Here is a 248820-nt window from a genome sequence, read left to right as displayed (position 1 = left end):
GTGGCAGTGGATCCTCCGTATTGTCGCTATACTGATTCTCCACTCATCCCTGATTCCGTCACATACTTTCCTTGCCGCGTCACGTCCAGTCTCCTTTTGCGCTGTCGTCTCGGCGCTTCGGCTCATCAGTGTGTCCACACTTTTGTCTTCCTAAGACAAATAAGGGAAATTAAACCATTATTTTCATCTATCCAGGCTTCTGTCACTGTCGCAATTTTGTTACAATCAAATATGGCCCCAGGAACTGCTTGTATACAGTTTATGTCTGTTTACCACACACGGAAGGCAACAGCTTCTGAAAGTCGATGACTATGGTTTTGTGGCTCATGACACTCTGGGGCTCTGCATTTAAACCGTTACACACGTGCTGAACGTAGTATCTGAAATGTCTCCGATATCTTGGGAACTCAATTACTAAATTGTGACAGTCGATAGTCACCTAATTTCCAGTCACACTAAAGTCTCATCGTATTTCTTTCCGAGCTTTCTTCTTGGCAGCAGTTCTGTGGATCTAGTCCGGTGTTATGTATGGTCACGTGAAACAAGGTGTTTTGAGCGGGAGGAACTAAACTCACTACCTAGATACTCCTTCCTAATGTTTGCACAATTTTCCCATACTGCTGTGGTCACTTTCAGCACGCCTCTTCCGACTCCTCACCTTGCTATAGCATGGAAGCTGATGCCTCACATCGCTGATAATGACGAGATGACAATAGAACTTTAATGATTTACACCTTGATTGTAAACCTAACACCTAACAATTGACTGACATGTGCAATCAATCTGATTTCTTCTGTGGTTTTTGTTGTGTTATTAACGTATGCCGAAGTAAACTGATTGTACTTCATATGAAAATTTCATTGGAACTTGCAACAGCTGTATATAACCAGATTTTTTACTGGTCAGATTAAAATATTTCGCACTTTCGTTTTAGATGTTAGTAGCCTACAAGTCAGAGAAAGGGAAAAACGGCAATGCCAATAAAGAAACCGCTTCTAAAATGTAAACTATACGCAAAGCTCAGACGCAGATAAAAGAAACCTACAGCGATCCTTTGGCACAGATAACACCGACGACGCGTAGATCGCTGGAGGGAGTTTGCAACACATCTGCACAGGCAAGCCACCTAATTCTCGTATATTCCGGTTAGAGGGGTGTGATGAACTCTGGCGCCACGTTGAGTCACATCCCAGATGTGTCCGGTCGGGTTCACATCTGGCTAGTTGGTGGCCGGCACATCAACTGCAACTCGCCACTGTGTTCCCGACCTTTCCTTGTGACATGGCGCATTATCTTGCTGAAGAATGCCACTGCCATCAGGAAACATGATCGTCATGAAGGGGTGCACACGGTCTGCAACCAGTGTGCGATACACCTTGGCCGTCAAGGCGCCTTACACGAGTTGCTCTGGACCCGTGGATACCAACGTGAACGGTCCCCACAGCGTAATGGACCCGCCACCAACATGTCTCTGTCCTGCAGTACAGGTGTGCCCCAGGAAGACGACCGATCCGAACCCTCCCATGGCATCGGGATTCGTCAGTCCACGCAACACTCTGCCACTGCGCCAACGTCCAGTGCCGATGGTGACGAGCCCATTTCAGTAGTAGTAGCCAATGTCGTGCTGCTAACACCAGACTTCGGCGTCCGACATCTCTACTGAAGGGTGACCGCGCGACCCCACAATGTCTGAACGTGGTTTCACCTTGGTTTCGCTATGTGTTGAAGAGCACCACAGCACTCATCGAACACCCCACAATTCGTGCTGTTTCCGAAATGCTCGAGTCGAGCCTCCGGGCCATCGCAATCTGCCCTCTATCAAACTCGGGTACATCGTGCGCCTGCCGCCATCCTACACACGGACAGCACATTCACTGTTACAACATGAGCGGTGCGTGTGTCTGGCTGTAGCAGGCATTCCTCGCCTGGGGTCGCTGCTATCGCCTGGAAGGGCTTATAACGTTGGTAAGTCGGTGCTTATTATGTTCTGGTTGATCGGTGTATCATGATATGACCCCTGACATGTTGATGTAGTAAGTCAGATGAAGATTTTATGTTTTAAAAGGTGCTGAAATTGTGATTTAGCGTCTACATCTCTTTTGTATCGATCAGTTTTCGGAAAACATTGCATATCGTTTTCTTCTGGTAAAAAAATTCTTGCAATATAAGCTTCACGTTTTGAGGAGTCCAGACTTTTTGATATGTCCTGCATTATAAAAGGAGTAAGAATATCTTACATTTCAGTAATGAGTTAACTGTGCACAGATACCCTGCCGTTAACGTTTTATTTCAAAGATAACGCTGTTATGTTCGTCATAAAGAAGTGACTGTTTCCCTCATACATGTAATCATATACCATTTACACAGGAATGGCTGCCTCTCAACACTGTCGATGTGTTCAGTTAAATGATTCATTTACATATCGTAAATTATTTGTGTCGTAAAGACAAAGTTGCTTCGCTTTTGACAGGTCATTCGAACCTGTATTATATCACTAACAAAACCCTGATGTCAGAAGCGCGACTTTGTGACGATTTCAAAAGTAAACGTATGGAAAATGATGAAATGTCTTCGTTAGAAACATAAAATTGAACTTTACCCTGTTTCCTTTGTTCGCTTTCAAATGCTGCTTCTCCACACGAGAGAACGGAACCGATGCCTATTGTACGAGATATTGGCACTTATGGAGATAAAATATTACTTGCCACTACACGGGGAAAGAAAGTAAAGATGTAACTTTGTTATCATTTGCGAATTTGGAAGAAAATAAACACGTTTACAGTGAAACTCTCCACTATGGATATGTGAAATAGAGAGGGTATGGATTACAAATAGTAAGGTACAGACACAAGCAAGTTACACACTAGGAAATAGGTATATAGCTTTAATACCCACAACACGCTCATATTTTAAGAAAGAACGCTAAAATGCTCAAATGACATAATTTTTACTAGTCTATAATGGAATTCACTGCAGCAAATAAGGCTTTGTAAGAAATTGAGCGTAGCAGAACAGTAGAGAATAATGAATAAATCGCACAGTGGTAGCAGAAGAAAAGAACAAATTAACTACCAGATATATTGCCATAATATTCTGCGAAAAAGATAAGCCAAACTTTCGAAAGCGACTCTTAGATTTAATAATCGTATACTGGTAGAGGCGCCCACATTTCCCTTGAGGAAATCTCGTTACGCGCGTTACCTGTTTTTGCTGGGTTTCTTATCAACACAAAGTTTCTTAGTTGAATCTCATTCTCCCGCGCCGTCGCACGGGAACGTTTTAGGGTCCGCGACACTCTTCAGGGATACAACGAAAATTAAAAGGAAAGATAGAAAAAGCAGTTCACTGCAAGCACTCTGCATAACTTACGTTGATCGTAGCGAAGTTTTGCTGGAAAACAGAGACGAAGAGCCCCCTTCAGTGCCGAATAAACATTCCGCTTTATTTAAAACCGTGCATGCGTTCACGGCTAACAATAGACCAGTTTCTTTTTGATTGGGGTAGGAATTAATGGAACGCAATTTTTTCTGACGCCAAGATCGCTGTATATTGCTTATTTCACTGTGACCGGTTTCGACAGAAGCATGCTGTGATCATCTGTTTTTCGGAAATTTAAAGTGCAGACACACTGCACTCATAATACTCGTACAGCGTAAGCACATCTGTTAGTCAACAATTAACAAGATGAAAATATAAAATCCACGTAGCGCTAAATGTATTCCGTGCAGGGAAGTAGCATAGGTGTAAACTGTAACGTCGTGAGCTGACTACATCAAGGTAGGCTCCGTAACAGATTTCTTATCATTAAGCCGCCAGATCACTGCCATCACATAAATTCACTGATGACACGAAAACATAACGACCACTTGCTTAATAACTTATTTGTCAGTCTCTGGAACGAATTACATTACTGATTTTACACGTCAGGGACACGATAATGTGTTGGTAGGTTTGTGGAGGTATGTGGCATTAGATGTCTACGCACGGGTCATGTAACTCGCGCAAATAACGGGCCGCTGATGTGCGTACGCGGTGATGGCGCCCGATAGCGATCCAGATGGATTCAATGGGCTTTACATCAGGCTAATTTGGTAGCCGAGACATCAAAGCGGGTTCACTATAATACACTTTAAATCACTGTAGCACCGTTCTCGTTCCGAGACACGGACAATTATGGAGCTGAAAGACGACATCACCGTCGGGGAAGACAACAACCATGAAGGGATGCAGGTGGTTCGCAGCTGCCAGCGTGTCTTCTGTTACTACCACAGGCCCCATGCAGGCGTAGAAGAATCTCTTCCAAAGCATAATACTGCTCACACCAACTTGTGTGCTTGGCGCACTGCCTGTCACATCGATGACGGCGTGTGTGAAGACGATCATCGACCTAGTGTAGCAAAAATATGATTCACCGGAAGAGCCGACAGGTTTCCATCCATCGACGGTCGAATTCCGATAGTCCAGTGTCCACTGCAGTCGTAACTGACGATGTTGTTGCGTCAACATGTGAAGACGTAGGAGTAGTCTGCTGTGGAGCTCCATGTGCAATAATGTGCGACGAACGCTGTGCTCCGAAACGCTTGTGTGTGCACCAGCGTTGTGCTCTTTCTGCAGAGATGTCACAGATCACCATCTATCCCACTTTACAGAGAAAGGAAGCCTCCGATCCCCACGTTTTGTGAAGAGTCGTCGACGTCCAACCGTTTAGCGCCTAGTAAACGTTTCGCCGCCCTTCTACCTCTTCTCGTAGGTGCTTACGACAGTAGCACGTGAACATTCGACTAACTTCGCCGTTTTCGAGATACTTGCTCACAGCCTCTGCGTAATAATAATCTGCCCTTTGCCAAACCCGCTTATGCCAATCTTTTGTTAATGTGTCACGTGACCGAAACTCAACCAGGCGGCGTCCAGAGTCGCGGTGAGCAGTGTTCATAATGTTTCGGGTTATCGGTGTACGTGATAGCCTAGGTTTAAGTATTCATGTGAAAAAAATGGGTAACAGAAGAAATATTGAATTTAATTGATGGAATGAGAAAACATAAAAATGTAGTAAACGAAGCAGGCAAAAAGGAATACAAACGTCTCAAAAATGAGATCGACAGGAAGTGCAAAAAGCCTAAGCAGGGATGGCCAGAGGTCAAATGTAAGGATGTAGAGGCTTATCTCACTAGGGGTAAGATAGATACTGCCTACAGGAAAATTAAAGAGACCTTTGGAGAAAAGAGAACCACTTGTATGAATATCAAGAGCTCAGATGGAAACCCAGTTCTAAACATAGAAGGGAAAGCAGAAAAGTGGAAGGAGTATACAGAGGGTCTATACAAGGGCGATGTACTTTAGGATAATATTCTGGAAATGGAATAGAATGTAGATGAAGTCGAAATGGGAGATACGATACTGCGTGAAGGGTTGGACACAGCACTGAAAGACCTGAGTCGAAGCAACGACCCAGGAGTAGACAACATTCCATTAGAACTACTGATAGCCTTGGGAGAGCCAGTAATGACAAAACTCTATCATCTGGTGAGCAAGATGTATGAGACAGGCGAAATTCCCTCAGACTTCAAGAGTATAATAATTCCAATCCCAAGGAAAGCAGGTGTTGACAGATGTGAAAATTACAGAACTATCAGTTTTATAAGTCACAGCTGCAAAATACTAACACGAATCTTTACAGACGAATGGAAAAACTAGTAGAAGCCGACCTCGGGTAGGATCAGTTTGGATTCCGTAGAAATCTTGGAACACGTGAGGCAATACTGACCCTACGACTTATCTTAGAAGAAAGATTAAGAAAAGGCAAACCTACGTTTGTAGCATTTGTAGACTTAGAGAAAGCTTTTGACAATGTTGACTGGAATACTCTCTTTCAAATTCTAAAGGTGGCATATGTAAAATACAGGAAGCGAAAGGCCATTTACAATTTGTACAGAAACGAGATGGCAGTTATAAGAGTCGAGGGACATGAAAGAGAAGCAGCGGTTGGGAAGGGAGTGCGACAGGGTTGTAGCCTCTCCCCGATGTTATTCAATCTGTATATTGAGCAAGCAGTAAAGGAAACAAAAGAAAAATACGGAGTAGGTATTAAAATCCATGGAGAAGAAATAAAAACATTGAATTTCGCTGATGACAATGTAATTCTGTCAGAGACAGCAAAGGACTTGGAAGAGCAGTTGAACGGAATGGATAGTGTTTTGAAAGGAGGATATAAGATGAACATCAACAAAAGCAAAACGAGGATAATGGAATGTAGTCGAATTAAGTCGGGTGAAGCTGAGGGAATTAGATTAGGAAATAGGACACTTTAAGTGGTAAAGGAGTTTTGCTATTTTGGGAGCAAAATAACTGATGATGGTCGAAGTAGAGAGGATATAAAATGTATACTGGCAATAGCAAGGAAAGCGTTTCTGAAGAAGAGAAATTTGTTAACATCGAGTATAGATTTAAGTGTCAGGAAGTCGTTTCTGAAAGTATTTGTATGGAGTGTAGCCATGTATGGAAGTGAAACATGGACGATAACTTGTTTGGACAAGAAGAGAATAGAAGCTTTCTGATACCTACTCCGAATTTTTCTTTTGTTTCCATCACTGCTTGCTCAATATACAGATTGAATAACATCGGGAAGAGGCTACAACCCTGTCTCACTCCCTTCCCAACCACTGCTTCCCTTTCGTCCCCCTCAACTCTTATAACTGCCATTTGGTTTCTGTACAAATTGTGAATAGCCTTTCGCTACGTGTATTTTGCCCCTGCCACCTTCAGAATCTGAAAGCTTTCTGCAAGTCTACAAATGATAGGAACGTAGGTTTGCCTTTCCTTAATTTAGCTTCCAAGATACGTTGTAGGGTCAGTATTGCCTCAAGTGTTCCAATATTTCTACGGAATCCAAACTGATCTTCCCCGAGGTCGGCTTCTACTAGTTTTTCCATTCGTCTGCAAAGAATTCGTGTAAGTATTTTGCAGCCGTGACTTATTAAACTGATGGTTCGGTAATTTTCACATCTGTTGACACCTGCTTTCTTTGGGATTGGAATTATTATATTCTTCTTGAAGTCTGAGGGAATTTCGCCTGTCTCATACATCTTGCTCACGAGATGATAGAGTTTTGTCATTACTGGCTCTCCCAAGGCTGTCAGTAGTTCTAATGGAATGCTATCTACTCCCGGGGCCTTATTTCGACTCAGGTCTTTCAGTGCTCTGTCCAACTTTCAAGCAGTATCATATCTCCCATTTCATCTTCATCTACATCCTCTTTCATTTCCATAATATTGTCCTCAAGTACATCTCCCTTGTATAGCCCCTCTATATACTCCTTCCACCTTTCTGCTTTCCCTTCATTGATTAGAACTGGGTTTCCATCTGAGCTCTTCATATTCTTATAAGTGGTTCTCTGCTCTCCAAAAGTATCTTTAATTTTCCTGTAGGCAGTATCTATCTTACCCCTAGTAAGATAAGCCTCTGCATCCTTACATTTGTCCTCTAGCCATCCCTGCTTAGCCATTTCACTTCCTGTCGATTTATTTTTGAGACGTTTGTGTTCCTTTTTGTCAGCTACATTTACTGCATTTTTATATTTTCTCCTTTCATCAACTAAATTCAATATTTCTTCTGTTACCCAAGGATTTGTACTAGCCCCCGTCTTTTTACCTACTTGATCCTCTGCTGCCTTCACTACTTCATCCCTCAAAGCTACCCATTCTTCTTCTACTGCATTTCTTCCCCCATTCCTGTCAATTGGTCCCTTATGATTTCCCTGAAACTCTGTACAACATCTGGTTTAGTCAGTTTATGCAGGTCCCATCTCCTTAAATTCCCACCTTTTTGCAGTTTCTTCAGTTTTAATCTACAGTTCATAACCAATAGATTGTAGTCAGAGTCCACATCTGCCCCTGGAAATGTCTTACAATTTGAAACCTGGTTCCTAAATCTCTGTTTTACCATTATATAATCTATCTGAAACCTGTCAGTATCTCCAGGCTTCCTCCATGTATACAACCTTCTTTTATGATTCTTGAACCAAGTGTTAGCTCTGTGCAAAATTCTAACTGGCGGCTTCCTCTTTCATTTCTTATCCTCTATCCATATTCACCTACTACGTTTCCTTCCCTCCCTTTTCCTACTACCGAATTCCAGTCACCCATGACTACTCAATTTTTCGTCTCCCTTCACAATCTGAATAATTTCTTTTATTTCATCATACATTTTTTTAATTTCTTCGTCATCTGCAGATCTAGTTGGCATATAAACGTGTACTACTGTAATAGGCGTGGACTTCGTGTCTATCTTGGCCACAATAATGCGTTCACTATGCTGTTTGTAGTAGCTTACCCCGCACTCCTATTTTTTTATTCATTATTAAAACTTACTCCTGCATTACCCCTATTTGACTTTGTATGTATAACCCTGTATTCGCCTGACCAGAAGTCTTTTTCCTCCTGCCACTGAACTTCACTAATTCCCACTATATCTAACTTTAACCTATCCATTTCCCTCTTTAAATTTTCTAACCTACCTGCCCGATTAAGGGATCTGACATTCCACGCTCCGATGCGTAGAACGCCAGTTTTCTTTCTCCTGATAAAAACGTTCTCCGGAATAGTCCCTGGCCGGAGATCCGAATGGGGGACTATTTTACCTCCGGAATATTTTATCCAAGCGGACGTCATCATCATTAACCATACAGTAAAGCTGCAAGTCCTCGGGAAAAATTACGGCTGTAGTTTCCCCTTGCTTTCAGCCGTTCGCAGTACCAGCACAGCAAGGCCGTTTTGGTTAATGTTACACGGCCAGATCAGACAATCATCCAGACTGTTGCCCCTGCAACTACTGAAAAGGCTGCGGCCCCTTTTCAGGAACTACACGTTTGTCTGGCCTCTCAACAGATACCCCTCCGTTGTGGTTGCACCTACGGTACGGCTATGTGTATCGCTGTAGCACGCAAGCCTCCCCACCAACGGCAAGGTCCATGGTTCATGGTGGATCTATCACATAACTAATGAGGAGGCATTGAATATAATTGCGGAGAAGAGGAGTTTGTGGCACAACTTGACAAGAAGAAGGGTCCGGTTGGTAGGACATGTTATGAGGCATAAAGACATCACAAATTTAGCATTGAAGGACACCATGGAGGGTATAAGTCGTAGAGGGAGACCAAGAGATGAGTACACTAAGCAGATTCAGAAGGATGTAGGTTGCAGTAAGTACTGGGAGAGGAAGAAGCTTGCACAGGATAGAGTAGCATGGAGAGCTGCGTCAAACCAGCCTCAGGACTGAAGACCACAACAACAACAACAATGACAAAAAGAGTCAGTCACATTGACTGTGGTATTACCCACGTGGCGTACACGTTAATACGCTTCTAGGTCAGTAATCCGTTGCATAAGCAATTAGCGTTCGTGGAGTCGTAGCGCCTGCTCCGTTTACCGTCACCGTTTACCATCATGGTGATACGTCTGAAGGTGGTCTAAAACAGACCGAAACCGGTAACCTCACAGATATAAGAAGTTTCTTGCTGTTGTGACTGTTCATGTGCATTTTTAAGTATTAAAAAAATCGCTGTTCTCCAAGAGAAATGTTCTCAAAAATGACTAAGGAAATGTGGAACATATCGATTGTGCTGTTGAACTAAAACCGATAAGTGTAGCTATTTTGCTTAATGTCTTCTGTTGATAACAGAGACGAACAGCAATATGTTACCTTCCTATATATCGTCTTTGAAGCCTACAACAATCTTCAAGATGAGTCGGTGGCTGGGTTAGAACCAACTTACACTGTATAGTACAGTGCGCATTTGTCATAGACATTTATCACAACACAGCCAGTTAGTGCGTCAAAAATTGTATGGAAAAAACAACACTACTCCACAAGACCGCTGCATCGAACTCAGCCTAACGGAAGTGCAGTGGCTGAACACTGTACTTTCACTGGCCGTTCAATGGATTGCGTGAAGCCTCATTCTTCTGGGATTCAGCGGTCGAGGAAACTGTGGAAATGCGACTAGCAGACGACCTACTTAAGCAATACGAGAATTTCCAGCTTTATAATTAATGGAAACCAATCATTTCACGTCTGTGAGCCCAGAGGCATTGTTGTTCTGACGTTTCGCCACCTGGCATTCCAACAACTGGCACGCATTTTGGCAATTATCCACAGAATTTGCAAGCACCTGAATTTACTTTGTTATATTTTACTCATAGAAATATTAGTTGTATCTCAGACTGGCTCTGTTCTGGTGACTGTCTTAATTATGGCGCATTTTATTCCGCAATGTCTGCTTCAAGTGATTTTAATTCCGTCGCTGACTGACCTGAACAGTTAAGAAGTTCAAATATTGTGTTGAAAGCACGCGGGAAGGGTTATATACAGGGTGGCGCACGAAATGTGTTACCATTTTGTTTTTGAATATAAAATTTATTGTCAATACAATGTGAAAGGAACATATACTACAATGAAGAGCCGTCCATGGAGATTTGTTCTAACTCAGCACATGCTCAATACGTCCACAATTTCGTATCCTGACTTCCTTCAAACGAACACTGAAGTTAGTGATTACCCCACGGCACATGTCTGCCGTAATTTCACTGCAAGCTTGAAGAATAAGTCCTATGAGCTCCATTAAATCACGTGGACGTTTCGAGAAAATTTTTTCCTTTAGGTACCCCCAAAGAAAAAAGTCACATGGATTGAGGTCTGGACTATTGGGGGGCCAATTTTGTCCGTCATTGAAGCGACCTGGAAACCTGAGTGAAATGATCCGCATGTCGAAATGCTCGTGTGAAAACTCCAACACAGTTTTTTCAGTATGTGGCCTTGCTCCATCTTGCATGAACCACTGCGTGTTGAAGGGCAAGGCAGTAGCAAGAAGCTGTGGAATGAAGCTATTGCGAAGCATGCTCAAATAACGCTCGCTGTTCACAGTTTCTTCAAAGAAAAAGGGTCCAGTAAGTCCGTAACTGGAAATTTCTGCCCACGCTGTAATCCTCGGAGCATAATGTTGCCGTTCATGAAGCACTTGTGGGTTTTCAGTGGCCCAAAAGGGTACATTTTGTTTGTTAAGCACACCGTCTAAATGAAAATGCTCCTCGTCTGAAAACCAAACGTTGTTAAGAGTTTCTTCCCCATCCTCCGCCCACTCAGCGAACAGTAGCCTCTGCTGCTTGTGTTCTTCAGTGAGCTTCTGTGCACAGGTCATCTTGTATGGGTACGTATGGAGGTCACATTTAAGAATGCGTTGAATGGAGCGTCTGGACATTCCCAGTTGCACTGCTGCCTTTCTACAGGATTTCCCGGAACTTCTCTGTACAGCAACTCGTACCAAATGGTTCAAATGGCTCTTAGCACTATGGGACTTAACATCTATGGTCATCAGTCCCCTAGAACTTAGAACTACTTAAACCTAACTAACCTAAGGACATCACACAACACCCAGCCATCACGAGGCAGAGAAAATCCCTGACCCCTCCGGGAATCGAACCCGGGCGTGGGAAGCGAGAACGCTACCGCACGACCACGAGGTGCGGGCAAACTCGTACCACTTCATTATTCTCCGGCGAACAAACAGGCTTAATCCGAGGTCGCTTCGCTTCCAGTACTGTTCCTTCCTGTACAAATTCATCGTACAACCTGTGGATGACCTTCTTGCAAGGGACCCATCGTGTGTTAAACTGTTGTCGAAAACGCCTGAGTCACAACAAGGCTTTTCGTTCCGTGAAAAAGTAGCACAATTGCCGATCGTTGCTGTGTCGTCAGTCTTCCATTGTCAGCCATTGCTACTTACTAGTCTCCTACCGGTAGTATCGTGAATTACACGTCATTTCGTAACTCATTTGTTTTTCCAAGGTCTCCTGGTACTGCTGCAGAGATCCCAGCGGGATATCTAATGTGTGTCGTAAACTGTGAAAGAAACAATTGGTAACACATTTCGTGTGCCACCCTGTAATACTCGATATAGTACTAAAACTTCAAAAACTGCTACTTCCGACGTCTTTAGAAACTATATCTTTAATCCCTTCGGGTGATCATACTACTTCAAGGAAAGGAGACATGATAAATTTCAAATAAGGCTGGAACAGGAGTTGAAGCAGAAATTTTTAGCTTAATATCAGCTTACAGAAGGAACTCATAGTTGCGGAATAAAGAAGAAAGCGTTTAATGTAACGTCAGTGTTTCCATCCCTGTAAAAGGATTTACCAACACTCCTCCTTGTTAAATGGCGTCAAATACAATCCAAATGGTGTTCACGCTATGGGCTTTCCAAAGACAATTATGTTTTGTGGAATGTTCTGTGTGGCTGCAACTTTTAATTTCAGGGCGCTAGCACGGCGATGATAACGATAAGTGAAGTGTATCTGCAGTCATTTCTACATAGAACGTTACCAGAGGATACTATGTGGATCAGGATTATGAAGCACAGCTTTCTTGTGAGACCAAGAGAGGTGACATATTTACAGGTTGAAAAGTATTTAAAACGACAAACTCTGGGAGGTTGTAGGGGAAATCAAAACAAATATTTTTCTCTAATGTCATTTTTTCCTATGAGGCTTATTTAAACCGGTGGAGGCCGTATTACGCTCTTCAGCTGTTAGAGGCCGTATTACGCTCTTCAGCCGTAGGCAACTGCTGTCCACCGGTGTAGTAGTGCATTGTCTCTGTTTACTAATCGATCGATACACCTGGAGTGAGTACACTGATATGGTTGGTGCGTACGACGTACTGCAGCACAACGGACAAGCTGCACAGCGGGTTTATCAACAACAATATCCTAGTCGCCATATCCCGCATCATACGACCTTTGCTGCCGTGTACCAACGTCTGCGTGAGACGGGGTCATTTAGCATATTACTTGTACAGGGACGCCGTCGCACGGTAAGAAGGCTGCAATTTGAGAAAACTGTCTTGCAGTATGTGGAGCGGGAACCTTCAATCAGCACATGGAGACGAATCAGACGAATGTAAGAACAGTCCTTCGAGAGCAATTGTTACGTCCATTTAACTTACAGCGTGTGCACAACCTGGAACCAGTTAATTGTCCACCCAGAGCACAGTTTTCGCAGTGGTACCTGGGACTGTGTGAAATGCATCCTACATTTCCATCCTCTGTATTGTTTACCGATGAAGCAACTTTCGGGCGTGATGGAGTCTTCAACATGCACAATTCGCATGTTTGGAGTGAGGATAACCCACATGCCACAGTTACTAGCGCTCATCAAGTGCGGTTTTTCGTTAATGTGTGGGTCGTTGTTGTTGGAGACTGTTTAATTGTGCCGTATCTGCTACCTAGGCCATTAAATGGCAGCCACTATTACAATTTTCTCGCCAGAGCATTGCCAGAGTTGCTGGAAGACGTCCCGCTCCCTACAAGACAACGCACGTGGTTCCAACATGACGGGGCGCCGGCACATTTAAGTCGTATTGTGCGTCGATTCCTGGACTGACGGTTCCAAGAAACGTGGATTGGCAGAGGTGGTCCTCTACCATGGCCTGCTCGATCCCCAGATATGTCCCCTCTGGACGTTTTTGTGTGGGGAGAGATGCGCAACCTTGTTAACGCAACGTCTGTTGCATCAGAAGAGGACCTGGTTGCCCGGATAGTAGCAGCAGGAACAATTCAGGATACTTCTAGGGTTTTTGCCGTGTCAGACAGAACATGATTCGACGGTGTAACCTTTCTTTACGTGTCAATGGAGGCATTTTTGAAAATCTACTGTAATTGAAATTGGGTTGTGTTAATGTGTTGTCTCTTGGTCATAAAAAATGGAAAAGTGTTTTTTGGTTTAATTAATTTGCCGCCAGAGAAATCTTCCTCTACCGCTTTAAATACTCCTCATAGGAAAAAATGACACTATGGAAAAATATTTGTTTTGATGTCCCCTACAACCTCCCAGCGTTTCTCGGTTTAAATAATTTCACCCTGTATAAAATCACTGGACTAGAACTCGGGATGCCATTGAAATCTAAATCAAATCATCCACCTTTATGCTTGCTTTAGTGTTCTGATATCAGTCATTTCGACAGTTGTTATTGTACTTCCGTCAGTTTCCTTTGCCATCTGTGTCTTACTTTGATTTGGTGCTCAAATGACTCCAGCCTTAATTTCTTTTTGTTGCTGCAGGGCCCACGAGGTCTACAGGGCGACCGCGGCGAGCGCGGAATTCCTGGAGCTACTGGAGCGCCGGGACCGAAAGGAGAGCGTGGTCCTCCAGGACCCCGCGTGGAGGTGGGCGCCGGCACGCCGCTGGTGCTGCAGAAGGGCGACAAGGGCGACCCGGGGCGGCGAGGGCGGCGGGGGCCGCGGGGGCCCGTGGGGCCGCCGGGCAAGCCGGGGCCGCGGGGCGACCTGGGGGCGGCCGGCCTCACGGTGAGCAAGGGGCTGTGGGGGGGGGGGGGGGGGACAGCATCACGGCAGCGGGGAAGGGGTCTTCAGGGGACAGTGTCGTACGCTGGCCTCAAGGAAAATCCAGGGAGTCTCCAGTGAAAGTATCCTGTGGCCGTGCGGGTCAGCTGGCCTCATAGTAAGTACCCACGGATTAGGCCACTACGGAACTCACCAGCCAGATCTGTGGTATGTGCTAGGTGCAGATGGCCTGAAATGAAGATGAGAATATTTGGCAACATGAGGACACTGTGATGACCTCAACCCACAGGAAAAATAATTATCAAAGTCTGAACTATGAAGTCATCCAAAATTCTATTTGGAATACCTCATTCTTTGTTTTCTCAATTGGTCACGATCCCACTTTGTTTATGAACCGAAAACTCTAACATTCACGAGAAACTGCTCTGAAATTAACCTGAATCGACAGAATTGTGTATATATTCTCTGAAACTTCAAAGACATCTAAGACAATATCTGAAAGGAATTAGAAAAAGTGACAAAATTTCGTGAATCACACACGATACTGTTAATAATTGCATGAACACTGGGGGGGGGGGGGGGGGGTTCACCATACATCTACCCACTTTTGAGTATATCCAGTGTCTCTTAATACTACGACTCGTAGCAATACAAAATCAAAAACTTTTATTACTGGGTAAACAGTCCCTACGTGATTTGAAGGCTGACATTTATAATTCACGCTCACGTTAGGAAATGCGCCAATACGGGAATAGCAGCTTTTACGTTATTGGTCACAACGCAAGCAATTATGGCGGTCGCCGTAATTTTCGCGCGACGCCATATTTCGCGACAAAATACTCTTATTAGTCACTGTCATATATCTAGTCTGATAACAATACATAAAACTACATTAAATAACTACAGTAATTTTAACATGCAAGGAGAATTAGTTCTAATGAGAGGAAGAAGTTTATATTTACTAGTGTGACAACAATGACTACCGGGCAATTTTTACTGATTGTGATTTTATTTTCGTTAACAGAAAGCAAACACAAGCTAAACAAAGAATTTATTTGAATAGAGACTGTAATTCTTATACTTTTAATAGAGAAATAAAGTTTCTAGGTCAGGGAATAGAGTTCGGCGAACTCTCTTAACGTTTTGTTGCAAACGAAGCGTTGCGTTGTGCAGCACGATGTCGGCGGGTTACGATGATGAGAGCCGGATACAGGCAGTTCCGCTGGTTAATCTTCTCCGGCGAAACGCAAATAAAGTTCCGGCACAGCTGTATCATTAAACCCGTGGTGATTAACAAACCACAAGACGCCAATATACGACCATTGTTGACATGTCCTCTCTTTCAAAGTACATTACGTAGACATCGCTCGTTTTTACACTTTATGCACTGTCCGTGACGCTATCGACCATAATTACACAGTTTGCCACATTCATATAGTCTTAGCCACAAATACACAGTTCATAGAATTGTTCTTGTGTGTGAAGCACACCGTAAACAATGTCCTCTCTGTTCTCGCATTTCAAACTACGACAACGTCACTGAAAGTCATTTATATTGCACAGTTAATTAAAGTCTTAACTTTCACGGCTTGACAGAATGAGATAACAATTCCACCACCCAAAATCAATACCAGCAAAGTTCATTCGCATAAAAGCACTGTTCTTGTCGGCCACAACAAAGTATTGTTAGCGGCACTTTCACAGTCCGGTTTATTTGCTCTTAAAGTTCGCTGGCGATGGCATTACATACCGCAGTGGTAAAGAGAATTAACAATCTGATAGTTCGGTATCACTGTCCATACTATTACGTATGCTTTTCATAAAACACAGTACTATTTTTCCGCGCTCGCTTCACAGACACACCATCCACCATCCCCTCTCCTACACAACAACCTTTCGACTATCGATATCACTATCGCTGTCCCCTGTCTATAGATGTTATATCGTTATCGTAAATTACGTAAATCTTTATAAATGTCATTGACTGCATTTTTCACAATTAATAATATTCCAAAAGAGAACTTTATAAACTTTACCACAGGTACAAAGCAAGAAACATATTTATCCATTGGCAAAGGAAATAATCACAATTATATGTTTACATTTAAGACCCACAGTAGAATGTTACATAATCACAATTAGAAATGCCCATATGAACAAAAGAAAAAGAATAGAAATCTAAACAAAACCACGAAAAAAATTTTATATGCATAATGAGCAATGCCTTCACAACACTCAGCATTTCTGTAAGAACTGGAGGCTGGGATTCTCCAGGAAGGTGAGAAACCTGTGATGACAAAAAAATGTTCAACCTTATACTAGTAAGTTTCATTGGCTGGGAGTGTTTAGAGGACACACAGCAAACTTGGTAATATGAGGTGTTGGAAGCCTCTAAGAGCTTTATGGGCCCACATTGTTATGTGAAGACAGTTGGACTCGTGGAGAATGCCTTTCATAGGGAGGCTTCTGAGGAAGACGAGGTCCTCTGATGATGTTGGACCAATTGGCCTCAGGGTATGTAGAGAGGCGACCTAGAGTAAATCAAGTAGCACATGGCGCTGATGCACTGGACTAAAGCCAATGCACATCATAGGAATATTGACCACTTGGTGACGTGGGCCAGGTGGTGTCATAGGAAGTACCAGAACATCTAGGGATACTAGTGCCATGTGGTAATGTTGTGGCAGCAGGTTTCATAGTAAATATGGGGGACATGGAGGCTGTGATTGTTCGGTGGTGCTGGATAATCTAGCCTCACAGTAAATACGATGGGCTGGAGTTTTCTTGGGGAACATCTTCCACTTGGTGCCTTGGCTGTGACCAGCCACATAGTATGTACAAAGTACAGTCTCTGGCGAATGTAAAGTCACGAGTTGATTTCAGACAAGCTGGCCCTCACCAGAGGCAGGAAGTCTCTAGGGAAAACAGATCGTGTGGTGATGACAGAAATCGCTTACCTCATGATAACTCCTGGGAGCATGGAGTTGCACAGAGATTCCCTGTTGTGGGAGCTCCTGGCCTATCAAATTTGGAAGCATCTATACACACAACAGCTGTCTTGGAAACCAGAGTAGACACAGGCACATGTCACTCATGTGGAGACGTGGATGCCGGAAGTCTGATGCTAAATGATGTGTAGACTGTCATCTCCATCAGCACCATCACCATGGTCCTGGGGTGCAGGACAAAGACAAAAACGATTGCGTTTAGGAAAGTTCATTTAATGTCTGGGTACTGGGCGTGCGATGACTCCGAATAAAAATCAAAGTGAAAGTTGGTGATAGTGCTGGTGTTGCTGGAGATGGATGAGAGAGAACTGAGTCCAAGAACACACAGTTGTTGTCAGGGGATGAACGTGGGTGTATGATTGCAGGTGGCAAACAATAATGTGTCGTTGTTGAGATGAAGCAGCATGGCATGGTCCTTGTCTGATTAATGGGTGATGGTTTAAAAGATGAAAATCGTCACGAGAAAGTCTGTGAGCTCATATGGTGATGTGTACTGATCTGGCTTGTCAATAGCAGGTTGCAGCTAAGTAGGAAATATCAGTGTCTCACTTTTTCTTTGAAGTGTTGAGCAATGCTCACATCTAGGCTATGATCCAGAGAACGCCGTTGCGAAAGTGTATCATGTGAGAGTAGAAGCGATGTGGAGAGAATGAGTAGATAAGTGTTTTAAAGAAATGATAAGTTGGGGATCTGCAAGCTGTGGTTTAAAACTACTGGTTACGCTGAGAGTGCATATGGGAGCCAATAACCTCAAAGTATGATGTTAGTGATGAAGAATGATGATATTTGATATCATGAGTAGTGTGGAATTTTGCACCAGCGCAGACGTTCGTGGAGACTGAATAAACATAGAATGAAGAGATAGCACGAAGGGTGCAAATCTCAGACAAAGCCGTTATAGAGCAACAACTGAGGCTTCAGCCAAGACTGTCAGTGATAACAGAAAAGTATACTTGTCATAGTTTCAGCCTGTGAGATCCTGCAGGTGTGAGGAGTGCACGGCCCCTGTCAGAAAATATGTCTCATACCAAATTTATGTTAACCACACGTGTGAAGGGTGAACTGGAATATTATGCCCTGTGGGTGCTAAAATGATCTCCAGAGATAGTAGCATAACAACAGAAGAATTAACATTCCATCAGGTGATGTCGGTTTAGATGTTTAGCAACAATGATGCAGAATTCCCAGCAAGGTATATGCAGAAGTTCATTTGTGAGAAGTCGATTTTTGAGCAGCCACTTTGTCGATGCCCACAAGCGACAGACTGCATATAGAAGAGTCAGTGACATTCTAGTACCAAATTATGGCTTCCAGTGGACCTGGACACACATTGTGAGAGAGAACACGGAACAGACAGTGTTCCAATGAAGTACAAATCTGTCCCTGTAGAGTTTCAAGAAGGTGCAGTCTCGAATCGCAATTGTTGTGGTACGTCTGACAGTTCTGCTGTAGTCCATGTGAACCTCCTGAATGTAGCTAGTAGCGGCACAGACTGGCACTAAAAGGCATCATATGACTGTGTAGCCCAGCAGCGAACTGAGCTCAAGCTGAATGTTGTGAAGAAATGTTGAATGCTCCTTGCCAAAAGTCTTACAAACGAGGGCAGGGGCATTGCTAAAAGTTTGATCGTTAAAACTGTTCATTACACAACATGTACAGGGTATTGTCAGAATCAGCATAACATTAGCTCCTTGATTAACGGAATTAATCGATGAAATTTAGAAATTTGTGGTAAGCTTCTATGATACCAAACTGCTGAGGTCAACGGTCCCTAGACTTACACTCTAATTAATCTAACTTAAACAAAACTTCGCGAAGGACAACACACACATCCATGACCGAGGGAGGACTCGAACCTCCGACGCGGTGAGTGGCGCGAACCGTGACAGGACGCCCAAACCGCGCGGCTACCCCGCGCGGTTTTCATCGACGACTTGCATTGCCACCCAATGAAGTCTTTTGATCTTGTTGGTATACTAAAGTAAAATTGTGAGTTTTGCGCTGTCAAACGACACTCAGTCCTGAGTAAACTGAGGAAACCTGAGTAAACTGAGGAACCTACAAGGCCATATTTCTTATCACGATATACCATGTAACAGGATCTTTGCCGTAGTTTACAAGTACTTGAGTTGCTGTCACACTAATTTAAGCCATATTTTATTCCGGATTATTGATTTTGAAGGTGACAGACTTCAAACAAGAGGGGCAAAGAAAAGTAAATAAAATAAATTGTTACTTTAAAAAATTAAACTTTTCTTGACCAGAATACCTTTTATATTGTTCTTGTCATATGGTACACATCCAATTCAAACTGTATGGTTCCAGGTAAGTTTTCAAGCCCCACATATCTATGATATAGATGTGCAGACTAGAGAAATACGATGTGGGCTGAGGCATGAATGAGAATTTGGATGGGGAGGGATGTGTGCTAGGACAGTCCGTGAAATTGTGCAAAGACGTTATGCCAGGGTGGTGTAGTTTGGCCTATTTGCCTCGGGAGCAGAAGAACAGGGTTCGAATCCTGGGCTTGATACAAATTTTCATTCATTGCTTCAGTCTGCATATATACAACACCTCTAATTGCTGTCAGCAGTTGATGATGAAATATGATGTAGTTCTATTTTGCTTCGAAGGATTCTTAGAACTTTCAGTTAATTAATTATCCTTAATGGTACAGTGTAAGCAGGCTCTTAAAAACATAGTTAACTGATAAATACTGCAAAAGATTATTTTGAGTCATCTCAAAGCGATTACAAAGTTCGTTGAGAAAGGTTCAGCCTACGGTTATATAAATGTCTCTTCCACAGAACCGAAAATTTTAATGTCAACAAAACACATTGTGGGCATTAATGTAATTCCAAGCGCTGTTGTTACAGGGTCTGCCTGGTCTCCCTGGAGAACCTGGGCCTCCTGGGAAACCTGGGCTCAAAGGAGAGAAAGGAGACTGCTGTGACGCCACCAAGGTACGTCTACGTATGACTCTTCTGTACACAAGGGCCTTATACACAAGGATCTCATGGTATGTGCTTGCAAAGACGATACATGTATAACAACATTCAGATATGCAGGGTATCTCGGTTTTGGCGTGATGCAAAGATGGCAATCGGAAATAACCATGATTCTGCAGTGGAATACCATAATCTTCATACATAAAAGGGAATGTCCTGACTGACTGATTCAGTCACGGACTCCTCACGCCCAGCTCAAACCGCTAAGGATAGGAACTTGAATACTGGAGAGGGATTTTTGGAATTTACCACCCTAAGGGGGCTAAACAGAGGATGAAAGGCTTTTTAAAAATCTGTCGTTATTAAGGCAGTTTCGAAGGTAGATCTGCGAAAATTGATATTTAGCCTCTCAGTCACAAATAAAAAAAATATATATTTCAGTATCTTTGGAAATTCAATCTTTAAGGGGGTAAAACAGTGGGTGAAAGTTGTTTTGTAAATGATTCATTATTAAAGAACTACCAAAGTGTTTTAAAACTACGTGTATAAAAGTTGGTAGTTGACCTCTCAGTTAGACATAAGAAAAGTACATCATTCTATGTTTTTGGAACTTCAGCCCCCTAAGAGAGTGGAATTGGGGATGAAAATTTTTACGAAATTATTTCATTATAAAAACATTTTAAAGCTAAATGTACGAGCGTTTGTATTTAGCTTCTCAATTAAAAATTAAAAGATACGTTTGTCACTGTTTTTGAAAATTCAGCTCTTTAGGGTGTGAAATAAGACGTGAAAATTATTGAGACAGTATTTAGTTGTATTAAAATATTTCAAAACCCAAATCTATGAAAACCGATATTTCACTTCTCGGTTTAAAAGAGACATAATTTAAGAGATGATAATCCTTTGAAAATATCACCATAAGAACACAAAAGGCGCGATTAACAAAAATCTTAGACTCAACCTACCAGAATTTCATTTTGATCAGAAACACATTCAGAAAATACCTTGCTTCTATGGTCTCAATTGGAGTGAAAATTTAAAAGTTGTGGCAGTTTGCGAACAACACAAAAATTTTGAATAAAGGTAAAGAAAAAAGTAAAAAGCAAAAGAAATAGAAAAATACGGATTACGCAAGTGAAGAAGCAGGTACTAAACTCTCTTGAACTATGGTTTGTGATACAAACATATGGTGTTACGCAAATTGAAATCTTAAACCTGAACGTTTGTGGGACTTTCTCAGTTTCAATACAGGAAAGAAAACCATTCGCACACATACATTGAACCAAACATTGAACTATTTTTACCGATTTGTCTGTGCAGTCGAGGATATGGCTCTCGCGGCAACTTTTTATAAGGTTCGTGTAAATTTGTAGACTGAGCTGGGTGCTACACGTATTTCTATGTGTTCGACTCGTACGTGATGAGGAGGTACATCATGAGCCACAAGCGAGAACGGCTTATAAATAAAACAAAATCGGTCTTCAACGTGAGAAGTATTGAAATCTTCTTGAGAACTCATGACGGAATTTTTCAATTACTGAATCGAAGGTATAGTCTGTAAATTCAAGAGCGAGCAGCCCTTTTGGTGGGGGATGTGGCCTTTCCCGGAAGAACGCTGCCACCGGCCTACAGGGGCACCCAAAATCTGTTGCCCGTTATCTGTCTAGCGGTGTAGATCGGGGTGAACTGATATACGTCGTTTCTGTTTGTGGAATCTTATTTGCCTGTATCAGTGAGTTAACTTTGTCTACTTACTGATGTACTTCGATATCCGGAAGTGATGGATAATCGTCTAGCATTGCAAGAAAATGTGCAGAATACGAGGAAGAGGAGGTATTTGGGGAGTAACGAGCGTTCGATCGTCTCTAATGTTATTACAGCGAGTATTAAAGAGGCGACCCAAAAAGAACTGTTGGCTAATATTACCAGTCCCTATCAAAAGGCTGCAATTTATCTAAACGTCAGCCTCACCTAATTGGACGCATAAGTAAGGAATGGAAAAATAAGTCGCATGGTTTACTGGAATCGCCACGAAGGAAAACTAATAACTTTGGGAGTAAACCCATCGTTACAGACAGTTTCAAAATCACGTAAAACCTTTGATGCTTATGGAAAACTAAATCTCTAACTCGGTCACTGTTCACCTGATTCTAAGATATATTGCTTAAAACATATGCGCAATAGCTATTCTAAACACTGCTCAAATTTCCTTCGAAACATTTACACCGATTCTAGACTTCTAAGCAAAAAGCTTGACATACGAGGTGCGTTCACATATTAATTTTTATTTTTTGGCAAGAACTTCATTTGTTAATCTACAGCAATGTTATCCTCTTCAGAATATTCCCCATTATATGCTATACACTTATGCCTCCCCGAAACACTTTAAGAACTCTTTCTTCGGGATAGTTTATAGGTCTCTTTAACTGTGCATTTTTAATCTCAGCCCTGCTTGTAAAACCGCTGTCCTTTAAGGCCTGCTTTAAAATGTTTATACCACTTGTCGGGCCTTGGTTTACTCATAGCAGGGTCACGAAAAGCAATATTTACCATTTCTAAAAATTTCATACACTTTGTTAAATTCTTATAACAAAATTTAATACAGATTCTCTAATTTATTTTTATACAAAACAAATAATCGTTGATGCTACCAAAACACATGTAACCTTTCTAACAGCTGACAACAGAGTAAATACTCAACATTAATAACAGTGAACACATACTTTTGAGGCATGTTTACGAAGACAGTGATGAGAAGTAGTGCAAATCGGACTAATACAACACACAAAACTATAAATTTCTGCTTACTTTTTAAACGCTCTTTGTGTTGCAGGAATTTAAGTTTCAATGCAGTCCTTCAAAGAAAACTTTTACCTTTTAGTAGAGACACAAAATAAGATGGTTCAAATGGCTCTGAGCACTATGGGACTTAACATCTGTGGTCATCAGTCCCCTAGAACTTAGAACTACTTAAACCTAACTAACCTAAGGACACCACACACATCCATGCCCGAGGCAGGATTCGAACCTGCGACCGTAGCGGTCTCGCGGTTCCAGACTGAAGCGCCTTTAACCGCACGGCCACACCGGCCGGCCACAAAATAAGAACAAGCCTTAAATTCTACAGACTGATTGCATTATATAGGGTTCGTTTTACGAATAGCAATAGAGGAACATACACACACATGAACAGGCATTTGGTTCTATGTTTGTAGTAGAATCCTGACATCCGTTCTTATGTTAATATTATTTACTCTATAATGTTGTGTTTCGGACGAAGCTATCTTTTTTTTTGTATTCCTTATGGTCTTAATGCATTTGTCTAAAAATATCACAGCCGAGACGTATCTGCACACGGCTTCGCCACAGATTTGAAGCGCTCGCCGCGGCATGGCCGGTACTACGTTGTGAAACAGCCTGTAGAGGCACCTTGTGACGTAGCTGGGTTGGCAGAGTGGGGACTCGCTCGCTCTTTAGTTTACCAACTGACTATAGTCACGTCTGGCCGAGAAATGACTGACTTGAGTTATCGGAAATGGTCTGTATCATGAACTTGAAACCGATTTTTCCATAGGATTAACGTTTGTTCTGTAGCATCACTCTTGACCGCCATATCTGTTAGCAAATCACTCTCCCCTTGCGGTAAAAGACTTGATGAAATCAAATAATTGGTGAGGACCACCATAAATGATTTTTCTCTAGTCTATTTTCACTTAATTCAGCTTTTTGTTTTTTCTTAATGGCATCGACTTTGTGCCTGGTATTGTAACGATGTTTCAGTGAATGCTTTTCTGACTCGTAATAGGGCGATCGTGTGTTAATCACTTTGCCTGGTGTTCAAATAGCAATTCCCATTCGGCATTGAATGATGTGACTTGCCTAATTTCTCTTTTTTTGAACAGGTGCTTTGTCACAGTCGCGTTCCTAGTTCAGAACGTAGATCTGATTTAGCATAGCTAGTACTGCTGGCAAGCTGCGACAGGCAGACTTACTCACCCTAGCGGCGACCGGCTGCGGCCTCGCTTTTCCTCTCCTATTTCCCCCCCACCATCGGCAACACTCGCCGTGGCATTCGGAGCGCTCGCCTGGTCTTAGTACCGCCAACCTACTCACATCTCTTAGGACGTACAGAATTCAGTCAACATCTTTCTTCAATTTAGTGCAAAAATGACTTCGTAAAGTGGTGTAAATATTTTCTTTGTTTTACAAAGAATAATGAAAAAACTATGAATGTTTTCAAACATAATTTTGAACATGGGCTGTATATACGAAGTTTCAAAGATTTTTTAGCTCTAAACACGAGGTCTGCATATCAGTGATTATCGCCCCTTGACCCTGCTAAATAGAGACATGGAAGTCTTTACTCGTCTTTTGACGGTGCGACTTATGAGGCCTGCCCATCATCTCATGAGCTCTGATCAGGTATCGCTAGTCGGACCGTACGACATTCAGACAGCGCTCTGCCGGTATCGGGATCTGATTGCCCTTGCTCGACCTCAACAATTTCCCAACGCTTTGACGTCTTTAGACTATTCCAGACATTTGATAGGCTCAATCATTCGTTACTTACAGCTGTCATCCGGTGTAAGGGATACCCAGAAACTATTGTTTAGGCGGTGATACGTCTCCTGTATGGAGCGAAATACAGTGTGTTGTATAGTGATAGGCTCACACAACCGATCCTGATCAGGTGCTTGGTGAGACAGCAGTACCCCTGTCGGTGCTGCTGTACACTTTCCAAGGTGCTACTCACCTTACAACCTTCACTCTAGAATCGTTGTTTTGGGCCGTACAACAATGACTGACAGGAGGTCGCTGGTGGACGTCGATTTTGCTGCACCGAATATGTGGACGTTTAGGTCCTCTACCTTCGAAGTGCCAACGTAGGCAGCGTTTCCGTGGGTGGCGACCTCCGGCGAAGTTTCACACAGCTCGCGTAATGTAGGTAAATCACAGGCAATGTCTATCGGTACAGGCCTATGTGAGGGGAATGTTGATGCACTCAACTTGACAGATACTTTATGTTGTCTTGGTATGGCTGACCTGCAGCGCACTGCGGCCCTCAACTGCGGATGAGTGCTGCAATGTAAATGCTATGTCAGCATTCACATGGCATCGTAGATCACTCACATGGCGCAAACCCTTCCAGCCCTGCACACCCTGGCTCGCCACATGTTAGCTATGATGTTAGTCAGAACCTCACTATTCCCCAGGTTCCAGGCGGCGTGGGTCTCTACCATATTCTGGATCGAGCACGGGCCCCATTTTATCAGGTCACCGTATCGGTGATGTGGCGGTGCTGCCTGATGTGCTTCACCAGCTTATTCTTTTAGTTATATGCCCCAGCCTCGTTGGCCCTGGCCGCAGCTCGTGGTCTAGTCGCTAGCATTGCTGCCTCAGGATCACGGGGTCCCGGGTTCGATTCCCAATCGGGTCGGGCATTTTCACCGATGGACTGGGTGTTTGTGTTGTCCTCATGATCTCATCATCATTCGGGAAGTGCCGAGACCGGAAGTGGAAAGATTTGGAAGTTGTAAGAGCGCTGATGACCACGATGTTGAGTGCCCCACAAACCAACATCAGAATCATTTTTGGCCCCTCAGGTGATGTTGTTGGACAACCCAGCGCTCTTATCAGATTGAACTTTTTTTTTTTTTTTTCCCTGGAGCACAGCTGTCTTTCTGCCGCTTTGCCGCCTGTATGCTCTCCGTCGACGGAGATGCAAGTGTCTCTCACCCAAAATGTGACGCAAGTAGCTGCACTGCAGGGGCACAATATATGGCGGGCGACGAGTGCTCCTTTTCTTCGCACTACTGCACGCTCCATGTGGTATGTCTCCACCAAGTTCACTTTGCAAATGTCCGCCCCCGGTAGCTGAATGGTCAGAGCGACAGAATGTCAATCCTCAGGGCCGGGGTTCGATTCCCTGGTGAGTCGGAGATTTTCTCTGCTCAGGGAGTTGTGCTGTCTTAATCATCATCATTTCATCCCCATCGACGCGGAAGTCACCGAAGTGACGTCAAATCGAAAGACTTGTGCCCGGCGAACGGTCTACCCAACGGGAGACCCTAGTTACGCTGTTTTTTTTATGTTGCTAATTCTCCACTGTGCCTCGCATGCAACCTGCCGGACACGGATGATTATCGCTTCTCCTTTGGCCCAGCAGTAGATGTCGGGCAGTTGGTCCAAGGAATTCTGGCCTTCTTCACTCGTGCGACTTCTGATAGAATTACACCATACCTGATGTTGTCTGTAATCCGAAATACGGGTAATAGATCCCCAACTTACTTTGGAGTGCTTTCTACGATCCGCCATGTCGTTGGAATGTCCCTGCAATAAGCAGTTGATTTGATCTGATGCACTGTTTTTGGATTTTCGTGCTATGATCCGCAATGGTATTCCTCTATATTTTCGAGAAGACACGCATGGTTTTCTCGACTGCCTAGAGCGGCTTCGCAGACACACCATAAGTACTCCTGGAAAAAATTTCTTCTCTGTTACATACATGTGATAAATGTGATACTCTGCCCCATTTATTTCAACCTTTCTTAGTATAAGTAGAACTATTGGGACAGGCGTAGTTAGGGGCAAACGTCTGAAATGGCGCAGTTATTTTTTTCTTTCTTAAAGGTGAAAGTGGCGGTATGCAAATAGACTTTCCTTATGATAAAAAAAAAAAGCTGACTGGATGTATCTTGGGGAGCGCTATAGTGTGCAGGTTGACAGAAACTGTTCCGCCAGTGGAGGCTCTCCTATTTTATAAAATATCCACGTCCTCACCTCCGTAAGACTCGTCGGCTGCCTCGGGTGGATCTTGCAGCTGTCCTAGAGCAAGGAGGCAGGGCTTACCCCGAATCAATGGGGAGCCCTGTTAATTGAGAGACAGGTGTCCGTTCCGGCGCTGACGAACGGCGTGGTTGGAAGACCAGGAAACCTCAGGCGTTGCTGGGGATGTCTTGTACTTTTCCAGAGAATGGAAATTAAAGTTTTCCGCTGTTGCGAGAATTACCAGTCTAATATGGTTTTTGAGGGGTGACTGTGTGCAGCCTTGTTATTTTGAACCATTGAAATTATCGGACTAATACTGAATTTTCATGAGAATTTTTTGGTCCTTCTACACATCTGACGCTTTCATTTTCATCAGTACCGGAATGCACTAAGTGCATAACTTTTTATGTTATTGCTCGATAAACTAAAAACACGTTTATGTGACTGTAGGCTTTCCCGGCGTAAACTATTGATGAAGGATTTTCTTTGCGTAAATCTATGATTATGGCTTTCCAGAATTTGAGTGCTCTTAGGTAACATGCGTGGGCTCTATTTTGTGAATGTTAATATGCTTCTTGTATTTACGCTATTTACAAATCATTTTTTAAAATGTCAAATATCTTAGAGCCATAATGGAACCAGTTTCGAGATTAATTCTCAAAGACCACTGGAATAATCTTAAAGAAACAGAAAACGGATCGAGATATTGAGGCAAGATGTCCAATAAGTACTAAGATGTGAAGTCTCGTGTTCTAGCAACTACGAGCCACTCTAAGCGGCTAAAACGAGCAATTATCCCTTTTAACTGCAAATGCTACCGTATAATGTTACATTACAGACTGAAATCAATAAGCGAAGTATTATAGTTAGAAACGATGTACATGTCGTGAGGTAGCATACCTCACCGCGTGCAAATTACCCAAACAATGAGAGAACTTTACACAAAGTTTCAAATAATTTCAAAACATTTTTCTCCCTGTCACCCCCTACAAAATAATGAAATCCCTTACTACATTTGCACTGATCATTTAGTATAACTTCAACATCAGGCATGACGTTTTAATTTATTACTTTGCTACTATACTGAAGAGCCAAAGAAGCTGGTACACCTGCCTAATAGTGTAGGGCCTCCGCTAGCACTCAGAAGTGCCGCAACACGACGTGGCATTGACTCAAGTGGTACTGGAGGGGACACAAACCGTGACTCCTGTAGGGCTGTCCATAAATCCGAGGGGGTAGAGTTCTCTTCTGAACAGCATGTTGCAAGGCATCCCAGATATGCTGTGTTCATGTCTGCGGAGTTTGGTGGCTAGCGGAGGTGTTTAAACTCAGAACAGTGTTCCTGGAGCCAATCTGCGGAAATTGTGGACGAGCGGGGTGTCGCACTGTCATGCTGAAATTGCCCAAGTCCTTCGGAATGCACAACGGACATGAATGGATGCAGGTGGTCAGATAGGGCGCTTACGTACGTGTCACCCGTCAGAGTCGCATCTAGACGTATGAGGGGTCTCATTTCACTCAAACTGCACGCGCCCCATACCATTACAGAGCCTCCACCAGCTTCAACAATCCTCAGGTAACTTGCGGGGTTCGTGGATTGATGAACTTGTCTCCATACCCCTTCACATCCATCCGCTCGATACAATTTGAAACGAGACTCGTCCGACAAGCCAACATGTTTCCGGTCATCAACAGTTCAATGTCAGTACTGACGGGCCCAGACGGGGCGTAAAGATTTGTGTCGTGAAGTCATCAAGGGTACATGAATTGGTCTTCCGCTCCGAAAACCCATATCGGTGGTGTTTCGTTGAATGGTTCACACGTTGACACTTGCTGATGGCCCAACATTGAAATCAGCACCAATCTGCGGAAGGGTTGCAATTCTGTCACGTTGAACGATACTCTTCTGTCGTTGTTGGTCCCGTTCTTGCAGGATCTTTTTCCGGCTGCCACGATGTCGAAGATTTGATGTTGTTTTACCGGATTCCTGATATTCACGGTACACTCGTGAAATGGTCGTACGGGGAAATCCCCACTGCATCACTACCCCGGAAATGTTGTGTCCCATCGGTCCTGCACCGACTATAACATCACGTTCAAACTCTCTTGAATCCTGACAAACTGTCTTTGTAGCAGCTGTAACCAATCTTTCAACTGCGCCAGACACTTGTTGCCTTATATAGGCGTTGCCGACCGCAGCACCATATTCTGCCTGTTTACAAATCACTGTATGCAATACGCATGCCTATACCAGTATCTTTGGCGCTTCAGTGTACTAACTCTATTCGGAACACATCTTGCAGACACCATCCACATATACCACTGATATGTACGTGAAAAATTATATCACTGCATTACATACAGTTCCGGAGATACATCAAAAACATTGATATGCGTGAAAACTAGACTCATACAGTGGATGATGCGAATCTAATAAGACCCACACAAACAGGGTTATAACTTTTGTTCATATTGAACAAATTAACTCTTATGTAAAGTAATCAGACTGTTGAAACCATGTGGAATCCGATGCATTGTGAAACGAGGGTACTGGTGATATCTAACAAAATGGTAAAGAAACAGTGTTCGTATATATGAGGCAGTGTCGTGAGTATTTGACTCATCTTCGGCCAGCACATATCGCTAGCCGGCCGATGTGGCCGAGCGGTTCTAGGAGCTTCAGTCTGGAACCGCGAGACCGTTACGGTCGCAGGTTCGAATCCTGCCTCGGGCATGGATGTGTGTGATGTCTTAGGTTAGTTAGGTTTAAGTAGTTCTAAGATATAGGGGACTGATGACCTCAGATGTTAAGTCCCATAGTGTTCAGAGCCATTTGAAGATATAGATAAGGACAGAAATTTGAAATTTGGAGAGGGTGTTGATCTTATGCTGTAGATACCGTTTAAGAAAGGATGTTTCGGGATTACACTTGTAAGAGACTTAAATAGTGGGTAAGAGGTTTTTTGAAAATATGTCGCTATTAAGTTATTTTTGAAGCTAAACCTACGAAAACTGGTATTTGGTTTTCTCTGTCAGAAATAAAGAAATACGTGTTGGAGCATTTAACTACTGTGGCGGTGAAACTGTGGGTGAAAGCTTTATAGGAAATAATTAATTATTAATGAACTACAAGTTTTTTTAAAGCTACATCTATGAAATTTGGTATTTGTCTTATCGGTTACAAATAAAAAACCATCGTGTTTCAGTGTTTCTGGAAGTTCAACTATAAAGGGTATGAAATAGTGGATGAAAGGTTAAATCTATGAAAATTCTCTGTCACAAATAAAGAAATACATATTTCAATGTTTTTAGAAAGTCAACCCGTAAGGTGGTAAAAGACTGGAATAAAATTATTAAGAAAATATTTCCATGTATTAAAAAAATTAAAGCTGCATCTGTGAAAAGTGTGTTTCGCTTCTCGGTTAGTTATAAAAAATACGTGTTACGAGGTGAAAGTTTCTGTGAAAATACCACAACAAGAACGCAAAAGGCATGATTAACATAAATAATGGATTCCAGCTACCAGAATCGCTTTTTGGTGAGAAGTACATTCGGGGAAGACCATACTTCTATGGCCTTAAATAGCTTTAAAAGTGAAGAAGATGTTGCAGTTTGTAACAACGTCAGAATTCGATTGCAGAAAACAAGAAAACAAAACAAAAATATTTGCAGATCATAGATTCCACGAGAGTGAAGCAGCTAGTTTTCTGCCTGAACAGAAGTAAAGTCGTATGGCATAGTTGGCTGGGATATCCCACGAGAATCGGGAAGAATCTTCCTGTTCTGCCATACGAGAGCTGTGCCATCTCTGTATTTGTGGACTGTACAACAATATAAAATGGTGCAAGCTGTTCGAGATTCTGAAAAAAGTAGGGTAAGCTGTTGGGAGAGACGGGTCATATACAATATGTACAACAACCAAGAGGGAATAATAAGAGTGGACGATCAAGAACGAAGTGCTCGTATTAAGAAGGGTGTAAGACAAGGCTGTAGCCTTTCGCCCCTACTCTTCAATCTGTACATCGAGGAAGCAATGATGGAAATAAAAGAAAGGTTCAGGAGTGGAATTAAAATACAAGGTGAAAGGATATCAATGATACGATTCGCTGATGACATTGCTATCCTGAGTGAAAGTGAAGAAGAATTAAATGATCTGCTGAACGGAATGAATAGTCTAATGAGTACACAGTATGGTTTGAGAGTAAATCGGAGAAAGACGAAGGTAACGAGAAGTAGTAGGAATGAGAACAGCGAGAAACTTAACATCAGGATTGATGGTCACGAAGTCAATGAAGTTAAGGAATTCTGCTACCTAGGCAGTAAAACAACCAATGACGGACGGAGGAAGGAGGACATCAAAAGCAGACTCGCTATGGCAAAAAAGGCATTTCTGGCCAAGAGAAGTCTACTAATATCAAATACCGGCCTTAATTTGAGGAAGAAATTTCTGAGGATGTACGTCTGGAGTACAGCATTGTATGGTAGTGAAACATGGACTGTGGGAAAACCGGAACAGAAGAGAATCGAAGCATTTGAGATGTGGTGGTATAGACGAATGTTGAAAATTAGGTGGACTGATAAGGTAAGAAATGATGAGGTTCTACGCAGAATCGGAGAGGAAAGGAATATGTGGAAAAGACTGATAAGGAGAAGGGACAGGATGATAGGACATCTGCTAAGACATGAGGGAATGACTTCCATGGTACTAGAGGGAACTGTAGAGGGCAAAAACTGTAGAGGAAGACACAGATTGGAATACGTCAAGCAAATAATTGAGGACGTAGGTTCCAAGTGCTACTCTGAGATGAAGAGGTTTGCACAGGAAAGGAATTCGTGGCGGGCCTCATCAAACCAGTCAGTAGACTGATAACCAAAAAAAAAAAAAAAAAAAAAACGTGAGTGTACTGGATGCGTGTGTAGTGTGGTGTTCTTTTTGTGTTGCGCGGTGATGATGATGATGATGATGATGATGATGATGATGAGAGAAGAGAGACTACCTTCCTCGAACCGCCGCCGAGACGAACTCTTTTGAAATGCACGAGAGCATCCTTGTGTACCGAGTGAGTAGGAAGGCGGCCCATTATTTGGTTGAGGAAATAAGTTCATACTTGAAAGCCCATCATAGAGATACAGCCACCCCGTCACACCTGAATGTGCTAACCTTTTAATTTTCTTTGACTCATCCCATTGGTATCTTACATGACCACCACTATTCACTGTTAACACATTTTCGAAAACAATAATGAGAATAGTGTGACTCGTAGTTTTGTTAGCTGGCAATTTCGGGTGTGTGGCGTTGAACGCATTGCAGTGCGCCACGCCGGGTGTACAGTCGTCAGATGAACATGCCTGCAGCTGTGTTCACTCGTTTTTGATCGGCTGGCACGACGAGAGATGGCAACACGGCACAGGCCCACCTCAGTGCCACGGGTTCTGTACGGACTCGCTACCGAACTTCTTAGGGAATTACACGGAGGCTCTGTCACGGTAACTGTACCACTCGGTGCGCTCAAATACCGAACCGATAGGCAAAGCAACTCCGAGTTACGAATGCCGGACATGTGCCACACTGGACATTTGCCATGCCGGACATTTGCCACACTTGCCCCTTCGTCAGGTAGCGATCCCTCGGGTAAGGGACGCCCTTCCTCGTTCTTCTCTCTCCTTTCAAACCGCCGTCTCCACATCTTCCTCGATACAACCAGTACGTAAGGACCTTCTTCTTCGACGTCTTGGCCAAATACAGAGCTTCTTTTCCGAAATCGAAATATTTATAACTTTTGGGAAACGAAAGCAATACCGACGATTATGTCAGTATGTAATTAGCTCTGCCAAGTATAAATATAGATTCCTCTGTCTGTATGGTAGCTTCCTTCCACGTTTACTGATTGCGATAGGAACAGTCCATCGCCATGGGAGCAACAAGAAAGGAATGATGTAATGAGAATGCGAATGTACGCCAAGCATTTCTTTTTGATCACTACATTTGTGTCTACTTTAATTACTACAACTGGATACCCGAAAGACAACAAGGAAAGAAGAAATGGGTATATGAATGTTTGAAAAGAAGAACGACATACTCCATATTAATTTACTCTTCAACATGCGATATCCCTTGCGGCGAAACATTAGTTAATAAAGTGTAGCGGGACAATGTTCAAAACATGACTGAAAATACGTTCTCTAAATAGAGATAAGAACATCTATGACTGACATGTCATCTAAAGTCGACGTACAATTTTAAAATGTTAGAAATAAGGAAATGAAGTAATACAGAATGCTATGCTTGTAACGTACGTTGTTGTTCTACATTGTTTAGCTCTGGTATTTACAGGGTCACAGAGAAAGCATCCTAGGTTTCATAGAGAAAAGCCGTAATTGTAATGATCTGCACTACAACAGAAATAAGAAGCACAACTTAATGAAAAATAATGTAATGTGTGTTCCAGCTCCCAAGCCACATTGAAGCAGATAGTTCCTGTGACTTAGTATGGGCAGAGGTTATATTCGACAACCGGAATAAATTAATAACTGGCTGCTTTTACCGACCGCCAGTCTCAGATGAAACAGTTGCTGAACAGTTGAAAGAAAACTTGACTCTCATCACAAATAGGTACCCCTACTCATACAATTATAGTTGGCAGTGACTTGAGTCTACCCTCCGTATGTTGCAAAAATACATTTTCAGACCCTATTGTAGACAGAAAACAACTTCCGTAATTGTTCTAAATGCTTTTTTTAAAAATTATTGTCAAGAATTAGTTCACGAGGCCATTCAAATTGTAAATGCTTACGAAAACATACTTGACCTCTTAGCCACAAATAATCCTGAGCATCACGACGGATACAGGGATCAGTGAACATACAGTCGTAGCGAGGCTCAATTCCGTAACAGAGAAATTCACCAAAACTCAACGCGAAATATTATCTATTTATAAAAGCAACTAAAAATTGGGTTGACGTCTTTCTAAGAGACAGTCTCCAATCCTTCCAAACTACGTAAGTGAAGAGAATATGTGGCTTATGTTCAAAGAAATAGTATCAACAGCACTCGAGAGATTCATACTAAAGAAATTAATAAGAGGCGGAACTGATGCCCCATATACACAAAACACGACAGAAAGCTGCTGCAGGAGAACCGAAAAAGGCAAGTATAATTTAGACGAACGCAAAATCTCCAAGATTGGCGAAGTTTTACTGAGGCTCGAAATTTGCTGCGGATTTCAATGCGAGATGCATTTAATAGTTTCCTCAACAAAACCCTCTCTAGACATGTGGCGGAAAATCCAAAGAGATTTTGGTTCTATGTCAAGTAAACCAGCGGAAAGGCTCAGTAAGCGATGAGGAGGAGGAGGAGGAGGAGGAGGAAGAAGAGGAGGGGGGAGACAAGGGACCCAACCATCCGGACCAGGTAAAGTCGTGGCAAATGTCCGGCGTGGCAAATGTCCTCACACCAAGATACAGAATAGAGCTGCAACTGGTCGGTACGAGACTGTGGACTGTTTAGTGGTGAGTTGCCATGCAGTCGCGCCGACTGCGAAGTGTTGTCGAGCTACACAGGAACTACGACGTGAGAGACCAATCGTCAGCTCGCGTCGATAACGAGTTTCATCTGTGCTGGGGCCTAAGGCTGACGTGGCTCCAGGCACAGGCGCCTCTCTGTAGCGGAGAAGGCGGCGCCGTGACGCCAGGCGTCGTGTGCGTCGGCGGGACGGCGCGGAGGGCGTCCTTGTCCGCGTCGCCTGCAGGTGCGGCCGCCGGGTTTTATGGCGCCTGCAGCCGTGCAGATTAGCGCTGGCTCGCTCGCCGCGCTGACGCCGCCGGCACCGGCGTAATTCCTGCCCGGAAGCACCTGGCCAGGGCGTATCGAGCCGCGGCTGCTGATCGCTCGTAATAACCGGCAGACCAGCCGTACGCTTGCCGTTGCCTCCCGCTGGACTCTTGCGAAACCGCCGCGACTCTTAATGGACCTTAATTGCCGCCCGAAACACTGGCTTTTACGAACTGTTCGATGTCTTTCACTTCGGCAGATTGTTGCGCTACATAAACGACGTTCATCCAGTTTTTTTCTTCAATTTCAGCATTGTTGATTACCTTGCTATTCAAAAAACTATCTATGGCCAGTCACTCCTTCATATTGGTTGAAATATATGAATCAGAATTAGGGATCATTACAGTTCGCAGCTGCTACTTGTATTCTATACTCCGATTATGATTTTTCTATAAGTGCCCACTGTCCATCGAAAGAGGATTGTTTAGGGTTGGAAATTTAGTTCAGGTGGAGGAAACCGATCTGGCTACGAACGTTCACGAAATACGTATAAGCAGCTGCAATCAGTAAGCGACACACACACACACACAGACACAAAAAAAACCCTCGTTTCCGACGTGAATAGCCACCGACCAAGCACTCTTTTTCGGCACTTCAAAGTTTTTTGCTCTTCTCCACACCCATATCACTACTACTTCTGATTCTCTCCATCCCTGTTTACCAAGTCCACGAATCGCAGTCACAGCGTAAAACGCTTCAAACGAAATAAGTGACAATTTTTTTCTTGTTCTGTTCTGAAGTGCAAGTTTGTTCATAATGTTTTCGTTTGTTGTACACTGGCAATTGCTGCTACCAGTTGCGATTCAACGTTACTTATTTACTTCGCGACAAGTTTCGAGAAATAACACCCCCTATCAAGGGAGCTTTCCGTATACTCAGGACATTAATGCGAAAATATAAACGAGAGGTAAGCTACGTTATCCAATTTGTACATTCAGCAAACAGTAATGCGAACCAAGGAGAAATAAGGAAATATAAATTAAGATCAGGGAGAAGAATATAAAATTTTTAAGCTTTCCTAATGACTTGATTTTCTGTCAGGGGTGTCGAAGGATGTGGAACATAAGTGGAATAGAATTGATACCGGCTTGAAAACAGTCTATAAGACTGATATCAATAAAAGTAAAGCAAAGGTTATGCAGTCTAGTCGAATTAAGTCCTGTTAGAAAGAGAGTCTGAAAGTAGTCGATCAATTTTGCTTTTTGGAGAGCGAACTAACTAATGATGTCAGATGTATGGAGAATGTAAAATGCAGACTAGCAACAGCATCAAAATCGTTTATGGAAAGGAGGAATTTGTTAACATCTAATATAAATTTAAATGTTAGGAAATCTTAACGTATTTGTCTATAGTGTAGTTCAAAATTTCAAATGGGTCTGAGCACTATGCGACTTAACTTCTGAGGTCACCAGTCGCCTATAACTTAGAACTAATTAAACCTAACTAACCTAAGGACATCACACACCTCCATGCCCGAGGCAAGATTCGAATCTGTGACCGTAGCGGTCGCTCGGTTTCAGACTGTAGCGCCTAGAACGGCACAGCCACTCCGGCCGGCTATAGTGTACTCCTGTATGGAAGTCAAACGTGAAGGATAAGCAGTTCAGACTGAGTAAGAACAGAAACTTTTGAAATGTGGTGTTACAGAGTAATGCTGAAGATGAGATTGGTAGACAGAGGAACTAATGAAGAGTTACTGAATGTAATTGGCGAAAGGAACATTATGCTTGAACCTCGCTAAACGAAGAGGTCGCTTGATGGGACACATCCTGGGGCACCAAGAAATTGTTAGTTTGGCGCTGCAAGGCTGTATGATGGGTATGAATTGAAACCTGCAGAAGGAGCTCAAGGCTTCACTACATTAAACTGGTTCTAATGGATAAAGACTGCGCATACATCGAGAGTCCTGGATACGTTAGACAAATGGTAAGAACTGCACCAAACCAGCCTTTGTACTGAAGACCACCATACGAAATTCTTGATGCAATAATTTACCAACAGCCGTATGTATTGTAGAAATTTATTTTATTTTATGAACTTCTATGTGCTACCAGTTTCGGCATTACATTGATGCCATCTTCATGCCCCACTGGTCATAGTCGTAAAATCGCAATACACGGAAGGAGCCATATAACTGGATCCGTGAATCAAATCGTCCTGCAACAGTTCTTGGTGGCCAGGTGACACAGACTCTTGACTCCTGTTTCACCAGTGTGCCCACTCCACGACTTCCGACATCTGTAATGAGGGGTGGCCGCCCAAGACCACGATATTTGGACGTAGTTTCACCTCGGTTTCTCCACGTGATCAAGACACTCACCACAGCACTCCTCCAACACTTGAGAAATCGTGTAGTTTCCTAAATGCTCTTGTCGAGCGTCCGGGCCATCAGGATCTGACCTCGCTCAAACTCAGCTAGATGGCGCGCCTTTCCCATTCTACACACGGACAGCACGCTTATTGATACTGCATGTCCGTCCCCGTAGCTGAATGATCAGTGTGACAGATTGTCATGCCAATGGGCCCGGTTTCGATACCTGGCGGGGTCGGAGATTTTCTCCGCTCAAGGAATGGGTGTTATGTTGTCTTCATCATCATCATCTCATCCACAACGACGGGCAAGTCGCCAAAGTGGCGTCAGCTCAAAAGACTTGCACGAGGCGACCGGTCTACCCGACAGGAGGCCCTAGCCGCACACCATTTCCAGTTTTTGATACTGCATTCACTGTGCCTGTGTCTGACTAGCAGCCATTCCTCACAATGTGCGCTGCTACAGCTTGGTTTATATCGATGGTAGTCGGTGGTCATAATGTTCTGGCCGATCAATGTAGTTGCTATGAAACGATATTACAATACTGTGCAGAAATAATTTAAAGATTTAGTTGACAATGAAAGAACAAGTGCCTTTTGTGCGTAATTTGCAGGCCTGGGGCACGTGAAGAAATTGGTATTACAAATAGCCCCCCTTCTTGCAGCGGTGAACCGTAGGTCTCTATAAGAGCGTAGCGTTCCAAAGGATTGGAAAGGGGCACAGGTCATCACCGTTTTCAAGAACGGACGTGGAACAGATGTGCAGAACTGTAGACCTACATCTCTAACGTCGATCAGTTGTAGAATTTTAGAACACGTATTATGTTCGAGTATAATGTCTTTTCTGGAGACTAGAAATCTACTCTGTAGGAATCAGCATGGGTTCGAAAAAGGCGATCGTGTGAAACCCAGCTCGCGCTATTCGTCCACGATACTCAGAGGACCATAGACACGTGTTCACAGGTAGATGCCGTGTTTCTTGACTTCCGCAAGGCGTTCGATACAGTTCCCTACAGTCGTTTAATGAACAAAGTAAGAGCATATGGATTATCAGACCAATTGTGTGATTGGATTGAAGAGTTCTTAGATAACAGAACGCAGCATGTCATTCTCAATGGAGAGAAGCCTTCCGAAGTAAGAGTGATTTCAGGTGTGCCGCAGGGGAGTGTCGTAGGACCGTTGCTATTCACAATATACATAAATGACCTTGTGGATGACATCGGAAGTTCACTGAGGCTTTTTGCGGATGATGCTGTGATATATCGAGAGGTTGTAACAATGGAAAATTGTTTTTAAATGCAGGATGATCTGCAGCGAATTGACGCATGGTGCAAGGAATGGCAATTGGATCTCAATGTAGACAAGTGTAATGTGCTGCGAATATATAGAAAGAATGATCCCTTATCATTTAGCTACAATACAGCAGGTCAGCAACTGGAAGCAGTTAATGCCATAAATTATATGGGAGTACGCATTAGGAGTGATTTAAAATGGAATGATCATATAAAGTTGATCGTCGGTAAAGCAGATGCCAGACTGAGATTCATTGGAAGAATCCTAAGGAAATGCAATCCGAAAACAAAGGAAGTAGGTTACAGTACGCTTGTTCGCCCGCTGCTTGAATACTGCTCAGCAGTGTGGGATCCGTACCAGATAGGGTTGGTAGAAGAGATAGAGAAGATCCAACGGAGAGCAGCGCGCTTCGTTACAGGATCATTTAGTAATCGCGAAAGCATTACGGAGTTGATAGATAAACTCCAGTGGAAGACTCTGCAGGAGAGACGCTCGGTACGGGCTTTTGTTGAAGTGTCGAGAACATACCTTCACCGAAGAGTCAAGCAGTATATTGCTCCCTCCTACGTATATCTCGCGAAGAGACCGTGAGGATAAAATCAGAGAGATTGGAGCCCACACAGAGGCATACCGACAATCCTTCTTTCCACGAACAATACGAGACTGGAATAGAAGAAAGAACCGATAGAGGTACTCAAGGTACCCTCCGCCACATACCGTCAGGTGGCTTGCGGAGTATGGATGTAGATGTAGATGTAGAATTGTGGAGTCGAACGCGTTATTCCATTGGTAGTTGCAACATTTTTCAGTGGAGCTGAACGACGAGCGTGGAGATTTCATATGTTACTGTAAAATCCGTAGGTTAACTCAAAGGGCATGCCTGGAATGATTTTGCTATTTAAAACTCGCTACTGTTGAATCCCTGAACGAAAAAGGAGATCACAAACAAAAATTAAAACATCCGAAATGGAGTGGAGACTTCACATTTTAATTGGAGTTGACTGCACACTACCCACAGTAAGACATTCCTAGATAACTTCTTTCTGGTTTGATGGGCATGCATTTAAAAAGTAAATCGCGTTGTAGAAGGGACACATTTTGACAAAGCCCATTTCCCTACGTCCACTGCCATTAAAGGAAATGCAAAGTTTCAGGATGAAACGTCCCCTTGGAAATATTATACAAGACTGCGCTTAAACTGACACGCAATATTTTTAGCGCAACGCAATCTGACTTTCAAAAATCCCTACAAAAGAATGGCCCTGACTACCATTAACCTATACCTTTCACAAATCACGTACCTCACCAAAAATCCTCGTTACTCGAGCTACTGCAATACAGCGTGCGCCACTACTGCCAGCTAAATAAAAGATTCAAACTACTGAAGACACTAACTACTAATAGGCATAGTTAGCAAATGAAAGATTTTGATAGAAAACAAAGAATATATTTACCTTAATAGTGTTGAAAATTCATAATATACATAGCAGTTCATGACATCCAGTCTTACAAATTTCAAAACTCCGCCATTTCTCTCCCCACATCCACCACTGCTGGTGGCTCACCTCCAACTGCGCAACGCTACGCGCTGTTCACATCCAGCTGCACACAGCACAGCCAGTGATTTTCATACAGAGCGCTACGTAACGTTGCCAATAAGAAAACATAAACAGCCTACTTACAAGGAATTTACTGGCCTTGAAAGAATTGCAAGGCAGTTCCCTAAATATTTTGAAGACACTGTCAATTATACACCTTTTGCGAAGTTCGTCTGAGAACGTGCAGATGAAGCTGACTGGCTTATAATTAAAGTTTTAGTGACAAATCCTTGTATGTTAAAACAGCCCAGGACGTCTACATTGCTTTCCTCAAGTAGTTTCCAAGTTCCATAATGAGGTTGCAAAACTGTTACACAACTTTGAGCTACATATTTGTGTGAAAAACTTTTTCTATTATGAAACTAAGTAAGTCACGATTACATGGCAATTGGAGTGCGAAACTCTGAGAAATTTTCTGCCTCTCTCCGTATGCCGGAAGTTTGTACCAGATAATACCGAATTTTGTTTTGCTTGTGACCTATGTTGTTGAGAAATGTGAAATATAAACCCGTGTCGTACGTAGTGTGACTTCAATGCCATTTACATGTTGCACATTCGCAGTTTTCCCCTCTTCCCCCTCCTCATTCTCAAAAAATGCTTCAAATGGCTCTGAGCACTATGGGACTTAACATCTGCGGTCATCAGTCCCCTAGAACTTAGAACTACTTACACCTAACTAACCTAAGGACATCACACACATCCATGCCCGAGGCGGGATTCGAACCTGCGACCGTAGCAGTCGTGCGGTTCCAGACTTTAGCGCCTAGAACCGCTCGGCCACCCCGGCCGGCAAGAGCACCTGTCCTCCATTTGTTCCTCAGGGAGGCCTTCATAATTGTTAGAACCTGGTCTGCTTCATTTTATTACTCGCTGAATATCAACTTGGTACAGTTACGACGTACGAGTTACGACGTACGTACTGACTGAAGAAAAACCAATTCACTGGCAATAACAATAGCACTTCTTCAACTAGGTGCTGTGAAGCAGACTGTGTAATGTACGGTGCAGTTTCAACCATACATAAGACTTAACTCACAGCGAAAACAATATTCTCAAAATCCTAGTATTGTACCTACTCAACATTAAAGCACACTAATCTCTTTGCAAATATTTGTGCAATCTTAACCACGCTCACAGCGTAATAATCACAATGCGAAGTTTCACAGACCTCTCGTGTCGAGGTGCTCAATCACACATTTACATTTTGTAAGAAGAGTAATAGTTAAAACCACAATACTGAACTCACAGCCACGCTATCCGACTTATACCTGCCATGAACCGTCCCTTACAAGGTGCAATCACTATAATCCGTTCATCCTGAGAATAAACCTCATGTAAACAAACACAAACTCGATGATTGGTCAGAATCTGCAGCACACGTACACTGGTGTTACACTCTTAGAAGTAGGTCCTACTTATGTATTAGATATATCATTATTAAGTTACGTTAAATGAAACTTTAAGACGTGTAAAGCCATCAAAGTTTTTCTTGATCACGCTTTAGCTACGTAGTTTTTATTTCAAAAATCGTGTACAGTCACAGCATTTTCAGCGATATGCTCTGATTGTCGCGCTGTTAATGCGCATTATGAAAATGGCTGAGGCTGCTTGCTGTTCCGTGGTGTAACTCGCGCGTGGAACACGGTAAAAAGTGTCGAGAAATAGGCTGTCCTTAATGTTTTTCATAAACTCGCAGATAATCGGTTTTGAAGTTGTCCCAGCGTTTATATGAAGTTTTCCCATCCTTTGTTTACTGCAGTCGATTATCAGAACTTGATTGAACGTGTAGCGCAGTTGGTAGCCTAATGGAACGTAAACAAAACGGAGGTTTTTCGTGCGCTGGTTCAAATCTCTACATTGTCATTTTTTTCTCGGTCAGTATGAAATACCTACATCTCGTAATTATGAAATGCATCATCATTTTTATCAGTAATGCATGTCTTCTTGTTTCTAATTACATATTTGTCGGCGAATTTCCTGTTTTCATTTCAAAAACAAATTCTTAATTATAGATGTTTTATGAAAGACTTCATAAAAGTTGTTTAAATTAAGAAAACACAACAATTTAGTTTTTAAGGCGAAAATGAGGAACCAGATCCTCTTTATTTGGACTGTGTCTCTCGATTTATACCACAGAGGTAGAGAAGTATCTTAGAAATATGAAAAACAATCATTTCACAGCATCGAGTACATCATACGAATGCTGCAGTTTTACATTTGCTACTGCACCATTACAATATGAACCCAACAGAACTGATCTGAAGCCAAGCTGTGGGATTTGGCGCGTGGAGTAACAAGACTGTTAACGCTGCCAGACGTACTGGAACTAACGCATGCAGCTTTTTCACACGTCACTGCCGAACGCTGGCGGGATATAGAACGGCTCGTCATAAAAGGAGAAGAGAAAATACTGCGCCTGGTTGCTTCGTGGATTCTGTTGTTGTTAGGCTCGTTATCAACTTAGCAGGTGCCACTTCCAGAACTGAAATGTATTTCTCGGATTCGGATAAGGAAGGAACTAAGAGATTACCAGACGACTGATTGTAAGTAATACCTTCAGTGGCTTCAGTATTTAAGTACACCGTGAAATCCTTCAATCTCTCTTACGTTACACACAGCGTATGCTGAAAAATTACCCTGTGGTTAAGTCAGGAATTTTCATGGTTCTTGTTTTTAATGACAGTAGTACGTTAGTTAAAAACGATAACGAGTTTCGGTTTTCGTGTAGTCGTCTAAGGAGCGTATTGTGGGAGATTTGCAGTGCATCGCCGGCCGGTGTGGCCGTGCGGTTAAAGGCGCTTCAGTCTGGAACCGCGTGAGCGCAACGGTCGCATGTTCGAATCCTGCCTCGGGCATGGATGTGTGTGATGTCCTTAGGTTAGTTAGGTTTAATTAGTTCTAAATTCTAGGCGACTGATGACCTCAGAAGTTGTGTCGCATAGTGCTCTGAGCCATTTTTTTGCAGTGCGTTATTTCATTCTGCTTAAAAATTAAATGACATTCGAAGCTGTACTGCTCCTCTGCTGCTCTCCTTTTACGTGTTAATTGCAGGTAGCCACGTCACTGCAGGCTACCTGTACCAGCTGACGGGCCACTGCTGTCCAAGTTAAATGCGCCGGTACGGCTGTTGTCCCGTACTATCGCTAAGTCGACAGTGACAGTACTCGAGACAGCATGGCTGCAGTCCCAAGTGGAACGGAAATGTAACGGGGCTCCAACAAACGCAGAAGAATACACAGTGCAATGTTTACATCAGGTTTATCTGTCCTTGATCAGTTGGCAAGAAAAGGCTACAGGCCACAAAAGCACACTCCTAGCTCTCCTCTATCTTGTGGCAACCGAAGCCCTCGTCTGTGCCTTACTTGAAAAACGATTCAAAATTGTTCAAATGGCTCGAAGCACTATGGGACTTAACATCTGTGTTCATCAGTACCCTAGATGGATGAAAATGGTTCAAGTGGCTCTGAGCACTGTGGGACTTAACATCTGAGGTCATCAGTCCCCTAGACTTAGAACTACTGAAACCTAACTAACCTAAGGACATCAAACACATCCATGCCCTAGGCAGGATTCGAACCTGCGACTGTACCAGCAGCGCGGTTCTGGACTGAAGCGCCTAGAACCGCTCGGCCACAGCGGCCGGCGAAAATCTGTTCCCCTATATGGAAGTATACATAATGGACGTACGAGTACAGGTTGGAGACAACATCGTTGACGAAATGTGGAAGTTTGGGTATGGCCGTGAATCCTGCTCGGATTGCCAAATTGTAAGGCGACCTCTCCAGACATGCCGAAAATCCGAGTTCGATTCCAGTTCGACACTAATTTTCATTGTCGTCATTCCTTTATACAGGTAATGGCTGTCCATACTCGCAAGTTCAAATACTCGTAGATTTCATGAAATCTTTATGTGTCGGTTTCACATCCACGCTTCCTGTCTGCATGAAATTTTTTTACCAATGGCGTATCGACGTCCTCGATCGCGTATGCTTCCTATACCATCTTTGGGAGTTCCTTTGAACCTACACGTCGTGCTCGGCCTGATTAAACCATTCCACACACGGAGCCTGTTCTTGAATCGTTGTCATTATGCTCCACTCTCGATAATCTGGAACACACACAAAAAAATGTTGTCAGATTGTGTGTCACATAAGCTAAATGTGTATGAATGTCTTAATTATTTTGGGTGCCATAACGCATTGAAGTTGTAGCGAAACATGTGAGAACCACTGTAAATCGATGTGTGTATCTGAAAATTCCTGTTTGTGGCAAATTGACATGGGGAGCCTATCTAGCTGTGGATTTCAAAGTCATAATAATGGTAATTGTTGTAACGGCGACCGGAACGGTCGCGGGGTTGAAGTGACGGAAACGCGGCGGGACCCGCCCGCGGGGAGGCCTGCGAACAACAACGCAACGGGAGAGGACGGACACGACCAACGTAGGACCTTACGACACAACAAGAACAGACAACAGAGTCGAGAAAACCTAACTAGACCACCACGTCCACTCGTATTGAAACACGAAAGTGAATACGCTGTCTGAGGCGATATGTCCTGAGACACACGCGAGGTTAGACTGGTGGCTGAGCTTTTTTCTTTTCTTTATTGATTTTCAATTCCCCCCGAAGGGGGCGGGCTGGCAGCAGCGTAGTACGATGCTCTACAGCCTACAGACTTTTTTAAAAACGGAAGAAGAAAAGAAACAAGAAAAACAGGCGATAAAACGGTGATTTAAAGTGTAAAATGGCTGAAAAATGCGGAAAGTTAAAACAGAAAGCAAAAGGGATTGGCAATGTTAATAAAAGACACAGGAATAAGACAAGTAACATAGTAGACACACAATTAAAAAACATGGCGATAGTCTGGTTTCTGTTCGCAAGAGATAAAAAAATGACACCCAGCGACAGTATGATGGCCGCTCGCAACACTTCCCAAAAGACACAACACGGAACACTCACTGTAAAACACTGTACGAAAATGGCGGCACAAAGATGACACTCCCGAGCCAAAGGCAGATGGGGGGGGGGGGGGCACCTGGAGGAGGGGGAAAAACAAGGTGGGAGGAGAGGAAAAAACGAAAAGGAGGGGGAACCGAGGAGGGATAGGACTCATAATGGGGGAGAGGGGCAGGGCAGACGCGAGAGGGAATGAGAAGAGGCAGAGGAGGCAAATGCAAAAGGACTCGGAAGGGGGCAGAGAGAGGGGGGAAAAAGTGGATGGAAGGGGGAGGAGAGGGAGCCTGGGAAAAGAACAGAGGAAAGGAGGGGGAGTGAGGATCAGAGTTGATAGGATGGATACATGGAGGGAGGGAGGGCATCATCCGGGAGGGGGAGTTGATGGAAGCCACCTTGGGAAAGGAGATGGAGGGTGTAGAGATGGAGGGTAGGGGGGATACAACAGTGAAGACGTGGCAGGGGGCGGGGATGGGGCGGCTGAGCAACAGGCAAGCGCTTAAGTACTCGATCGGGGACGCCGCTATTGGCCGCTGCAACCACGTCTTCCACTGTGGCGCCCTCACTCTAAATGCGGGCCAGGAGGCGCGCGCCGCCACAGCTTACGGCGCGATGGTACAGAGACCTCCATGGGTCTTCGACGTCTGTGACGTCTGGCGGGAATTCAAATTCCGCGGCGCGCGGTACCGGAATAACGATACTGGTGTAGGTCGAAAATACGCATGTACTATCGGGTTTGATTCATTTGGAAAGCAGTTGTGCCCAGCGGCTGTATTTATTTCAGACAGCGAAGCGTACAGCTATCAGTCGCAGTTAATGTTTATTGCACATCCAGAGTTCAGTCACCGTATGACCGTCTCCGGAGCAGTAAATGTAAATTAAGGATTTATTTTAGTGGCTCTGCGTAGAAGATGCGCCCACAGTGACAGAAATCTTGATATTCAGCTAACATTATTTGCAACTGATGGCTGTACATTTAGTACTTGACTCGCTTATATACTGTGTTCATGTGTACTCTTAAGACTGTTGTGTGTATGTGTTGGTGTTTCAGCTGAAGGGCGAGAAGGGCGAGCCTGGCGTGGGCCCCCCCGGCCCCCCCGGCGCCCCCGGCCCCCCCGGCCCCCCGGGACCCTCCGGTCCCACGTCGCAGGGCCGCGTCGGCTACATACCCGTCCCGGGACCTCCGGGACTACCTGGGCCGCCGGTGAGTACACCAAAGTACAGTAGAGCACCACTCAACCCTCCCACTGTACCTGAGTCAGAATAACAAAGTAACCACCAGGACGGCTGTCACAGCAACAACCAGCGAGAGCACGCTCTGAGTCATACCTGCTAATCGCTCTGCTGTCTCAGATGTTGGTCACCATAGAGCATAGAAGGATGCAGAGCGGCCTTCCCCACGGCGGAGGCCCGGCCGGCATGTGCTCGCCCGCCTCGACCCCCTGGGCACCTACCTGTCCGGCTGGGCACAGCCCGCGCCACGCTCCTGTTTCCTTCCTAATGTTTTGCTTACTACCTTATCTCACCTGATTTTCTGGTCTCTAGTTGTTGGTTATTAACGTGTTCATGGAGATGAACAAATAAACTAAATAATATAGGTGGCGAGATTAAAAAACTTAAAAAAAAATCAAATTGCATGTCATTACTTTCACTGAAAAACTTACCTTTTTTAAGACATACTATAATTGCTTGCTAATTTTATTACTTAATAAACTATTTTATTACTTAATAAACTAAATAATATAGGTGGCGAGATTAAAAAACTTAAAAAAAAAATCAAATTGCATGGCATTACTTTCACTGAAAAACTTACCTTTTTTATGACATACTATAATTGCTTGCTAATTTTATTACTTTCGCACGGCAATAAGTTTCCAAAGTTACCTTTAGATTATTGTTATGTTTAATATATTCACAAAAGAAATAACGGAAAAAGCAAATAGGTTGTGCACAATTCTTTTTCATTGTCTCTCTGCATCATTATCTTCCTAGAAATCATAACGGAAAAGCTGTTTTTTTAATCTTAGCATAATTCAGCTTTAATGTCTTATTACACTAGTCACTTTTAATTGCAGTCTCTTTTGTTTCAGTGTCATATTCCGCAGTTTTTTTTCTAGATTCATTTACTTTTTGTTGGGCCTTTTCTAGTTTTTCTTTAGTTATCGTTAAATCAGTTTTTGGTACTTTTTCGGGCACTGACGATGGAATAGGCGAAGTAACACGTTTGAGAACTCTTCTTACCTTTGAAGCTGATGTTGATGGCTGTAAATGTGGTGGATGTGAACTCAATATCGATGGAACTGCATCTTTTTTCAAATATCTTCGAAAAGGAGAAGAATTCTCGAAGTCTTCCTCGCTGAAATGACAGCTGGAGATACGGCTGTGAGTTGAAGGTTTCCACTCGTGTCATCTGATCGCTCGAATCCATTTCTCCTTCAGTTCTGGATCGTTAGGAAAGCGGTGAAAGAAATTCTTCTCCTCTCGATGTATTCTTTTCTTTTTTTCTTTTTTTTCTTTTTTTTCTACGGTTATTACAACCGCACGCCACACACATACCCATTCGAAAGCAGGAAAATTTTCGCGCACAACAGCAAAATCTCACAGAATAACAACTCGTCTCCGACTCTACACCGAACCACCACTGGACTGAACAACGAAAAGCTCTAGACTGCATACCTGTTCTCATAAAGGAAGGAATTAACGGAACCCAGGCGGGAACGGCAGCGCAGGGCCCCAGCACGGTAGGTGCCCAGGGAGGCGGGGTTACCTGGCACATCCCGCGCCGGCCGAAGGCCGCTCAATATCCTTCTATGCTCTGTGTCGGTCACCAGTCAGCTGCTGACGACAGTTTCGGTCTGTAATACAACAGCTGATTTGTTATCGAACACCGCAGACAAAACAGAACTGGCACCTTAAGACATTCAACCCAATTTCAATGTTCCACAATCCGTGTAGACTTTGTGATTGGTTTGTCTGTCATAATGTGCATGAAACATTTTCTGGGCCAGTATATTTGCTCACTCTCTGTACTTTGTTTCTCAGTGTAGTATTTTTCTTTTACAGAATGTGTGAAGATAACTGTGAAATTGCTTAGATAAGTCGTAAGAACCCAGTACTCTCAGTGGCGTAGTTGGAGATGTCGCTGAAGGCTTTGGCTCAGAGAGTGAGCAGTGCGAGCAACTGGTCGAGTCACTGTCAGTAGACTCCTCGCACAGTCCAGGTCGGCCACTGCCGCATCGTCCGGCGCCAGGATGTGTAGCTGCCTCGCGTGTACAACAGTCTAACCACGTCAACACGTCAGCCACGCGCTCCCGCAGTTCGCCTCAAACTACCCTCAGATTTCCGTCAATACGATAGGCATATTAGCGTTTGGATTTTAATCACAGAGTGCGATAAAGCATTGGTGACTGCGGTTAACCGCAATCAAAAAAATGGCTCTGAGCACTATGGGACTTAACATCTGTGGTCATCAGTCCCCTAGAACTTAGAACTACTTAAACCTAACTAACCTAAGGACATCACACACATCCATGCCCGAGGCAGGATTCGAACCTGCGACCGTAGCAGTCTCGCGGTTCCGGACTCAGCGCCTAGAACCGCGAGACAACCGCGGCCGGCAACCGCAATCATTTTAGCTCTTATACAGAATACGATAGAAATTCTGGAAAGAAAAGCAATTATAGTATACGTAAAGTACATTACGGCACGTGGCATACCTCCCTATTTGATTACATATTCTGAATGTTGCATTCAGGTCCAATTTCTATGGTTTATAAATTCCGTTAATATAATGCTGGACAGTATCATAAATCCGTCGTCATATAAAATAGTATCCCAGCTTGTGGCTAACAACGAATCCATCGCTGAATCTCTCTGGGGATGACCGATCACTGAGCCACTCAGCCGCGCTAGGTATGGTTCAGGCCAATCCCAGTACCATCCAAGGACGTCAGTAGTGCTGTTAATTGACCGAGAATTCTCTGCACATTTGCAGATAGTGCCTGCGAGTCCCTCTCCAGTCATTACATAGGAACTTTTTTGTTTTTGTATAAAAACAGTCCATAGAACAGAACCTGCTGAGAATGTTATCTGCTCGTTAATAACATGGATTTTGTGTTACTGATTATAAATCTGAGGACCTCTATATACCTTCAGTGAGCAGATTACGAAAAAGATGCCTAAGAGCACTTTCCTATGTAGTTATTATTACTAAGATTTGAGTTGCAAGTTATTTCGCAAATCTCCCAGTCGTCCCTTTCCGTAATACACAATCTGCATGGATTATATTGATAACAATCATAAACCATACTACACTTTGAGCTACACATGAAATATAATCGCAGTTGCGAATGCGATCAACCATCCGCTGTATGAGGAAATGACGACAGTGAAAATTTGTGCCCGGCTGGGACTCGAACCTGTATTTCCCGCTCAAAGCGAGCGATCGCGTTAACCGCTTTGGGTGTCCCTGCGCGACCCACGGCCAGAACCAAACTCCCGTACGTCGTCGTTCCAGAGTCACAACCTGTACTCCCTACACATATTATGTACGTAATTCTCATACAGGAGAGGATATTTTAATTGAGAGTCGGTGCCTGGTATCGCTGTATAAATACGATATTTCAGTGCCTGTATTCTTGAGAAGAACAGTGCAATGTTCCTTGCGGCCCGTGTTGTGTGCTGTCCATAGGTTAGTTAGGTTTAAGTTGTTCAAAGTTCTAGGGGACTGATGACCACAGCTGTTAAGTCCCATAGTGCTCAGAGCCATTTGAACCATTTGAACCTTGCGGCACGCATGCATGTCCGTAGGAACAGGCACTACGACGACTACAGCCGTCATGAAACACATACAGCGTAAATTTTCATTGTCGTCATTCCCTCATTCCTTCTTCGTATTCGCAACTGCAAATGTACCTCGTGTAATTCGTAACCGTTGTAGTCGCCACAGTGCCTGTTCCTTCTGACATTCGAAGGAACACTCCATTGTTCTTCTCACCAACACAGGTCTGCAGTATCGTATCTTGACCTATTTTTGGGTCGTCTAGCATCACAGCTTTGGCCAGCACAAATCCACGAGCACACAGCTATTGGAATTTTCCCAGTGATTCCTCGCATACAACAGCTGCCAAAAGCCAGGAACTAGAACACTCACCACTGATGAAAATTCCCTCTAAAGAGCTAATTGCACCTGGCATCCATGGTGCACTGTAGGCGAAAATGTGCCGCGTGCCACTTGGGTTAAAAGAACTACGATGTTAAAGAATTGAGTGAAAGATATACGTCAATTGTAAAGGGTTGAGTAAAAGATATACGTCAATTGTAAACTGTGGAAAACTGTAGACCTTCAAGTAGATTAGTCTAATCATAATTTATTTCGTAGAAAAAATTTTTGAAGATTTCATGTGAACCTATTAGTCTCGCAGTCGTGTCTGAAGCAAGACGTTTTGCTTGCTACTGTCCAAGAGAAAGCTACAGAAGGAGCAAAATGTTGTGGAAAGCACTTCCGTTGTTTGCGCTGTTAGCAAAGTATTGATAATATGACGTGAACAGTATAAATAGCTTGCTACTATTGATTAATTTTAATGTGAAGTATTGATGGGCGACAAGATGTGCCTCACACAGAACTGACGTGAGCGGCGCCTTTGCTAACCAGCTGTCATCCACCGTGGCTTTTCCAGGGTCCTCCGGGTGTGTCCGTGATGGGTCAGAAGGGCGAGCCCGGAGAGCCGGGGGCGCCCAGCTTCCGCTTCCTGCAGCACGACGACCCGAACGCCGGCAGGACTGGTACGTCACCTGCAGAAGCACCTACCTGTGCCAACATGTCGCCACTTAACTTCTATTACTTTACGTCTTCGATGATAGTCTATACAAACTGCCTTCGTAATTTGTAATGACTCAGGTGTTTATAATTTCTAGCGTCATAGTTACGTCTGACAAGGGAACCTCCCCATCGCAACCCCCCTCAGATTTAGTTATAAGTTGGCACAGTGGATAGGCCTTGAGAAACTGAACACGGATCAATCGAGAAAACAGGAAGACGTTGTGTGGAGCTATGAAAAAAAAAAGCAAAAGATACAAACTGGGTAGTCCATGCGCAAGATAAGCAACATTTAGGATATGGTGAGCTCAGGAGCGCCGTGGTCCCGTGGTTAGCGTGAGCAGCTCCGTAATGAGAGGTCCTCGGTTCAAGTATTTCCTCGAGTGAAAAGTTTATTTTCGCAAAGTTATGATCCGTCCGTTCGTTCATTGACGTCTCTGTTCACTGTAATAAGTTTAGTGTCTGTGTTTTGCGACCGCACCGCAAAACCGTGCGATTAGTAGACGAAAGGACGTGTCTCTCCAATGGGCACCGAAAACATTTGATCGCATGGTCATAGGTCAACCGATTCCTCCACAGGAAAACACTGGTGACGGCATCTGCGTCACATGACAGGAATATGTTGTCGACCCACCTAACATGTACGCTTGGCGAATGGGTAAAAAGATTCTTCTACCTTGCCCGATTTAGGCTTCCTTGTGGATGTGATAATCACTCCCAAAAAATTGATGAAAACAAAGAGTTTGTCACATAAACTGCAACAAATGAATGCAACAGTTTCACAGCCGCACAGTTTTCCCTGTGCTCTGTTAAAACATATGTTTTTAACGTTTTCAAATTTTTCCGTCTGTAGACCGTCAAATCCTGCTTATGTCCAAGCAAATCTGAACATGTGCTGGAATTTTGGAGAGCGAAGTTGATTATGTTTGAGTGCCTGAACTTTGATAATTGTCTGAAAATAAAAAATTAAAACTTTTCATTCAAGGGAAGAATTGAACCAAGGAGCTCACGCTCACGCTCACGCTAACCACGGGACCACGGCGCTCCTGAGCTCACAGTATCCTTGATGTTGCCTATCTTTCGCATGGACTACTCAGTTTGTATATTTTGCTTTTTCCTCATTGTTCCACACAACTTCTTCCTGTTTTCTCGATTGATCTGTGTTTAGTTTTTCAAGGCCTATCCACTGTGCTAACTTATAACTAAATCTGAGGGGGGTGCGATGGGCAGGTTCCCCTGTGAGGAAAGACGTTTTTAAAATAGTTGATTGCCTCTCTCACTGCCCACACCCTTTTCTTCTTGAATAAAGTCTCTCTAATAATTTATAAGCTACTTTTGCAACCATTTCGTGGCTGTCCGTTACAGCGAAAAAGTTTGCATCAGTAGAGAAACTTCGAATTTATGAACAACAATAACAACACTCAATAAACATTCAAGTTTTCACAACTGAAAAGTCAAGAACGGTGAGGTGTTTCCAGAAACCGCATAGCTGCATGAAAGTGCTTTATTTGCAACTACCACTTTCACGCCATTATAGACGCAATTTCGGTTTTATAATGGTTATATTTCCATTATAAACATGGAGATGCGTCTACAATAACGAGCAAACGGCAACTGCGAATAAGACACCTTCATACAGCTATGCCGCTTTTGGAAACACCTCCTCATTCTTGACTTTGCAGTTGTTGTAATTTTTTTGATATTTAAATTGTTTTTGGAGGGTGAGTGTTGTTATTGTTATTCATAATGTCCCTGAGCTGTGGTTGCCCTCCACAGAAAGTTGTTTGCACTTTGAGTTGAATGAAAATTGGAGACCTGTAGCAATATAGCAATAGCAATTGAAACTAAAGTTTGCTGTCCAATGACACAAGAGAAACCTCGGTCAATTCTTTTCTATCTTGACATGTATGCCTCTATTTATGCGTACCTATTTTGCAGTGGAACAATTTGTAAATAGAAAATCTGCCATGTCTCACAGTAGTTTGAAAACAGGGCAATAGGAATCAAATTCCTGTATTATATAGCGTACTGGAATATAAAGCGATCTAGCCATCCAATAGTCGTCCAGTGGCCTGGAATTACATTAATGTACTAGGATGTTAAGAGCGACACGCTGCGTTGTGTTTGTTAGGAACTGCTCAGCCCAATCCCACATTTGGTCTGGTATTCCGCACATTACTATTTTATTCATTATGCAGCACTGCGGAACTCTTTCGAATGCTTTCTGGAAGTTAAAATACATAAGGCTTCCTGCCGGGTTTCGTGGACAGACAGAGGAAGCTGTGTACCGCACGACTGTTGTTTGCGGAAGCCGTCTTGATTCCTACGGAGGAGATATTTCTTTCTCCGACGTTAGCGATGTAAACCCACAGTTTTGTTCGTCTGTTCGACTACCCTTCTTGTAAACGGTAATTGCTTGCACGTTATTACAGCCGCTAAGAAAGATTGCCACCTCCAACGATCTACAGTAGACTGACGCTAGAAAAGACGCGTGTTCTTTCGCGTACTCTATGTAGAATCGTGTTGATATCCCATGAAGTCCAATGGCCTTTCCCCCTTTGATTGATTTGACCTGATTTCTTATCTTGTCGTTATTTATACCCATAAGTGTAATTTTGAGGTTAATGCGACAATTACCATCTTCCTCAGACAATTTCGGAGATACTATTTGAACAAAGCTTTCTGCGATAGTTGCATCACCTCTTAATCACAACTGTTCTTATACAAATATGACCCAAGCGAAACCAGTAAGTGTTAACATTTTGCCCCACTACTAATGTAGTAAAATATTCGGTGATTTGTCTCAATTATATGTAGTTAATGAAAGCCAATGTATTATCGTACAGCCTGATGTGGAAGTCCGTAACTGAAAAACTACTCTACACAGATGTTTATGGTAAAAAAAAGGAAAATTTGTTTTGTTACACGCTGCTCACTTGTGGATTCTCATAAGGACGACGACGGCGTTTGGAAGAGATTAGGGCACTTGAAGAGTTAGCATACCTGGAGGAACTCAGGCATTCTCTTGAGGATACGGGTACGTGACTTATTTAATCCTGAAAAAGTTTGTTTTCAGTTGTAACGAAATCAAAGTAGTGTTAGTAACTTTGCAACATTTTTAATGTCATTACTTTGTTAACGCACTATAAGCAAAATGTTTTCATTTCAGAATTGTCTTGCAGTTTATAAAGTAAAAAAAGGATCTCATTTTAATTGAACCAACTGTGGGTTTTTGGTGAAACACTGTAAATGAACTAACAAAGACTATTTTTCGCCTTATTTCACAATTTAATTATTAATGTTACTGTACATCCTACGTTTCTCGTGTTATAAGCCCATTTTTAAGAACATTACTGATTCCTAAAGATTATAATGCACAGATAAACATGATGATAAGGCAAAGATAATCATCTCAAGGTATCGATCCATAGCTTAATGTAAAATTACGTCAATGGTCAAGTAATTTGTTAAAAATGGTCTTTGCCGTAATTTTACATTAAGCTATGGTTCGATACGTCAAGAAGTTGAGATGATTATCGTTGCCTTGTCATCATGTTTATCTGTGCATTATAGTCTTTGGGGATCAGTAATGTTCTTGAAAATGGTCTTATAACCCGAAACCTAGGTTGTGCAGTAACATTAAAAATAAAATTGTGAAACAAGGAAAAAAAAACAGTGTTTCTTTAGTTAAACGGATCTCTTTCTATGAGTGTATGTATGCATTGAGGTGACAGTCCCAGACCAGTGTTTCTGAAACAGACATATCCCACAACGTGGAAGGTTTCTTTTTTTTACCCTGGAAGCAACTGAGTGGATGAACAGCGGATGATATAGACGTAGGAGAAGCATAAGAGCAGGAAGAAGTTTTTGGAAGATGACAACTGTCGATATTGTAAAATTATAGCTCAGTTTCTATATGTAGGCTTTTTGTAGACTCCTCGGTTAATCGAGGACGATAACGACCGTGGTCGATCAAAATCTGATACTGAGAGAGTAGCTTCCTGAATCTAATACTTCTGTTTTTGATCAGCATTGAGATAATTTTGTATTTGTACGTCCTACCTGGGAAACCAGTGGCCTACTAAAAAACTGGTCTACTGGTCTTAACGTATTGTGTTCCGAATTTTTTGATGAGACGTGTTTCAGTTCTTGTTAAAAGGTATTTACGATTTGATGTTTATTTTACTGTAATGAAAAAACAGTTTCTACTTGAAACTCAAATACTGCGTAATTTTTTCACAAACAAAATCACTACACATTAGAACCGCGCCGCTTTGTGTTATCTCCGTCTCACAGTATCTTTACCTTTCATAATAATGTCGTTATAAGAGGTGCAGCAGTATTCTGACTATTGGCACTTGACATGTGGTTCACGTTTCAGGAAGCGTGCAGAGAGGAGGTATTAGTTACTCGCTGTAAGACTTTTATGAAGGAAAAAGTGCACAGTCACGAGTTCAGAAAAATTGCGTTACTGAAAAAATTACTGCAGGTGTGTTAACAATACACACTATTTTTCCTTTCCTTTTTCTATTTATGTTACGAAAAATTTTCACTCCATTTCTTTCCGTTGAAATTTCGGCTCTGTTTGCGAGTGGAACAGGAAAATTGTACAGTGTACCCTCCGCCACGTACCACGCGGTGGCCTGCGGAATATATATATACATGCGGATGTAGAGCAACTAATCTGGAAAGAAACGTTTGAACATAATGAAATATATTACTGTATCCTTTCGCTTAATGAGAGGTGCATCAGTCGATAAGTTCGTTTCGTTGTCCATAGTTAGCCATAGCTTCGCGTTCGTGTCGGTGATTGCAGCGGGTAACACATAATCGCACTTTCGCAGGTCCGGCAGTCCAGGAGTACAATGGGAGCGGCCACACCCTCCGGACGGCGTTCGAAGAGCGCTTCAGGGGTGAGAAGGCCGGCTACGAGGAGGAGGAGGACCGGAACGTGAAGATCGTCCCGGGCGCCGTCACCTTCGACACCACAGACGCCATGACGAGGGTCAGTAGCCGCTCACTGACGCAAATTCTGGATGATAATAATACATACAATCACAACTACATGCTGACACTTTAAACATAAGGTCACAGGACAAACTTTCATTTACGTTACATTTAGAAGTAACGTTTCGTGTGTTGCGGCAGTGTTTTGCGAGACGTATAATGGGAGAACTACTTGTTCATATTGTCTAGTGTGTGTGTGTCTGTGTGTGTGTGTGTGTGTGTGTGTGTGTGTGTGTGTGTGTGTTTGTGTGTGTGTGTATAAGTATGTCAGAATGGCTTGGATCAGCCAAACGTCACCCAGACAAGTAGATGGCTTATTTCGTTGGTGTGTTCTCGTATAAGAAGACCTATGACGTATGGTAAGCCTCTGGGCATGTAATGAATTCCAAACGGAACTGCAGTGGCGACGAACAACAGACAACGGTGGCTCTCCCAGATCTCGTTTGTGTGAATAGTCTCCCTACAGCACTGAAAATGAAGCAGGACGCGTAGCCCAATTACGAATAAACAGTAAGAATCGAAAATTATCATATATACATTTGCTACATACTGCCGTTGATGAATCTTAGGTACTTTTGTTCAACGAGTTGGGTAAGGAAAATCCATATGATTAGTGGAGGACTTAACTGAAGATATATTTTTAGATGAAATTACCATTTGTACTTTTATGCGAATAAAGCATAATGCTAATGAGGTATCAGAGACCCTCAACAAACAATTACATGCAAGGCATGTCCACAGCTAGAGAGAGGTATGATATGTACTTGATATTTAAAAAATACGTGTAAGTTTTGAATAGCAAGAATCTTCAGTCTTGAGTGTTGCATCAAGCTTCTGAACACCAAGGTCTCACTTTAAATTTGTTCGCCATCTTGACGGGGGATTCATTATCACTAAGTACACACCTCATTTTCCAACCCATGAGGGTTTAAACGTGTTTTTCTGTGAACTTAATTGTACCTAACAATTCTATATGGCGAGGCATCAAGGACATTCCATTTTGCAAATCGTTAGAGAAATCGATATTCCGAGATCCATAGTGTCAAGATTGTGCCGAGAACACCAAATTTGAGGCATTGCTTTTCACCACGGACAACACAGTGTCCAACGACCTTCACATAACGACCTAGGGGAGTGGCGTTTGCGTAAAGTTGTGAGTGATAACAGTCAAGAAACATTGCGTGAAATAAACTCAAAAATCAGTGTGGGTCGTACGACGGATGTGCGGCGAAATCTGACGCTAATGGGCTACGACAGCAGACTACCAACGCGAATGCCTTTACTAACAGCACGACATCGCCTTCAGCTCCTTTACTGGACTCGCGACCGTATCGGTTGGACAATACGCGACTAGAAAAACCTGGCTTTGTCAGATGAGCCCCGATTGCAGTTGGCAAGAGCAGATGATAGCGTTCGAGTGTGGCGCAGACCCCACGAAGCCATGGACCGTACTTGTCAACAAGGCACTGTGCAACTTGGTGGTGACTCCACAATAGTATAGGCATTAATGGACTGCGTCCCCTGTCCAAGTGAACCTATTATTGGCTGGATATGGTTACGTTGTGCTACTTGGAGACCATTTGCAGCCATTCACAGATGGAACGAATGACAGTGCCCAAGTCATTGTACCACAACTGTTCACGACTAGTTTGAAAAACAATCAGGACAGTTCGAGCGAATGATTTGGCCACACAGTCCCCCGACGTGAATCCCGTGAAACAATTATGGGACATAGTCGAGAGGTCAACTCGTCCACAAAATGCTGCACTAGCAACACTTTCGCAATTATGGATAGCTATAGATTCAGTATGGATTAGTATTTCTGTAGGGCGCTTCCAGCGACTTGTTGAGTCCAAGTCGCATCGAGTTGCTGCACTACGTCGGAAAAAAAGGAGGTCTGGCACGATATTTTGAGATATTCCATGAGTTTCGTCACCTCATTGTACATTAGAGACAGCAGGTATCTTTGAAAAATGATTCAAATGGCTCTGAACACTATGGGACTTAACATCTGAGGTCATCAGTCCCGTAGAACGTAGAACTAATTAATCCTAACTAACCTAAGGACATCACACACATCTATACCCGAGGCAGGATTCGAACCTGCGACCGTAGCGGTCGCACGGTTCCAGACTGAAGCGCCTAGAACCGCTCGGCCACACCGGCCGGCGCAGGTATGTTTGAGCAAAACCTCTAATGACAGGGTGTCACTTGCCAGCAGACTTGGTGACAGTCGCTAGCATGACAATTTAGAGCAGGACTGACAGGACAACAGCATAAGCACATTGTCTCACTATCAGATAATAGTGTAGGCAGTAATGGACAGTGGAACGAATGACAGTGCCCATGTCACTGTACCACAACTGTACACGACTGGTTTGAAGAACGTTTAGGACAGTTCGAGCGAATGATTTGGCCACACAGTCCCCCGACTTGAATCCCGTTAAACAATTATGGGACATATTCTAGAGGTCAACTCGTGCACAAAATGCTGCACTGGCAACACTTTCGCAATTATGGATAGCTTGCGGTGGCTGGACATGTTAAACATATAACTGCACTGCAAGACGATCATGTCATGCTGGCCAAGTGCGTAAATGCGTTAGGTCAATCAATGCGTTACATCATGACCAGAAGGAGGCACTCAGACGCATCAGTCATGTCACTGCATTCGGTCACGATCAGGTTATGGTGGCTGGATACATTTGACGGATCAGACCATCAAATCATTATCAGGTCTTGGCCGCCAGACACATCAGAGATATCGGCACATTGGGTTACGATCATGTTGTGCGAGCCATGCTATCAGTGTACTCCACAGTAATGTCATGGTCGCTGGATGCATTAGACGTAGCGCACCAGATCACGATCTGGTCGCTTTGGGCCTACTCATTAGACATATCAGTGCACCAGATCATCACCTGGTTGTGTTGGCTGGATGCATTTGACATATCAGCATGTTGGACACGAACAGCTTGTGATGGCTGGATGCATTAGACATATCAGCAGAATGGATCACAATCAAGTCATGGTGGCCAGATGCATTAGGCGTATCATCACATTAAACTACATTCAGATCCTGATGGCCATATGCATTAGATATGTCAACGTACTGGATCACCATCGTGTGAGTGTGATTGGACGTATTAGACAAATCAGTGCAGTGGATCATGATCAAGTCATGGTGGCTGAATGCATCAGATATATCAGCACACTGGGTCACGATCACATAGGTGGAAGGTACATATTAGTGCAATGGATTACTATCAGGTCATTGTGGCTCTACATGTTAGATGTTTTAGTGTATCGGATCAAGATAAAGTCGTGGTGCAGGGAGACATTACATATATCAGTGCACTGCATCAGATCCAAGTCGTGGCGGTCCTATATGGTAGCCATACCAATGTCCCGGATGAAGATCTGGTCGTGACATATCAGTGGCCTGGATCATAATTAGGTTATCAGATATGTCAGTGCACTGCTTCACAATTTGCTCAATGTGGCTCAATGTATTAGACATATCTGCTTACTGGATCATGATTTGGTCATGGTTGCTGGACATATTACATGTATCAATTCACTGGATCACAATCAGATCATTATGACTGGATTAACTAGATATTTCAGTGCGCTGAATCACGATCAGGTCTTGGCAGCTGTACGCATTAGATACATTAGTTCATAGGACCACTATGTGCACGTGAGTATGCTCCCTATATCGTCCTTACGTCGCCCGTCATGTGTTATTTTTCTTGAAAGGCAAGAGTATTTTTGTGGGTCCTGTAATTCTGCCTCACTTTCGCAGAGTGTAGCAACGTCATTAGCAAGTCTTATCATAAAGACGTATTCACCCTTAGTTTTAATCCTTATCCTCAACTCCGTCTTTATTTCCGTCACTCGGCGTAGTCGTTGAGAACACAATGCGGGTCATATGTAATATGAATGGGTTATGATCACTGCCTGAATGTTTAGATTCCTGCCATGTTCCCGCATCACATGAAATATTTGAAGCCTGAACGTCGTCCGAAATATTCCAGAACCCAAAGATGCCTCGATAAAATGAAAATACCCACCACTTTCAGTGGCTCGAAGTTCGATGACTGCAGAACATACGAGTATTTAAAATTCCGACGATAGTCGACAATATTCAAAGTCCAGTAGAAATATTTTAGTAAGTCGCGCAACCTAGCAGTTAGCAGAACTTCTTCGTCCAGCGAAAAAGTCTAATACTAGCCGGAAATCTGCAGAACATCAGCAAGTGCCAAATGTGGCCGTTTCATCTCCCACCTCCACCCCGTCGCTCGCTATCATGGCCGTTTTCAACGTTGGCGAACAATAGACTGCCTGCAAAAGCGCCCGTGTTGGACTATTTACAGTGGAAGGGAGCGTTTATCGTAGCCATTGAAATTACAAGTTACTTCGCTAAATAGAAATTTCTCAAGTTGCAAAAGCGTTTATACATGTCCGGTTTCACATCTTTAAGGCGTGCATATAGTGTGATGTTCACAAATTCTCTGTGAATAATATCTCTGCTATACGATCTGTACAGTACCGAAAAAATGCTACGTAATTTAAAAGTTACACAAAGACAGGTGGTTTTTGCAGTGTGATATACTGAGGACCAGTAAATCACCAGCTTTCATGTGGTGGTTGTTTTTGGAAGGGGGTTCTACTGCCGCGCGGGACTAGCAGAGCGGTCTCAGGCGCTGCCGTCATGGACTGTGCGGCTGGTCCGGACGGAGGTTCGAGTCCTACCTCGGGCATGGGTGTGTGTGTGTTTCTCCTTAGGATAATTTAGGTTAAGTAGTGTGTAAGCTTAGGGAGTGTGACCTTAGCAGTTAAGTCCCATAGGATTTCACACACATTTGAACAACATTTTTTTGGGGAGTTTTACTTTTTGGTGCTGTTTTGGACGATAGCAGTCGCGGCTTAATGACGGTTTCTCGGGTCAGATTGAGTGCACCTTACGACGCAACATGTCAGTCGACTCACCTTTTGCTCTGCTTCGTCAGGTAGCACCGGTTTTCTTATTTGTAAATCAACATTAACAATATTTGTACTAAAATTATGTTCAAAATGTGGGAAAGTTCTAATAAAAAATACAATTTACCCTCTTTTGGTACAGCAGTTTCCCAGTCGCTAGGTTTGGAGGAAGCTGTTGTGTGGGAGAGATCTGCAAACCATCTAAGGATCGGGTTGTTTCGTGATCCCAAGCGTCTGCATTCATTCATCAAGCTCAGGACCAAACTCAATGTCAATGCATAGTAGGCGTACTCAAAAATCACCGCGAAACGGAATAGATAAGTGATTCCTAGTGAAACCGAAACTGTGACTATATTTTGAACCATCGTTACGTACAGTTAATACAACAAAAGATAACATATTCGAATAATTTGTATTACTTTATGGCTCTGCAGCTCCTAAAGGAAATTGCATTGCAAGGTTCTGCGTGGGTTCTGTTTCGTGTCGCCGAGACCTTCAATCCGGTATGCCTACATAGCTATGTGGCTTAGTGCACTTTCTGTTGTGACTGTGGTTTCAAATTATCCGTTACACGGCCGCATGCTTTCACAGTGGACCCAAAAGGGACCACGCACCGCTTGTTTTTGGTCAGCCACCTCCTACCCTTCTTCGCCAGCAAACACCCCTACGCCGGCCGCGGTGGTCTCGCGGTTCTAGGCGCGCAGTCCAGAACCGCGCGACTGCTACGGTCGCAGGTTCGAATCCTGCCTCGGGCATGGACCTAGGTGATGTCCTTAGGTTAGTTAGGTTTAAGTAGTTCTAAGTTCTAGGGGACTGATGACCACAGCTGTTAAGTCCCATAGTGCTCAGAGCCATTTGAACCATTTGAAACACCCCTACCGGCAAACCTGTTTGGAGTGACGCGTGACGAGTTGTGTCGAGTGCAGGTGGAGCGGACTGCTGCAGACCGAGCCTGCGCCTGGCGACCACGCCCCCTTCTGTCAGATCGTGGTGTTTGCTAGAGTAGGCAATGTCGCTGGTTGCACAAACGGGCCGTGCCCTTACACCGTACTGCTGACACTAACTGAATGCCCGGCGTTCTTAGGTTGATTGTACTTCACAGTGTTCTGTTGTACAGTACCCACTGTATAATTTCAGAGTAGTTGTATTAGCGAGTGTTAGAACTATAAGAACAGCCGAAAGATTGAAGAATGGAAACTTTAAATTCACTATAATATAAATTTAATTCAACACATTTATTTTCCTCTGTAGGAATCACGGTATGTGTATTTTGGCTGACCTAGTCTCAAACGAGACACATTAAGTCCGTGGCAGAAGCTTCGCAATATGAAGTACATAATAGACATAATAATTATTTTCATATACTCTGCATTGTCATCGGCACTTGCTCCCATATACTGCTACGGAGCGATTGCAGCAGTTTCACCTCAATTTGGAACATAATGACTTACTAATTAGAAAAGTATTTTTGGTGTGAGACACTTAACACACCTGTAAGAGGGGGTGTTTGGGAGTCCATGGCACGGTTTTCAGCACACATGTGATTTCCTACTTGGCAACAGTGGATCCAATGGAGAAGGGTGAAGGGGGTCATGACCGGCCGCCACCCGTAATAGAAAACATTTTTGTATAAGTGTTTTCATGTTTACTTACGTCAATTTCCAATTTTCTCAGATAATTTTGGGTGGGTAAAGTAGTATGAAAACTATGAATATCGAAAATGGTGAGGAACTGGAGTAAAGCGCAAATCATCTTTGACACGAGACACTTGTTAGCTTACAGCCCTGGTGGACGGACTTGTGTCCTGCCGTACGTGCTGTCTACGACAAATCCATCACTGTTCAGAGCCCTCATGCAGGACCACTTAACGGCAAGGAGTAAGCCAGGGCAGAAAGGACAGCACAGTACACCGAGTGAAAGAAAAGAAACAGCAACACTGACTTACGGAACGCAGGGTTAAGCGAATGTGAGAAATAACAATGCTCATATTTAGAGGATCGCGTACCTGTAGCATGGAGGCCTGTGTTGAAAATCGAAGCGGGTCAACTGAAATACCGATTGTCGTCAGTGCACAGTCCTTGTGCACTGTTTGAATTTAAATTTTACTACAAATGTGAGAGTTTGTTGCAGTTATAGTTCTTAAATCAAGTGAATGACACATATTTAGGCACTCTTCAAATTTTCGCACAAATGCATTTCAAATGGTGCGTTTCTCGATATTTCAATTTGTTGGGATGTTATACTAATGCGATGTACCTGTCTCAACAGATTATTATTATGGCATTACAACAGTTTTTATTGGTTTGTGCTACTGAGAACCACGCGAAGGAGCTTATGCGTTGTCAATGTTCCTTTCTTTCTGTAATTAGTTTTTCATTTTTTCACACTACTGTTCTTTTCTTTGTTCATCCTACATGCCGCTTATCTTTTTCTCTTCACACTTTTGCTGCGAACTTTTGTCTTTTTCCTTTTACTTCTTCCGTCATTTCCATTTGGTTCGGGACTGCTCTAACTCATTTGATCCACGTCATTAGTATCTCTGGGTTTCCATCAAGAAGTTAAAAATTCCTTTATTCCAGTTTTCTCATGCAGCCATTTTACATTTTTATACAATTATTCTCTTCCACAGTGTGTTGCTCTGTTCATTCTCTTTCTTCGTAAAGTTCTTTATTATTTCTTAACCTCCATTTCTTATTGTCAGATTGTGGTCCCAGTATCTTCTGGACTCTTTTCCTTCTTTTCTTTTCTGTTGCACCGAATTGTTTGGCTGCCTTTAACGAAAGCCATTCTGCAGCGTAAAGGTATTGTGGTCTCATGACAGTGTAGTGGTACCAGAGTTTTGCAATTACCGATAAGGAATTTTTGTTGTACAAGTTTTTTGTTAATTGAAAATCCGCTACCATTTCTCTTGCCATTGAAATGTTCGCTTATTGCCGAGAGCTTTCAGTTACACTATTTCGCGTAGATTTTATGAGTATTATTGTTATTATATTCATGGTTGTAATTTCCAGTAACTGTAGTATTACTTTTTCAGGATAAATTTCAGTCATCAGTTGCAAATAAATTTTATTATCTTTTGTCAGTTTCGAGAAATTAATCTATGTATCTATCTAGCTATCTTCAGAAGCCTACAAATCTAGGGATATATATCTTTAGACCTGGGCTATGTATTTATATGAAGTATAAAAAGTATACTACAGAAGCTCATTTAGTTTAGCAGATGGTCAGTATCTTCTTCTTAGAAGGATAATGGCATGGTATGCACAGAAATTTACACACTGTATGTGATTATTTTAAACATAGTTTGACAGTTTACAATAACTGAATCACATCTATGTATGTGTTATGCTAGCAGAGAGGAACATGTATAAAAGCATATATAAAAAATATAACTAAGGCACATAAAGAAATTATATATATTACGCCTAAAAAGCATAATGCATAATTGTAATACAGGGAAGAGAAGGGCCAATTTCAACATTTTATAAGAGATGATATGCAATCAAAATAGAGTCTATTTTTAAATGCAAGTTGGTTATTCAACAAGTGTTTTGAATTTGGGTGATAATGTTTGTATATTTCAAATTCTTCTCAAAGGTTCGCAAGCCTTGTCAATGACATAAAATTTCTATGTTAAGCAAGGACGGGGAGGAAGTGCTTGTTTCTCTGTTTTGAGGTGTTCTGCAAACGTTGACTTACATGAATTCTCGGCATCTTTGTCGAGCAAGTGCTCACGAAAGCGGGTCTTAAATGCCCCCTTGTCTGTCCCATATAAAACTCGGATATATATAACACTGTATTTTATATATTCCAGATTTGAAAAATTTGTCAGTTGGAGGTTTCTCATAATGTAAAAGAGCAAGTTAGTGGCATTGATGATGTCACTTTTTTTAATGAAGTGGGTATATGATATCAAATGTTACCTAGAAATGGAATTGTAGTGTATGTCTAATAGTAAGGCCATTCTTTTTAAGTGTAGAGGAATTTATATTCTTCTTTCTTTTATTATTGTTAAGTTTTTGTACAAGGTTTGCTTCATTGCCGTTTTTGACCGCTATGTGCTTTAAGTTATTAAGTTCTGTACCAATAGCAGAAGGGGTTAGCGGCATCTCAGTGGTATGTTCGATCATAGAGTGAAAGAATGCCAGTTTGTGCTTAAAGAGGCGCAAGAAGAGGCATGAATCACCATATCAGGTGTGGTAGGTTTCTGTGATATACTTTTCGTACTTCACATAAATGTATAGCCAAAGCCTAAATATTTATAAAAACCCTAATTTTTTAAGCTTCTGAACATGACAAATCAATTTGTCGAAAGTTGTAAAGCACAGCAAAATTTATTTGCAACTGATGACTGAAATGTTTCCTGAAAAGGTTGTAATTATTATTGTATACGTCTGCGAGACTGACAGCAAAGTATATTTCAGAACTGAGGGGTGGGAAGGGGCAGACTTTGACGAGCTATGACTCCCGAGCCCCCCCCCCCCCCCCCCCCCCCCTCGTCCACCCAACGAGCTGAACTTTGAAGCCGCCTTTGTTACAGGGAGCAAAATCCGGTCGTTTTGAGACTTTCCTACAGTGGAGACGAGGTGCTAGCGACGTATAATTGTAAAAATAATCGGAACAGACGAATTTTAGCATCGAATGCGTAGTTTACGGGATCGGTAGACTGATTGGGGAGACTGTTGATAATATTTTCCTCTAGGGTTAGATGTGGATGGGCAGTGGAGATATTTTTAGTTAAAAATAACTGAAAACAAACATAGCTACGGAGAGGGAGATTATGTCTGCTGAAGCTTCGGAGTAGTTGCCGAAGATGAGCGACATTATTTCGCTTAGAAACCTGAAGGCAGACACATATACACGAGTTACTGGAGCCGGATGGATAGATTCACTAGGCCTGATTAATATTGTCCTGAGGGCATTTAATGCTATTTTACGCGTAGAGAATTCGTTTACCATCCCAGAAATATTTAGACGGCTTTTTCGATGCCTTTTGTCTGGAAAATCATGCTTGTTTCTATTCGCATGTACACTACACACACTATTTATTTGTAAACTCAACAGCTAAAACGTTATTATCACTGGCCACCGCGAAGTTGGATGCCGCCTGGTGGCGTTGCGGCCACGTGACGCTGTAACAGAAGTACTGGATGGTTTTAATTAAAATTTAGCTATCTAACACGTTATAACACGGAAACTAATTACCGTACGAGTGCCAAACGTGGTAACATTACCGTCCAGAGTGTGGGATGCATCATTTCCATGCGTCACAGCGCCACCATCCAGTTCCAATAATGGCCTCCAGGTGCTGTGTTCAGCCATCGTGATTCATAGTCTCACACCTGACCAGTCGTAGTGCACTTGTTGAGATGTCATCACGAGCTTTGACAAAAGGTGTAGAGCATTATTGGTGAACCTCTATTATCGAAACAACAGCTGCACTTAGAGAATATCTCCGGCAGAAAGGATTAATTGTTGATAGGTCCTCTTTCTCCACCTGCTGTGCGGAAAATGATGAAGAACTTAGAATCATCGCTCTGGGATCAGGACGACGACAGGTTGCACCACAGGTGGTTGATGAAATTGCTGTTGCTACGGCAGACAACGCTGCGCGCAATTCCCTATCGTTAGGCAGTGCGCGTGCTGTGTCACGACAGTGAAACACCCAGTGGTCCACGGTACAGAAGGTACCTAGAACCATCTCAAATGGTACCCGTACAAGACACTTGCACCACAGGACGCACAACGACGTGTTGATTTCGCTCTCCATTTTCTCACAAGGATTGAAGTTGACTGGACCATCCTATGGACAGATGAAGCTCATGGTTTTCTGACGGGTAACGTGAACACACAGAATTGCTGAGTGTGGGGATCTTCATTTTCAGTCTCTCTGCGTGAGTTTCTTTGTATGGTGAACACGTCACGGCTACGTTCGTCGTTGGCCCATTCTTTTTTGAACAATTTGGCGCTCAAGGACGAAAAGACGTGCAGTGTGACTGGCCAGCGTTACTGCGATATGCTTCACCAGATTATCATACCCTTCCTGCAGGAGAGAGACGTATTGAACTCGAAACGTTTTCATGCAAGTTGGGTCCCTAAGCACATCGCTAGTTAAGTTGACCCGCTTCTCCGAAACACACTTGAAAACGATCGAAATATCAGCTGATCACTTCCAAATGCTTGACCAGCACGATCACCTGATCTCACTCCCTGTGATTTCTGGTTGTGGGGCTACCTGAAGGGCAGGGTTTATTAGGGGAACAATCACACATGTGCTGATCTGAAGCGCAGCATATCAAATTAGCTAGCCAATATACCTACGAACATTCTTAGTTCAGCTGTGCATAATGCAGTCCTGCGCTTTCAGACTGTTCTGGACACTGATGAGCGCAGTATTGAGCCCCTTTTGTAGCAGTAATGGTACAGATATGTAATGGTATGATATACCGTAGCTGAACATTATAAGTCCTTCTACTGAACTGATTCTGCATTATTTCTCTTCTTCATGTCCTTGAAATTAATGCCACCAGATTTGGTCCTCGAACCGTAATTACAGTCCATGTTAAATACAGAAGGTTTAATTATAACTACACGGTATGCAAGCGGAACGGACACGGGCGAGGTATCACTCTAGTGCAGACTTGGGCTGCAAATGGGGAATCCATTGAGGTAAGGGACTTTGACAGCGGGAAGATTATTACTACGCAGAGCCTGTGAACGAATGTCTCGAAAATGGCGGAGCTGATCGAATGTTTACGTGCTACTGTCGTGAGCGTTTACGGAAAGAAGTAGAATGACAGTGAAACTGTAAGTAGGCTGTTTAGGTTTTTTATTGGTAACGCCACATAGTGCTCTGTATGAAAATCACTGGCTGTGCTGTGTGCAGTCTGTGGCTAGTTTGCATTGTTGTCTGCCATTGTAGTGTTGGGCAGCTGGATGTGAACAGCGCGTAGCGTTGCGCAGTTGGAGGTGAGCCGCCAGCATTGATAGATGTGGGGAGAGAAATGGCGGAGTTTTGAAATTTGTAAGAATGGATGTCATGAACTGCTATATATATTATGACTATTAAGGTAAATACATTGTTTGTTCTCTATTAAAATCTTTCATTTGCTAACTATGCCTATCAGTAGTTAGTGCCTTCAGTAGTTTGAATCTTTTATTTATCTGGCAGTAGTGGCGCTCGCTGTATTGCAGTAGTTCGAGTAACGAAGATTTTTGGTCAGGTAAGTCATTTGTGAAAGGTATAGGTTAATGTTAGTCAGGGCCATTCTTTTGTAGGGCTTATTAAAAGTCAGATTGCGTTGCGCTAAAAAAATATTGTGTGTCAGTTTAAGCACAGTCATGTATAATTTTTCTAAGGGGACGTTTCATATGTCGGTCATTGTTACGTCGTTTCGGCGGTGCCATCTCAAAATTCGGTGTACCTTGCCAATTTCTTTCATAATTTCCGAAGTGCCCTGTGTTATTATTTAGTGGCTGTTCTGTATTTCTATGTCCCTCTTCCCGTATTGGTGCGCGAGTGTCCTCTAAAATATGTAATTCCTGTATTACCTGTGTCAACTGATCTTGTATTTCCCGGATTTCTCTTTGGTGTTGCGTATTAATTTGATTCTGATTTTGTTTGAATTTCCTAACTTGTTCGCACTCTTCTGTATCATTAAATACTACCGGTTTTGTGTCGTTCAGATTATCATCTACCTTCGTAGATAAATTATTTAGCTGATCCGAAAGTTCAACTACTTTCTCTGATAATGAACTAATTTCCTCCATGTGTCTTTCTGAATCAATTTTCAGAGTATCTACTGTGTCCTTTAAGTTTTCCTGAGTTTTTGCAAGTTGCGTAACCGAATCGGTAGATCCAACTGAGTCAGTTTTAGCTTGCAAGGTGTCGTGATTTTCATGAACTATAGTTTGCAGTTCCTTTATGGCTGCTTCGTGATTCTGTAATGCATTTTCATGACGCGAAAAAATAGGTAGGAAATGCTCACAAATTTGTGTTTTTACGTCATTACAGACTTTTTGACATTTCGATTCGATTTTATGTAACTCAGTAGTTAAATCTTCACGTGTTTGTTCAAGTGTGGTGTTTAACTTTTGAAGATTTTGTTCCATTGCGTCCAACTGTTGCTGTGTTTGTCTCTGGTGTTGTTCCATTGTGTCTAACTTTTGAAGATTTTGTTCCATTGTGTCTAACTTTTGAAGATTTTGTTCCATTGTGTCTAACTTTTGAGGATTTTGTTCCATTGTGTCTAACTTTTGAAGCTTTTTCTCTGTTTGTCTCTGGTTTTGCTCCATTTGTTGCATTAATTGCAATAATAATGTATTAGTGTCTAGAATCTGTTTCTCTATGCTTTTTGGCAGTGCATTTTCACCGGCTACATTCACATTTTGACAAGCAGAAAATGTGTCTTGACTTATTTGAGAAAACAGTGAGGACGCAAAACCTGAATCTACAGTATTTGCAAGATTGTGTCCTGTCATTTCGGATTCCTGAGGCGAGCTGTTGCCGACCGATCGAACGATAATGCTTCCCTGTTCACTACTTGTTTCACTGCCTACACCATTATTTGCAGCCCGCTCCATTTCCCTATGCACAATTACCAAATTACTACTTTGAACATTAGTTAATTCATTACTCGGCGGTGCTGATAAGCTACGCTCGTCGTCACTATTATTTCTCAGTTTACTTTGGAGCCTAGTGTTATGTTTCTCACACGCCATTGTTGTCACAATATTTCACTCGATAACACAGAAAAGCACAATTTGAAGAGAAAAATAAGAGAAGACATTAACATAGCACTGAAAATAATATGTAGTCAATTGCAAGCGCAGCTGCGAAATACTTGCTGCAAATCTACATGCATGCCACAACTGTTTTACTGTACAACAATGAAAGACTGCAACTAGAAAGGAGATTCTCTCTACAATTACGCGCTAGCAATAAACAAAGGCTGCACTATTTGCACAAACTACAAGAAAAAATCAGAAGATTCCAGTGAGGTATCCTCGGGTAAGGGTCGACATATGAAACGTCCCCTTAGAAAAATTATACATGACTGTGCTTAAACTGACACACAATATTTTTTTAGCGCAACGCAATCTGACTTTTAATAATCCCTACAAAAGAATGGCCCTGACTAACATTAACCTATACCTTTCACAAATGACTTACCTGACCAAAAATCTTCGTTACTCGAACTACTGCAATACAGCGAGCGCCACTACTGCCAGCTAAATAAAAGATTCAAACTACTGAAGGCACTAACTACTGACAGGCATAGTTAGCAAATGAAAGATTTTAATAGAGAACAAACAATGTATTTACCTTAATAGTCGTAATATATATAGCAATTCATGACATCCATTCTTACAAATGTCAAAACTCCGCCATTTCTCTCCCCACATCCACCAATGCTGGCGGCTCACCTCCAACTGCGCAACGCTACTCGCTGTTCACATCCAGCTGCCCAACACTACAATGACAGACAACAATGCCAACTAGCCACAGACTGCACACAGCACAGTCAGTGATTTTCATACAGAGCGCTACGCGGCGTTACCAATGAAAAACCTAAACAGCCTACTTACAAAACTACAACTCGGCGCTAAATGGCTGGACGTCAACGACTCTTTGCAGATTGTGGAGTTGGAGGCTAGTCTGCTCTGTAAGGTAGGATAGATGGTGATCTGTGGCACCCTTGCCAAAGAGCACAACGCTGGTGCACCCACTAGTTTTTGGTAGCACACCGGTCACTGCACACTGTTGATCACGGAGCTTCGCTGCAGACCACCCCTACGTGTTCACAAGTTGACGCAGCACTGTCAGTTGCGACAGCAGTGGGTACAGGGCCATTGGCATTCGACCATCTATCAGTGGAAACGTGTCGCCTCTTCGGAGGAATCACGTCTGTTACACCTGGCTGCTGGTCATCTTCACAAACTCCGTCACCGAGGTGAACGGTGGCTCGAAACGTGCAGCGCGCCACGGACGCAAGCTGGTGGGAGCAGTATTATTCTGTGGAAGACATTCTCCTTCGATTGCATGGGACTGTGGTAATCATCGAATACACGCTGACAGATGTGAACCGCCTACATCCTTCATGCCTGATGTCATCTTTCAGTAGTATATCTATCTGTCTCTCTGAGCCAGAACCGTGATACATCACATCTACATCTACATGATTACTCTGCAATTCACATTTAAGTGCTTGGCAGAGGGTTCATAGAACCACAATCATACTATCTCTCTACCATTCCACTCCCGAACAGCGCGCGGGAAAAACGAACACCTAAACCTTTCTGTTCGAGCTCCGATTTCTCTTATTTTATTTTGAAAATCATTCATACCTGTGTGGGTTTGGCTCAACAAAATATTTTCGCATTCGGAAGAGAAAGTTGGCGACTGAAATTTCGTAAATAGATCTCGCCGCGACCGAAAACGTCTTTGCTTTAATGACTTCTATCCCAACTCACGTATCATATCTGCCACACTCTCTCCCCTATTACTTGATAATACAAAACGAGCTGCCCTTTTTTGCACCCTTTCGATGTCCTTCATCAATCCCACCTGGTAAGGATCCCACACCTCGCAGCAATATTCTAACAGAGGACGAACGAGTGTAGTGTAAGCTGTCTCTTTAGTGGACTTGTTGCATCTTCTAAGTGTCCTGCCAATGAAACGTAACCTTTGGCTCGCCTTCCCCACAATATTATCTATGTGGTCTTTCCAACTTAAGATGTTCGTAATTTTTACACCCTTTGTTGAGTTGGCAGCCTTGAGAATTGTACTATTTATCGAGTAATCGAATTCCAACGGATTTCTTTTGGAAGTCATGTGGATCACCTCACACTTTTCGTTATTTAGAGTCAACTGCCACCTGCCACACCATACAGCAATCTTTTCTAAATCGCTTTGCAACTGATACCGGTCTTCGGATGACCTTACTAGACGGTAAATTACAGCATCATCTGCGAACAACCTAAGAGAACTGCTCAGATTGTCACCCAGGTCATTTATATACATCAGGAACAGCAGAGGTGCCAGGACACTTCCCTGGGGAACACCTGATATCACTTCAGTTTTACTCGATGATTTGCCGTCTATTACTACGAACTGCGACCTTCCTGACAGGAAATCACGAATCCAGTCGCACAACTGAGACGATACCCCATAGGCCCGCAGCTTGATTAGAAGTCGCTTGTGATGAATGGTGTCAAAAGCTTTCCGGAAATCTAGAAATACGGAATCAACTTGAGATCCCCTGTCGATAGCGACATTACATCGTGCGAATAAAGAGCTAGCTGCGTTGCACAAGAACGATGTTTTCTGAAACCGTGTTGATTACGTATCAGTAGATCGTTCCCTTCGAGGTGATTCATAATGTTTGAATGCAGTATGTGCTCCAAAACCCTACTGCAAACCGACGTCAATGATATAGGTCTGTAGTTCAATGGATACAGTTGTTTGATGGCTCGGCGACCAAATACTGTGATGTAAATCCTGTGAAACCCACGTGGGCCGCTATCGGACACCACCACCGCATACGCAAGTCAGTGGCCTGTTGTCTACTGTAATCACATGACCTGTGCGTATACATGTAATGCCACATACCTCCCATCAAACTGTCGCTTCCCTGATACACAGACTCAGTGATGTATCTCGGTATAAAGACGGACAAAGAAGCTATTAAGCAGGTGGTGATAATATTTTGGCTCATCAGCGCAGATTCTGAGTGGTCGGTAGAAGTTGCATGTGGCGACCTGAGGGACCCGATCCTGCACTGGGCTCGTATCACGTTCCGCCAGCCTCTTAGTGCGCACGCGCCATCACTGGACCTGCCGGTTGATCCCCCGCGGAAGCCGGGCGCTGGCGCGTTTTCCATTTCCCTGTGGCGGGGGAAAGTCCTCGTTCAGCGTTAATCCGGCTGTTTGGGAGCGGCCGACCGCCGCGCGTATCCGATTAGCGAAATATAGCCCGCGTTAGGCTAGTCTCCGCTGCCTCGCTGTCAGCACCGGCCGCTGCCGTGTCTCGCCGCTCCGTTCCCACCGCCACAATTTCCGCTGGTTTCGAATAACCAGATTAATGCTTTCGTCGGCATAATTTGGGCCCAGGGAAAATCAATGCTCTTGCAGCAAAGAGCAACGAAGCTGTACGAAATAGGTTCTGCTGTGCATTTGATAATACGCGGCTGCAGTAACGGCCAGTTCGCTTTACCAATGCGCACATCGCGTCGGCATGACGTATTTACTACTGTGCTGTGTTGTTAGTAAAGACAGGGGGTGCTTTTCGAACCTCAGTACTTCTTATCTAAGAGATACTGCGTTTGTAGCTAATTTTCTAAGCTCAATACTCAATGAAGAATGCTTAATGCTTGCATTCACCCATTAAGCCAACTGCTGGCTACAAGGCAGTACGAGGAGCGATCTTTAATCCTGGGACATGTGATCAGCGTGTGGCTGGGCCCTACAGCTGCTATTGACGGTAGCTGAACCCTGAGACTCCTCCTTTAATCAACCAGCTCCTCAGCTGGCGTTACGAGGCTAAGTGGCCCCACTACGCACTTCCCTATCTCACAAGGACCAGAGGGTGACGGGAAATCGAACGGCGTCCTGCCGCACACAAGGCACTCCAAGCGTCCTCAGATAGTCAAATAATAATGCTCGACCCAAACGTTCAAAAATCTTAGATACCTCTGAAGACATCGAGCCCGAACAAACGGAAAATTGTAGCTGCTGGTGACGAATACTTCAACAGGAGATCAATATTTTTTCCCCAAAGGAAATTCAACGTACGTTTTGAGAAGTTAGTTTATTTTATTTTCACAACCATTTTCGGTGTTTCAGTACGCCATTTCAGACTCTATATGCATTTCATGTATAGGCATTCAGATGTATCGATATTGTCATACTGGAGCCACAGTGTCTGGATACCGTGAACTCGTTATTCGAGTGCTTCTTCTACATCTACATACATACTCCGCAATCCACCATACGGTGGGTCGCGGAGGGTACCTCGTACCACAACTAGACTCTTCTCTCCCTGTTCCACTCCCAAACAGAACGAGGGAAAAATGACTGCCTACATGCCTATGTACGAGCCCTAATCTCTGTTGTCTTATATTTGTGGTCTTTCCGCGAAATGTAAGTTGGCCTCAGTAAAATTGTACTGCAGTCAGCCTCAAATGCTGGTTCTCTAAATTTCCTCAGTAGCGATTCACGAAACGAACGCCTCCTTTCTTCTAGAGAGACCATCCCGAGTTCCTCAAGCATTTCCGTAATACTCGCGTGATGATAAAACCTACCAGTAACAAATCCAGCAGACCGCCTCTTGCTTCTACGTCCTCCCTCAATCCGACCTGATAGGGATCTCAAAAGCTCGAGCATTACTCAAAAATAGGTCGCACCAGCGTTCTATACGCTGTCTCCTTTACAGATGAACCACATCTTCCTAAAATTCTACCAATGAACCAAAGACGACTATCCGCCTACCCCACAACTGCCATTACATGCTTGTCCCACTTCATATCGCTCTGCAATTTACGCCCAAATATTAATTCGACGTGACAGTGTCAAGCGCTACACTACTAATCGAGTATTCAAACATTACAGGATTCTTTTTCCTACATTAATTTATCTATATTTATAGTTAGCTGCCATTCTTTACACCAGTCACAAATCCTGTCCACGTCATCTTGTATCCTCCTACAGTCACTCAACGACGACACCTTCCCGTACACCACAGCATCTTCAGCGAACAGCTGCTCATTGCTATCCACCCTATCCAAAAGATCATTTATGCAGATAGAAAACAAGTCCTTCGAAGACTTGACAACAAGACGCCGTCAGTACGACGATATCCAGAAACTGAGTACCGCTGCTTTGGTAATAATCAAATCGAGTAGGCTGTGCAGTGCAACCGGATTGACACTAAGTGTCTCGCCCCATGATCACAACTCTTCGTTTATGAGAACATTCCACAGTCAGTTAGACATAGAGTAAACACGTTACATTCAAAGGAAACACACATAGTGGGAAATGATCCAGTCTATATCGCTTCACCCTTTAATGTTTTTCAAGGCTATGGAAGGAAGAATTTTTAGGATTTAATGTCCTGTCGATTACGAATTCGAACAGGAAGAAAGCTTGCTGTGGTATTAACCACGGAATTTTTTTGCATCTACATCTTCATGCATACTCCGCAAATCACATATAAGTGCCTGGTAGATAACTCATCGAACCACCTTCACAAAATTATCTGTTATTCCAATCACGAATTGCTCGAGGAAATAACGAACACCTTCGTCTTTCCGTGCGAGCTCTGATTTGCCTTATTTTGTTATGATTGTATCTCCCTATTTAGGTCGGCGTCAACAAAATAATTTCGTATTCGGAGGAGAAAGTTGGTGATTGTGATTTCGTGAGAGGATTCCGCCGCAACGAGAAACGCCGTTGTTTTACTGAAGTCCACCTCAAATCCTGAAATATGTCTCCTCTATTTCGCGATAGTTCAAAACGTGCTGCTCTTCTTTGAACTTTCTCGATGTACTCCGTTAATCCCATCTGGTGAAGATCCCACTCTGCGAAGCCGTGTTCGAGAAGAGGACGGACAAGCGTGGTGTAGGCTGTCTCTTTAGTAGACCTGTTACATTTTCTAAGTGTTCTGCCAATAAAGCGCAGTCCTTGGTTAGCCTTCCCCACGACAATTTAAGTTGTCCGTAATTGTATTTCCTATGTATTTAGCTGAATTCATCGCCCCAAGATTTGACTGATTTATCGTGTAACCGAAGTATCGCGGATTTCTTAGACAATGATCTGGATGACTTCATACTTTTCTTTATATAGGGTCAATCGCCAATTTTCTCACTATACAGATATTTTTTGTAGCGCATTATGCAATTTGTTTTGATCTTCTCATGACATTACTAGACGGTAAATGACAGTATCATCTGCAAAACGTTGTAAGACGGCTGCTCAGATTGTCTCCCAAATCATTTATATATATAACGAAAAGCAGAGTGGCTATAATAGTACCTTAAGGAACGCTAGATTCACTTTGTTTTAACGATGACTTTCCGTCAATTACTGCGAACTGTGATCTCTCTGACAGGAAATCACGAATACAGCTACATAATTGAGACGATATTTCATAAGCACGCAATTTCACTACAAGCTATTTTTGTACTACAGAAGATTCCTTCTGGGAATCTAGAAATGCGGATTCAGTTTGAAATCCCTTGTCAATACCACTCAACACTTCATGTGTTAAGGGCTACTTGTGTTTCATAAGACCGATAATTCCTCAATCCGTGTTGACTGTGTGCCAGTAGACTGTTCTCTTCGGGGTAATTCATATTGTTCGAATACAATATCTGCTCCAACTCCTACTGCATATCGACGATAATGATATGAGCTCGTAATTTAGACATACTTCTCCTACCTTCCAAAAATATCCGTTTGACTTGTACAACTTTCCAATCTTTGGGTGCGGATCTTCCGTTGCGCGACCGGTTGTATATGATTGTTAAGTAATGGAGCTATTGCGTGAGCATACTCTGAAAGGAACCTAATTGGTGTACAGTCTTGACCGGAAGACTTGCTTTTATTAAGTGATTTAAGTTGCATCACCACTCCGAGGATATCTACTTCTATGTTACTCGTGTGCCAGCTGTTCTTGATTCTGTTTCTGAATATTTACTTCGTCTTCTCCGGTGAAGGAATTTTGGAAGGCTGTGTTTACTAACTCTGCTTTGGAAGCACTATTGTCGATGGCACTTCCATTCCTATCGTGCAGAGAAGGCATTGATTGTGTCTTGCCGCTAGCTTACTTCACATAAGGACACAGTCTCTTTGGATTTCCTGACAAGTTTCGAGACAAAGTTTCATTTGTGGAAACTATTATAAGTATCTCGCATTCAAGTCAGCGCTAAATTTCGAGCTTCTGTAAAAGATCGCCAATCTTGGGGATTTTGATATCGTTTGAATTTGACATGCTTATTTCGTTGTTTCTGCAACAGTGTTCCAACCTCTTTTGTGTGTCATGGAGGAACAGCTACGTCATTTGTAATTTTTTTGGTGTAAATCTCTCAACTGCTGTCCACGCTATTTCTTTGAATAGTGCACTTACGCAGTTAATTTGGAAGGAGTGAAAGTTGTCTCTCAGGAAGGTGTCAATTGATTTTTTTTCTGCTTTTTTAGTAGGTATATTTCTTCTTTATTTTTGCAGGTTTTCTTGGTTACAATATTCAGTCTCGCTACGACAATCCTGTATTCACTAATCCCTGTGTCCATTTTGATGCTCGTTATTAGCTCTGGATCATTTTTTGCTACGAGGTCAAGTGTGTTTTCAGAACCGTCTACTACTCGCGTGGGCTCATGAACTAACTGCTTGGAATAATTTTCCGAAATTGCATTTAGCCCAATTTAGGATTATGATTTATGCGTACCTCCGGGTTTAAACATGTATTTTCGCCAAAATATCGAGGGTAAATTAAAGTCACCACCAACTATAATTATTTGAGTCGTGTATGTGTTTCAAATTAAATCCAAATTATCTTTAAAACTTTCAGCAATTGTATCATCCGAGTTGGGAGGTCCCAAAATTATTATGATATTCCGATGGCCAAGAATGACCTCTGTCCATACGAACTTAAAGGAACTAACCACTTCAATTTCGCTGGAAGATGAACTACTGCTAACAGCAACATACACGCCACAGCCATCTGTGTTTTATCCATCCTCTCGGTACACCGTTAGGTTCTTCGCAAAAATTTCTACTGATCTTATCTCCGCCCTTAGGCCTATAACAGTTTGATCATCAGTGCTTTCTCTTAGTGCTGTGATCTCTGGTACTTTCTCAACACAGCTAGGACAATTTACAACTGTTATACCGATGGTTCCTGTATCTACGTTATTCTTCTGTTCGACCAGTTCTCTTTGAGACTGAAGCTCTTTTTGTATTTTCCCGAGACCTTATAACCCGAAAAATCGCCCAGTCCAAGCCGCACAGCAACTGCTACCCGTGTAGCCACGTCCTGCGTGTAGTGGACTCCTGACCTATTCAGTGGGGCCCGAAACCCAACTACTCTATTGCGCAAGTGGAGGAATCTGCAGCCTACACGGTCACAAAACCGTCTGAGCCTCTAATTCAGACCCTCCACAGCTCAATCGGTCCTGACGACTATGCTGCAAATGGTGAGCCCAGCTTTCATCTCGCAAGCAAAACTGGCAGCCTTCACTACTTCTCTTAGCCGCTTGAAACCTGAGAGAGTCGCTTCCGATCGAAAGTGACACACATCATTGATACCAACGTGAGCCACCACCTGCAACTGGCTGCACCCGGTGCTCTTCATGATATCTCGAAGGACCTGCTCCACGTCTGGGACGACTCCACCCAGTATGCACACAGAGTGCACATTGTCTTTCTCCCCTTTTTGGCAGCCATGACCCCAAGGGGCCGCATAACGCACCTAGTGTTGGAGCTCCGAACAATCAATAATTCCACCCTCTGTGATTGCCCGGATCTTGCAGACTGACACAGGACAAGTGACTATATCTGGCTGAGGGACAGTGTCAGCCACAGATAGCACATGGGAGCTGTTTATCAGACCAAAGGTGGAGGCTTTACGTGGGGTCCCCTAGGAAGCCTTCACCACCTGCCACATCCTGAGGCGACCTCATAGTCGACCACAGGTGAGTGGTCAACCTCAGTGCGAGCAGTAACTGGGCTGGCCACCGGTGGGGACCGATCAGAGTACTCGGACGTCCTGAACGTCCGTTGGATCCTCACAGCTGGCTACAACAGTGATGCTAATCCACTGCAGTTTCAAGTTGGGTAACCGAAGCCACCACAGCCTGGAGCTGAGAACAAAGCTTCACCAACTCGGCTCGCACCGACACACAACCGTCACAGTCCCTATCCAATGGAAATATTCATGATACAGACAAACATCGACACGCACTATGGAACTCTTTTGTGGACATTGAAGAAAACGCTATATCTGTGTCCAATAACACGCAGAGATTCAGAAACTGAACTACCAAAGCACACTGGAGAGACTAAATAATTCGCTCCTGATTAGAAAATTGTAATAAGTCACAAAATCGGTTTACTTTCCGACGCAATCGAAAACGTGAGAACTGTGTCTATTAAATATTAAAGTAACACGCAGAAACTGAAGAAACTAAACTACAAAATCGCACAGGTGAAACTATACAATTCGCTCCTGGTTATGAGCTTGTAAAATATCACAAAATCGGTTGCTTCCTTGTTGCTGCCTGTGTCTCGACCGGCTGGTGCTGCCTGACTGAAAGGTAGCATCCTAGCATTTGCCACACAGATTTAGTAAAACACAGTGAATCCTCTGCAATAATTTACAAGAAGAATTTTTATCTGTGTGTCTGTACCTCATAAGGTAGTTTCCTGGGAATAATATTTCAGCACCTACAGTTTTTCATTTTATGTTTTTTTTTTTATTTAATCGCTCCCGATTCTGGGTTTGCACCTCGTTCTCAAACGCTTATTTTAGTCTAAATTAACCGTTCCCTCCCCCGCCCTTTGTACTGGAATCATCTCCCACTCCCATATGTTATGTGATCAAAAGTATCCGGACACCCCCAAAAACATACGTTTTTCATATTATGTGCATTGTGCTACAACATACTGCCAGGTACCTCATATCAGCGACTTCAGTAGTTATTAGACGTCGCGAGATAGCAGAATGGGGCGCTCCGCGGAACTCAAGGAATTCGAACGTGGTCAGGTGATTGGGCGTCACTTGTGCCATACGTCTGTACGCGAGGTTTCCACACTCCTAAACATCCCTAGGTTCGCTGTTTCCCATGTGATAGCGAAGTGGAAACGTGAAGGGACACGTACAGCACAAAAGCGTACAGGCCGACCCCGTCTGTTGACTGAGAGACCGCCGACAGTTGAAGAGGGTCGTAATGTGTAGTAGGCAGACATCTGTCCAGACCATCACGCACGAATGCCAAACTGTATCAGGATCCGCTGCAAGTACTATGACAGTTACGTGGGAGGTGAGAAAACTTGGATTTCATGGTTGATCGGCTGCTCATAAGCCACACAACACGTCGGTAAATGCCAAACGACACCTCGCTTGGTGTAAAGAGCGTAAACATTGGACGATTCAACAGTGGAAAAACATTGTGTGGAGTAACGAATCACGGCACACAAGGTGGCGATCGGATGGCAAGGTGTAGGAATGGCGAATGCCCGGTGAACTTCATCTGCCAGTAAAACTCGGAGGCGATGGTGTTATAATGTGGCTGTGTTTTTCATGGAGGGGGCTTGTTGTTTTGTGTGGCACTATCACAGCACAGGCCTACATTAATGTTTTAAGCGCCTTCTTGCTTCCCACTGTTGAAGAGAATACGGGGATGGCGACTGCATCTTTCAACACGATCGATCACCTGTTGGTAATGCACGGCTTGTGGCGGAGCGGTTACACGACAATAACATCCCTGTAATGAAATGGTCTGCACAGAGTGCTGACCTGAATCCTATAGAACATCTTTGAGATGTTTTGGAATGCCGAGTTCGTGACAGGCCCCACCGAACGACATCGATTCCTCTCCTCAGTGGAGCACTCCGTTAGGAATAGGCCGGCATTCCCAAAAGATATCTTGCAGCACCTTATTCAATGTATGAATGCGATAGTGGAAGCTGTCATCAAGGCTAAGGGTGCGCTAATGCCGTACTGAATTCCAGCATTACCGATGGAGGGCGCCACGAATTTGTAAGTCATTTTCAGCCAGGTGTCCGGATATTTTTGATCACGTAGTGTAGTTAGACTGAGACTCAAACGGAGGTGGTATACGCTACGGTGAGCAGAGAAGAGGTTCACTGGGCAGGCATAAAGTTGTAACTTTCGCAATAAAAGAAGTAATTGTTTCTCTGTTTTTGCGGGTACTTGTCCTTATTTGTGGTACACTCTGGAGCTGCCGCTCCATAGTACTGTGATACGCCACTAGAGCAGCCACTTTAAAGTGACAACAGTCGATTTTCACGTGCTGTCATTTCTCTGCTGCTATTTGCAAAACTCTTCTAAGATCCTGAATATTATTCATCACTATGGGAGTATTAGCACGTGATATTAATACGGGATGGGGCAAATAAAAGTGGCGCGGACGAGTAGATACGATTGGACGTGAATGTTTGTATACAACCACACACCGTGACGCGCACACTACGTGTGCGCCTGCCACGTGATCGACACTAGTTCAGACCGTAGTGCGGGCTGCGTCCGTGTGAGTGGAGCAGTACAGAGGAGACGGTGGAGTAGCTGGTGTTCGTTGTGGAAAGTTACGTGACAAGAAAGTCGTGGACACGTGATGCCAGTTGTTTGCTGAGAACTTTAACCTGTCAAAGTGCCAGCAAAGAGTCTCATGCAACGCTTAGTCGGAAAACGGCGTCACACAAGATGAGTTTTGAACTTGTCGAAAAACGTTCCAAACCAGGGCCCAAACGTGCCAAGAGACGAATGGTGCTCAGTTTCAACAACTTCTATGGTCAGGATAGTACTTATTTATTTCCTTTACTGTGTTTCTTTGTACCCAGTAACTCCGTTCTCCAGGCCACTCTTATTAGCCCTAGTCTGTAGAACACGTAGAGGGGATCTTACTAAGAACGCAACGTTTCGGGATGCAATCGTTTAGTAGGAGTAGGGTGTTACAGAGATACAGAGGCATTGTGCACCGCAGAAACGTTGGCTGTTGAAATTTTGAAAGCGTGCATTTTAAGAAGAATCGAGGTAAGTATTGCTTCCTCCGTCATAGACCTCAGGAAATTACCGTTATGCGTTACTCAGACTAACGGATGTTGGTCGGAGGTTTATCGACAGTCGTTTTTCCAAAGCTGCCGTCACGAGTGGAGGAGGACGGGCGCTGTTGGATAACGCACCGATCCGCGAGGAATTCGCTCAGCTACCGTCTGCTACAGAGAGGGATAGTAAATTTAGTATCGTTCGGCGGAAGTTGCCACGGACGTCCGACCCTAGTTCACGTGATGATACTCCCTCTTGCGCGGTTCGCATATGCACACGGAGATCACGAGCGTGCACGTAGGCCGCGAATTGCAGTGGGTGCAGGGTATAACCATCCCCTAGGACCCATGCTGCTGGGGCGAAAGAAGTATACAGACCCCGCCGGCTACACTAATCGGATTGTCCGCCACACTTCGCGCACGTTCGGCTCCGTGCACGGCCCGCGGGAAATAAGTAATTAATTGAATTTTTTCGTGTGCTATTGAAAACTTGCATACATTTAAACACGCAGCCGCCGGCCGAAGTGGCCGCGCGGTTCTGGCGCTGCAGTCTGGAACCGCGAGACCGCTGCGGTCGCAGGTTCGAATCCTGCCTCGGGCGTGGATGTGTGTGATGTCCTTAGGTTAGTTAGGTTTAACTAGTTCTAAGTTCTAGGGGACTAATGACCTCAGCAGTTGAGTCCCATAGTGCTCAGAGCCATTTGAACCATTTGAAGCCAAACACGCAGCCGAGAATAATGAAACTTTCCTGAAACATTTACTCGCTCCCCGCCGATGACGGCTGCTTTCCCTCCGTAAGACCTGCAGTACGGCGTGCTGTGACGCACGCGCGACGACCTGTCTTTCAAGCGGGCCTCGCGAGATGCGTTGTGACGTAGCTAACTGCCAGTTTTTGACTGACAGCAGTGTGGAAAGGCCCACGCGCCTCTTACGTTGGCACTCTGCGAGGGCTCGTCCGTGTGAAAGCGTGCTGGTGACAGGTATCTGCGTGGATGCTGCGTGATGGACAACCGCTGCTGCACGCTCGGCTTCAGCCCATGCTTACGCAGTGTTGTAGGCCAAGTAAACTGCACCGAATGCTGCAGTACGCTTCAAGGCGACGCAGACACGTCGGACTGTACGTTTCTCAACAAAGCCAGCAAGTGTCTGTACACAGCTGTCGGAAGGTTCTGCCAGTCGTTCAGTTCCTGAACAACAGGAATCCACTCTTCGCTCACAGAGCCATTCAGCTTGCCGAAAAGATGGAAATTGCGTGGTGGTGCGAGATCTGGAATGTATGACGCATGCTTCCATACCTTCCATCGAATACATTGGAGCAAAGCTTGTACTGTGTACGACGTATAGGGTGCTGCGAAACACATCCCCCATTGTCGCCTGTGGTCGATGTCGATGTCCTCTATCGCGACTAGCATCGCCCACGACTGTGCGTCCGCGATCCAGTTGATGGCGCCGTTTCGTTACGGCTGGACGAGACACTGCATTGGGTCCATATACCGCCACAATTTTGTGGCGGATCTGTGTACAATTCAGACGTTTCGCTCACAAATCTTACTGTCCTGCGAACTTCAAGTGTCGAGTATATTTGCAGTGCCGCGCACGGTGTCCTGCACCTGATATCAGCACTGCGGCACAACTGTGTCTGCAGGAGAGCCTGAATATTTATTCTCTTCTGACAATGTGCTACTCGTGTTGTTCTGTTGTCTTACCGTGGGACAATATGCGTAGGTTACTTCAGGATGTGTATACAATACAAGTGGAGACGTAGAGTCATAAGCAGATTTACCAATATATGATAAGTGCGAAAAGAAATTACGTCTCTATCATTAAAAGGTTCGAGTCCAAGTACAATTGCAACTCCGCTACCACCTCTTACTATGGCAACTGTCAACCATCCATTCACCTTGAGAGAAAGTGTCGTTAATGTCCAAACTAAAACTAAAATTAAGAGTACATCCAAGAAACACACATGGTCCATCGACGAGAGCGTGGGCTGCAACACTCTTCACTGGAATGCGATTTTTCTGGAAAACGCGTGCTTGAACATGAATGCAGATGCTGGCCAGTGGCAAGTGGAGCCGTTGTTGACCGCGAACATCATGTGCGCATGGTCCTCACTAAGTTAGAAGTGTCTCCCGTGGTCAGAACAGTATGCTGTGTGACTGCGCATCCGTTACGTCGGAGCTAAAAGGCAAACTGTTGGTACTCAAATAGTGGTTGCTTCCGTTAGTAAGGGAACAGAAGTGTTTCGTGTCTGAAAAGGCCTCGGGCAGGGATGTGTGTGACGTCCTTAGGTTAGTTTAAGTAGTTCTACGTTCTAGGGGACTGATGACCTCAGTTGTTAATCCCATAGTGCTCAGAGCCATTTGATTTTGCATACAAGGAAAGGATGAAACATCATCTGCCAAGTCACAACGACTGCGAAACTGTATGTTGAGTCATTGTGAAGGATGGTCATTGAAGAAGATTGTGATGAAAATTACGAGGAAATCAGCTGCAGAAGCCACTGCAGAGCTCAATGTGGCACTCGCGAATCCCGTCAGCACCAAAACATTTGCTTAATGAGTTGGAAATGTAGCGCAAACTACAATGCCTAAACGACTCATCAGTGAGGTAAATGACTGTCACAGGAGGACGCCAAGGTCACAAACCCTAGATCAGGGAGCAATGGAAGAACTTCATTCAGTCGAATGCGTCTTGTTTCGCACTCTTTCCAATTTCTTGCCGACTTTTCGTCGCATGAGTGAAACGTAGCGGTCATCGGTGATGATTTGGGCAGCGATCTCGTGCTTTTCCATGGGTCCCATTGGTACTCAGCAAGACAGCATTACTTCCAATTACTGTATGACCATTTTCTCTCATCAGGTCTTTGTAGGGAAAATGGTAGAGTATTCCGTTTAAACGATACAGCACCTATACTTATCCATTCTGAAACGACTAGCAGCTGATTTGGATGCCAATGGTTTTCCTAGACACTATTAAGCACGATGAGGTATTTTGTTTTTAGTATTTTTGTCCACTCCCTGTAAGGAGCTACTAGTTGAGGCCTTACATGAAAGCTTCTTATGTCCCTGTAGTGCCACACGTTTTACAGTTTAATGTACGAGTGTTGCTCAGAATGTAATGCACCGCATTTTTTTTCTCCAGTTCTTTATTGATCATAATGAGAATTATACACACGAAAGAATGGTGTTTTATCTACACACCCTACTTTTCCACGTAATCTGCATCCCGTTCTACGGCCTTCCTCCATCGCGAAACAACGGCTTGTGTGCCCTGTCGGTACCAGTCCTTGTCCTGGTGGTGGAGCCAGTGATTCACTGTGTGAATTACCTCCTCAAAATGTGTTCCACGAAGGTCATTATTAAATGCCCGAACCAGCAGATGTCCGAGGGGCTAGGTCGAGGCTGTGGTCTGTGCTGTGGCCATCTCCACCAGACATCACGGCAATTAGAGTATCAGCAACCAAACTGACAGCCTGCAGCCGCGGGTTGCCGCTTCGCAGGCACACCGAAGCACTACACAACTGACAGGCAATATTGATGAACGGCCACAACAACAACAACAACAACAACAACAACACAGCAAAGACACCAGCGGCCACCAGGGGCCACTACCGGCCCACATAAACATAAGGAAGAAGTCGCTGCAGATCCCGGAACTATTGTCACAAGTCAAAACATGTGATAAAGAATAGTTCCGAGGTACTCATCCGCCGAAGCGCTATAATGGCCGGTGCTCGGCTGCACATCGGCAGTTCATCGACCGCCAGCAGACGTGGATAGCTGCCGCCCCGGCAGTCCGGCTTGGATCATCTCGCTGATCTCTGGATTAGGCTTAGTATATCGGAGAAGTCTAGTAGGAAATTATTTCAGTTGTTTTCTATATTATTCTTGTAGGTAGTTGTGATTCGAAGACGGATCACTATTTTGTGTTGGTGTTATACGTGGAGAATTTGTTTTGGATAATTGAAAAGTCCAATAAATTGTTTTCGGACTTTGATCGTTAGTTTCTTCTGCTTACGCAGACATATCGGTCTGGATGGTGTAACACTCTTCATCCCTGTTTTCGATGTGTTCAGCAGTCCTCAGACTTGTGTAGGGCCAAGGGTTATTATGTTGCAGCAACACGTCTCCTGGGTTGTCGTGGCGCAGAAGTCGCCGGAAGCGCGTCTTGTTAATGTGTTGACATACGCTTCTGAATTATTTGTACCGTCTGTCGACATCACACGAATGGGAATCACACTTTCAGAGTCCCAGAACACGGTGATCACAATGACGCCATTCCATCGACAGCCGTGTTTCAGGTTCAAAGTGGTGAACCCAGCTTTCATCACCTGTCAACAGCCCGGTTCAAGATGGTCTCTCCATTAGGTTCCAAACGTTGCAACCAATCAAGACAAATGTTTCTTCTGCGCGATTTGTGAGCGACAGTTAGACACCGTGGGACCCATCTTGCACACACTGTGGAATATCCAAGACTGTGGATAATTGCAGCCACACTCCATTTGTTGACTGACGGATGCCGTGCCAACTGCCGGGTCGTAACCCGTCTGTCCTCGCGAGTGACAACAGCAGCTCGCTGCAATGTGTCAGGTATGACAGCCGCGGATGGTCTGCCCGACCGCTGCAAATCGTGGAGCTCCACTGAACTGCCTTCTGATGACCTCACCCTCCTTGCCCAACGACTAACTGTCGACAGCAGATGCTCCATGGACTTTGTGAATATTACCCACAATTTCTTCCTCTGCAGTGGGCGTTTGTGAATATTCCCCACAATTTCTTCCGCTGCAGTGAGAAATTCGGTGACGGCATGTTGCTTGTAACATACATCACCATTTTGAAACTGTCCTGCAGGTACGCTATCTGTCGATACTGACGGAAACTTGGCGCGTTCACACAAAAGATTTCAAATAACACGTACATTACGTTTCTCATTCGTAGCTTTTTTTTTTTTTTTTTGGCAGAGAAACAAAAAATGCGGTGCATTACTTTGTGGGAAACCCTCTTAAACTGTTGGAAACTATTCTAGTGCAATATATTGCGAACCCTACGCCAATGGGAGATATGATACTGCGTGAAGAGTTTGAAAGAGAACTGAAAGACCTGAGTCGAAACAAGGCCCCGGGAGTAGACAACATTCCATTAGAACTACTGACAGCTTTGGGAGAACCAGTCCTGACAAAACTCTACCATCTGGAGAGCATGATGTATGAGACAGGCGAAACACTCTCAGACTTCAAGAAGAATATAATAATTCCAATCCCAAAGAAAGCAGGTTTTGACAGATGTGAAAATTACCGAACTATCACTTTAATAAGTCAGAGCTGCAAAATACTAACACGAATTCTTTACAGACGAATGGAAAAACTGATAGAAGCCGACCTCAGGGAAGATCAGTTTGGATTCCGTAGAAATGTTGGAACACGTGAGGCAATACTGACCCTACGACTTATCTTAGGAGAAAGATTCAGGAAAGGCAAACCTACGTTTCTAGCATTTCTAGAATTAGAGAAAGCTTTTGACAATATTGATTAGAATACTCTCTTTCAAATTCTGCAGGTGGCAGGAATAAAATACAGGGAGCGAAAGGCTATTTACAATTTGTACACAAACCAGATGGCATTTATAAGTGGCGAGGGGTATGAAAGGGAAGCAGTGGTTGGGAAGGGAGCGAGACAGGGTTTTAGTCTCTCTCCGATGTTATTCAATCTGTATATTGAGCAAGCAGTAAAGGAAACAAGAGAAACGTTCGGAGTAGGGATTACAATACACGGAGAAGATATTAAAAAAAAAAAAAACTTTGAGGTTCGCCGATGACATTGTAATTCTGTCAGAGACAGCAAAGGACTTGGAAGAGCAGTTGAACGGAATGGTCAGTGTCTTGAAAGGAGGGTATAAGATGAACATCAACAAAAGCAAAACGAGGAGAATAATGGAATGTAGACGAATTAAGTCGTTTGATGCTGCGGGAATTAGATTAGGAAATAAGACACTGAAAGTACTAAAGGGGTTTTGCTATTTGGGAAGCAAAATAACTGATGATGGTCGAAGTAGAGAGGATATAAATGTAGACTGGCAATGGCAAGGAAAGCGTTTCTGAAGAAGAAAAATTTGTTAACATCGAGTATAGATTTAAGTGTCAGGAAGTCGTTTCTGAAAGTATTTGTATGGAGTGTAGCCATGTATGGAACTGAAACGTGGACGATAAATACTTTGGACAAGAAGAGAATAGAAGCTTTCGAAACGTGGTACTACAGAAGAATGCTGAAGATTATATGGGTAGATCACATAACTAATGAGGTGGTATTGAATAGAATTGGGGAGAAGAGAAGTTTGTGGCACAACTTGACAAGAAGAAGGGATCGGTTGGTAGGACATGTTCTGAGCCATCGACGGATCAACAATTTATTATTGGAGGGCAGCGTGGAGGGTAAAAATCGTAGAGAGAGACGGAGAGATGAATACACTGTACAGATTCAGAAGGATGTAGGCTGCAGTAGGTACTGGGAGATGAAGAGGCTTGCACAGGATAGAGTAGCATGGAGAGCTGCATCAATCCAGTCTCAGGACTGAAGACCTCAACAACAACAACGTCAGTGGGCGACCAACACGTTGCCAGGTATCTGCTGGCGCCGTATCCGCGGCGCGTTGGCCCGTTTACAGGGACTGCGGTGCTAGAGCAGCCCGTCATCCCCCCCCCCCCCCCCCCCCAGACGTTACCATCGCGTCGGTGCCGGTAAGGACGCAAGCTGTCAGACGGGCGCCGTTGCTACGATAAGGGCGCACAGAGCAGTGTTATGAGCGCGATAGAGCAGAGGGTCGGAAAACACGCCGCACTCGAGCCGCGCGCGGCGATACGGGCCGGCCAGCTTTTGCGCGGTGATCGGCCGGCTGAGTGGCTGCCGGCGGCACAGTGGACGCGGGAGAGCGGCGCTGGCGCTGTTAACAGCCAATCCCGCCCCGCTACGAGCTTCCGGCCGATGCGGGCGCCGCGCCGTTCCCAAGAGCTGCGACACGGCCCGCGGCGCAAAGTGGCCCGGCAGTAGTGGCGCGGGGCGGGGGGGGGGGGGGGGGGGGGGAGGCGCCGCGCTCGTCGCTGCGACCGTGGCAGGCAGGCGTCGCCATCACCGGTGTTACTCGTCACTTTCAGGGCGCGTCAAAAAGAATCATCCCATTTTGCACACCTATACAGGGTGTTACAAAAAGGTACCGCCAAACTTTCAGGAAATACTCCTCACACACAAATAAAGAAAAGATGTTACGTGGACATGTGTCCAGAAACGCTTAATTTCCATGTTAGAGCTCATTTTAGTTTCGTCAGTTTGTACTGTACTTCCTCGATTCACCGCCAGTTGGCCCAATTGAAGGAAGGTAATGTTGACTTCGGTGCTTGTGTTGACATGCGACTCATTGCTCTGGCATCATGCACACCAGTACGTAGCTTCAACAGGTTAGTGTTCATCACGAACGTGGTTTTTCAGTCAGTGAAATGTTTACAAATGCTGATTTGGCAGATCCCCATTTGATGTATGGATTAGCACGGGGCAATAGCCATGGCGCTTTACGTTTGTATCGAGACAGATTTCCAGAACGAAGGTGTCCCGACAGGAAGACGTTCGAAGCAATTGATCGGCGTCTTTGGGACGTGGAACATTCCAGCCTATGACTCGCGACTGGGGAAGACCTAGATTGACGAGGACACCTGTAATGGACGAGGCAGTTGACGATAACCCTAATGTCAGCGTCAGAGAAGTTGCTGCTGTAGAAGGTAACGTTGACCACGTCACTGTATGGAGAGTGCTACGGGAGAACCAGTTGTTTCCGTACCATGTATAGCGTGTGCAGGCACTATCAGCAGCTGATTGGCCTCCACGGGTACACTTCTGCGAATGGTTCATCCAACAATGTGTCAATCCTGATTTCAGTGCAAATTTTCTCTTTACGGATGAGGCTTCATTCCAACGTGATCAAATTGTAAATTTTCACAATCAACATGTGTGGGCTGACGAGAATCCGCACGCAATTGTGCAATCACGTCATCAACACAGATTTTCTGTGAACGTTTTGGCAGGCATTGTTGGTGATGTCTCGATTGGGCCCCATGTTCTTCCACCTACGCTAAATGGAGCACGTTATCATGATTGCATACGGGATACTCTACCTGTGCTGCTAGAACATGTGACTTTACAAGTACGACACAACATGTGGTTCATGCACGATGAAGCTCCTGCACATTTCAGTCGAAGTGTTCGTACGCTTCTCAACAACAGATTCGGTGACCGATGGATTGGTAGAGGCGGACCAATTCCATGGCCTCCACGCTCTCCTGACCTCAACCCTCTTGACTTTCATTTTTGGGGGCATTTGAAAGCTCTTGTCTACGCAACCACGGTACCAAATGTAGAGACTCTTCGTGCTCGTATTGTGGACTGCTGTGATACAATACGCCAATCTCCAGGGCTGCATCAGCGCATCAGGGATTCCACGCGACGGAGGGTGGATGCATGTATCCTCGCTAACGGAGGACATTTTGAACATTTCCTGTAACAAAGTGTTTGAAGTCAAGTTGGTATGTTCTGTTGCTGTGAGTTCCCATTCAATGATTAATGTGATTTGAAGAGAAGTAATAAAATGAGCTCTAACATGGAAAGTAAGTGTTTCCGGACACGTGTCCACATAACATATTTTCTTTCTTTGTGTGTGAGGAATGTTTCCTGAAAGTTTGGCCGTACCTTTTTGTAACACCCTGTATTTCTGAAACTGATAAACATACGCAATGAAATTTGTTTTCTGATGAGCGGGGAACTAAAAAAAAATTTTTTTTTCATACCTTTTCCTAGGTGTTCTATACGCCCCCTTGAGATGCACGGCATATGCAAACGCGATATTCAGATTGTTGCCACACTGCAGCGAGCATGTCTTGAGTGACAGCTTCCACAGCTGCTGTTATGCGATGTCTCAGTTCATTCACTGTTGTTTGTAACGGACGCACATAAACGTAGTCTTTTATCGACCCCCATAAGTAATAGTCACATGCAGTCTAGTCCGGTGAGCTTGGAGGCCAGTAATGTAAGGCTCAATCATTTGGTACAGTGAGACCGATCCATCGTTCAGTACTCCCTGGATTTAAAAATTCCCGCACTTGCAGATGCCAGTCTCGCGGTGCCCCATCCTGCTGGTAAATGAAGGAGGACATTGGAGGCATGCTGAGATGTTGAGCCGGCCGGTGGGCCGAGCGGTCCTAGACGCTTCAGTCCGGAACCGCGCGACCGCTACGGTCGCAGGTTCGAATCCTGCCTCGGGCATGGATGTGTGTGATGTCTTTAGGTTAGTTGGCTTTAAGTAGTTCTAAGTTCTAGGGGACTGATGACCTTCGATGTTAAGTCCCATAGTTCTCAGAGCCATTTCTTGGTCGATCAAGCCAAGGTGTCATGACGTCACCCCGTAGAGCACGAAGCCTACAGCCCGCCGCTGTGGCCGAGCGGTTCTAGGCACTTCAGTCCGAAACCGCGCGCCTGCTACAGTAGCAGGTCCCAATCCTGCCTCGGGCATGGATGTGTGTGATGTCCTTAGGTTAGTTAGTTTTAAGTGGTTCTAAGTCTAGCGGACTGATGATCTCAGATGTTAAGTCCCATAGTACTCAGAGGCATCGGAACCAGTTGAACGAAGCCTACGAGAACGAGAGGCCGAGGCGCGTACGTCACCCAAGGTAGGCATGGACTTGCTCGCTCGCGCAGCTCGGCATACAAAATTCGTTTTTAACCAGTTAACTCACAGCTGGGCGTGTACGTTCTAACGAGAGTTGAATCGTCTACGGTAATCTGCTATTATGAGGTCTTACTGATTAACAGTGCTACAACAAAATTTAACCTAAGATCAATACTCGATCTAAATGGTATAAAGGCTTGTTTATAGCATTTAGTCTCTTCTGCTTAGCAGTCCTCATTTCATACAAGAAGTGGTGGCTTATGCAAATGAGAATTATTTTGACATGATTTTAATTTTTTTGAACCGAAGTACAGCCGTAACAAATTGTAAGTAGGCATATCGACTTCCGATCATTGTAGGACTAAGACTCCGTTGTAGGAGTAAGACTCCATAATGGCTGATTCCAGTAGTAGATGCAATTCTCGTTTGTACGTAAACATCTAGTTACGAGTTAACAGGCGTAAAAACGCGTTTTGTCTGCTGAGTTGAGCGAGCGAGCAAGCTCAGGCAACACCACCTAGACTGCAGGCCTGCGCGCACACTTGTGACGTCACATACTGATGGCCGGGTCTGTATCGGAACGCTCCTGATAAGCAATCTGCAGTTATACGAACTTTACAAGTTTCAGAGCTGAGACCGCATAGCGATCCTCGTGCTTTCCTCTTCTACATGTCCTTGTAATGAAGGTATGGAAATTTATATGATTGCGTAAAGTAACTGAACAAAACTGCCCTATGTTATTTCAAGTTGTAAATTTATTTTGACGATTTGTCTTAAATACGTGTTTCTAGGCTTGAATACAAACTGTACTTTTAAATTTTGTCGTTTACCTCAGGAGCTACGCTTTCTTGCAGTAAAAAATCGGCAATATGCAACAACAAGCAGACGTTTTCGGTTTTAAATAAAGCAGCTGGAGCTCCTACCGAATTTCAGAATTTGTTTCCTTGGTTTTTTTCGTACATTTTCCTCTCCACTTCAAAATTTGCTGACCTCACACGAAACACAAATCATTCGACGAAATGGGGCTCCTCCTGACATAATGTTTAATAAATAAAAAAAAACCGAAAAAATATTTTATTTCCCTGTTTCTCCATGGTTTTAGAACCTTAAACATGAAAAGATTGTTTCTCCTATATCCTTGATTGAAATTCGTGTCACAGAGTGCTGTTAATGCACTTACCTCGAAATTCTGCTTTCTATACTGCTTAATCTGTCGAACACTGAATTCATTAAAGCAATTTTTTAAGGTAGTTTACTCAAATTGAAATTATTTCCGAAGTTGTATATGTAAAACTGAACAAAATCATTCTGTAGCTCTTCCAAATAAAAGCACTGGAAACTCAATAATCTGGTAGGAATGATAGGAATACTAAACATTTTCGAGTCACATTAATTAATATAACTATTCTGTGTGACAATAGTTGCAAATATGAGAGACATTTCACAGCCAGCTTCGTATTAGCCTCGCAGCAATGGTCCAGAATTAAGAAACAAATGAGACCGGTACATGATAAATAACTGCTTTTAAAAGCAATTGGCAAATGTGGTGCAATGGAAACAAATAACACGCTACAATTTTTTTGTTATTTACGTACCCTTGAATGATGCGTAGACACAAATTCCTGTCTGGGAATAGCTGCAATCCAGCGATTTCTCAACTTCACACGTTTGGGAAATCGAAATATGTGCACTTTCATGCCTTTTTGGGATTTATAATTTCCCTGGCAAAAGGAAACGCTGCACTTGTATCCCATACTTCGCAGGACTGTAGGCGAATACTGTATGAAATATATATCACTTTCACGTGTCACACACTTTCAACACAACATACACGCCAACAGGACTGACGACTGAAGATAAGATGGCCAACAGTTTGTGACGTCACGTGCCAATATGGTCGCTGTGCGTAGGCCTTGTATCTAGAAGGCATTGGCTCAGGCCTGCTTTCCTGACGTACGCGCCGCGGCCTGTCTTTCTGGTAGGCATCGGTAGAACGTGTTGGATTACAACGGTACTTTGGCGAGTGTTATCCTGATGGAAAACGGGAACGCGATCCGTGAATTGCAACAAGTCAAATTATCAGACCGATGTACAGATTGGCAGCTGCAGTGCGTCGTATAGCCGCGAGAGTGTTTTTGCTGTCGTAGGAACTAGCATCCAAGACCGTAACTCCAGGTTTAGCTGCAGTGTGTGTAGCACGTAGACAGGTTGTTCGCAGGCCTTCAATTGGCCCTCTTCTAACCGACACATGGCCTTCACTGTCACCGAGGAAGAAACAGATTTCATCAGAAAACACAAAAGACCTCTACCCGGCCCTCGAATTTTCTCACGCTTGACACAAGTCACAAATGGCGGTGGATGGAGTCATTGAGACAGGCAGTGTAGATCGGAGCTGTCCTCAAAATACCCGATTTGTAACAGTTCGTTGTGTCACTACGGTGCTAACCGCTACTCACATAGCTGCTGCAGATGCAGTACGATGGACCAGAGCCGTACGCCGAACACACTGTCCCTCCCTCTCGGCGGAGCCACGTGGCCATCCAGAGCACAGCTGCTTTACATTTCCGTGTCTCCGCTGCCAAGAATCGTGTACAGTGGCTACATTCTTTGCAAGTGTTTCTACAATATCGCAGGAGGAACATCCAGCGTCTCGTAGCCCTATTACACGACCTCATTCAAAATCGGTGAGGATGATTATGGCGCCTTTGTCGCCTTAAAGGCGTTCGTAACTAACATGAACTTACCACGTCCAGTCTCCGAGGTAACTAACGCCCACGACCGCAAACATGATTTGCATCCTCATAGTCTCTGTACTAGCGCGACTCTCATGCGACTGGCGGGAAATTTCAATAGACATCATCTTGCAGATGTAGAAACACACCTACAAACTTTCCTGTATGTCACACAACTCCTGCTTGGCGTAGCGATTTTCTTCCGCCAGTGTACAAAAGAGAGGAGAATTCAATAGGGGAATCCATCTTGCCTTTATTGATTTTGAAAAGGCATATGACAATATGGACAGAGAAATGCTATGGAATATAATGGCTGAACAAGGTTATCTATGTCGTTTCATTTATGCTATTAAGAGGCTTTACACAAACACCAAACTTTTTATAGATAAGGGAAATACAATCACAAAGCCATTGAACGCAAACAAAGGGGTAAGACAAATGCCGTATTTTGCGACGCTCTTCAGTATACCCGTTGATGAAGTGGTCAGTAAATGCAAAATGTTGAATAAAAAAGGAGCACTTTTCGACCTTGTCACTAGACTTAATGCAATTTTACACTACTGGCCATTAAAATTGCTACACCAAGAATAAATGCAGATGATACACGGGTATTCATTGGAAAAATATATTATACTAGAACTGACATGTGATTACCTTTTCACGCAATTTGGGTGCATAGATCCTGAGAAACCAGTACCCAGAACAACCACCTCTGGCCGTAATAACGGCCTTGAGACGCCTGGGCATTGAGTCAACAAGAATTTGGATGGTGTGTACAGCTCATGCAGCTTTAACACGATACCATAGTTCATCACGAGTAGTGACTGGCGTATTGTGACGAGCCAGTTCCTCGGCCACCATTGACCACACGTTTTTAGTTGGTGCTAGATCTGGAGAATGTGCTGGCAAGGGCAGCTGCTAACAGTCATTGGACCTCGAACAACGCGAGCAGCAATGTCGCGATGCGATAAACCGCAATCGCGATAGGCAACAATCCGACCTTTATTAAAGTCGGAAATGTGATGGTACGCATTTCTCCCTCTTACACGAGGCATCACAACAGCGTTTCACCAGGCAACGCCGGTCAACTGCTGTTTCTGTATGAGAAATCGGTTGGAAACTTTCCTCATGTCAGCATGTTGTAGGTGTCGCCACCGATGCCAACCTTGTGCGAATGCTCTGAAAAGCGAATCATTTGCATATCACAGCATCTTCTTCTTGTCCGTTAAATTTCGCGTCTGTAGCACATCATCTTCGTGGTGTAGCAATTTTAATGGTCAGTAGTGTATATGCGGATGACTTAACTCTGTTTGCAGAGAACGAAGATGACCCACAAATTACAGCTGCTAGCCTCAGGCTGCAACCGTAAATTGTGTGTAGATAAAACGAAGGTTACAGCCTTTCCGGGCATACAACTAGTAAGATCAAATCTTCAATGCTAAAAGGTTAGAGGGAGCTAAGTATTTTGAATAACTAGGATAAGACATATCAATTTACTCATGACTAGCATAAAAAATTAAAAAATTAGCTTCGATATGTGGAACGATCGCATCAAATTTACAGGTTAAGGACAGGAAAGTTACCAAGAACCAAAGCGGTACTAATCCTAACTTGGAAATTAGGCATGGGTGACAAGAAGACATCATGACAGTAGAATTAGGCTCAAGGAATGGTTTTTCCAAGGAGAGTGTTGTACCCTGCCTAGCTGTCAAAGATGGGGTGTCTAGGAATCCTGCTACTCTGACCGCTAGACAACAATTCAGGCAAATAGTCTTGAAGAGTTTTATTACGAAATGAATCAATTACAATTCTTATCTTTGATAAATACATAGATGTGTCGCAAGCAAGGGTGACATGCAATATAATCAATGTCCTTCAGTATAACGTTTCCAATACAAATGAAGTCACACAGTGGATGCTTCTATCCAGGTCGCTGGTCTTGGCGCTTCTGTAGAAGTCCCCGCGACCAGTCGGGAGTGGCGCTTATTTCTCTTCGCTTAGAGGCCGCTGCTGTTGCGTTGTCGTCCTGGAGAGGGGTCGGTCAGCGTGCGATTGGCTGGCGTCTTCTCACAGCTCACCCTGCTCTGTCTTTCCTGACTGGCGTGCCGGCGCTTCACTTTATGCCGGAACAAAGACTAAGGATGTGCACGAGAAGATTGTAAAAGGTACCAGGATAGAAGGAAAGCGTTAGGAATATACAGCCTGAGCTGAAAAATCAAGGAAAATAGGAGGAAGTGGTTGGAACATGTAAACCTTATGGATTGGGAAAGACCCCCGGTAAGGGTTCGCAGTTACAAACGTAGTGGAAGAAAGGTCGTAAAAAGGCCATACAAGAGGTGAGTTCTCGTAACATGCAGTTCCCCTGCTACATCAAGTGAAGAGGAAGGAGGACAAATTTTTAGTCAGATACTGATAAAATTTCTAATTGATGCAATGACGGCGATTCTCCTTTAAATGTTCAGTAATGTATCACACTGCAATCCGCAGAACGATAATTCTAGTATTCTGTTGGTACCTACACTACCTATTAGTCCCAAATCGAATCTTTCAACTCGTGCAGAGGTCTAGATGTATTGACGCTTAGAGGTAGGAAATGGAGCGATCACTGGTAGGTTACTAAGAAAATGCAATCAGTCTACAAGGGAGATTTATTACAAAACGCTCGTCCGACGTATCACATCATAGAATATTGCTCCGTTGTGTCGGAGCCATACCATGTAGGACTAACGAAAGGTACTGAATGTTGACAAACATGGACGGCGCAAATGTTTATGTCTGTTTTGATTCATGGCAGAGTGTCACAGAGATGCTGAAGAAACTGAATTTGTAGACCCTTTATGACAGATCTTAACTGCCCCGCGAACGTGTAGTTAGGATGTTCCGGGATATCTCCATTTTAATACAGACATCTCCGCAACCATGGAACAACATCGCGAGTATTATTGTTTTGTACCGGTGCGCGTTTGTTAGACTCAGCTCTAGTTAATCTTGCCAAGGTATTAGGTTTAATTTCTCACTCATTGCAGCTGTTCTTTATCGCTCGCTTTCAATATAGTAAACTCGATTAACCGTGATTCCTGCCTAATTTCTTAGCTAAAGACTACCCTATTCATTATTTTGGAGGGGAATGATTAATTATGTCACATCAACACGGCCAATTTTCTCTAGACCAGGGGTGTCCAAGCTTTTAGCTTGGAAGACGACGAGCAGTCTTTGGCCGCACATAATATACTTAACAATAACTAATGAGAGAAAGAAAAACGAGAGAGAGAGAGAGAGAGAGAAGGGGGTGGAATGAGACGGACTAATGGCATCGTGTGCCGGTACTTTCTAAATAATAGTATTCAGTTTAACATAACTTTATATAAACGTATATTATGGATTTTAGTGATCGTGTGATTGATGCTCACTTCTTGGGCAGCATTCATACTTTCTTTGAGCAGCATGCGACACGCGGACCGAGGTTTGGACATCCGTACTCTAGGCAAAGAACAGCAATACGGCAGTCGCGCATAATGTCTTTCAGAAAATTCCTAAGTGGTTCCTTGTGAACGGACTCTCACTGAATTTTGATAAGACACAGTACATACAGTTCCGTACAGTAAATGGTATGACGCCATTAATAAATATAGACCTTAATCAGAAGAATACAGCTAAGGTGGAATATTCAAAATTGTTAGGTGTGTCCATTGATGAGGGATTAAATTGGAAGAAACACATTGATGATCTGCTGAAACGTTTGAGTTCAGCTATTTATGCAATAAGGGTCATTGCAAATTTTGGTGATAAACATCTTAGTAAATTAGCTTACTACGCCTATTTTCACTCATTGCTTGCGTATGGCATCATATTTTGGGGTAATTCATCACTGAGGAATAAAGTATTTATTGCACAAAAGCGTGTAATCAGAATAATAGCTGGAGTCCACCCAAGATCATCCTGCAGACATTTATTTAAGGATCTAGGGATATTCACAGTAGCTTCTCAGTATATATACTCTCTTATGAAATTTGTTATTAACAACCAAACCCAATTCAAAAGTAATAGCAGTGTGCATAACTACAACACTAGGAGAAAGGATGATCTTCACTATTCAAGATTACATCTAACTGTGGCACAGAAAGGGGTGAATTATACTGCCACTAAAGTCTTTGGTCACTTACCAAATAGTATCAAAAGTCTGACAGATAACCAACAAGTATTTAAGAAGAAATTAAAATAATTTCTGAATGACAACTCCTTCTACTCCATAGAGGAATTTTTAGATATAAATTAAGAAAAAAAGAAAAAACGAAACAAAAAATTATAAAAGAATTAAAAAAACAAAAAATAAAAAAGGTGTTATATTAACTTAATTATGTTGTTAAATTAACTTAATTATGTCATGTATTGGAAAATTTGACTCGTTCCACATCATTACGAAATATCGTATTCATGATCCATGGAACTAGTATTAATCTAATCTAATCTAATCTAAACGGAGGATGGAAGTAAGTAGAGGGGTCTTCCTCGAGACGAAGGATCTGAGGGCGTGCGCCCAATGCCCCCACCCCTTGGGTACCTACAGTGCACTGCTGTTTACTCTGTCGCAATCCTGTTGGATTTGCTTTTGATTTGTTAGTTTTCAAGTTAACTATAGCTTATTCATTTTACGACTGCGGACTACTTAAACCTAACTAACCTAAGGCCATCACACACATCCATGCCCGAGGCAGGATTCGAACCTGCGACCGTAGCGGTCGCGCGGTTCCAGACTGTAGCGCCTAGAACCGCAAGGCCATTCGAGCCGGCCCGACGGCAGAACGCGGAACTAGTCGTTGCTTACGTATAGGCGGGAGCAAAGTCGTCCGGCAGTACTCGGCAGTACAAGGCTGACGCACGCGCCTCGGCAGTGTACAGTCGTAGTTACTGTTATATTATTGTTATAGTCACAGTGCATTACTACATCTGTGTAAGCGTCTGCTGAAATGGATAGTTATAGCGTAAATATACGTTTTCGAATAATATGCCCAGATGGAAAAGTATTGATAAGTAACGTTGCTCAATTCTATCGAGAAGAAAAACCGAAAGGTTTTCTTCGCTTAAGAAAAAGTGAATGTAGGATATTTCTGGTTGAAAGGGAGGACGTTGTAGCATGACCTACACACGTTCTTAGAACAATCAGAGAAAACGAGAAAGGTTCGAAGAACCTTAAAACTATGAGCTGAGCGACAACTGTAGTTATTAGATCGTAAAACAACAGTTTTATTTTAGTTTCGTACATTTGTTTCTAGAAGAACGTATTGATAGCAGTTGCATGCCACATTCGCTTCACTTATTACACTGTAACGCAAGCTTAATGTTATTTGTTTTTTCTTTTTTTCATTTCCCCGCCTTCCTGTGAAATATATTGAAAGCGAAAATACAGTTGTCTCCTACACGCACAGGTGCATTTTCCACTGCGAAATTTTTTTATTTTCCTATTGTTAATTTCGATTATATTTCTGTGAACTTGTGTTAGCAGAATGACTGATCTATTTTCTGCAGTTTAGCAAGTGCAATTCAGGAACCGTGTTACATTATGAGTGAGCGCAGTTATATCCCTCGTGCGTCAACCGCAACAACCAATACATAAAATGTCAACAGTTCGCAGCGGGATTAGCTGAAACGGCAGTTGTAATGTGAACAACCTGTACAAATAAATGAACGAACAAATTCAATAATGTAGGAATCGTTGTGAACAAAATGAAATAGGTAACGTGAAAAAAAAAAATACAGGTTTTTTCCTGAAATCAGGCAGCATGGACTGAAAAAACATACAGCCATCGTCATGAGCTGATAATTCCCTTGTGTCTTTTTATTTAACCAAGTTTTTATTTCATTTTCCAGCATCGTTTTGTATCTATAGTACATGAAGAAGGCAGCTCCGCACTTCGTATAGTAGGTCATAGCAAGCGGCAACTGCCAACCTCATCGGGAATAATCTCTAATATATCTCAAGTATTTTCTCGATAACGAAAAGAGATGTAACTTTACCCCCACGATTAAAAACAATTTCGATATTTTTCTACACTACATTTCGTATACAGCAGCCTATGACCTAAGACACACCAGACGTAAACAGGTTAGCGACTACATTTTTTACTCCAAACTTTTGAAAATGTACGCGGTTTTGTATCACAATAACTATGGGCCATAACGGAAAGAATTATTACCAAGATGCAATTTGTGGCTATAAAATGACGAAAATAGTATTTTCTTACCGAGAAGTTTGCTCAAAATAGAATGAAAGCGACTACATAGTGGAGAACTGACGCGAATCCCAAAATAATGATTTTAATTTTTTTTACGAAAATTGAAAGATTTACTGTGAAACTAACTACAGAGACGTACGCCTATGAATTTTGCTTCATCTGCATAAAACAAGTTTTCTAGGCAAATCGGAGTAACCTGAAATTTCACTCCTCGTGCATCCTGCTTGGAGCGAGCTGCGTCTCCTCAGTTGTGGCTGTTGCCCACATGGTGGGGGGGGGGGGGGGGGAGTTTGACATACCTCTTGTCGCACGGAATCACCTCTGTTTACTTCTATGCTCTATGGTGACGAATGAGTATAGAGAGGCTAGCTGCCAGAAGAAGTCACTTTCGACCACCATAACATAACTAAGAATCCCGCACGCTGGTCCAGTTAGGTCTGACATCAGAAACAGAGCCGGGTGCGCAGTGTCCCTTTCTCACCGAAATCGAGGATTTTGAACAGCCCTCACAGCAAGAGCTCTGCCTCGCTAGCTGTCATAGCCAGCGGGCAACAAGACCGTTAGTTGTTTCTCCGACTAACTGCTTAATAATCTTGAAGCTTCCTGGCAAACTGTGTGCCGGACCGAGATTCGACCTCGGGATCTTTTCCTTTCGCGGGCAAGTGCTCCACCGTCTGAGTTACCCAAGCAGGACTCACGACTTGCCCTAACAGCTTCAATTCTGGCAGTACCTCGTCTCCTACATTCCAATTTTCACAGAAACTCTCTCTTCGAGACTCGGTCCGGCACCCAGTTTTAGTGTGTCAGGAAGTTTCATATCAGCGCACACTCAGCTGCAGAGTGAAAATTTCATGCAGTTAATAATCTTGTTGCTCGCTGGCTATGACAGTAAGATGATTCGGAAGTACAATCGCGACTCGTAGTTACATTAACTTCCGGAGCACCGACCGACACCTCCATGCCGCTGCTAACGCAGTCTGCGACATCGCTCTGCTATGTGCCATCGTCGTTCAGTCGCCCTCAATTAAACTGGTTAGCATTTGACTTTCGCACATGTCCCCTGATCCAAATCTGGCAGCAGCCGCCGGCCGAGAACAGCGGCAACAGGTAAGAAAACGGATTTTGTGACATTTTGCCGGTTTCAAACCACGAGCGGTGCAACTGTGTGCTTTGATAGTTTAGTTTTTGAATTTTCCTTCGTAATACAATATTTACTAGACACAGTTCTCGCGTTTTCCTTTGTGTCGGGAAGTAACCAATTTTGTGACATTTTACAAGTTGAAACTTATCTGGTACTATTAAAACGTGCAAGTCGAGGATAGATAAAAATAGTTATTTCAGTTTCGAGAGATCTCTTTACCTTTAAGATCTAACTGTAGGCCCACTCACAGTCTTCTTCTCATAATCATTTACAAAGAAAGCACAATGGAAAAATGTCTTTTATATCTAACCTGTTATCCAAAGAGACAGAGCAGAACTTCTGATTAAATAATTAGGTTCTCAATTCATTCTTCTACAAGTACTTTAGAGGAAAGGGCTGGTGTAGTTCCTTACTTTACGTGAAGATTCAATGAAGTACACCAGCCCCCAAACCGAACAATAATGTAGATTGGTTAGGAAACCAAACAGAACAGGAATTAGGAATAATGCGCTCGTGCACTCACTCACACCACAACGCAACAACACATCGAAATAAACACCGTATTATTACTACCAAAACTACCACAAAACACAATGACTACTCAGCAGAGGATATCTTGACTAGAGTCGTGAGGTAGAACGTGGCACAATACATAGAAAAGCCCCGGTTATAGCTTCGAAAAAATGTACAGAAATATAGTAAATCGTACAAACGACACACGAATGCTGAAGCCGTGAGCAGTTGTTAGACAAATAATAAAAGGACGAATCAAATGCGATCAAGTTCCACAAACAGCGGAAGTGCTCTGAAGTGCTCAATACTTGAATTACAAAGAGACTTGGTTAAGCAAATACATATTCCACACAACAGCATGTAATCGCTTAACTGTTGCTCATGCGTGGTTGATAAATTCAAATTACCACATTGCAAAGCACAGATTTGCAACAGAAAAATTCGGTAGAAATTGGGAATGAATTTCATACAATACTCACGCACTGAAAGTGCACACATTTACTGTAGGATAACAAAGAATGGGCTTAGACTCTGCCATGGATCCTAAGGCAGTGTGCTTGTACAAAACCACCGACCTTCAAATAAATAAATAAAAAAATTCTAAAATGCAATCCCGCATCTCTCGTAATTCCAATTAATGAACTTACTTTATAAACTGAGAACGAATCTGCTACACTTCCCGCCTGGGAAGCCAAAGTCATTTTTATTCTGTCTTACATAACGAGGCTTGCTCACTTATACCCAAGGTATTCTTACTGAAAATCTCATGAGTACCAAAGGAACAGAAGTAAAAGTGATTGAATTTCACGCACTACCTAATTCAAACACTTCCATTCTTGGGCTGCCCACATATCAGTCCGTACTCACCATGCTCCAACAGAACAGTCCCTCCAGCCCCCAGGCTGCATCTTCCGCTATCCCCCTGGTGGGAATCCATTAAAGATAAAGACGTGTTACCTGCCAACCTAAACCTTTTGTGTGCTGTTGTACGAACTCTGATGACCAAGCTAGATCTTTCTCCCTCTCTACTTCCATTAAAGCTGGAGGAGCAGACGAAACTACATTAAAAGACAGCCACATAGAAAAAAAGAAGGGATCGGTTGGTAGGACACATTCTGTGACATCAAGGGATCACCAATTTAGTACTTCAGACTTCTTCTTTGGCACGCCAGTGTAGAAGTGTGCACAGAAACAGCTAAGTGAAAAATCCGTGTAGTACGCACGTTTATTCACATATAAAAGCCGACCTCGGAATTTTCCTTTGTGTGAGACCATGGATACAAGAGTAGTATACTGATATGAAGTTCTAGATTCGCATATTTTACTGTTATCGTCGCTACTGCGTAATATTTCACTGATTGTATCAATGCGCGTTTCTTTTGTGATATATCGTGAAATTTAGTGCATTCGCGTGTGCCGCGTTAAACTCGCACTTTATCTTCAGTTGTAGGCTTAAATTTAATTGTGCTCTTTAAAAGTTTTGAGAACATTAGGCCTTTCGTCGTTCGAAAGAATCGTCCTTTCTTTCACTGTAAAATTATGTGAGAAATAGGTTATTTTTGAGAATTTTCGGACGCTTACAAAACTATATTTGCGTAGATTAAATGGTTCAAATGGCTCTGAGCACTATGGGACTCAACTTCTGAGGTCATTAGGCCCCTAGAACTTAGAACTAGTTAAACCTAACTAACCTAAGGACATCACACACATCCATGCCCGAGGCAGGATTCGAACCTGCGACCGTAGCGTGCGTACATTACCCCAGTACGAGTGTTTTAGATACGTAACGGATTTCGTAGCAAATCAGAGTTTGTGGTTCACAATTACTCTCAAAGAATACATTACTCCTGAATTTCGTTGTATATAAACGCAAGTAAACTTCCGATAATGAGAATTTACGGAGACAACCATTGTCCTTTGCAGAATCTACGAGTAGTTCGGCGTTTTGTCATTATCTTATTGTAGCAGATATTCTAACTAACGTATTGTGTTACATCCAGTGTCCCTTAAATGCGATTGGTTCCATATATTATCTAAATTTATTGTAAAATAACTGTTTTCAAATTTCTAACAACTTGATTAATCTCAAAACGTTTTAGGAAACTAGTAATTTTTGCCACAGTCTTTTGTATTGCCTTAATAGAAAACTCGTTTTGTATATTTGCTTCGATTCCTATAATGAATTATGAGCTCAACAGGTTAAAAGATAATCAGCAGGTTTAATTTAAAGTTATTTGTTCACTCGTAATACATTGTGAATTCTGTGTTGGAACACGGGATAAGTTTTTGATGTTCGTAAGCAACTGGAAATCGACCTGACTACTGTCAAACTGTTGGCAGCTGCTAAGAGTCGGTGTGTTGGAGCAGCTCCCGAGAGTACCTGTGATACTGATACCAGGGATACCACAAGTACTGTGCTCTGCTGTGGATCTGGTCTCCTCTGCAAAAGGCACAGCATCTGTCATTACTCGTGCAACTGACTGCAAGTGGCCTGTCAATGGTGGATCTAGGCGTCCCGTACAGGCTGGGTGGGGACCAGAGAGGACTCAGGGCGTTGTACTCATCCCCCAACACAAAAAGTTTGGGGTGCTGTCCTTCACTGAAACTGAAACTCAGCCAGTGTGACTCACCTCACCTGTTTTTGGGAATCCTGTTTGGTCTGGTGTCAAGCCAAACGCAAAACACTGGTGACCCGTTAATCGTCAGTAGTTGAAACGTATGGCGAATGATGGTAGATTTTAGAGAAATGGCAGCAAGGGACAGGAATGGACACCAGGTGCACTCAGTGTGTATGCGTGTGGGCCGCATTCAACATGTTGAAGAGGCTATTCCAACGGCCATTGAGGGTGAAACCATTTGCAGATTGGGGCGCACATTGGACCAAATGATGCCTGTCGTCTGGGCTCCGAGTTCACACTTGGGTCATTCCAGCGACTGGTAGACAGGGTTGAGAAGACCAGCCTTGTGCACGGAGATTCAACGAAGCTGACAGTTTGCAGCATTGTCCCCAGAATTGAGCCTGGACCTTTGGCTCTGAGTCTAGTGGGAGGTCTGAACAAGAGATTTCAAATGTACTGTGAAAAACGAGGCTGCGACTTCCTGGGCGTATGCCACTGGTTTGAGAACTGTAGAGTGCCCCTAAATGGGTCAGGTGTGCACTACATATCAGAGGCTGCTAATCAGGTAGCGGCGTGAGGGCGGGGTGCACACAAAGGTTTTATAGATAGGGTGAATCTCCATCGAATCCAGATAACTATAGTTGTAGGAAACCCAAAAGTATCTGTATATGATTCAAAGACCTCCCAAAGTGGAGAATATTAAAATTATAATGGTTAACTGCCGAAACATTCGCAAGAAAGTTCCCGAGTTTAAAGAGCTTCTGAAAAGCAGTGAAGCTCACATAACACCTGGTGCACAGAGCTGGTTGAAATTGATAGCAGTGAGATTTTTGGGGAATATGTAAGTGTATATCAAAAAGATAGGCAAATGAGAAACGGAGATGGTACATTTCTCGCATTAGACAAGGGACTCAGATCCATCAAGGCAGAAATTGAAGCTGCATGTACAGTTGTCTGTGCACGCCCCACTATAAAGTAACCGGATCCTATCACCCACGGAACTCATCTCCTGATGAAACCGTAAACTTAAGTGAAATCCTTAGCTTACTTGCATGTAAATTCCAGAATCATACTGTAATCATCGTTGGAGACTTTAGACATCCAACAATTAATCGGGAGAATTACAATTTTATTAGTGGTGGCTAAGACATCCTGCAAAACATAAGTAAACGCCTTCTCTGTAAGCTACCTAGAAGAGATAGTTGTCAACCCCACTCATGATGGAAATATATTGAATGCAATGACAAAAAATAGACCTGATATTTTGGAAGACGTCTATATCGATACTTGTTTAGTGACGATGACACGGTTGTGGCAACGGTGATTATAACTAAAATACAAAGGACAACTAAACCAAGCAGAAAGATACATATGTTCAGTAGACTAGACGAAGAGACACAAGGAACTTGAAACTTTTAGCACAGGGGAGGAGCATGTGGATGAACTATGGCTGAAGTTTGAAAGAATAGTTTACTATGTCAAGGTTAACAGAATTGTTGATCATCCAGTGAATAGATATGTACCCTGTAGAACAGTTCCTAAGGGGACGGAACTTCCATGGTATTCGGTCACTGTAAAGAAACGTCTAAAGAAACCGGTATTACTGCATAATAGACGTAAAACAGAGCGTAGGGCTAGAGGTAGATACATACTGAGTGAAACACGTTTGGCTGTCGAAGGACCAATGCTTGAAACCTTCAATAACCACCGTAACAGAATACTGTCAAAAGATATTACACAAAATCCGAAGAAATTATGGGCATATGTAAAGGCTGTTAGTGGCAACAAGGTTAGTGCTCAGCACCTAGCGAATGAGAAAGGAACTGATATTGAGGATAGCGAAGCAAAAGTTGAAATGGTGAACGTTTTAAAATTTTCCTGTACAGAGGAAAACCCAGGAGAATTGCCCCAATTTAATCCCCGTACCACTGAAAAGATGAAAGAAATCAGTATTAGCGTCAGTTATGTTTAGAAACAGCTGAAATAATTAAAACTGAACAAAGCTTCAGGTCCCGATGGAATCCTGTTGGATTCTGTACTGAATTTGTAGCTGAGCTAGCCCCTCCTCTAAAATCAATCGTGGATCTCTCGATCCAAAAAATGTGCTCAGTTCTCGGAAAAAAGCGCAAGTCCCACCCGTCTACATGGAGGGTAGTAGAACTGATCCACAATGCTACCATCCAATATACTTGTCACCGATTTGTTACGTAGAATCTTGGAACATATTCTGAGCTCAAACATAATGTCTCTCGAACAGAATGATATGCTCAGTGCCAACCGGTATGGATTCCGGAAACATCGATCATGTCAACTTGTAATTTTCTCACATGACATGCTGAAAGCTTTAGATCAAGGTAATCAGGTAGACGCAATATTTTTTTGATTTCCGATAAGTATTTGTCTCAGTGCCACACCTGCGCTTATTGCCAGAAGTACCAACACATGGGCTCTCAAGTGAAACTTGTGAATGGATTGACGACTTTTTGGTAGGGAGCGCGCAGCATGTTATCTTTGATGGAGAGTCATTGTCAGATGTAGAAGTATCTTCGGGTGTGCCCAGGGAAGTGCGTTGGGACCCTTGTTATTCATGATGTATGTTAATGATTTTCAGACAATATTAATAGCAACCTCAGTCTTTTTACAGGTGATGCAGTTATCTACAACGAAGTACTATCTGCTGCATAAATATTCCTTCAGATCTTGATAAGATTTCGAAGTGGTGCAAATACTGGAAACCTGTTTTAAATGCTCAGAAATGTTAAATTGTGCACTTAGCAAAATGAAAACATGTAGTATGCTTCGACTATAATATCAGTTAGTCACTGTTGGAATCGGCTAAAGCATACAAATACCTGGGTGTCACATTTTGTGAGAATAAGAAATGGAAGTGATCGTGAGTCGTGGATAAGGCGGGTGGTAGACTTTGATTTATTTCTTGAATACTGGGGAAGCGCAATCACTCTACAAAGGAGAGTGCTTGCAAATCTTTCGTGGGACCTGTTCTAGAATATTTCTTAAGTGTGTAGTACCCGTACCACATAGGACTAACAGGGGATATTGAGGAGGGGAGCTCGAATGGTCACAGGTTTGTTTCATCCATGGGAGAGTGTCACAGATATACTGGAGGGACTGTACAGGAAGACACTTTTAGATAGGCGTACATTATGCCGAGAAAGTCTGTTAAGAACGTTCCAAGAACCGCCTTTAAATGATGACTCTAGAAATTTACTACAACCTCCCTACCTCTCGCTCACACAGGGATCGTGAAGAGAACGCGAAGACACCCCAGTAACTGGTACAATGTGACGTACTCTCTGCCGCGCACTTCACGGTGGTTTGCGCGGTATGGACGTAAATGTAGATGTAGCAGAAGTGTGTGTACGTGAGGGCGGGGGGAAGGGTTGTAAAAATCGCAGAGGGAGATCAAGAGATGAACACCGCAGGCAGATTCAAAAAGATGTAGCTTGCAGATGTTTTTCGTAGATCAAGAGGCTTACAAAGGGGAGAGTATCATGGAGAGATGCATCAAACCTGTCTTCGGACTGAAGACAGTAACAACATGAAGTTTAATACCTTTTTACTTGTTGATAATATAATCAGTTTTATTTTCCATAGCCACTTGGAAATTGGAAAAAAAAAGAAATTATGTTGTGAATTATAGCCCAACGGTTTTGTAACATACATGAAATGATTTTGTGTGTGTGTGTGTGTGTGTGTGTGTGTGTGTGTGTGTGTGTGTGTGCAGTACTATAATCATTTACAGATATAACTGTAATATGCGAATGAGACGAAAATGTGAACTTTGTGTTGGGCTCTGTTGATGAAGTGCGCAATAATATGCACTTTAATGACAGCGACCGCAATTTATCAATTGATGTTTGGCATGTGTTTGCGGTATGGAATCATTTTTAAATAATGTTTTGATACAATCTCATGTTAATTCTGAACATTTATTTGTTTTCACTATTGATGGGAATACGTTGACGTATTCGCATAATTAATATTGGCCGGTTTGACTATACAAAAAGAAAGTAATTTTATAGCCAAATTTATCTACATAGCTGAGTGGTAAATTACGTAAGTTTCAGTGGCAACAAATACTTAGTACAGAAAAGGGAACATAAAAGGAATGTTACGAACCCATCAACGTCTGCATACATTACTTTCGATCTGCTAAAAAATACACTTTTTTAAATTTCAAATAGAGAACAGCTAATGCATAATTTGCGCATATGAGAACCTAATTACCATAAAATTCTGTCACATAAGTCTCAGCGTTTGTGTCTCACACGATTTCATGGCTGGATTCCATTCTTCCAGAACGACAATGGTTGCCGGTACTGGCATTTGGAGATCTTGTATTCGAAGGTAATGGCTCAGTACGTTTTGAACAATTTTCCACTTGCTTTCCTCCGGGTTTTACCGTCGAAGCTGAAACATCGTAGCGTTGTAACCATCAGACGTGTTCCTCGTGAGCACGCACCAAGTAATGAATTATGAAGTGTAATTACACGTACACTGTCCTATTCCATACTATTCACTAAATCGAATTTGCCTGTACATTTACGTAAGACAGATGAGAATTTATCCTCAGATACGGAACTTAAACCTTTGCGTACTCTCGCGTGTGAGGGAAAACTTTCTCACCGTTCTCCTACTCTTGATATCAATGCCAGTCAGACAGTTTCGACTGCAACCATACGTCGATGAGCGCGCTTGCACACACACACACACACACACACACACACACACACACACACACATATATATATATATATATATATATATATATATATATATATATATATATAGCAGAGAGTACTTTCCAATGTACCAGTTGTTAGGACTCCCTCCAGTACCATTCATGCATATAGGGCGGTAACAGTGATTCCCGAAACGCATGTGTGTGCGCTGTAATCAGCCTAAAACTGCTCTTCACGATCCATACAGGATCAACACACAGGGGATTCTAGTATACTCCTAAATTCAGTACTTAAAATATGGTTCCTGAAATTACTAAAGACGTCTTCATGGGATCTTCAGGTGTCTGCCACTTCAATTGCCTTCAGTATTTCCATTACGCGAATCCATGGGTCAAACAAACGTGCGAGCATTGCTGCTGCTCTTGTTTGTATCCGTGCAGTATCCCTTATTAATCATGTACGGTACGTTGAGCACCATTTGTGATCGAACAAGAATTTTGTAAGCCTTCTTTGTAGACCAACTCCGTTTTTCCAATTTCATACCCACGAACAGCTCTGTCACCTGCTTTACCTACGTTTGAATCTGTGTGATTGTTCCATTTCAGATTCCAGAAAGTGTTACACCTGGGTACTTGTGTGACTTGAACAATGTTTGTTGTGACTATTTATCTTTTAGTCTTATGGACATTTTAAGCGTATTGCTTATCTTTGCAACACTTTGAAATGTTATCAAGATACGGCAGAATATTTTTCAGGTAAGACTTCATTATACATTACCGCATTATTTACGAAATGTCTGACGTGCCTGTTGATAGTGTCTGCAAGATAATTAACTTACAGCATGAACAGAAAGAGTCTCAATACACACCCACGCCCCACACATGAAGTTAGTCGCAGGTTTTAGAGTAACTGTGTTGGTGGATTCAGCTGAACACCGCACTGGTTATTTAGTGTCACTTACTGACCTCTCCCTCTCCCTATTAACACAGTCCACATGGCATTTTCGACTGTTTAGCAATTCCGTGGCACACAAATAGCCTCCAGCTTCCGCTCGATAGGGTCGAGAACTCGCGATTCTCCACTTACACACAAGCTCTCATAATAAATATTAGCTACCCATACATGGAAATTCCATGGTCCTAAAGACACATATGAATATTATAACAACAAATGCGTAACCAACAAAATATTATATAATAAAATATAAGAAACGACTACATAGGTTCTCCATAGCCAAATCGTAATGAGCAGGGTTTCGTCACACGCTACTCTAATAAAACAGTTGCTAAAGTAACTGCCACGTTTATACTAGAGTGTCACTTTCCTGCTTCTACTCTTAGTACCTGGCTGGCAGTACCGGAGCAGCAAATTTCGTGAGCGATCCACTCCCGAATGATAACGACCTCGCTTCACAACCTGCCTATTGATTTTACTATAATTTGTTTCATTCCTCGTTACAGCTAATGCCCTATGGAATTAATCTCTCGCTTGTCTAACATAATCTACAGGTATTTACGTAATGAAAAAAGAAATTGAGATACGCAGTTATTCTAATTCTGATACAATAGTAAGAATATTGACACGATAGCAAACTGCGAAGTTCAAAGTAAGTTCTTCTGTGTTCGTTCTAATCATTGAGTGACACTTCTACTGTCCAATAACAATACGCTCTTACTCAGTATGTCCAAGATTAGACATCCATCGTCAGTAATACGTTGATTCAGTTATAGAGTTAAGTTCAGATTGACAAATATTGAACACCCGCCTGTCACGAAAGTCAGACACAAATTTTTTTTCGGAGTAGCAGCAGTTTTGTGCAAAATATTTGCAATAGATTCCGAACTACTTTTATGCTATAACACTGGACTTTGGCAATTTCTCATGGAAAATTTCGCAAATGAAAGAAGATGCGAGCTTTAACTACACAAACCATTTCATTGGCCATGCTTTACACGAATAACTCAGAACGTGTACATAGAATGCTCAGCACTTTCATGTAACGAGCTGTAAAACCTACAAAGGGTGGCCAAAGTATGGAAACACCACAATTAAAACGCATTGCTATAAGTCGTAGAAACAACCCTTGACCTTCCAAAATATCTTCCAGTCGTCTCGAAATGTGTAAATAAAGATCCTGTATGGTTTTAAAGGGAATCTCATACCATTCTTCTTGCAAAATAGTTATACTTTTAGGTAACAGGGATGGGATGGGGGGGCAGAATCTCACAGCCTTCTCTCCAAAGCAGACAACAAAGGTTTAAAAATATTGACTGTGGTGGCCTGGGGAGTTGCGATAAAAACTAACTAAACCAGTCATCGACTGTGTGCGTCGTGTGAGGAATGGCCTTGTCGTCTTGGAACGCAGCATCACCACTGGGGTGCAAACGTCACACCACGGGATCGGCCTGACCAGCCTAAATGGCCACATAAACCTTGGCATTAATGCGATCTTGCAGAGTAACCGTGGCGCCCCTGGTATACCACGATGTAGTTGCCCAGATCTTCATCAAAACCCTGCCGTGGTGAAGTCTTGGGAAGTTAACAATATGAAGGAAAACACATCCGACTAAATGGCTTCCTTGCATTGCTCCATAGAGCGTGTTTTACGGTTTCGACACCACACTTTCCTGTTATGGGCATTTGCATCAGTGATGAGTGGTTTTGGAATTCTAGCTTTTACTACAATACCCTGCTCATGGAACTCCCGTAGTTTTGGCGCTGACAGAGTTCGCCAATGCGAGATTCAGTTCTTCAGAGACTTTTGCACCGACTTCCTCTAAACTTTCGTCACAATCCTCTTCAATGGCCGCCCTTCACGATCACTCAGCATACTGTTTCGTTCTCGTTGTGACTTAGTGGTTGATGTTTTCTGCTCTCCCTGTATGCTGCAAAAATTTTCGATACGGTGCCTTATGAAACACCAAAGACTTCGCAAGCAACCACCATACCAGCACCAATCAGGACATGGGACAGGTGGTCACATACGACAGCGCAACCAGCAGACTTTGCTAGCATATATTTCTCGCGTTGTTTCTATGTTTCATCCGACCGCTGTACCAACGTATGTCACGTGATCAAAAGGACTGGCGAGTCGTAAAACAACGTGCTGCTCACGTAGCGATTCCACTATTGTCTTGGGCGTAGTGTGTTAGTAGGTTTATGCCACCACACAGTGTGTAAATTTGCGCCTCCTTTAAATGGAGTTTTAACTCTGCTGCATCCTTTTATCTCGTATGCTGTTGTATATTGGGGAAATTGAGTGCGCACACGAGGAATGTTCTTGTCTCAGAAAAGTGTGGTGACACAGAACTGTGGCGTTAGCTCGCGAATTTCGTGTAGACTGTTTCGCTGTTTCGGTGTCTTGGAATTCTGACCCTGACGTCCCTGTACATACATCCCAAGGCCGGATTTGTTACTGACGATACTGGTCCATTCAGAGGAAACTTCGACACTTATTCAGGGAGCACTGGACGGTGAAACGATATAGACGTGGCTAACACTTCGTTGAGCATTGTACTGAAAGGTCTGAACTATTCAGCAGGTTTTGTTTTAAACAGGTTTCAAAAGAACTGCAGGTTTCTAGCAGAACTGAAAAATATTAGGAATAAATCCTGTGGTGTGCGTACTGTAAGACCTTCGGTACACGCACATTATTTGACTTGTCACTCTAACGAAGTAGGGTGAGTGTCAGCAATATGTCTCGTGGTTTTATTGTGGCATGTTTATCTTCTGCCGTTATGTCAGACGATAGAAATGCCACTTGCACACTTAGAGTAGCAGATTGACGGTGACCAACTTTAAACAGAGCTTGATTAATTTTCACACACATTTATTAAAATAATAACAAGCATAAACATTACTTAACTTGATTCAGGATGCTATTTACAATTGACAATCTGAAGTTCCTTTGGTATTGGCATGTTAGTCTTATTCTCACATATATCTCTGATACTTGACAAAACTGTCTATACATGTATCTTCATGGCTATGTACAGGAATATGATAATCTACCTAGGCGCAGACTGAAACATGACTATAGAGTGGTACAGACTAATGCAGACTGGTGCAGACAAATGCAGACTGATGCAGACTGGCTAATCGGAGGTGTGTACACTCGTTATAATACCGCGTGCATTCAGGTATCACTGCACGAGTGTGATCCGCGAGCAGAAAAGGTTCTACGTTAGCAGCGATCCCATTGGCTGCGTTACATATTAATATGCGGATCGGCGGAAGCAGAATTTGGTCCGTCTCTGAGGCAGCGCCATCTCGTAGTGCGAAGACAGACAAGCGCTGCGCCTGCGCTGTTGTGCTTAGTGGGGCGCGCTCTTGTGGGAAAGATGTGTACGCGCTGACTACGCGGAACTATGTACACAACAAATCCCAATTATTGAGATCCAAGTTGAAGGGTTGTCTTGTGGCACACCCCATCATTTCTGTAGGAGATTTTCTTGCAGTACCTGAGAAAGTTCTTCTGTAATGTTTTATATATTGCCATAGTCGCTGTATTTTCGAGATTTATTTATTAGCTACTTCTTTGTTTATATATTTTTAAATCACTGTTATGTACTATATACCGATACATTCCGTCACGAAGTTACTTAGGTTTGCACAGTCTCACGAAACCTGATAAATGAATGAATAAATAAATGAAATAGATATACCTTAAAAATATTGTTTAAAGATTACGTTCTGCCTCTTGTGTTTGGCACTCCGCGCCTATTTTTATACCTTTTTGAACTGAGTCCTCAATGGCAGAATAATTTATTGACGTATCCTTTGCAACTCTTCAAGTCCAAATCTGTCACAAAATCTGTCAGTTTCCCATGCAGATCGCGTTTTCATTCAGTTTTAACGGTAGGTAAGTTCAGATCGCCCGTCATCCTCAGGTTCAGCCCTTCGTCATCCACTGCTGTTCCAATACAGTATTACTAGTGTCTTACTTGACATAGCCAAGTTGTTTAAATATATGGGCGTAAGTTCCAGAGCGATACGAGACGGAACGACCACGTGAAAACTGTGATAGGTTAGGCAAATGATCGACTTCTGTTCATTGAGAGAATTTTAGGAAAGATTGGTTCATTCGTGAAAGAGGTCACATATAGGACTCTAGTGCGACCTATTCTTGAGTACTGCTCGAGTGTTTAGGACCCATATGGGGTCGGATTGAAGCAGGATGTAGAAGCAGTTGAGACGCGGGCTGCTAGATTTGTTACCGGTAGGCTCGAACAACATGTAAGTGTTACAGTGATGATTCGAGAACTAAAATAGGAATCCCTGGAGGGAAGGCGACGTTATTTTCGAGGTACACTATTACCTGAGAACCGGCATTTGAAGCTGACTGGCGAACGATTCTGCCGTCGCCAACATACATTACGCGTAAAGAAACCACGATACAAGAAATTAGGTCTCATACGGAGGCATGTAGACAGTGGTTTTCCCCTCGCTCTATTTGCGAGTGCAACGAGAGGGGAAATGACAAGTAGTGGTACAGGTTACCGCCCGCTACTCACCGTACGGTGGCCTGCAGAGTACCTGTGTGGGTGGAAATGTTATGCCACCAGATGCCGCGTAATAAAATAATAATGTGCAAACATTTGTCAGGTGTTGCAAGACGTCACATCCCAGTAGATATTATGGTTTCGTCAAGCCGTTAGTTCTCTCTACCGTCACTTCGTACCGCCTCGTTCATCACCCCTGAGACAACTGCATCTCCCTCACTGTCTCTTCTCGTCATCTCTCCGCCGCTGTTCCAGAATCTCATTTCATGCTCAGCAGGGTTGTGAGACGGGGAAGCAGTGTAAAAATCCAGTATCAGATGCGCCTTGTCACGGCGCAGCTGTAATCAGTGTCGTGTCACAGACGCCATGCCATAATGGGCTCGATGTGAATGTTCACCTCCGGAGACCCATCTGCTGCGTTGCAATGGAAGGAGCTTGGAGGTTGCTGCTCCAAGTAAACACAACAGATTAAAAGAACTGACATGTTTATTCTGTGCAAAGTATTTTAATTGTAGCTGTCATAAATGAAGTGTTTCGAGTGTGTGATTCTGCTTCTTCTTAGCGTCAAATCCTTCTAGTATTCAACATTTGGCAAAATGATTTCTTTAACTGTTTTTTTTTCGAATGCCCTTCCTGTAGCCGCAGTTGTCAGTTTCCGAAGGCAGGGAAGTCGTGCGCACGACCTGTCATTGTATTGTACGAACTCTGTTCTGCCTGCGATCGTGTTTTAACTGTCCATGTATTGCACTTTCTGATGTGGGTATTGGCAACCAGTGCAGAATTTCTTTAAAAGAGCGCGCGAAACCGTCTAGATATTGCTCACAGACCGGCCTATGCATCAGTTGCGGTCGGGAGTCGTTAATCCGCCACGCGGATCGGGTCCGGTTGAGACTTGCAGTCTTGCAAACAAGCCGCATGCGCTTTACGACACACGAGCGGGTCGTGGTGTCTGTGATTCATGGAGAATATTTCGTTCGCTGTCGCCCGCTCTCGGTATCCTCGCTCCACCAGAGTTGCAACAGTGTCCGAGGTCCACTTTGATTTTCTCTTCCTCCTTGATTCCTCCACCTCTCAACTAAAAAAGAAAGAAGGAAAAAAACTTTCTTCTTCTCACTTGGCTTTCGCTCTGGATCATTTTCATGTAAGCCTTCCATGCTTGACTAATATTTAACCGTTTCCTTTCACATCATGTCTCTGATTCATCTTCTCTTTTCGATGAAATTACCTCCCTATCATCTTTTTTCCCCTTAATATCAGATGAAAAAGATGGTACCTGATCCACCCCGTGTGTGAGTAAAACATCATTACTAATTATAGTGTTAGCGAAGAGCAGATGTTATCCAAACGGAACCATACGAACGTAAGATATATGTTACTGTCATTGGCTTTCCCCCTTTTTGTGTCTATCTGCGAAGTCTATGTCTTGGACATTTCGTACTTGCTTGATGTTTGGACTATCGGCCGTGCCAGAGTCGTATTTGTGTGTGAAATTTCTGGGTTTTTCTAGAAACTGTAATCGCAATGAACAAAAGTGAAGTAATTTTTAAATCCGTAAGTTTATGCTATTATGTTTAATAACAGCGTTTCAATCAGGACCAACGAGTCACATGAGCGGCCTGTTACGTACTGTGGAGTGGGGTCTGGACTGATGTATTCAACCCGCAACATAGCACGTTTGCTTGGTGAAGAACGAGTTCAGCTACGGTTTACTGATTCGTGTCTTGAAAGTGGAGCTACAAATTAAATTACTTTTTAACTTTTAATTAGTAAAATTGTAAATAAAGTAATTTCCACTATAAATCGCATACTGTTATCACAAATTTAGGAATATATAATTGAAATTCCTTGAGTTTGCATGACACTTCTTCGTATTTAGCCTTGCCTGTCACATCTTCATTGTATGAACTCATTCCACGAGAGGAAAATAAAACAAATGATTTCTTCTGGATATGCAGGTGGAATTACATAATTGTTCTCTTTTAGTTCGTACCGATTTCCTCGGGGTTCAGTAACATAACAATCGTCTTTTATTGACGAGCATGAACCTTTATAAACTGTAAAGCCCTGCGTTAACTTTGTGTCCAGGAGGTAATGAAACGGCGATTTGCTGGGCTCGTCTCTGCGTACAACTAAAATCTTGTCACTGACGTTTCGTCTCGTCGTTTCCTGAGTCACAGAACGCATTGGAACAGTGCCGCTGGGGAAACGGATTCGGTGGAAAAATTCTGCTTGCTCTGCCTAATGAATTATGTATAGGAAACATTTGAATTCAGTTCTTTGAAATAAAGGGAATTCATGTGAATTAAATGAACGAAGTGACATGAGTGATATCTTTTTAGAAACTGAAAAGGAACAAATACACTGTGGATAGTTTGACTCTAGTGTTAGACTGGGTTTCGAACTTGAACATCTACACTGCTGGTAAGTTTGCTTCATATATGACATTACGGGTACGATAAGCAACCAGACAGCCTTATAAGTGACTTAAACCATTATATTCCTGTTTACAGGCTGATGGAAAACATAAACGTCTCCTCACCACGTCACTATGCACTTCACGCCTTCCGTGATGCCAGTTACCATTTTCAGCATTTTATCATGCAGTCATAGGTCCTTTTATGTAATTTTATTAGTCAAATATAATTTAGTAACGTTGACACTTTCAATGATGTCTTTCTGCCAGTAGCATATAATTTAATATGAACACTTCCTTAGTAGAGTGCCTATAGAATCTAACAAATGTTTCAAAAGAAGTTTTATTAAACCCACCTACATCCTACATCTTCGAAAGCTTTCAAAGTTATCGGCTCTCTTAAGATGAGTATTGAATTAGTTACAAGAAAATCATTCATGAAAGAAATAAATGTTGTTCAGGTGAACATTTTAATGTACCGGTGCTTATGTAATTCATAGATGTATTTCCTGATAATATGATATTGACAACTACTTAACAAAAAGAGAGGTTAGAAGTTATTAGTAATTACTTTAACATCTCATTATTTCTAGTATTTAAAAAACCATCGATAAATTCATTGATAATAGAATTTACAAGGAAGTAATACCTCAAAACCTCGTGATTATCAGCTTGAATTTTAAGTGCAACTGTCAAATAAATAAGTATAGGTTTTCCTAAGAACTAGTGTGTTTATCATTTAAGGGTAGAACATAGGTTTCTTACATTAAAAAAGTATGCAAAAAATAAAAATAAAACAATAGAAAGTGTAAAAACTAATAATAAAAACAAAAGAAACAAGGCAAGCTTTATTTGTTTCTTCTTCTGATTTTGTATATTAAGTATTTTTGGGTTTTTGTAATGTTTGGCATGCTCTTTTCTATCTTTGTGATTCCAAATTGATTCGATGCTAACCAGTATGTGCACATATTGTGCTTTGTTGTGCTCTGTGTGTACAGGTACTTTTCTTAAAGCAGCTAATGGTGTTTTGTAGGTTTTAAGGGCTTTTATTATTATGCTTCATTTTCTGTAATGTCAACTGTGCTATACCTTGATAATCACTGCGCATACACTCGTTTTTAACATGCAGAGGCGTTAATGAGATGCTGATAATCTAAATAAAATAACTTCTCAAAAGATACTGGTGTTTGGCAATTTTCCTTGATAAACAAGTATCAGATAAAAGTGCTATAGATACCTCTGCAAATGGTAGTCAATAAATCAGGAATTAGTGCTAGCGAAAATAAAATGTGACTTGACTGAAACTTCTGACTGTGTAAACCATGGTGAAAAAGGAAAACGTAAACAATGTTGAACAGTAGAGGTGAGATGTTGACGAGTTTTATCTTATTCCATTTTATAACATGGAAATTGCAACACACTATTCGAATCAGCAACACATCATGTCTTCTTGTTTTTGCTGTCTCTGGTAGATGTACTAAATTTTCCACAAAATTTATGTGCTACATGCTGGCGTTTTACAGGTTTCACAGGTTTTTCCTTTTTGTATAAATGACTAATTATTTCTGTTCAAGAATTCCTCTATGGTATAGTAGCTGTTAAGGACAAACATCTTTAATCTGTATTTGGAAACGTTTCTGTGTTTTTTCATATATTTTATTTGCTTCCATAGATATGTCACCCCTTTCTGTGGCAAAGTATTCTTCATTGTAGGGTAATGCAGTTTAAATTCTAAATGAGACTGAAATTCCTATTAGAGGCATATAACCACTAAGGCTGCGTGGTTGCTTAAAAACAGTTTTTTCTTAACTTGTTTATTAAGTGTCATAATATGCTTTGGGTCTAATACATCATCTGATGACCTGTTACAAACACACAAAGATAACAAATATTTTATTGCAAGTTTTATAGAAACACAAATTTCTTATAAAAGTCGGTTCTATACCACCAATATTCAAGAACAAAATGGTTATCTAGACGCAAATACATGCCAATTTAGATAGAAATAAATGAAACTTTGATGTAGATATAATATACTGTCATTACTAACATGTGAAATAGCAGGTAATATCATTAGCACTGATAGCCCCTAACTGTTGAAGTATCATAGAAGCAATGACCAGCACCACCATATGTGCTCGGAGGGATCCTCAGAGCTTCATAATCGTTTTGAATATCTCAGTTTAACGAACGGTTTCTTTACATGGCATAATTCAAGGTTTTTTAGTTCTAATATTAATCATTTATATCAAAGAATCCGTCTGTTGAGTAGAACTTATTGTCATTAAGAAGTTCTTGTAATTTGTGTTTAAATATCGATTAGCTATCTGTCAGATTTTTTTATGCTATTTGCTGAGTGAACAAAGATTTTCTGTGCCAAAGTTAGAGAGATTAGTGAATATCAGCCTCTATCCTAGTTTTGAAGCTATGTACACTGCTATCGCATTTGAGTTGTGATGGGTTACTAATAACAAATTTCATAAACGAATATATATGTTGCAAAGCTACTACTGATATCCCTAGATCCTGAAATAAGTATCTGCAAGATGATCTTGGCTGGGCACCAGCTATTGTTCTTATTACACACTTCTGTGCAATGAATACTTTTTAATTAATGATGAATTACCCCAGAATATGATGACATACAAAAGAAGTGAATGAAAATAGGCATAGTAAGCTAATTTTCTTTCATATTTATTGACAAAATTTGCGATAACAGTAATAATGTAGGCTTCAGTAGATCATCACTGTGTTTCTTCCAATTCAGTCTCTCATCAAAGCACACACTCAAAAATTTGGAATATTCTGCCCTAGCTACAAATTTCTGTTCAAACTCTATATTTGTTAGATAAAATTAGAAGGAAAGTCAGTGTTGGCCGTAATTTTGATGATTTACTAACAGAAAAATCGATTTTCGATCACATAATGATCATCTTCAGTGCTGGAAGTTAAAAATTTGCACACAGCGATCAGTGAATAAGAAACTAAAGACCACAAATACACCTTAGTATAAACCAACTGTTGGTAAGAACACACCTGTAGCGAACAAATTAAAGCTCGTAGGCACTGGTGTCTAGTTATTAGCAGTAACAGAAGCTATGAAACGATCACAATAACTGAAGCCGCTGTTTACATTCACCTATACAGCAGACCTCGGTGTGACTGGGGCTTGGAACGCCCTCTATGTGACATGTGACACGTGAAAATTGTACATTAAAAACGCATAGCAAAATGGAAGGGGGAAATGCACATCTTGCCAACATACACTGGCATGTTATTTTCAAAACTACTTAGAAAATGTGCAAGAATAAAAGTCAACAGGTAAAATTATAAGGTGTCAGATTACAGGACTAGTAAAAAAAGAGTACTGTAAGTACTCCACATCAGCGACCTCGGTACTTATTAGACACCGTGAGAGAGCAGAATGGAACGCTCCGCGGAACTCACGAGCTTCGAACGTGGTCAGGTGATAGGGTGTCACTTGTGTCATACGCCTGTACGCGAGATTTCCACACTCCTAAAGCTTCCTAGGTCCACTGTTTCCGATGTGGAAACGTGAAGGGACACGTACAGCGCAAAAGCGTACAGGCCGACCCCGTCTGTTGACTGAGAGAGACCGCCCACAGTTGTAGAGGGTCCTAACGTGTAGTAGGCAGACGTACATCCAGACCATGACACAGGAATTCCAAACTCCATCAGGATCCATTGCAAGTACTATGACAGTTAGGCGACATGTGAGGAAACGCATTTTATGGTCGAGCGGCCGCTCATAAGCCACTCATCACGACGGTAAATGCCAAACGACGCCTCGCCTGGTGTAAGAAGCATAATTATTGGACGACTGAACAGTGGAAAACGCTGTGTGGAGTGACGTTTCGCGTTACACGACGTGGCGATCTTATGGTAGTGTGTGGGTATGGCGAATGCCAGGTGAACGTCATCTGCCAGCGCATGTAGTGTCAACAGTAAAGTTCGGAGACGTTGGTGTTATGGTGTGGTCGTGTTTTGTACCCCTTGTTGCTTTGCATGACAGTGGCACAGGCATACATTGATGTTTCAAGCACGTTCTTGCTTCCCATTGTTGAAGAGAAGTTCGGGGATGGCGATTGCATCTTCTAACACGACCGACCACCTTTTCATAATGCACGGCCTGTGGCGGAGTGGTTGCACGACGATAGAACCCGTGTAATGGCTGGCCTGCACAGAGTTCTGACCTGCATCCTATAGAACACCTTTGGGATGTTTTGGAACGCCGACTTCGTGCCAGGCCTCACCGACCGACATCGATACCTCCACCCAGTGCAGCAGTCCGTGAAGAATGGGCTGCCATTCCCCAAGAAACCTTCCAGCACCTGATTAAACGCAAGCCTACGAGAGTGGAAGCTGTCATCAAGGCTAAGGGTGGGCCAACATCATACTGAATTCCAGCATTACCGATGGAGGGCGCCACGAAATTGTAAGTCACTTTCAGCCTTGTGTCCGGACACTTTTGATCTCATAGTGTACATATTAAGACCCAAGATTAAAGCTTATGGGGCCCGATTCTCGGTATATCCCTAATTTCAGAAATCTGCTTTGCGCATTATATGAGTTGTCTATTTCAAACTTCTGTACCCTTCTACTTAAATTTGAATTGAACCATTTGTCCACTGTCCCAGTCATACCGCAACACCTAAGCTTGTCGATATCGGTTCCATGACGTACCCAACCAATACCCTTTGAAAGATCACAGAAAATCCGGACTGGTGATGTTCGAGTATTCAGAGCATTTAGTATTTGATCAGTGAAGGCGTATATAGCATTTTCTGTTGAAAAGCCTTTCTGAAAACCAAATTAGCTTTTTGTTAATACTATATTTTACAGGTATGTCAAGCTACTCCTGAATACATCACTTATTCTAGAGTTTTGGACAAAGCTGTCAGAAGTGAGATTGGGCAGTAGCTGTTGGCATCAGACCTGTCCTACGTTTTCTAAAATGGTTTAACTATAGGATATTCCAATCTATCAGGAAAAATGACGTACTTCAGTGGACTGTTACACATGTGGCTGGGAGTCCTACTTATCCGTAGGGAACAAGCTTTTAGTACTTTGTCAGAGATGCCAATAATTCTATGCAAGTTTTAATTTTGACTTAGTTTATTATTTTCCTAACTTCAGAAGGTGGATAGAATTTCAGTTTTATCAAATTCCATGGGTATTGCCTCTTGCATATGTAGCTTTGCCTTTTCTAATAACCGTCATAATCCTATTCTCTACACAACATTTAAAAAATGATTGTTAAACTATTTTCAACCTCTGATAAAGTTTTCATACAGTCTTTCTGTGTTCTTCATTGGCTTGTTTCTCTTTCAATAATATTCCAGTTTGTTTTAATTTTATCATCACAGTAGCTAATCTCAGACATAATACACATACTTCTGGACCTTTAATAACTTTCCTTAATATAGCACAATATTTTTTATAACGTTTGTCTGTTTTTGGGTCATCACTCTTTCTTAATATTAGACGCACTTTTGGAAATTGTTTTTTAAATTTTAACTGTGACACTTGTATTGCCCACGATAGTGTGTGGCCGTCATTAAACGTGCATCGACAGCATTACGCACACAATCACACCACCTTGCGTGACCGAGCCCTCCTCCCAGTACACGTGCTGATGCTGGCTGTTGCTTGTATGGTACTCCCAACAATTAGGGTGCAACTAATTGTGCTACATGTTATTCTGCATGTTAGTAGGGTCTGCAGCAGATTTCTGCTTTCTGTTTCTCAAATAAGAACTATATGTGGCGTGTGCTGAAGTATGTAATCGACAAAAAGCTTAAATTTTCTAAAACAAAATTACAACAGATGAAGTCAAATGCCTTCGCTTGGCCACTGAAGATCCTGACTGACGGTATTCTATTATTTAAAGTGTTTATTATGTGCTCAGTAATTGTATATATATATATATATATATATATATATATATATATATATATATATATATATTAATATTTAGAAGGTAATGTACTACAGTTCAAGAAGGAAATGAAGAACCTTCTTTCATGCACCACCTTCTACTCCATACCACTGAAGAGTGTCTGCGCAGAAAATCTTCAAATTAATGCTTCAACTTTATTTTGTAGTTAGTATTAGCCAATACAATAATATGACAAAACATTTAGTTATTACATTTTATCGAATGATAAAACAGATTTACTGTTACTAGTCATGTATTTCGAAAGTTTAAACCTCCATCATCTTGTGGATTAATGTGCCTTGTCTGTGTTATAAAATGACCCTGGGGTAACATGTGGCACTGTTTCCAGTGCTCACAGAATTATTTATCTGTCGTGCTACACCGCGTGTACCATCACACTTTTCGGAGACCATTGTCGGAGATAACGCGAAAGATACAAAACGACAAATACAAGCCACATTAATCCTCCTAATGATGGAAGCTTAAATCCCTGAAACGTGTCATAGAAATAAGTGAGAGGCAGCAGTAAACTTGTTAGAATTAATTTTTCCCGAAACATTTAAGTCTCATCTTTATCTAGGATACTGATGGAAACTGAAAAAATATACTAAAATTTGTGCGACTGACGGGACTCAAACCCGGGTCCTTTTGCTTATTTGACAGAAATGCTGGCCATTACACTACCATAGCGCTAGGCGTAACAGTCCTGCTTATGGGGTTCCCACTCTGACTCAGAGTTCGCTTCATATCTTCAGCTTACTTTCCCCGTAAATCGTCACTATTTCGAGGGCTCTCCGGCATTTGAATGGCACCCCAGCACAGGACGCTATATATCTATATACAGGGTGACTCGCGGAAGACGTAACACCCCCCATTATTCCGGGGGCGATTGCACGTATCGACAAGCGGTGTTCGGCGAATCATAGCGGACTATGGGGCACATACGTTAGTACATGCACAATAATCACAACGTTTATATCGACCGAGATAATGAGGCAAGTACATGTTTTTTAAATGGGACGCTATACATTTTTTACCATCATTCGAACGCTCTGGAAAAAAAGGCGCATATAGCGATGTAACCCATCTTGCAATTGTGATTCAAACTTCGCTTAAAAGACGCTGGGAAATCTTGTACGATTGAAGGTCGAGGCGGTCGAAAGCGGCTGCAGACTGTAAACACGCCTCGGGCGACCCGCAGGCCGAGTTTCCGTGCTCTGTGCAGCACGCACGGCCTACGCTACGTAGGTACATCCTCATCCGCCCTCTTTTAAGGAAAGTTTGAATCACAATAGCAACATGCATTACATCAATACACGCGCCTTTTCCAGAGCGTTCGAATGACGGTAAAAAAAGTATAGCGTCCCATTAAAAAAACATGTACTTGCCTCATTATCTCGGTCAATATGAACGTTGTGATTATTGTGCATGTGCCAACGTATGTGCCCCATAGTCCGTTATGATTCGCCGAAAACCGAATGCCGATACGTGCAATCGCCCCCGGAATAAAGAGGGTGTTACGTGTTACGCGACTCACGCTGTATATCTATTATATCACCCAAGGTACAGGACTTCCCCATTACGCCATTAAGTCCAACGTTGGATTGCGATTGCAATACCGGAGAGCCCTGGTAATAGTGACGATTCAGGAAGAAAATAAACTGAAGATATGAATTGAAGTTTGTGTTGGGGACGGCACTAGACTTGGATAGTTCGTGTGGCGATGCTAACTGTAGTAATGTGGTGGAGTAGTGGTCAGTATTTCTGGCTCGGTAAACGAGGGGATGGGGGTTCGAGTCTCGACTGTGATACAAATTTTAATTCATTTCCTTCTTTTGCATCATTATCGTACTAAGCTTGTTGTTTCATTCGATAATTCTGGGTAAAGGCTAACAATAAATGTTCACATTTAGCGTTTTTCCGTTGTTGTCACTTTTTAAAAAATTCGGGGATTTTATGCCTTTCCTTATTGCAGAGCTTCCTTTCCGTAGCAATCGTGGAAAGTGGACGATGAGCTGTAATACAGTGTAGGGACGTTGGGGTATAGCAGAGCAGCTCTGTACTCTGTGTGTACACGCAGTCGGCGGACTGCAGTGTGCAGTGTTTACATCGTGGCGGCGCGAAAGAAGGGCAGAGTGTGGTGACCGCGTGTCCGTGTCCGTGTCCGTGTTGCAGATGACGGCGGCCAGCCCCGTGGGCACGCTGGCGTACGTGATGGACGAGCAGGCGCTGCTGGTGCGCGTCGCCGCAGGCTGGCAGTACGTCGCGGTCGGTACCCAGCTGGCGCGCCGCCGCACTGCGCGGCTGTCCATCTGCTGCCGCGCGCCCTACCAATTGTCTCCAATCTCTCCTACATCCCGCAACCACTTACCCTCTACACACTTCACTTCACTCTGCCTCATGTTTGTTTACAATACTATGCACAAAAAAACGATTTGTGTGTGTGTGTGTGTGTGTGTGTGTGTGTGTGTGTGTGTGTGTAAGTATGAGTGTGTGCGTATACGCTCCAGCACAGCTCTGGAACTACTAGAGCAGTTTAAGCCAAGTTCAGCCGCCTCCCCCCCCCCCCCCCCCCCCCACACACACACACACAGTAGCTTCCCTATTACCATCAGCACTATATGTTTTACTACCACATATATAGAGTGCGGAAAAAAGCTACTTATACAAAAGTTGATCAGTTTGGATTCCGTAGAAATATTGGAACACATGAGGCAATACTGACCCTACGACTTGCCGTAGAAGCTGGATTAAGGAAAGGCAATCCTACGTTTCTACCATTTGTAGACTTAGGTAAAGCATTTGACAATGTTGACTGGAATGCTCTCTTTCAAATTCTAAAGATGGCATGGATAAAATACACGGAGCGAAAGGCTATTTACAATTTTACAGAAACCGGATGGCTGTTATAAGAGTCGAGGGGCATGAAAGGGTAGCAGTGATTGGGAATGGAGTGACACAGGGTTGTAGCCTCTCCCCGATGTTATTCAATCTGTATATTGAGCGGACAGTAAAGAAAACTGTGGTGTCACCGCCAGACACCACACTTGCTAGGTGGTAGTTTTAAATCGGCCGCGGTCCATTAGTACATGTCGGACCCGCGTGTCGCCACTGTCAGGGATCGCAGACCGAGCGCCACCACAAGGCAGGTCTCGAGATACGGACTAGCACTCGCCCCAGTTGTACGGACGACGTAGCTAGCGACTACACTGACGAAGCCTCGCTCCTTTGCCGAGCAGATAGAATAGCCTTCAGCTAAGTCAATGGCTACGACCTAGCAAGGCGCCATTAGTAACACTGCATGTATCTAAAGAGTCTCACTTGTATCGCCACAATCTCCAGATGTACCAAAAGGATGGATTAAAGTTAAGTATTCCAGAAGCTACGTACTTTTCTTTATAGCATTCATAACATATCCTGTTTCAGACCTCACGCACCCTGCTTTAGCTTAGCGCGTGCCTTTCGGCTTCCTCTCATTGTGTCTAGGCTGTCTTGTCTAGACACAACAAAAACAAAAGAAAAATTCGGAGTAGGTACTGAAATCCATGGAGAAGAAATAAAAACTTTAAAGTTCGCCGATGACATTGTATTTCTGTCAGAGACAGCAAAGGACGTAGAAGAGCAGTTGAACGGAATGGATGGTGTCTTGAAAGGAGGATATAAGATGAACATCAACAAAAGCAAAACGAGGATAATGGAATGTAATCGAATTAAGTTGGGTGATGCTGAGGGAATTAGATTAGGAAATGAGATACTTAAAGTAGTAAAGGAGTTTTGCTATTTGGGGAGCAAATTAACTGACAAATGGTTCAAATGGCTCTGAGCACTATGGGACTCAACTTCTGAGGTCATCAGTCCCCTAGAACTTAGAACTGCTTAAACCTAACTAACCTAAGGACAACACACACATCCATGCCCGAGGCAGAATTCGAACCTGCGACCGTAGCGGTCTCGCGGCTCCAGACTGTAGCGCCTAGATCTGCACGGCCACTCCGGCCGGCACAAATTAACTGATGATGGTCGAAGTAGAGAGGATATAAAATGTAGACTGGCAATGGCAAGGGAAGCGTTTCTGAAGCAGAGAAATTTGTCAACATCGAGTATAGATTTAAGTGTCAGGAAGTCGTTTCTGAAAGTATTTGTATGGAGTGTAGCCATGTATGGAAGGAAAAATGGACGAAAACTAGTTTGGACAAGAAGAGAATAGAAGCTTTCGAAATGTGGGACTGTAGGAGAATGCTGAAGATTAGATGGGTAGATCATATAACTAATGAGGAGGTATTGAATAGGATTAGGGAGAACTTTGTGGCACAACTTGACTAGAAGAAGGGACCGGTTGGTAGGACATGTTCTGAGGCATCAAGGGATCACCAATTTAGCACTGGATGGCAGCGTGGAGGGTAAAAATCGTAGAGGGAGACCAAGAGAATACACTAAGCACATTCAGAAGGATGTAGGCTGCTGTAGGTACTGGGAGATGAAGAAGCTTGCACAGGATAGAGTAGCATGGAGAGCTGCATCAAACCAGTCTCAGGACTGAAGACCACAGCAATAACAACAACGGAAGTTGAAAGTTTTTAGAGAAGACAACAAGGAAGATTTCCGGTTTGTAACACTGTAGTTACACGTGCAGTGTGTCGCCATCAAAGGCTGACGATGATTATTGTTTCAGATGTGTTGCTCACATCGTAAGGATTTCTTCGTGTTGTGTGAGCTGAAGCACTTGGTGTACTAGTCACTGACATATGCTCCAGAAGAGATTCCCGCACGTTTGGCTGAAGCTGAAGCCGTTATTCGTGAAACATATGTTTGACTCCTGTTTAGGAATCATAGACAATTCTTCGCTCGACGGAAGACCCGTGCCTAAAGGCTGGAAAGTGGCATAAGTCACACCAATACTCGAGAAATGAAACATGAGTGAGTTGCTGAATTATAGATCATTATCATCCACTTTGACCTGCAGCAGGATTTTGGAACATACACTGTGGTCAAACATTGTGAATTAGCTCGAAAGTAACAATCTATTGACACATAGCACGGATTCGTAAAATATCGCTCTTGTGAAACACAACGAAGTAATGAGTGCTATCGCCAGGGCATCTCAAACTCATTACATTTCTCTAGATTTTCAGACGTCTGTTGATATCGTTCGTCACAAGTCACAAGTCACTGCGTGCAACTAGATTCGTGCTTTCCTGCAGAAATGTTACACTTCATAGTAACTGACGGAAAATAATAGAGCAAAACAAAAGTTGTATCTCACATAAATTAACAATTATCCCTAAATAACGAAGAGAGCAGGTCATTCGCATCAGTGCTAAGAGGAACCTCTTAAATTTCGGGTGCATGATAAATCACACGAATCTAAAGACTATCAATTCAGCAATTACGAGTGACTTAGATTGTAACTATCACATAGATAACGTTGTGAACAAGGGAAAACGAAGACTACATTTCATTAGCAGAATACTTAGAAAATGCAACAAATCCGCTAAAGACGCTGCCTACTCTACGTTTATCCGTTTTCTACGATAGTATTGCTGTGCGGAATGGGTTTCGTGCCAGCTAGGATTAACACGGTACATCGAATAACTTCAAAGAAGTAAATCTCGGTTTGTATTATCGCGGAATAGGGGAGAGAATCTGAGGAATGTGATACGCGAGTTGGGGCGGCAATCACTAAAGATCTTTTCACAAAATTTCAATCTCCAACTTTTTCCCAGAATGCGAAAATATTTTGTTAATGCCCAACTACATAGCGAGAAATGATCATAGAAATCAGAGTTCGCTCAGAAAGATATGAGTGATAGTTTTCCCCGCGTGGTGTTCGATAATGGAACAGAAACAAATCACGCGAAAGCGATTCTATGAACCCGCTGCCTGGCACTTAAGTGTGAAGTGAAGAGTATTCACAGAGATGTAGGTGTTTTGACCGTGTTAGACAATCATTACCACGCAGATTCCACTTGACCATTAATGGAAAACGACAGAAGAGTAACAACACCTTCAAAGTAACGTTCATCACACGGAAGTTTGAACACCGAATGTAAATGTCACTGTCAAGATCTTCCTCGGCCGCTAGCGGGGAGCCATTTTCATCACGTTGTAAAGTGTTCCCTTTTATCTCTCCTAAACAATAAGTTGTGTATAAGTGGTTTTTCCACATCCTATACATGTGGCAAACATATGAATTTTCAATAAATGAAAAGTGCATTGCCTTAATAAATTTTAATTGCAGCATATAGTTTCTTAAGTAATAAAATAAGACAGTGTTTTCAAAATAATATATCACGACTTAGTACTATAATGTCTTTTCTCTTTGAATGTTTGAACGGAGCGAGAAGAAGACTACAAATTACACAATGGACTTTTTTGGAATTATCATAGCCAGCAACCGATAAATTTGGTACCACATTGACCAGCGTGAGGTCCAGTTTCGCAAAGTGCGTTTAATTGCTTGGAAGCAGTCAGGGAACTGAGGAGAATTTAATTAGTGATATGAAGGAAAATTACCACAGGAATTTTCATAGACGAACGAAGAGTCGCAAATGGACAAATGGAGAACTAAACTGAGCAGCGTATAAGGGAAAATTGAAGTAGCTCATTAACAGATTCTACTAGCTATTTCAATCAAATATTAAAGAAGTTCATCTCTTCTAGAACTTTACTACACATAAAAAGTTGTATTGGTGTAGAAATCGCGGAATTCTTTCTTTCGTATTGAAAAAAAATGAAATGAATATCAAATTACAGCACAAACTGACACTTCTCCGCTTTCTCTTGATCTGTATACTCTTAATAATAATGAAACGATTTATCTGCAAGTAAATAATGAAATACATTTGAGAAATGTCTGACACGCCTTTGAATGATGCTCGAAATCATGCGCACATGTACAACAAATGAGATGCCAGCTGAGAGTATGAAAGTCAATGTTTAACCTAGAACCGCAAAATTTTGAAGGGTGCATATGGCAATTGTTCCATGACCTCGAGCTATTTCAAAGGTATGTCAAATGTTTCAATGATCCTTTTTATTTATTACTTTCAAAAAATTCATTTCATGGAACTTTGAGTATTTTTCCAAAATTTAATTTTTAAATTTATGAAAGTAGCAGAGGAAAAATACAAGGAGCGAGAAGTTACCTACAACTTGAACAGAAAAGACTGCAGTTACAAGAATCGAAGAACGTGAAAGGGAAGTAGTAGTTGAGAAACGATTGAGACTGGGCTATAGCTTCTCTCTAATGTTGTTGAGTCTGCACATTGTGCAAGCAGCATGGAAACTACGGAGAAATTTGGAAGGAGAATTGCTGTTCACGGATACGGTATAAAAATTTGGAGGTCTGCTGATGGCATTGTCATTCTGTCAGAGCCGGAGAAGGACTTACAAGAACAGTTGAACGGAGCTTATAGCGGCTTGAAAAAGAGATTATGAGATTAACACCAACAAAAGTTAAACAAACCTAATGAAATACAGTCGGCTTAAATCAGATGAAGTGAGACAGTAAAATCAGTCGATAACTTTTGCTACTAGGACAGCAAAATAGCTAAAAATAGCCGAAGTACGTGAGGAGTAAAATGCATACTGGAGGCGGCAAAAAGAGAAATTTCTTAACAATGAATATAAATTTAAAAGTCAAGTTATCTTTACTGAAGGTACTTGTATGGAGTGTAGTCCTGACTGGAACAGAAACGTGGACGATAGGCAGCTCAGACAAGAAGAGAATATAAATTTTTGTTAGTTGTGCTACAGAAGAATGAGGAGGCGGTACTAGTTTGAACTGGGGAAAAAAGAGTTGAGGAATTTGTGACACAGCTTATCTAAGAGAAATGATCAGTTGATAGGACACCTCCTGCGACGTCAGTGAATGGAGGGAAATGTACAGGGTAGGAATTGTAGAGGGAGCCCAAGGCTCGAATACAATAAGCAGGATCAAATGGATGCAGTTCTCAATAATCGTGCGGAATGAGGGGGCCTAGCGTGCAGGACAGTATAGAACTCACAGCAAACTCATCGTATATAGCATTTTATGTACAAAATAAGACAAAATATTCTCAAATAATAACGCACGTCTTACAACCATACGCTCTATAATATTCTGTTACAAGATAACTGTTCCTGAATGGAGGAATAATGTTGAAATATAACAGTGCGACATTACTCCTACATTAGAAACATTTTCATACGATCTATTGCGTTGATAACGATTAGTGATGTTTCCTCGTGCACAATTAGCTACCGTTTGTCGCTCATCTTCATTTTGTAATTCTTCTGAGCCATGTAGCCAGCTGTACTGGGGGAAAGTTCGAGGTCGAAGGGTGAAGTGCGCACTAGTGTAGTCGAACGCGAGTGACGTGCGTCAGTGGAACAGGTTTGTTTCCAGAACTGACTCGAAGTGCAGGCGGCAAACATTTTCACTGCCGCACAGATGTTTCCAGTGCAATACAGACACAGAGATAAATGAGTGTAAGAAATAAAACGAAACATAATGACTCTTTAACGAGCTGCCGAAGACAACAGGTAATTTATACCAAACAGTCAGAAAAATTTTCCATGGAGGAAAGTCGGGGAATACTTCGCACATACGCAAAAAATTTTATTTTGACGCATTCATCGAAGTTTGGAATGTACAAAACATTTCATTGCCACATCCGAACAATTTTTAGAACGTTAGTTCCCCGGAAAGCGGTCATCCCAGACATAATCTCGGGGTTTTTTCACCAGCACTTGCAGCACAGCACGATTGCAAGCACAAGAACCAACAAACCTCTACCACAGTTCATTGTTACATCTGATCCTTCGCGGATGAAGCATAACTTATCAATTTCTTTACCACGTGTCTGTACTGATTTCAATGTACCAGTAAACTGATTATTTTAATTACCGTCGCCGTCGCCTCCTCAAATTCGGGAAACATCCAATATCTCCTATCACTCTGCTGTTTCTCCCTTTCTCCCGATCATCTTTATCTTCTTTTGCGGCCACTCGGTACTGCTTCCCCGTTCTTGTTCTCCAGCTCAGAATGTTGTTTCTCTTCATTTCTTACTTTCCTCTTACTCTCACCGTCTTCCAGCTTCTTTTTCCCCCTGGGGTTTGCAACTGTCCTTTTTCAGCGCAGCGTTACCACAGCCTTCCATTAAGGGATCAGAAACAGAGTGAACAGAATGTAAAGCTTGTGGTAAGTGCGTTGCAGGGTAGGGGGTACTGAGAAAAAATTGTTAAGAAAAAAATTCGTTACTTTGAGCCGTTCTCGAGTTAGTTAGCGTCGAAGTTACCCAATCAGATCGATGCACGCACAAATTCAAACCGCCTCCCAGATACAATTAGTGCCAGTTGTTCTCGTAGCGTAGGTGATAGTGCACGAGACTGCCCAGTATTTGCCTCGGGTTCGTTCCTTACTATCGTCCCAATTCCAATTTTCGTATCGCTCTATTGTTTGGTCGTAGGGAACCCACGGAATAACACGTTTGGCGAACACCACTTCCGGCGGGCCGCTGGAATATGCGCGCGCAACGGGCAGATCGGCCAACCTGGATGCTAATTAACTCGGAAATGGCGCAATGATTCGAATTTTTTCTTAACAGTTATTTCTCATCCGAAGCTACCCTGCAACACTCTTTCTGACTACACTGTACATATAATAGGAAAGGGGGGTGGGAGAAGAGCTATGTGGCAGAACAGTAATGATAACGAGTTGGGGAGAGAGAGGGCCGTGACCGAGAAACGGAAAGAAAAATCACTGCACCTAGGAGAAGGTGGAATATGCTTAACTCTTTCACAGAAGTTTTAAGGAAACAGTTACGAGGGTGACAAAAGTACTTCATCTTTGTGTTAATCAACATAACACCTAATTTATTGCAGTAAAAAATTCGATAAAATCTAGCGACGTTATCACGGACTTCGAATGTGAATTAATCTGGGTGAAACTGAGTATCAAAGAACGGTCATAAATGGTGATCGGATGCTTTTATAGACTACCTGGGTCAGGACCTGTAGTTGTAGAGCGAACTTGCAGAATATCATTAGTAATTTTCCAGATCATACCGTTGTAATAGGGGATTACTTCAACTTGCCAGGTACAGACTGGGAGTGTTATGCCACCAAAACAAGTGACAGAGACAGCGATTCGTATTGCATTGTTCTGGATGTCTTGTTCGAAAATTGACTTGAACAGTAAGTTAGACAACCAAATCGTGACGGTAACGTCTTAGACATCCTGGTAACAAACACACCTGAACTTAACGACGCAGTCGACGTAGAGGAAGGTATCAGTGATCGTAAGGCTGTGACAGTATCTATGACGACAGGTATTACAGGGAATGTTAAGAAAGACAGGAAAGATATATTTGCTAAGCAAGGATAATAGGATACAACTTCTGAATATCTCACCAGTCAGCATAAAATATTCGGTGATGTGGACAAAGATGTGGAGATCAAATGGAAAAAATACAAAGACATCGTTCAATATGCCCTAGACAAGTATGTTCCGGGTAAGGTTTTAAGGGATAGGAAATATCCACCATGGTTTAATAGCCGTGTTAGAAAAGCGCTACGTAAATAAAGAGCACTTCATCTCAGATTCAAGAGAAGTAAAAACCTAGCTGCCAAACTAAAGCTGAACGAAGCGAAAATGAGCGTAAGGAGAGCGGCGAGAGAAGCGTTCAATGATTTTGAAAGTAAGACGTTGTCAACCGACCTGAATAAAAACCTAAAGAGATTTTGTTCGTACATACAATCAGTAAGTGGGTCAAAATCAGCTATTCATTCTCTCAGCGACCACACCAGCAAAGAAACAGAGAGAAGGCCGAAATACTGAATTCGGTCCTCCGAAGTTGTTTCACCGCGGAACATCGCAACACTGCCCCTACTCAACCGTCGTACGAACGTCGAAATGGTAGATACTGAGATAAACGATGGCGGAAAGGAAAAGCAACTACAATCGCTTAGTAGTGGAAAGTAGTCAAGACCAGATGAGATGCCTATAAAATTCTATAAAGATAATACGAAATAAGTTGCAGCCCTTCTAGCAGTAATTTATCGTAGATCGCTTGAGCAACAGAAGGTACCTAACGATAGGAAAAAAGCGCAGGTCATTCTCGTTTTTAAGAAAGGCCGTAAGACATATCCACACAATTATAGCTTCTATCGTTGAAGTCAATCTGTTGCAGAATTATGGAACATGTTTTATGCGGAAGAATTATGAAATTCTTGGAAAATGAACATCTCCACTATAAAAATCAACATGGATTCCACAAACAGAGATCCTGCGAAACACAGCTCGCTCTGTTCCTCCCTGAGACCCAGAGCACAATAAACAACTGCTCTGATGTTGATGCTGTGTTCCTTGATTTCAGTAAGGCATTTGACACTGTCCCACATTGCCGTTTAATGGGAAAAAAATACGAGCTTACGGAGTATCGGAGCAGACTTGCGATTGGATTCAAGACTTTCTTGCAGACAGAACTCGACACGCCGCTCTTTACGGAAACAAACATCGACCGATGTAAAGGTAATACCTGGAGTACCACAGGGAAAAGTGATAGGACCGTTGCTGTTTACGATATATGAATAAAAGGTTCTAGTAGAATGCGTAGGACGCTCTATAAGGCTAGTTGTAGATGATGCAGTTGTCTATACCAAAGCAGCAACGCCAGAAGTTAGTAAGAATTTACAGAACGACCTGCAGAGAATCGATGAGTGGTGTAGGGTCTGGTAGTTGAGCCTGAACGTAAATAAATGTAACGCATTGCGCATACATAGGAAAAGAAATCCATTACTGTACAGCTACAGTATTGATGTTAAACAAATGGAGACTTCTTGAATACTGCTCACCGGTGTGGGATCCGTACCAGATAGGGTTGATAGAAAGAGAAGATCCAACGGAGAGCTGCCAGCTTCGTTACAGGATCATTCAGTAATCGCGAAAGCGTTACGGAGATGATAGAGAAACTCCAGTGGAAGACTCTGCAAGAGAGACGCTCAGTAGCTCGGTACGGGCTTTTGTTGAAGTTTCGAGAACATACCTTCACCGAGGAGTCAAGCAGTATATTGCTCCCTCCTACGTATATCTCGCTAACAGACCGTGAGGATAAAATCGGAGATATTAGAGCCCACACAGAGGCATACCGACAATCCTTATTTCCACGAACAATACGAGACTGGAACAGAAGGGAGAACCGATAGAGGTACTCAGGGTACCCTCCGCCACACACCGTCAGGTGGCTTGCGGAGTATGGATGTTGATGTAGAAATAGAGACGGCGTCTGGCGCAAAATATCTAGGCGTAACTATCCAGAGCGACCTTAAGTGGATTGACTACATAAAACAGATAGTGGGAAAAGCAGATCCGAAGAACCTTAAGGAACTCATCCACGAAAGAAGTGGCTTATAAGGCGCTTGTTCGCCAGATTATTGAGTATTGTTCATCTAGGAGACAGAGAAGATCCAACGAAGAGCGGCGCGTTTCGTCACGGGATCGTTTAGCTGGCGAGAGAGTGTTACGGAGACGCTAAACAATCTGCACTGGCAGACGTTACAAGAGAGGCGTTGTGCATTGGGGAGAGATTACTACTGAAATTTCGGGACAGCACTTTTCAGGAGGCGTCGGACAATCTCGCGTGTTGATCATGTGGAGAAAACTCGAGAATTAGAGCCAATACAGAGGCTTACCGACAATCATTCTTCCCACGCACTATTCGCGAGTGGAACAGGGTTGGAGGGGTCAGACAGTGGTACCGAAAGTACCCTCCTCCACACACAAATAAGTGGCTTGCGGAGTATGATGTAGATGTAGATGTAATTCTGCGTACAGGATTACCTTGTTCGAGAGCGAGCAGCAGTAGCAGGTAGTCGGTAAGTTTTTGTTTTAAGAAAGGTAGCAGCGAGCGTTATCTTGTGTTGCGATTATGGTGCGCTCAGTGGAACGGTACGCGCTGTCTGTCACAAGTACTGCGGCACACGCGCGCTGAGGTGAAGTAGGCGTTCCGTGTGACAGTCACGTACGCTGAATATCAAACAAAAGGTGTAACGCACACGAGCGTTTACAGTCAGTTCCACCCGACCAGAATTTTCACTACCCGTTCCGTGTTGGGTTCGATTGCAGGAGCAGAGATTATTCTGAGATAACGACTGTACAAATTTGGACTTGACATCTTCTGTAAATATGTTTGGAAGCATGAAGAGAGCATGGGGACGAGCACAAGTCGCGACGATGTTTTGTGCCCTGCTGAGACACTCATCCAAAGCTGCACTCACGTTGCTAACAGGAACATAGCAGTACCGAAATTGGCAGGAACCTCTTTCTGCACTCCCTCCCGACTACGTTCAAAGTACTCACTTTTAACCGCTGGGCAGCAGTTGGAAGCGTGCCATCTCGTCGGTCACTGAAGTTGTGAAGCAGCGCTACACTGCAGCTCCTTAATTACACTAAAAACTCATTTTTGCTCAATCTCAATACGTACCGGATTATTTTTTCGAGATTATCTCCATTGAGGATTGGGCTTACATAATAGAGAGTCACTGCCGGGGCGCAGACGTTCTGTTACTTCTGTTCTGGCGCGCGTGGGAGTCGATGTCCCAGCGGTGCAGCACGTCAGAAACTGCGCGTGCCGGTAATGTGTCAGCCACACCACTAGTGACCTAGTTCCTCGTCGGCGAATCTTGGTCTCCGAGGAATACCACCGTAGACGAAAAAAAAAAAAAAAAAATCCTCCAGCACTTTCAGCAAATGAGGACTGTTACCTGATGACGGATCATCCATTTCCAAGAGTACATACGTGTGTGTGTGTGTGTGAGTGTGTGGGAGTGTGTGTTGTGTGTGTGTATACATGCGTGTCTTCTGCATGTGGGTGTCTGTGTGTTAGTGTTTGTAAGTGTATCGACGACGAACAAGGTTTACTCTTTCTGCGAGGTAGGTCTGTGGCTGAGCACTCAAAATTATTGCCGACAGAGGGAAAGAAAATTTTGACCGAGGTGCGAAGTTACGCCAACGACCTCGTCTCATAATTACTGTCCTCAGTGGAGAGCGTATCTGCTTAATGTGGCCGTCGCGCAAATGACGTCGAATGCTCTCGAAAGTACCAACGCTAAGGGAGAGAGAGAGAGAGAGAGAGAGAGAATATGAGGAAGACAAATGGCGAAAGAGGCGGCCTGGAGGCGAGACAGGAAGAGGGGACAAGTGCATTGCGTACGTACGCATAATTATACAAGATCGCACGCGGCTTTTTAAAAAATGTATCGCTCCGTCTGCGGCGCCTCCTTGGGGACCGGGCCGGCCATTAAATTAACGACTGAATTTTTGCCTTTTGAGGGCCATAATTCACCATTACAGTTTACCCGCGGAGCTCCACTGTCGGCCGACTCGGGCTAGCAGGCGCTCAGCCGGGTGCCAACGGCCGCTAATGAATTTCGCCCGCTTTCGGCGGCGAGGGAAATTAATACTCTCGTAATTGCGACTAATAACTGAGCTGGTGGGAGACGGCGGAAAAATTCCGTCGGCGCCGTTTCTCGCAGCCTAACCCGCTGCAGCGCATGCCGCCACTGTACACACTGTTGCAGTCGCTCTCGCTTTTTACTTCGTGTTACCAGCTGTGAGATTTCCCACATACTACTGTCACTTCCGCTCTGTCCAGCGGCGTACGTACTTCTGTATCATAATTACACATATTATTTAAACTCCCGTCTCCTTCAGACTACAGATAGTTTCTCAACAACTACGGCCACAAACAGCTGTGATGTGCGTAGCAGGATATACTTGCCTCTGTACAGGATATTAGGGTTTCTTCACGGTCAAAATTGACTGCCCAGATGCTTCTGTGCGATTTGTCTTTAGTTAAATCTCGTTTTCGCGGCAGTTAAGAGAGTGGTACGTACGGAGTTTCTAGGCTGTCTCCGTTTATAACAAAGTACTTAATTACATATCTACGTTAACACGCTCTCACCTTCCAAATGGTCACCTTGTGCTGCAATACAGAGTTCTCAGCTGAAACTTGTCCTCGAAATCTCCTTTGCGAAGCGTTTAGATTAGATTAGATTAGATTACTTTTTCGTTCCATAGATCCATGCTGAGGAGATCCTCGTGGATATGGAACATGTCAAGTTTTTTAAAGCTGAAATAACAATACTAATAGTATGAATATATACAATATATAATTTGTTTCTATTAAAAAATTCGTCAATGGAGTAGAAGGATTTGGCCAGTAGTAAGTATTTCAGGCCCCTTTTAAACTGATCTTTATTTGTAACTAAATTTTTTATGTTTGCTGGCAAATGATTGAAGATCAGTGTTCCTGAGTAGTGGACCCCTTTTTGAACTAAAGTAAGTGCTTTTAAGTCCTTGTGCAGATCATTTTTGTTCCTGGTATTGTATGTATGAACTGAGCTGTTTGTTGGAAACAGAGATATATTATTTAGGTCAAATTTCGTTAAGGAGTAAATATACTGAGAGGCAGTAGTTAGTATACCCAGTTCTTTGATGAGGTTTCCACAGGACGTCCGTGAATTTACTCCACAAATAATATTGCACGCTTTTGGACTCTGAAAACTTTTGTTTGACTTGAAGATTTACCCCAAAATATTATACCAATCGCCCTCCGGAAGCCGAGCTGGACTTCCACAGTGGTAGCAAAACGGCGACCTTTGTGCTGTATCTTTGCTTCGCGAATGTGGCGAAGTCCGCAGGGGCCAAATCTGGCGAGTAGTGTGGGAACGGAAGTGCGATAATCTTGTTTCTGACGAGAACCTCGCCTGTGAAGGGTGCGCGGTGACAGGGCGTGTAGTAGTCGTGGAGGAGCCACTCTTTCGCGAGGCATAACTCCGGCCTCGGACGTCTTAAACCCTGCCGGTAGAACTCTCTACTCACAGTCTGGCCTCCGGATATGATTTCGTGACGCGAAGGGCTCCCATTGTCGAGAAAGATCATGAGCATATTTTTGGCCGCGCAGCAGAGATGCCTCGCCTCTTTCGGTAGTGAAGAAGATGGGCTCCTTCTCCGTACAGTTTGTTGCTTTCGCTCAGGGCCTCATCACCCTCGTCGTGGCGACGTACTTGGTGGCAATACGCCGCATCTTGAGATTCCGCTTATGTACTGCGTGCACTGTTCCATACGAGACGCCCACATGGGCGGCAATGTTACGGATCGTTCACCGACGGTCCTCGTGAACAAGATGCTGACTACTTTCGACATTTCCTCGCATCTCGCTTGTGCAAGGTCTCGTTATCTTCCGAAGACGTTCTTCCGCTCGAGAAGAGGGCGTGCCGCTCAAGACACCTCGTACTACACGTTACGAAATCGATGTGTACTTGCCGAATCGTGACATGCACCTCTGTAGCGGATTTCCCCAGTTTAGTACAGAATATCACGTTCGCTCCTTGTTACAACTTGCCGCCGACTCTGAGATCACAGGAGTGTTAACAAACGTTGTCAAAATAGCACCAGCTGCAACTGGATGCCTCGTGTCAGGTGACCATCTTGTCAAGGTCGGTGCTCCGTGTGCCTTTGCTGGCAGACTTGTACTGTGATCTGCTGGAGGGTTAATAGAGCTAGTCTCGAAAGTTTCTGCTATCCCCTTACGTATTTCTCGGTTACTCACTTACAGATAAGTTAATGTAACAGGTTAATAAATCCAGACACCTAGGTTGCAAAATTGCCAGTAACATGTAATCAAGAAAGAAAAAAAGGGGTGTCTATTACAAAAGGAGGAGTATTTTCTCTGGTATGTCAGCTTAAAAATTAAGTGAAAGATTTGCGAAGTGTTTTCTACGGAGTGTCGGCCCGTATGGTTCCGAAGCATTGAGAGAGGATAAATCCTAAGGGACTTCTGATATGTGAATCTAGAGAAACCGGATGTTGTGTAATGCACAGATAAAGTAATGAGTGTGGTTGTATTAACGAGAAAAGACAAATACTGGAAACTGTTATGGCGGACAAGAAATGGGCTATAAGACTGGATGAGAGGAGACAGCATAATAATGGATACTCTAGAGGGAGTGTTGATTGTGAAGAGCTGAATTTACCATCTAACAGTCAACATCACGATAAATGCATCAAACGTATATACAACGAGAATGTCGGAAAACCGGGAGCGCTGTGCAGGGTCCGGCAGAATGAAGCGTCGCTGTTCTAACTGCGCGAAATAAGTATGCGCGTGATGCATTGAGGCAGGACTGCCATTTGTAATTGCAGCATAGTGGAGTTCATCGTATCGAACATTCGCTGTCGAAGCGTACTTCTGAAATAAGGTCTCCCAACCACACTTTAGCGACTCTCTCGTTACCATTTCGAGCTGAAAGTATGTGACAGTCCCGGTTTGACAACTAACGGTTGTACGGTGGGTGTGATGATTTAGGACTACTGCATTTTGTGCGAAAGAGAAGTCCAGAGCGATGAAGAACACAGTGGACAGCGGAGCCAGCGCAGGAGGCGCGTCAAGCTGTGTCGGAAGCCCCGCCATTCCGCTGTCTGACGTGTCCTGGCGCCAACAGTTTCAGATCGTTCCCTGCGGCACATCATCAGTGATAAGTTGCACTTTCACCACTACAAATTGCGGGTCGAACAGCAATCAAACGAACAACACAAAATTGCCCGACAAACCTTCGCCTTGCACTTTCTGGAAATTTTAGTAACCTACCCTAGGTGCGAAACAAGGCGCTGATGTTGCATGAGGCACATTTCCACCTAGTCGGTTGCGTAAACAAACAGAATTACAGGTACTGCGCGCCATGTAACCAAGGTAGTCCTCGTTGGCTGGTGCAATGTGACTAACTTTGGGATCACCGGTCCATGTATATACCGTTTACTTGGTTTCGAATGTAACATATTTCTTAGTGGCTGGAGTAAAGGCGTCAGAAATGCTGAAAGAACTATTAACAATCTCTGAATTACAGATGACATCGCGCTCTTAGTCAGTAGCGAAGATGAACTTGTGTAGTTGTTGAGTAAAGCACAGGTTAACATGGGTCTCGGCAAGTCCAAACTTACGACAAATGATCGGGAGCACAGGTCCAACTCACAGGTCTATTAAAAGAACGGGAAATCGTGCACTCTTTCATCTACCTTGAGTCAGCCATCTGAACACGTGAAGTGTGAAGATAAGATCGAAGACGAGTCACGCTAGGGCGGGAGGCCGTGAAGAAGATCAACGACATCTGGCGGAACAGAGCGACAACGAACAGTGCAGGGATCAGTCTTGTTGAAACACTGGTCTTTCCTGTCATCTTTTACGGTTGCGAAACGTGGATCCTGAAAGCCAGAGTTTGTTGGCATATTTGCGCTTTGGTGCTTGCGCAGGATTCTGCACCTAAAATAGGTCGAAAGAAGAAGTAGTAAGTGTATCTTTGAGAAATTCATCGTCACCAGCTACGTTTCTTCTCTTGACAAGCAAATAACTCTTCAGTTCCTTGGCCACATCGTGAGAAGAGATGGAGAAAATCTAGAAAATATAATCACGGGTGAGTAGATCCAGCGGAAGACAGCGAGGGGGAGAGAGCCTAGCAGGTGGAGGGGTGAGCGCACGAAGACTTCCCTTCTTCCTGCTCATCAGGGCTTGAGAGAAGCTGGTGGTAACCGTCGGGAATGGAGACGCTTGGTTCGTACCGTCACGAAGGTCAGCAATGAGTACGACGATTTGTCAAAAACATGGTAAACACGGGGGACGCGCGAGTCATTCATATAGCTAAACTCATATGACATAACTGTACATTGATCTTACCTTTTTCGATATTTCTCTTTGTATGGTCATGTAGTGCATAATGCGAGAATGCGCTTCACAATTACGACCCTCCAAGCCAAACTGACTATCGCACACGCGCTGTGGTTTTCGGTTACATTATTATGACGACGATTATAACGATGCGTTTAACTTCATTTACAATTGTTTAACACTATGCGTAGATCTGTCCGTATCATCAATCTTTTGTCTCCTGTTTTTCGGCTCGGCGCCCGTAGTGGCCGTGCGGTTCTAGGCGCTACAGTCTGGAACCGAGCGACCGCTACGGTCGCAGGTTCGAATCCTGCCTCGGGCATGGATGTGTGCGATGTCCTTAGGTTAGTTAGGTTTAAGTAGTTCTAAGTTCTAGGGGACTGATGACCTCAGAAGTTAAATCCCATAGTGCTCAGAGCCATTTGAACCATTTTCGGCTCGCCACGAGTTCCTCTCCTCTGCCACCCTTTCTTCTCGGAGTAGCACTTGCACGTCATCAATTGCTTTCGCGCACATTCCGACCCCCGGCTGCAGTTTTTGTGACCTACAGCTCCCTCTAGTGCCACAGTCACTATTCCTTGATGCAGGGACACATGTCCCAGGGTCCTGCCGCTGTTTTTTGTCAGGGTTTTCGCCATGTTGCACCCTCGTCGTTTCAGCGGAGAACCTTCACATTCCTTATGTTATCAGTGCATAAAATTTTAAACATCCGTCTGAAGCAGCATCGACTGTCCATGATTCACGTGCATACAAATCTGCCCTCGAAACATACGTTCCCTGAAATTTCTTCCACAGATAAAAGACGATCTCTGATACTACTGTGCTGATTAGACTGTTCATTTCATTCATCATCTTGCTCAGTTTCACCGATGATAGCTGTTGTGTCTTGGAATCCTGCCTACTCGGTTCTCTAGACAAACAATCAAATTACTCGTATTAATGAGTTTTATTACATACAATAAGAAAACTACAGTACCTATCCTTGAAAGAAGTGTCACAGGCAAAGGGCGACATAGGAAACAACGTCTTCTTCAGAATAGACAAATTGAAGTCTGTGCTACATAGAGATTCCTAACGAAGTCGCTAACGTTGATGCTGCTATCGAAGTCGATCATCTTAAAGCCGCTATTGAAGTGGACCGCCACCAGTCGGGCACGGCGCTTATGTCCTTTTCACATAGCGGCCGCCGCTGTCACGTTGTCATCCTGGAAGATGGTTGACTTTACGCCGTGACAATAGCAATGTCGTCAATGAATCTTTGATATCTTTTCAACCTGTATTTTAATCCCACTACTGAACCGATCTTTTTCATTTGTAAACTGTAAATTGCATACGTCATAAGCTATGAACCTTTCTTTATCTTCACTACGGAGAAACAGACTCTCCTACTCAGTAAGAAATCATAGATCTTAAGGTTGCATTTGAGAGCATGTAGGCAGACGTCAGTTTTGAATCACCCCGTATATTGAACAGTGAGGAATGGGAGACTGCAGTCCTGTGTTATGTTCTTTCCAATCTGAGCAATTCGTTCTCGGTCTTCCGTTCTTGTTTTTCGCTCCTCGTTGTCATACACATTGTACTAGACTTGGCCATTGTTTCTATGTTTCGATACAGTGTATCGATACGCGGAACTGTTAAAGTGTTTCGGAACGGCTATGGTTCACTGTTTCGAAACAGTGGTGTTTCATTCCGCCCCTGTCTCGGATAATTGGACCAGATTCGATCTCGAGCCAGACACAGAAGCTGTATCGTTGTTTCAAAATTAGGCTGTTTCAGTCCACCTGTGCTTGGAACGGACTAATTGTATCGAAACAGCGATGTTTCATTCCGCTCTGTGTCGGACGAGATTCGGGCTCGGCACAGGTACTGAAGCACAACATACCACTTCATGAAACACTTTCAAGAGTGTCGAAATCTTTTTGACAAGCAATAGCATGAGGCTTAAGATATCCGAAAATAAAGCTTCGTTTCTAGCTGACTGTCCCATACAGAAATGGCGTAACATCTGCTTAATGAACACTAACCAAACAATAAAACAACGTATACTATTCACATTCAAAATAATAAGTATGTGAAAACCATTTACTTAAATTACACTTTTTTAATAACATACACTTCTCTGTTCATGTGCAGTAATCATCTTAAGAAACGAAAGTAAGCCTACAACATTTTGAATAAAAAAAAGGCGTAGAGTGACAGTTATTAGACATATAGATAAATTTGATGTACGTATAATTGCAAGGAATCTGTTTGATATATAACTGATGGTGTAATGGTGAACGGGAAAGGCTGGGAAGCATGGTGAATTTATAGTAACGGTTCGAAACACCTTTGTGTGCATGGAAATTAGCGGGATGGGTATATTACCCATTCTAACGGAATGTGGGAATCCCAGTTGCATATCCGTTGTTTCTGCAGTTTGCTCCCACCTCCCGTTCGTGGTGATTCTTCTGTCTTCAGCTATGGCTGTCCTCAACCAATTGAAAAGTATGAATGTCTCACGACACGAAAGCAACGCATTTGCTGCAGGAAATACGAAACTGCCAGGACACCTAAGTGATAGTTTCATACTTTCTGCGATATGATTAGCGCTCTCGCACCTCATTTGTGTTTATATGGACATACTTATACAGTAGACATTCAAGATGATAAAATGTGTAGGGATATTAGATTACAAAACACAAACTGTTTCACTGTTTCGAAACAGCGTATCGAAACATTACATTGTACTGTTTCATTTGTTTCGAAACAGCTACGTGTTTCAGTTTGCCCATCTCTACATTGTACATTACGCACTCATGGAAACGTATCATTGCCGGAATGGGAGCACTGGAACCTCACACATCGGACCGTAGATCGTTCAACCACTCAGGAAGACCTGCTCCTGGAGAAGATCCCACCACGGGACAACGGAGGGCGAGTCGTAGCCGCAGCAAAGTGATACAGTGTCGCGGTCGCGGCGGAGGCCGTGTGAAGAGCGTTCTGAGGGGATAACGTTCACGGTGCCATCTCGCGAGATTTAGCGCGGCGGCGAGTCGTAAACAAGGCTTTGCGCGCCACCTGGCAGAGCCGCGCCGCGCCGCCGCTGGACGGGACTGGAGGCGCAGTCGCGGCCCCGGCCCGGGTCGCAGGCCGCCCGCCGTAAACTGTGATTGCCGCCGAGCGGCCCTCGCCTCGGTCCGGTCCAGCTGCCAGCGCCGGCGGACCGCCGAGTAGGCGGCAACCTCTTGCCGGCCCGAATAAAGCGCTCAGCGAGCGAATAAACGCCGCCGGGCCCTCGCAGACAGACGCGCCCCCGTTCCAGGCCGCTTTACGACCGCCGCGTTATGGAGTGCCGGCGCTCCGGCCACTGTGCTACGCCGCGGCAAGTGGGGCGCCGCCGCTCTGCCGCGGGGGCTTCCAGAACGCCCCGGATCCCGCGATAACTCTTTACGAGTGTTACGTCGCGAAATACGCGACCCGGGGCCGGCATGTGAGTATAACACAAGCTGTATCACTGCGACCCAGTTGGTAGGATTGGCGTTTTACGTTTATTGCTCTTTGCTTTCGACAGGAAAAATCGCTGCCTCCGATAAACTAGCCCGACGTCATGTTCACAGGCCATCTTCATAAATAAGCTGACGCGACAAAAAAATTGTCATCGCAGTCCGCCCAGACAGATGAATCGATAAGTCGTTACAGATGGACCAGCGAACGGCCTCCCGCGCACTACATGTACACTGAAGCGCCAAAGAAACTGGTGTAGGCATGCTTATTCAAATACAGAGATATCGAAACAGGCACAATACGCCACAGCAATCGGTGACGCCTGTGTAAGACAACGAGTGTCTGGTTCAGTTTTTAGATCGGCTACTGCTGCTACAATAGCTGGTTTCAAGATTTAACTGAATTTGAACGTGGTTTATAGTCGGCGCACGAGCGATAGGACACAGCATCTGGGAGGCAGCCAGAAGTGGGGATTTTCCCGTACGACCATTTCACAAGTGTTCAGTGAATATCAGGAATCTGGTAAAATATCGAAACTCCCACATCGCTGTGGCCGGAAAAGGAACGGGATTAACATCGACTGAAGAGTATCGTCAACGTAACAGGAGTGCAACACTTCCGCCAATAACTGCAGATTTCAATGCTGGGCCATCAACAAGTGTCAGCGTGCGAACCATTGAACGAAACATCTTTGATAATTGCACGACACAAAACCTTACTCCTCGCCTAGGCCGGGACTCGCATTCGGGAGGACGATGGTTCAATCCCGCGTCCGGCCATCCTGATTTAGGTTTTGCGTGATTTCCCTAAATCGCTCCAGGCAAATGCCGGGATGGTTCCTTTCAAAGGGCACGGCCGACTACCTTCCCCTTCCTTCCCTAATCCGATGAGACCGATGACCTCGCTGTCTGGTCTCCTTCCCCGAAACAACCAACCAACCAACCAATCCTCTTCTAGGCTCGTCAGCATCAACATTGTACTGTTTACGACTGTAAACACGCTTCCTGGTTGGACGAATCTCGTTCCAAATTGTATCGAGCGGATGGACGTGCACGAGTATGGAGACAACCTCATGAATCCATTGACCCTGCAAGTCAGCCGGGAACTGTTCAAGCTGGTAGAGGCTCTGAAATGGGGTGGGGCGTGTGCAGTTGGAGTGATATTGATCTTCTGATACGTCTAGATTCGAGTCTGTCTGATTACTTGCATCCATTCATGTCCATTGTATATTCCGACAAACTTGGGCAATTGCAGCAGAACAGTGCGACACCCCACACGTACGCAATTGCAACGGACCGGCTCCAGGAACACTCTTCTGAGTTTAAACACTTCCGATGGCCACCAAACTCCCCAGACATGAACATTATGTAGCATACCTGAGACGCCTTATCGATTTACGCAGAGCCCAGCAGGAGTCACAGTGTCAGTTGCCTCCAGCACGACTTCAGACATTAGTCGAGTCCATTCCACTTCGTGTTGCGGCATTTCTGCCTGCTCGCGGGGTCCATATCGTATATTAGGCAGGTTACCAGTTTCTTTGGGTCTTTAGCGGCCAAACTACGTAAATATGGGAAACGTAATTACATGGCAGAATGGCGAATAGGGGCAATGGTATTTGGCCGTGCCCATACCCACACGAGTTGTGTAGATGATCGATTTGTCGGTATTCCACGGCAGACTGTTCGAAAAGTCTGGAACAGCTTGACCGCAAACCACTCCGTCAACATTGTGTTTGGAAAAAGAGCTTGACTGAGAGGGACCGGAGACCCGTTTCACGCCTTGTGAATCAAAATCGCTTCCAAACACGATAGCAGCAGCTGCAGGTAGTGAATGTAGCTCTGTCCCTCCTGTTAGTGACAGATCATTGCGACGGGAACGGCGAAAAATGAACATTTGGGGTCGGTCACATCCAAGTGGACATTAATCACGCAGTCACATAAAGACCGCGACAGCAAAATTGATCGGGCTGGAACAATATGTGCGCTGGTTTTGTGAACACTCCCTCGTCTAATTAGTCCGCAGCTCGTGGTCTTTGGTAGCGTTCTCGCTTCCCGCGCACGGGGTCTCGTGTTCGAATCCAGGCAGGGTCAGGGATTTTTACTGCGTCGAGATGACTGGGTGTTGTTGTGTCGTCTTCATCATCATCATTCATCACCATTACGGTCGGAGGAAGGCAATGTCAAACCACCTCCACCAGGACCTTGCCTAGTACAGTGGTGCGGGTGTCCCGAATCGTCCCCTACGCTCTATCAAGGAGTATGGAACTTGATCATCGTTATCTAATTATATCTCGAATGGTCTGCAATGTCAACTGACCTGAATCCCATAGACAATCTGTGTGACACGTTGAATCAGCGGGTAATCAGCAGCCCCACCGTTTTGTGGAACTGCCCTATCAACTCCGCAGCCCTGTGGACTGAGTTCCTAGTCGAATTCAGGCCGGTAGCCAATCCAGGGTCGGAATTACATGGTATTAAATGACGCTTATAACGCTTTCTCTATGAGTGTCTAATGTATCGTCAGTGAATCCAGCAAATCTCAATTTTTGTGTCGGTACAGACAAACTGTCCAGTCAGATTTATATGGCAACCTATCACATTTTGCAGTGCGAGACACATGAAGCAAAGAGATTCCTTGAGGTTATGGAACGTACCCACAGGGATGTGGAGCCATGCTAACTCTAGTGCTCTGGCCAGGTGAACTACGTTTCTCATTTGTGAATCCATGATGGGAGCAGCTCGGTGGAGGTGGTCCCACCAGGTTCTTCCTTGGGCTTAAATCCGGGTGGCTTACTCGCCAAGATATTACAGGAACTCATCCTGGTGATCTTGAAACTACACATCTACACTTCAAGCTGTGTGGAAGGTTCATTGTCCTGCTGGTAGATGCCACTGCGCGGAGGAAAAACAAACTGCATGTATAGGGTGGACATCGTCCCTAGGGATAGATGCATACTTTTGTTGGTCCATTGTGCCTACCAGAATGACGAGATCACCCACGGAACGCGACGAAAACATTCCTCGGTGCTTAACGTACCCTTCTAATTGCAGGGTGATTGGTTTCAGACGTTTCTCGCCTTACACGCCAACGGACATGTGTCTGATTCCGAATAAAACGTGATACATCTGCGAAAGTCACCTGCTTGCACTCAGCACACGTCCAGTTGGGGTACTGGTGCGCAAATTACAGCCTACTGCGGAGGCCCGTACGCAGCAACATTCGTTGAACGATTGTTGTCGCGGCACTGTTGGTAGTCCCTCGGTTTACCTAGGTCGCAAGTTGCTCGACAGCACACACCTCCGTTGCCGTCATTCGTCCATGTCATCAGCGTACCATCGTGCCCCTCAGTTGTCTCGGCGCTGGGTTTCGACATCATCATTCTGCCACACACAGTATATTTCAACCATGCTCGGAAGCGAACAGTTTACGAACTTCATCTTTCGGAAATGTTTCAGTCCTTGCCGCAAAAGCCAATGATCATTTCCTCTTAGACATCCGTTTACGTATAACGGCAATGACTGCTTTCCTTAAGTTAAAACTTTCGGGCTCAGAGGCCGTGGTCGATGTATAAAATTTCCACCTAACATTTCGTCTCCATCTGCGGGAGACATCTTCTGAGGTCGTCCGGCTACGACCTCAGAAGATGTCTCCCGCAGATGGAGACGAAATGTTAGGTGGAAATTTTATACATCGAACACGGCCTCTCAGCCCGAAAGTTTTAACTGAAGACAACACCGGCCGTGAGAGCCTACATTGTATAAATGACTGCACTATTTTCCCTGTCCCCCACATCCACTACTAGCGCTGCCCCATGCTATCTGAGGGGGGGGGGGGGGGGGGGGTTGATGCACGTTTGCGTCGAACATCGGCCCTTGTCACACTAATGTGACTCAACCACGTGTAAAGCGAAGTACAGGAATAGTGCGCAGTTTACACAGTTTTGGAGTGAAACACGTTAATGTACTACTATTTTAATAAACGACTTACTCGGAAGTAACAATATGAAAAAAATGTTTCACACAGTTTCGTTTTCCAACGCGGGACATAAAAGGTTATTTGTAAGTACCATCGCGGTTTGGGAAGAGCACTCTGCAGAAACTACAAAACGCACAGAAAACAGATACACATCTGTGGACAGAGTCTTTCTCCTGGTTTTTAACTCACACTACAGGCGCTCAATAGCGCGCCATTTGCGGCTCGGCAAACGTCAGCATGTGCGTGCAGTTGGTCGACACGCTTTGTCCCGGAAGTGCGCGTCGGCGGTTCGCTTTGGAAATCTGCTCATTTGGTTGCCCACCTGCAGGCGCGTAATTCGATGCGAGGGATTTTCCCTGCCTCGTGATGACTGGGTGTTCAGTGGCGTCCTTATGTTAGTTAGGTTTATGTAGTTCTAAGTTCTAGGGGACTGGTGACCATAGATGTTAAGTCCCATAGTGCTCAGAGCCATTTGAACCATTTTGAATTCAATGCGAAACTGAGAAGTCAGCAGCAGAGGGTCAACAGTGAGACCTGAAGCAGCACAGCCTACAGTGCCAGATGTAATTACGAGAATTCAAGAGACCGTTATAATGCTCCCTTCAATAACGACAATATGCAGCACATTCTCACTGTTCCTTTGATAACCTATCGTCGGATACACGCTCATCCTAATGGTAGTGATGAGGCTAAAATTGTTTTTTTAACACATCCGTAATAAGTAACCTGAGATGAACTGTATTTAAGATTTCTGTAGGTTCTCCACATTTACTGTACTGAGTGAGCTTAAACGTAAAGAAATGGTTCAATGAAGCTAAACTGGGAAAGTCACAAGGGTGCCACTGCACGCGATTCCTCCCCCTATACGCTAATTACCCGTTGCAGTTGGGCAATCTTGCGATTGGGAGGGTGCTCGTATATTGAATATTCAGCAGTGAAAATAGTTTTAGAATGTTCATTTCGTGATTAAACAATTCTCCCAGAAATTCCCTCCGGAAGTTTTCTCTGGTACATGCAATATTATTCCTAACTAAGCACCCAACTCTACAGTTCTTTGTCTTCAGTCACTTTTCCACAGGTGCATCACACGTACGTGTAGGCAGTGATTTCAGTGTGTTAGTAAACCGGTTATCGTAGACATCGTCATCATCACAAACACTGGAAACATCCGATACCTCCAATGACTTTGGAGTTTCTTCCTTCCTCCTGGTTCCCCATTTCTCGTTTCTTAGTTGCTCAAGTAAAGCACCCACGTTTAGTCTTCCCGTTCTGTTTTCAGGTCAGTCTGTTGCTCCTCAAGCCTCAGTTCATGCTTCATTGCCGCTTCTTGCATCTTCTTGACGGGCGCCCACACCTGTTCTCTTTTAGCGCATATTTTCTTCAGTCTGCCGTTGCACAATAACGCGGTCATATGTGTGAATGTGTTACATTTAGAAAGCAGGTCCATGCAATGGTACGATGAATTACATATTTTAATAACATGTTCAGATAAAAGTAAATGCCTCCCATTTACACCTTTTACATCTGATATCGCGCCTGTACTTTTGTTCCTGTTTGTTACTGGAATCAGAAGAGTGCAGCGGTAGTCGGAAGTCATCATGCTTATCGTAACCTTCGAATACTGCATACGTACTAATATCCGCTGTGTACTGGTACACAACTACGCCTTAACTCACTTCATCAGTCGGGGTGAATGGGATGAATACGTAGAAACCGAGAGAGAAGAAAGGATGATCCGATTCAAAGGACTTAAACCACGTACGAGTGTTCACTCTTACTGTTCAACCTCTGCACCGATCGATCAACGAAGAAAATAAACGTTCAGCAGTGGGACTAAAATTCAGGGGTAAGGTAGATGAGCGATAGGTTTCGTTGTTGTCTCAGCTATCCTCTAAAAGAGTGAGGAAGAAATACATCACCTTTTGAATAGATTGGACAGACTAACGTGCACAGAACGTGTATTGACGGTAGACCAAAGACAGGCGAAAGTAATCAGATCAAAAACAATATTAAACTTCCTGGAGGATTGAAACTGAGTGCTTGACCGAGACTCGAGCTCAGGACATTTGCCTGGCAGAAGTGAAGCTGTGAGGATGGCACACAATTTTAATCCACCACGAAATTTCATATCATCACAAACTCGGTTCCAGAGTGAAAAGTTCATTCTATAAACGATATTAGTCGTAAACTCAACATAAAACTTAGGGACCAAATGTACAACGGACTCAGAGAAAACCGGAAGCCGGCCGGAGTGGCCGAGCTGTTCTAGGCGCTACAGTCTGGAACCGCGCGACCGCTACAGTCGCAGGTTCGAATCCTGCCTCGGACATGGCTGTGTGTGATGTCCTTAGGTTAGTTAGGATTAAGTAGTTCTAAGTTCTAGGGGACTGATGGCCTCAGAAGTTAAGTCCCATAGTGCTCAGAGCCATTTGAACCATTTTGAAAACAGGAAAAGAAGACAAACCAAGTGCCCGAGATGGTCGCCGAAAATCTGAAAATGAAGTGGGCTGGTCCGATCAGAAGTGATTGAATCGTCTGGAGAACCGCCAGGGGAAAGAATGTATGGAAAAGAAGAATGGATACAATGACCCCTATCTGTATTAAGCCATCAGGGAATAAATTCCATGTTACGGGAAGGAACCTCAGAAGTGAAAAAAAAGACATATACCCAGAATGTAACTAAGAAAATTCGTTGCTACTCAGAGATGTGGGTGTTCGCACAGGATAGGAAATCGTGATGGGCTGCATTGAATCAGATAGAAGATTCAGGACGGAAAAGCTAATAACATATGAGGTTGGTGAGGCTAGGCAATGCTGTACCAGTTCAACCAGATTCTTGATGGAACTAATATTCGCATCCGATACTCAATTAATGAATGAGGTTCCGTATCGGCAGACGGTGCTCCAGTGGCGAAGAAAATGGTAACAACTTCTTTTATGAGCCAGAACTCTAATTTACATGAAAAAAATACCAATGATTCCCGTAATGGTTGTTAGAAATTAGGCTCAGTAATTTTACCCAAAGATGTATCTTCCAGATTTTATGGCACAAGTCTCATTCTTGACAGAACGTCTTTCTCCTCCTTAACAGCTTTTCTGCCCACTTTTATAGAACAGAATTCATAAAATAAAATAATCTAGTAACAATATTTTATACCAAAAACTAATTCAAATTACTTTTTTAAATATATTTTCGGAAAGTGTGTGCGCCACAGTTATATACATTAAAAACGTCATATTACCGCCCTGAGCTGCTGGCAAAATACTTTATTCCTATGACCAGTTTCAGTCGTCTGATCAACGTCAGGTTCATCAAAGTATTTACAGTGTCAATGCAAGATCGTTATCGTCAGATGATAAAACCATGAAAAATACATTTGCCGCTTTTTTCGAACAGAAATGCGATTGCTGTTAGCACCATTAAGCTAGCAGTTATTTCTTCCCCATCAGTGGATTCATAATTCTTTCAACTGTGTTCATACAACTTACCTCGTCAGTCTATAAAAACTGTGTAATGGACTGTACACATTCACGTTAACGCTTTATCTTTCACATCGTTAATGCCGATGATAGTTTTAACGTGAATGTGTACACTCCACACCACAGTTTTTATGATACGATGGCAGTGGAGTATTCATAATTTTATCATCTGACAATTTTATGTTTCGCCTAACATACCAGCACCTCAAGGCGCTCAACAACATTTTTCAAAAACGTCTTCCAAACTTGTCCTTCTTTACAACGACACAAAAAAATATACTATGCGGGAAGACCTGCGTTGAAATTACTCATTCTTCTCTTCGCACACTTCATTTAAAGAATGTATTAGGCGCACGTTTTATGAGCAGTAATTTTACTGAAACACTATTAGTCACACATACCTGAAACATTGTTGCTTAAACGTGCGCAGACAATAACTATTCACAGTTCATCTTTTTCACTTACGGTTTTGTACGCCTTGCTTTTAATCTTTCGTCGTCTATTTGCACATTCTACCTCGTCACACGTTTCAAAACGTGCCGCTTTTTTTTAACAGGAATACGATTGCTGTTTGCACCATCGTAGCTAGGAGTTACTTCTTCCCCATCAGTAGATCCATAATTCTTTTAATTGTGTTATTTTTGTTGTTGATGTTGTGGCCTACAGTCCAAAGAGTGGTTTGATGCAGCTTTCAATGCTATTCAATACTGTACAAACCACTTCATCTCCGAATAACTGCTGCAACCTACATTCTTGTAAATCTATTTACGTATTCATCTCTCAATTTCCCTCTACGATTTTTACCACCAGCACTCTCCTCTAATACTGCATTGATGGCACCTTTATGTCTCACAATGTGCCCTATCAGCCGATCCCTTCTTTTAGTCAAACTGTATAACAGATTTCTTTTCTCTCAAATTCTGTCCAATATGTTATCATTAGTTACGCGATCTACGCATCCAATCTTCAGCATTTTTCTGCAGCAACACATTTCAAAAGCCTCTAATATCTTCTTGCTTGAATTGTTTATCGTCCACGTTAGTATTCACATAAGGCTACGCTCCGGAAAAGACATTCAGAAACGACTTCCTAACGCTTAACGTATTCGATATTAATAAATTTCTCTTCTTCTGAAGCACTATTCTTGCTATAGCCAGTCCACATTTTATATGCTCTCTACTTCGGCCATCACAAACTGTTTTACCGCTGAAATAGAAAAACTCATCCACCACTCGTTTCGTAATGTAATTTCCTCCGCATCGCCTGATTTAATTCTACTATATTTGATTAGAGTTGTTATGCTTCTGTTGATGTTCACCTCATGTCCTCCTTTCGAGACGCTAACCGTTACATTCAACTATCCATTCGGGTCGTTTTCTGTCTCTGACATAATTACAATGCCATCGGCAGACTTTAAACTTTTTATTTCTTCTACCTGAACTTTAATTCATGCGTCATAATTTTGTTTGATTTCTTGTACTACTTGCTGAGTGTCCCGATTGGATAACATCGACGATAGGCTACAATCCTCTCTCACTCCCTTCTCAGCCCCTGGTTCCCTTTCGTGGTCCTCGAGTCTTATAACTTCCGTCTTGTTTTCTGTACAAGTTGTAAATAACCTTTCGATCCCTGTTTTTTACCCATGCTAACTTAAGAGAGTTTTCCAGTCAAAATATTTTTTCCTACGTCTACAAATGCTACAAACGTAGATTTGCCTTCTCTTAACCTGTCTTCTGAAACAAGCCCGTGGTCAGTATTGCCTCGAGTGCTCCTAGATTTCTTCGGAATCCAAATTGATTCTTCTCGAGATCGGCTTCTACCAGTGTTTCCGTTCTTCTGCAAATAATTCGTATTAACATTTTGCGACTACGAGTTATCAAACTGATTATTCGGTAACATTCACACCTGTCAGCATCTGCTTTCCTTGGGGTTGAAGTTATTACATTATTCTTGAAGTCTCAGGGTGTTTTGCCTGTCTCATAAATCTTGCAAACCAGACGGAATAGCTTCGTCATGACATGGTGTCCCAAAAATGTGGATAGCTTTTAGGGGATGTCGTCTACTCCAGGGAATTTGTTTTGACTTAGGTCTTTCAGTGGTCTGACAAATTCTCCTGTCTCAACTTCAACTACGTCCTCTTCCCTTTCCATAACATACCATTTCCCTTCTATAGCCCACATATACACTTCTTCAACCTTGCTTAGTACTGGTTTTTCATCTGAGCTCGTAATATCACACAGCTGCTTTTCTTTCTTCCTAACGTTTCTTTCATTTTCCTGTATGCGGTATCTGTCTGTCCTCTACTTATACACATTCTTAATTTTATCAGAACCGAAAACGCGTGACACGAATGGAAAGCAGTCTGTTGTTGATGAAACTGTTGTGTATCGTTCTCCTAAGCAAACCACATCAATCGTTTGACGCAGTTTTTTTTACGACGCTTTCATTCTGATGAAAATCCTTTAGTTGAGAACAGATTTTCGACATGTTTACAGGTCCTATAGATCCATACGTAAATTTCAGATTTTTCACTTGATTTTTGTAGAAAGCATGGACTTCAAGGCGATTTTACGCTTGCCTATATACAGTATTTGTCATGACAACATTGCAACGTTGGACCTTAAACACCAGAAAGTGAAGTGAGGGATAGGAAAATGGATATCGGGGACAAACTTCCACAGTCTAAGTGTTGATTCTGGAATTAACCATTCATTCTGCAACAGGAATTTTGATATTGTGAGCCGCCCTAGCAGGTTAAGACGGAGACTCATGGTCGGACAGTAGAGTTTGATGGAAAATGCCCCTAAATGCTGATCGATTACCCTCCTTCACAGCTGCTTTCCACACTTCGCAATACTGAGACCTCTTCCACGAATGTGATGTCCGACAGCCTCCTTGATGCTGACTTAGGTGCCAGTACCATGATTCGCTCCCTCCTTTCTTTCATTTTCTTAATTTGCAAGTGTAGTATTGTCGTAATATTATACTGCCTCGACGGTAAGTCGCACACATCATTCCAAGGCCGAAGACAACCATCGCAAATCTCTAGGATTTTGACACATGGTCCAACGCTCTGTAAAGCGTAAAAAGTTTTAGTCATGTCCATATCTCCACTCGGCCTTTCAAAGTTTTCTAGCTGTCTGTTGTTACGTAGACTATGGAAATATGGAATAAATGGCTTTCAGAGATGTACTAAATGTCATTGGTGACTAACAGATCATCCACTTGGTAATGTTCTGTCCCGGACCGTGCGTGGTTCGCTCCTACTACATTGTTCCATCACCTAGTAATGACTTAATTAAAGACAGCAGGGACAGCAGGAAAGCTACAGACTACTGCAAATTTGTAGATTCTCGTAATGGAATCATATTTTCACAAATTAAGAAACACAAATACGAGGTAGCCCAGTCAAAAGCTAACTCAAGCAGGTAATAGCCACGCGGAGAGAAAGTGACTTGCTGTAGGACAAGTTAGGGGTTACAGGTAGTTCCGTAAGTACTTACAGTAGCAGAACAAAGTCAAGTCCTTAGAAAGAAAATACGAAACGTAAATCCAACTGAAACACGGTAAGGAAAGAAGGCAGCCACTGGTAACGGATACTATCACATAATACAGGTGGTGGACTGTAAAGATTACCGCGTCGCGACATGTGGACGTGCAATGCCGATACCTCGTGGCAGCACAGTCCTATCGACAGCAGCTGCGGCGCGCCTCCTAAAGCAAACCGGGGCGAACAGATCGCAGCTCGGTAAACACCAGGTTCCTCCCAAAGTGACTTGCAACAAAAAGGGTGGTAACTGCAGCGCGGTGACTCGCGGTATATACACTCAGTCAGAAACTGCACCAGAAGGAGCTCGAGAGAGGTTCTTTCTGCTTTCCTCAGAATAAAATAAACAGCGTCGCGACGAGCTCATTTTGCTAGGATCCTCTGTTAATTCCACCTCGAAAGCCTTCCAGAATAGCGAGTATCATTCACTAACAGGACGAATCGCTGTTTTGTAAGTTGCCTTCTTCCTGGGTGAAGTTAATTTGCTTACGGCTCTCAGTCTGTCATCTGTCTTTGTTATCCACGCCGTCTTGTCCTTCAGTTCCAAACAGCTCCAAACAGACACGCATCTAGACACGCAGACGGAAACAGAAAGTTGTAAAACGTAAACGTCTGCGAAGTCACACGTATTAAAATATTACAATAATTTCTTGGAGAAAGCCAACGTTTCGTCCCATTCTGGGAGGAGTAGAGGAGATGTCCTCCACAACAGGTCACATTACTCCTTCCGCAAAATATATCCTTGCTATCCTTGGTGCTCACTCGATGTTCATATTGAATAACAGGGGCACAAGCTACAATCTACACTCCTGGAAATGGAAAAAAGAACACATTGACACCGGTGTCTCAGACCCACCATACTTGCTCCGGACACTGCGAGAGGGCTGTACAAGCAATGATCACACGCACGGCACAGCGGACACACCAGGAACCGCGGTGTTGGCCGTCGAATGGCGCTAGCTGCGCAGCATTTGTGCACCGCCGCCGTCAGTGTCAGCCAGTTTGCCGTGGCATACGGAGCTCCATCGCAGTCTTTAACACTGGTAGCATGCCGCGACAGCGTGGACGTGAACCGTATGTGCAGTTGACGGACTTTGAGCGAGGGCGTATAGTGGGCATGCGGGAGGCCGGGTGGACGTACCGCCGAATTGCTCAACACGTGGGGCGTGAGGTCTCCACAGTACATCGATGTTGTCGCCAGTGGTCGGCGGAAGGTGCACGTGCCCGTCGACCTGGGACCGGACCGCAGCGACGCACGGATGCACGCCAAGACCGTAGGATCCTACGCAGTGCCGTAGGGGACCGCACCGCCACTTCCCAGCAAATTAGGGACACTGTTGCTCCTGGGGTATCGGCGAGGACCATTCGCAACCGTCTCCATGAAGCTGGGCTACGGTCCCGCACACCGTTAGGCCGTCTTCCGCTCACGCCCCAACATCGTGCAGCCCGCCTCCAGTGGTGTCGCGACAGGCGTGAATGGAGGGACGAATGGAGACGTGTCGTCTTCAGCGATGAGAGTCGCTTCTGCCTTGGTGCCAATGATGGTCGTATGCGTGTTTGGCGCCGTGCAGGTGAGCGCCACAATCAGGACTGCATACGACCGAGGCACACAGGACCAACACCCGGCATCATGGTGTGGGGAGCGATCTCCTACACTGGCCGTACACCACTGGTGATCGTCGAGGGGACACTGAATAGTGCACGGTACATCCAAACCGTCATCGAACCCATCGTTCTACCATTCCTAGACCGGCAAGGGAACTTGCTGTTCCAACAGGACAATGCACGTCCGCATGCATCCCGTGCCACCCAACGTGATCTAGAAGGTGTAAGTCAACTACCCTGGCCAGCAAGATCTCCGGATCTGTCCCCCATTGAGCATGTTTGGGACTGGATGAAGCGTCGTCTCACGCGGTCTGCACGTCCAGCACGAACGCTGGTCCAACTGAGGCGCCAGGTGGAAATGGCATGGCAAACCGTTCCACAGGACTACATCCAGCATCTCTACGATCGTCTCCATGGGAGAATAGCAGCCTGCATTGCTGCGAAAGGTGGATATACACTGTACTAGTGCCGACATTGTGCATGCTCTGTTGCCTGTGTCTATGTGCCTGTGGTTCTGTCAGTGTGATCATGTGATGTATCTGACCCCAGGAATGTGTCAATAAAGTTTCCCCTTCCTGGGACAATGAATTCACGGTGTTCTTATTTCAATTTCCAGGAGTGTAGTTTCACTTCGTTCTCAGCTACGGCCTCCAGTTATGTATTCGAACTCTTAGAGCTCTGCTTGCTATGGAAAACGTACAGGAGCCGTAGACTTACTTGTTTCATAGCACTGTATGATCTGACAAGAATAACTCAGTTCGGAAACATATAACATCAAATATACGAATACATTACAATTTCCTTATGTACTTCTTCTATAACATTATAGTTTTAAAAAAAACGTTCACTTTGAAGTATTTGACACTGCCTACACGTTCTGATCACCTTATGTACGTAGTGTGACAGAGTCCGGGTGTAGAGAAAATCCTGTAACCGCTGTGAAGCAGTGAAAGCGACGTTTCAAAACACTGACGGCTTCAGTTAGTATGCCTGGTTTCCGCGATCCCTGTGATTAATGGTGCATTCGACTTAAAGCTACACTTTACCTCTAGTTTTATCGAACTCTTTCTAATATGCACTGATGAACCAAATCATTATGACCACCTGCTTAACAAATTGTTCGCCTGTCCTTGAAAAGACGTACATCACTGATTCTGTGTATCAAGGATCCGAAAGATCGTTGGTAGGTTTGTGAAGGTACTGGGAATTAGATGTCTGTGCAAAGCTCTCGTAATTTCCGTAAATAAAGCGCCGTTGATTTGCATATTGCGACAGATTGTGACCCAGATGGCTCCCCTAGCATTACATTAAGCAAATTTTGTCCTCGAGACATCGACGTGAGTTCACTACGATGCACCGAAAACGTCTGTAGCTCGATTCTGGCTCCGCGACACGGAGAGTTATACTGATGAAAGATGACGTCGCCATCGGGGAAGACTTCACTCAAGAAGGGATGCAGGAGGTTCACAGCTGCCAATGTGTCTTCCATTACTACCACAGGTCCAATGCAAACGCAGAAGAATGTCTCCCACAGCGCAATACTGCTCCTAGCAGGCTCTAATCGTGGCGCGCTGCACGTTTCAAGCCACCGTTCACCCTATGACGGCGTTTGTGGTGACGATTAGCGACCTAGTGAAACAACCATGTGATTCATCAAAAGATCCACGTTCCCATCGCTCGACGGTCGAATCCCGAGGGTTCCGTGCCCACTACAGTCGTTATTCACGATTTCGTTGGGTCAACATGTGTACATGTCTGCTGCGGAGGTCCGTGTACACCAATGTACGATTAACGCTTTTTCCGAAACACTGGTGCACGCCCCAGCGTTGTGCTCTTTCGGCAGAGATGCCACAGATCGCCATCTGTCCTACTTTACAGAACAGACAAGCCTCTGCACACCACGTCCTCTGAAGAACTTGGACGTCGAACCATTTAGCGCGTAGTGGTAGTTTCGCTGCCCGATCTTCTTGCATAGGTGCACACGACAGTAGCACGTGAACATTCGACCAGCTTCGCCGTTTTCTAGATACTTGTTCAGAAGATTATCGTATTAATAATCTGTCACTCAAACTTCCTGGCAGATTAAAACTGTGTGCCGGACCGAGACTCGAACTCGTGACCTTTGCCAGAGCTTCTGTAAAATTTGGAAAGTAGGAGACGTGGCACTGGCAGAAGCAAAGCTGTGATGACGGGGCGTGAGTCGTGCTTGGGTAGCTCAGTTGGTAGAGCACTTGCCCGTGGAAGGTAAAGGTCCCGAGTTCGAGTCTCGGTCCGGCACACAGTTTTAATCTGCCACGAAGTTTCATATCAGCGCATACTTCGCTTCATAGTGAAAATCTCTTTCTGGTAATAATCCGTCCTTTGACAAAAACTCTTATCTCAGAGGACTTCCCTACCTGGAGCCCATATCTTCGTTAAGGTGATCCGCATCCACCTCTGCTGCGCTTACATACTTTTCATAGCGCGTCCCGTGCCCGAAACGCCACCCGGCGGCAGCCGCCGTCGCGGTCGGCAGTGGTCATAATATTTTGGCTTATCAGTGTATGCCGAATGTGTGTCAGTGTATGGATGAGACAAAATGACTTCCCCCGAAAGGCACAGAAATCACTGAATGGAAGTTTCTGTATATTGTCCCAGTTCAGTTCATATATTACTCGAAAGATGAGTGAAACACATTTCAGGGCCAGTCGTGTTGATATCGTTAAAACTGAACAAAGCTCCAACGTCCGGTCGTATCCCTACCGCATTCTGTTCCTAGTTTGCTGTTGTACTAGACCCTTCCTTAATAACCATAATATACGGTAAGTTACTTCAATAAAATACCGCACCCAGTGGTTGCATGAAAACGTATGTCCCACCAGTTCACAATTCCCCTAAAAGCAATTGTTGTAGAATGTAAGAACATATTATGAGCTAAATGGTAACAATAAGGTGCCTCGAACGAGAGTCATTTCCTCCATAGCAATCATCACGGATGAGGGAAACCTGAATCGTTTGAAACTCTACACTCATTGTTGTCACATGACATCCTGTAAGTCGTGGATCAAGGAAATCGTTTTTCATGCAGCACTTTTTTGTGCAATAAAATTCTTTTGGGTATGAGGCCACATTGTGAACTATTAAATTCCGACGTTTCGGCGACCATTGCAAGACGCCTTTCTCAGGGTGTACTGCTAACTGCTGAATGAGCACTTGTTTGGTTACTTATACACTATGGAGGAGTACTGTCATCGGATATGAGGGTGAGGAGGAAGGCTATTAGGTGTTCATTTATTGGTCTTTGCATTACGTGATATCATTGGCAGAAATAGGCATTTTCCATTGGAGTTTCCTTTATTACTTGCCATTGGTAGAGACCGGTGAATGGGAAAGAGAGCGGCAACTGCGGCGTAGCGTTGTATACTAACTGCCGGGTACCGTCCAGGGCGCGCCAGCACTGTGCAGACACTCCCCCGCTGTGGCCTACCGCGCGCCTCTTGCTCTGCGTGAGCTGTCCTTCCACAAAGCTGTGACTGCTGGTAGCCATACGCTGCAAGTCGGTACCCGGCTTCTGTTCAAATGGTTCAAATGGCTCTAAGCACTAAGGGAATTAACATCTGAGGTCATCAGTCCCCTAGACTTAGAACTACTTAAACCTAGGGACATCACCCGCATCCATGCCCGAGGCAGGATTCTAACCGTAGCAGCAGCGCAGTTCCGGACTGAAGCGCCTAGAACCGCTCGGCAACACCGACCGGCCCCGTCTTCTCTATTCACGTTGTCGGGTGGCTTGATTATTTCTTTAGCCTCTCTAATATTCCACCTCAAACTAAACGGCTGTTTCGTCAGTACACGGGCCTCTCGAAATTCGATCTTCATCCTGCTCTGTTCCTGGTGTTCTGGGACCGCTCATTTACTGTACAGAGAATTTCGCCCAGAGATTCAGTAACTCCTTGTACGTATGATAACAGGACGGTGTCCCGTGCTTCGTTCTGTATCTCCCTATTGCCCTCCTCCTTTCGCGCCATAGTTTTATGTATCATCTTCATTTCGTAGCCTTTAGCTCCAAAAATGAGGCTGAAGTTCTGTAGTTCAACTTTCAGATTGGGTTCGTCGCTGATCCTGTAGGCTCTCTTAGTGAAAGTTTGCGGGGCCGATTTCTTTTGCGTAGGATGGTGGTGGGAGGATGCATGCAGGTTCCTGTCCGTGTTGGTGGATTCCTGTAAACTCTAAGCTTCCCGTCAGGCCTACAGTAAACTTCCACGTCGAGAAAAAGCAATACCCCGATCTTTTCTATCTCCATGGTAAAGTGAACTTTGCTGTGCTGCTGATTGAGATGTTTGTGGAAGTTCTGAAGCTCTTCTTCTCCGTGTGGCCAGATGACAAACGTGTCGTCAGCGTATCATTCTGGCAATGGTGCGGACTGGAGTGCTGTTTCTTCGAACGCTTGCATAAAAATGTCTGCTGCGACAGGCGATAGAAAGGAACCCGTAACTACACCATCCGTCTGCTCATAGAAATCCCCTTTCCACCTGAAAGAGGTGGTCGTCAAACAGGGGCGCACTGGCTCGCATATACCAAGTGCCATGCGTTCCTCTAAGATGTTCGTGGTGTCCGTCACAGGTACATGCGTAAATAAAGACTTCACGTCAAAACTGACCATCAGATCCGTACCCGAGACTTACAAAAGTGCTACAAGGCCGACGGAGCCCTTGACGTTTGAATCTGGGTGGCTTTCTGGACGTCTAAGCTTCGGAATCAATTCTTTCGCTAGTTTGTAGGTCGGTGAGTTAATACTACTCACTATCCATACGCCCCGATGAAGGCGTCTTGCAACAGTCGCTGAAACGTCGAAATTTTATAGTTGACAATGCGGCCTGAAACCCAGAAGAATTTTATTAACTGTGACATCGGCCTGCGGAAGCCTACGTCTAAATTATTTTTTTTAAATTACCGTAAAGCATTTGACTCAGAGCCACACGTACGCTTATTATAAACATGAGCGGCAGGGGAAATTTGTGAGTTGATAGGAGATATCTTGTCAAGGAAGGACGCATCACGTTATTTCAGATGTCAAGTCATCGAAAGAGGTAGATATAGCTTGAGGTGTCGCTCAGAAGAGGTGTTGGGATTCTTGTTTTTCATGTTGCGTGTCGATGACCTTGCAGAGAATATTAATAGTAACATTAGACTCTTTGAGAATGCCAAAGTTACGTATGATGAAATGCTATGTGAAAAAAAACTGCACAAATGTTCAGGATTGGAATTGAAACGGCACACAATTCGGTCTTGATAATGAAGATTTCAGAGGGGTGCAAACTATGAATCTTGCTTTAAATGTTCAGTAATAAAAATTTTTGCATTGCAAAAAATGAAAATAAGACCTAGTATATTGTGACTACAGAATCAATGAGTTACAGCCAGAATTGGTCAAGTCACGCAAATGTCTGGGTGTAAGCATTCGTAGGGGCATAAAATGGAACCATCACATCGGCTCGGTAGTAGATAAAGCAGGTGGCAGATTGAGGTTGATGGTATACAAGGGAAATGCATTAATTCTATAAAGGAATTTGGTTACAGAACATCAGCGTAACCATCCTAGGACATTACTGACGTGTGCGCGACTTGTACCAGTGAGGACTTAACAGAAGGCATTGAATATATACAGCTAAATATAGGGCGAATGATCAGAGGTTTGTTTGAATAATAGGAGTATGTCATAAAGAAACTGAAAGAAGCGAATTGAAAGACGCTTCAAGACAATCGCCGACTTTCCCGAGAAAAGCCCCATTATTTAGTTTCAAGATCCAACTTTTAAGTGATTCATCTAGGAATATATTACAACTCTTTTGCTCATCGCTGCTGTAGGGGCAGCGGGGACAAGATTAGACAAATCACAACTCGCAGAGAAGCATTTAAGCAATCATTATTCCCGTGCTCCATTCGTGAACAGGCCCAGAAGAGGCCTTAATGACAGATAAGTGAGAAATAGCTTCTGCCATATACTTCACAGTTGTTTGAGGAGTGTGGATATAGATCTAGGCGTAGAGCGTGGGTAACATAAAACTGCCCAGAAAAATATTTCACGCATCTCATAATCGGCAACCCATTTTGCACCATTTGCCCCAGGCATGGACGATGTAACTTGGGTTGCCTACCTTAGGGTGCATGAAATATTTTCCTTCCCGGTTTTATTTTGACCACCCTGTAGATCCCGATCGGGTTTGGTGTTGTGTTGAATCGCGAGTTGCAAGTTTTTGTAGTCTCAGAACCGTGTCGGCCGCGCACTCACCGCGCTGCTGTGCCCACAGCTGGGGTCGCTGATGGCGGTGTCGACGCAGCCGCCGCCCACCACGACGACGACGGAGCGCCCGTCGACGCGCGCCCTGCCCATCGAGGCCTTCAACGTCGTCAACGAGCCCAGTGTAAGTACACTCCGACCACACTCCTGCTGCACTGCCTCTGCTGTGTCGTGCCCTACTTGCTCGTACTAACCAGCATTAATCCTTTCTGTCCCCTCACGCTGCCACAGTGGTTTCCCGGTATGGTGAGTAAAAATTCTCGCCGTAATCTTTTATGTTAATTTAGCCTGTACAAAGATTTACGTCACTACAGACAACTCGATAACGTGTTTAGTATCGTGTTCGGAGGATAGAGAACATAGTAGAGGATACTAAATATATTTTGTGACTGAAATGCCAGCACACAATCCGAAACTGTCTGGACCACCCAGGTGTCCCCACACTAGTAAACGCGAAAAGCCCTCACACGGTCCCAGTGATTTTGATTTTCACCAATTCTGCATACAAAGGGCAACTCAATGACTCATCATCGCCCAAGCCGAACAGCTAAAGATAGAAACATGAAATTTGGGTAGGATGTTAATTTTATATTGTAGGTGTCTTTTAGGAAGTCTTTTGAGGTTTCGCAATTCCACCATTAAGGAGGTGAAATAGGGGATGAAATATCTTTTGAAAATATTTCGCAATTAAGGCAATTTTTAAGAGTGACCTACGAAAATTGGTATTTGTTATCTCGGTCAAAAATAAAGAAATACGTGTTTCAGCTTGTTTGGAAATTTAACCCCTATGGGGGTGAAATAGTGAGTGAGACTTTTTTGAAAATAAATCGTTATTAAGGAGCTATTAAAATTTTTTGAAGCTACATCTCTGATAATTACACTGAACTGTTTGTGTGTGTGTGTGTGTGTGTGTGTGTGTGTGTGTGTGTGTGCGTGTGAAATCCTATGGGACTAAACTGCTAAGGTCATAAGTCCCTAAGGTTACACATTACTTGACCTAAATTATCCTAAGGACAAACACACACACCCATGCCCGAGGGAGGACTCGAACCTCCACCGGAACCACCCGCATAGTCCATGACTGCAGCGCCCAAGACCACTCGGCTAATCCCGAGCTGCTATACTTAACTCATCAGTTACAAATAATAAATACGTTTTAGTGTGCTTGGATATTAAGCTCCTAGTGATATGAAATAGGAGACGAAATGTTTTATGAAGAATTATATTACGAGCCCCCTTTTCAAAGCTAAATCTACGAAAATTTGCATTTGGCCTCTCGGTTAGAATGCGAAATACTGTTTTTCGGAATTCATCCACTATGAGGGTAAAATATGGAATGAAATACTTTCTGTAAATCTTTTGTCATGCAAGCGTTTCTGACGCTACGTCCGTGGAAAGTTGTATTTGGCTTCTTTGGTAAAAACAAAAAATATTCCACATGTCACTGTTTATTGAAATTCAGTCCTAGTGGGGTAACGTAGGAGGTGAAATGTTTTATGAAAATAGTTGATTGTGAAAACATTTTTAGAGCTAAATCTACCAAAACTGATATTTGACTTCTTAGTTAGATATAAAGAAATATGTGTTAGGGCATGAATGTTCCTACGGAAGTGTCACCACAAAATCGCAAAAGGTATGAATCACAAAAACCTTGGATTCCAGCTACCAGCATTGCTTTTTGGTGAGGAGTACATTCGGAAAGACCACGTCTCTGTTGCCTCATAAAGCCTTGCAATTTTTGAACAACGTAAAAATGTTATGAAAGAAAAAAAATTCCAGAGCATACAGACTAAGCAAGCAAAACAGCAGTCCTAATCTAGTATGTAATACATCTCGAACTACGGTTCGTGATACAAATAGATAGTAATACGCAGGCTAAAATCTGTTAAGCCCGAATGTTGGGATGACTTTTTCAGTTTCATAACAGAAAAACGTTCACACGCATACGTTGAAACAGACACTGAACTAACTTTACGAACTTGTCCGTTCAGTCGAGGATACGCTTCTTGGGGCAACATTCTATAAGATTTTTGTAAATTCTTGGATCGACTAATAGGTCATAGAGCTGGGTGTTGCCCTGCATGTCTATCGGCTCAAGTCACTTCTCTGTTTTCCCTCAGCTCAGTTCCTTCCCTAATCACGCCGTCTCAGTGCTTGGTGTTGTGACAATGTTCCAGTGAATGTTTCTAGAGGTCGTAATAAAGCGATGATGTATTAAGCACTTTGCATTGTGTTCGAAAAGCAATTCCCATTCAGCATTAAGTGATGTGTTTTCTCCACTTTTTTCTTGTTTTTGAACAATTGCGTGACACACCGGTGTTCCTAATTCAGAACAGAACTCTAATTTACCACAGTTGTTATTGTCAGCAAACTGTGAACATCCGACTGCCTCGCTCCAGCGGCGTTCCGGCTGGAGCCGTGCTTTTCTTCTCCTGTCCCTCCTCGTCCCTCAGCACCACTCGACGGAAAAAGCGCTCAGAGCGCTGGACAGGAGCGCGGCCGGAACGCTATTTGGCTAGGCCTGGTCTAAATAGTGCCAACTCACTTTTCTTAAAACACACAGAATTCAATTCAGTTTAGTGTGAAAGTTACTTCTGAAGGTTTGTTAACATTTCCATTGGCTTACAGAGAAAAGTGAAAGAAATATGAGAAATGTTCTCGACCATAGCTTTGAATATATAGGGTGATCAAAAAATCAGTGTAAATTTGAAAACTTAATAAACCACAGAATAATGTAGATAGAGAGGTAAAAATTGACACACATGCTTGGAATGACATGGGGTTTTATTAGAACAAAAAAATAGTATTGCTAGACGCATGAAAGATCTCTTGCGCGCGTCGTTTGGTGATGATCGTGTGCTCAGCCGCCACTTTCGTCATGCTTGGCCGCCCAGGTCCCCGACCTCAGTCCGTGCGATTATTCGCTTTGGGGTTATCTGAAGTCGCAAGTGTATCGTGATCGACCGACATCTCTAGGGATGCTGAAACACAACATCCGACGCCAGTGCCTCACCATACCTCCGGACATGCCTTACAGTGCTGTTCACGACATTATTCCTCGACTATAGCTGTTGTTGAGGATGATAGTGGACATATTGAGCATTTTCTGTAGAGAACGTCATGTTTGCTTTGCCTTATTTTGTTATGCTAATTATTGCTATTCTGATCAGATGACGCGCCATCTGTAGGATATTTTTTGAACTTTTGTACTTTTTGGTTCTAATAAAACCCCATGTCATTCTTAGCATGTGTGTCAATTTGTACCTCTGTATCTACATTATTCCGTGATTTATTCAGTTTTCAAATTTATACTGCCTTTTTGATCACCCGGTATATAGGAGTTTGAAATATTTTCCAGCACCAGACGTTGATTGGAAATATTCTGCATGATGACGGGCTCTATAGCCTGCAGGTTGACAGAAACTGTTCCGTGCGTGGGCGTCCGCCTGTATACCCTCGCCGCTGTACAGCCTATGGCGGGTCTTCCAGCTGTCCTAGAGCAAGGAAGCGTGTCTCAGCCCGAATCAATGGAGCGCTCTGTCAGTTCGGAGACAGGTGTCCGTTCCAGAACTATGCCCGGCATGGTAGGAGACCCAGAAAACCTCACGCGTTGTTGGGGATGTTTTGCGCTTTTCCAGAATTACCAGTGTAGTATGATTTTTGAGGGCTGACTTTGTGCAGTCTTGTTTTTTTGAACCACTGAAATTATCAGACTAATACTGAATTCTCGTGAGAATTTTTTTGGTCCTTCTGCAGAGCTGGAGTGTCGTGTTCATCGGTACGAGACTGCTTAAAATAGGTAACTTCTAGTTTTTAGCTCGACGAACTCGTAGTTTTCTTAAGATAAATGTATGGTTATGGTTTTCCAGAATTTTAGTGCTCTTGTGCAGTATGTTGTGGGCTTTCTTTGGAAATTTTAATATCCTTTTTATGTTCATGCTACTTGCAGGTAATTTAAAAAAAAGTCAAATATTTTGCAAGCCATAACGGAAATTTGATTTTACTCCTCAGAGGCCACTGAACTAGCGTCAGGTCAACAGAAAACGGATCTAGACAATGTCAAAATATATGAAAATGGTATCTGTTCTTTCGTCGCGCAAGACAGACAATATATAAAACTATTGAAGACGTCGAAATGACCACATCTGTCGCCGACAAGAAAAAGAATACCATCAAATCTGTCGCTGCACACTCTCTACTCGACGGACCTGCAGTGTTTTGTGGTTGCAGACTGAACTTCAGCATTGACATCAATGATTCGTTTACCCACGGTAACGGATGGTTAACAGTCGCTGTTGTACGTGGTGGTACAGGCGTACCCAATGTATCCGGACTGGAAAGCTTCATTGATCGTGACATCATATCTGAAAGAACAGATGCCATGGGTGACCGTGCAGCTCTCTAAAATGAAATGATAATTAAATCAAGACCTTAAGCTGTCGATAGGCGTTTATATACATCATCGGGAACAGCTAAAAATGTGTGGTCTGACCGGGACTCGAACCCGGCATCTCCTGCTTAAATGGCAGATGTTCTATCCATCTGAGCCAATGAGGGCACAGAGCGACTGCAGGGACTTATCCCTTACACGCTCCCCGTGAGACCCACATTCCCGTCTTAATGTCCACACACTACATTCGTAGTTCCCCTGCCCATTAAACTCATTACTCGTGGCAGAAAATCTTACCAGTTCCCGTAAGAGTTCGGGCAATGCGTGTGCCTCCACACAGAAGAAGAAGGTCAGTGGCCGGTTATCCTTAACTATATTGAACCGTAAACTGACTTTCAAAACATTTTCTTAAGAATTTACTTTATTTACTAGCGATTCATGTGGAACATTAACACATTTAATCACACTATGTGAGCGTGTAAGTAGTTGCCAGGGAGTAACTGATGGAAAAAAATTACATTTCTTACAAAAAATTGAAATGTTATTCCTAAAACCCTTTTTTTTCTTTTTTTTTGAAACAATAAATGAAACAGGTTTAAAATTACAATCAGAAAGCTTCCTCTAAATATCAAGTTACTATAGTTACAATTATTCAGAGGCAGAAATAACAATTTTTTTATTATGACAGTAGGAGCCTTCGGGCTGGGAAGCTTGCCGCTCCCTTTTGACACGGGCGTAGTCACGACCGCTCACAACAATCTCTGAAAGACTACGCTGGTGCAAATCTGCAACACACCAGACTACTTTAAACTAAAATTTTTAACAACTTACAAAACACATAAACTATGCACCCGGTAGGAGGGATGGAAATGTTACAAAACACTCACATTAAAAGGTACTTGCCATCGAAAGTGCAACTTGTTTTTAAAAGAAAACTCTTACGATGGAAGGATAGCAACTTTATATACTAAAATGACCCTTTTAAATAAAAACCCATGAAATTCAGTCTTACATAAAATGTACAAACATGCTCTACATTACACATATACCGCCTCTCAAGATGATAGGCAAGATAAAAACATATTTCAGGGATTCGGCCTTTACATTTTAGGCTGTAAATTCGTTAACATCGAATCCGACAAACATGACAGAGGCAGCTATTAGCGTACGGCAGACCGACAGACAGACAGACACTAACTACCTAACACATGCTGACGAGAGACAGACGAGCAAGCTGGGGACGAGAGACTGACCAAGAAAACAAGTGGAATTTAACAAGTGAAATGAAACAACATATCTCGAATCACTTAACTTCTAATAAACTGCGATGTCTGGCGAAGACCTGGCGCAGCATTCCCAAAACGCTCTCCAAACCGTCCGCTGCCAGCAGCTTCTCCCGTCTCACGGCGTCGCAGCTCGCACCGGCCACCCCGATGTCGTGGTTGGACTCCTGTTGCTCTCGTGTCGGCCGCAAAGCCACTACCCCTCGCTATACGGCGCGGCCACTGGACTGACGTGGCGACCTCACATGCGCCGACGCTCCAGGCGGACAAGTCATCTTGTGTCTCAGTGCGCGACCGAACAACCGATCGATCCAACCGCCAATCGCCACTGCCTGAACAGACTCGAGCAGATTGGCGGCCTGACACACACTAGCATTCCGGACGACAGACAGACACTAACTGGCCCACACTGACCCGGCTGACCAACTGACCAGACTCGCCGAAACTCAAGACTGCCCACTTGCCGAGCTTATAGCGCCCCTTAAATGCACGAGAACAGGCAACTTTTCCCCTTTCCCACCAGAGGGAGACACCAAAGCTGCGATTGCCACGGCGGCGCCACCGCCAGAAACGGCGGCGCGCTCTTCAAAACAGCAAATTCTACCACGGCTCATATATGAAGATGGTATCTGTTCTTTCTGATATGTTGTGCCCTCGGTGGCTCAGATGGATAGAGCGTCTGTCATGTAAGCAGGAGATCCCCGGTTCGAGTTCCGGTCGAGGCACACATTTTCAACTGCCCCGTTGATGTATATCAACGCCTGTCGACAGCTTAAGCTCATGATTTAATTATCATTGAAGAAGATGTCTGAAAAGAGATACCAGGCTAAGTAGTTCATTCTTGAGCTCTGGTTACTACATGCCACTTGGCTACGAGGGTTCCCCAGAAAGTAACGCACCGCAAATAACGCACACAAGAACGGTGTGCACGAAACAACGGCGTGTGTGACCTGTCGGTACCAATCCTTTTCCTGGTGGCGGAGCTGGTGTTTCACTGTGTGAATCACCTCCTCATTCTCCTCAAAACGTCTTCCACGAATGGCATCCTGTAATCACCCAAACAAGAGGAAGTCCGAAGGGGCTAGGTCAGGGCTGTGGATGGGATGACACTGTCCAACGCTGTTTTTCGATGTGTTCAGCAACCTCACACTTGCGTGGGACCGAGCATTATCTTGTTGCAGTAAAACATCTCCTGGGTTGCTGTGACGCCGACGTCGCCGGAAGCGCGTCTAGAGTTTCTTAATGTGTTGACATATGCTTCTGAATTAATGATACCGTCTTTTGGCATCCCATCAATGAGAATCACACCTTCACTTAACGGTTATCTTGACCTTACCGGCGGAAGCAGTTGCTCTGAATTTTTTCTTCTGTGAGGAGTGGGGAAAGCGCCATTCCATCGACTGTCGTTTTGTTTCGGGCTCAAAATGGTGAACCCAGGTTTCATCACATGTCACAATCCTGGACCAGAAGGCCTCCCCCCACACTTTCATAACGTTGCAACAAATCGAGACAAATGTTTTTTCTGTGCGATTTGTGATCGACCGGTAGACACTCCGGGACCGATGTTGCAAACACTTTTGAATATCCAAGAATGCTGATATTTGCACCCACACTTCCTTCGCTGACTGACAGATGCAGCACAAACAGCCGAGTCGTAGTGCGTGTCTCCTCGGGGATGATATCAGCTCGCTGCAACATGGCAGGTGTGACAGCCGTGGATGGTCTCCCCGACCGCTGCAAATCGTTGAGCTCTGCCGAATCGCCTTTTGATGGTCTCACCCTCCGTGCCCAGCGACTAACTGTACTTCTGTCGGCAGCAGATGCTCCATAGACTGTACACAAGCGTATGTGAATATCCCCCACAGTTCTCTTCTCTGCAGTGAGAAATTCAATGACGGCACGTTGCTTGTAACGTACATCACCTACAGACGCCAATTTGAAACTGTCCTGCAGCTACGCCAACTGTCGGAGGCGACGGGAACTTGGCGCGTCCAGTAAGGATACTTCAAATGAAACATACGTAACGTTTCGCAGTCGTAGCATTGTTTTCGGCTGAGGAAAAAATGCGGTACATTACTCTCTGGGCAACCCTCGTATATTACTAATCAGCTAAACAATCATCCAGTCCTGTTTGCAGGTTGCCCTTCTAACGGCTGCCGGGGCCCACAGAAGTTTGATTATTAGTTTTTATTTATTTATAATACTTATAGAATATAAAACTTTAAAATCTGCCATAGTCTTATGATTAAGAAATATAATCTTACGTTGCAGGTTTGAAACAATAAACCCAGTATTAAAGTTAGGAACCATGTTCTGAGGCAGCGTAGCTCGCCGCACGCAAGTTACGTAACCAGCACTTGATGAAGAGAGAACTTTACACATAGTTTCAAAACTTTTTCTCGCTGTCACCACCCCTGCTCCGCACAAAACAATGAACGCCCTTGCTACATTCTCTCTGGTCATTTACTAAAACTTCAACATCAGGCATGGCATTTTAATTTATTACTTTGTTACCACTAACTCTATTCGTAACACATTTTGCAGACAGTATCCACATACAGTACCGAATGTACTTGAAAAACTATATCATTGTGCAGCACACAGATCAGGAGTATGTCATAAACATTGATATGCGTGGAAAACCAGCTTTTCTTAAACTGGAGCACAAATTACCCAGACCATATTCGTCCATTGGATCACCCGAAACTAATAAATCCAAGACAAATGGGGTTTTCCGCCTTCAGTCATAAAGGTATTATATTCCTATCGCCTAACATTCAACACAGTAACACATTTTTAAAGAAATAAGACGTTTGAAGCTGTTTTGATCACAAGATTCCGATGCTTTTAAAGAATCGAGGATACTGATGTTATGTAGCAGAATACGAAAGAAACAGTTTTCATCTGACTGCAAACATTTAGGCGACAGCGTCATAATTTTATGCAACTTAATAACATAGCGATAATGTCGAAGCTAGGAGTCCTCTAGGTTACAGTGTTGCTAGTTCTGGATCACAAGGTCCCGGCCGGGTAGGGGATATTTCTCTGTCCGGTGACTGGGTTTTTGTGTTGCCCTTATCATTCCATCATCATTCATGAACAGTGACTGGACTGGACTGTGAACAGATAGGGAATGTGTACGGGCGCTGATGTCCGCGCAGTTGAGCGCCCCACAATACAAACATCATCATCGAAGCTAGGATGTTGTCATATGGCTCGCGCGGTGCAGTTAAACACCCGTTTCCCGACACTACACTCGTGGAACTGCTGAGCTCCGCCTAGAGCAATACGGGCAAGACCTCCGGCATATTGTTCATTTGTGATCACAGGCAGTTTTACACTTTAAGGGGAATTGGATATGACCTGTAGGACAGGGCCTTTTGTGGTACAGTCACGTTCCTCTGATATAGGGCCCTTCATCTATTTCCTATGGGGACAGCTAAAGAGTTGGATGCACATAAGTACAAACGCCGCAGAACATATGTTGTTTACAGAAAATAATTACTCACTTCAAGTGGTTCAAATGGCTCTGAGCACTATGTGACTTAACTCCTGAGGTCATCAGTCGCCTAGAACTTAGAGCTAATTAAACCTAACTAACCTAAGGACATCACACACATCCATGGCGGAGGCAGGATTCGAACCTGCGACCGTAGCGGTCGCTCGGCTCCAGACTATAGCGCCTAGAACCGCACGGCCACTCCGGCCGGCTTACTCACTTCGCGACATGAGTACGAGTCTTGTGATGCCATACAGAATGCGATGGTTTTCGACAAAGTGTGAGTCGTTGGTACTGATTTTTTCAACTGCTCTTGAGGGAGATATTTATGTAATGATGGATTTATTCCGTTACCTAGCTTTAGAAGCCAATGTATGTGAATAAAACTTTTTAATTATAATCAGTGTCCATAAGTGTAGCATTTGCGAGCAATAAAAGTAAGATGACTAGTTTTGGCAGCTGCAGGAATTTGTCGCTATGGCGGCGGTCGGAGCTTTCACCAGCTGGGTGGGTGGTATACGCCTGCACCTTCAAAAAATGGGATTGGTGGCAACCTGTAGGGAGCGCCGACGGCTGGTTCTCGCGTGCTGGGCCGTAGAACTGGCGGCTTCCTTTCTTCCACAGGGGTTGCCTGCCCTGGCACCGACACAACCTCCAGAACGGAGGGGTTTTCTGTATCCCTGCCCCTCCCACTACCACATCTGTTCAAACCTGAATCTTTATAACGGTCGCCGTCGTCTGGAACGAATTATTACCTCCCAAAACAACAACAGCCGAGAACTACTTACAGCTCCAGCTCATTCATTGGGAGGACCAGCAGTTGCCATCTCGCTTGCAACCACGTCTTCGTAATAAGTAATTGGAAATTGGAAACTTGTGGTAAGTTCCTATGTGACCAAACTGCTGAGGTCATCGGTCCATAAGCTTACGCCCTGCTTAATCTAGCATAAACTAACTTACTCTAAGGATAACACACACACCCATGCCCGAGGGAGGACTCGAACCTCCGCCTGGGGGAGCCGCGCGGACCGTGACTAGACGCCCTAGACCGCGCGGCTACCCCCGCTCGGTACAGCATCGGACCGCGATGCTGTAATAGGCATTAACTCTTCATTACTTTGGAAAGAGTTTAGCAATGTTGCTCGAATACATTCGCCGTTTCGGTCTTCTGCCGATCGCGAGTATTTCGCTGTACCACGACACAGCTGCAGCACCAGCCGTGATGTGAGGTTAATACAAGTTTGCGGCCACTCCTGGCCCGGACCCGCCACACTATTTTTTTAAAGCCTGACGGTAAGCATGGACACAGAGTTTATAGGAAGTCACCAACACGGACAGGAACCAGCATGCATCCTCCCACCACCATGCTATGCAAAGAAATCGGCCCTGCAAACTTCCAGTAAGAGAGCCTACAGGATCAGCGACGAACCCAATCTGAAAGATGAACTACAGAACCTCAGGCAATAGGGAGATACAGAACGAAGCACGGAACACCGTACAAGGGGTTCTGAATGTCTGGGCGAAATTCTCTGCCGGGTAGGCATTAAGCCAAATTTTCGTAGCAACAGCGAAATAAAAGACGTTCTGGGCTAGACGAAAGATAAAATTGACAAGTTTCATGCCGCTGTAGTTTATGAAATCGGGTGCGAATGTGGATTGGTGTATGTAGCTGAGACTGGGCGTCCAATAAGCACAAGACGTCCAATAAGCAACACGAGAGATATATCCGTCTCAAACAATACAACAAATCAGCGGTGGCAGAACACCAGGAATAGTGCAGGATGAAGATCGAATTTCCAGAGGCCGGCGTACTGACGAAACAGCCGTTTAGTTTGAGGCGGAATATTAGAGAGGCTATAGAAATAACCAAGCGACCCGACGACGTGAATAGAGAAGACGTGGCAGGCCGTTGTGGCCGAGCGGTTCTAGGCTCTTCAGTCCGGAACCGCGCTGCTGCTACGGTTAGAATCCTGCCTTGGGCATGGATGTGGGTTTAAGTAGTTCTAAGTTCTAGGGGGCTGATGACATCAGATGTTAAGTCCCGTAGTGCTTAGAGCCATTTGAAGAGAAGACGGGTACCGACTTGCAGCGTATGGCTACCAGCAGACACAGCTTTGTGGAAGGACATCTCACGCAAAGCATGGTTCTCATGATTCAGCAGTCTCTCTCAGGTGTTTTCGCAGTTACGATTGTTCATCTCTGGTTCATTCCTGAATCTGTGTGTCGTTTCAGCAGTCTCTCTCAGGTGTTTTCGCAGTTACGATTGTTCATCTCTGGTTCATTCCTGACTCTGTGTGTCGTTTCAGCAGTCTCTCTCAGGTGTTTTCGCAGTTACGATTGTTCATCTCTGGTTCATTCCTGACTCTGTGTGTCGTTTTGTGCTTGTGTCGGTGCAGACTGCTCTCAGTCAAACAGTACCTTGTTACACTGATCAGCCAGAACATTACGACCACCTAACTACTAGCCGGTATGCCCACCTTTGGCACAGGCGAGGTGCCGTGGCGTGGAAGCATTGGGGCCTTGGTAGGTCAAATGGTTCAAATGGCTCTGAGCACTATGGGACTTAACATCTATGGTCATCAGTCCCCTAGAACTTAGAACTACTTAAACCTAACTAACCTAAGGACATCACACACATCCATGCCCGAGGCAGAATTCGAACCTGCGACCGTAGCAGTCGCGCGGCCCCGGACTGAGCGCCTAGAACCGCTCGGCCACCGCGGCCGGCGCTTGGTAGGTCGCCGGAGGGTGTTAGCACCGTATCTGCTTACACAACTCACCTAATTCCGATAAATTCCGGGGAGGGGGCGATGAACTCTGATACCATGTTCAATCACACTCGATGGGGTCCACATCTGGTAAATTGGAACTCGACACTATTTTTCTCGAAGCACTGCATCACACTCCTGGCCTTGTGACATGCGGCATTATCTTGCTGAAAAATGCCGCTACTGTTGGGTAACGTGATCATCATAAAGGGGTGAAGGCGGTCTGCAACTGGTGCACGGTACTCCTTGGCCGTCATTGTGCCTTGAACGAGTCCGCTGGGCTCACGGATGCCAACGTGAATGTTCCCCAAAGTATGATAGAGCCGCCACCAACTAGTCTCCCTCCTGCAGTACAGGTGTCAAGGAGATGTTCCCCTGGAAGACTACGGATTCGCGATCTTCCATCGGCACTGTGAAGAATTTATCGGGATTCATCAGACTATACAACACTCTGCCACTGCGCCAATGTCCAGTGACGATGGTCACGTGCCCATTTCAGCCGTAGTTGCTGCTGTCGTGGTGTTAACATTGATACGTGCATGGGTCATAAGCTGCGGGAGCTTATCGTTAGAGGCGTTCGGTGCACTGTGTTCAGACGCACTTGTATTCTGCCCAGCATTAAAGTCTGATGTTAGTTCCGCCAAAGTTCGCTGCTTGTTCTTTTTTACCAGTCTGCGTAGCCTACGACCTTCGACGTCTGTAATGAGGTGTGACCGCCCATCCCCACGACGTCTGGTCGTGGGTTCATCTTAGTTTCGCCCTTTGTTGAGGATGTTCACCACATTAGCTCTCGAACCTGGCAAGTCGTGCAATTTCCCAAATCATCGTAACCTGCCCTCAGTCAAACTCAGATAGATCCCACGCCTTTCCTATTCTACACATAGATAACACGCTCGTTTATACCACATGCACCGTGCATGCGTCTGACTAGCACTCACTCCCCTCCAGTTGACGCTGCTATCGTCTGGATGGATAGTAGGTCGTTGGTCATAATGTTCTGGCTGACAGCGCGACCCTTATTCCAAATTAGAAAATATCCACGAACAATTTGGTCGGTATAGTTCTAGTTCGCCCTGTGTATGCGGTTGAGACGATTACATTGGGAAGAAAGGTGCAGAACAACAAGAGGTAGAAGAGAGAAAATACTTTGCCCTAAAAGAGATGCATGCGAAGCAAGGGAAGGAAGTATACACCCACTAATATGCCAGTGATCAACGACAGAGGAAGATGTAACAAAGGATACGCAATCATAGTCGAGCAGACGAGAGAAACGGTTACCGAAGATAGCGGAAGCAGAGCGGGAGAGAAGAAGAGAAGGCATCAAAAGGAACTAGGAACAGAAAAGGACAGTGCAATCCGTGGAGGGTCTACTCGAGGTCCTACACACCACTACTGTATATACTTTGCTTGTAGACTGCAGTAATAGCGAAGACCAAACAAAATAATTTTGCATCTCTGTGATGCTGTCAATTTTTTGACAATCTGTTGCTTTCGTGACTAGACAGTGAAAGGTACTGTAGAAAACACGTATTTTCATTTAGAATTAACGTGACAAGTGTACCGAGAACATCTGATACAAATTTTCATTCTACTTGTGAAACTACAAAAAAACTGATTGGATAAACCATTTAGTTAGCGGCTCAGGGTGTCAAAATTATTCTGCCGAAAGTTGTGGCATATATTAATATAAATTACTCGGCTATACTTCTCAGTGTCGTTAATTATTCGAATCTCTTGATAAACATAATTAGCATTATGATAACTATTAACTATGCAAGCGTCGACCACATGTAGCTTGAATTGGAAGAAAAAGCGATAGAGACTTTCATACCTGGTGAATTGATAAGAGACGGAACTGGCCGCCATGATAAACAAAACAACTGCTGTTGCAGAAGCAACGAAAAAGAGCATGGTGGCTTAAAAGAATGCTCGAAGCTGATTGTGAGCTTCAGTGCGGTATGCTTTTAGTAGCTACTACATCGAAACTCTGTCTCATCCTTTGGCACACAATCTGAACAGATACTGGTAGAGTGTAAAGTACCCTGGAGGCATGGCACAATCAACCATTTCGTCCTCTGAATGGCAATGGTAATGTTACCGACAACACGGCCACTTAAGGGGAGTTTCTAAAATGGTTTTATGAACTTCTTTCACCTCACAAAAGAAGATGCCGTAAATATTCCAGAATTCGAATAAAGAAGAACCACCAACACGAGGAATCTTAGATACCTTGGTGTACTGATGCAGTTTAAGTCATTTATTTGAATGCGTCCTGTCTGTTCTTTTGGACATGTCAGATGCCGGAATCTAAACTCAGCGAGCATGGAGGACACGGACAGCGACTGCAGGTAATGGGTCGGCAGAGGAGTGTGCCGAGACGGTCCGCGCGTTCACGACTAACATCGCGTCAGAGTGGCGCAGTGGTTAACCCAGCTGGCTGGAGATCAATCGGCTTTCGGCCGTGGTCACGTGCGTACGAGCTCCAGTCACTGAGCAGCGCTCCGCTAACGGAGATGTTTACTCCTGCGTCGCGATATTTGTGTTGTATCGCGTCTATCAGTATTGTATCCCATGGCGCTGTCTTACCGCCGAACAACACTTTAAGTTAGAATCCAAGCCAGACATGCAGACGAGCTGATGAAATTGAAAACCTCATTCGCAAAGAGCTACGGCTGGACACCAAATGATAGGTTTTTACTTCTCTGTCACCGGCAGTATTGGAGGAATCGTGTGCTGACTTAGTTGGACTAAAGATTAAACATTCTGACGTGCCTATTGGGGAGGTAACGGTATACCACGTTGGTTTCGATCTTTGAACAATTCGGCTGTTTGTGCTCCCTTTCCAGGTGCTACAAGAGGTGGCTCTGAACCCTTCCAACTCTATGGCAACGTTGTGGGACACATACCTGAAAAATGGCAGACATTCACGATGCACCACGTGTTAAATGGTATCTGGCAGATCAGAATCGAACAGTCCAGAAATGTACCATTCTATCTTCTGATAGAGCCATCATCATGCATGGTGGACAAGCAAGCACATGTGCAGCTTGTGGACAAGAGGGTCATGTTAGGGTCGGTTGTCTCTGCCACTGTTTGTTCCAGATTCCTATTGGTGACACAGCTGTCAAAGAGAAAGTTGCTTCTTTACCAGACACCTATGTCCCGATCATTCGCAACCTGGACACATCACTTCAGGAAGCGCCTGTTCTCCTGCTGATACTCCCCTCAGGAACTATGTTGCGGTCGAGACCTCACTGGCACCATCCCCTGTGATGGCGACGAGACAAACAACCCTACAGAGCTTAATGAATGACCCGCCTACCGCGATAGATATCGAGTCTGGTGCCTACCTCAGATTTTCTTCAGATGGGCATGACTTTGGACGCCGAACTGCCACATTCTGACATGAACAGCATCTCCGAATTTGTGGTCGCCCTGAAAACGGAAGAACGTCCTCCAATGAGACATGCGTTCAAATAGCATCACGGTTAGTGGATCGAGTACTGAACAGTGATCTCTGTTCGAGCGCCCTGATGACAGAATTGGCCTTTCCTCTGGCTGTGATCCTGTCTAACAATGAGGGATCGCGTAGAAGTAGTTTCTGTAGATCACCGCCCCTAGCCCTCAATGTGTGCAACAGTCACCTGACCCTGTTTCAGCCTCAAGGGCTGCCAATGGAACAGATCAGGTTGCTGGCTCAACCCATCTTTCACCCAGTGATTGCAACCACAGTGCTTGCACGAGGTGTTTCATACCAGTCGGACATCTGCACAGGACCCTCCATGCCAATAGGGGCAGCTCATCCACAATACTATGGCATTTGTGACAATGAATCTGGCTACCATTCGGACTCTATATGAGCTAGCAATCGTCAAATATATCATTTATGCTGCTGATGCAGACACTGCCCTTCTCCAAGTAGTGATCATCAGTGATTTCTATACTTCAACCAGCTACATGGGCCACATCTCTCATGCCTCTGAAATGGTAGTCCAGTGGCCATTCATCTCTGTGTGGGGCTCCTCGCTGGAATTGTGTACCTTGCTGGCGGTATGGCCACCATGCTCTTTGGCGTCCACTTCCTAAATGTAAATGCACCATCGAGTTGCAGTCAACATCGCGAACGACACACCTCCTTTGCTGATGGGTTAACGCAATTTTTAGATGTTCCCTGAATGATCTGGTCCTCAGTGGGGACTTCAAGTCACAAGGACCCATTGATCAACTCCCCTAATTTTCCCAAAGTGCGGCTGTCATCACTGACCGAGTTCACCTTATTGACTTTCTCCATCCATGAGGCCTACATATGCAATGTCGCCCTCGCTCGCCGACAGGTGTGACACAGTCGTGGCCTGTGGAAATTAAATGTTGGCCACCTGACTGTCTGTTACTGCCTATGGATTGTTGAGGCTGAATGGGTCCTCTGTCGTCGACATCACCCCACCTAGACATTCCACCATTCTGGTGTCTATCCTGGATGAAACCAGCTCTATGGAAGGAAGTTGATGGGTATGGCAGACACGCCAATGTTTGCATGTGAGCACCATGGACTTCTGTTACACTACATAACTGCAATTCGATGGCATTGTCTCCCTTCCATCAGTGATAGTGTATCATGCTAAAGCGTGGATTGCTTCACTCAAACGACGACACTTGGAAGGGATATGTGTCAGGTCCTGCACCCATGACCATATGCCTCTCGAAACGCTTTTGACGTACCATCTCCACAAAGACGCCGGCGTCATCGTCCAGCTCATATACATAACCTCACTGATGCGTAAGGACGATGATGTGGTACGCAATGTGCCACTACTAAAGCGTTCCATTCCCATTTCGCGCGGATGTTCGCTGCTGTTCCTCATCACGTGACTTTAACAGAGGAGGGACTGTAAACACCATACCGGAAGACGTGGCTTACGAACTTCAGAGGACATGGGTGGCCACATACGGGGGAGGCACCGGGCAGTTTTCGTAAAGTTTCCAAAGTGCAGGTTCTGCTTATTGGTGAGGGTCTACCTGGGAGATGTACCGCTCCTGTAAGTGTGATCGCCACCTTCCGCTGCTTGGACATTGTTTTTATGAATTATCTCTGTCGTTCTGTGGCTTTCATTGATTTGGAGAAAGCATATGACAGAGTCCCAAGGAACGAAATATGGAGATGCATGAGAGAGCAGTGCGTGGCCAATAAGTATGTGAGGGTAGTAAAGGAAATGTACAGAGGAGCAATGACACAGGTGAGAAGTAGTGTGGGCATGACAAAGGAGTTCCCAGTAAAAGTAGGGTTACATCAAGGGTCTACGCTTAGTCCCTACCTCTTTGACCTGATTATGGATGTTCTGGTGAAAGATGTGAAGAAGGAAGCGCCGTGGAATATGATGTTTTCGGATGATGTGGTTCTTTGTGAGCAGAGCATCGACAGACTTGAGGAAAAGCTGGAAGATTGGATGAAGGCACTAGAAGAAAGAGGGATGAAAATTAGCAGGACAAAGTCAGAATATTTAGCACTGAAGTATGTACAGATGAGGTCTTGCAAGATCCAGGATGACGAGCTGAAATCGGTCTGCAAATTTAAATACCTGGGGTCGTACATACAGATGGACGGAGGACTGGAAAGCGAGATACAACACCGAATAAATTACCGTTGGAACAACTGGAGGAAAATGAGTGGAGTGTTGTTTGACAAGAAGGTGAGCACTGGGTTGAAAGGGAAAGTGTACAAGTCGGTGGTAAGGCCTGCTACGATATACGAGGCAGAGACATGGCCAATCACAGTAGACCAGGAAAGGAAGATGGAAGTGGCGGAAATGAGGATGCTGAGGTGGATGTGTGGGGTAACAAAGAAGGACAGGATTAGAAATGAATTTGTTAGAGGAGCTGTGAAAGTGGGACCCATGGGGAAAAAGACACAAGAGAACAGATTAAGGTGGTATGAACACTTACAAAGAAAAGGGGAAGAGTATATCGGAAACAGAGTTGAAGATATAAAGACTGAAGGAGCGAGAAGGAGAGGAAGACCGAAGATGAGGTGGAAGGATAAGATATCCGGGGACTAAGGGAGAAAGGATGGAAGAAGGAAGAGGCAACGGATAGAGTACTATGGAGGAGAAGGATCCCGAAGAGCAACGCTGACCCTACGTGACGTGGGACAAGGCGACGATAAAGAAGAAGAAGAAGAAAAAGTTCTGTGGCAACAAACAGCAGATGCCTCCTCCAAACGGTCAGGGTTGGCTTTGTCGATAGCTGACCTAGACCCCTCGATATTGTACTATGCCACTCGCATCCCTCACGTAGCAGAAGTGTTCCTGGTCCCGATTACCCTCATCCGTCGTATGTTTATGGTGATGGGATCTTTGTCTGTACCAGGATGTTATTGAAAGTTCAATGTGCCTCCCTCACCCTCCCACGGCGGCATGGTTGGGTTGGCTTTGTCCACCTGCCGGCCAGAGTTATTACAGTTTCGTTAGCTCACAACTGAAAGTCTTGCGCCGTTGTCCGACGAGCCTCACTGGTCTGCCTTTACATGAATGTGCACTGAACTCCATGTCAGCCCCAGTCATGTTATCACACATGCCACCCACGTTTATCACTTCCGGCATTTCTTTGCAGAACTAAGTTGCGTCCTCCAAGCCTTTGTGCAGGGAGGAGACCCCCCCCCCCCTCCCCCAAGTGGGATCATTGCCGATAAAATTTTACTAAATAATTTTTCCATTCATAATGTACGGCCGTAGCCGGCTTGGGTACACTGTGGTGGAAGGTGCTCGCCGGAAGACCGTGCTCGCCACATTCCCGCCACGTGCTCCTCGGTCAGACTCTAGTCCCACGGGTCGGTTGCGCTGACGAGGGTACGCTACTAGCAAGGCGCGTTGGCGGAATCGACCCTCCAATCAGAGACTAGTCGTGTGATCACGTGGGGACGCGGCCGGGAGCGGCGAGGGCGGCTTGGAAACAGCTCCGCGCCGTCTTAGCTTCAGACCTCGGCCCCGAGTAGTCGCTCCTCTAGCGTCTTCCTCTCTCCTCAAACCTCCTGATGAGCAGACGGCAACCCCTCTTGGGACTTCTCAGCCCTACGTATGCACCCATGTACCATCGTTACAGGAATAAATTGGGTCCATTCCAACCAAATTCATTACTTTTCATTTTACAACGCCCACCGCTCCTGACCTCTATCCTGACGAACACCCTACCACTTCCGCAAATACTCCGGACAAAGGCTGTACATGACGTATTACAAGTGCACCGGCCCCCCAATCCCAGCGAACACAAGTTTCCCCAGATTACAGGGAGTCGTGTATGGAAAGCGGGCTTTCTCGACTCCAGAGTCCAGTCCGCCTCGTGTATCACCATCAACGGCAAACTGAGCAACCAGTTTCGTTTGCACTGCATCCTCCTCGCTGACGCACCCATATGTGTTCACTGTGGTGTGGTCAGCACAGACGCTCAATGATTCTCATGAGATCCGTAGTCTGAAATCTCGAAACTCGCGCAGATTTCCTTATCCGACAGACAACCGATCAGGTCACTTTCCAGACCCTTTTATTCCTGGACGTGGTTCATTATCCTGTGGTCCACTACCGTATTGGCCCCGATCAGGAATCAGATCTGGGTTATTGGACGTACCTTAATGACCGACACTGTGCACTTGTTCGCAACCTCAGATACAAGCAATTTTTTCAAATTTTCTATCGAGCGCGTTTCACGACCCGCGTTCCAGCTGAAACGTCCTAGCCGTGAAATAAATGCTGATGCTTATTTTGCCGACCTGATGCCCTGCACGAACTGGGAACGGAATATCCATTACAATTTCGAGAAGACGTGTGAATGCTCCACCATCTGAAGGCGCGAGGACTCCCGGAACCTTCGTACATAATAAAATAAATAAAAAATAAATCATTGTAAAAAATAAAATAAATACATGAAAGTCCCTACGCAACTACTTTTATTTTCATCGCCGCCCTGTGTGTTCTCTCCCCTTACTTTGTTCCTTTCCTACCCCTCCCCCCTTTTAGTAACAGGTCAGTTGTTTAGGGATAGGCGTAGATAGGCACCAACGCGTGAAGAGATGCAGTTCTTCTATTCTAATCACACAAGTGGCGGTGGCAAGTAGATCTCTGTTTTGTAGTTCCCTTTTCTGTCCAATGGCGGAAAAAAAGAGTGGTCAGGAGAACCCGGGTTCTACTATTGGTCGGGCACACAGTGTCGGTCGTTGCGGCTGATTTCGCATAAAGTCCCGGCGGTGCAGATGATATCACCAGTTCCTTCCCTTTCCTTTCCTTCCCCCTCGCAACTATCCAAATTCAGTTTACATAATAAAGTCATTTAATAAAGGGAAATCTTCCGGGCCACATTTTATACTTACTAGTTTGCTTTCAGAAATTCCAGATGAAACAGTTTCTATATCCTCACTCATATACAATCACTCGCTCGGTGAAAAATCAGTTCCTCAGTACCTCGAGACTGGAAATATTCACGGGTGAAACCTATAAGCGAGATAGGATATGTAATTACCACCGCAGGATTACAAAATGAAATCCTTAACATTGGTCTACAGGAGGATTTTAGAATGTATACTGCGTTAAACATTATGACATACCTCGACGGAAACAACTTGTTGACTCATTGTCAGCAGGGATTTCGAAAACAGGGTCCTTATGAAACACAAATGGTTCTTTATTCACACGAAGTATCGATTGCTACCGACAAGGGGTCTCATATTAATCTGATATTTCTAGATTTCCAGAAGGTTCTTGACATTGTTCCTCACAAGTAGCGTCCAATGATATAGGCTGGCTATGGAATACTGTGTCAGGTGCGAGTCTCGATGTGTTATTTTCTACCAGAGTGTCGAGAGCTCATAATAGCTGACGGGAAGTCATAAATCGATGTCCACGGTTCCGAATGGGAGTGTAATAGGCGCTATGTTGTTCAGACTCTATATGAAAGATGTAGGAGAGAATCTGTCATCAAAAAATCAAAACGAATTGCAGAGTTATTTAGACAAAATATCTGCATAGTGAGAAATGTAGCTGTTGCCCTTAAATAACAGTAGCTGTTGTCCTTCAAGAATACAGTAAGAGGTGTGAAGGCCTTCACATGAGTACTAGGTTACACGATATGTAACACAAATTTAAAGGTTGTCGATTTAACTAAATAGCTAGGGATTGCAATTACTAAGAACTGAAATTGGCACCATGAGACAGAAGAGGTTGTGCAGCAAGCGAGCCACAGACTGCGTTTTATTGGGAGCATACTGAGGCGATGCAACAAATCTTTAAAGAGACTGCCTACACTATGCATGTCCGTCCTCTTACTGCACGGCAAAAGGATTGATGGAGAACATTCGAAAAATTCAAAAGAAGGGCAGCTCGTTTTGTATGAAGGCCAAGAAAGGGTATTGCCTAGAAAGAAAGGCGTTTTTCTTTGTGGTGCGATTTTTTCACGAAATTTCCACGCCAACATTTTCCTCTGGACACAAAAATATTTTATTGACTCCCTCTTACACGGGGAGAAATTGTCACAGGAATAAAATAAGAAAAATCAGAGCCCACACATTTAGGTGTCTATTTCTCCCACTTGCTGTTAGAGAGTTGAACTCCCGAGAAATAGTCTGAAAGTCGTTCTGTGAATGCTATGCCAAACACTTGAATGTGTACTGAAGATTAATCATGTAATGAGGATATAGCCTGTGTTTTTAACAGCCCATATAATATCCAACCTTAAATGTTGGATGTAAGAGACTCTCTCCCATTGTTTTCCTTTTGTAGCATGGTGTAAAAATGTTTATGGACTGCACTTATTCGATTAAAACATCTAAGTAAAGTGATAATATCTTGCTCAGCAATCTGCGAATGTTTCCGGCGTTCGGGCGATGCGGATGCAAATTTCGAGAACTGATCTACGCGTTGCTTGATTATCATTCAGCACGTTTGCACTGAGCAGCGGAGTTAAAACAGGCGGTTGTTTCGGGTTTATTCACACAGACATTTCGGAGTCTATGTTGACGTGATTTGGACGAAGTGGTGAATGGCAGCGCGATCAAAAACTGCGCAGTAATTGCAGCGGGCAAGCGATCTTTTATAGCGACGGTGGAGCAGTGGTCGAGTCCGATGAATATGAAACTGCACGCAGCAGATATGTTGGGCGAGACGCATACAAAACGACAATTAGCTATGATTTTAGCATATTTATGAACCGTTAATTTTAATTAGCGCTTTCTAGGCCGCCGATGCTCAGATAATGGCACAAATAACAAAGAAATTGACTATTCAGTTCCATTTCCATTGTCAGTCGCGGCTGCGAAACAGACAGAGCCCATTTTGCTCGTCGCTTTTTTTTACTATTTCCATCTTTTTCCAGTACTTTTTTTACTTTTTTGGGTGGGGGAGGGGGATGCCACTGATCCGCATTTCGGCCGCGTATCTGTCTGCACGCCAGACGCCAGCCAGCAATGGACCGCACATTAACTGGGCTTATGAAAGGTCTTCACGCCTTCACCCTCGTTAACACGCCAGTTCAGTAAAAAATGTTGCCCTCGAAATTTTTTTTGAAAAACTGGATTAGTGTTAATTAGGTATCATTAATTTAAATAAAATTTCTCTGTTTCTGTCGTATTTTGTCGGCATCGTGGACAACACTTAAAACTGTTTTGGAAGATAATTTTACAGGTCCTAAACGTGTTTACATACGCACAGATTGTTCACCTAATTCTCGCGCGCTCCTTGTCTTCCCCCGTGTGTGTGTGTGTGTGTGTGTGTGTTTGCGTTTTTATGTGAGTGTGTGTTTGTGTGTGTGTGTGTGTTACGTGGTTAAGCAGAGAAGCTTTCTGATGACGCAGAAGTTACAGGGAGTGGCTAAAGTCGCAGCTATCTCTTTCGTTCCAACAGGATTAAAATGATGGAAATCTACTTTTCGTAACAGAATATGTCAGCTTTGGGGAAAGATGAGGATGGGAGGAGGAAAGGACAAGAAAGGTGACTGTATACAGGACAAGAATTTTATCCTCGAATGAGAGAGATTGAAATTGGTAAGGAACTTGAAAACATACTTACAATTACTTCATTCCTGCTACTGGCAGATCACGTGTTAGAAGAGAAAAACAAAATGTTTTCTATTTGAAGAAAACATAAATATGGGGAATACCCAATAAGTACCATTGTTTCTTTCCCATACGACACAAAAAGCGAGCGACATCGCAGAACAGATAGAGAGCAGCCGGTGTAAAAAACTTAATGGAAACAAGCTGCGTTGTTTCAGCAGTTCCAGAGTTCTGGGAAAGAGATTTTCCCTGGCACGGACGGCACAGTAGAATCAAAACGATTTTCTTTCACCGTAAACAATAATTCTCAATTGTAAGCCCTTCAGACAACTGGAAATCATTTAAAATTTCGCTGTTACTTAAGTGAGTGGGAGCCGCTGTTTCAGTCACAATGGCTTTGCTGACGAATTGAGCAAATACGTTCACCATCTCGTGCTGAAAATCTACGCCACGGTCATTCCTTTCTAGACAACATCTGTTGACGGTTTACGAGTCGTTGGAGATGGAGAACAGCGCCGTTTTCACACGATCTTACGGACGAAAATGGTTACAGTGGGATAAACTAAAAGCGGTTGTACTACTGAAGTATGGATGATGTATCAGTATATCCAATCAACAGTCACGATAGAATCTGGCAGTAAAATGGCTTTAATCTACAAACGATACACCTATTACCGTAAAAATGAAGAGATTCTTTAAGACCCTCATTTTCAGTGCTGCACCTTGTTTAAACATCCTTTTCTTATCTACTTCCCTGCGAAACGTTGTTCTGAATGCGCTGCCAGTAATTATGTGTCTCGTAGCATACATCCACACGCATAAAAATGTACTTATCGGTTTGTAACTTTAGATTAAAAGTTCAATACAAGCACCGTCTGATGCAACTTGCGGGAGGGTGCTCGGACATCAAGCCGTCAGGTGATGCTACATGAAACGAATAAAATTTCCCTGATTACGGCAGAGTGCAATCGAAACTCGCCGCTATGCACGGAAATGTAGAGCCAACGATGTATTCCAGGACATTCCATTCTTACTTTCTCAAGGTGTGCTATCAAAAATGCGGAGGAAACAGAACGCCTGGCATAGCTTGCAATTACAGCTTTTATGTACACGTTTATCTTGCGGGTCTTGTGAAATTGTGGAAGAAAAAAACAGGCGAGAATCATGATCAAGTAATTTCAAAACAAACACGTTCGTACCAGAAACAGCACAGTTTATATGAGATGGTTGTCTTTCTCTGCGAGTTGAACTAATATAAGCCTCTCACGTTTCCAAGCGGGTCAGTTAGTCGAAATGGAACGATGTTCCGGTCACTATTGTCATCTTATGACGAAGGTGGACAGAAGACACGTAGAGCCATTTCAACGAACGCACGCGCCTCGAAGCTCTCGAGAGTTACTTCAGTGCAGCTTATGGTTAGTGCCGTACCAGCTATCGTTAGGCTGAGAGCTATACTTAGCGCTTCGAACTTAACTTTCTAGCCGGCCGCGGTGGTCTAGCGGTTCTAGGCGCTCATTCCGGAACCGCACGACTGCTACGGTCGCAGGTTCGAATCCTGCCTCGGGCATGGATGTGTGTGATGTCCTTAGGTTAGTTAGATTTAAGTAGTTCTAAGTGCTAGGGGACTGATGACCACAGATGTTAGGTCCCATAGTGCTCAGAGCCATTTAAACCTTAACTTTCTAACTCCCCGCGCAATGGAGGTATAATACGCGCAGTTATAATGGCGCCACATACTTTAACCTGACGTTCACCACCTTAGTAACCCCAAACATTAGCTTTTGATGGAAGTTTTTTGATAAAAACTTGCCAGCTCGCATGATTAACCGGCGTGCTAGTCGTTTTGATTATTGTGCAAAACGAAAAGGTATCGCATTTCATTCGAAAGTGGACTCGATCGAGCGACATTTTCTTTCACAGTATATACATGAATTGTAGTTGCCCTGCCTATTTTTGCTGTAGTAGTTTGATTTCTGTAATTTAACTTTAGATTTCGTATCAACGCAATTCTAAGAGCGCTCTGGTTGAACGCTGCGAGGAGGAACTGTTACAAACCATCCAGACATAGTGAAATATGTTCTCAGCATTTTCGGGAAGAGAACACAGACAGAACAATACTTTCCTCATTCCGTATTAAGAAGATCGTTGGATTACGAAATCAGCCTTTTCACATCACATACTTCGCTTCCAGATTGTACGAAGCGTGTAACAACAGGGAATTTATTTGAAAGAGGGCAAAAGCGTCATATTGCCGGTTCAAATATACCTTTACGATCTTAAAAGCGTCTGAAAAACGCCTTCCTGAGACATCGTTAGTCACGAATTCACTGTAGCATTTACTATTTAAAACAACTGTTGCGCGGACGCGACAGAAGTTAAGAACAAGAAGCAACTGTAAACATTAATGTTTAGAGCCTACGAACATGGGCTCAAAGCAAAGCAGAGCGTTAAGTGTGTAGCTCCACACCCCCTTGCTGTACCTCCATGGCCCGTACGAACTTGGATGCGCCTAGTCAGACTTATCGATCCATGTGGACGCTACACAAAGGGGTCTATAAGTACGGGACGTCCCCTGGTAATTTGTTAAATATTCCAGCTAACCAGCCTTGGATATCCTTTCCACTTCTCTGACTTCTTAATGAATGTGAGAGGAAATCAGAACTGTCACGACTGCTAAAAAATTTCCACTTCCGCGGAATCTACTGCTGTTTAAAGGAATAAACAATCTCTTATCTCGACGTAAATAATTTCACACAGCAACGATTTTTCCTTTTTACGCTAAACACCAAGTCAAGACTCTCATTAAATCAGTATGTCTTATTCTTATACATATATCGCGCCGTTATTCCCCGACTGCGGTTCAAATTTAATGACAGTTAACCTAACCTGACACGTACAGGCAAAAGAATACAGGACATCTCTCTTGACAAGATAGTGCAAGACAACCGAAGAGCCGCGGTTATCGAAAGTCTTCGCGCTGGGCGTTTTCCCACTGAAATAGTTTGATTCTTCGGGTACCCGAGAAACTGTTTACGATATTGTGGCCAAGCACAATGCGTCGGAGAAGTCTGGGGCAGGTTCCGCTAGCCCGGCGAGGAAACCTCATTCGAGGAAACGCGTGTCACGAACCGCGGCAATCTAAAAGGCTCAGTCGTTGCTTTCGGAGGACCCAGGGAACCGCTGAGGAAACTATGTTTGGAGCGTAGTCGAAAGAGTTACCGGTAAGACGAGGCACCGTAATGTCTCATATCTACGCACCGCTATCGAAGCAGTATTGGCGGCTATGGACAGCGTCGTTTTAAAGAGTGCGTGAGATCGCTTCAGGACAAGATTGGAAGCGGTCATTGTGGCTGAAGGGGAGGGGCGGGGGGTTACATCGAGTAACGTTACTCTTGAAAGGAACCACTAGTTATATGTAAAAGGATTTTCAATTTGCCGCGCGGAGTGGCCACGTGGTTTGAGGTGCAGTGTCACGGATTGCGCGGCCGCTCCCGCCAGGGGATTCGAGTCCTCCCTCGGGCGTGGGTGTGTGTGCTGTTCTTAGCATAAGTTAAAGTAGTGTGTAAGTCTAGGGACCGATGACCTAAGCAGTTTGGTCCCTTAGGACTTCACACACATTTGAACAGCTGACTTTCGTTTTTATTTTTATTTTGTTTTAATAAATTTGCTTTAAAAAAAAGGTTCATTTGTCCGGATTTATGCTCCGCACCGTGTATAAGCGAGCCATCATACGTTGTTCGTACCTTTATCCTCAATATGGTTCGATCTGGCTGCCATAGGCTGACTGTAACGAATCTCTTCAACATTTAAGAACAAACAATCGGCGACTACTCATGTATTGATTTAAATGGAAATTTCATTGAACAGCTGGCCGTCCTTGACTTCGCAGAATTGGGTCTCTACTGGACACCTGCTGGCCGCCTTTAAAGGAACTATAATGTTCATATCACCCAGAAGTACGGTTTGGAGAAGTGCATGTGAATGAAATCATTTTGGGTTTCAGATTTGGTTCAGTTTTTTCTGTTTTCCTACTGAACTTTTGCTGGTTAGGCGTTATGGTTCTGTACACAGAGATTAAAAAAAGTTCTTCGTTCAAAAATCGGTAAATGTACCAGGCATTAGGTTCTTTTTGTACTATGCAGAAAAATATATGCGAAAAGCTCCTAAGGTTAATAAAATGTGAGATGGGGGGACAACTATCGTGCCGTACATTTCTGTGTGACACATTCTTCGTGTGTTTCTGTTACACATTTTGAAAATTGCACATTTTGGCACGTGCACAACGTGAGTGCTGTTATACTATCGGAAACCTGGTTGAATGCACAATATCCTACTCTTTATGGCAGTAAACACGCTCCAAGTTTACATAACGTGGCCGTGTTTCACATAAGTAACAAAAGCGTTAGTTTCAGTGGTGCTAAAGTAATAAATATGTTATTGCAAACGCTGTGTAGAATACACGGACGCGGTTAAATATGACTTCCCTAAAATTATGAAATTTATTGAAAGTTTTTTTAAAAAAGTTAAATTATATACGGTCCTAAACTGTGTGCAATACCTGAGCACAATATTGTATTCGTTTTGTTTGTAAAAAATTGTGTATTGATACTGAACAATAAGTTAAATTCTGTACCGTAACTAGGCCTGCTATTATGGCTTATAAAGATAGATTATTAAGAAATCCGAAACCAGTAATGGTTTGATTTAAATAAATTTTTTGGAACCATATTTTTGATTTATTGTTGTTTCAAACTACGAATTTAAAATTTACGGTACCTTCGCGGTGCTCACAGTGCCTGTTTTCGACGAGATAGCGTCTAGGTGAAGTGTCGAAGATTGACGTAATGCTCCCAGCAACTGAGGACGTACTAGTAGGTATCAATGGATAATGCGCGGACGGGTCACGTCGTTTCGAATAGCTGCTCCCACTGTCAGCGAAGACAGCGGAGTACGCCTACTGCAACGCAAGCGGCAAGCCACTAGGCGTCTCCATCTCATACTGAACTCTCATCATCAGTGGCGCTGTCCGTTTTACACGGTAGTGCGTACAGTCTTGCTAATACACCAGTGTCGGGAACTTAAGGACGAAACTAACTTACGGCTGATCTGTCAATGCCAAATAATATAGCTCCATGAAACTTGGACCACACGTAGAAATTACTGCTACACTATAGTGCAGAAGCCATGTTAAACAAATACGCAAAACAATAATTACGCTCTAATCACAAGATTTATGATGGTCCCTTGGACACCGGAGAAGATGGGACGTGGTTGTAGACACTACAACCGCTGTGGCTTGCGAACCCTCTAAAATCGCCGTCGAAACAGAAAAAATAGAAATGATCGTATTGCGTTGTTGGCCGGGAGGCCCCATTCGGGGGAGTTCGGCCGCCGTATTGCAAGTATTTTTAGTTGACACCACTTCAGCGACTTGCGAGTGAACGATGATGAAGGACACAAAACGCACAGTCCCCTGCCTGGAATCGAGCCCGGGCCCCCTGCGTGGTAGGCAGCAACGCTACCGCTACGATACGGAGGCGGACGTCGAAATAGAAATGTACCATCTCTAGTCAGTGCGCTAATAGCTTGTTCTAAATCTGTTTATTTTATGGGTTGAGTTCTTCTGTAACAAATAATCACACTAATTATCCGTTGTTTTGCTTTAATTCTAAATATTAAGTACCGTCATACCAGAAATTCATAGTTTTTACAAAATATTTTCATGTAACGAAGTAAAAATTGAATATCACCTCATCTTTCTTCCAGAACAACTTAAATATGCTAATACTTGAAAGCTCTTCGTAATCTCATGAAGACACCTTGTATTTAAAAAAAAATCAATCCAACAAGTTTTAGTACACAGTGACATTTTCTACAAATAAGCAAGAACCGATAATGCACAGTAAATATATTACATATGTCTGTTATAGAGCGAAATTTTTCGATACCTTCACATCGTCGTTGTCTGTAGACACGTTTTGCAATCTTCACAGACGCTAGAAAAGCACATTCTGCAAACTGGCTTGTCACGCGATGCACATTTATGTGAACCTTTCCCTTCCCTGCAAGATTTTCACACGCAGTAGAGGCTATGACTTCCACCTACGTCTGATGATTCATTGTGAATGCCTAGGGCTCTGACCCTGCCTTCTGAATAGTCGTCGGCAAGTTTCTCCGGGAGCTTGAGAAGGAAAGCTGGTTTTGTTACTCCTTTGTAAATAATCCAACCACTGATGCCTCATAGGTCAGGTAGACTCTCAGTCAGTCTAGTCAATTGGTGAGTCTAGTAGTTACAGCCCTACCTGATTGATCTACGTGTAATTTGCCTCACTCCATTGACAACTGTAATTAAGAGCATTTATTTAAGATATACAGAAAATTAGCCTCGACAGCCTGTACCCTGCACCCAATAACACGTAAACGAGCAGCCTTCCACTCGATGGTGCACCGCCTACTATCTGTGCCGCAAATCAAACTAGATTTTGAAAATGAATTGAAAATAACTTAACAAATAGCATAGAGTAATCGTTATAGTACTATACATAGCAAAAGGAAGAGACAGAGGATAACAGCTCTACGTTATCCACCTCAGACAGCGATAGCAAGTGGGCCCCCAAGCTATATCTGGGTAGGACTTCACAGGTACTTGCCAGTAAATTAAAATCCAAGAAATATACCCCAACGTTTTACACTAGGAATACTGTTGCCCACCTACTGCTAAGATAAGATTCTACCTTCAGAACAGAGTGGAATTTACAGAATTTCTTGCAATTTATGTGGCTAATTATATGTAGGTCAATCAGGTAGGGCTATAACTTCTAGACTGATTGAGAGTGAAAGGAGCTGCAGACTGACAAAGATTAGACCTCAGCTGAACATGCTCTGAATGAATGTCATTCAAATGATGTGAATGTGATGTTCTTCACAAACGAAGTAAAGCGAGAAAACTAACGTTACTTGAAATTCTTTCGACTAATGAACACCAATCAAAGAATGGTGATCTGGTCCTTAATGACCAACCACAGTTCCACTACTCACCCTTATTAAAGTAGCAGCCAGTCGTTGTTCGTCTCACCGTTACCCACCTTCCATAGACGTCTTCCTTCCGCTCCCCTTATTCGGTCTGTTCATCACATTCACCAGTTTGTCCATATGACGCAGTAGTCTCTCCCATTACCCACTTGTACAATGTTTCCGTTTTATAGTACGCCGCGATAGCTGAGTGATCGCCGGCACGGTAGCTCAGCGTGTTCGGTCAGAGAGCTGTTTGGCATCTGTAATAAAAAACTGAGTGGAAGGATCAACAAACGAACCTTAACGGTTGTCATGTGACGTTCGAAACGATCAAAGACAACGATCAGCAACGAACAAAGTGAAGAAAAGAAAAAAATGTGGTCAGCGTGACGGATTGCCGTCTTACGGGCCCGGGTTCGATTCCCGGCTGGGTCGGGGATTTTCTCCTCTCAGGAACTGGGTGTTGTGTTGTCTTCATCCCCATCCGGCACGCAGGTCGCCCAGTGTGATGTCGAATGTAATAAGATCTGCACCAAGGCGGCCGCATCTGTTCCGTAAGGGCCCTCTCGGCCAACGACGAAAAAAGCTCATTTCATTTTTTCTGTTTTATACACTCACATAGTTTCGATACTTGAATATACTCTAATATAAGCCTGTTTTTTTCTTTCTCTGTTTAGGTACTACATCATGCTTATATTTTGATTCGACATCGTCATAAAATGACACATATCTTTGTACAGCTATAATTCTCGCTGAAGTTGTCTGGACTATTTGTTCATCATTAAGTTATGTGACGATTGCCTAAGAAGCCGAAAGCTGGTTCGTAACCAACTAATAAATATTATTGTGGAACATCAATAGGTTGTATTCATTAATATGTCTACGTTCCTCCAAGAACCGACGGAATATTCCATACATTTCTTCCATTATTTAGGTATGCATCTACAAGTTGCTTCACTACATTGTCGCCAAGTTACGGGAAACATAATCGACAACCGTCCAGTACTTCTGTCTATAGCTGTCCAGTTCTGAGGCCTTCAAGTGTGTGCACCAACTGGAACAACTGCTCATCAACACAAATGTGTGGACGTGGAATGTACACGATTCACACTTTGCTGTTTTTCTCTCCCATAAGTTTGACATAATAGCAAACTTGTCATTGTTTGGTCACTCCGATCGTATCGACCTCTGATCAAATTCGAGGAACCTCGTGATTTTCCTGAAGCAGCCATGCGACATCACAGAGAGTAGGGAGAAATGTATCAAGCTCTGTGCTTCAATGCATTTTTTAATGTAATTGAGAATATATTCATCAATAAGGGAACGTCAAAAACTGGACGAAAAGTCGCTCATCACCCAAGTTTTCACGTATGGAGGAGGATAATAGTTCTCCCGCAGAGCATTATTCTGTGGAAACATACCACGTGTTCCACTACTGGCAGGAACTACTTTCCATTCCGTCCTATCAGGATCTCTGTACCTGAATTTCGCGGCAGTTTCTGCATCATAATCAGAATCAGTTGAAATACCATCTGCATATTCTCCCTCTGGTTCAAGTTCTCCATTGTGAGACCACAACGACGAAGCATGCTCCACTACATCACAGTGATTGTTTATTCTGCTCATATAAATTTTTGTTTTTCAAAGACACCTCACTTACAGTCTCACATCTGTAGTGCAGCAGCAGACACAATAAAGGCAACCAACAGTGTATAACAATCAACAGCACTTAGTTTATTCACTGGGAAAAAAGTGTTGTATCGAATGGTTTTAATTATTTATTACATTTTCTCGAAAATTATAGGACTGACAACGTGAACTTCTATTTCATAATGAACTAAACTAATAAATATTTAAAAACATGAACCCTCGTCCACCTTCTAAAACAATTAGAAACATGGGGGTGTTTAAACCTTTTTCTGTGGGACGAAATTGCCCGGTCGGCGTTTGAAGTTTCGATAGGAGTGTTACTACAATAGACGGCAATACCTGCGTGCTCCGATCCCGGCCACAATTCTGCTGAGGACTTCCTGTGGCGGGGTTCTCCAGTCCTCCCCCAGTGTGGCTGACAGCTGCTGGATGGTTGTAGGTGCATGTGGACGGACTCCAGTACGTCTGCCCAGCTCTTCCGACACGTTCTCTATGGGGTTTAAATCGCGGGAACGGGCAACCGGTATAGTCGTCGAATATTCTTTCGTTTCTCATTCCCAAATCATCTTCGCCAACGTTGTACGATTCGGCCGCGCACTGCCATTCATAAAAATGAAATCGGGGGCTAATGCACTCCTGAGAAACCGTACATGGGGAAGGAGCAACAGTAAAATTAGCCGTTGAGTGTAGCGGGTTTCAAGATTTGGCACTCAGTACGCCTAAGCAACATTATGGATCCCCACACCATAGCACCTCCTTCAGCGGGCCAATCATGTCTGACAGAGTGTATTACGCGTCAAGCCTCTGGCCCTATGACGGTACGTCCAGCAATGTCGAACGTGACCGTTTGCGGTACGGACCTTCAAACCTGAAGAATATACTCACCGTCAACGATTCCCGGCGGGGTCAGGAATTTTCACCTGTCGCGAGATGACTCGGTGTTTGTGTTGTCCTCATCATTTCATCATCATCCAGGAAAGTGGCGAAATTGGACTGAGCAGAGGTTGGGAATTTGTACAGGCGCTGATAACCGCGCAGTTGAGCGCCCCACAAACCAAACATCATCATCATCATCATCACCGTCAACACTGTTGTGAAACTGTACTCCTTCCACTGTTTCTAATGGCGCATTCGCTACTGACTTCATTTTAATGGATGATAACGTGCGACCGCATTGAACAGCGCAGGTCTTCCATCAGAGCTCTTGCAATAAGAGGATTTTCGATGTTCCGCGAATGTACCTCTCTGCCCGTCCCCTCTGACTTAAATCTCGTCGAATACTTATGGAATGCGAAAGTTTCTTTGGTCCTTAAGTTTTAAGCGTCACTCTACTTCTTTACACATGCACGAAAAACGCGCAGAGCACTCCAGTAAACGATGTCCATCACTGATGTACGGCGCGGAGTGACAGACGTCCAGTTCAAACACTGCGCCGCCAAGTAAACAACGACCAGCCGCAGCCCCCAAACGTATTGGAAATTTAATTGCCTTGGGGAAATCGTTGTTAATTTGCCATTTATCACAAAACTGTGTCAACTGTCAGGAAATGAACTTATCATCCTGCTAGGTCACAGCTGACAGGTAATCGTAATCTTTAGTGGTCGGTAATACAGAAAACAAGTGCCCTACCACAGCAATTGAATGCTACAGCCGCTCACAGCGAAATTCGATTATGCATGTGCCACAGACGTAGAATATGTCTCTGGTATGAGACGGCTGGCACTTTACGACATTTTGTGTCAGTTCTGAGAATGGCCGCATTGACTACTAGTGCCGGAGGTTACGTCACAGTTTAACAAAATGGTTCAAATGGCTCTGATCACTATGGGACTTAACAGCAGAGGTCATCAGACCCCTAGAACTTAGAACTACTTAAACCAAACTAACCTAAGAACATCACATACATCCATGCCCGAGGCAGGATTCGGACCTACGACCGTAGCAGTCGCGCAGTTCCGGACTGAAGCGCCTACAACCGCTCGGCCACCGTGGCCGGCCCAGTTTAACATTCCGCTGGTTTCCTTGCTGGCGAAAAAAATCATTTGTGATGGTTCGAAGTAACGATGCGTCCACGAAAACCTTATTAAATAAGCCATCTTTAACAGTAACTGCACTGAAGAGCCAAAGAAGCTGGTGCACCTACGTAATATCGTGTAGCACCCCCGCGAGCACGCAGAACTGCCGCAACACGACTTTGCATGGACTCGACTAATATCTGAAGTAGGGCTGGAGAAAATTGACACCATGAATTCCGTAGGGCTGTCCATAAATCTATAAGACTAAGAGGGGGTGGAGATCGCTTCTGAACAGCACGTGGCAAGGCAATCAAATGGTTCAAATGGCTCTGAGCACTATGGGACTTAACATCTATGGTCATCAGTCCCCTAGAACTTAAAACTACTTAAACCTAACTAACCTACGGACATCACACACATCCATGCCCGAGGCAGGATTCGAACCTGCGGCCGTAGCAGTCGCGTGGTTCCGGACTGACGCGCCTAGAACCGCACGGCCACCGCGGCCAACGCAAGGCGATCCAGATATGCTCAACAATGATCACGTCTCGGGTGTTTGGTGGACAACGGACGAGTTTAAACTGAGAAGTGTTCCTGGAACCACTCTGTAGCAATTCTGGGCGTATGTAATGTTGCATTGTTCTGCTGGGACTGCCCAAGTCCGTCGGAATGCACAATGCTTACGTACCTGTCACCTATCAGACTCGTATCTAGACGTATTAGAGGTCCCATATTACTCCAACTGCACACGCCCCACACAATTACAGACCCTCCAACAGTTTGAACAGTCCTCTGCTGTCATGCAGGGTCCATGAGGTTGTCCCCAAAGCCGTACACGTCCATCCGCTCGATACAATTCGAAACGAGACTCGTCCGACCAAGGAACATGTTTCCAGTCATCTACAGTCCAATGTCGGTATTGACGGGCCCAGCCAAGGCAGTCATCAAGGCTAAACGAGTGGGCCTTCGGCTCTGAAAGCCCATATCGACGCTGTTTTGTTGAATGGGTCGCACGCTGACACTTGTTGATGGCTCAGAATTGAAATCTGCAGCAATTTGCGGAAGGGTTGCACTTCTGTCACGTTGAACAATTCTCTTCAGTCGTCGTTTGTCCCGTTCTTGCAGGAAATTTTTCTGGGGCAGTGATGTCAAGATTTGATGTTTTACCGGATTCCTTATATTCACGGCACACTCATGAAATGGTCGTACGGGAAAATCCCCACTTCATCGCTACCTCGGACATACGGTGTCCCATCGCTAGTGCGCTGTCTATAACACGATGTTCTAACTCATTTAAATCGTGATAACCTTCCATTGTCGCAGCAGTAACCGATCTAAAAACTGCGTCAGACACTTGCAGTCTTATATAGACGTTGCCGACCGCAGCGGCATATTCAGCCTGTATCTGAATACGCATGCGTATACCAGTTTCTGTGGCGCGTCAGTGGAGAAGCAGACCGTATGTGGCCTTTATTGTAGTGAAAAGAAGTGTTTATTAAAAACTCATGAAAAATAATAAGGAGAAAGGAAACTAAGCCTGGTCTATTCTGGACTTTCCGTAAGGTCCTGTGTAAGGCACACTAACTCCAAGAATTTCGTATAATTTCAAACAGTATAGTTACAACAACCTGCTTTCAGTTTGAGTTAATTATAACGATAGTCAGTGACTACTTTCTGTATTACAGTTCGTTGTTAAACTTGCTCCTGCTCACTGAGCAATCCATTGATTGGGGAGTTAAATACACTGCTATGCAAAACTTCAGTGGGAAAGTAACTTTCGCATGAGATGTCACTCCCAAATAACGTAGGTCGATGAAACTTGGATCATCTATAGAAAGAGCTGCCACAGTATAGTGCAAGAGATAACTGAAAGAAATGCGCAGTGAGACGAACAGAAATTTTACTTCTGTTCAAAGATGGTAACTATACTGAAGTCGCCGCTATTCCTTATGGCCCGTTTCACAGTACAGAAGGCAGGGCATGGTCCTTAATAGGGCGTGTGATCACCAGGGACGGCAGTGGATGCTCAGCAGCGCGCTCCCACGCCGCCCACAAGCCTGGTATGGAGTTCTTCCTCCACCAGCGTCGTTCACCACTGGTGGATGGCCGTTGGTGCATGCAGATGTGTCTGCAGTATGAATCTCCAACTTATCCCACACGTTTTCGACCATGTTTCAGCTGGGGGAACCGGCAAGCCAGTTCATTCGTTCAAGAGCTCGAGTACCAGGGAATACAGTATCACAAAATCGTTTACAAGGATTTGTGAGTCAGATCGCCCATGCCACATTATATATTCCTACAACGTAACACCTGCGCCACCTAAACGATTGTGTTCGGTAGTGTTCCTGGGTGCATTACGTATTTGCGTCTCGCCATATGAGGGACCAGTTGTTATGATGTGGGGAGGCATAATGTTGCATAGGCACACTGGCCTCCAAGTCTTTGAACATTGGTGGACGTTATTTTAACACTGCACTCCTTCAACAACTGCGTCTTTTCAGTGTGGAATTCGGCTATTACTTCATTTTTATTAATGATAATGAGCGACCACATCAAACAGCGCAGATCGAGAAGCTCTTGGCTATCCAAGATGGCGCCATTGACGTCATCCAAGATTGCGGCTATGACGTCATTCAAGATGGCGGATTTTGGCGGGCAGTTTGAATTTTGGTGGGAAAGTGCCATGATCCCCTCGCCCAGAAAAGTGGCGGCAAGTTCAAATTCCAATATGATAATAGCGGGAATAAAGGACTTTATTATTTAACCAATTTGCAGCACATGTGTCCACCACTAGCTCCAGAGTCCAACTGGCTTAGTTCATATCATTGCCACCAAAGAGCGTCACCGTGACGTCAGATCATAACGCAAGTACCGTTATTCGCAATGATACTCGCCGACTAGAGAACGGATGGTTTAGCTATGATACTAAAATTGAGAAAACATGCTGTCACATGATTGGCCAGTGTTGAAGTTAGTGTAGAACTGTTTATTATTAGAGTACATGGATGGTGTCTTTTCCGTACCATCCGCGAATTGGTTAGCAGATAATGATTGACTTATATGGTTTGTTTGAGTATGGGAAAAAGTTTTTGTGGATGGACGGCAAATTCCGGGGGTTGCTAGCAGCGAAACACTGATCGCGTACATGAGTGCAATATGAGGAATGAGTCGAAATGGAACGCGGAGCCATAATCTGTTCCGTCACTGTGACGTATGAGTTGTAGAGGTCGTCAATCACTTTCGGACGGTAGTTTGGTAACTCTCCACAACGCTGCCAAACTCTTCTAGTTTCCTTATGTTGTAAGTGTGTTTTATTTAAAAATAATCCATTGTTATGCTATGAACGGTAAGAATATTATTTACACTCTGCGATGTCTGGTTTTCTGTGAGAGGTCGTGGATCAGAGCGTCCAAATATCAGTTTAGAATCTGACACAGATCGCGAAATCGTGGCAGAAAATGAAATGTTTGGCAATGTGCAAAAGCTTCTTAGAAAACAGTCTTTGAATCAGGACCAGAGGGAGCGTCTCATACAATAATTCGCTTAGAGTATAGGTGATGAAAGTTTAAGGTGGTCTCTGCGGTGTATGTATATAATGATCGTGTCCACATAGGCAGCTGCAGTTTGAGGTGTCGGACTTGGTGAATCGTTAGTAATGTGTGGATGGCTGCACGCTACTCTATTCTGGGGAAGTATTGTGAAATCTCTTTCTTCTCACTTGAGGCCCACTATACCTATACGTCATTACGCCTGCGTCGACGCCTAGGTGACTTGTAAATAGAATGAGCTTTTATACTTCGTAATTTTTCTATGTTGGGGTGGGTACAGAATAACGAACATAGCATGTTTGGGATCTGTAGTACTTGTATCTAGTTTGGGGACGTACCACATTGCGCCCATTTCAACCGACTGCTCAAAACACGGTCCTGTTGCAGTAACTCAGCTCGATCTGGTTCTACACAAGTTGCAGAAGGTGTTGGATATTTCTTTCTCAGACTTCTGCTCAGGTCGGACTCAAATTGGAACAACCACTAGTGGAAAGCTGTAGAAATGCATTCGACTGGAAGATGTGTAGGGTGTGATTAAAACCAGATTGTAATTTTGCTGTAGCAGACAGGTTCGAGGAAGGTGACTCGTTTAGACGCACGAGAGTGCGTGAAATATGATTGACTTGTGGGTGTGAGCCTATGCAAGTATGTGCTTAAATGGAGTTAATTTCTAACATATAGCGTAACGTTAGAGATCTGAGAAGTTAGTGTATATTTCCTTTCTTCTTACGACATCAATCCACATCATCTACTACTGCTGTCTGTCATTGCTTATAGCTCAGCAGATAAAGCGCGGACCCTCTGATATGGTCTCGAGACAGAATGCGTTGCAAAAACTAATGAGTTAACTAGTTGAGTGCGGTGTGATGGAGTCGCAAATAGCGCTTGCATACCACGTTCCTTAGCCGAATCACTTTCAAAGTTGAGTGATTTTATCCCTAGGCTGCATCGTTGGCTGATAATACGTATTCTTACGATCACCATCACGGTGTTTGTCCAGAAGAAACCACCTCATTCAGAGGTAATGGCGTACATCGATTCGTAATGAGACTATAGGTTTTAACATTGATACTTGTGTGCACCTGTAGAACCAGGACTGATTGTGAAAGTAAAATGCACTAGTTGCTGGGATCGGTTTTTTCTTTAACATGTCACTGATTACGTGTCTCTTTGTAGGACACAGTGGAAGGACTCGAAAGAAGAACTTAAGAGATATGCATGCCCATCGCTGATTTTCGATCAGTATTATGTGTATGGTAGGCAATCAGTTATTGACGAAGTAATATACTTAGTGAGTTCGTGATATTTTCGCATTTGAGCATCAGGTTTATAAAGTATGTGTGCTTGTGGGAAGGAGATGAGTATGCCCTGTTGTAGGGGAGGTAAGGATTTGACTTGGAGTACTGTGATAGCAATGGGGAGGGGGGGGGGAGGGGAGTATGTACAGCTGTAAGGACGGTGCAGCTGTTTCCAGAGCCACTGCCGACAAGAGGGTGTATTTCCGATTCTTCGCTCATTCTCGAATGCTGTTCAATTGAGAGCGCGATCGTAACGTTTAATTGTAAGTATAATGATAAACGCACATACGACCGATTTTCAGGTATGATTCCGTGTTTGCAAAGTCCATGGTGGTAATAACTGACGTATCCTGTTAACAGCAGCATCCGTGCGAATGCAGAGGCCTGTTGGATTGTAGGAATGTATGTGAGTTAACTTTGCCCTTGTGTAGACGGCCAGGTAGCGAACTAATACTTAGTATCTGTTGGGCGGCTTTCGTGATCAAATGGAACTTTGAGAAGATGGTCTGATTGTGATGGAGTGTTATTCGGTCCCATGTAAATTGTTCGGTTGACTGTTTGTGCACATTTTGGGTCTTTATTTAGTTCAGAGAAGATCGCATGTGGTGTGTGCAAGATGCGTTTGCCTGTTCTCTAGACATGGGAAAGACCTTAGTTGGCTTGTAAATTATATGGATGATTTGGAGTATATTAGATCAGCGAGATCGGTATTCGCGGGTGGAAATAGCATTTTTCATGAGTTTGTTTCTAGTTAGACAGTGGTCTAGAGGACGCTCCATGTAGCTAAAGTTTCGTGTTTGTAGAGAAATGATTTTGAGTCTGTATGTCGGGAATTATGTTGCGTTACCGATCGGGAGGCTGCTGATGCGTACTTATTGCGAAGTATAGTGAAATGATATAATATTATGGCAAACATACGTGTGTTCTTGTAATCCCCGAGTCTGGAGATGTGCATAGAAAAGCAAGCAGGCAAGGAAGCAGAGACAGTAATGCGTTTTATGTCACGGGGAAACGATCGCGAATTTGTAGAACAGTTCCGAGAGTGAATTCGGATCGCTGATGTAAAGGGGTGATTTTGTATGGTGGGGGATGTGAACTGTATGTTTACTAGATCGACACGGTACTCGGTGATATGTTGATGGGATGGTGATCGGCTTGACACTCAAATATTCTTGCGTGTCTGGTATGTGTATGTATTGTATTGTAAAGTTCATGTGGCTTTCAGTGTGTAAACTGTGTATTTATTGCATTGTAAAGATAGTATGGTTTATGTTGTGGGATGACTAGAGAGTATGACTGCGTGTTCTATCGTGAGGGACGTACAGACTGAGCAGATCGATAATGAAAAGGGCATGAGATAGAGTGGACAATTATATGCGCTATAGATACTGAAGCGCAGTTGTCAAGAGGAGAGATTACCTGTGCATTGATTGGTGTCAGAGTGTAGCAGCAATCGTAATACATAATTGTAGTTAGACTGGTAAATATGTTCCTGGTTTCCAATATTCTTGTGAGTGTGGTATGTATTTGACAATGCCGAGAGAATTTTGCGGGTTTAAGTGTCAATGCTATTTAGCAATCTGTGTAAAATAACCGCTGGAAGTCCAAGAAAGAGTCGGTGGATGGTGCTTCAATACCGGCGGCATCAGTAATTCGGCGAGTAAATTGGATTAGAGCAAATGATAATGTTGGATTGATTAACATGCTTTGTGCTGAGATAAGGGAGCCTCTACATAGCTGTCCGAACATTTGCATATGTTGAGAGCAGCACTGGTATAACGTGATGGGGTTAGCCCGTGAGGAAGACTGCATTCGACGTTATTCTGCGTTATTTTCATAACGAGCTTCTGTTAATGCATGACTTCCAAGCATAAAACGTGAGAGAAGACGAAAACTAGTACTAAAGCGCAAGTTAAGTATTTCTGGGGGGCTATGGAATTTACTTGAGTTGGACTAGGTTATTATTTTAGATAGCAATGTGAATTCACTACAAGATTGATAACATTGCTAGACGTATTTGGTGTGGTATGTAGCTATGCGCGGTGATGCGTCAGTCAAACGTCACTTACTGTCTGTTAGAATCGCTAAGGGGAAAGCAGGTTCTGATGTTGTGGAATGGAATTCTGCAGCGTCTTCGCCGGACGATAGTTAGAGTGAGGATAGCGAGGAACGCTCCACGAGCGTGCTCTTGCTTCGACTGCACACTATGTAAATAAGCCCCCGGCCCTCAACGGCGCCTACGTACAACTTTCGCCTGCGTTCGGCTGCAGCTCGCGGTTGCGCTCCCGCCAGATCTCGTCAGCGTGTGTGTCTGGGTAAACACGTATTTGGATAGGAATTTATCAGAAATGCAGTATGAATGAGATGTCGCCGCTTGCGGGTCCCAGGCAGTGTTCTGTTCGTGGTTTGACAGCTGACAGCTGCGCTGCCTCGTTGGGACTGTGGGCAGGGTTGGTTGAGGGTGCTTGCAGGCGTTGATTGAATTACTTTGCGAGCAGGTGTGTAGGCTGTGCTATGAGTTATTAGGACAGTCTATGAGTACTGAGCGTGTCTAGACATAAGCGTGCTGAATTATTTAGGGGTAGTATGAATGTCTGTAATTAAATTATTTGCATAAATTAGGAGTTGTTTGCATGTCTGTAGAGTGTGTATTATGGGTGCAAGCATGAGATGGAGAGTGTTTTGCCGAAGTGTGATAAATATATTAGATCTGTAAATAAAATGTTCGAAAGTAAATAGAGTGGACTCATTCCCTACTCTCCCCAGCAACGGAGCGCAGCCTGAGTAATTTCAGCATAATTCTCGCCCCTACAGACCACCATCTGGGATTGGGCCTTAGGAGGGATAACAGTGTGATTTGATGGCAGTAATGTGCACTATGTCAGTTGGGCAGTAAATCTCGTTGTGGAGACACGGCCTGCAGAATAAAGACTTGTGTTCAGATCTGTTTTCTGGGCATTTCGCCCCACCATCTTGGATGACGTCATGCGCTGTGCACATTAGAACACGTTAGTACACGTTAGCCCGCCGACATGGGTCGGTAAGGGGGTGTGGTACTGGGTTGAGGATCGTGGTGGAGAGTTTAACTATTTGATTCCAAGTCCAGGTGGGTGTGGCATTGGTGAAAATTGATTAAAAGTCCTAGGTTCTATGAAGTTGAATCACGTGACTAATGCAGCAGTCAATAGGATTGCAGCGTTCTAGGGGTTGGGGTGGGGGTGCTAAGTAATGAATGAAAACCGCGCTGATAGTGGTAAAATGTCGAACTTCTCATTTAATAATAAATATTGAAATTTTTTAATTCATTTTTTGAATATGATTGAAATTGAAATGGAATTAAGTACTTAGGTAGTTGATAGATTAGATGGGCGATGTGGTTGTTACTTTAGTTACCATATTTACAGATCGCTATGTATGGTGCGTGTATGGATGTGGCGGCCGAGGGTGTTTGACGTAAGTGGTCGGGGTCCCGCAGGCCGGTTCCACGGCGTGAGAGAGTGCGGATGATCTTGTGTCATCAGCTGACGTCACGGTAGCAATGTCTGGTGGCCACGATATGAACTAAGCCAGTTCGTCTCTGGAGCTCACGGTGAACACACTGTAGACAGACATCTAGAATACCGGTACTTGTGTCATCACCCGACGTCGCAGTGGCGTCCTCTGGTGGCACCGATATGAACTCAGCCAGTTGGGCTCTGGAGCTTGTGTAGGATGCACAGGGTGCAGCCATCTTGCGTCACGATCTGACGTCACGGTGACGCTCCCTTGTGACGATGATATTAACTATGCCAGTTGGGCTCTGTAGCTAGTGGTGGACACATGTGCTTCAAATTGCTTAAATAATAAAGTCCTTTTTTCCCGCCATTATCTACTGGAATTTGAATTTGCCGCCACTTTTCTGGGCTAGGATGGCGTGGCACTTTCCTGGCCAAAATTCAAACTTCCCACCAAAATCCACCATCTTGAATGACGTCATAGCCGCCATCTTGGATGACGTCATCGTCACCATCTTGGATAACGGCACTTTGGAATAGTAGCGGTGTTGTTCCAATACAGACGTATTGTAGGAGTTCCACACGCATGAACAACCTCTCATCGATTGTCAAATTGGCTGGCGGAGGAATGGAACACCGCACCCGAATATCTCCCCACTTGGGAGCGTGGAACCGGGTTGCAGAGCATCCATTGCCGCCATTGGTGCTCACACAACACACTGACTACCATTTTGTGTAGTACACTGTGGCAGTTCTTTCTATGTAAGGTCCAAGTTTCTTCGAGCTATGTTGCTTGGGAATGACACATCATGCAAAAGTCGCTTCCGTCCTTACGTTTTGCGCACTGTAATCTCCCTCTGCCTTCCTTTTTCCATCTATTGTCCACATTAAACAATGCCCAGTCCAAGTAATTAATAAAGAAAATCTTTAATGAAGATTAGTGAGGCGTGAATATTACAATATTCCTTCGAGTTTACTTAGCTTTTCATATTGAGATGGCTCCAGTTCTTCTTGTCTAGGGGTCTGATTCTTGAAGATGAAAATCTAACGTCTGGTTCTCACGGTTGGTTTGAACTAAATAAACTGAAATATTGTTGTTGCAGAATTTTTACATAAATTTATTTTCTACTGATTTTCCCACATTTTAGAATCTCATATAACATTTTGATTTTTTGCATTAACAAAGACCAAATGACATTGTTCGCACTTAATATACAAAACTACGTTCGATCACATCGGAGGCAAGCTTATGACCCTGCGGAAATAACAATATTCCCAAGGATTTACAATTTTTCTTAACAAACGAATTCCTACTAGCTTTCGTTGCGTTATTAATTTCGATTATTATTTCATAAATGAATCCAGAAATAAATATAGTAAACGGTACAGGGTTGCGTAAATTAATAAAAGAAGTTTTAAGTGCGCAAGTAATTCGTAATATCAAATGTTTCTAATAAAAAGTTTTTTGTACATTCAGAACTTGTACTTCATAAATTTTAGCTTGAAATATAACATACTGTGTATAAAATTATATGAAAGTTTTCCAAAAACCAACTAAGGCAATATTGACCTGTCAAACACTCGGAAAAAAATACTGGTATCGATGAGTACAGTTGAGGAAACGTAATGCTAGAGAAGTGTGTCCTGTTACAACACGAATGTATAATTTCGACTGCCATTCAGAAATAATCCTATTCTTGCTCAGTAAACAAGCGGACTGTCTGATGTGCGCAACGGGTAATGGTAATGCATTCCACGACCCGAACACTCTGATGAACCACCAGTGCGTGCCAATGTTCATTGCACTCCACAACGAGGGTGGAAAGATGCAAATGAAAGAGACTAGGGCTGCTAAAAAATTTCAGTTCAAGCGTTTATTTTTGCAGACAGACAAATACAATCAGGAAAGAAACTTTGATACATGGGGAGGGGGAGAGAGGCATAGAAACAACACACCAGGCCCTAGACAACCGAGACAACACGTTGATGAGCGTGTGCAATTCGAACATTAGTTCTCATCCGAAAATGGGGAGAGTATCTTGCTTTAAAGATTACCTGGGTGAAATCGAGACTAAGCGTAGGACCAACTGTTGGAAAGCACGTGTTACCTAAGGTGAACAAAGCTGCGCGTGCGTTGCATATCGCTCCAGAAATGATAAGAATTGTTGGGTACACCTTCATACGTAATGGTAAGGAGAGCTGGACTATAGAGTGGTGTAGCAGCTGTTGTCGTTTGGAAGCTGCACCGAAGCAGAAATGATCAGCGAACACGTAAATATAATAAACGGGAGTTTTACGTAGCTTGTAGGTATCTCCAAGCGCTGCAAAAAACTTTACAAAAGAACAAAGAGCAATAAAGTCCAGCTGTTACAAGAAGCAAAAGGGTATTGTGCAGTGTGAGGCTGCTGCTAATAATGCATGAGCGAATTGTCGAAGGTTACTGACAGCAGACTATCCAATGGCGGCTGAGTCTGGATGTGTAGCTGCCGTCGGCCGTCCTACTGTAAATTGCGGCGGCAGAGGGCGTTCGTAATCGGTGTCACTAGAGGTGTGGCTCAGCAGGTACTCGCCATTGGATCCGCCGGGTCCTGCGCGACTGCTCCCGCAGCTGGCGGAAACATGCGTTTCCGTTGCCAACTTTGAGACGCCTGTGAGGGTTGTGTCGAAGTATGATGCCAAAAGAATTGATAATTTAATAACTGGAAATAGGGAGAAATAACAGCATGTCGATATCTCATGGTACGTAAGGTTCCCGGCAGTTCACTTGATGGACCATATCACTTACTAGATGCTATAAACTTTATGGGCTTTTGGACATGGAGTTTTCTACATTCTGGGAACAAGCTAAGCATTACTAGTAAATATTCTTCATCGATCATTTTAGGAAAGTGTATGTTTCTTTGCTATGAAGCTACAAAAGCTGTTAGCAAGTAATCTGTGTGACCATCAGAGGCAGAGAATACATATCATCTGGAAGACGTTGCTCTGTAATCTGTTGGAAGGAAGCTCACGAGTGTAGTTGTGGCAGCGCTGAACATCAGTCACTGGAAGTGGTGTCAGAACTATGGTAAGGCTTCGCCAGGGTGAAGCAATGCATACAACAGCTGCTCCCTCCAGCCTCACGCGAAAAGCGTGCCAGCGTTTCCTGCTAACACGTCGATCACAGACTGCCTGCTTATGAGACGCACTGATGCGTGTGCAGAATGACGCCAGCCCGTGTCCTGTTCAATGTAAAACTCAGAATGAACGCTGTGGGAAGTTACTCTGAGATTATCATTACTAGAATGGACGTATTATTGTGGCAAATCGTAGTTGTGATGAAAAACTGTTCATTGTAAATTATTAAGTAATTTTCTCCTTAGTCGTCTTTCTATAACAGGTGAAAGCTTCGGTGAGTTTTGCGTCCGTGTAACGTGCTCAACACGGAGCAAGATAGCCCCATGAAGTGAACTGTACGACCATGGTATGCTTTCCTTAAGTTCTTTAGTTTTGAATGATCTCAAACAAACATGTTTCTCACAGCAAAACTTAATTTCAAGTCCCCATACTAAACGGTCTAGTTACCCACTAAAGGTCTTAACCCAAACAATTACATTGGTGCACTACTATACATCTGTCCATACGCTGGCTGAACGAGAGATTTGCGCTATCCATTTGTTTGAAGTAGAGTGGGTTTCCCGCCTCAGATTATCACTTTTATGATGTCTCTTAGGCAAGCAAACACATAAAAAAGATACGCTGAAGAGAACACAACATCTAACAGAAACACACTTAGGACCGCTCAGCGCTGGAACTGGAAAACTGGCATCCCATGCAATACTGCAGGGCTCTCGTAAGTCGAATGACTCTTAATCACACGTGCAGTGCATACTGTCCATGCGCGAATACAAGAAAACTACATTTGCTGCTCCTGCCCACTTCAGAATCCTCCAATGTCGCATAACAGATCGTTACACTCACCTAAACCCAAAGACAAGGGCAGAAGCTGATGTTTTTCCCTGTAGAAAATGTACTATCTCGCCATTTAACTTAGAATTGCACAATTTGTTGGCCAGATGTCAAGACAATGAGTCGAAGCATCCCGAAAAAGAAACACTCTTGCAGGAACGATACAGTACGTTGTTACATTGCATAAACATCTTAAAAAAAACCTTTGTATTTCGTGAGGATCCGCTCATAATTCTCGGTGATGATGACAACACTACACCTCTAGATCACATAAAAAACTGGTGTTATCCTTACGCAGTGTATTGTGGTGCTATGCCGTTTTGATGCGCAGACTTCAATCTTTACATTTAATTTATAAGGAGAGGTAATTGAGGCAGGCGCATCTGTCTCCGTTGCCCCACGCAACTAGCTACTCATGACTTGCCACGAAGAAAGCTACACACATCTGCATAAGAAATAGTAACTACGAGAAGACAGGTTAATAAACAAGAATAAGAAACAAAGTAAGCTTAATGATAATTGCTAATAGTACTTAATTAAACTTCGACTGAAGGAATAGCTTTTACCTGCACCCAATTTCTGCTCGTTATAGTATTAAACTAATTGATAATGATCCGTGACATGCATCCTTATTTCAGTAATTTGTACCACCATCTTGTTTCTCTGGTCCGATGGTCTTTCCTCGTCACCTCCCTGATGGAGACTCTCCTTGTACTGCTGTGGTCTCTGATTATTCCATTAGTATTCCGTTCTTGGGGCCAGCTGCCGTATCTGATCTCCCTAATGTTCCCAAGTGTGCAGTGCTTCTTCTGTGATTTTCCATACTGATTCCTGTTGGAAGTAGAGCTGATTTTCACTTCTTCTTGTACGAAATCATCTAAATCGTTTACGACCATCTTAGACACCTCCAGGTCACTCTCCTCAGTGCAAAGCTGACTAATGAAATGTGGGATCATTTCTCCACGACTGTATGGTATAGATGGTCGACATACTGATTCCTCTTCCAGGTTTCGTCAAGGTATTGAGAATAAGATTGGCACCGTGCTGCTTTTATTATACTTATTATACTTTGTGGCCGACCAATACACTTCCAAAAATTTCTTATCCGAGTCATGCGAGTGTGGTACATTTACCTTTCGCTATAACCTCTTTACTGATATTGTTAATCATGTCCTTTAATTATCTGTGTATTGGCCAAGAATTCAAAAGACTACCTCTAAATTGGCCTAACCAGATTTCCATGTGGAATTCTCTGCCTACGCATAAATGAAATAATGATTTTCATCAAAGTCCTGTCTGTTGACGAACACGGTTCTCTATGACCGAAACGATTCTCTCGTGATCACCCCATGCTGGTCGCTGACTGCACACCACTAGATTCTGAATTCGTACAACTATGCCGTTCATTAACAATCTGTATCCTACTCTCTGCTAGAAACATTAATGGCCCATGGCTCGTGGCACCACTATTTCTATTCATATATTCTCCAAAGTTAGTTTTAGTGACACAGACTTCTCAGTTTTGGAGAATCACACTGGTTCTCTACCTTGAGAATCAGTTCGTTCCTCCAGAACTTGCATTCTCGCAGAAAATGTGGTGCAAGCCTCTTGTAGAATCTGTATTATCTGTATAAGCAAGCATTTGCCTCCTTCACTTTCTTGAGACCTGTCTCAGCCTGGACGAGACTGCTCACATTGCTTACTTATTGCCACCTTTTCGTCAAAGGACTTGCTTCTCTTATCAGTTTCTCCGTGCAGCGCTGGCATCTCTTCTCTAACGGTTTTTTGTCTGCTTCTGCTTACCTCCCATCATCTTTGGCCTTTGCCTCTCACACCTGCGCCTTTCTTGTATCTGCTGCCGCCTTTTTCCTGCCTTCGTCTGTTATCCTCCCTCTCTCTTCTGCCCTTTTCCTGTCTTCTTCTGCCACTCTTCTGTCTGATTGCGCTATATCTAGCATTTGTTTTCCCCTAGAGCATGCCTCCCACGTTTTCAAAGTTTGTACTGCCGTGTGCCACAGTCGATTCTCTCTAGCGAATTCAGCTCTAACTTCGATATCCTTGGTTTCAGGCAAGGAAGTTGTTGGTGGCGCTTTCCTACTGAAAATTCCGAAGCGGACTGTTCTGTTTCCATAGAATCCTCTAGCCCTAAAACCTTTCTCTCTTGTCTCGATTGTGACCGACTGAGCCTCTCTATGTATACAACAGTTGAAATTAAAAGAACTACCCCACAAAATTCAGCTCAAACGAATGACCCTAGACACGAAAAGTAACGTCACCCGCAATACAATGAATCGTCACATGAAATACACAAAGTGAAATCTTCACTCACACATTAATTTTCTATACAAAACCGAAAATACAATAATTTGTTGCAAAACACAACATTCACATGCACAAAGTAAGCATATTTTGCTGCTGCAGCATAGTTCTCACTCAGAATGGGCTAAAATTCTCTCTACAACTCCACATGAAGGGCAGGGGGGTAGTCTTAAATTTGGTTCTGTATCTGTGATAGAGCGTGAGAGCTCAAGCTTCTTCTTTCACGGCGTGTGATATAATACTGTCGTATCATCTAATCTGATTACTGTATTCGAAGGACAGCAGGAACTTAACAACGCACAGCTTGATAGTGTACCAGGTTGTCTTAATACTCGCTAACCAGTAAAGCTATAGGACAAGTTAATGGTCTTGTAGTGGAAGTAAAGTCTGATTTTAACATAATTTTTTATTTATTCTAAATGTGATCAAATATAGATGAAAGTTATTTGCCTTTAACAGAATTTCTCTTCTGTTTTGAATAAAACAAAGATTGAACAAACGTAATCTGTGTGAGGAACCGTATGGGGGCTGCAGCACCAAGATTATCTTATCTGTGCAACCTAGTCATGCAACATTAATGAACCCAAGATCAGACTCGAAATTAGGTCAGCACCTCAGGTTGCACATCCAAAACATACGAGGAGCGAACTGCTCAGAGAAGGGGTCGCGCTTCTGTGAACTAGAAAACTTACCTCTGCTCCAGATCAGCGAAACAGCCCCAGCTGGTCGTCAGCTGTCACCTCCCTCGATCACCGACCACTTCCCTCGATGCTGTCCTCGAATCCCTCAAAAGTTCCTTCTTCCTGCACACTGCACAACTTACTTCTAAAAAATACCAAGTGGTGTGGTGGGACGGGAGGGGGGGGAGGGGGGCAGCAGGCTCTGCACCATTGTCAATGTGACAGCTGAGAACTGACATAAAATTTTCGAAAAATCGAGGAAAAGACGAAGAACTTCCCCCTCTTTGTGTACTCACATTGTTGGTACTAAAGTGATCGGCGACTCAGACACTATGTCCACCACCCAGACTGCCGCAGCTCGCTTGCCAACGTGACTTGTGCCCTAGTTAGCCTGCCCGCTCGGAGGCGTGGTGGACACAGTGAGATTTACCTACAGACTCTAGACCAAGGAAAGGACACCCAACCCAATCTGAAAACGCCAGCAGGATGCACACCTTACTCTTCTGATACATCGTCCAAGTGTCCACAAACGTTATGGCGGAAAACTGTGCGTGATATGAATACATGGCACACAGCGACACGTAACAATAATATCACACCGCCACAGTGTTCCACAAAAGAACAACTAAACTCTCTGCTGGCCATGTGAAGTATCGTCATAATATTGTATTAAGTTTTATTTGTGCTGATGTTTTACTGGACATAATTTTAGAATCGAAGTCACACAGCTGCATGGGAGAGACTGCACCTTTAAGTACGTATACTTATTTGCGTTCAAAATACATGCAGAAGCTTCCTAGATAACATACCGCATGTTACTGAAAGTAGGTACTAACCTTTACCAGCGGATGAACCCCATAAGAAGAGTGTCTTGGCAACCTATGTTAATGAAAATTCTCCCTGAAATGGGTGACTCTACTAATCTGCCAACGGTACCGTTCTGCGCAACGGAACGCCTCTGTGCACGAGTTCTACTACTCGTGGATCTGTCTTCAGACAGCACCTACCTTAACAGCTGAAACACATTTATGTGTTTTTCAATGTAGATCGTACACAATCTGCTCCACAGGCTATAATTATGACTTCATGGTCTGCGGGGAAGTGTTAACAGTTGTACTTGCATTGTACTAATCAGTCACTGAGAACCATGCTTGAAACAGTTTATTGAGAAACAGCAGCAAGTACAGTGAGTGTCCAGTGCACTAACGGTGAATCGATAAAGCTCTCAATCCGACATGTACCCAAATGCTACTCAACAGCACTTAAAACGGATGATTCATTCAAAATTTGTAAATAAATGAGAAGAAACAAAAATTAAACGAAAATCTAAGTAGCATGATAAAGGAGAAAGGAGACTAGAATTTCCGAATTAGCTTGTATACAACTTGAACTGCCAATCGACTGTTACGTAGAATTCACTACAAGCGGCTACCACACGTTCGCTAAAAGGGACCATCGAGCACTGTACGGCGTGTATATAAAAAAAAAGAATCGGACAAGTGTGAGTAGCACTCACACTCTCAGTGTTCTGTACAAACATAGTTGGGTATACAGAAAATTATTTCCTGTGGATGAATGGCCTGGTGTTGATCTTTCTATTGGACGCCATTTTGTCGCCAACCTCAGTTACGCTATGGAGGAAAGGGGACCTGCGGTGTAACGTTGACTCCTCACAGAGATGAAGGCTGGGTTAAAGTCAATACTGAGAAATCCGTTGGCCGACTGAAATTCTATGCACCATCCTCTCGGTTTCCAGGCACGCGATTTATTACCATTTTTTGGCTAGGTTGGAGGCAGAGTGCAAAAAAAGAAAAAGAGACCCAGCCGGAATTCGGTTCTTCAAGTCTCTACCCAGATGCCTTATGAAGTTTTTTTTCCCTTGACTACACCACAGATACCATACACACGAAACAACACAACCATACTGAGAAAAGAAAAACGGATTATGTATAAGAAAGGAAAAATACGAACGGTGGATAATGTCGATCACCGACAACCACCAAATACGTGTCGCGATTCACAAAACGTGCGCAAGGGACAGCATCCTCGATGCCGCGTAGGCGTTCATCTGCATTTACGCGCGCACCTGAAGTACGACAACAACCATCAATTATTACTTTTAACAAAGGGACTGGCTTTCTTCGACGGAGGAGGACCAACACGTCATCGGCGTACGCCTTAACTGTGAGGTATTCCCCTCACGGTTTTAGACCTGTCGGCCGATCACGAACTTGTCACAACAACGATTCAAGATACAGGGCAAACAAATACATAGAGAGGGGACTGCCCTGAAGCACTCCCGTACAGAGAACAACCGGCGGCGTTAGCTGTCCATTGATCTGCAGTGACGTTGCAATATTCTTCATACAAGTTCGAAAGAATGACGCCTGCAGAAGCTGTGAGGCAAACATTCTCCAGTATGCGATCGAGATAGCTTGACTAACGCGATGAGATACCTTAGAAAAAGAAGGCAAAAGCACAGTGAATAGATGAAACACCCGCAACCGAAACCACATCCCTATATTCGGCTGCCGGAGTCAAAATTGTACGGCCAAGGAGGCAACGTTGGTGTGCACCAATCACACATCCAATCAATATGGACAATTAGCTGTTCAGAGCCCCTGCAACAGTTTTGTACTCAGAACTGCGTAGCATGCAGGAACGGTAATCAGCCACTGTTAAACGGCCACAATTAATTCGGAATGACAGCAATTTTCCCCACCTTGAAGCACGTAGGCACAACAGTGCGGCCCAAAATATAGTCTAAAATCGAAGTAAAAGTAGAACGCAAGAGATGATAAAAATATAAATAAAATTCAATCGGGAATCCGTCCTGTTTAAAATGTAAGTTAAAGTAGGACCCAAGAGATGCCAAAAATGTAAATAAAATTGTTTCGGAAATCCGATCTGAACAGGGGATTTATGAGAGGGGCAGTCAGCAATAAAACCACACACATCATTCTGCTGAAAATCCGCAAGAAACTCAACAATCTGATCGGGCGTAGTCATCTCACAGACGGCAGCAAAACTAGCATCATGTGCTGCTTACAACTGCGCGTAACATTGATGTAAAGCTTCAGGTACCTCACCCTGAGCAGCCAGCTGACGGCCATCATGTGCGGTGAGGGAGGTAACACGACAGCGATGAGTGTAGTGGTGAAACATGTGATACGAGGATGTCTGCTTCTTGTTAACGAGAGGCCGTGGCTTCGACTTCACCGCCGACCCTTCCACCTGTTGCTTCTTACTCAGCAGCAACTTGGCCTTGACCCACCGAACTTCAGCGATCCTGATAGAGGCGTCACCTGGTCATGCACGTAATTCACGAAGAACGCAATAATAAGAGTCACACGTGCTCCGAATGTCCCTCGGCCTTGCAGCACAATAGCTTATCAGCGTTTTTCGAATTCGCAGCTTCGCCTACTCAGACCACCATGCGAATAACGAAACGTATCGCTCTACCGAGCGGACACGAAACTCCCACTCAGCAGTAGTCACGGCATGAGCTAGGTGGGAAACTATGGGCATCCATTGAGCACGACAGTATTTCATGGGTTGTCGGGCGAGGTTGATAGCCCCTGCAACAGCGTGGTAACCAGTGAAAGGTTCAGGAATTATGCCGACTGCAAGAATATGATGACGCAAAATATCAAAGCAATAAAAAAAATGTTGTGTGGCTAGGGCCTCCTGTTGGGTAGACCGTTCGCCTGGTGCAAGACTTTCGATTTGACGCCACTTCTGCGACTTGCGCGTCGATGGGGATGAATTGATGATGATTAGGACAACACAACACCCAGCCCTCAGCAGAGAAAATCTCCGACCCAGCCGGGAATCGAACCCGGGAACTTAGAATTGACATTCTGTCGCGCTGACCACTCAGCTACCGGGGGTGAACTTCGAAGCAATAAAAACTGTGAATTCTGCTAGACGGTGCAGTAAGAAACTTACATTCCACCAACGGTGGAAATTTACATCTCAAACCCTTAGCACGAACCGCTTGATGGAGATCATGACTAAAAATATGAGGTCTGATCAACGGGATGCAACACGCAGCTGAAATGACGAACAAGCAAATTCTTCACGGAATTCCTGTGGAAAACATAATGAAGCTCCTCTCTGTAAAATTTCAACCGTGCCACCGTTTGATACGTGTCAGGTGGTGAATGAAGCACAATCGGGATAAGGACAAAGAGATGAGAACTAGTCCCGCGGCCAGACTCGAGAATTGATGGAAATACCTTTCCGATAAAACAGAGCACTACTTGTCGAATCTTTAGGTGCTGTATTAAGAAAGATCTGAAACCCGGGAAGAGAAATGATAGTAAACAATAGTTCCTGCAATGACGTAATGTCAGCAAAAACGCTTCAAATGGCTTTGAGCACTATGGGACAACATCTGAGGTCATCAGTCCCTAGAACTTAGAACTAGTTAAACCTAACTAACCTAAGGATATCACACACATCCATGCCTGAGGCAGGATTCGAACCTGCGTCAGTTGTACTCGCGCTGTTTCGGACTGAAGCGCCTAGAACCGCTCGGCCACCGCGGCCGGATGTCTGCACTACAATCGTAAACAAACTGACTGCGAACAGCGAGACGTAACTGAGATTCAATGCGATTGACATTCAAAGTATCAAAGGTGTATGCCTGAGTCATCTACGAAAGACGGACAAAAGCAAAATCCGTCTATGCCAGATTCCGACCATCAGTCCACTGCCGATTGCATAGACGACTCCGAGGGAAGGGGACTAGTCACACGCCCGGCAGATCCCTTATGACGCGAGACAGCGCGCTAAGGTTGGACACTCTGTGCACGCCGATAGTGAGGCAAAATCGCCTGAGGAGTATGGAGATGAAGCATTAGGTCTGAATCTGCCCGTGGCGGGCCAGGAAAAGTAACCCACTTCGCAGAGAAACTGTCTGGCATGACAGACAGGGACTGAACAACAGGCGCAGCAGGCGGCAGGACTGAAACAACCTGGGGTGACTCTTGCAGTGGAAGACTCAACGGCGGAGCTCCGAACGTTGCGTAACCGAAGCGGCGTCGATGGCGGTCGACACGGGACGGGGAGGCTCCCGTGTTCATCAGACTGCGACACCTGGACAGGCGGTCAGGAGGAAGATCCACGCCACTGGCCGAACGAACGCCCAAATCCGCCGACCCCCACACCCTCCAGAGCAGGACGGTAGACTGCTACCACCGAGACAGACACTCGACGCAGCAGACCAACACTTGCAGCAACTGAGCTTCGGCACTGGGAGCAGAGGGCGCAAACTCCGTCATAGATTTTAACAGGGGAAAACTGCCAGCGGCTAAAGTCAAATCGGGCATCAGAGCACGAGGCGGAGAGAAATCTACTACCGTCAATTCATGTCACGGTTGAATAGAATTTTTGAGAACAAAAGCTCGCTTCGGGGAATTGAGACGTTGGTGACCACTCTCATTACATAAGAAGCTTGCTCCCACCTGATCATGTAACATGGATCTGATAACCTCAAATCTCGAGATGTGGTGGGATGTTCTGTTTGATGTATACAGGGTGAAAAGTATTTAAACCGACATACTCTGGGAGGTTGCACGGGACATCAAAACAAATATTTTTCCCTAATGTCATTTTCTCCTATGAGGATTATTTAAACCGGTGGAGGGCGTATTACGCTCTTCAATTTTTAGAGGCCGTATTACGATCTTCAGTTGTTAGAGGGCGTATTACGCTCTTCAGTTGTAGGCAACTGTGGTCCACCAATGTAGTAGTGCATTGTATCTGTTTACTAATGGAGCGATACACCTGGAGCGAGTACACTGATATGGTTAGTGCGTACTACGTAGCGCACCACAACGGACGAGCTGCATAGCGGGTTTATCAACAACAATATCCTAATCCCCGTATCCCGCATCATACGACCTTTGCTGCTGTGTACCAACTACTGCGTGAGACCGGGTCATTTAGCAGATTACCTGGACAGGGACGCCGTCGCACGGTAAGAAGGCTGCAATTTGAGGAAGCTGTCTTGCAGCATGTGGAGCGGGATCCTTCAATCAGCACTCGTGCAATTGCACGTAACATGGGGACGAATCAGACGAATGTAAGAACAGACCTACGAGAGCAATTGTTACGTCCATTTCACTTACAGTGTGTCCACAACCAGTTGATTGTCCACCCAGAGCACAGTTCCTCTACCAGTTTAAATACTCCTCATAGGAAGAAATGACATTAAGGAAAAATATTTATTTTGATGTCCCCTACAACCTCCCAGAGTTTGTCGGTTTAAATACTTTTCACCTTGTATGTCGACGTAACATGTACCGCTATACCATTGAAGGCAATGTTTACTCGACAAGCTCTCCCAGCAAATGGCCGGCCGGTGTGACCAAGCGGTTCTAGGCGCTTCAGTCTGGAACCGCGCGACCCCTACGGTCGCGGGTTAGAATCCTGCCTAGGGCATGGATGTGTGTGATGTACTTAGGTTAGTTCGGTTTAAGTAGTTCTGAGTTTTAAGGGACTGATGACATCACATGTTAAGTCCCACAGTGCTCAGAGCCATTTGAACCCAGCAAATGCCCTTTCATCGCCAGATTTAAGCATCACGTTTTTAAGATGCTGATCATCAACTTTAGACGGCAAGCAGGAAACCGGCACATTGGTATACTCAACAGCAGCATCGGCAAGGAGTACAACACCAGCTCACCCATCTCTATGACGGAAAGAGACCTGATTGCCGTTTTTGAGTACAGACGTTGTACTTGGAGAGAGTTCACGAATTTTACAAAGAGAACATAAAGCTTAGTGTCAAAATACGCAGTACTGATCTGAAGTAACATCAAACGTTTCCACTAACCAATCATGAATTTGGAGGGAACTTGGCTACGCATTACGAGTAGACTCGTCAAAAGCAAAACTAACAGTACTTTTAAATAGGATCAAAGTGGACAACATGACATCAACAAAGCGGTCTGAATCGCTGCCAGAAACACAATTAAGACAGTAGATGATACAATGACGAATAACCACTCACAAATGTCACAACACGTCACGTAAACAACGAACTGGTACAACTCGAATCGCTGTGGAAGAGTAAACATGTCCGGCCCATTCGGCGCTCCAAGCAGAACTGACTGCCAGGCCCATTATGAAGGTAGGTAGCGCATATCAAAATACGCTTAAAATTTCTTACACCGCAAGGGGACCGTTGACCCTAGCATCTCACAACAGTTTCACCTCGATGCCTACACTCGTTCGTGAGAGAAAGCGGTATTAACAGACTGACAGGCAGACAGTTGAGCAACAAATGGCAAGAAAATGTTTTTTCATGAGATATAGTTACAAATTAACAATCTTCAGATTTTTTTTCTTGATTTGTACCGTGAAACCTTGCTTCTTGTCAATGCGACCAACAGTTTTTGATGAGTGAATTTGCGGGTACCGAAATATGAACATAAAGGGCAGTATCTTTTGATTGCATTGACTTAGGAGTTTAAATATTTCACACTGCTAAGGAAATGTACACCTTAGCATGTGACATAAATTTCAACTTGATTCCTCTACCTGTTCCTCAGAAAAAGTGGTACATGCAATGGTTCCCTTCTAACGGATTGAAGTACAAAATACTAAAAATCGACAGAAGGAATCACTCATGAGTTCCACAGTGCCGTAAGTAGTACAGCTAGCACAATGAGTGTGCATAGGGAGTTAAAAAGACTGGCGTGCAGTGGTCGAGTAGGTTCTCATAAACCGTACATTCCTGCAGTGAATGCTATGAGTCTCTTGAAATGGCGCAAAGAGTGATGTGAGTGCAGTGGTAGTCACGCTGTATCCTGTGGCAGTCCGACGGTTAGCAGTAAAAGCACAGCGTATCGGTCAGGAGAGCTTCGAGACTTCGAACGTCAACAAAGCACTGGATGTCCCCTGAGTAACAAATGTACCGCGGACATTTCAGCAATTCTAAGGCTACCCAAATCGACTGTGTCGACAATGAAATTGGGAAGAGGTGATGTTATGGTGTGTGGGTGGTGTTCGTAGTTACAATGCGGTCCCCACAGAGTGCTTAAGAAAATGCTAAATAAGGAAGGACATGTTCACATTTCACAGCGTTATACAATGTGTAGAGAAGAGGAACAATTCGGAGACGATGGTTGTATCAGAATAACAATTTACCCTGTCATAAAGCAGCGCCTGTGAGGCGGTGCTTTGAATATTGTAATATTCCTGAAACAGTGTAGTCTGCCCAGGTAATAATGGCCGTATACTTTTGATCAGATAATGTAGATGGAGTAACGATGTATCTATGTATTCCTACTGACAATATTGTACTCAGTCATAAATCTTCCAGTAATAGACGTTCATTGTAACACAAATACCCTTCATGCTCCCAAGTTGGCACAGAGCGCCTGACATGTCGAATGTTGGGTTCCACGGACAATGCTTACGAACACGTCGTTAGTTGTGGTATCGACCATTAAGTAACTGAAACCTTCCGTCAGACATAGAGAATTACTACCTCATCTTTCTGACTGACGAATTGCTTCTGTTACTCTCTGGACCATTCCACAAGTTACGTACACTGAAAATTTGGCGTGACAGGTGTCTTCTATGATTTGTAGAATGCTTCGACACAGCTCTGCTTTTGCTATAGTTGTACTGGCTACAACTGTAAAATTACGTCCTTTAGAGCAGCTTTATAACTTAAACATAACAATAAAGATCTTTCTGCTGGTGTCTTTAGTCCACAGACATGTTACATACAGCTTTCCACCTTAGTCTCGCCTGTGCATACCTATCCATCTCTGCATAACTGTAGCTTCCTACATACACTTAATCTGCTTATTGTAGTGGAGCCTTCATTCTTATATTCATGACGACATTAATTATATATTCATGTCTTGGAATGTGTCCTAATAACAGATTTTTTTAAATCAGTTTCTTCCATAAAATTCTTTTATTTCCACTTTGTTTCAGGAGGATGTCTTTAGATCTACACTCCCATTTTCAACAGTTTTCTGTAGCATAAATTGTAAAAAGATGCTGTTCCCTTCCTATTGTACTGTTTATCCTCCATGTTTCGTTTCGGTACAGGGCTAGGCTCCGCACAAATAGTTTCAGAAAATCTTCCTACAATATAAATTTATATTCAGTGTATATATATCTTTTCCAGCAAACGTTTTTTTGTTCTTGTTTCAACTCTGCATTTTGTATGTTCTTCATTTCTGCTATCATATGTTATTCAAATCCCCAAATAGCGAAATTAGTTGCTGCGTTTAATGTTCCATTTCTTTATCATGTCCTTTTATTCGACCTATTTTTTTATTACGAGAGTACTGAAGGGCGATCTCTTCTAATTGTTAAAAACCATTCAAAAGCCAAGATCGCACAAAATATATTTTATTGGAGACAACCGATTTTTCTCAGTCTTAGCTGTCACTTTTAGGCCATAAACGTTTTTTGTTGTGTGACATATTGATTTTACGCTGAACATCGTGTACAAGATGTCGACTGACTCAGCACTTACAAACGTTTCTCATCGCTAAAATATTTAAAAACAAACAGCATCTTGTCCAGAAGGCACTGTCCATCTACATATTGTTCACAGATGCTTGTTACGTGAAACAAATACGGTATACGGCCTTTTGGACTACGTGCTGTGCGTTTTTAAACATATCAGCGATGACAGAAGTTTATAATGTGCTGAGTTTTCTCCGCTTGACATCTTGTGCATCAGGTTCAGCGTAAAATGAACTTTTTTACTACAAAAAATATTTAACACCTGAAGACGGCAGTAAAGACTTTGAAACTGGTTGCCTTTTGTGCGACCTTGGCTTTGAGTGGTTTTTAACGATAGTTTTATTCAACTTCATTCTATTACTTTTATTTTTGCCGATGTTCGTCTTATATGCTGTCTTTAAGATACAGTCCATTCCACTCAAATGGTACTCCAGATGCTCTCTCTCCCCTGACAGAACTACAATGTCATCAACAAACCTTAAAGTTTTTATTTCTTCTTCCTGAACGTCAATAACGTTTCGAACATTATCTTTGGTTTCCTTTACTGCTTACTCAACCTATAAACTGAGTGTAGGATACAACTTTGTTTCGCTCCCATCAGAAGCACTGCCCCATTTTCAAGTCTTTCCACACTCATAATTTCAGTATGGTTTCAGCTGCAGTTACAACTAACATTTGATTAAGTAATCAATTCAATGTCCTATGGCTCATTTGCACGATAAATGTTAATGATGTGGAGCGAGTCATTTTACATTCACATCACAAGTTTATTTGTAAATTTGACTAAGCTGATGATTCAAAATCTTAATTCTTTTATTTTATTTTTTTAATATGATGATGTGAGATAGTAATTGCAACCCACCACCTTTTACATGTTCCAATAATAGAAATTCCTCTACAGAATGGAATGTTGTGATGGAGAAACTTTTCAGTTTGACTAATTTTGCTTTGCTGTGTATCAACATTTTAAATCACTGCATAAGTGATCAAAATTTTTGGTTGCAGCTTTGTTCCCCGTGTTTCACGCTAACGACAAATCCCATTGTGGAGTAATGAATGTCATTTCTCTTGTGGTCTTGTATTTATGTACATCATTGTTCCCCTTGAACAGCAGTGGATTATTTACAACATACTTCATTGGGGGGGTGGGGGGATAAATGCGCTGCGAAGCAGTATTCAAAATGCTTAACTCCTTAAACATGTCTAGAAGGTGATTGTGTGTGAACACCACATATTATCGTCATGGCACGTGTTTGAACAATGAAGACTTTCTTTCATTAAGCTGAGTTACCCCACATAACTGAATGAATTGATGCAAAATATGTCAACTTACTGTGTGTCTCTTTCCAAGATTTTCAACGATCCTAAGTGCAAATGTGGCTGAACTAAATAGTTTTAGGAATTTCAAAACGTGGTTTTTCCATTTCAAATTCTCATCAATAAGGACACCTAAGTCTTCATTATTTTCTCATAATGTGCTACATTTATCATTTGTGTAGTGCGTCTCTATGTGGATAACTGAATATTTTATGATTTTTAAAATTGAAAGTGAGGTCATTCACAATAAATCAGTTAGCAGCACTTTTAAGAACATTGCTTACCATACCTTCTGTCGATGTATACGCTTGCATGTTAGATGGAAGATTGTTTACATGTATGAGGAACAGTAGTAGAACTAAAATTGACCTGTGGGAATACCATAACTGATTTCTCCCCAGTCAATAGAATCTCCACTGATTATGTTGCTTGAACTACTTCTGTATTCTTTTGTTCGATATGACATTATATATTGGTTGGCTATATCATCAATCGCATAAAACGCAGTCTGTTGAGGAGAGGCAAGAAGTTATTGACATCTCTAACATATTTTGCAGAGCGCTTCAACATTGACAAATTCCAATGTCTTTGGAAAAATGGCTTGAGATAAGTGATGAATTAACTATTTCAGACAAGGGACGGCTTCTTACACAGGAACATATCTTTAGTACTATGTTGGAAGTGTAATCAGAATGAAATGAGTTTTTATTTTTGAGAGAATATGCAATGTTCTTAATTTCAAAAGAAAAAGTTGGTAACACATTATATAACAGAATTTTATGGCACTTGCATTTTCAGCACACTGCTGCGATTTTCCTTTTTGTCTGTTTGTTCATAATTTTCCACTGTATTTCTAAAATTATAATTGAATGTATTTGCTATCTGTGACTCATCATTTATAGCTTTTCCATTTATATTCGGTAGTGAGGTTACCCTGTTCTGTGGCCAGTTGTCCTGTCTTTCGTTTCAATACATTCTATGTAGTCTTTAAGTCTGTGATCGGAATTACTGATATGTGATATATGTGCATGTGTCTTAACATTTTTTTAAAATTCTTAGTAATTTTATTTATACTGTACAATACTTAAGGATGTTTGCTTGTTCTTGCTAGCAAATGAAGGTCTCTTTTCCTTTGACTAGATACTACTGATACTTCACATCCTCTAGTGAGCTAAGATTTTTTACATGACAGTTTAATGTCCTTCCCGATTAACTTATGCAGAAACGTATTATCAAAACATGGTATGAATTTATCATGGAATAGATTAAATTTTATGTGAGCATGTGGTTCACTGTAAATTTCATCCCACTTCATCTCTTGTAAACTATTCTCAGAAACACTTGTTCTAGGGTGACTAATTATTGCAGATGATTTTTGCGTAGCAGTATCAGTACTGTAAGACTACCTTATTTACTGTGCATCATAAACAGAAACAACGTTTGTTACTCCTTATACAGTTGTTATACAATTATTTTCTTGATTTCAGCTTCAAAATAAAAAAAATTGTGAATCACAATCATACTGTCTTTATCCGCCTTTGTTGGAATGTTTATTACTGAGATACTTAGTTAAAATTTAGGATGCAAATAAGGTTTCCAGATTTTTTTTTCCTGTGTAAATCCTTTAGAAAATCTACGTTGAAATCACCGCAAACTATTAACTGCTGTCTGGCAGATAGCTTGCTAAGGAATCCAAATTACTGGCAAACAGTTCAAAATTTCCAAGTGGGCAAATAGAGTTACAATCGAAACCGAACTAATTTTCAGCACTAACCTACAAGCACACACTTCTCTGTAGTGATCATTACAAAATCTATTTGGCTCTGAGCACTATGGGACTTAACATCTGTGGTCATCAGTTCCCTAGAACTTAGAACTACTTAAACCTAACTAACCTAAAGACATCACACACATCCATGCCCGAGGCAGGATTCGAACCTGCGACCGTAGCGGTCACGCGGTTCAAGACTGAAGCGCCTAGAACCGCACTGCCACACTGGCCGGCTGTTTGTCTCCATGTTTTGAAATTCTGTTCGGTCTTAATAAATACAACGATTCCTCCTTTTCCCATATTAGTGATACATTAGTAAGATGCTAGAGTGAAAACCTTCATGTTTAATGTCTCTATCACCTGTGGTTTTGTGGAGTTGAAATAGGCACAGAATATCTACCTTTTCAGAGAACAAAAAGCTTTTTTATTTAATTGATCAGTCCTGTAATATTCTGATGACGTTAGTACACCTTACCTTCCTGTGGACTCTTAAGCATTTGTGGGGTTCATCCGTTATTTTAACTTATAGCACAGCAGGTTTCGCCAATGATGATTCTAATGCAAAAAGAGGTTCTGCTCTGTTTGCAGCAACTGCAGTGATCTGGCTTTGTGTGGGTCCCTGTATTTTGTCAGGATATAGAACAGTGTATCACAAACAACTTTAACAACAGGAATAAAGATATGCTTGTGACAGGACCTAACACAGTTGGCTGTTATCTGAATCAGTAAATGTGTTTCTATGGTCCGAGTAATGTTTGTGTAGTAGTTGACACAGTACGGATAGAATAGATAAAAACAAGGGACCTAAGATTGAACCTTGTGGGATACCAAAATGAAATGTAACGTTTGTTTGGAAGTTTACACCGTATGGAAAAAATAGATAAAAATAATGGACCTAAGATGGAACCTTGTGGGACACCAAAATCGGAGCCCTCCTGTGCCCGCAGCTCCGGCTGGCGGCGCTGAACGAGCCGCTGTCGGGTGACATGCACGGCATCCGGGGCGCGGACAATGCGTGCTACCGGCAGGCGCGCAGGGCCGGCTTCCGGGGCACCTTCCGGGCGCTGCTGGCGTCGCGCGTCCAGAACGCAGACTCCATAGTGCGGCCTGCAGACCGCTCGCTGCCCGTCGTCAACACCAAGGTACCGCTCTCTGCTCTCTCTGTTACAGCAGGTCTAACGTGCCATTCAAATCTAATAATATTCATCAAATGACATTGCTGTTGGAAGCTGTGGATCCTATAGCGGCTTTAAACAAATTGTCGACTTCATGCAACTGGCAGTTAACATTTAACAAGCATCTGATTAACCCATTGTCACTATTCTTACAGAGCATGGAAAATATTTTATTTTTAGCTTCGAGTTGTTGTTAGTCATTGTAACACAATGGATGGGCTGATAAACATACCAAAAATCAGATAAGCGCTGTGAACAAGAATGGAAAGCCTTTTACGTTTAATTTAACTATCTTAATTGCGCCTGTAGCAGAGTGCTGACGATGGAAAGCTCTCATATCGCCTAACTATGGTCATCAGAACTGAGATTGGTGAAAATAATACAAACAATCGTAATGTGTGACCGCATTACTAAAGTGTAGTATGTATCTCCCCTGGGGGTAGTCCATCGGAGTGTCATGGGGCCGTTTCTGTTCACAGTATATGTAGACGTGTTACAGTGAGTAACAGCTGAAGCTCAGTGTGACTGTTAGCAAACGATGCTGTTTTTTCTAAAATGGTAGATGCCACAAAACTACAGCGAAGTTTGGGAAGTCTTGTAGAGGACCGGCGGTAGGCAGTTGGCACCGAACGTAGAGAACGCAAGATATTGCGTATGAACAATGTACGAGATCAATTACCGTTCGAGTCTACTGTACGCAATAAATCACTGGAAACAGTAGCAACCGTAAAGGATCTGGGAATAATACTTCAGAGAGCCATAAATTGGAATGGCCACATAAAACGTATTGTACGAAGTGCAGACGCCAGGTTCAGATTCATCGGTAAAATAACGAAGTAATATAACTCATGCACGAAAAATAGGGGCTTAATAAGTGTTACTTTAAAAGATTCTTGCTTGTATTCATAAAGGACATAGGCAAGAACCAAAGAAGAGCGGCATGTCCGTCACCTGATCGTAAGCGCAAGTCCGTTACAGAGATGCTTCACAAACTCTTCTGCCAGACGTTAAAAGAGAGGCGTTGTGCATTAGGGAAATGTTTGCTACTGAGTTTGTGGGAGCGTATACTCTAAGAACTGTGGAGCAACATTCTACCAGTTCACACACGTTTCGCGAAATGACTGTAGCGACAAAATCGGAGAAATAATCCTGCTCCGTCCATTGCTGACAAATAGTGTCTATTCACTATGACTTTTACGACTTACGCGAAGGTAAATGGTTTATTGAGAAGCTAGGATTTCACACTACTACAGTGTTAAAAAAATATGATTTTTGAACTGCGTATTTAGATCAAAATCAACCGAGAAACGTTATATAAATCACAAATCAAGCGAAATAAAAATTATCATTATTCTTTTCTAACAATGAACGTAAATCTACTGACGAAAAAATAAGTTCGTAAGTCGTTCCTTGTGGCGATAACACATTAGACCTTCTGGTGACAAATAGACTCGAACTATTTGAAACAGTTAACGCAGAACAGGGTATCAGCGATCATAAAGCGGTTAGTGCATCGATGATTTCAGCTGTAAATAGAAATATTAAAAAAGGTAGGAAGATTTTTCTGTTTAGCAAAAGTGACAAAAAACAGATTTCAGAGTACCTGACGGCTCAACACAAAAGTTTTGTCTCAAGGACAGATAGTGTTGAGGATCAGTGGACAAAGTTCAAAACCATCGTACAATATGCGTTAGATGAGTATGTGCCAAGCAAGATCGTAAGAGATGGAAAAGAGCCACCGTGGTACAACAACCGAGTTAGAAAACTGCTGCGGAATCACAGGGAAATTCACAGCAAACATAAACATAGCCAAAGCCTTGCAGACAAACAAAAATTACGCGAAGCGAAATTGAAACATCCCCTTAGAAAAATTATAAATGACTGTGCTTAAACTGACACACAATATTTTTAGCGCAACGCTGTCTGACTTTCAAAAATCCCTACAAAAGAATGGCCCTGGCTTACAATAACCTATACCTTTCATGAATCACTTACCTCACAAAAATCTTCGTTACTCAAACTAATGCAATACAGCGTGCGCCAATACTGCCAGCTGAATAAAAGATTCTAACTGCTGAAGGCACTAACTAGTCATAGGCATAGTTAACAAATGAAAGATTTTGATGGAGAACGGACAATTTATTTACCTTAATAGTGTTCAAAAGTCATAATATATATATCAGTTCATGACATCCAGTCTTACAAATTTACTCTTTCTGATGGACACACGTCCAAATCGTCCGCTCTCAAAATTCTGCCATCTCTCTCCCCACATCCACCACTGCTGGCGGCTCACCTCCAACTGCGCAACGCTACACGCTGTTCAAATCTAACTGCCCAACACTACAATAACAATGTTCCAACAATGCAAATCAGCCATAGACTGCGCACACCACAGTCAGTGATTTTCATAAGAGGGCTACGTGGCGTTACCAACATAAAAACCTAAACAGCCTACTTACAAAATGTAGTGTGAGGAGGGCTATGCGAGAGGCGTTCAATGAATTCGAAGGTAAAGTTGTATGTACTGACTCGGCAGAAAATCCTAAGAAATTTTGGTCTTATGTCAAAGCGGTAGGTGGATCAAAACAAAATGTCCAGACACTCTGTGACCAAAATGATACTGAAACAGAGGATGACAGACTAAAGGCCGATATACTAAATGTATTTTTCCTATTTTTCCAAAGCTGTTTCACAGAGGAAGACTGCATTGTAGTTCCTTCTCTAGATTGTCGCACAGATGACAAAATGATAGATATCGAAATAGATGACAGAGGGATAGAGAAACAATTAAAATCGCTCAAAAGAGGAAAGGCCGCTGGACCTGATGGGATACCAGTTCGATTTTACACAGAGTACGCGAAGGAACTTGCCCCCCTTTCTTGCAGCGGTGTACCGTAGGTCTCTAGAAGAGCGTAGCGTTCCAAAGGATTGGAAAAGGGCACAGGTCATTCCCGTTTTCAAGAAGGGACGTCGAACAGATGTGCAGAACTATAAACCTATATCTCTAACGTCGATCTGTTGTAGAATTTTGGAACACGTATTATGTTAGAGTATAATGACTTTTCTGGAGACTAGAAATCTACTCTGTAGGAATCAGCATGGGTTTCGAAAAAGAAGATCGTGTGAAACCCAGCTCGCGCTATTCGTCCACGAGACTCAGAGGGCCATAGACACGGACTCCCAGGTAGATGCCGTGTTTCTTGACTTCCGCAAGGCGTTCGATACAGTTCCCCACAGTCGTTTAATGAACAAAGTAAGAGCATATGGACTATCAGACCAATTGTGAGATTGGATTGAAGAGTTCCTAGATAACAGAACGCAGCATGTCATTCTCAATGGAGAGAAGTCCTCCGAAGTAAGAGTGATTTCAGGTGTGCCGCAGGGGAGTGTCGTAGGACCGTTGCTATTCAAAATATACATAAATGACCTTGTGGATGACATCGGAAGTTCACTGAGGCTTTTTGCGGATGATGCTGTGGTATATCGAGAGGTTGTAACAATGGAAAATTGTACTGATATGCAGGAGGACCCGCAGCGAATTGACACATGGAGCAGAGAATGACAATTGAATCGCAATGTAGACAAGTGTAATGTGCTGCGAATACATAGAAAGAAAGATCCCTTATCATTTAGCTACAATATAGCAGGTCAGCAACTGGAAGCAGTTAATTAAATAAATTATCTGGGAGTACGCATTAGGAGTGATTTAAAATGGAATGATCATATAAAGTTGATCGTCGGTAAAGCAGATGCCAGGCTGAGATTCATTGGAAGAATCCTAAGGAAATGCCATCCGAAAACAAAGGAAATAGGTTACAGTAAGCTTGTTCGCCCACTGCTTGAATACTGCTCAGCAGTGTGGGATCCGTACTAGATAGGGTTGATAGAAAAGATTGAGAACATCCAACGGAGAGCAGCGCGCTTCATTACAGGATCATTTAGTTATCGCGAAAGCGTTACGGAGATGATAGATAAACTCCAGTGGAAGACTGCGGGAGAGACGCTCAGTAGCTCGGTACGGGTTTTTGCTGAAGTTTCGAAAACATACCTTCACCGAAGAGTCAAGCAGTATATTGCTCCCTCCTACGTATATCTCGCGAAGAGAACCATGAGCATAAAATCAGAGAGATTAGAGCCCACACAGAGGCATACCGATAATCCTTCTTTCCACGAACAATACGAGACTGGAATAGAACGGAGAACCGATAGAGGTACTCAGGGTACCCTCCGCCACACACCGTCAGGTGGCTTGCGGAGTATGGATGTAGATGTAGATATAACAATCGTTCGCATGACTACATGCCTCTCCCTTCTCCTTTTCTTTTCATTCCCAGCCTAATTCCCTCTCCCACTTCATACTGTTTCTTTATCGTTTTGTGTACTCTTCTAGCCCTAGTAGTAATTTCAACCATTCATACCCCACTGAGTAGTCGTGAATTTATTATAGCACTGAAAGTTTACACGTTTTCATGAACTATTACGTTAAGTAAACATAGATAATGTATCGTGAGCTTTTGACAGAAGTGGTAAAACACTGCTTGCAATACAGATGAACTATTTCTCATCGTGCATTAGTGTGCGACTTTTATATCGATCTAGGAATGAATATTTACGCAATGACAAGTTTCACAGCGTGAAAGTCGGAAAAGTGGGTTTTCCTCCTTTAAAAAAATGGTTCAAATGGCTCTGATCACGATGGGACTTAACATCTGTGGTCATCAGTCCCCTAGAACTTAGAACTACTTAAACCTAAATAACCTAAGGACATCACACACATCCATGCCCGAGGCAGGATTCGAACCTGCGACCGTAGCAGTCGCGCGGCTCCGGACTGAGCGCCTAGAACCGCGAGACCACCGCGGCCGGCTTTCCTCCTTTCCCAGAGTGGACAGCCGGGCCGTTCGAGCAGGGAACGCTTGAATGAGCGTGATGCAAGTAGACCGAAAATTTGACGTCTGCCGGACTTTAACGAAACCACGTGCATCAAGCATAAACGGCAGATTCAGACCTCTGTGACGTTGCTAAACGGGTAAAAGGTTGTTCCTCGAGTACGTGAGGAGTGTGGCCCGTCCTCAGTACGAAAACACTTATAGTATGTAACCAAAATTGGTAGCACTGTGTGATATTAGGACAACCGGTTAACACGAGCGACGCGTGTTATTGCCTTATTTTATTTATTCTCTATTAGGGGCTAAACATTGCGATAACTGTGTAGTAGCAAACGCCAAAATCTAGATTTATCTCCGCTATCCATTTTAAGTTGTGTGGCGGAGGGAACTTTGTGTACTGTCTTCGCTTCCACTTTGTGTACTGTCTTCGCTTCACCTCCCCCATTTCCTGTACCAGGCTCCTCAACCACCCCGCTTCCTTTCCTTGTTCCAGTCGCGAAATGATTTTCTTTCACGGTCCTTTGTGAGATATACGAGAAAAAATATATTAGGTAGTTCTTCTCGCAATGTCGACAGTGGACCACATCGCGTTATAGAGCACCTATCTTGCAGCGTTTGCCACTTGACTTGGGCTGCTATCCTTGACTCGTTTCTCGTTCTTACTAAATGAATCCGTGACGAAATATGCTGCTCTTCTTTGAGTCTTCTGTGTTTACCGTAAACAGTACCCAGTAGCGGACACAGGTTGAGACAGGAATCGCTCGAATTAGATTTTTCCCTTATGCGGAGGATTCCTGAGTACTCTTCCAGTGACTCTGAGTCCAGCTTCTACCTTCATTGCGATGCTTATTATATGGCCCTCCCACTGTTCATTGGACACATTCCGCTTATTTAATGGATGAATTAAAAACTGCACCAGTCACTTTAGTACTTTTTAAGGTGCTATATCTTTAGACAGCCTACGATGCTTTGCAGGCTCAATAAAAAAAGCAATCATAGGTTTTTTTGGATCAGTCCGTGATGATGAAAACCTGGATGCAGATTGTCCATGCTAAACATATGAAAGGTGCTTTCAGTAGAAAACGGTAACTATAACATGAGAAAATACACCTACAATATTCGCGCGAAAAATTACCGGTGCAGGAAAAATTTTGCTTTAATTACGCATAGCCCTCGACTAGATCCGCGTGAACTCAAATTCACGAGGAAATAGCACCCATCAAAGAGCAGTGTTCACGTTTGAGAGCTGATGCCCATCCCGTCAACATATAAACGCAGTTTTCCGGGAAAGATTTCTGCACAAAGGACAAACGAACATCTGAAGGAAAAACTCGTCTAAAGGGAGCGTTGGATGGCATTCTTGACTAAGAAGCCCCGACCGGTTGGTTCGGCCACGCAGTTCGAAATGTTTTTGCTCTTCGCGCATAATGAAATCTTTACTTCGCGATGCGTGATTTGTGCCTGAATAGTAACTTTTGCATTGTGTTTGTCCTATTTATTGCGATCAGACAGAAAGAGAGGGGAGAGAGAGGTTGTAACTCGGTGTGCCGGCACAGAGCCTACTCCTCTCTAATAGAAACGGGTGGGGAGGGGGGGGGTCTAGACGCCTGGAATTTCACCCAGGACGCTGGCACACCGCCAGGTAATTACACTGCTGGCCCTTAAAATTGCTACACCAAGAAGAAATGCAGATGATCAACGGGTATTCATTGGACAAATATACTATACCACAACTGAGATATGATTACATTTTCACGCAATTTGCGTGCATAGATCCCGATAAATCAGTACCCAGAACAACCACCTCTGGCCGTAGTAACGGCTTAGATACGCCTGGCCATTGACTCAAACAGAGCTTGGATGACGAGTACAGGTACAGCTGCCCATGCAGCTACAACGCGATACCACAGTTCATCACGAGTAGTGACTGGCGTAATGTGACGAGCCAGTTGCTAGGCCACAATTGACCAGACGTTTCCAATTGGTGAGAGATGTGGAGAATGTGCTGGCCAGGGCAGCAGTCGAACATTTTCTGTATCTAGAAAGGCCCGTACAGGACCTGCAACATGCGGTCGTACATTATCCTGCTGAAGTGTAGGGTTTCGCAGGGATCGAATGAAGGGTAGAGCCACAGGTCGTAACACATCTGAAATGTAAACTCCATGTTCAAAGTGCCGTCAATGCGAACAAGAGGTGACCGAGACGTGTAAGCAATGGCACCCCATACCACCACGCCGGGTGATACGCCAGTATGGCGATGACGAATACACGCTTCCAATGTGCGTTCACCGCGATGTCGCCCAACACGGATGCGACCATCATGATGCTGTAAACAGAACCTGGATTCATCCGAAGAAATGACGATTTGCCATTCGTGCACCCAGGTTTGTTGTTGAGTACACCATCGTAGGCGCTCCTGTCTGTGATGCAGCGTCAAGGGTAACCGCAGACATGGTCTCCGAGCTGATAGTCCATGCTGGTGCGAACGTCGTCGTACTGTTCGTGCAGATGGTTGTTTTCTTGCAAACGTCCCCACCTGTTGACTCAGGGATCGAGACATGGCAGCACGATCCGCTACAGCCATGTGGATAAGATGCCTGTCATCTAGACTGCTAGTGATACGAGGCCGTTGGGATCCAGCACGGCGTTCCGTATTACCCTCCTGAACCCACCGATTTCATATTCTGCTAACAGTCATTGGATTTCGACCAACGCTAGCAGCAGTGTCGCGATACAATAAACCGCAATCGCGATAGGCTACAATCCGAGCTTTAACAAAGTCGGAAACCTGATGGTACGCATTTCTCCTCGTTACACGAGGCATCACAACATCGTTTCACCAGGCAACGCCGGTCAATTGCTGTTTGTGTATGAGAAATCAGTTGGAAACTTTCCTCATTTCAGCACGTTGTAGGTGTCGCCACCGGCTCCAGCCTTGTGTGAATGCTGTGAAAAGCTAATAATTTGCATATTACAGCATCTTCTTGCTGTCGATTAAATTTCGCGCCTGACGCGTCATCTTCGTGGTGTAGCAACTTTAATGGCCAGTAGTGTAGGCCGTCACCTCTAGATGCGGGGGTGGGATTCGAAGCAACTACCTCCGAGCGCCACCACAACACAATGCGTTAGCGACCTCGACGAAGGACGACAATTGTGTCCTCTAAGCTGACTGTAATTTATGTTTTTCACTCGGTAAGTTACGATTTACTCTACTCCAAGAAAATACTATAAAGAGCTTAATGAAGCGGTCATAAATCTTCCCCAGACGAGCGATCTGTGCTGTGTATCTCATTGTACTTACAATATGCTTCTCTGTTTGCAGGGCGAAATCTTGTTCACTTCGTGGAGAGATATGTTCAACGGCGACGAAGCACCCTTCCCGAGAGCAGCGAGAATTTTCAGCTTCAACGGCAAGAACATCATGACCGACTACGGCTGGTAAGTCCATTTGTTGAGGTCTAATCAGTAACACAGCTCTGTCGCTGTGCTTTATGAAAGCGACAGACGTTAAGTGCCTGTGGGCAACTAGATGAGCTGTTTCTTTCTTTGGCCGAGCGGGATTAGCCAAGCGATAGAAGGCGCTGCAGTCATGGACTGTGCGGCTGGTCCCGGCGGAGGTTCGTGTCCTCCCTCGGGCATGGGTGTGTGTGTGTTTGTCCTTAGGATAATTTAGGCTAAGTAGTGTGTAAGCTTAGGGACTGATGACCTTAGCGGTTAAGTCCCTTAAGATTTCACACACATTTGAAAGTTTTTTTTTGTTTCTTTCTTTTCTTATATAGCAGCATTTGCCTTCTGCACATATGATGGGCGCTCGATAAGTAACGCAACAAATGTTTCTTCTTGACTAATTTCGTTTGATAAACGAAGAATTTGTTGTGGGACGTCGTGCAGCATTCCTGCTTCAACCCCTATAGTTTCACGAATTTCGTATAAGTGGCGGCGCTATTCATAGACTTTAAAATGGCATCTTGACGGAGGTGCGTCCCAAGCAGAGAGCTGTCTTTTAGTTGAAAAGAAGAGCATTGCAGGCGCTTGCAGAGTGACTACGGAGACGTGACGGTGAACAAAAGCACGGTGAGTCGTTGGACGAGGGTGTCACCATCGCAACAAGTTCGCGTAAACCTATCCGATCTCGCGCCTGCCGGCCGACCGCACACATCTGTGACACCTGCGATGTTGGAACGTGAGGACACTCTCACTGGAGGTTACTGATTATCACCATCAAACACCTCGCTGCACAACTGGACGTCTCTGTCGCTAGGCACTCTCGTCCATTACTTGGGATACTCAAAAGTGCCCGCTGTGTTCCTCGCAGAAGAACATAAAAAGCAACGGAGGACCATCTGTGCGGAATTGCTTGCGCGTTACGAGACTGATGGTGACAGTTTTATGTCGAACGTTGATCCATCACTTCGGATCGTAAGCAAACCAGCGAACCATGGTGTGGCGCCGCACCACCTCTCGTCTGAAGAAAAAGTTCGAAGTTGCACCCTCAGACGGTAAAGGTGTGGCGACCGTCTTCTGGGACTCAGGAGGGGTTATTCTGTTTGATGACCTCTCTCATGGTGCAATGATGATGCTGTAATTTACCGTCTAGTAAGGTCATCCGAAGACCAGTATCAGTTGCAAAGCGATTTAGAAAAGATTGCTGTATGGTGTGGCTGGTGGCAGTTGACGCTAAGTAACGAAAAGTGTGAGGTGATCCACACGAGTTCCAAAAGAAATCCGTTGGAATTCGATTACTCGATAAATAGTACAATTCTCAAGGCTGTCAATTCAACTAAATACCTGGTTGTTAAAATTACGAACAACTTCAGTTGGAAAGACCACATAGATAAAATTGTGGGGAAGGCGAGCCAAAGGTTGCGTTTCATTGGCAGGACACTTAGAAGATGCATCAAGTCCACTAAAGAGACAGCTTACACTACACTCGTTCGTCCTCTGTTAGAATATTGCTGCGCGGTGTGGGATCCTTACTTGGTGGGACTGACGGAGGACATCGAAAAGGTGCAAAAAAGGGCAGCTCGTTTTGTATTATCACATAATAGGGGAGAGAGTGTGGCAGATATGATACGCGAGTTGGGATGGAAGTCATTAAAGCAAATACGTTTTTCGTCACGGCGAGATCTACACTCCTGGAAATTGAAATAAGAACACCGTGAATTCATTATCCCAGCAAGGGGAAACTTTATTGACACATTCCTGGGGTCAGATACATCACATGATCACACTGACAGAACCACAGGCACATAGACACAGGCAACAGAGCATGCACAATTTTGGCACTAGTACAGTGTATATCCACCTTTCGCAGCAATGCAGGCTGCTATTCTCCCATGGAGACGATCGTAGAGATGCTGGATGTAGTCCTGTGGAACGGCTTGCCATGCCATTTCCACCTGGCGCCTCAGTTGGACCAGCGTTCGTGCTGGACGTGCAGACCGCGTGAGACGACGCTTCATCCAGTCCCAAACATGCTCAATGGGGGACAGATCCGGAGATCTTGCTGGCCAGGGTAGTTGACTTACACCTTCTAGAGCACGTTGGGTGGCACGGGATACATGCGGACGTGCATTGTCCTGTTGGAACAGCACGTTCCCTTGCCGGTCTAGGAATGGTAGAACGATGGGTTCGATGACGGTTTGGATGTACCGTGCACTATTCAGTGTCCCCTCGACGATCACCGGTGGTGTATGGCCAGTGTAGGAGATCGCTCCCCACACCATGATGCCGGGTGTTGACCCTGTGTGCCTCGGTCGTATGCAGTCCTGATTGTGGCGCTCACCTGCACGGCGCCAAACACGCATACGACCATCATTGGCACCAAGGCAGAAGCGACTCTCATCGCTGAAGACGACACGTCTCCATTCGTCCCTCCATTCACGCCTGTCGCGACACCACTGGAGGCGGGCTGCACGGTGTTGGGGCGTGAGCGGAAAACGGCCTAACGGTGTGCGGGACCGTAGCCCAGCTTCATGGAGACGGTTGCGAATGGTCCTCGCCGATACCCCAGGAGCAACAGTGTCCCTAATTTGCTGGGAAGTGGCGGTGCGGTCCCCTACGGCACTGCGTAGGATCCTACGGTCTTGGCGTGCATCCGTGCGTCGCTGCGGTCCGGTCCCAGGTCGACGAGCAAGTGCACCTTCCGCCGACCACTGGCGACAACATCGATGTACTGTGGAGACCTCACGCCCCACGTGTTGAGCAATTCGGCGGTACGTCCACCCGGCCTCCCGCATGCCCACTATACGCCCTCGCTCAAAGTCCGTCAACTGCACATACGGTTCACGTCCACGCTGTCGCGGCATGCTACCAGTGTTAAAGGCTGCGATGGAGCTCCGTATGCCACGGCAAACTGGCTGACACTGACGGCGGCGGTGCATAAATGCTGCGCAGCTAGCGCCATTCGACGGCCAACACCGCGGTTCCTGGTGTGTCCGCTGTGCCGTGCGTGTGATCATTGCTTGTACAGCCCTCTCGCAGTGTCCGGAGCAAGTATGGTGGGTCTGACACACCGGTGTCAATGTGTTCTTTTTTCCATTTCCAGGAGTGTATTTACGAAATTTCAGTCACCAACCTTATCTTCCGAATGCGAAAATATTTTGTTGAGCCGAACCTACATAGGTAGGAATGATCTTCAAAATAAAATAAGAGAAATTAGAGCTTGAACAGAAAGGTTTAGGTGGTCGTTTTTCCCGCGCGCTGTTCGGGAGTAGAATGGTAGAGAGATAGTATGATTGTGGTTCGATGAACCCTCTGGCAAGCACTTAAATGTGAATTGCAGAGTAGTCATGTAGATGTAGATGTAGATGTAGATGTAGAATATTAATATAGACCAAAGAACCGTCCGTTCACATTGAGAGGGACATTACAAAGGGTAGATTCATTACGTCCCGGTATGTTGCATAGACACTCCATCCTCATCAAAATGCGTGACAATATTTGCAATTAGCGTACATCCTGTGACTGTGAGAGCGGTACGAACCGAGGAAGCGAGCCGACGCAGAGACGGCTGTTGCAGGTCGAAGAAGCTGGTGTGGCACGGCTCGACACCGGAGGGTGAGCGCAAGATGGACGCCTACTGCGACGCGTGGCAGTCGACGAGCGGCGAGGGCCTGGCGTCGCCCTTAGCGTCGGGACGGCTGCTGGCGCAGGAGCGGTTCGCGTGCGGCGCGCGGCTCGCCGTGCTCTGCATCGAGGCCAGCAGCCAGCTGCCGGCCAGGAGGCGGCGCCGCGGCGCCGGGAGCGGCGGCGGGGGCGGCGACGACGATGACGACGACGGCGACGAAGCGGGAGAGTACCGGCCGCTGGACGACGAGCACCAGTGAGAGCGGGTGGCGAGCTGGTCCACCGAGTCTCACCTGCAGATGAACGGTCAATACAGAGCAGACAAGAGTGTGTGCTGCGAGTTTTGGACAACTGCGGATGAAACTCAACCCCCCATAATCGTCTGACTCTTGTGTACTTGCGTAGGCTTCCACCCGTGAAAATCAGATAGTATGTGTTCATCACGGAAATAGTAAATTTTAACATTTTTCGTACACTCTTGCATAAAACGCCCATTGCACTTACAAACTATTACAGATCGTTTCTGTTACTGGTTCACATGATACCGCTCTACAAATAGAAAAAAAGTATGAAATCTTCATTTTCTTTCTTACATGTAATTCCCTCCTTCGATCTAATCAGTTGATGTTTCAATTTTTTTCACAAGTACCCTGACTGAGGTAAAAATTACTATGAACATTACACCTACTAACAACTTACATAAAAAAACTGAAAACTGTTCTTCACTTTTCCGTTTCCGACTTCCCCTTTTTGAAAGATAGATCCCCTCTTCCGTCTAATTTGTTGTGGTTTCTATTTTTATCATAAGGGCCCTGAGCGAGGTAAAAATGTTAACATGACACCTCTTAACACTGAAAAACTTCTTAACAACGTTGTTCTCCACTTGCCTCTTTCCAGTAAATATGATTACTGCAGTTTTAATTTTATAATCTAGGCAGTTAATATACATTGTTATCTACCTATCTATGTATCCCACAAGGATCCATGCACTATGATTGTGGCAAAATGGTGTGTAATATTCCCTCACTTCACAGAGTGACAAATAATTGTGCCCATACATCTTAATGACCCTTGTAATATCTAGTGATAATTAATGACGCATAATATGGACAACAGTACTTCAAGTATCATATGGATACTCAATACATTTTTTATCTTTGTTGATGTATGTGTGATACTTTTCTAATTCACCTGTCATAAGATGTATCTCTTGACAATGTATGTGATCACTAGTCATCCAAGGCCTTATCAATTAAGTTCATATGAAACTGTTAGATTGAGGAACTGTTAACCTGTAGAAATACTACAGGTATGGCTCTATCTGCTACCATAAATATCTTACCCCTTTTCTCAAGCAGTTGTAAGTCTGCACAGATAGAGGAATTATATTTGATTCATCTTTCTATTATTACTATTCTACTGTATATTAATGAATATCTCTTTATCTAATGAATTCAGTTTTTGATAGACATTCCTTGCAACAAAATTTGCAGAGTATTAATATATACTACTTTATGTCAATGTGGTGAAAACAAGAATTGCTCTCTATATGTTTACCTATATCTTTCCATTAAGTTTGATATACATACGATTTGAATTTTTAGAACTGGTACTACCTATACTTTCTTCTATGACTGTCAATGGTATGAATGCTGCAGTGATACATAATGCACTTTCCCAGATGACAAAATGTTACGTGATGTTTAGAACATAAATTTCTTGAACTATACTTCCTCATCATGGGAACGCATCCTAAATGTTTTAGAATACAGCAAACGTTACTTGGGATAATTTTGGTAGGCTTCCCATCATAACAAAAATAATATGTAGGTTCGATTTATCCTTTGAATAGAAATAACATGTACAGTAAATTTATTTCAACATAACTTCCCATAAAAATTCTTTTTTACTCAAATATTAACTGTTTATACTTATATAGCGTTTTAATCAAACAATGTCAAAATAATATTTTCATTCTGCACTTGATTACTATTTCAGGGATGATGATGAAATGATTTAATTTTCGAAACATACTTAAATGTACTGACAGAGACAACACATTTTTCAACTCTGAGACATGTAGTGCATTTATCAACAACAAGAATTACCGTCCTTAATTTTATAAGCTTACACTGAATGCTCATCTACATGTTACTTAATTGGACAATACCAGGTTCTGAGTTTCCTGGGGTATATTTAAACCTACTATTTGTTAGGACAGACTCTATTAAAGCTACCTTAAACTTGAAAAGAGTTTATAATACTTAATGATTCAAGAAGAAAAAGGTGTAATTTTAACTTGTGACACTGAAGATAGATTGTACATTAGTTGGGAGTGTATATAACAAACGTGTTACATTTACAGAGAATAATAAGAGTGACTTTATTTTTCAACGCTTTAGTGTGCTACACGAGGCAATATTGGCACAAATATTCCCAAAGACTGGCAAGTTCATAAGATATGTGTGTACAGAATGTTGTTTAGTGCTTTCACCAGACACCTATTTTAAAGTCGCTGTAAGAGATGTAGAGCTGTAGGAATGGAAGAGTTGAGTGACTTTTAAGGTAGAAGATCGACTGTGTTGTGCGCAGTAGCCAGCTTATACGTGGCGATGCAATACTGAGCCCTGTTCAGAATCCGGCCGCTTTAATTTTTGTACAAACTTGAGAGCGTTCCTTACTTATAAACGTACCATAACTGCAGATATACTATCTACCGTCTGCATAACATGAATATTTGTAAAGTTGTGAATGAAGAAATGTCTGACCATGGCTTCACTGATACTGTTTAATTCCGCTCCTTCTCTTACACTATTCGCGTCGACAAGTAATGTTTCTATTCAGGGATCTCTTTCTACTTATAGAATAGATATAAAATATCCCTTGACAAGGCGAACAATTCCACTGCCATGTATTACTTGATATTTGCCGTAATATAAGATGTACTTACAGTCGAACTGTTAAACATTTTTTCTCTAATTAATTTTACATATCCACGACTATTTAACATTTCTTCTTCGTACTTCAAAGACTTGCAAAAGATTTTATTATTGTTTCAAAAACGTGGAAATGTGATGCGTATCTGTTCAATGAACAATGAAGCTAAAGTGTTACTTCACATTTTCATGCAACTGAAATCGTTATACGTTCTGGCGTGTGCAGTCATTCGGCTGCCTACCTTACTTTCTCATTTTTGCAAAAGGGGCGTTAAAACCACGGATAAAACCTAGGAAACTTAAAATGTCTGGAACGTCATGTAAGAATGGAAGTTCTTAAATGTTGTCTAACTGTTAAACAACATCGTTCCTTCTGTAACGTATACATTTTTGTCTAGTTAAGAATAACATTGTTGATGTTTAGAAGCTGTGTAGATCAATTATGATTTCAGTTACACTGGTATGAGAAATAAATCTATGTCGAGTGTTTACGTGTGTTATTGTTTCTACAAGTAGTCCCGTTACTTCCCATCATAAGTCATTCCATTTTCCAAAGTGTGTGATACTCATTATTCAGCAGTGATGTAACTCATGGAGTGGTGAATTTTCTTCGAGATACGGTGTTTCCAGATGTTTTCTGAGAAATAAGGTGAGTTTTCTAGACTGTGAGCATGCCATCTATACAGACTGTATCACAGTTAACACAGAAACTAAATACACGACACAGCAGGATAAGCACCCTGTTACCACAGGTCCGCGAACTAGCTGCTTGTGAGGTAACTGCTAAAGTGTGGTCATGATACGCCGCTGAATCCATTATGAATTAGTGCCTCACTTAGCACAAACCGTTTAAAATGTAAAATTTTCTATTAAGTTCCATCTGACGGCTCAAATTACACCTATGGCAAACATTAACAAGGGATGAAATACACCTTCAGCACGTTAGGTGTTACAATTTGCTGCACCCTCTTGCCCGCTGGAGGAGGTTTTTCACATGTCGTCATCTCACTTGGATACAACACTAACTCTGCCGTGAGTTACATATACTTAAAGGCCCCAAAACACCTCGTAACGCTAAACAAGACTGTAAAATTCACTGCACCATATTTTGAACGATATTCAACTCACGAATGTGGCTCAAGGTGAACAGGTCGAAATGAGCCTCCAAGACAACCCGATCGCAATACTCTGGAATTTTTTTCTCGCTGGGATCATATCGAATGTGAAGTGTTTAACGTTCCCATCGAAATATTTAAAAAACTGGATTTATTACGGTTATTCTCGTTCCAGTCAACAGTGGAGAGCGGGAATAATAATTCTTCCAACACCTGTAGGAGTGTACTTCAATCTCCAAGACGTTTCCGGTGTCGATGCTTAAGAGACCAAAGAAAACGCGCAGTTTCCACTCTAAAAGTGAGATATATAGAATGGTTTTAAGAGTGATTATTTAGTCATTACTCTTGTCCAAATGCCTATGATTATTCACTCCGCCATCTCTTGTCTGCTTTCACTTGCCTGCCAGTCAATAGTATCAGTAACCTAAGACAATTTTGGAGATGATGCATTTATGTAGAATGAAGTGCTGTCTGAAAGAAAGAGCACACATTACACAATAAAATTTTGATAAGTTGTCAAACTGGTGCAAGGATTGAAAAATTCCTAATAATGTTGAGAAACTTAAAACTGTGCACTTCACATAATCTAAAAAGTAGTATCGCATGAGGCTACAGTATCACTGAGTTATAATTAGAATCAGTCGATTTTTGATAACACCTAGGTGTAGCAGTTTGTGGTGACAAGAAGTGGTATGCTCACAAGAAATCAGCTGGATGTAGACTAGGGATTATTGGTACAATATTCCGAAAAAACGATGTCCCTGAAGGGACGTTATTTACGAAACACTGGTGGGGCTCATACTAGAATATTGCTGTAATGTGTGGGACCTAAACAGGATTAACAGAAAACACTGAAGGCGTGTATACAAAGAAGGCTACACGTATGGAGAAAGTTAGGCTCGACCCTTGCTAATGTCATGTACTTGAATATAGGTACCAAAAATTCAGTAGGAGTTTATTTTCAAAATCTAGGGCGTCAGTATTAAAATGGTAACATAAGAATATACTGGAAAACCCAAATTATAGTTCACATATGCGCTGTGAACGCAAGCTAAGCCTAATTAAAAGGCGGTCAGAAGCATTTCTGCCGTCAGCCTTCCCACATTCCGTACACAATGCGATGAGGAACACGCCAATACTCGGTACAACGGAAAATAACCTCTGCTTTATACCGGGGTTATAATTAAATTTTCCCTATTTAACACGTTGTAATACAGAAACTAACTACCGTACAAGTACCATACTTAGTAACATTAATGTCCAGAGTATGAGGTGCATGGTTTCCATGCGACACAGCGCCACCGTCCAGTTCCAATAATGGCCTCCAGCTGCTGTGATCAGTCATCGTGATTCGTAGTCTCACACACGTGACCAGTCGCAGCGCACTTGTTGACGTGTCAGCGAGAGGAGCAGGGCATTGTTGGTAAAGCTTCATTATCAAAACTACAGAAATGCTGCAGCTGCAATTCGAAAATATCGCCGGCTGAAATGATTACAGAAGGGTCTTCTTTCTCCACCTGCTGCGTGGAGTTATGAAAGAAATTCGGATCATCTGGAGAACTGGGCGTCGCTCCGGGAAGAAGCCGATGACAGGCTGCACCACAGGTGCAATCGCTGTTGCTATGGCTGACAGGCCTGTGTGCAGTTCCCGATCGCCACGCAGTGATCGTGCTGCGTCACGACAGTTGAACATCTCGTGGTCCTCTGTGCAGAAGATGCTTTGAACCATTCTCAAATGGTGTCCATACAAGATCCATATCGTACAGCAGCTTGCACCACAGGAGGCACAACGACGTGTTGACTTCGCTCTCCACTTTCTCGCAAGGATTGAAGTTACCAAACGCCGGCCCTAGACCATCCTATGGACAAACGAAGCTCATTTTCCCTGATGGGTGAGGTGATGATGATGTTAGGTTCGTGGGACGGTCAACTGCGGGGTCACCAGCGCCTGCACGAAGTACCAATTTTTACACAGCCCAATTTTTGTGCACAGTCCTGTCTAATCACCGTCACGAATGATGATGATGGTCGGGGATCGAACTGTGGAGCTTATGACCCAGAGGGAGCAATGCTAGCCACTAGACCACGAGCTGCGGGCACAGTTGAGGTGAACACAAAGAACTGCTGTGTGTGGGGATCTTCAACTCCCGTCACTATGCATGAAGTTAGTCTGTATGGTGAAGGTGTCACCGTATGGTGTGGCCCCGGTTGGTGCTGAAGGAGCAAAGATGAGCAGTGATGACTTGCCAGTGATACTGGAATGCTTCGCTTGCATGTCATACCCGCCCTACAGGAAACAGACGCGTTGAATTCAACAGCTTATATGCAAGATGGGACCCCACCGCACATCGCTCGTGAAGTTCATCTGCTTCTCCGAAATACATATGGATACAATCGAATTATCAACCGATCGTTTCCAATTGCTTGGCCGGCACGATCATATGATCTCGCTCCCTGTAATTTCTGGTTTTGGGGCTACCTGAAGGATTGGGTTTACCAGCGAAACATTCACACATGTGCTGATCTGAAGCGCAGCATATCAAGAGAGGTAGCCAGCATATTTACGGACATGCTTCGTTGCAATCCTGCGCTTTCAGACTCTTCTGGACACTGAGGGGCACGATATTGAACCACTTTTGTAGCACAAATGGTACCAGTATGTAGTGGTATGATATACCGTAGCAGCACATTAAAAGTGATTCAGTTGGATTGATCCTGCATTATTTCTCTTCCCACCAAGCCTGGTCCTCGTAGAGTGATTAGTTTCCGTATTAGAACGTGTTAAGTAGGGAAATTTTGATTATAACCACCCGGTACTTCATAGAGTGCTTCATGGCAACCGGAATAAAATAATAAAACGATCCTTTTACCGACCTCCCAATTCAGGTGATACAGTTGCTGAAAGGTTCAAAGAAAACTTGAGTTTGATTTCAAACACATACGATAATAGTTGGTGGTGACTTTAATTTACCGTAGATATGTTGGCGAAAATAAATGTTTAATTCCTTAGGTATGCATAAAATACCATCCGAAATTGTGCTAAAAGCATTCTCTAAAAATTATTTCGAGCAGTTAGTTCATGAGCCCACGCGAATAGTAAACCGTTGTGTAAACACACCTGACTTCCAAGCAACAAATAATCCTGAGTTAATAACAAGCATCAAAACCGACGCAGGGATAGAGACTGAATATTGTAATCCCGAAATTCTCCAAAAATAAGCGAAAATATACCTATTCAAAAAAGCAGACTTGACGCCTTCCTGAGAGACAATATGTACTCATTCCAAGTTAATAATATAAGTGTAGACCAGATTGAATTCAAAGAAATAGTATCGGCAGCAATTAAGAGATTTTTACCAAATAAATGAACAAACGACGGAGCTGATCCTCCTTGGTACATAAAACCGGTTAGAACACTGTTGCAGAAACAAACATGCCAAATTTAAACACACGCAAAATCCCCAAGATTGGCTATCCTTTACAGAAGCTCGAAATTTAGCTTGGACTTCAATGCGAGATGCTTATAACAGTTTCCACAACGAATCTTTGTGTCGAAACAGTAAGTGCCTTTCTTGCGCGATAGCAATGGAGATACTATCGAAGACAGTTATGCCAAAGCAGAGTTACTGAACACAGCCTTCCGAAATGCCTTCACAAAAGAAGACGAAATAAATATTCCAGAATTCGAATCGAGAACGGCTGCCAACATGCTTAACGTAGAAGTAAATATCCTCGGAGTAGTGAACCAACTTAAATCACTTAATAACAGCAAGTCTTCTGGTCCAGAATGTGTACCAATTAGGTTCCTTTCGGAGTATGCTGATGCATCATCTCCATTTTTAACAATCGTATACAACCGTTCGCTCGACTGGAAGGTTGCACAGGTCATACCAATATTAAAGAAAGGTAGTAGGAGTAATCCACTAAATTGCAGGCCCGTATCGTTAACGCCGATGTGCAACAGGATTTTGGAACATATATTGTGTTCAAACATTATGAATTACCTCGAAGAAAACTGTCTATTGACACACAGGCCAAGCCGGGGGGACCGAGCGGTTCTAGGCGCTACAGTCTGGAACCGCGCTACCGCTACGGTCGCAGGTTCGAATCCTACCTCGGGCATGGATGTGTGTGATGTCCTTAGATTAGTTAGGTTTAAGTAGTTCTAAGTTCTAGGGGACCCAAGTAGTTTGTTTCCGATGTACTATGGCCAGTTTTCTGTAACCCTCGCACCCTCACATCGACTATGCAACACACAATTTGCGTCGCGATTGAACACTACAGGATCCACGCTGACTTCTCTCCAAGCGACTAAATCGACTACAGTCACCATATAGAACATCCACTAGGAGTCAAGTACCTTATTTCAGATGCACCACTGCAGGTTCACTGCAATCCTAGCACCAACAGCTTGGCGATGTAACACAGAAATTGCTTCGTGATTGAATGGAATAGGCTCCACGCCATCTTCTCTCTAGGCGTCTAATATGGCAACGGTGTCCATCTGGAACTTCTCCTGGGAGTCAAGTAGCTTATTTGCAATGCACCACTGCCAGTTTACTGGAACCTTCGCACCCTCCCATTGACAATGCAACGCAAAAATTGAGTCACAGTTGAATACTACAGCCTCCATGACGACTTCTCTCCAAGTGACTAACCTAGCTACTGTCAACGTATGGAACTTCTCCTGGGAGACTTGTAGCCTGTTTCCAATGCATCACTGCCAGTCTTCTGCAACGCTCACACATCCACATTGATGGTCCACCATTAAATTGCGTTGCCATTTTCTGCTACAGACTCCACGATGACTTGTCTGCAAGTGTCTAAAGTGTGTACGGTCATCATATGGAACTTCTCCTGGGAGAGAAGTAGCTTGTGTCCGACGTTCTACTTCCTGTTCACTGCAACAGTCGCACCTTCACATCGACGATGCAACACAGAAGTGGCGTCGCGATTCAATGCAAAAATCACGGTAATGACTTATCTCTAAGTGACTAATGCGGCTACTGTGACCGCATGGAACTTCTACTGGTAGTCACGTAACTTGTTTCTGATGCAACACTACAAGTTTACCATAACCATCACTTTATCACATTGTCGATGCCACACTTAAAATGGGTGGCGATTGAATGTTACACGGTCTGTCCCAACTTCTCTTCAAGCGTCTAATACCGCTACTGTCACCGAATGGAATAATTCCTCAGATTCAAGTATCTTGTTTCCGATGCGATACTGCCAGTATACTGTAACCCTCGCACCTTCACATTGACCATCCACCATCAAATTGCGTTACCATTGAACACTACAGACTTCATGCTGACTTATCTGCAAACGACTAATGTGGCAACGGTCACCGAATGGAACTTCTCCTGCGAGACAAGTAGCTTGTTTTCGATGCACCACAGCCTGTCCACTATAATACTTGCGCCCTCACATTGGCGATGCAAGACTGAAATTGCGTCGCCATTGAATACTACGGAGTCCATACTTACTTCTATGAAAGCGACTAACGCGGCTACTGTCAGAGTATGGAACATCTCCTGCGAGTCAAGATGCTTGTTTCTGATGCACCACTGCCAGTTTACTGTAACCCTCGCACCTTCACATTCACGATCCAACACACAAATTGCATCTCCATTCAATACTACAGACTCCATGCTGACTTCTCTGCAAGCGACTAACGCGGCTACGGTCATTGGATGGAACTTCTACTTGTAGTCGAGTACCTTGTTACCGAAGTGTCCCTGACAGTTTATTGTAACTCTCGCACCCTCACATTGACGATGCAACACAGAAATCGCGTCTCTATTAAAGTCTAGAGTCTCCATGCTGACTGATGTCCAAGCGTATATTGCGGGTATGG

At 43.7% G+C, this 248820-nt stretch overlaps 1 protein-coding gene across 1 annotated transcript; it reads left to right on the top strand.

Annotated features, from left to right (window-relative positions):
- Positions 1-13974: 13974 nt before the first annotated feature.
- On the top strand, positions 13975-242331 carry LOC124605267 (collagen alpha-1(XV) chain-like). Its single transcript, XM_047136831.1, has 12 exons — positions 13975-13986; positions 14111-14209; positions 14246-14356; positions 20238-20324; positions 46115-46267; positions 50742-50847; positions 55726-55886; positions 125346-125438; positions 164255-164368; positions 226719-226913; positions 235161-235276; positions 238860-242331. The coding sequence occupies exons 1-12, from the start codon at positions 13975-13977 to the stop codon at positions 239164-239166; spliced, it is 1554 nt and encodes a 517-aa protein (XP_046992787.1). The 3' UTR covers positions 239167-242331.
- The last annotated feature ends 6489 nt before the right edge of the window (positions 242332-248820 follow it).

This window comes from Schistocerca americana, chromosome 3 (genome assembly GCF_021461395.2).
Source record: "Schistocerca americana isolate TAMUIC-IGC-003095 chromosome 3, iqSchAmer2.1, whole genome shotgun sequence".
NCBI lineage: Eukaryota > Metazoa > Arthropoda > Insecta > Orthoptera > Acrididae > Schistocerca > Schistocerca americana.
Note: the sequence above shows the minus strand (reverse complement) of the source record. Positions and strands in the feature narration are given on the sequence as shown.

Coding starts and splice junctions, on each gene's coding strand:
- LOC124605267 (XM_047136831.1), top strand. Junction 50,848..55,725: donor CCCGAACGCCGGCAGGACTG/GTACGTCACCTG, acceptor GCACTTTCGCAG/GTCCGGCAGTCCAGGAGTAC. Junction 226,914..235,160: donor TGCCCGTCGTCAACACCAAG/GTACCGCTCTCT, acceptor CTCTGTTTGCAG/GGCGAAATCTTGTTCACTTC.